Source organism: Capra hircus, chromosome 18 (assembly GCF_001704415.2).
Source record: "Capra hircus breed San Clemente chromosome 18, ASM170441v1, whole genome shotgun sequence".
Classification (NCBI taxonomy): domain Eukaryota; kingdom Metazoa; phylum Chordata; class Mammalia; order Artiodactyla; family Bovidae; genus Capra; species Capra hircus.
The window spans coordinates 47,793,067-48,040,843 of NC_030825.1; the positions used below are offsets into that span (position 1 = coordinate 47,793,067).

The window sequence follows — 247,777 nt, forward strand, 5'->3', positions numbered from 1 at the left end:
GTATAGACAAAAATAAATTATTTTTTAATTACCCCAAATAATTGAAAATTAAAATCTCTCCTAATGAGTCTTATAGTCATCTGCTTTTGTAACAATAGCTGTCACTTCTATTCTTCCAGGAATTAAATTTTAAAAATTCTTTGGACAAAACTGGATTAATCATAATCCATGATTCATGATATTGTCATCAGTCCACATTTAGCCTACTTTTTCATTTTAATACATTAGAGAGCTTTATAAGCATAGAAGGATCTATTTATTGGGGCAGGCCTGGAGCCTAGGTCCATGGGTGCCAGACTGGCACCTGGGTCTATAGGGCCAGTATGATGCTGGGTTGGGCAGCCTGGAGCTTGGTGTTTGGGTTCACAGGAGCAGGCCTGATTCTGAATCATATTGTTTTACCTGGGGGTTCACTGGGGAGGCTGGTGCTTGGGTCTGTGACAAGGATGGGTTCTCACTTCACTTTCCTTCCCTCCATGCAGAGGGTGCATCGCTTCATGCTTCACTGCACAGGCTTGAGGAACAAGTAACACAGGTAGTGTGAAATTGTCCTTATTATCCTCTTCAGTCTATCATTTCTGTGCTCCACCCAAGTGTTGTAATTTCATGGGGATGGTTGTTCAAATTGTACAAATTTCTATGAGACATGTTCAATTCCACAATCTTAGAGATGTTACTACTACAATTCACTATTTTTGATATGTACACACATCTGATTTTTCACATGTATTTTTATATTTATGACCACAAACAGTATGCAAAACAATTACAGCACCTCAAGGAATTCCCTCATGCATCCCCTTTCTATTCAGACACCCCTAATCCCTGGCAACCACTGATATATTTTGGATATTTACATTTTTACATTTTCCATAATGTATAAATGAAACCATAAAGTATGTAACTTTTTGAGGCTGGTTTCATCCATAATGTTGCACGTGTCAATAGTCCATTTTTGTTGTTGAGTAATTTTATTGAGTGAATATACCATGGTGTGTCCATTTATCCACTGAAGAACATTTGGGTTGTTCCAGTTTTTAGTGATTATAAATAATACTATTATAGACACGCATGAATAGGCTTTTGTGTGAACATGTGTTTTTATTTCTCTACACTAAATGTAAGTGGGATTGCTGGGTCACATGAGAAATATGTTTAACTTTTTATGAAACCGCCAAATTGTTTTCCAGAGTGTTTTACCACTTTGCATTCCCATTAGCATTGTATCAAAGTTCTAGTTGTTCCACACCCTCATCGGTACTTGATATTGTCACACATCTATAATTTTGAAAAGTCCCAGATTATAAACTGATTAATATCTCAAATGGTACATCCCAGATGAATATTAGAGACCAGTGTTGATATCTGTACTTTAACTGTTGCATATTCCTTATAAGGCAGGGCATGATAAGTCTGACTCTATTGCTAGACCACAATATTCAAGCACTACCTGGCAAGAATGTTTCAGGTTTGAGATGCACTATGCAGATGCTGGGGACATGAGAAGTGAGGCAACATGCTTGTTCACATACACAGATTATCAGAAAATACATAGGAGATGTAGGAACCATGTTTGTAGGATGGATTAGATTTATAGTTGGACTGGAAATTTGATTTATAACTGCCATGAATTTGAGTAAGCTCCGGGAGTTGGTGATGGACAGGGACGCCTGGCTTGCTGCAGGCCATGGGTTCGCAAAGAGTCAGACACGACTGAATGACTGAACTGAACTGAATCAGACTGGAAAAGTTCTAACATTATCTCCATGATAACTGAATGTCTGGCATTGAGTTTGATTGACATAAGGCAGAGGGATACGTAAGATGCTGTTTGAAGCTGAAATTTTCCCTGAAGACCCCCGGAGTCAATTCGTTTACTCATATAAATGATTAGAGAGCCCACTTTGACTATGTGACCAGTGAACAAAGGGGCATAAAAGTCCTTTTGGGGAACTTCTGCCTTGAGGTCTCCCAAGATTCACATAAATCTTACTGGTTCTATCTGGAGGTAGAGTGCAGTCTCTATGTGAATAAGAACACTGTGGAACTTGCACCTGAATGATTCTCGGACCCCCCCCAACCAAATGCTTACCTACCTTTTCTCTTGGTAAGCTACATCTTTTGCTTTTCCTATCCTGTCATATATATTTAGGAATAAGTGGATTAGAATGCCAGAACCATGTCCACTCCTCAGAGCTACACAAACATCACTGACCAAAGTTAGATGAAAAGTCCTCATTTCATATATTAATCAATTCATAAAATAAGGACCCATAAAAATCAATGAAAAAGAACACTTTCAACTTCTTTAAGAAATCTTCACACAGGAGACTGAAAGATAGCCCAATTCTGGTTCACACCAAAATAAAAACCATTAGGCTTAATTTTCCTGAGAAGTAGCTTATATGTAAATAATTGTTCAAAAGCAAAACTTTAGACTTTCTTCAAGGCATTCCAGGTTACTACCTACAAGGGCATGGCTGTACTTAATGTACATTGGATTCTATATCTTGATTTGTCTGCACCTTAGTTCATGAAATGACTGCAGAGGACCTTTCAAAGATAGACTTAACTTCCTTCTGCATTGTCCACAGTTGGTATTTTGGGGCTAATTTTTATTTTTTTTCAAAATTGGGAAGTATACATTTGAATAAGTAATCAAGTTGATAACTATAACTTACTACCACAGAAGGAGAAAAATAAAAAATATGTATATGAACTCCTCACTGAGTTGGTATTTAGGTATGTGGTTGTAAACAAAATATACAGCCCAAACTTCAGCTGTATTTCAGGGCCAGTTTTTGCTCACATCAAGATCACCTAGTAGTCACCACACTTCTGCTCTTTGACTCTGGAATCCAAATATTCATACCTTTATTTTTACAATACAGATACTAAGAGATTATTTTCCTCTTACTTTAATCCATCAAATTTTAAAATGTAACCATTTATTCTTGAGGGTCAGAAATTTGAGGCCTCAGCTGAGCAGTTACTGCTTGAGGGCAGAGGGTCTCTTATGTGGTTCCAGTTGGATGGCAGCAGTGCCTAGTCATCCAAAGACTTGACTTGCCCCAGATTGGTCATTGATATTTGGCAGATAATGGATAATGACTTGGTGCTTAGCTGGGGCTATGGACAACTGACTCTCTAGCATCATGATCTTGGTATGGTTGGACTTCTTTCATAGAAACAGCTTTCCCCAGAGTTAAGAGTTGAAAGCCTCATCTGTTGCCTTGTCAATCTTTCTTTAGTATGAATTCTTTGCTACTAGACGTGAGTTATGACTAATCATTCTTACAATCATTTCATTTGAAGTATTCACGTCCATTGTGAATTCCCTAGTGATGTAAAGATCTGAGCTGTGGTTCTAAGCTTTTCCATATTCATCATTTTCATATGACCAGTAAGATAATATTCCTTCCAGTTAGAATTCTCTCATGTTGAGCAAGGAAGACACTAGGTCCCTCTCTTCCTACAGCATGACTTTGATTTCAAATGGACAATCTTACGGCTGAAGGCAGTTTCACATTTATAACCTGTATCTAGTATTTAGGATTTGAGTTGTCACTAAAAATCTTTGAATATCCATTCTATTTGAATTCCCAGGTTTCACAACATTCATAGTTTCCCTCTAGTATGCATTCTCACATTTGAACCATCACCATGTTGATAATATATACAGCTGTCTTCCTTCAGAGTGAATTATCTCCTAACATCAAAATTACGCATTGTTTGGTAGTACCAGTATACACATACCCCAGGGCCCGGCAATTTCATTCCTAAGTATATATGTGTAAAGTATATACACAAGAGAAATGAATATATGTACACCTAAATATAAATATGTTAGAAGAAGCATTATTTATTATGACCCTAAGCTGTAAACAATAAAAAAAAGTCCATCAACAGTTGGATAAACTGAAGTTGTCCATTGGATAAACTGAAATGTATTATATAATGAAATTTTATACAGAATGAAAATAAATAAATTTCTCCAACATGCACTAATGATGAGTTTTAAAGACATAGTGATGGATGAAACAAGTCATATATGAAAGAATACATGATGTATAATCTACTTTATATAAAGATTTATAATATGCAGAAACTAATTAATAATGTTAGGAGTTAGAACTGTGGTTAACTGAGGAGATAACTTTTATTCCGTATTTGCAGTAAGAAATACAGTCACACCTCCTTTCTTTTAAAGCAGTTCTGTTCACGCTCAAGTAGCCTAGTGCTTAATACTAGGTCACAAAAAGTTATATGTTAAAATTTTAAATAAGCAATTTTAAATGTTTTTAGCAACTTGACTTTAGAATTTATGTATGGTGAAGTTAATAAAATTTTAAGCTTGTATTTTCAGTGACTTTTATCATTTATCTCATAATTCTTTTTATGTGTTTTGTGGGCTAGCAAATAGTAGATAAATATGCTACAGTACTTTAAACTGTTTAATATTAATACGCTTGCAAGCAACCTCATGTACAGGATTTACTATGACTTTAAAATTTTTCACCAGAAAAGTCACATGTTTTAGTGAATTCTCACAGTTTCTATCTTGTGAGTTTTTTGATGGACAATGAGGTTTGACTTACAACTGAAGAACTTCCCACATTCTTTACATTCATATGGTTTCTCTCCAGTGTGAGTTTTCTGATGGCGAATGAGGTTAGATTTCCTACTAAAGGCTTTCCCACACTGAGGACATCCATTGGATTTCTCTCCTGTATGTATTCTCTGATGAACAGTGAGGATTGCCTTCTGGCGGAAGGACTTCCCACATTCATTACAAATATAGGGTTTCTCCCCTGTGTGAATTCTCTGATGGAGGGTGAGAGTTGTCTTTTGGCAGAAGGACTTCCCACATTCATTGCAAATATAGGGTTTCTCTCCTGTGTGAGTCCTCTGATGTACAGTGAGGGTTGTCTTCTGGATAAATGCCTTCCCACATTCATTACATTGATATGGTTTCTCCCCTGTGTGTGTTCTCTGATGATCAACAAGGTAAGACTTCTTTCTAAAAGCACTTCCACATTGAGTACATTCATAGGCCTTCTCTCCTGTATGTGTTTTGTGATGTCTAGTAAGGGTTGCCTTTTGGCGGAAGGACTTCCCACAATCCATACAAATGTAGGGTTTCCCCTCTAAGTGTGTTTTCTCATGAAGAGTGAGGGCTGTCTTTTGACGAAAGGCTTTTCCACATTGACTGCAAACATAAGGTTTCTCACCTGTGTGAATTCGTTGATGTTCAATGAGGTACGACTTCCTTCTAAAGTTATTCCCACAGTAAGGACAATGAAAGGGTTTCTCTTCTGTTTGAGATCTCTGATGCATGATAAAAATGGACTTCCTACAGAGGAATTTCCCATATTTGCTGTATGAGTGGGGCTTCTTCTCCATAATATTTTGTTGGTGGACATTGAGAGTTGACTTTTCAATGAAGGCTGTGCCATCTTTATTGTATTCACAGGATTTTTCTCCTCCGTGAGCTCTGGTATGCGTAAGTAACATTCCTTTCATAAGGAAGGGTTTTTCACATTCATTATGTTCAAATGGTTGCTCTGGAGTTTGAACCTTCCGATGTTGAATAAGCTCTTGTTTACCACTGAGACTCCTTTCGGTTTGTTTACAGAGATTCACTGCTGCATGAATTTTCTCATGTTTAGTGTTAAGGAGTGATTTCTCCCATCCATTACTCTCACTAAACTTCTCTCTTACAGGACTTATATTTCTAATGACTAATTCTGAAATATCTTTTAAAACTTTTCCATCAGGTTTATATTCATGTAGTGTTGTTTTTGAAATAATACGGTTCTTGTCGATAGTAAATGTTTTCCCCCAAATGTTACTTCTCTCTTTTATTAGTCTTTTGTGGTTGATGGATATAACTGACCTAGAATGCCTGTCTTGGTATTCTTTGAATTTCACTAAAACATCTTCAGCTTTCCAATCTTCTTCTAGAAAAAATACAATTAACAATAGTAAGCCTCCATGTAAACATTATGGATAAGATAAATAATACAAACAATCCATGGTGGGCCTGTCTATCACACTACTTTAGTCTACAGAAAGCCTAAAATAAATTACCTCTGGGAGGGCAAATGTATGTAACAAACACAAACACTGCTACACTGTTAAAATGAGGAAAAACTACGGTAAGCAAACAACACATATCTTTGGGATGCTGTAAATATAAGCTACACTGAGCAGGTATGATAAAAGGGCAAGTAAGCAGAAGACAAAGGATAGTGAAAGCAGGACTGTTCTTGGAACAGGCAGATTCAGAGATAATGGAGTGAGCCTATCAAGGTACTAACAGTAAGTATTGAAAATGTTCAGGTGATGATGAAAAACTATATATTTATTCCCTAATAACTAAATAAGTGTTATAAAATACTTCCATTTGTTTCTTCCTCACTTGTATTGAGCCCATCCATGGCAAATGAACTTTTTCAGTCACTCATTTCCTAGTGCTAACAGACACACTAGTCTATAGTCTTGACCCTAACTCTCCACATAACTAATTTTTTTCATTGAAAGGGGTATTGGGGAAACATAATTCCCTTAGGAATTATAAAATAAACCAGAGGAAAAGGATATTTGCAACATGAATATAATCACTGTTGTATTCTGATTGCTGCTACCATCAATTTATTCTTCCAGAGATGATCAATAACTAAATTCTCTTGACCATCAATTATAACTCTTCCTCTTTTCAATTTGCTAAATTACTTTTTCAGTTCTAGGGAAGGATGACTTCAAGTTTTCCTCCCAATGCAGTGCATATGTGCTAAGTTGCTTCAATTGTGTTCAGCTCTTTGTGACCCTATGGAGCATAGCCTGCCAGGCTTCTCTGTCCATGGAATTCTCCAGGCAAGAATACTGGAATGGGTTGCTGTGCCCTTCTTCTGGGGATCTTCCTGACCCAGAGATTGAACCCACGTCTCTTATGTCTTCTGCATTGACAGGCAGGTTCTTTACCACTAGCACCCTCTGCGACTCTGCTATTTCCTACTGGAGCTATGAAAGACTGAATGCTTTAATATATGTGTATGGCACTGGTTGATCTATTATTTTTCTTAAAACTTCTTGGCTATATCTTACTATTTTACCTTACTACCACCCATATCTGATGGGGCAATTTTAAATATGGATTCATCTTACTTATGACTTGCATCTTATTTACAACAGCCTTTTTATCACATCAAACAAGTCATGAAAATGTAAACAACTGATACTGTATCTATCTTTAAAATTGTTCCACCAGATATGCATGGTAGGATCATGTATTTATAAAATAGAATACTACCATGAAATGTATATAATGGAATACTATTCAGCAATAAAAAGGAAAAAACCAACTGAAACATAATGACAAAAGAGATGAATACCAAACATTTTTTAGATATAAAACTTCATGCAAAAGAGTATATATTTCATTTATGTGCAGTTCTAGGACACACAAAACTAATCTGTATCAGTAATGGGAATTATACTGCCTTCCTGACAACTTGAACCTCCTCCAGGGACATTCTACTATCCAATTTATCCAAAAGCCTTCACATATTCTCTCTACTCTTCAATGTCTGAAATTAGTATATAATTTTATAGTCTGAACCATCCATTTCAAATAATCTTTCAACAAGATTTGTTGCTATTTTAATATATTATATGTAAAATGCTTGATTTGATAATAATGCCTTCCCAACTAAAACTTACATTCTTTGAAGTCAATATTTAATTAACTATCTTCTTTGAAATCTTCTGAGTATACATTAACACATTTAAGAGTGGTGAAGGGATATGATCATCTTGGCATGTATATATAAAAAGAACTTACCGTTTAAATGATTTCTGAATGGATGAAAAAGATAATTTCCTTGCATACTATCATAGGCCATCAATCAGGTAACTATTGAATGTCTAGCCTCTCTTACAAGCTACAGTAAGGAAAAGTAAAAGAGAGGACCTTATTTTGAGGGAATTATTAATCAGATGGGAAAAGAGGCCTCAGATAAAACCATGTTGAATAAGGTAGCAAATTACTAGATCATATCAGAGGATGGTTCTGTTTGTGTGTTAGAGACACTAAGTATAATGTGAATGCAGAAAAAGAGGAGCTGACATGCTCTGGAGTCAGCAAGGAATATTTCATGTGGAAGTAAAATTTGATCTTTTAACTCAAGGATATGTAGTATTGTGTCGGAAAGAATATAATTCTTACTCAAAGAGAAGTCTTGACATTTGCCTTCGTCTTCTGAGAGGTAATCTCTAAATCCTTGGAATGTCATGTCTTAGAGGAGTATTTATTTGCCTGGGAACCTTTGGCCAGCTAGAAAGTAAAAATGTGATTTAGGCTGGGGGGGTTCTTTGAGTCACACCAACAATGTGATTTAAGTGGGGGTTTGGGTCACAAAATATTAGTTCAATCTCTTACGGGGATGGAAACTTAGGTCAGCCACATGGGCAGTCAGGCATCCTATGTGACAGAGCCCTAATATAACCAACTCTGGACTCTAGGCTTGCGCGAACCTTCCCTGGCTGGCAATATTCTGTAAGAACTGTCACAGGGAAGTAACGCTGTCCCTGATTCCACAGAGAGCAGACAACTAGAAGCTCTGTGTTTGGTACTTTCCTGGACTCTGCTCTATGCACTTCTCCCCTTGGCTAATTTTAATTTGTATTTTTCTCTTACAAACCATAACTGTGAGTATTACAGCTTTCACTAAGTTTTGTTAAGTTCTTATAGCAAACTATTAACACAAATTGTGGGATTCCTGAATTTACAGTTGGTATCAGAAATAAGGATGCCTTTGTGTGTACTGTTTTACTCTCTTATTTTGTAGTTGGTTGACTTTCCAAGTATTGCTATTAAGTATACAGCAGCTGTCACATAATGAAAGGTCCAGCTGTACATTTGGGAGACTAGAACAGAGATGAGCAGGAGTTCTCAGTCAAAAAAGGAAATACACATGGAATGAACAGATGGGATATTATTGTCAGCCCTTGAAAAAAAAGGGATTTAAATTTCATATAATAAGGGGATATCTTTTTTTTGCATATTGACTGAAAGAAAACAAAGAACTAGAAAAAAAATCACAGCAAATCCAAATAGTAATTACAGCAGTCCACACCTGAAATAACATGGTTCTTACTTTGGAAGATGTCAGTGGCAAATAAGAATATGATAGGATGTAAAGCTATTTCATGGAGTGAAATAAACACAAATTGTTAAAAGCTAATTTTTAAAATATAGCAGAGATGATGAAATCAACCTGATATTTAAGAAGCTAACTACAGTAAGAAAAGATATAGAAACAAAGATAAAATAAAGTTCAGTTCAGTCACTCAGTCGTGTCCGACTCTTTGCGACCCCATGAATTGCAGCACGCCAGGCCTCCCTGTCCATCACCAACTCCTGGAGTTCACTCAGACTCACGTCCATCGAGTCAGTGATGCCATCCAGCCATCTCATCCTCTGTCGTCCCCTTCTCCTCCTGCCCCCACGAATCCCTCCCAGCACCAGAGTCTTTCCCAATGAGTCAACTCTTCACATGAGGTGGCCAAAGTACTGGAGTTTCAGCTTTAGCATCATTCCTTCCAAAGAAATCCCAGGGCTGATCTCCTTCAGAATGGACTGGTTGGATCTCCTTGCAGTTAATGGCTATCTATTATTTCTAAAATATCAATAACTGAAAGGATGAGACATGTGATCACTATATTGCTGTAGGCATATTAAAATATACCAGTACAGTCCAAGTGGGAGAAATGTGCTGAAAATGGCTATTTGAAAGCCATTCACATAAAACAAAGATATCACAACTTGAGAATGGATCAGATTACTAAAGCTTATGTGGCTGTTATAAAGATAATAACTGAGGATGAAGAAAGATCCTTTAAGGATACTGATGAGAGCCTACTGAAATAAAACCCATTTATTCAACAAATATTTATTTTTTCAGAGGGAAGAAAAGTGAGCAAGATGAAAAAGACACTCAGGGACATAAGATATATTTTTCACCCCAATCAAAGTGGGTACATATCAGACATCTGAGCACTATGTTATGAAACATGGAGATTTATTGGGAAGAAATGTATTGAAATGAAGTGATACTGAAATTATCACTTTAGTGTGAGGCATATGGATTTTGAAATTTGATAGTAGGTCTCACAGTAAGAATGGGACATGAGACTAAGTGCAGGAAACAAGTAGAAGGGGAAAGGAAGGAAAGAAAATGAAGATTAAGAGGAAGATAAATATTAGCAATGATTACCCTTTAAAATTTTATATTTTAGATTTATGAATGCCTATAAATAGAAGACTATAATAAAAGAAGAAAGATAAAGAGCTGAAATGTTAAAGAAAGAGACGAAAAACAAGAAAGGCCTAAACCAACAGTTTCCAAGAGATTCTTATGGGAGGTCTACAAAGTCAAAACTATTTTTGTTAATAATAACATTTCACTGGGACTTCCTTGGTAGTCCAGTGGTTAAGACTCCGTACTCCTAATGCTGGGGAAATGAGTGCAATTTCCCTAGATGGGGAATTAAGATCCAGCATGCTGCATAGTGTGGCAAAAAAGTAATAATATAATAACACTTCATGATTAACAAAAATAATAGTATTTTAAATTATGTTCTTATTTACACTAATGACAAAAGCAGTAGTGGGTGTCTCATGGAATTTTAATTTATACAGGTGATGGAGTGATGACACAGAGATGCCCATGTTGTTAAAAGAAAATTTCCTATTACCATTTCTGAGAGGAGGACCTATGCCATGCCATGCAGGACCACATGGGGAAGCATCACCAACTCAATGGACATGAGTTTGAGCAAGCTCTGGCAGTTGGTGATGGACAGGGAAGCCTGGCGTGCTATGGTCCATGGGTTTGCAAAGAGTCGGACATTACTGAGCAATTGAACTGAACTGATAAGATTAAAAGTCATCAATCCTTAGAAGAAGAAAAATGATCCAACATCTTCACAACATGTTACCTAAAGTTTTCCTGAGAAGAAACAGGAAAATGGAGAATAAAATCCAGTCAGACCCTATGTTGAAATTAGAAATTTAAAATAGCTAAATTTAAAATAATTTAGATACTTAAAATAGCTAAATAGATAAATATGTTTACAAGTCTATAAGAAAAGATGAAAATATGGGTGAAGAGATGAAATATTCAGGAGAAATAAGGAGATGCAAACTGAAAAAAAAATCTGAAATGTAAGATTCACTGGATGGGTTTAATAACAAATATAAGGGAATAAAGAATCAGTAAACTGGAAGTCAGACTAACAGAAATTACTCAAACTGAAAGAATTTTTAAAATCCTTAGTGAATTAGACGGTAGGATGAAATTATTTAAAATATAATTGAGAATACAGCAGGAAAAAAACTGTAGAAGTTCAGACCAAAATTTTCCAAAATTTGGTCTAAAATATGACCAACTTGCTAAAGTCACTTACTAGTTCTAACAGTTCTTTTCTTTTAGATTCCTTAGGATTTACTATGTACACAAACATGTCACTTACAAATGAAGACAGTTCCCTTTCTAATCTGTACTTGTGTCCCACATAATGTCTATTGAATGTGATGGCAGCTATAAGTTTTTCAAAGATATTCTTTATGAAGTTGAGCAAATTCCCTTAGATTGCTAAAAAAGATTTATAATAAACAGAAATTGAATTTTATTATTTTTCTGCATTTAATGAGATAATTATGTGGTTTTCTTTTTAACCTTTTTACCTTTACATGGTGAATTATATAGCTTGATTTTTGAATACCAAATTAACTTTACTTTCCTTGGACAAACTCCTTTTGGTCATGAGATATCATCCTTTTAAAATATTGCTAGATTCAGCTTTATAGTAATATATTAAACTTTATAATATTAACATTATATATTATAAAAATCCCTTTATTATGGATTTTTATATCTCACTTCACAAAGGATGTTGGTGTGTAGTTTTCTATACTTAGAGTACCTTTGATTGTAAATAATGCTGGTCTTATAAAGTAAGTTGGGAAGTGTTCTCCCCTACTCCATTGGTTGGTATAAAATTATTAGGGAATACCCTAACTTCTTTTAATGTCTGTGGGAACTGTAGTGTTTAGCTCCTATAATTTTTGATATTGGTAATATGTCTTCTAATTTTTATACTGTTGTTATTGTTGTTGTTGTTCAGGTGCTAAGTTGTGTCCAACTCTTTGCAACCCCATGGACTGCAGCATGCCAGGATTCCCTGTCCATCAGTGTCTCCTGACTTTGCTCAAACTCATGTCCATTGAGTTGGTGATGCAATCCAACCATCTCATCCTCTGTCACCACCTTCTTCTCATGCCCTCAATCTTTCCCAGCATCTTTTCCAATGAGTTAGCTCTTTGCCTCAGGTGGCCAAAGAATTGAAACTTCAGTTTTAGCATCAGTCCTTCCAGTGAACATTCAGGGTTGATTTCCTTGAGGATTGACTGGTTTGATCTCCTTGCTGTCCAGGGTACTCTCAAGAGTCTTCTGAAGCACCACAGTTCAGAAGCATGAATTCTTTGGTGCTCAGCCTTCTTTATAGTCAAACTCTCACATCCATAGGTGACTACTGTAAAAGCCATAGCTATGACCATATGGACCTCTGTCGGCAAAGTGATATCTCTGCTTTTTAATATTCTGTCTAGCTTTTATCATAGATTTTCTTTCATGGAGTGAGTATCTTTTATTTTCATGGCTGCAGTCACCATCTGCACTGATTTTGGAGCCCAAGACAATAAAATGTATGGTTTATTAATTTTATTAATTTAATGCATCAGCATTTGGCTTCACTCATTTCCTCTATTCTTCTTTTGTTATGTATCTCATTGATTTTTGCTTTAGTCAGTTTTTTCCTCTTACTAACTTTTGAGTTTAAATTACTTTTCTTTTTCTAGTTACTTCAGGTGACAATTTAACCCCGTTTCAGGAGGCTCTGATTTAAAGTGATAAAAAATTTTTAATGCTGCTATAATTGCATCTCAGATTTTGATATGCTGCTTTAATTATCATTCAGTTTAGAATAACTTCTAATTTACCTTAGGATTTCCTCCTTGATTCATGGGTTATTTGGAAATGTGATTAATTTCCAAATATTTGGGAAATTTAGACAAATGCTTTTTGATTTCTAGATAAATTCTACTGTGATCAGAACACAGACTATTAAAATTTCATAGAGGGGACAATTAGAAAGAAAATCTCTAAAAAGACTCTTTAGGTAGTGAAAATGATAAAAAGCTGAGAAAAACTGAAAGATTTTGAAACTGTTAGAATTGTTATGATTTCTGATGAAGTGTTCTGCTTTATCACTGTAATATTCCATGTTCTGAAATCTACTTTGATCTACAGGCACTCCCATTTTCTTCTTAGTGTAACAGAGTCATTCTATTTTTGATATCTTATGACTGACAAATTCCTAGACCCACTCCCTTTTTGTCCCCTCTTGCCCCACACCTGGGCAAGCCAATAAGGGAGCTTGCATGCTTTCTTATTGGTGCTGGCAAGAAGTTTAAACCATGTAAGCTCTAAACCATGTGTAGAAGCCTGACCTGACCACCTCCATAATCACAATAAACACCAAAGACAGACACCACCCTTCCTTGCTCTCTGAAGCCATTTTAGGACCAGCTTGGGAGTCCTCCCTGCTGCTGCTGCTAAGTCACTTCAGTTGTGTCCGACTCTGTGCCACCCCATAGACGGTAGGCCGCCAGGCTCCCCCGTCCCTGGGATTCTCCAGGCAAGAACACTGGAGTGGGTTGCCATTTCATTCTCCAATGCATGAAAAGTGAAAAGTGAAAGTGAAGTCGCTCAGTCGTGTCCGACCCTCAGCGACCCCATGGACTGCAGCCTTCCAGGCTCCTCCATCCATGGGATTTTCCAGGCAAGAGTACTAGAGTGGGTTGCCATTGCCTTCTCCGCCCTGCTCTCCCTAGAAAGCCTCATTATGTGAGATTTCAGTCCTGACATCTGTCACATATTTTGAGTGGGCTGGGGTGGTGGTGGTGGTGATTTCATCCCCAAACAGTCAGTGCTCAGTAGTGTCCACCTCTTTGTGATCCCATGGACTGTAGCACGCCAGTCTTCCCTGTCCATCAACAACTCCCAGAGCTTGCTCAAACTTATGCCCATCAAGTCAGTGATGCCATCCAACCATCTCATCCTCTGTCATCCCCTTCTCCTGCCTTGAATCTTTCCCAGCATCAGGGTCTTTTCTAAGGAGTCAGTTCTTCACATCAGGTGGCTAAAGCACTGGAGCTTCAGCTTCAGCATCAGTCCTTCCAATGAATAATTCAGGACTGACTTCCTTTAGGATTGACTGGTTTAATCTCCTTTGTGTCCAAGGGACTCTCAAGAGTATTCTCCAACACCACAGTTCAAAAGCATCAATTCTTCAGAGCTCAGCTTTCTTTATGGTCCAACTCTCACATCTTTACATGACTACTGGAAAAACCATAGCTTTGACTAGACGGACATTTATCAGCAAAGTAATGTCTCTGCTTTTTAATACGCTGTCTAAATTGGTCATAGCTTTTCTTCCAAGGAGCAAGTGTCTTTTAATTTCATGGATGCAGTCACCATCTGTAGTGATTTTGAAATCCAAGAAAATAAAGTCTGTCCCTGTTTCCATTGTTTCCCTATTTGTCATGAAGTGATAGGACTGGATACCATGATCTTGGTTTTTTGAATGTTGAGTTTTAAGCCAGTTTTTTCACTCTCCTCTTTCACTTTCATCAAGAGGCTCTTTAGTTCTTCTTTGCTTTCTGCCATAAGGGTGGTGTCATCTGCATATCTGAGGTCATTGATATTTCTCCCAGAAATCTTGATTCCAGCTTGTGCTTCATCCAGCCCAGGATTTCCCATGATGTGAAAGTCACTCAGTCATGTCCAACTCTTTGTGACCTCATGGACTATACATATACAGTCCATGGAATTCTCCAGGCCAGAATACTGGAGTGGGTAGTGTTTCCCTTCTCCAGGGTATCTTCACAATCCAGGGATCAAACCCAGGTCTCCTGCATTGCAGGTGGATTCTTACCAGCTAAACCACAAGAGAAGCCCTCACATGATGTACTCTGCATATAAGTTAAATACACAAGGTAACAATATACAGCCTTGATGTACTCCTTTCCAATACTGGAACCTGTCTGTTTTTCCATGTCTGGTTCTAACTGTTGCTTCTTGACCAGCATACAGATTTCTCAGGAGGCAGGTAAGGTGGTCTGGTATTCCCATCTCTTTCAGAATTTTCCACAGTCTGTTGTGATCCACACAGTCAAAGGCTTTAGTGTAGTCAATAAAGCAGAAGTAGATGTATTTCTGGAATTCTCTTGCTTTTTCTATGATCCAGTGGATGTTGACAATTTGATCTCTGGTTCCACTGCCTTTTTTAAATCCAGCTTGAACATCTGGAAGTTCTTGGTTCACCTACTGCTGAAACCTAGCATGGAGAATTTTGAGGATTATTTTGCTAGCATGTGAGATGAGTACAATTGTGTGGTAGCTTGAACATTCTTTGGCATTGCCTTTCTTTGGGATTGGAATGAAAACTGACCTTTTCCAGTCCTGTGGCCACTGCTGAGATTTCCATATTTCCTGGCATTTTGAGTGCAGCACTTTCACAGCATCATCTTCCAGGATTTGAAATAGCTCAACTGGAATTCCATCACCTCCACTAGCTTTGTTCATAGTGATGCTTCCTAAGGCCCACTTGACTTCTCATTCCAGGATGTCTGGCTCTAGGTGAGACCTTTTTTGTATAGTTCTTCTGTGTATTCTTGTCACCTCTTCTTAATATCTTCTGCTTCTGTTAAGTCCATACCATTTCTTTCCTTTATTGTGCCCATCTTTGCATGAAATATTCCCTTGGTGTATCTGATTTTCTTGAAGAGATCTCTAGCTTTGCCACTGTATTGTTTTCCTCTACATCTTTGCATTTATCACTGAGGAGGGCTTTTATCTCTCCTTGGTATTCTTTGGAACTCTGCATCAAGATGGTTATATCTTTCCTTTTCCTCTTAACTTTTAGCTTCTCTTCTTTTCTAAGCTATTTGTAAGGTCTCCTCAGACAAGCATTTTGCCTTTTTCATTTCTTTTTCTTGAGGACAATCATCCCCACACAGGGCAATCACAAAACTGTAAAGTTTATATTTTTCATCTTTTTTTGTTTCCTCTACCTGCATCTTTACATTTTAATATATAGGACATAGTTGGGTCTTCTTATTCACTTCAGATACAAAATAGTCATCTTTAGAAGTTTCATTTGGTTTTATTTCAGTGTTTGCTATTTTGCCTCCTTATATTCATTCTTGCTTTACATTCTTGATAATACTGAAGTCATTTATAATGGTGTTTTAATATCCTTGTCTACAAATTCTATTACTTCTACCATTTTTACGTCTGTTTTTATTAATTGAGCTTTTCCCTATTGAATGACTTTTTTCTTGTTTATGGGTCATATTTTCCTGCTTCTTCATATGTTTAATAATTTTTGATTGGTCATCAGACATTATCAATTTAATCTTGTTGAGTTTAAGATATGGTTGTACTTTTATAAAGAATGCTGGGTTTTTAATTTTAGGTGGTTTTTTTTGGGCATTCTGTGGCATCCATAGAGTAACACCACTAGGACATCCCTTCAAAAAGAACTTACCATTCATGTGCAAGAACTGTTAGCACCTTCAGGATGCTCTTTAGGTTTTGAACCAAGTCAGGGTGTCCCCAGAGAATCCGTACCCAATGATGAATACTGAGCAGGTACTAGAGTGGCCATTTCTGTCCATGAGGATCCCTCTGATGAATAATCTTTGCTTCAGAGGACTTAGATTAACTGAGCCTTTGTCAGATCTGCATAATGGTCTGAGGCTCTCACTGCTCAGTACCCTTTCTTTTCACATGTCTATACCATGGTCTGATGGCTTTCTGTTTCTTACTTCTCCCTTTTATCTTTCATGGATGTCACCTCTAAGAAATCCATTCCACTCCCAACTCCATCTGAGCATCTCCTTGGAGGAACCAACAGACAAACAAGTTATTTTTGGATTAGTTTAATCCTTTTGATGCTTTTTAAAAATATATATACTTTCAGTTATTTATTTTTGGCTGTGCTAGGTCTTCGTTGCTACATGGGCTCTTCTCTAGTTGCAGCAAGCAGAGGTTATTCTCTAGTTGAGGTATGTGGGCTTCTCATTGTGGTGGCTTCTGTTGCTGCAGAACATAGGCTCTAGGGCGTGAGAGCTACAGCAGTTGCAGCTCCCAGCTCTAGAGTGCAGGCTCAATAGTTGTGGTCCTCTGGCTAGTTGCTCTGTGGCATGTGGGATCTTCCTGGATCAGGAATCCAACATATGTCTCCTGCATTGGCAGGTGGACTCTTTACCACTGAGTCACCAGGGAAGTCCTAATCCTTTTGATGCTTTTATTTAAGCTCTTTTATGACAAATCTTGCAGTCTCTAATCTATGGCTAATCAGGCCACATTTGTTAGGTCTGACTTTTCTAGGGTCTACCTAATGTCCTATATATTAACATGTTCTCTCCCCTCTGGCTGAAGGGAAATTAAATGATTTCTGGTGCGAGAGGCTATGAGAATTGTTTGTCTCACAACACTGTGGTAACTGTATTTTCCTTAGAACATGTCTTTGCCTGCTTTCATGGGGTTTCACCTACATACATGCAAACTTATCTTTAGCCAAAGACTCAAGAGGAACCTTCTCCACATTTGGGAAACTTTCTCTGCATAGCTCTCTCTTTTTGGGAAGTGTGTCCTGCAAATTTTAGCCACCTCAATTTCCTTGAATGCCAATGTTGGCCCCTTAAGTCAGTGAAATTGCCAGGTTCTTTTTGGATTCCTCTCTCTGCACTACAGTCTGGATGTTACCACCATGTCAAAGCCTGGAATGAGGTAGGGTGCATCTCATTTATTTCCCTTCCCTCAGAAATCCAGGCCTGTGGTACCTGTTGTTTAGTAGTTTTGTTCAGTTTTCTAGTTTTTTCCTGTAGGAGTATAATTCTAGACTGTTACTTCCTCAGGACTAAAAGCAGAAGTCTTAAATTATAAAAATGCAGGCCCAAATGGTTCCTCAGACATTAAGGAAGCAACAATGCCAAGCTTACAAAAATTCCATAAGAAAACAGATGAAGATGAAACACCCCCAGTTTGATATGGCTGACATACTTCTGGATACATCTTTTCGATGACATTACAATAAAACTGTAAACCACTGTCCTTGGTAAAATCCTGCACTAAAGCTTTCTAAAATATTAGCAAACCAATTTCAGCAATCTATAAGATGAATAGTGCATCTTGTCCAACTGGGGTTCATCCCAGGAGCCTAAGGTTGGTTTAAAATTCAAATTAATCAATATAATTATATACAGTAACAGATTAAAAAAGAAATAAATCAACAGAAGCTGAAAAAGCATTTATTAAGATCAACATCCATTCATAGTTAAAATTGTCCAAAAACTAGGAAAAGAACTCCCAGAATCTAAAAAAGAGCACTTATGAAAAATATAAAGTTAATATTAATCTTAAGAATGAAATATTAAATGTCTCCCTTCTAAATTTAGTGAACTGCGAAGAATGCTTACTCTCACTACCTCTATTCGACACTGTACTATAGGTCATAGTCAGTACATCAGGGTAAGAAAAAGAAATGAAAACAAAAAAGTATGCAAATGTAGAAGTGAAATATATTTCCAGAAGGCCTACTTTATATGTAGAAAATGTAAAAAAATACCAAAGCAAACAATGGACAACAGTAACAACAATAAAATTTAATGCCATCAATACAAGTATACAAAGTCAATATCTAAAATTCAACTCTGGCTATTCATATTAACAAAAGCCTGGATAAAGAAATTTTTAAAAGCTCACTATTTACAATAAAAATATTAAAATTTTAGAGATAAACAATAAAATATGTGTAAGAGCTTGATAGTAAAAATAATAAAACACTACTTACAGGAATAGAGAAGCTAACTAAAAGATTAAGATATAGTATTATGAGAGACTGTGAGACTCAACATTGCTAAGATGTTTGTTCTCACCAATAAAAATCCCAGCATATTTATTTTAAAAAATCAAGAAGTTGATTCTAAAAGGTAATTGAAAAAAAAAATGAAAATGACTTCAAATAGCCAAAACAATTTTTTAAAAAGAAGGAAGTTAAGAGGACTAATTCTGACATCAAGACTTATTATAAAACTATAATAACCAAATTAATCATTAAGTCCTATTAATAACAGGACTTAAATTTTAACAAAGGAAAGAATACTCTAGAAATCGACTGACATAAATACAATCAATTTCTGATAAGATCATCAGAGCAATTTAATTTAATTCTACAAGTGATGCAACAAATGGAAGAAAACAGACTCTTAACCCTTACCTCACACCATAAATAAAACTTAACATGAGATGGGTCACAGAACTAATTTTAAAAAAGCAAAATATACATAACAATTTTAGAATACAGGAAATTATCTTCATAATCTAGGGGGAAGCAAATATTTGAGAGATCAAAGAAATAATGATAAAAGAAAAAAACTATAAACTGGACTTCATTACAATTAAAAATTTGCTCCTATTGAAAGACTATTAAAATGAGTAGGCAAGTCACATTCTAGAGGAAATATTTACAATACCTGCATCAAATAAAAAACTTATATTCAGAATATGTAAAGAATTCCTACTACTCAAGGAAAAATACATAACCCAATAAAAGATGAGTAAAACATCTGAACAGATATGTCTGAAGATATAAAAAGCACTTGGAAAAGTTCTTAATATCATTAATCATAAAAAAAATCTAAACTGAAACTGCTAACATATACTACTATTCTTAACAGAATGATGTTTCAGAATGACCAAAATGAAAATATTGATAACATCAAAATGTAGAGGAGAATGTGGGAGCAATCAAAATTCTCATAGATTGCTGGTAAAAGTTTAAAATGGTATGATAACTTTCAAAAACTGGCAGTTTCTACAATGTGAGATATATAAACCTGCCTTATGAATGAGCAATACCATCTAATAGGTGTTTACTAAGCAGAAATAAAAACATGTTCACAAAAATATTTTTATAAGAATGTTCACACATACAAAAAAAGAATGTTCACAGTAGCTTTATTAATAATAGACCCAGGGACCTTGGTGGTCCAGTAGTTAAGACTCCACACTTCCACTACAGGAGGAGTGGGTCTCATCCCTGGTCAGGGAATTAATATCCATATGCCACACAGCATGGCCAAACACAAACGAAAACATAATAGGCCCAAACGGGAACATTTCAAATGTCTATCAATAGATGTATAAACAAACTAATATCTCCATACAACTGAATACTGTTCTGCAACTTAAATAAGCTATTTTAATATAAATACTGAAACATGTATTAATACCTCAGACATTAAGCTGAGTGAAAGAAAAGTAGACATGGGTCTGGTTCAAGATGGTGAAGTAGAAGGATGTGCGCTCATTTCCTCCAGCGAGAGCACCAAAATTGCAACTAGCTGTTGACCACCACTGACAGGAGGACAGTGGAACCCACTAAAAAAATATACACCATGTCCAAAGACAAAGAAGCCACAGCAAGACAGTAGGAGGTGCGCGATCATGATAAAATCAAATCCCATACCTGCTGGTTGAGTGACCCACAGACTGGAGAACGATTAATACCAAAGAAGTTCTCACATTATTGTGAAGGTTCTAAACCCCACATCAGGCTTCCTAGCCTGGGGATCCAACAGAGGGACTGAGAATCCCCAGGAAATCTGGCCTTGAGGGCCAGAGGGATTTGATTATAGGCTTTCCAGAGGACTGAGAGAAACAGAAACTTGTCTTCGAGGGCACAAACAAAATTTCACGTGCACCAAGATCCAGAGGAGAGGAGCAGTGATCACACAGGAGACTGAACCAAAACTACCTGCTAGTGTTGGAGGGCCGCCTGTGGAGGTGTGGGTCAGCAGGGGCTCATCACAGGGACGGGGGCACTGGAAGGTCTCCCTTGGCATAAACCCTCTTGGAGTTTGCCATTAAGCCTATCATAGAGCCAGTAGATCCTAGGGCTGGATTGCCTCAGGCCAAACAACTACCAGGGAGGGATGCAACCCCACTCATCAGCAAATAATTGGATTAAAGCTTTATTGAGCAAGGCTCTGCCCATCAGAGCAAGAACCAATTTTTTCCATCCGAGTCCCTCCCATCAAGAAGCATACACAAGCCTCTTAGCCTCATCCATCAGGGAGCAGACAAAGAAGCAAGAAGCACAGTCTCACAGTGGCTAAAACAGAAACCAAATTACAGAAAGTTAACCATGATGAAAAAGCAGAAAGTTTTGTCCCAGATGAAGTGACAAGATAAATTCCCAGAAATACAACTAAATGAAGTGGAGATGGGCAACTTTCCAGAAAAAGAATTCAGATTAATTATATGATGATCCAGGATCTTGGGAAAAGAATGGAGGCAAAGATTGAGAAGATACAAGAAATGTATAACAAAGACCTAGAAGAACTAAAGAACAGACAAACAGAGATGAATAATACACTAGAAAGAATCAATAGCAAAATAACTGACGCAGAAGAACAGATAAATGACCTGGAGGACAGAATGGTGGAAATCACTGCCAGCTAGCAGAATACAGAAAAAAAGAATGAAAAGAAATGAAGACAGCCTAAGAAACCTCTGGAACAACATTAAATGCACCAACATTCACATTATAGGGGTCCCAGAAGGAGAAGAGAGAAAGAAAGGACCTGAGAAAATATTTGAAGAGGTAATAGCTGAAAACATCCCAAACACGGGAAAGGAAATAGTCAACCAAATCCAGGAAGCAGAGTCCCAGGAAGGATAAACCCAAGGAGGAACACACCAAGACATACAGTAATCAAACTGAAAACAATTAAAGACAGAGATAAAATATTAAAAGAAACAAGGGAAAAATGACAAATAATATACAAGGGAACTCCCATCAGGCTATCAGCTGATTTCTCAACAGAAACTCTACATTCCAGAAGGGAATGGCATGATTAAATATTTAAAGTGATGAAAGGTAAAAACCTACAACCAAGAATACTCTACACAGCAAGACTCTCCTTCATATTTGACAGAGAAATCAAAAGTTTTCCAGACAAGCAAAAGTTAAGAGAATTCGGCACCACCAAACCAGCTTTACAACTAAGGCAAAAGGAACTTCTTTAGGCAGGAAACCTAAGAGAAGGAAAAGACCTACAGAAAAACCTGAAACAATTGAGAAAATGGTAATAGGATCATACATATTGATAATTACCTTAAATGTAAATGTATTAAATGCACCAACCAAGAGACATATACTGACTGCGTGGATGAAAACATGTGCATGTAACATGTGCGTGTATGCACTTCCACTTGCCACATCACTTTGATTGACCCCTCCAAAATTGTATGTAGTTATTTTAGATTGTTAAGTTAATCATGTTCCCATTATGGTTTGCAATTGTAATTAGCTTTTATTTTTTGTCTGGCTATTGATTGTGAAACTGATAAACATCTTTTACTTTGTGATTATGTAACTGTTACTCACTTAATACCACTGTATCATGATTAGTCAACAACTAGTCAAAAATAATAGAACCCTGTATCCCTGAAACTAGGATAAAATAGAAAAACCTGTAATCACTTTTTAAAATCCAGATGCGTACTGGAATTATCTTGAAATTTTTTGAAAAATACAAATGTTCAGGTATTGCTTTTTTGGTCCAGAGCTCCAGATATGTTTCTAATGAGCAGTCATATTTAAAAACAACTGGACTATATGATGATCTTTTACTTTTATCTAGTTTGTTCCACTTTTTCTATTTCATATTCAGTGATTCCTTTTCATTTATGTTCTCCAATTTCTCCATCTCTTCATTTTGTTGATGTTTTTCTCAAACCTTTATCAAGTGCAGTAGAAAAGCTTTTATATACATATATATATGTATAAAATATATATTTGAGAAAACGTATGAATTTTTGCCTAACTAAAAAAATTATTGACATTTTGATTCCACTTGTTTGACTTAGTATGAATAGAATTTAGGTTTCTAATTAAAAAATAGGTATGCAACAAGCAACAAAGGTCTCTGTATAGCATAGTGAACTGTAGTCAATATCTTGTAATAATCTATGATGGAAAATAACTTCAAAAATAATATATGTGTATTTATATAACTGAATCACCTTGCTGTGCACTTGAAACATTGTAAAAGTGAATGTGAAAGTCTCTCAATCGTGTCCCACTCTTTGTGACCCCATGGACTATACAGTCCATGGAATTCTCTTAGGCCAGAATACTGGAGTGGGTAGCCGTAGGGATCTTCCCAACCCAGGGAAGAAACATTGCAAGTCAACTACATTTCAATAAAGTAAATATACTTTTTAAAAAGTATACATGATTAAAAGTGAAAAAAAATAAAATAAAAATAAAAAGTATACATGAAAAAAGTCCAGAATAGACAGAACTAATCTGTCTAGAAATCCTAGTAGTGATTGTCCTGGGGAGGGATTGCCATGGAAGAGGCCTGATGGAACTTAACAGGTCAGTAGGAGTGCCCTTTATCTTGATTATAGTGTGACACATGGGTTTCCACTTCTGTCAGAATACAAAGAACTTAACACTTAAGATCTCTATGGACATTATATCTACAAAGCATGGAGTGGATTCTCAGTAAAATAATAGCAGCCAACAGCTCATAAGCCACACAAGGAAAGGATTTATGTAGAGATTAATATTAAAAGAAATTTAGATTTTAGAGGTATAGAAGTCAGCCATATATAGGTAGGTACTTCAGAGATCTTACACCTTTAAAAATACATTCCTAAATAAGATGGCTACTATCAGGAAAAAAAGAAAATAATAATTGTTGATAAGGATGCAGAGAAACTGGAACCCTTGTGACTTGTTGATGAGAATGTAAAATGGTGTAGTCACTGTGGAAAACAGTATGGCAGTTCCTCCAAACATCAGACATAAATTACCAGATGATTCAGCAATTCTACTTTTGGATATATACCCAAAAGAACTGAAAGCAATGACTCAAACAGATATTTGTACACTCATATTCATAGTAGCATTAATCACAGTAGCCAAAACGTGGAAGCAACCCAGGTGTTCACTGAGAGATGAATGGATAAGCAAATGTCACATGTATCTATAATTTAATATTACTCAGCCTTCAAAAGGAAGAAAAGCCTGATACATACTATACCATGGATGAAACTTGAGGACATTATGTTAAGTGAAATAAACTAGTCACAAAAAGGACAAATACCATATAATTTCACTTATATGAGGTATCTACCACAGTCAAATTCATAGAGACAGAAAGTAAAATATTGATTGTCGGGGGCTAGTGGTGGTGGGGTAATAGGAGTTATTGTTTAATGGGTACAGTTTTACTTCTGACAAAGGATTCTGGAGATGGATAATGGTGATAGTTGCATAACTATGTAAAAGTACTTAATACCATGGAACTATATGCTTAAAAATGGTTAAGATGGTAAATTTTATGTATATTTTACCACAATTAAAAAATATAGATCTCCAAAAATAGTCAAAGATATCAACTACCTGAGTCCACTGGACATTATACAGACTCACCTAGGTAACTCTGACTTTGAAAAATTTTCTCTGTTGTCCATAGTTCTTTCCCTTGTTCCAATTTGCAGATCATATCAGGCTTAGTCATGTGAAATCCTGATAATAAAAAATAAGACTTGGTCTAAGAAGCTGTTGGGCTTTAAAACTATTGAAGGAAGAGAAAGATACAGCTTCAAGGTGGCTATTAGACAAGACTATTAATGTCCTCACAAAGTTAATACCTTGCACTAGGCAAGTGAGGACATAATCATGCTTTCTATTAACAAAAAGAGATTATTCATCACCTCTGATCTTTGAAATTCAAAGTTCCACATGTTTCAGAAATTCTTGAAAGGAGATGCATGACACTGAAACATGTAAGGAATTTTCCTTACCCACAGAGATGAGGTGACAATAGTTTTCCAACATGACATCTCTGTAGAGGGCCTTCTGAGCAGGGTCCAGTTGCTGCCACTCCTCCCGGGTGAAGTCCACAGTCACATCCTTGAATGAAACTGATCCCTGTAAGGGCATACTCCAGTTCATCCTAAGGTAATTGGAACTAGTGAGAACCAGACACTGGAGACCATGTTCAGTGGTCAGACCTGGTTTTCTTGTGTTTTGTACTGTAGAAAATTCTCTCTGGAAATACATTCAATTGTATTTACCTATTATCTCATGCTAAAAATATATGAGATCATGCTCTTTGCCTTGAATGTGATTGGTTGCTTGATGCAGTGAAACAAATAAAACCTTGACTTTGCTCATAAGAAGTTACAGGCTAAAAGAGAGGCATATGCATAAATATTTATACTCAATAGACATTATAGATGTGATGACAGAAATATGTATAAGGGAAAATACTATAGAGTATTCTAAGATTCTGGATTCTAAGATTTCACTGAAGACATAAAAATTTTGTACTCACAATGAATTAATTTTGTAGCACTACATGTCAATGGGCTTTTAAAATTCACTGGGAGAGTAAAACCAGTTAGTAAATTCAGGAAATAGCAAAAAGTACAGTATGTTAGGAAAGAATCTTTGGGCTTAAGAAGAAAAAAGTTTATGGAGCAAAGTAGTGGGCATATTTATGTAATAATACTGGATTTTTTTCCCTACAGAGTAGTAGTCTTTAAAATGCTCTAGGTACACCCAACATATAAATCATTAGTTGGCATTAACAGCAATCCACACTGTTAACAATTAATGTTCTTGAATGTAAACTACTAGTATCTTCCTCCTTTTCAGTATACTGTCTTGTACATTTTGCACACATGTCCTTTGTAACACATGCCCTACTTTGGATCTACTGCTTTATGGAGAATTAAAAACAAAGAAATGTTAAGTCGGCACATATGTGAAAAAACTTGTACTTTAGAGGCAATATTCTTGAACACTAGAGTAGGCTTGAAGTGTGTTAGGTGGGAAAGACAAGTACCCACTGTTGGAGGTCTGAGATTAAAGTGGTATTAATGGTCTAGACAGGAGACAATTGTTTGTTCCATGGTAAGTTTCAACAGAATTGGTCATCAATTACTTGTAGAGTAGAAAAAAAGAGAGGTATAGCTCTTAGGTCATCTGCATAGCAAGTGGATAGGTGCTGAGACTAGAAAAAGGAAATGGGAAGCAGGAGAAAGAATAAGCTGGACCAGAGGTGATCATGAGGTAAACCCAGGTTGTGTCCTCGAAATGTCTATGGAACACACAGGCAGCGATAGCTGTTGGAGGCTGGATATATGGTTCTGATACTCTGGATAAAGGTCTAGGATGGAAAGCAGTATCTGAGGGTCACTAGAATCACATCAGTATAACCTTTGGAGTGAATGTGATTGTACATACACAAAAAGAGACACAGAGGGAGAACAGAACCAGTTGGCATCTGGGGAAAATCCAGAATGGCATTTTAAAGATTGGTAGATAAAGAGGAATTTTTTGAAAGAAAAATATGGGAAGAGGAGAAAGTACCACCTTTGATTCAAGAGTAGACTATTATCTCAAGAGTGAATGAACACATGCATCTTCTTCTCCTGCATCCACATATAAAAATTAGAAGAAAGTAATAAGATAAGAATACATCTATAAGAGCACTGAAGTACAGAAAGGTTTCTCACTGGTGGGGCACAGTTTGTAGGAATTGCTGACAAACACGGATAAAACAAAGATCAGAGAGGAATGTGAAATTTCAGTTTTCTGTATAAGCTTGCAAGCAAATCTCTATCTTAAAGACCTCACAAAACAGGAAATCTAATCACAAAATAATAATGTGACCTATTAATTTTACCTCCCACCATACCATTGCAAAACCTAGGTCAGTGGAAATTATGAAGATCTGGCATGTCTGCTCCTTGACTTCTTATAAATCTAGATCTCCAATCAGTTTCTACACAAGATAGATTCATTCAAGTAATATATTCCCATTTAAATCAGGATAATACATTTCTGTTCCAGCAGTACTTTCATGAGAAGACTATGAAAGGAGATAATGAATGATACATCCAATCAGTATGTGAACATGGGCTACAACTAGAAAGTGCATTTGGGGAAGGCTGAAGTCGATCCTGTTGAAATGAGAGAAACTGGGAATAGGGCTGTAACTAGGGTGAAGAAGGTGAGACACATGGGCACAAAATTTAGGGCTGGACAGCCCTGAGAGTCCCCCTTAAATTTTGCATGTAGGCCACTTGCTTGCCCTACTGGAAACCCGTTTGATGGAAGTAAATCCCAATATCCAGAAAATTTAAGAATAGGGAAGCAAATGTTCACATAACCTAAAAACAAGTTATTTCAGAAAGAGAGGAAACATCATCTCACCTGAAGCATGGCTTTGATGTTTGCAGGAGATGAGCCTTCTCTTTTGTGCTCTTCTTTGGAAAAGGGAAGAGTCCTGAGAAGGCAGAGATGGGAAGATACAAGGAGCCATGTGAAACCAGATTTGACTTAGATCTCTCAGAATAACTCAGTTAAATCAGCATCTATTTTCAATTTTGGCACTTGCTCACTGTGTACCCCACACAAATCCAGGACAGAGATTAGTAGGGAAATAGACCAACCCTGTTCCCTTATGGAGGGAATGATGCTGAAGCTGAAACTCCAGTACTTTGGCCACCTCATGTGAAGAGTTGACTCATTGGAAAAGACTCTGATGCTGGGAGGGATTGGGGGCAGGAGGTGAAGGGGACGACAGAGGATGAGATGGCTGGATGGCATCAATGACTCGATGGACATGAGTCTGAGTGAACTCCGGGAGTTGGTAATGGACAGGGAAGCGTGGCGTGCTGCGATTCATGGGGTCGCAAAGAGTTGGACACGACTGAGCGACTGAACTGAACTGAACTGAACTGAACTGTTCCCTTATCAATCCCAGAAACCTAATCTCCTGGTGAAGGAGAAGAGATTCTGGGGAATCTGTTGTAGCTTGGAGAGAAGGAATATTGTGTTTTTCCCTCTGCAGCTCCACCTAATGTCTCCCATGAGAGACAAATTTATCACATATTTCCAAATCGTCTTTATGGACTTCCTACCAGTTTACATTGTCATCAGCAGTGCATGAGAACACCTCCCCAAACCCTAATGAATGCAGCTGAAGTGATTTTAATCTCTGCCTATCAGATATATATATGTATGAAAGTGAAAGTGAAGTCGCTCAGTCGTGTCCGAGCAACCCCATGGACTATAGCCTACCAGGATACTCAGTCCATGGAATTTTCCAGGCAAGACTACTGGAGTGGGTTGCCATTTCCTTTTCCAGGATATATATGTCTAATTTACATATTTCTTATATGAGAATAAGCTCCTTTTATTTCTTTTCTGTGAAGACATCTTATAGCATATTTGTTTTTCTCATGGTGGTGTTTATTTTCTAGTTGGTTGACATTATCTCCTTTTTCAATTTAATAAATTAACCTTTTACCTATTTTAAGTTGAAAATAATTTCTAGCTGCTCATGTTACTATTAAAATGTTTTTGCCTTGTGACGATTTCTTCCCTATATGTATTCTTTAGCAATACTATGTACTAAACAATCCATATTTTCTCAGTTGATGTGAAATGCCATCTCCATCATTATTACATATCCCTACATACTTGAGAATAATTGGATTTTCTATTTAATTTCTCATACTTGAGAATATTTGGATTTTCTATTTAATTTCTCTACTTCATCTCTTTATTGATTCACTTGTACATTCTAGTTAATTAGCATAATTATTGAAAATTAACCATTATTTATCAGTAACTTATTAATAGTAGTTTAAGTATTAACTACTGAACAATACTTTTTAGTAATACAGGTATAGCTATAGAAATTGATCTTTCCACTTTGTAGGTTTCCAGGCAGAGAGGAGAATATTTTGCTAAATGAAGTCTGATGCATTGATTGTTACAGTGAATGTTTTAATTAGCAAATTAATATTTTAATTACTAAAATGAGATTGGCCTTATGATTAAAAGTATACCTAATACTTTTATATCATGGAATGCCTGAAGAAGCTGTTGACCTTGCCATAGATTTCATCCAGAAGCAGGAAACCTTATTCATATATCACTGTTGAAAGTGCTGCTAGTGTGTGCTCAGTAGTGTGCAACTGTGACTTTGTGGACTGTAGCCCGCCAGGTTCCTCCGTCCATGGAATTTTCCTGGCAAGAATACTGGAGTGGGTTGCCATTTCCTTCTCCAGAGGATCTTCCCAACGCAGGGATGGAATCCCCATCTCTTGGGTCTCCTGCATTTGGCAGACAGATTCTTTATCAGTGTGCCACCCGGGAAGCTCCTTATGGGTTTCCCTGTGGCTCAGACGGGAAAGAATCCGCCTGCAATGCAAGAGGCCTGGGTTCGATCCCTCCGTCGGGAAGATCCCCTAGCGACAGGAATGGCTACCCACTCCAGTATTCTTGCCTGGAGAATCCCATGGACAGAGAAGCCTAACCGGCTACACTCCATGGAGTCACAAAGAGTTGGACACGACTGAACGAATTATGAATGCTTCCCTGTTGAACCTTCCTTTACTCTGGGAATTATGAAAGCTTAGCTCTCCCTTTCCAGTACTTATACTTCTATTTTATTTGCTCAGTTGCTACTGAGTTACAATTTTGGAGGCAAGCTTAATGATCTCTATTAGATAATCAAATCTTTACCTATCTAACTAGTGGTCAGAGTTTCTCAATCAAAAAAACTATCACCAAACAGTAACAGTAGGTTACAAACACACGCAGAGTTAAATTCTATCACTTCAGAAAAGCACATAGCACAGGCACCCGCGAATCATTCACAATCTCTGACAGTACATAGTAATTACAGGCAAAGTCACAAAATCGCATCACAAATCATTTCGCGTCTCCAAAGTCACCTGCGGTCTCAAACACGACTCACACCTAATCGGAAGAGAGGCACATGCAGAGGAATCCACACGCAGCAACGAGACTCATTCAGTTTTACACACAGCCGCAACACTGCACAGAGCAGCAGCACGCATCCAAAACGCTGCAGGTTGGGTACAGGCGGTCGCCTCCATTTGCTACACACACGCCCGCTGTGTGAGGCCCTGCTCCTCGCGACGGAACTCCCTCGGGGTCAAAACAGACAAAAATCTCCCTTCGCAAAACTCGCTCCAGGTCACACAAGATTGTCACCTTCAGGGTCACGCCCACAAGCCACGCCCGAGGCCGCGCTCTCACAGGTTTGAGTGTCTGGTTTACCAAGGGCCTGGTTCCGGTTCCGTCCTGATAATTACAGGCCCGGTGTGGACTCCCGGCTTCCCCCCTAGGCTCCCCATCAGGTACCGCTTCTCTAGTCGCTCTCCCGGGCCGGAACTCCCAATTCGCGCCCCCTCCTCTGGGCCCCTAGGACCTACCAACCTCACCCCAGCCAAGGCTCAGTCGTCTGCGCCTGCGCACTCCTGAACTGGCTGGCGCTCCCAGGAATCCACGCGGCGGCGGGTTAGCAGTGGCGAGGTCTGGGCGGCCGGCGCTTGATCTGTTTCTGCCAGGGTCCGCTTTTCCGGGTTGGACTACGTTTCTCACAGGGCCTGAGGGCACGAATGCACTTCGTCCTCTGGTTCATTTTCCCCTAGCCTTGTAGTCATAGTTTGCCTAGTAGTGGTGAGTGGCGGTGACTCGGGTCTGGATGCAGGAAGAGCTCACTGCTGGAGTCCTGAAGTTTCCCAGGCACGGATGCGGCAGGTAGAGGCGGGAGTCTTAGGCTTTGCAAGTCACCTGCTGAGGAAGGTGGTTGTGGGTGTGACTGTGTGACTGCGTCAGCGTAAGATGCGGTTATAAGTGCTAAGAGAAAGAGCAAGAGCGAGCCTGTGAGGGTGCGAAGCCTCTGACTGGTCCAGGTTAAGCGCCTAAGAATGTGGGAGGGGCCTTATTAATGACCTTGGTCGGTGGCGACTGTGAGGTGTTATATACTGTGACTAAGTAACCATTTAACAGCACTATTGTAACAGGCTAGAGTCTGATCTCTCCCGGCCTAAGGACTTCCCAGGTGGCCCAGTTGCTAAGATTTTCAGGCTCCCAATGCAGGAGGCGGGGCTTGATCCCCGGTCAGAAAAGTAGTTCCCACATGCTACAAATAAGAACCTGCGCAGGCACATAAACAAACATCAAGCTACCATGACCCTTATTTAAAAAACAAAAACTAGCCTAATGTGGCTTTTTCACTTTTAGTAGGGTAGAGCTTCATCTTTGTAGTTCTAGCGTTGAGGAATCCGTAGACAAGATCCCTGTGTGACTGTTCCTGTTAAGACTCTGAGGCCCTTGTTAACCACAGAGACCCTCAGTTTTAAAGCATGGCCCTTGTTGCCTTCATCAATGTACCCTGACTCTTGTCTAGCTTAAGAGCTTGATACACAGGCATTCGGTACATTAAGTGTAGCCTGTTTTGGCACTAACTGTCAATTCCATGGTTTTCTTGGAATTTGTTGGAATTCTGGGTTTTCTTTCATTTGTCTCTGTGTTTTCACTTTTTAGAGCCACATTACACTGGAATGCTAGCTGCACAGAAAATAGCATTCTGGGTCTTCAGTATATTGAAAGGTAGAATGAAGGTTGAAACTAAAAGAAAAAACAAAAACCACATTTCTGTGTTTGTTAGGATGATTTTAGAGCTGGAATTACCCCTAAAGCAGGGTTCTGGGAAATCATGATATTAAGGCATCAAGAGTAAGATTTCTGCTTCCAAAGATTCCTCTTGGAAGCTCTGTGGTGGCAAGCTGCATACTGCAGACATACAGTATTTTCAGAGATTTGTCAACAGGAAACTTTGGTGAACGTAGAAACAGATTCTGGTCCTAGGCTACAGTCAACTGATTTTTCTTTATGATACAGGGAAGGGTCAGCAGTATTCCAGTCTTTCTCATCCTTCCACTGGGTGTACTGAACACTGATGATGAAGGCTTGCTAGCAATGAAGATTGTGTTCTTATTTAACCCATCTTAGTATGAAAGGCCTGGTATGTCATGATTCCCTTTCTCCTCCAAGTTTTGCTGTATTATAAAAGAAGAGCCATGAAAGGAAAAAAAGTGTTGCAGTCACACATCTCAAATCCAAGCTAGAGGTCATTTTTGAGCTTTTTGTTTCATGGAATGAATTAAATGCCCTGCCAAATAGTGACCAATCCATTTACCTGGTCTCCGGGCCTTCTCTTCTTAATGATAGTTATTAGTACCATGAAGATGGATCCCCTTCTTTCCCAGTTCCTCATCAAATGCCCTTCCTACAGTTAGTTTTTGTGTAACTACTCACCAGCACCTTGCCCATGTGCTCTTTTTGCCTGAGTAGATTTATGACACAGAAAGTCCTCCGTTACATGGTGATTTGTTAAGGAAGAGACCAATGCTTAGGCAGAATTACACATTAGATACTTTAGATTTTATTTAAAGACATGAATGGGGAAATGGCAAGGAAGGAGGTTTGATTTCAGTAACAGTCTTCAGTAAAAAGAGTCTTCTGTTTTGGAGGCCTTTAAGAATATTATCATCCCCTGGAAAAGGAAATGGCAACCCACTCCAGTATTCTTGCCTGGAGAATCCCATGGACAGAGGAGCCTGGCAGGCTACAAAGAGTTGGACACAACTTAGTGACTAAACCACCACCAAGAATATTATTGGGGATATGTACAGAGACATCTCTTTGAAGGGCAGAACTTTACCAAAGGTTTAGGAGATTTATGTGGTACCAACAAGTTCTTGTATAAGATTTGCCATCATTTTTTTCTGAGTCACATAATTGTGTAAACCGAGAGTCAGTACTATATAATGGTCTGAGTCTTGAACAGAGGTCAGCAAACCATGACCCTGTAAGCCAAATCTAGCTTATAGCCTATTTTTTTGTATGGCCTGTGAACTAAGACTGGTTTTTAACATTTTTCTGTCACTGAAAGCATATCAAAAGGAGGACAATATTTCATGACATGAAAATTACATAAAATTCAGATTTCAATGTTCATAAATAAAGTTTAGAATTCTGTGAAAACATTCTGGGGAAATTTGTTTTCTCTCTTTTTATATTAGCATCTACATAATATCCTTGATTTTGTCTTTTGGCTCACAAAGTCTAACATATATACTATCTGGTTCTGAGAGGGTAACAGGCAGGAAGGGCAGGGGTCTCCAAATGGAGAAAATAGGCTGCAAGTGTCAGACATTTTTTATCCCTCTCTTAAGCGGCAGGAGGAAACAAACTAGTGAAATATTTTTTTCCCTTCTCTATACAAATTTAAAAAGAGGTTTCTCTTAAAATACTGTGTTGCCATAACGACACCTGGTTCCACCTGAAGTGAACTTTTCTCAAATCTTGAGTTAACCAATGCACTTTTCTTATGGAAATGTTTGTCTTAAGCTATGTTAATATACTTATACTATGCATTTATCCCAGACTCTGTCTTCAAGTCAGTTCCGCCTAATGGCTCAGAACTGACTAGACAAAACCATACGTTATACTTAGACAATGTTCCCCTAATCTATGTAAACGAAACTATTTGTATGGTAATCTGCCTTTCCACAAGATTCAAGTCAATCATTTTATGGCCAGTCTCTGAGTTTTAAGACATTCCTTTCTTTCATTAAGAGACCACTAGTAACTATATAACATCCAGCTAAAGACAAGCAGGTGGGTATTCTTTCTGCCCCCTTCTGAGGCCTATGTCAGAAGCTTTCTCTATCTCCTTTACACTTTAATAAAGCTTTATTACACAAGAGCTCTGAGCGATCAAGCCTCATCTCTGGCCCTGGATTGAATTCTTCTCTGCAGGCCAAAAATGGTAACCCATTCCAGTATTCTTGCCTGGAAAATCCCATGGATGGAGAAGCTTGGTAGGCTACAGTCCATGGGGTTGCAAAGAGTCGGACACGACTGAGCGAGTTTCTTTTCCTGCAGGCCAAGAATCCCAGTGTCTTTTCATGGTTCAGCAACAACTTTTCAGTACTTTACAGAAAAATTTACTAACCTTTAATTGTGGAGTCCATATGGTGCTAGTGGTAAGGAACCTGCCTGCCAATGCAGGAGACGTAAGAAGTGTGGGTCTGATCCCTGGGTTCGGGGAAAATCCCTTGGATGAGGGCATGGCAATCCACTCCAGTATTCATACCTGGAGAATCTGATAGAGGAGCCTGGAGAGATACAGTGTATGGGGCCGCAAAGTCAGGACACACCTGAGCGACTTAGCAGGCACATGTGCCACATCATGTATGCCTTGTGTCCTCAGAATCTTTCTGGTCATTTAGGGCTTGCCTGGTAGCTCAGCTGGTAAAGAATTTGCCTGCAGTGCAGGAGACCCCAGTTCGATTCCTGGATCAGGAAGATCTGCTAGAGAAGGGATAGCCTTCCAGGGCCCGGAACTGGGCTCTTGTCTAACACTCGGAAATGAATTGTCCGAGGAGACATGTGCTGACAAAGCAAGAGATTTTATTGGGAAAGCGCACCAAGGTGGGGAGCAGGATGGTAAAGGAACCCAGAACAGCTCTGCCAGGTGGCTGCAGTCTCCGATTTTATGGTGATGGGATTAGTTTATGGGTTGTCTTTAGCCAATCATTCTGACTCAGAGTCCTTCCTGGTGGTGTACACCTTGTTCAGCCAAGATGGACGCCAGAGAGAAAGATTCTGGGAGGTGGTTGGACGTGTGGTGTCTCCTGTTGACCTTTCCTGAACTCTTCGGTTGCTGGTGGCTTATTAGTTCCGTGTTCCTTACCAGGACCTCCTGTTGTAAAACAACTCATGCAAATGCTTACTATGATGCCTGGCCAGGGTGGGTGGTTTCAATCAGTGTGCTTCCCCTAACAACTCCCCCGAGAGACTTCATACTCAAGATACTTTTTGGGAATTGGGGCAGAGGTCTCTTTCTTTTGTAACTTCTTTCTGTTGTGCATGGGTGTAGGGCTGCCTAGCAGAGCAAAAGTCTCTCTCTACCAGATCTAAGTCAAGGTATTTTTTGTCTGAAACCAGCATTCATCCTTGTAATAACAGCAATTTAGTTTGAAACTTTTGGCTCATCTCAGAGACGAAATAGACACGGGCCAAAAAGGAGACCTAACAGGATGGTCATCACTCATGCCCAGAAACAGCAGGCAACATTTGGGGTGAGCGCTGCAGGGTTTGTGACTTTTTTTTTTTTTTTTTGATTGGTTGCTGGTGAGGCAAAAGAGCTGTTTCAAGAATCTTGTGTTTAGAATGAAGTTATCATCCTCCACCTTGGTGGGGGCACCAGTTTCATAGAACTCAAAGACATTGTTATGCATATGTCTTTGAGTAGGAACCAGGACCCTGCCTGGAGGCTGTACCACCCTTTGATTGTTTCTCCTCTGATTCCCCTCCCTTCCCTTATTAGCAATTGTTTGAATCTACCCTTTGGAACTCAGGGAAGGTCAAGGAGGCTGAATGAAGCCTATATCTTACAGATAAGAAATAGAGAACACAGAACAGATTTGTACTCCAGAGCATCACAGAGTTTTGCTCAGTTTTAATTTAGAGAACAAGGCAACTATGACTGTGATAACTTCCTGTCAAAATGGGGCATAGGACAGTCTCAGCTTGGAGAATAGACACTGAATTGGAAGTATTTCTGAGTTTCAAGTTCTAGATCTGAGTCTTGTATGATTAAAATCTCAATTTCTTGGTCTGCCATTTTGGTGTAACAGACCCAATTAGAAGTGGTTGGAGGAGTGATAACTGCAATTTTAATAAAGAAAATAAATCTCATTTCTTTTTAGAAGAATAGGCCTGAAACCCAGTTTAGACCTGGCATTTTGGGGAGACTTGTAGCCAGGTAGCCAGTTGTCTAGTTTTAGAAAAAGTAAGGTTGCAGTTACTAGTTTCTAGAAGACATTGTTTTGAAAATAGTGGCATCCAAGCCTGACATGACTCAGAAACCTCGTGTTTAGCAATACAAGGTCTAATCTGAAAGTATACCCATAATTTGGCCTTGGAATATGGAATGAAGCAGGGCAAAGGCTAATAGAGTTTTGCCAAGAGAACGCACTGGTCATAGCAAACACCCTCTTCCAACAACACAAGAGAAGACTCTACACATGGACATCACCAGATGGTCAACACTGAAATCAGATTGATTATATTCTTTGCAGTCAAAGATGGAGAAGCGCTATACAGTCAGCAAAAACAAGACCGGGAGCTGGCTGTGGCTCAGATCCTGAACTCCTTATTGCCAAATTCAGAATTAAATTGAAGAAAGTAGGGAAAACCACTAGACCATTCAGGTATGACCTAAATCAAATATCTTATGATTATACAGTGGAAGTGAGAAATAGATATAAGGGCCTAGATCTGATAGAGTGCCTGATGAACTATGGAATGAGGTTCGTGACATTGTGCAGGAGAAGACCATCCCCATGGAAAAGAAACGCAAAAAAGCAAAATGGCTGTCTGAGGAGGCCTTACAAATAGCTGTGAAAAGAAGAGAAGTGAAAAGCAAAGGAGAAAAGGAAAGATATAAGCATCTGAATGCAGAGTTCCAAAGAATAGCAAGGAGAGATAAGAAAGCCTTCCTCAGCGATCAATGCAAAGAAATAGAGGAAAACAATAGAATGAGAAAGATGAGAGATCTTTTCAAGAAAATTAGAGATACCAAGGGAATATTTCATGCAAAGATGGGCTCGATAAAGGACAGAAATGGTCTGGACCTAACAGAAGCAGAAGATACTAAGAAGAGGTGGCGAGAATACACAGAAGAACTATACAAAAAATATCTTCACTACCCAGATAATGACAATGGTGTGATCCCTCACCTAGAGCCACACATCCTGGAATGTGAAGTCAAGTGGGCCTTAGAAAGCATCGCTATGACAAAGCTAGTGGAGGTGATGGAATTCCAGCTGAGTTATTTCAAATCCTGAAAGATGATGCTGTGAAAGTGCTGCACTCAATATGCCAGCAAATTTGGAAAACTCAGCAGTGGCCACAGGACTGGAAAAGGTCAGTTTTCATTCCAATCCCAAAGAAAGGCAATGCCAAAGAATGCTCAAACTACTGCCCAATTGCACTCATCTCACACGCTAGCAAAGTAATGCTCAAAATTCTCTAAGCCAGGCTTCAGCAATACGTGAACCGTGAACTTCCAGATGTTCAAGCTGGATTTAGAAAAGGCAGAGGAACTAGAGATCAAATTGCCAACATCCACTGGATCATCGAAAAAACAAGAGAGTTCCAGAAAAACATCTATTTCTGCTTTATTGACTATGCCAAAGCCTTTGACTGTGTGGATCACAATAAACTGTGGAAAATTCTGAAAGAGATGGGAATGCCAGACCACCTGACCTGCCTCTTGAGAAACCTGTATGCAGGTCAGGAAGCAACACTTAGAACTGGACATGGAACAACAGACTGGTTCCAAATAGGAAAAGGAGTATGTCAAGGGTATGTATTGTCACCCTTCTTATTTAACTTATATGAAGAGTACATCATGAGAAACGCTGGACTGGAAGAAGCACAAGCTGGAATCAAGATTGCTGGGAGAAATATCAATAACCTCAGATATGCAGATAACACCACCCTTATGGCAGAAAGTGAAGAACTAAAGAGTCTCTTGATGAAAGTGAAAGAGGAGAGTGAAAAAGTTGGCTTAAAGCTCAACATTCAGAAAACGAAGATCATGGCATCGGGCACCATTACTTCATGGGAAATAGATGGGGAAGCAGTGGAAACAATGTCAGACTTTATTTTGGGGGGCTCCAAAATCACTGCAGATGGTGACTGCAGCCATGAAATTAAAAGACACTTACTCCTTGGAAAGTTATGACCAACCTAGATAGCATATTCAAAAGCAGAGACGTTCCTTTGCCAACAAAGTTCCGTCTAGTCAAGGCTATGGTTTTTCCAGTGGTCATGTATGGATGTGAGAGTTGGACTGTGAAGAAAGCTGAGTGCCGAAGAATTGATGCTTTTGAACTGTGGTGTTGGAGAAGACTCTTGAGAGGCCCTTGGACTGCAAGGATATCCAACCAGTCCATTCTGAAGGAGATCAGTCCTGGGTGTTCATTGGAAGGACTGATGCTGAAGCTGAAACTCCAATACTTTGGCCACCTCATGCGAAGAGTTGACTCATTGGAAAAGACCCTGATGCTGGGAGGGATTGGGGGCAGGAGGAGAAGGGGATGACAGAGGATGAGATGGCTGGATGGTATCACCGACTCGATGGACACGAGTTTGGGTAAACTGTGGGAGTTGGTGATGGACAGGGCGGCCTGGCGTGCTGTGATTCATGGGGTCACAAAGAGTTGGACACGACTGATTAAACTGAACTGAACTGAGTTATTTTCCAGGATGTCTGAACCATAGCTACTCTATTTTGACTTTTAATTGTAAAATTTTTCTCAATAGCCAAAGCAGATTTCCTTGTTAATGACGTCAGTGTTTTTCTAGGTATGAGAAGGTGGAAGAATTGGGACCCATAAAATCTTCTCCTGTTCTTCCAGTTTTTTGCAGAGCATAGAGTGCCTCATTCCTTATTTTCACCCTGAACTCCTTTCAGGGGAGTTGAAGGTCAGCCGTTGCAGTGGTCATGACTTAATCTTTGTGGATGTAGATGGCAAGTGTCAGTTTTCAGTTGGCGGAGCCCCTTTTTGCTCATAAACTTGACCATGATTCTGAGGGGGGCATTTCATGACCATTTTATCCCATGGTGCTGAGAATGTCCATTCTCAGGTTTGGCAAAGGTTTTGTTGGCAGGCCAGTCAATGTGGTGTTACTGGACTAGTCCATAAAACAGTATCCAAAATTTTCTAGACCACCTGTCTTACTAGCCTCTTAGTCCAGGAAAACATTCCCTCTTGTCTCTTTCCATACCTAGATTTACACTGTTACCATAATTATCTCATATGGAACTATATATTATCAGAGGCCTCAGTCACACATTTGGCAGTGTAAGAAACAGCAATTTTGTAAAACAGGTGAAATACAAATAACATAACCAGCAGTATTAGTAAAGTCACAAGTAAGACTTAAGAGCTTTCATTAGATGTAGCCCAGTATATCCCAGGTTATCTGACTTGGTCTACTCTGTAGAATCTTTATCTTTCAGGGAAATTATATATTGGCACCGTCTATAAGGCATATAGCCCAGTTTTTTAGTGTTACTAGACTGATTATCTTCAGTATGATTTGATTGTTTTCAACACAGAGGAGACTTGAGATGTAAATTACCATAGCCTGGTGTTATCTATATAAATCCATCTCATAATTGTGGGAGATTTTTCCCTCCTTTGTTGAAACATTGTTTGTTGCTCTGATTGAGTTTAAGTAATAGAAGAAAGCTCAAATTTATGGCCAGAGTCAGAGCAGGCATTATTAATTTGCCTGGTGAGGGGATCCCATCTAGTAATATCGTGACTTGAATATGACTATAATTTTTTTTTTAAGTAAATTTTTTTCAGGGCCAACCAGTTAGACTCTTGTAGTAGAGAAATTCACCAAGAACTAGACACAGGTAATTGGCCACAAACCCAACAACTGGACTGATTTCTAAAACTAGTATAGGATCAGGCCTATAATAGAAAAGCATTTGATTTATATGTAAAGGTCTAAGTAGTCAAGAAAACATTATAAATGATCATATGAATCAGGTCCAGCATCTTGGGCAAGCTTTCTACCTCTGATGTAGACATTTTCTCATCTTGGTGTAGTGTAGTTTTCCCTCTGTTTGAGCATCATTTTAAGGTGAAATCAAATCAGCTGTCTTCTCTATAGACCAATCCAGTGTAGGGGCCTTTGGAAGTGGGAATTAATCTAAGAGTTAATTTCCCTTCAATTTCATTGTGCATGAGCTAGTTAAGAGTACCTGATAAAAAAAGTCCTTCCATCCAGGTTGAAGACAATCCCTTAAATTATGTCTTTTCCCAGTCCTGGTTACAAGTCATGAGGTATCTGATCTTCATCCAAAGATAGATTACTGAGATAAGCTTTAGGAACAAACTTAGGGTGTTCTTTAATAATTTAATGAAATTTTACAGTAATATCACATAACAGCAAAGAACTATCTAAAAATTTGCCTTACTAGATGTGGACCTCTATTAACAAACTGGAATTTAACATTTATGAATCACCTTTCTTTTTCCCTAAAATTACCCTCATTTTTATCAAATATAACCAAATTAAGGCTAGTTTGTTTGTAAAATAGGTCTGTTCCCACTACGTTTGGTCTGATAATTAATATAACCATAATTGATCATAGACTTTTAATTTTGCTGAAACATTTATAGAGTCTCAGACTGAACTTTTAAAACAGGGCTGGGAAACTCACACCAAAGGCTTATCAGAGATTTTGCCTAACAAATCTAGGTGAATTTTTCCCTTTTTAAGGTCTCCAAATAGGAAAAGGAGTACGTCAAGGCTGTATATTGTCACCCTGCTTATTTAACTTATATGCAGAGCACATCATGAGAAACGCTGGACTGGAAGAAACACAAGCTGGAATCAAGATTGCCGGGAGAAATATCAATAACCTCAGATATGCAGATAACACCACCCTTATGGCAGAAAGTGAAGAGGAGCTAAAAAGCCTCTTGATGAAAGTGAAAGAGGAGAGTGGAAAAGTTGGCCTAAAGCTCAACATTCAGAAAACAAAGATCATGGCATCTGGTCCCGCCACTTCATGGGAAATAGATGGGGAAACAGTGGAAACAATGTCAGACTTTATTTTTTTGGGCTCCAGAATCACTGCAGATGGTGACTGCAGCCATGAAATTAAAAAATGCTTACTCCTTGGAAGGAAAGTTATGACCAACCTAGATAGCATATTCAAAAGCAGAGACATTACTTTGCCGACTAAGGTCCGTCTAGTCAAGGCTATGGTTTTTCCTGTGGTCATGTATGGCTGTGAGGGTTGGACTGTGAAGAAGGCTGAGCGCCGAAGAATTGATGCTTTTGAACTGTGGTGTTGGAGAAGACTCTTGAGAGGCCCTTGGACTGCAAGGAGATCCAACCAGTCCATTCTGAAGGAGATCAGCCCTGGGATTTCTTTGGAAGGAATGATGCTAAAGCTGAAACTCCAGTACTTTGGCCACCTCATGCGAAGAGTTGACTCATTGGAAAAAACTCTGATGCTGGGAGGGATTGGGGGCAGGAGGAGAAGGGGATGACAGAGGATGAGATGGCTGGATGGCATCACAGACTCGATGGACGTGAGTCTGAGTGAACTCCGGGGGATGGTGATGAACAAGGAGGCCTGGCGTGCTGCGATTCATGGGGTCGCAAAGAGTCGGACATGACTGAGCGACTGAACTGAACTGAACTGAAGGTCTCAAAAATTCCTTGAGATTTTTGTATCTGTTAGTGAGATAACCTTTTTAACTCATTTGATAAACTTATTGGAAACCTAAGAGTTTCCAATTTCTGGAGGAGTCAGATAGAGAGAAAATATAATTGTTTTGTCTGTAACATATAATTTTACTAAAGTATTGTCATAATTAGTTTGAAAGTAAGGTTTTCTCTACTCCCAGAAAACCTAAGATTTAAACCCATAATTTTACAGATAGAAACCATAAAAGTCATAAGCATATTTGCTGGTTCATACAGTCTTTTGTTAACTTTTGTGAAGTCATCAGGTTTTCCATTAGAATACCAGGACATATCAGAATGTTAAGAACTTCATATAATTTTTAGGATATCTGTATTAGTAATTTTACCATATATTATAATGAGCAGATTATTACTCATTTGATATAATCTTTTTCATGTAATTTAACCAATCAAATAAACCCAGTTAGTTTAATATCTCTCTTTGGGATGTTTCAGGGGCCCTCTGAAGCACCCCAAAGTTAGCTAGAGGTCAAAGGAACTTTAAAATAATTTGATTTAGGAAGTTTTGTCAAAAAACTCAATTAAAAGGGTTTAGAACATTTGGTCAGATTTAGTCAACGTCGATGGGTGTATCATTTAGCTTGTTGATATGTCACAATGGGCGTATATACCGAGGCTCAAAGTCTGATGAAAGTTGATTCCACCATATTGGACCTATTTGGCTCTAACCAGTTTTCCTATGGCTGTGTTATTCCTAACAAAATCCATTTATCTAACTAATTGTAATCCAGTTTTAGAAAATCCTGATCATGTGTAACTCTTTTGAGTATTTTTTCATATCTTTTTTTATTTACTGAAAACACACTTTCTTTTTTTAGCAACCAAGAACTTTTATATTAGCATTTTATAGATTGGTGAGCATAAATACCAGTGATAATTTCTAAACCCTTGCTTTCTTAAAACATTTTAGGATGGCACCAAACATTATTTATTTATAGTCTCAAATCTCTTTAGTTTTTCTGTAAAAGGAAATCAGTGTTTAGTAGTAAATGTTTCAAAATCTTATTTTATTTGGAAATGACCTATTTAACAGACTTCCAACACTTAGTTTAGCACAACCCTTAGAAATTCAAATCACCCCAATCTGGAGAGACTATTTTAGACAGATTATTTCTAAAGCATAGCTATTCTTAATAGAGCTTATCTAAAAGCTCATATCTCATTTACATTTTTTAGAAGTTTTTTTACTTGAGGTAATTTTCTTGTTGACAAACTTGTAACTGATATGATAATATTTAATTTATATTAAACCTAGGTACAATGAAATATTTTACTTAATGTTCATTAAGACATGTCTTTATTAGAGAGGTCAACAAACATTAATATCAGGTATTTAATACTTAATATTTACCAGTTCACATGAACCTGGAATTTATTGTTTAATTTATAATTATTTGATTTGTAAGCACTTACCTTTTTTAAAGACAATTAAATACAGCTCATTTATAAGTTAATCTCAAAATATTATCTAGAGACAAAGACATACCGATACGTATTCAGACAGATACAACGCAAGATCTAGCTTCATTTTTTAAGCTTAGTCATGAATTAGATATTATAATATAAAATTTACTAGTTTATAAAAAACAGTTGGAGCAAATAAAATTTTTAAAGTTTTTTTCCCCATTTTTCCTCAGTGTCAGGAGTTCGAGATGGTCTAGATAAATGTTCCTGAGAGCCCTGGTCTCAAGGCCCAGGGAAAGAAAATCAAGTTCTAATGAAATGGCAGCAGGTCTAAACCTAATGGTAGCCAGACAAAGCAAAATGGCCATCAAAAATCATAACACAGAACACAGAGTTAAAACACACATATAGACCTAGCAGTCTTCATCAGACATTCCCTTGAATACAAGGATACAGTCTTTCAGAAAACCTCCTATAGATACATAAAACTTCAGATCCAAGTACTAACAGAGTAAATGAAAATATCTCAGGTCTTCAAACATTTCAAAGGGAGGAAAGTAAGCCAGGTTGAATGAAGAAGGGGGAGGAGGCGGGAGAGGGAGGCAAGAGGGGTGATCTTAGAGACATCTCCTGCCACCTGCAGATACCCAGGTGTTATGGGACTTTACCCTGGACCTCCAGAGAAGGGAGGACTGGAACTCGGCCCTACCAGAAACCAGATCAGAACAGAACCAGAATTCGAGTTCTCTGCCAAGAGGTGGTGATCAGTCGCCAATCCTCAACTCAGGCTGAGGCCCTTCAACCAGATTTCTGCGTCTAGGACTGGGGGATTAGAAAAAAGGGGAAGGATAGGAAGGGTTAAGGAGAGGAAAGAGAGAGGAAAGGGGAGAGAGGTCAATAAAGTCTCTTGTTCCTTACCAGTTGGGGCACTCTGGCCAGCTGTCTGCATCAGGAGACTAGGGACAAAACCGGTCCCAGCTGTGGCTGCTGGGTCTGGTCCATTGGCAGGCAAACTGGCCCCTGAGTACCCCGAGTGGTCAAGATGTCAGTCACAGGGAAGAAGAGTCCCACCAGAGTTGCCATTTGTTGCAGGAAGGAGGACCCCTTCCAGGGCCCGAAACCGGGCTCTTGTCTAACACTCGGAAATGAATTGCCCGAGGAGACACATGTGCTGACAAAGCAAGAGAGTTTATTGGGAAAGGGCACCCAGGCAGAGAACAGGAGGGTAAGGTAAGGGAACCCAGGAAAACAGCTCTGCCAGGTGGCTTGCAGTTTTATGGTGATGGGATTAGTTTCTGGGTTGTCTTTAGCCAATCATTCTGACTCACAGTCCTTCCTGGTGGTATACACCTTGGTCAGCCAAGATGGATGCCAGAGAGAAGGATTCTGGGAGGTGGCTGGACATGTGGTGCCTCCTGTTGACCTTTCCTGAACTCTTCTGGTTGGTGGTGGCTTATTAGTTCTGTGTTCCTTACCAGGACCTCCTGTGGTAAAACTCATGCAAATGGTTACTATGATGCCTGGCCAGGGTGGGTGGTTTCAATCAGTGTGCTTCCTCTAAAATACCCACTCCAGTATTCTTAAGCTTCCCTGGTGGCTCAGCTGGTAAAGAATTGGGCCACAGTGCAGGAGAACTGGGCTTGATCCCTGGGTTGGGAAAACCCCCTGGAGAAGGGAAAGGCTATCCACTCCAATATTCTGGCCTAGAGAATTCCAAGGACTGTATAGTCCGTGGGGTCGCAAGGAGCCGAACATGACTAAGTGATTTGACTTCTTCCTTCCTTCCTCAATCTAGAGTATCTGGATTAAAATCTTGGTCTTGTAATCACATTATATTTATGCATTCACTTTTTAAAGACTTGAATGTTTTGAATGTTTTCATACTTTTTCCAAGTTTTGAGGTATAATTGAACATAATTTTAACTAATTTTTTTTTATAACCTTGCATTTAATGACTAGTAGTCATGAAAGGATATTCTATATTTTAAACCAATCAGTTGTTGTGAAAGCTGAATCTTACCTGGCTAATTCCTTCCACTTGCTAAGCAGCTCGCATGTCTTGCCCAACTTTTCCTCCCCTCCAGGACCTTCTGGGAACATGTGTCCGTGTCATTTCACATGCAGACATGTTCAGGAATGTGGCAATGGCTTCTGCTGGGCGGAAATGCATCTGCTTAGATGTATTTATTAATATTCAGGGGAATCATGTAGGAACTGGAGAGTTCACATTATTATCTGGGTGCCACTGAATAAAAATATCTATGTACCTCCCTATTCAAAATCTACTTGATTTTAATTTAAATCTTTGTTTCTGACATCTTTTTGGGATTCACCCATGTTATGCAAGTAGCAGGCATCTTTTTTTGCTTTATATTCCATTATAGGATGTTGCACAGATTACTTATCTCTCCTAATGTTGGAAATTTGAGTTGTTTCGAATTTTTCTTTAAGAGATATTACTGCTATGAACATTACTGTATTGTATGCTTATGTTTTGTCAACATAAGCTTTCTTTTTTGCTGTGGGAAAATGTCCTGGGAAAGGATCGCTGGGTTATGTAATAAATCTATGTTTAGTTTTATAGACACTGATGAACGTATTTCTAGTGTGTTATGCTCTCATACCCATTGCATGAGAGTTCCAACTGTAATAAGTTAAGCATAATATTGTAATCTTTATGACAACCACTAAGAGAATAATGTATAACAGTATAAACTAATGGAGAAACTATTTGAGTAATACAACAGGAGGTAAGAATGGTAGAATAAAAGTATAAAGAAATAGGGACTTCCCTGGTGGTCCAGTGGTTAAGCATCCACCTCAAAATGTGGGGGATGTGGGTTTGATCCCTGGTCGGGGAACTAAGATCCCACATGCTGCAGGGAACTAAGCCAGGGTGCCACAACTATTGAACCCATGTGCTGCCACTAAGACCCAAAATAATTTTTTTTTAAAAGGGGGTGCTTCTCTGCTGGTCTAGTGGCTAAGACTCCATGCTTCCAGAGCAGGGGTCCCAGGTTTGTACTGTGGTCAGGGAACATCCCACAACTAAGAGTTCACATGCTGCAGCTGTAGATCCCATGTACCTCAACAAAGAGCGGACACATAAAAGCAAATGTTAGTATACCCAACATTATTAGTAATTAAATGTAATGGAAGTGGATTAAACATTCCAATAAAAAGAAAATTGTTAAAAAAAAAAAAAGAAAAGAAAATTGTTATCAGCCTGGATGAAAAGTACAAAATCAACTGTCTGCTTATAGCAGCTGACATATATTAAGTATAATGATACAGAAAACTTGAAATATGAAAGAGGTATAATGTAAAGACTAACTTGTGGAAAGTTGGTGTCTCTATATTAAGATCAGACCAAAAAAAAAATCTTACGAGAAATAACTGTTTTATAGTGTTTTGTAAATGATATAAAGGGAGATATTTTATATGGGGGGATGTTTTGTAATGATAAAAGTTTAAACGTAAAAAGAAGATACAGTAGTCATTAATTTGTACCTAATCACAGCTTCAGGATCTATTAATACAAACCAAAGATTAACAAAGGATGAATCGATAAATCCACTCATTGTTCATAACACTGTACAGGAGGCAGTGATCAAAACCATGCCAAAGAAAAAGAAATGGAAGAAGGTAAAATGGGGGACTTTCCCAGTAATCCAGTGGCTAAGACTTCATGCTTCCAGTGTTGGGGGCCCAGGTTTGATCCCTGGTCAGGGAATTTAGATCCCATATTCCACAACTGAAAGATCCTGTGTGCTGCCACTAAAACCTGCCACACCAAATTAATTAATTAATTAAAACCAAGAAGAAAACAAAGTGGTTGTCTGAGGAGACCTTACAAATAGCTGAGGAAAGAAAAGAAGCAAAAGGGAAGGATATACCCAACTGTATGCAGAGTTCTAGAGAATAGCAAGGAGAAATCAGAAGGCCTTCTTAAATGAACAGTGCAAAGAAACGGAGGAAAACAGTAGAATGGAAAGACTAGAGATCTCTTCAAGAAAATTGGAGATATCAAGGGAACATTTCATGCAAGCATGGGCATGACAATGGACAGAAATGGTAAGGAACTAACAAACAGAAGAGATTAAGAAGAGGTGGCAAGAATACACAGAAGAACTATACAAAAGGGGTCTTAATGACCTGGATAACCATGATGGTGTGGTCACTCACCTAAAGCCAGACAACATGGGCCTTAGGAAGCATTACTATGAACAAAGCTAGTGGAGGTGTTGGAATTCCAGCTGAGCTATTTAAAATCCTAAAAGACGATGCTGTGAAAGTACTGCAATCGATATGTCAGAAAATTTGGAAAACTCAGCAGTGGTCACAGGACTGGAAAAGGTCAGTTTTCATTTCAATCCCAAAGAACAGCAATGCCAAAGAATGTTCAAACTGCCATACAACTGAGCTCATTTCACATGCTAGCAAGGTTATACTCAAAATCCTTCGAGCTAGACTTCAGCGATACGTGAACCAAGAACTTCCAGACGTATAAGCTGGATTTTAAAAAGGTAGAGGAACCAGAGATCAAATGGCTAATATTCATTGGATTGTGGAGAAAGCAACGTAATTCCAGAAAAACATCTACTTCTGCTTCATTGACTACTCTAAAGCCTTTGACTGTATGCATCACAACAAATTGTGGAAAATTCTTAAAAGACATGGGAATACCTTTCTCCTGGGAAACCTGTATGCAGGTCAAGAAGCAACAATTAAAACTGACAGGGAACAATAGACTGGTTCGAAATTGGGAAAGGAGTACCACAAGGCTGTATACTGTCACTGTGCTTATTTAACTTATATGCGGAGTACATCATGCCAAATGCCAGGCTGGATGAATCACAAGCTGGAATCAAGCTTGCTGGGAGAAATATCAACAACCTCAGATATGCGGAGGATACTACTCTAATGGCAGAAAGTGAGAGGAACTTAGGTTGTTTCCACATCTTGGCTATTGTGAATACTGCTGTGGTGAAGAAAGACGTCAGGTATCTCTTTAATATCCTGTTTTCATTTCCTTTGGATATATCTTATACTGCTATTTTACTTAATCAGTAACAGTCATAATTCTGCAAGCAGAATCAAAATGACACGTACCTAACTAGACACAGAGTCTCTCATTCATTAATATCACTTATGATCCAGTTTCACAGTCAACATATAATGAACACATAAAAATCATGTTAAATGAGTTGGTACAGCACATTGTTTCCTATGATCTCACCCACTGCACAAAACCACAACATGGATCCTACCTGATATTCCTAACTCCACTGAGCCCTTCGCATAATTCCACAGAATTCCAAATCAAACTAAGAAACCACTTACTACATAGTCACATAGTTTCCCATACAAATCTTTATCATCCTACAAGGTCTGTCAGCTTGTTAGAAAGTTAAATATAAACGTAATCTATTATCAGCATTGTTTCCCTCTAGGTATTTCCCAAGGAGAAATGGAAACATGCCAATGTTATCATAGTATATAAACCCTGGAAATGCACCTACCGCTCATAAAGAGAAAATGAAATTGTGCCACATGTGCACATTGGAATGCTGTCCGGAAGGAAAAAAAAAGATGAACACAACATTCATAAATCTTAAAGAACAAGGATGAGCTAAAGGAGACAATTAGAATTGGAGAACTGAGAGAACTAAATTAAGACGACACATATCAGAACCATGGCTGTCTCCCTGTGAGACTGACTGGAAAAGGACACCAGGGAATGGAAGTTGAAGCAGTGATGATATAAAACACTCACGAGGGCGGGCGTACACTCAGTACACTGAGTGTTTGCTAAGTGCTGATCTGGGTGTTGAGGCGTTCTCAAGGGGCAAACCTGACAAAAACAACAAAATCCTTGGTCCTCTGGTTCACGACCTGGGGTCACGCCGGTCTAAGTGAAGTTCTCGCCCGCGCCCTCTCCTGCCCGAACTCCCTCCGCACGGCTTCAGCCCTTCTTAGCCTGGCCTCCCTGGCATGGATTCACGATTCCCTCCCCGGCCCTTTTCAGCCGGGATCCTGAGTCCCTCTGCCCAGGGCTTCTGATTCTTACCGGGCCCTACCAGAGCCAGGTTTTTTTCGTTTGCTTCCTCTGCCAGCCCCTAGTTTCTGGTTCCCTTTACTGTTCTCCCCGGCCCAGGTTTGCAATTATTTCCTCGGCTTGGGCTTTCCTTCCTTCTACGACCTCGCCTAGCTAACAGAAGAGCATCATCACCTGGCTCTTTGGCGTCTGAAAGGACCGCCAGCTGCAACTCCTCGCCATCGGCGAGCGATCAGCACATCCTGGAATTTCCGGGAGTCGCGAGGCTCGGAGGGGCCTCAGCTGCTGGTGGGCTTCACGCTCTGCTCGGGCGTTTTCTGTGTTGGACTACGTTTCCCACAGGTCCCAGAGCCTCGAATGAACTTTGACCTTTGGCTCCCCTTCTTGTGTCGTGATGGTTATTGGGTTATGCCTGGTGGGTTCAGGTGAACCTGGTCAGGCTGCAGGAGAGGCTGGCGGTGATCGGGGAGGCTGGGGTCAAGCTCGAGGAGGACGGATGGGGCCTGTGGAGCCGGGAGCCTGTGTCTGCGTGAGCGGAGGACGACCATGGTTGCGGGTGCTATCGTTCGTGACTGCGTCTTTGTGGTGTTCTCGCTTGTGCGTGTGTGAGAGCCAGCGAGCCAATGAGAGCTAGAGTGTTTGTTGGGGTCCTGGGGTGGCATGACTGGTATCTGATTGGGTTCGTGGCACTGTCCGTTGGGGGCAGAGCCTACTGTGTGACCGTGGTTCACATCACCAGGGCAACGAGGGTGTGTGACAGACATTGTGACCACGTGGTCCGATACCATCTCTGTTGTGACTGTCAAGAAAATGGAGTTTGTTTTTTCGATTAGCTTGTTGAAATTTTGAGGGTTTTTTCCAGTGCACTAGGAATGTGTGAATTTTTTTTTAACACGTGTGTGTGTGTGTAAGCTGTATCAGCACGTCCAAGTACCCAGACTAATGCTTAACACAGAGAGGACATCGGTGAAGTGAATGTTGCCCACCCAGGGTATAATTGTAGGTTCCATGATTTCTTGGACTGTTTCCCTGGATTCTCTTCTGTCCTCACACCATATAGCTAATTGGATCTAGCTGTGAAGAAAAGCTCACTAGAGTGAAAGTCATGAATTTCATTCTTATAATGAAAGTTCCCAATAGAAAATCCATGGGATTCTCCAGTCAAGAATACTGGAGTGGGTTGCCATTTCCTTCTCCAGGGGATCTTCCCGAACCAGGAGTCAAGCCAGGTCTCCCACATTGCATGCAGACGCTTTAACCTCTGCACCACCAGGGAAGCCCTTGTGAAGAAAAGCTCACTAGAGTGAAAGTCATGAATTTCATTCTTATAATGAAAGTTCCCAATAGAAAATTATGTCTGAAATCATGGGATTAGAATTTAGGCTCCCATCTGTTTTCAACACAGGTTTTGGAGAAGACTTGAAGGGGGAGAGGGACACAGGTGTATCATCCCTTCCTGGGTTAAACTCTCTTGGATGCATTATGGAGGCCATTTGCACATTTCAGAACCACAACATTCCCTGTCCTGTGCCCTCCAGAAACTGCTGTGAACTTAGATTCCGGCTTTGGGCATAGGTGACGCTTACCTTTTTCTCTGATACTGGCAAGTCAGCAGTATTCTAATTTCCCATTTCCATCTGGTTGTATTTGTGGTGGATAATGGGTCATGTCTGTTGGTGGACTATGTGTTCATCACAACTTTTAGCCAGTCTAGAGTTTCACAAGTCCTTCTTCTTGGTCCTGTAGTTCTGCAGTTTCTGAGGTGGAGAGTGTTGCTACTTATTTAATAGCCCATACAAGGTCAGTTTGTGTTTGCTTTTTGTTATCATACACTTTTGTTTTACAGAGTATTGCTTTCCTTCTCCTAAGTTTCCCTAATTGTGACTTATCCACTTTCCTGGTTCTAGGCCTCCCCTTCCCAATTAGTAACAGGGCCAGAGAGATGGATGCCTTATCTTTTTCCAAGCACCCTTTACCTTTCCAGTTAATATTCCCATACCCATTGGGTAAATCATTCAGTAATCCCGTGTGCTCTTGAACTTGTGGAGGATAAATGAAGGGCTTATTTTAGAATGTGATTTGTTAAGGAAGAGATCTGTGGCTAGGTATAATAACATAGCAGATACCTTTGATTTCCAAATACAGCAAGTAGGATGTGGTTTGACTTCAATCAGTAAGTGAAAAAGTTGACTTTGACATTTAGAAGTGGGTATATGATTGGAGTTTTGTGAAGAGAAGTATGTGTGTACAGGGCAGGGAGTTCTTCCAGAAAATCCATGGGGAGTGTTGAGTGGTGATAACCAAGCCTTGTTTGAGATTTGGCAGTAGACTTAGTTTCAGACCATCTCTCGGTGTAGATTGTGATAGGCAGTGTGGTATAGTGGTATTTGAGTTTAAAGCAACACTAGTGGAAATATAACAAAAGCCGCTTATGTAATTGTATAATTTCTATTGAACACATTTTAAAAAGTAGAAGGAAACAGTTGAAATTAATTTTGATAATGCATCTCATTTGAACCAATATATCTAAAATATTATTTCAACATAAAATGACATAAATAAATTGAAGTTTTTTACATTCATAGGTTCCTACTAAGTTTTCAAAATCTGGTGCATATTTTATTGTTACAGCACGTCTCAATTTGGATACTAAATTTTCAGTGGTTAAGGTGAAGTATGCGTGCATGCATGTTAAGTTGCTTCAGTCGTGTCTGACTCTTCGGGACCATATGGACCATAGCCCGCCAGGCTCCTCTGTCCATGGGATTCTCCAGGCAAGAATACTGGAGTGGGTTGCCCTGCCCTCCTCCAGAGGATTTTCCCAACCCAGGGATCAAGCCCACGTCTCCTAGGTCTCCTGCACTGGCAGGTGAGTTCTTCACCAGAAATGCCACCTGGGAAGCTCAAGGTGAAATATACTCACATCAAAACAATAAAATTGTGTTTAACTGAAAAACATTTTATATTGCTTTTCTATTTTAATTAAAACTAAATTTAAAATTCTGTTGCTTGTTCAAATTCACCATATTTCAAGGAGGTCAACAGTTATTCAGTTCAGTTCAGTCTCTCAGTTGTGTCGACTCTTTGCGACCCCATGAACCGCAGCTCACCAGGCCTCCCTGTCCATCACCAATTCCTGGAGTCTACCCAAACCTACATCCATTGAGTCGGTGACGCCATCCAACCATCTCATCCTCTGTTGTCCCCTTCTCCTCTTGCCCTCAATCTTTCCCAGCATCAGGGTCTTTTCCAATGTCAGCTCTTCACATCAGGTGGCCAAAGTATTGGAGTTTCAGCGTCAACATCAGTCCTTCCAATGAACACCCAGGACTGATCTCCTTTAGGATGGATTGGTTGGACTTCCTTGCAGTCCAAGGGACTCTCAAGAATATTCTCAAACACCACAGTTCAAAACCATCAATTCTTCAGCGCTCAGCTTTCTCCACAGTCCAACTCTCACATCCATACATGACCACTGGAAAAACCATAGCCTTGACTAGATGGACCTTTGTTGACAAAGTAATGTCTCTGCTTTTTAATATGCTGTCTAGGTTGGTCATAACTTTCTTTCCAAGGAAATTGTTATTAGGCTCTCTATTTTGTAATTTCTTGTTATAAAATGATCATAATAATCACATCAGTGCCTTATGGATTTTATGAAGATTGAATACATTAATCTGGGCATAGCTCTAGAGCACTTACTAAATACCTTGTACTTAATTAAATTCTCAAGAAAAAAAAGTTGCTCTTATGTGGAGATTCTAAATATTCCTCATAAATTTCTTAACTAAAGAGTAATGAAAATATAAAGTTAATTTTAAGAGGACTTAGAAGGAATTTTTAATAGCCAGATTTGTGCAAATATCCATAATAGAAATTCTTAAGGCAATTTAATTCCATTTTCTCCAGTGGTTTTTCCAGTGGTCATGTATGGATGTGAGAGTTGGACTGTGAAGAAAGCTGAGGTACTCATAAAGGACCACAAATCTGTTGAAATTATGTTCAAAATTATTCTATATAATTCCTAACTTTTTTTTTTGTATGTTTGGTTTTGTTTGCAGAATATCTGTAACTTCATGGATTTATATAACTGTATATAATCTTAAAAACTAAGTTAATCACATTACATAAATGAGATATAATACCATGCAGACAAGACAAACTTTTTACATAGGAAAAAGAACACTCCTAATTGTTAATACTGTATATGAATCTGTTTTACTAAGATTGCATTTATAATCAATCTTATATAGCTAAAATGATATTAGTTTTTGAATAATAAAGTTAAAAACTTAAGCCATATATAATAAATATATCCCTGCAGAAGGGAATGGCAACCCATGCCAGTATTCTTGCCTGGAGAATTCCATGGACAGAGAACCCTAGCAGGCTACAGTCCTCGGGGTCACAGAGTCAGACACGCTGAGCACACAGCACAATAAGCACATATGCTGTACCAAATACATTTCTGCCTCTTTTACATACATTTTCTTATTTAGTCTGAAAACGCTACTACCATCTTTAATTTTGTTAATTCAAGTATGTGTATAGTGAATGTATCCTATTGCATTGGTGTGATAAAAGGATGTTCACAAGTTTGTAGAAGTAATTTATTTCAGTCACAAATTTCCTTCATGTTCCCACCCATTTTGAAGATCTTTTGTGCTCACTATGTTCCTAAACAAAAGGAAAGCTTATCTCCAACTCTGTTAAATCTTTTATGTAGAAATAGCTTTTTTATAGATGGGGAAACAGTGGAAACAATGTCAGACTTTATTTTTCTGGGCTCCAAAATCACTGCAGATGGTGACTGCAGCCATGAAATTAAAAGACGCTTACTCCTTGGAAGAAAAGTTATGACCAACCTAGATAGCATATTCAAAAGCAGAGACATTACTTTGCCGACAAAGGTCCATCTAGTCAAGGCTATGGTTTGTCCAGTGGTCATGTACAGATGTGAGTTCGACTGTGCAGAAAGCTGAGTGCTGAGGAATTGATGCTTTTGAACTGTGGTGTTGGAGAAGACTCTTGAGAGTCCCTTGGATTGCAAGGAGATCCAACCAGTCCATTCTGAAGGAGATCAGCCCTGGGATTTCTTTGGAAGGAATGATGCTAAAGCTGAAACTCCAGTACTTTGGCCACCTCATGCGAAGAGTTGACTCATTGGAAAAGACTCTGATGCTGGGAGGGATTGGGGGCAGGAGGAGAAGGGGACGACAGAGGATGAGATGGCTGGATGGCCATCACGGACTCGATGGACATGAGTCTGAGTGAACTCCGGGAGTTGGTGATGGACAGGTAGGCCTGGCGTGCTGCGATTCATGGGGTTGCAAAGAGTCGGACATGACTGAGTGACTGAACTGAACTGAAACTAATTAAGTGAAATCTATCTCCCCTATAGTGTAAATCTCTAATATTGCTCCTTGGGGTATAGACTTGACTATTACACGGTTACCCTTGGATGACAGTGGTTTTGACAAGGCTCTTTGAATGTCTCTTTACCTGACCACACCAAGCTGTTAGGATTCCCTAATTGTGACTGATGGCACTATTATTTTCAGTAATGCCCTGGAGATACACTGCTTCACAGACTAAGGAAATCAAGTCAGTATTTGAGATTTGTTCTGACAATAAGAAGGGCTCCCTAAATATCTTTCTCTGATCCCTTCTGACAAACTAGCCTGCCTACAGTTTAGCATTTATGTCCAATGAATTTTTTTCCAATGAATTTTTCAATCTTTATAGCCTTTCACTAACCCCAATAGCTTTTTACTAAAATTTCCACTGTTTTTGAGAATGTCCTTACCCTTGAACTTCTCCACACTCCATTGCAAATGGAGAGGGATATGGAGGCGGTTGCTCAGTAGTCTTAGGTCTCAGCTTCCCTCTCTTGGCATGGAATTCCTACCCCATGAGCCAAGGCAAAGATAATTGGAACCCCAGTATTCTCAGCAGTGCCAACCCCAGGGTACAGCCTACAGTTCTTATCTGGCTGCTAGGCAGTTGCATCGCTTAGTTGCATTTGCCTGAGCAAAGGCAGCTGGGGGCAAATGAGAAATGCCGATATTCTACTCCTCCCAGGAAGAGAGTTATCTGCCTGGGAGAAGTGATTGAGGAGGAGTGAGGAAGTTTGTGTCCTTAGTTGTACTAGTTTGGAACAGAATCTTTTTTTCACTAGGATGGAGGGATAAGGAAGGGTACAGATTAGGTTCAGATACTTCAGACTTTAACAGTTCTTAGTAATGTTTTATTAGATTTTCTTGAACAAATGTTTCTTCATTTGCTTTGTTTTTATATATAATTTTCACCAGTTTTAATGGGGACAATCTCCATAGAACTCCTCATGCTGTCATACCAGAAGTGGAATTCCTCGATCAATTCTTTACAGTTCTAAGCATGGACCATGTAAGTTGCTGTTTCTCTCCTTTGTGAACATTTCATTTATCTGAATCTTCCAAGAAAACAGCTTTAAGAGCCTACCCCCCACATCCTCATGAAAATCCCCATTTTCACTTTCTAGTGAGAGTTGGAGTCAAACAGCACACTGTACCTTCAATGTGCCTATCTCTTTTCCAAATAATGTTCAGTATTCCTATGTGTAGATTTTTTGTTCAGAGCAGTTATAGGGTAGAAATGGAATCCCCAGAGGGAGGCATCTACCATCCTTTTACGTACTCTTGAGAAAAAAACCAAATGGATCCATTTAATAACTAACATATGAGCAAACTCCACTTCTGAACAGACCTGATTTTCCAGGTAGATTGGATTTGATGTTGACTAGTCTCAGACATAAACAGTAGATTATTATTGATTTCAGAACTGGAGAAGACCTTATCCAACCTATGTCTAAATATAATTAAAGCAGATATATTTTCACCAAGCATACTACTCTGCAGCCACTAAAAAGCACTTAATAAATAATTTTTCATTAGAAGTTATAATTCTTATGTAATATGAAATGGTGATTAACAGTGATGAACTTGGGGTTGTAAGAAATTTTAAAATATTGTTCATACCCTATTTTCTAAGCTATATATTTTTCTTGTACTGAGGAACAAGGATGTAGAAAATTCATTATCATTGATAATTCATGCCACAGGCATGTGACATACAATGTTCATTTACAATGTTGTGTTAATTTCTGCTATACAGCAAAGTGATTCAGTTATACAAATATATATTTTTTCATATTTTCATTATGGTTTATTACAGGATATTAATAGTTCCCTGTGCTATACAGTAGGCCCTTGTTGTTTATCCATTCTATATATAATAGTTTAATTCTTTTTTATCTTTTAGTCAAAAATGTTTCCTTCAATTTTATGTGTAACATGTGGTTTCTTATTTTAGGAATTGGTGACATTCAGGGATGTGGTCATCAGCTTCTCTCAGGAGGAGTGGGAATATCTGGATTCTGTTCAGAGGGACTTGTACTGGGATGTGATGATGGAAAATTACAGCAACTTGGTCTCATTGGGTAAATTTGGCTGTTCACATAATTTAGAATATGTTCTATAGACTATCAGTTGACATTCAGTTAACTCAATGCTATTTTTTAAGACACTAGATGAATTTCTTCTCCAAGTTTCCAAATGTATGGATTGAGCATGGTTTTGGAGATGACACCTCCTTTTAGAACCTTCATCATTCTTCATATAATTTGTATGAATTCCCTTTTTAGTTTCTTCATATAATTTCTGCCTTCCTTGATACCCAGAGAGCTAGATGATTACAGGATACACAGAGTATATCCTTTAAGGTATCTATTGTATTTCGTTTGAGCCCAGAATTGCTTTAAATTCTTTATATTATTTCCTTACCCACCTCTGGGAGAACAGCTAACATACTGTCTTGATTTGATATGATTATCAAAAGAATATGTGTAATTTATGTTGTTAGACTGGCAAACAGAATTCATATTCATTGCCTGATACAAGTATCGTCTTACACCTTCTATGAGGTTAAAGAACTTTGCATTTAACATTAAGTCAGAATTCTAGCAAGGACCTCTTAATGTTTTAGAAAGCTACTTGTTTTCCTCTCAGCTCATGTAGTTCTTGCCTTGTACCAGGCCCTGTTTTAAGCCCTTTTAATATACTGAGTTACCTAATTCTGCAACCCTATGACATAAATACTACTTGCATTATTTTTCTTCGAAGAGATTGCTAAAACGAATATTTAGGCTACCTCACCAAGGTTACATGGCTAATTAGTGTCAGAAGCAGGTTTTATTATGTTACATTTCTGTCTTGTAAGCAGGGTGTTCCATTTCTAAGCGAGTTGTAACTACCTTATTGATGGAAAGAAAGTTGCTCTGGAGGGTTGTGTGGGATGTGACAAGTAAAAGGAGCCAGGAAAGTAAAGACTTGATGAAACAAGGAAAGTCATCACCAGAATAAAAAGCCTAGCCTGTCCAAGAGGAGGCAAGCCCCTGTAATGTTTTGGGGAAACTCCATTTGACTGACCTCTTCTTTATGCGTCATTATGGATTTGTTGATTTTTATTAGTTTAGTATACTTTAGCCCATCACAGCCTTTGATTGTTGATACCTAGCTATATAAATACTGAGGAATTCCTTATGGATTTTTGTGTACCATTGACTTGATTCTTTATTTCTTGAATATATTATTGCTTTCTGAAGTTTTCCTAGGCTCACTCTATATCTTCCCTATCCTAAACCATACACCTCAATTGGTTAAAAGTGAGTTCTTCTGGTCTTCCATGTTTTATGTGTTTTGCTTCTTTAAAAATACTAGCTATAAAAAAAAAAATACTAGCTATAAATTTCATGTAGTTGTTTACTTAACATATTTTAGTACACAAAGTATTTTTCCCCCTTTTTCGATTCTTGCATTGTCAAAATGGTGGTCTCCTTCAGATAATTTTTGTCTTTTGTCATGACTCATTAATATTATAACATTCTTGCTTCTGTCACAACCGTCAAGGGCATATCTTCTACCTTCCCTGCTCCAGGTTATGGCTCAGATCTTTATTTTAGGAGCCCTGGCTCATTACCTGGCTTACTGCCACAATTTAGGCAATAGGCATGCTTATGATTTTTTGTTTCATGGGAGGTAAGTCTTTGACAATTTTATCTCTTTCTAGCAAATTGTTCTTTTTTTTCCCCCCAACTTTTATGGCATCTAGGGTTTTCACTATTTATTTACCTACAAAATAATTTATGTCAACATTTTCAAATTGATTAGCAGAGGAATCTTATATCATTTAAAAAAATACCCTCTGTGATGGTTCTTTCCCTTCTTTGTCATTTACATTTTATATTTGTTAATTATACTCTTTACATGTTTCTAACTCATCACTTTCTGATTCTGTATTTATTCAATTCTCCCCTCACCTTTTCTTTAGGTCACTTTGTTCTCTCTATCTTCTTGAATGGGATGTATGCATTGGTTATTGTCAATCTTTCATTTTTATTCATATAAACATTTAAATCCTTTCTTTGTGACTAACGTTGTTTCATGGATTTTCAATATGTAATATTTTCAGTGCCACTATTCACAGAAATTTTAATACATTTCCACAACAACTGAACAGTTGTTTGATAGAAAGCTTCTTCATTTCTAAAAGGAAGTACTTTTAATTTACTGATAAGGCATTCATTTATGATTTTATTGTTGCAGTCAAATAAGATGTTTGCATTATTTTACCTTAATTATACCTAACATAATTCAGTCACAGGAAATTATTTTTGTTCTTTATCATATAATGTGTATCAATCACTTTGGATTTTCCTCAGGTTGTTCCCTCATTGATTGCCATTCTCTAGCTAGGTCCAAGAGATTGTTTGTTACAAAGTGCCTTACACTATTTCCCACCTCCACCTCCCTTTTTTCCCACCTCCTACCTCCACTTTTACATAGCATTTCAGCCACAGCTTTACTCAGAACTGCATAAGCCTTAAAATATGGTATATACCTATTATAATGTATAAAACACTGATATTTGGGGGGAAATATAGCAGTGGTTAGCTTTGAGTATAAGAAAATGGAGTATTAGGGAAAGAGCATGAAGGAAAACATGTAAATATAAACTAGGATTTCAATAAGATAGATGAATAATAGGGACAATACTACTGAAGAGAAGTAAATAAAATATCATCTTTATTGATATATGGGATAAAGAAACTCATGACTATGCATAGGAGGAAATTAATAGCAATGATGGAGACAATATGTGTAAGTAGAGAGACAATTAGAAAACAATCATTTATAAACACTATTATATATATATACATATATCTTACTATTATTAGAAATTTCATATGTATATAAACTTGTGTATATAAAATCACTATAGTGTTGTGTGATATTTTTAAAAGCATGGAGGCATGCTGTAACTATTGCATTATTCTTATAGTTACTTTGATAGCTGTATTCTCCAGTGACATATTTGTAATATTTGCTTTTATTCTTAGATTCCTTTCAACCAGTGATTTACTTTTCTTGTAACTGTCAACTACTATGACCTTGAGCCTTGATATTCAGTGGCACATAAAATAATGATTTTGTCTTTTTGAAGTTTAAGGAATAAGGAAATAAATAGTATGACAACAGAGAAAATTTCAGAATACAAAATTGAAAAAAAAATGGGTATGAGGGCAAGGAACTAGATATTGGAATAGAGATGGATATATGAGCTTAGAGTCAGCTAGTAGTACATCATTTCTGAGGGTACTAACTTTTAGACCTGGACAATGAAAAGGAGAGGGTATATAAGGAGTCCATTTCTGAGAAATGAAACATCTTGTGGGTATCTCTAAATGATAGGAAATGTGGTTTGAAGTAGGAGGTGAAAAAAGATTAGGTGAAAGGGGATAATGGATTAAAGTACTGTCTTATAGGCAGAACCTTGCTATCCATGGTAAAGTATTGGGATGTTATTATAAAAGAAAAAAGAAAAATCTCAGAAAACTGTTAGAATGTATAGATTATCAAATTTTCATCTGTATTCGCAGTATCTCTACAAGATAGCCGATAACTAAATTCCATGTTTGTAAATGTTGATTCAGTTTATCTGGATTATGGATTAGTTCATGCACATCAGTGTTTGAGAAGCTTACTAGGTGATAATCCAACACCAAAATTTCAGACCCACTGCCAATCCATATCTCTTATCACAGACTTCACATCCTTATGTTATGCTCTTATCCTTCTCTGAGCTCTCTTTACCTTTCTTCCAACTTTATAACTATTTTAATCATTCATTTATGCTGTGAAATATTTTCAGTTTTTCTACTGTGCATTTTATAACTTTTATTTTTGTGACACATGAAAAAAGAAATTTTTTTTCCCCTTTCTTTCAGACTTGGAATCCAAGTACGACACAAAAACTTTATCTGTAGAGAAGGACATTCTTGAAAAAAATAATTCTCAGTGGGAAGTAATAGAAAACAGTAAATTAGTTGGCCTTCAGAACTCCAGTTTTAGAAATGATTGGCAAAGCCAAAGGAAGATTGAAGTACAAAGACCTGAAGTGGGATGTTTCAGTCAAATAGAAATCATCTCTGAAAAGGTGCCCAGTTACAGAAATCACAAATTTCTTACATTACATCAGAGATTTCATGATAGCAAGAAGCCCTTTAAATATAAGCAGTATGGGAAGGTCCTTAGTTGTGAATTAAGCATGGATGAATATGAGAAAATACATAATGGTAAAAAAACCTCTGAATGTAGTAAATATTGGGAAACCTTTGGAGTAGATGACCCCCATACCCTACAACTGAATATTCATACTGGTGTGAAACCTTGTAAATGTATGGAATGTGGAAATGTATTTAGTTTTTATGAAGCCCTTAGTGTACACCGTGATAATCAGAAGTGTTATAAATGTAAGGAATATGGAAGGACTTCTAGAAGAATTGAAGAAATCACTTCATTTCAAAGAATTCAGGATTGTAAGAAACCCTATGAATGCACTTTCTGTGGGAAATCTTTTAGAGTGCATGTACAACTTACTAGACATCAGAAAATCCATACTGATGAGAAACCTTACAAATGTATGGAATGTGGCAAGGACTTTCGATTTCATTCACAGCTAACCGAACATTGGAGAATTCATACTGGTGAGAAACCATACAAATGTATTCAATGTGAGAAGGTCTTTAGAATTAGTTCACAGCTTATTGAACATCAGAGAATTCATACTGGTGAAAAACCTTATGCATGTAAACAATGTGGGAAGACTTTTGGGGTCTGTAGAGAACTTGCTCGACATCAAAGAATTCATACTGGTAAGAAACCCTATGAATGCAAGGCATGTGGAAAAGTCTTTAGAAATAGTTCATCCCTGACCAGACATCAGAGAATTCATACTGGCGAGAAACCATATAAATGTAAGGAATGTGGGAAAGCTTTTGGAGTAGGTAGTGAACTTACTCGACATCAGAGAATTCACAGTGGTCAGAAACCTTATGAATGTAAAGAGTGTGGAAAGTTCTTTAGACTTACTTCAGCTCTTATTCAGCATCAAAGAATTCATAGTGGTGAGAAACCATATGAATGTAAGGTATGTGAGAAGGCTTTTAGACACAGTTCAGCCCTTACTGAACATCAGAGAATTCATACTGGAGAGAAACCTTATGAATGTAAAGCATGTGGGAAGGCCTTTAGACATAGTTCATCCTTTACAAAACATCAGAGAACTCACAATGGTAAGAAACCCTATGAATGTAAGGAATGTGGTAATGCTTTTAGTATGAGCAGGCACCTTACTTGATACTGAACAAGTTATACTAGGGAGGAGTCTTTTGAATGAAAGACATGTATAAAGCCTGTTTGTTTCTGAGTTTCACTGAAAAAAACCTGTGTATTTATTGACAAGATTCACTCTTTTAAAACTGTTTTCAGAATTTATGGCCATTCTAGAAGCAGAATTGTTCATTCATAAGTGATAAATACTTTCAGCTTTGTTCAATATTGCCAAATATTTCTCCTTTTTATATCAATCAACATTCTGAATATCCATTCACATAGGATGGTCCCTGTTAATCCATTTTTTAAATGTGTGAGAAATGTATTCTCCTAATTACCAATTATTTGAGTTACTTTCATATGAGTTTATCCATGGATGTTTTGCTTACAGTTACTTTTGGTGCTTGTGTTTTTGGTTTTTTTGGCTATTTATTGTTTTTGGCTTACTGTTCTATAATATTGCTCAGATATATCTTTTGCATTCTAATTTTTTGCTTGTTATATATGGTATACTTATCTTCTCCAAAGAGCCAGAACTCTCAGATACTATGTGGTTTTAAAGTATTGTGGTCCTGCAAGGTGTTTGTGTAGATTTCTTTTCTATTGATTTTGTTTTAATGGTAGATGTTTAAACTTTCCATTATTATCAAATGTTTGAGTTCTTTTTGAGTTTCTATGTTGTTTTGACACAACAGATTTCCCTAAATACCTCCTGCAACACAATTCCTTTAAGGAACCTTTTCACCTCTAGGCAGTACCAGTCAGGATCCAAATGAAATGGCATTTTAAATATTTCATAAAATATTCTAACCCAATCTTAACAGTCTCTTAGTAGCTTTAAATGGAGGGGAAACTTTATAGCTATTGCAAGGATTATAAATTGATCACTAAACTTAAATAAAGAGGGTTTATAAACACTACTATTGCATGGCTTTTATTGGGTTTTATAATTATAATTTTCCCTGTTATTCCCACTCAGTGTTGTCTTACTGTGGTTGGCAGTTGGACTGTCAGTAGACCTTTGGTTTTAGTAGTCTCAGCTGACTCAGAAAAAAAAGATGAAAAAGAAAATAAGACAGCTAATAAGGTTGCCAATCTTAACCACCCATCATTTCTTTCTAAGGAAAGTGGACCTGGTTGTTAATCAAAGTGATCAAAAGCCAAACTGGTTAATAGATTTTTTATAAGAATATTTACCTGTTATATTTACATATATTTACATCACTATCATTCATTAGATTCTAATTTTTGAGATTGATGTCCTGCCCAGTTTTGCATGATGTAGTAAGTAAGCTGTTTTCTAATTGGGTATTATTGAGCTATGCTTCCCTTATATATTCCTTATTAGTATTTTATTTAAGCCAGCAGTTAATAAAAGTATATAACTGATAGGTAGTTTATGTCCTACAGAATAAAAGAATGAGTCTCTGTTACTACCCTTATTAGGATATTTGCTATTTCATCTCTTTGAAATAGTTCAATTGTATTATAATTATTAATATTGTTATTAATACCTCACTCTACTTACTGAGCTATCATGTTACCACATTGGTTAGTTACTCTTCTATCCTACTCTACCTGGTTATTCTAAGCTACCATCAGTGCTGATTAATTTCCTGCTTCTTGGGTAGTACTCCAGAACTACTTATCCCACAATTCTTCATGTGGTTTAATATTTTTTGCTTGCTTGAACAAATTAAAACAGTGAGCTATCTAAACCTTATATACAGACTTAAAATTAATGACAAGTAAAATAAACATGTGTCTTGATACTTATTTTTTGAAACGCTAATGAATAAATTAAAAAATTAATACAACATTCTTATTGTCTCCCTTATTTGTAATTATAGCTACATTTTGGTCATATATCATTAATATTTTTCTTTGAACTTCGTTATGAGCTCTGTCACTTCACAGTCTGCTAATCTGATAAACCAGAATATAATTATTGTTGTAAACTGTTGTTTTTGATTCTTGTTCATGGTGCTCAAATTGACAAAACTTTACTTGTTTCCATTTTCTTTTTTTTTTTCATTCCCTCCTTTATCCTTTCCACATGTTCCCTACACTATTTGGAAGCTTTGTTTTTTTTTCCCTTCAAATGCAAAGAGATGTTCCTGACCTATCCTGTTTATTGCTGCCATGAACCATGAAATTCACTACCCCAAAGAAGGAATTCTGGTTCAATTTAATGATGAAGAATTCTACTTTATAAAGGGAATGAGGAAAACAGAAAATCACCATAATTTTATAATTATATTAAAAAATCCATTGATGGATGGTAAATATGAAGGTGAAAGTATAAGGGGAAAATGGGATATTAGAATTTTATCTCATAATATCTCTCTCAAGTATTTAATTACAAAGACAAAACATTGCATATAGCCCCTTTACCCAAATAATCACCAATAGTGACACTGACATCAAGGTGATTCACTAAGAAAGGCAAATGCTTGGGTAGTATTCTCAGCAAAACATGCATGCGCTATGCGCTAAGTTGCTTCAGTCACGTCCGACTCTTTGTGACCCAGTGGACCACAGCCGCCCAGGCTCCTTTGTTCATGGGATTCTCCAAGCAAGAATACTGGAGTGGGTTGCCATACCCTCCTCCAAGGGATCTTTCCAACCCAGGGATTGAACTGTGTCTCGTACGTTTCCTGCATTGGCCAGCAGGTTCTTTACCACTAGTGCCACCTGGGAAGACCAAAACATGTATAACTATGTCCTAGTAATGAGAGAACTGCCGCCAGATCCAAAATGCAGAACCTTTTGTAAAATAATTTGCCCAGGTCTCCAAAGTTCATAACCTTTCCAGGTTATAAAAGGCAAGGGAACAAAATACAACATAAGATTGTGAATTCAATTTTTGGAACATTAGTGGAGAAAACCTGATGGAAGCCAGTCAAGGCCTGTCATTTGTTTGATAGTATTGTGCCCAATGTTAATATCGTGGTTTCCATCATTATACTATGGTAATGTAAAATGTTAGTATTAGGCAAATTGGGACAATGGTATATGGAAGCTCTGCTTTCTTGCAATTTTTAAGCACAGAATTTTTTTTTAACATTGTTTGCAGCCAAAAATGGGAATAATACAGGCTGGATTTACCTTCTGGCCTAAAATAACAAAACACTAGATAAAATATGAGATATACATGATTTCAGACATTGGACACCAGACAACATAATGGTCATGCCTAACAAAGTATAAACAAACAAATGTAGTCCATACATTTGACCCAGTGTACTGCTTAGAGAGCATTTCCCCATCTCAGCACTGGGAGGGGTAATATAAAGAAACTTTGTAACCCCCTTAAGTAGAAAAGATGGACCTGAGAGTCCAGCGAGGCAGTGATGGCTAAAGTTTGCAGGGCAGAGTTTTTAGCCAAGTTCTAATCACTGCAGGGGATCAAGGAGACCACCTATGACCAGCAAAAGAAATGCTTAAGAGTAAAGGCAATCCTTGGAGCTCACACAGGGTCAGGAATTGTTTGTGTCCCCATGAGCAAGAATGGTAAACTTTATAATTCACAGGGCACTGGTTAGATTACTCAAAAAGCTATTGCCTCAGTAGAGAGGCAAGTTAGCACTAGACTAAGGCTTTCCTGGTCCCACCCAGCAGAGCTGAAAGCAAATCTTGAACAAACTGTTCCCAAGTATCATAAGTATATTCCAGAACAAAACTTGAGTATATTTATAGAAATGTAAAAATACCAAGGATATTGAGGGTAACTTTCATACTCCCTGGTAATAAATCAGTTTTATAAGCAGACACACATGGCTAAGTAGAAAAATCAATAGAAACACATCCAGAAGTGACAAACATAGATTTTGTATTTGATTTACAAGATTTTGTATTTGTTAATAGATACTAGCAGTACAAAACTATATCCTGCATGTCCAAAAAGGAACAAGAGAGATTGATCTTGGTAAGTACTGATGTGGAAAATATTTAAGACTCAAATCTAGAGGTTAAAAACAATAGTGTCTGAGAATACATTTAATAGGATTAATCGATTAAACACTCCAAAAGCAAGCATTAGCAAACTTGAAGACACAGCAATAAAAACTGTATAATTGAAACAAAAACAGAATGAGAAGAGAGCTGTGGGACAACTTCATCTTGCCTAATTATGTACAGTAGAGATCCCGAAAGACAGGAAGAAGAATGGGCAGGGGACAAAAAACTAATTGGAGAAATAATTGCTGAAAACTTTCCAAATTTGATGAAAACTGTAAACCCACAGATCTAAGTTCAACCCATTCCAAGCACAAGAAACAAGGCAGAGGGGGATAGGGATGGGGTCGGGGGGGCAACTATTCCCAAGGACTTATAACTACATTGATTAAAATCCATGATAAAGAGAGAATATTAGAAGCAGGAAAAAAAAAATCTCATGTGCAAAGAGCAAAGATAAGAAAGAAACTGCAAGTTGGAAAAATGAAGGTCAACTGGATTGACCTTGGGATTTGAGGAAAAACCCAGCCCAGTGGGGAGTTCCCTGGGGGAGAATTGGGTGTTTTGTTGTTTTGTCTTCCAATATATTCCAACCTGAGCACCTGTGAAGCTTGAAATTAGAAATACCACCAAGTACAAATAACTACCAAAACCCTAAACAATAACAAAAAAATAAAACGTCCAAAGTATACTTGCTTTTTCTATCCAAAGGGCTGAGAAGGTTGCTGACCTGCAGAACAAAACCCTATTGACAATGCCAACTCTACACTGGCTAAACACTTAAAAAATGCCAATCTTTCACACTATTATGCATGACACCTAGCAGCACCATCCTCCCTTTTTGCCAGTAAGTATCCACAGAGGCACATGCAGATGCTATGTGTGTGAACAGAGACCCGACAGCCATCCCTGCCCATTAATAATGGGCATCTATAAAGACTGTATATGTGAGTGGAACACTGACTGCCATCCTAGCCCACGGATCGAGAAGCACACCTCATTTCCTGGCTGGCAGGTCCACTGAGAGGGTGTAAGTATGACTAGGGCATTGACTGTTGTGACACAGCACTTATTAGGTGGTATTCCTCCCCTTATTATCTGGTAGGCATTTACAGAGGCAATATATAAACTACCACTCCAAATGCAGCAGTAACATGCCCCCAATGTTCATAGCAGCACTATAGTGTTATAAATATAGTGTATAAATATAGTGTTATAAATAACTAAGATACAGAAGCAACCTAAGTAAGTGTCCAGATAATGGATAAAGAATGGATAAAGGAGATGTGGGGTATACAGACACACACACACACATACACATATATAACTAATATTGTAAATCAACTATAAATCAATAAGACACACACAGACATACACAATGGAACACTACTCAGCCATAGAAAAGAATGAAATTTTGAAATTTGGACCAACATGGATGGACCTAAAGGGGATTACACTTAGTGAAATAAGTCAGACAGAGAAAGATAAGTACTGTAGGATACCACTTATTAAATAAAACAGATGAATAAATATAACAAACACAGATACAGAGGAATAGTAGTTACCAATGAGAAGAGGGAATGGGGAGGAGCAAGGCAAGGGTAGGGGATAAAGATACAAATTACTAAGTATAAAATAAATAAATTATGAAAGCAGATTGATTATATTCTTTGCAGCCAAAGATGGAGAAGCTCTATACAATCAACAAAAACAAAACCAGGAGCTGACTGTGGCTCAGATCATGAACTCCTTATTACCAAATTCAGACTCAAATTGAAGAAAGTAGGGAAAACCGCTAGACCATTCAGGTATGACCGAAATCAAATTCCTTATGATTATACAGTGGAAGTGAGATTTAAGGGCCTAGATCTGATAGAGTGCCTGATGAACTATGGAATGAGGTTTGTGACATTGTGCAGGAGACAGGAATCAGGACCATCCCCATGGAAAAGAAATGCAAAAAAGCAAAATGGCTGTCTGGGGAGGCCTTACAAATAGCTGTGAAAAGAAGAGAGGCGAAAAGCAAAGGAGAAAAGGAAAGACATAAGCATCTGAATGCAGAGTTCCAGAGAATAGCAAGAAGAGATAAGAAAGCCTTCTTCAGCGATCAATGCAAAGAAATAGAGGAAAAGAACAGAATGGGAAAGACTAGAGACCTCTTCAAGAAAATTAGAGATACTAAGGGAACATTTCATGCAAAGATGGGCTCGATAAAGGACAGAAATGGTGTGGACCTAACAGAAGCAGAAGATAATAAGAAGAGGTGGCAAGAATACACAGAAGAACTGTACAAAAAAGATCTTCACGACCCAGATAATCATGATGGTGTGATCACTCATCTAGAGCCAGACATCCTGGAATGTGAAGTCAAGTGGGCCTTGGAAAGCATTGCTATGAACAAAGCTAGTGGAGGTGATGGAATTCCAGTTGAGCTGTTTCAAATCCTGAAAGATGATGCTGTGAAAGTGCTGCACTCAATATGCCAGCAAATTTGGAAAACTCAGCAGTGGCCACAGGACTGGAAAAGGTCAGTTTTCATTCCAGTTCCAAAGAAAGGCAATGCCAAAGAATGCTCAAACTACCACACAATTGCACTCATCTCACATGCTAGTAAAGTAATGCTCAAAATTCTCCAAGCCAGGCTTCAGCAATACGTGAACCGTGAACTCCCTGATGTTCAAGCTGGTTTTAGAAAAGGCAGAGGAACCAGAGATCAAATTGCCAATATCCGCTGGATCATGGAAAAAGCAAGAGAGTTCCAGAAAAACATCCATTTCTGTTTTATTGACTATGCCAAAGCCTTTGACTGTGTGGATCACAATAAACTGTGGACAATTCTGAAAGAGATGGGAATACCAGACCACCTGACCTGCCTCTTGAGAAATCTCTATGCAGATCAGGAAGCAGCAGTTAGAACTGGACATGGAACAACAGACTGGTTCCAAATAGGAAAGGAGTATGTCAAGGCTGTATATTATCACCCTTCTTATTTAACTTCTATGCAGAGTACATCACGAGAAACGCTGGACTGGAAGAAACACAAGCTGGAATCAAGATTGCCAGGAGAAATATCAATAACCTCAGATATGCAGATGACACCATCCTTATGGCAGAAAGTGAAGAGGAGCTAAAAGCCTGTTGATGAAAGTGAAAGAGGAGAGTGAAAAAGTTGGCCTAAAGCTCAACATTCAGAAAACGAAGATCATGGCATCTGGTCCCATCACTTCATGGGAAATAGATGGGGAAACTGGAAACTGTGTCAGACTTTATTTTTTGGGGCTCCAAAATCACTGCAGATGGTGACTGCAGCCATGAAATTAAAAGACGCTTACTCCTTGGATGAAAAGTTATGACCAACCTAGATAGTATATTCAAAAGCAGAGACATTACTTTGCCAACTAAGGTCCGTCTAGTCAAGGCTATGGTTTTTCCTGTGGTCATGTATGGATGTGAGAGTTGGACTGTGGAGGAGGCTGAGCGCCGAGGAATTGATGCTTTTGAACTGTGGTGTTGGAGAAGACTCTTGAGAGTCCCTTGGACTGCAAGGAGATCCAACCAGTCCATTCTGCAGGAGATCAGCCCTGGGATTTCTTTGGAAGGAATGATGCTAAAGCTGAAACTCCAGTACCTTGGCCACCTCATGCGAAGAGCTGACTCATTGGAAAAGACTCTGATGCTGGGAGGGATTGGGGGCAGGAGGAGAAGGGGACGACAGAGGATCAGATGGCTGGATGGCATCACTGACTCAATGGACGTGAGTCTGAGTGAACTCCGGGAGTTGGTGACGGACAGGGAGGCCTGGCATGCTGCGATTCATGGGGTTGCAAAGAGTCGGACATGACTGAGCGACTGAACTGAACTGACTGAAGGAAATATTGTGCAGCACAGGGAATATAACCAATATTTTATAGTAACTTTAAATGGAATATAATTTTTTAAAATTTTGAATCTGTATATAATATACCTATAACTAATACAATATTGCAAATCACTGCTGCTGCTAAGTCGCTTCAGTCGTTTTCCGACTCTGTGCGACCCCAGAGACAACAGCCCTCCATGCTCCCCCGTCCCTGGGATTCTCCAGGCAAAAACACTATAGATCAATAAAACAGTATTTTTTAAAAATGAAATACCTAGGAATAAGTTTCACCAAGGAGGTTAAAGACCTGTACACTGAAAACTATGACTTTGACAAACTGAAGGAGACATAAATAAATGGAAAAATATTCTGTGCTTATTGGTTGTAAGAATTAATAGTTTTCAATATCCATATTACCCCCAAAGGTTTTTCAGATTCAACACAACTATATAAAATTTCAATGTAATTTTTCACAGAAATATAAAATAATCCTGATTTTAAACTGTATTACAAAACCTTAGGAATCAAAACAGTATGGTGTTGGCATAAAAACTGACATGTAAATCAATGGAACAGAATAGAGAGCCCAGAAACAAACCCACACATTGTTATAATTAATGAGAACGAAAACAGGACTATACAATGGGAAAAGGATATGCTCTTCCCTAAGTGGTGCTGGGAAAACTGGACACAAGGATATTCTCTTCCATAAATGGTGCTCAGAAAATTGGACACCACATGTAACTGAATGAAACTGAGCCACCGTCTTACATTGTACACAAAATCAACTCAAATGGATCAAGGAATTGAACATAACACCTGAAATCACAAAATTGCTTCATGAAAAGGGGGTAAGCTTTCAAACTTCAGTCTTAGCAATGATTTTTTGGATTTGACAACAAAAGTAAAAATAAACAAGTGGGACTACCTCAAACTAAAAAGTTTCTGTACAGCAATGGAAACAACAAAATGAAAAGGCAACCTATGGAATAGAAGAACATATTTGCAGATTACCTATCATATGGGGGTTAAATGGAAAATAATAAAGTTCATACAACTCAATAGCAAAATAATAATCCAAATAAAAAATGTGTAGATGATCTTAATGGACATTTTCCAAAGAATTCTAACAAATGATCCACAAGTACATGAAAAGATGTTCAACCTCACTAATCATCAGGGAAATACAACTCAAAACCAGAATGAGATACTATCTTACATCTATTAAAATAGCTATTATGAAAACGACAAAAAATAACAAGTGTTGGTGAAGAGGTGGAGAAAAGGGAACCCTTGTGCACTGTTGGTAAGGATGTGAATTGGCACAACCACTAAGGAAAACAGAAGTTTCTCAAAAGTTTAAAAATACAATTATCAGAGAATTGAGTAATTTCATTTCTGGGTAATGCTTGAAGGAAACAAAATCACTATCTCAAAATGATATCTAGGACTCTAGAGCCCATGAGCCCTAACTACTAAATGAAGCCTGCACTCTGCAACGAGAAGCCACATGCATTGCAATGAGAAGCTCATGTACCGTAACTAGAGAGTAGCCCCCCCCCACTTGCCACAGCTAGAGAAAGCCCATGTAAAGCAGGTAAGACCCAGTGCAGTCAAAAATAAAATTTTTAAATATATAATTAAAAAAAAAAAAGAACTCAAACTACTTGATGTGCAGCAAAAATGAAGGAACTGACTCTTGGAATATTCCCCACTTAAAATGGGCCCCTGCACTATACTGATCTATATAGCAGACTATTGAACTCAAACTCACTTTAAAACAGTGCTCAGAGAGGAAATGACACTCACATCCGGACAAGAAGACATCAGAAATAAAAAGCTATCCCAAGATCCAGAACCTAACCTATATGATTATTTATAGTGTTCTCTTGACATACTGGACTTTTGCATATGAATCAAATGTTTTCTATCACAGGCAAAATCCTATGCAGAATTTAAATATTAATCCATCTGTTGGGCTTATAGTCAATCACCTATGTCCAGAACTTCTGAGTTACCTTAGTGGATTTCTCCTCTCCAAGGCAATGAGTTGATAGCCCTCAGGACATTTATTGTAGAAAAAAGAAGTTATAGTTTTGTTTGGGCCACTATTGATATTACTAGATGGAACCCCCTCAGTTGGCCAGTCAATCATACTTGCTCTGATCCTAGCCATAAATATGAATTTTCTTTCAAAATTACTCAAGCACAGAGCCACGAGCTAAATTTCAGTGAAACAATATAAATTCCCAATTATTAGGAGGGACCCTCCTGTTACGGGATGGCTTTATATAGCTAACAGGCTATGGTCATTTAAGTTTAACAGAACAATATGTTTGTTGGGAACAATTAAATCGTACTAAAGATAATCAGCTTAATAACACTAGGAAATTAGGCTGAGTGCCTTATGAACAATGCTTATATATCATTACCTTTAAAGACAGCAACTGGTAAGGAATAGACTGGGTCAGATGACTAAGAATATACTGGGCCATGCTGAACGGAAGTTCCTGGTTTAAATTCTTAGTTATGACCTTATGCTACTGGTTGTTCTACTTATACTCTGCCTATTTTACAAAATTACCGTTTTTTGCATGACCAAATGTCTGACTGAGCCTCCAATAAAGATGATGACTATGCAACTTGAACAATTAACCAAATATAGTTTTATATATTGGAGAAGGAAATGGCAACCCACTCCATTATTTTTGCCTGGAGAATCCCATGGACAGAGGAGCCTGATAGGTTTTATAAATATATATGATCAAAATGATTGTAGTAGCATAACTCTAGATATGGGAAGAAGCAGCAAGAGGGAATCAATTCCTAGTACAACAGATGAGGGTACAGTAGTTTTATGACTATCATTAACATTGCCTAGTCCAGTAATTCCACCTTGGGGAAAGATTGAAGGCAGGAGGAAAAGGGGATGACAGAGGTTGAGATAGTTGGATGGCATCACTGACTATGGACATGAGTTTGAGTAAGCTCCAGGAGTTGGTGATGGACAGGGAAGCCTGGCGTGCTGTAGTCCATGGGGTCTCAAATGTCAGACACGACTAAGCGACTGAACTGAACAACGACCTGATCTAGGAATGAGTCTTCCTAGCATTGTGGAACAAACTGGTCACAAACGTCTCCCAAACATTGGTTGAATTTATTACCAAAAAGGGAGAATTGCAAATCACCATCCAGTTCCACAAGAATCAAGTCATTAGCCTCTATAGTTGTTGTTGACTACAATAAAACATCCTAATCATAAAGTCTTTATTGCCAAATTCAGAATTAAATTGAAGAAAGTAGGGAAAACCACTAGACCATTCAGGTATGACCTAAGTCAAATCCCTTACGATTATACGGCGGAAGTGAGAAATAGATTTAAGGGACTAGATCTGATAGACAGGGTGCCTGATGAACTATGGACAGAGGGTTGTGACATTGCACAGGATTCAGGGATCAAGACCATCCCCAAGAAAAAGATATGCAAAAAAGCAAAACGGCTGTCTGAGGAGCCCTTACAAATAGCTGTGAAAAGAAGTGAACTGAAAAGCAAAGGAGAAAAGGAAAGATATACCAATTTGAATGCAGAGTTCCAAAGAATAGCAAGGAGAGATAAGAAAATCTTCCTCAGTGATCAGTGCAAAGAAATAGAGGAAAACAACAGATTGGGAAAGACTAGGGATCTCTTCAAGAAAATTAGATACCAAGGGAACATTTCATGCAAAGATGGGTTCGATAAAGGACAGAAATGGTACAGACCTAACAGAAGCAGAAGATATTAAGAAGAGGTGGCAAGAATACACAGAAGAACTGTACAAAAAAGATCTTCATGATCCAGATAATCACAGTGATGTAATTACTCACCTAGAGTCAGACATCTTGGAATATGAAGTCAAGTGGGCCTTTGGAAGCATCACTAGGAACAAAGTTAGTAGAGGTGATGGAATTCCAGTAGAGCTATTTCAAATCCTGAAAGATGATGCTGTGAAAGTGCTGCACTCAATATGCCAGCAAATTTGGAAAACTCAGCAGTGGCCACAGGACTGGAAAAGGTCAGTTTTCATTCCAATCCCAAAGAAAGGCAATGCCAAAGAATGCTCAAACTACCGCACAATTGTACTCATCTCACACACTAGCAAAGTAATGCTGAAAATTCTCCAAGCCAGGCTTCTGCAATACGTGAACCGAGAACTTCCAGATGTTCAAGCTGGATTTAGAAAAGGCAGAGGAACCAGAGATCAAATTGCCAGTATCTGCTGGATCATCAAAAAAGCAAGAGAGTTCCAGAAAAACAGCTATTTCTGCTTTATTGACTATGCCAAAGCCTTTGACTGTGTGGATCACAATAAAGTGTGGAAAATTCTGAAAGAGATGGGAATACCAGACCACCTGACTTGCCTCTTGAGAAATCTCTATGCAGATCAGGAAGCAACAGTTAGAACTGGACATGGAACAACAGACTGGTTCCAAATAGGAAAAGGAGTATGTCAAGGCTGTATATTGTCACCCTGCTTATTTATCTCATATGCAGAGTACATCATGAGAAACGCTGAGAGAAATATCAATAACCTCAGATATGCAGATGACACCACCCTTATGGCAGAAAGTGAAGAACTAAAGAGCCTCTTGATAAAAGTGAAAGAGAGTGAAAAAGTTGGCTTAAAGCTGAACATTCAGAAAACTGAGATCGTGGCATCTGGTCCCATCTCTTCATGGGAAATAGATGGGGAAATAGTGGAAACAGTGACAGACTTTATTTTTGGGGGCTCCAAAATCACTGCAGATGGTGACTGCAGCCATGAAATTAAAATACGCTTACTCCTTGGAAGGAAAGTTATCACCAACCTAGACAGCATATTAAAAAGCAGAAACATTACATTGCCAATGAAGGTCCATCTAGCCAAGGCTATGGTTTTTCCAGTAGTCATGTATGGATGTGAGAGTTGGACTATAAAGAAAGCTGTGCACAGAAGAATTGATGCTTTTGAACTGTGGTGTTGGAGAAGACTCTTGAGAGTCTCTTGGACTGCAAGGAGAGCCAACTAGTCCATTCTAAAGGAGATCAGTCCTGAGTGTTCAATGGAAGGGCTGATGTTGAAGCTGAAACCCCAGTACTTTGGCCACCTGACGCAAAGAGCTGACTTGTTGGAAAAGACTCTGATGCTGGGAAAGATTGAAGGCAGGAGAAGAAGAGGACAACAGAGGATGAGATGATTGGATGGCATCACTGACTCGATGGACATGTGTTTGGGTAAACTCCAGGAGTTGGTGATGGACCAGGAGGCCTGGTGTGCTGTGGTCCATGGGGTCGCCAAGAGTCAGACACAACTGAGCGACTGAACTGAACTAAACAGAAATTCAGGATCAGTCATTCTGTGCTCTGTGAAAATGAGCCTTTATTTAGAACTATTTCAGGAGAATTTTTTAATGAACTTGGATTTTTGCATCTTCCCATACTTAGGAAAGCACTAAAATCATTAACCAAGATATCTATTCTTCATGACTGGCAATAACCGTCTACCAAGATGTATCTTTAATCCCATGTACACCTTCAGAGTAATTTCTCAGAGCTATCTGAGAGGCTGTCTCCCAGGCTATAGTGCTCAGTAAGTACTCAAATAAAACTGAAACTCATGGCTATCACATTGTGCGTTTTTCAGTCAACATTACCATGAAGAGAATTGAAATGCTACTATTTATTTCATGAACCTAGAGGTAAACTTTGTTTTGTTTACCAATAACTTTCATACAATATACACTATTTAAAATCCTCTACTTTTATTTGGTATAGTGAAGTCGCTCAGTCACGTCCAACTCTTTGAGACCCCCTGGACTGTAGCCCACCAGGATCCTCCGTCCATGGGATTCTCCAGGCAAGAATACTGGAGTGGGTTGCCATTTCCTTCTCCAGGGGATCTTCCCGACCCAGGGATCGAACCCAGGTCTCCCGCATTGCGGGCAGACACTTTAACCTCTGAGCCACCATTTATTTGGTATAATACTTTAAATCTCTTACCCTTCCTTTCCTAGTGGATGCATGGTTATATGATGGCTGCTCCATGTACAGCACTATATCCACTTTCCAGGCAGGAAGGAGAAAAGGAAGAAGGCTAAAAGAATATATGTCCCCTGAGCCTTCCCCACATTCCCCCCTTTAATGAACTGTCTAAGAAATTCAATCTAACAGCTTTTGTTTACATCTGAAACATGTAAAGTGGTTTTTTTTTTTTCTATTTGTTGTTTGGCACAGTGCCCCCTCAAAAAAAAATCAGAATTTTTATAGCAATAAAGGAGACTATGACTATTGCATTAATCACACATGACAAAAGAACACTGTGCAATATTAAAAACATTCTCAAATAACTTTCAATTATGTGGAAAGTTACATCACTTAAATGAAAATATTTACAATGCATGTATATATACGTGTATATGCATCTACATGATTGTATATGTATACATATGTAAAACCAAAATACTCAACATACATATTCATTTTAAAAATTAGGAAGTGCAAAGAAAAATACTAGGTTTTAGTTTACTTCATGGGTCTCTGTTAGAAGTCTGCCAAGAAAGGAAAAAAAAACAACTCCAGAAAAAATAAAGCATTTTAGAAATAAAGGGAAAATACCAAGCCATCTTATATATAACTTATAGATATCATAACCATTATTTTCTCCTCCTTGGAGACCTCTCTTGTTGAAGGATATATTAGCTAGGCAGCAGTAGGGAAAGGATGGGGTTAAACCAAAGATTGTTTTGCAGAAATTGTTAAATTACAGAAAGTTCCAAACACTAGATGTTTCAAAAAGGTTACAGTGCACACAAACAACCAAAACACTTTGCTTGCAGTTTTTTGCAACCTAGAGCAGCTTTTGTCTTTTTACCATGCCTACCCTTTTAGTACTATGCCTGTGCTCCAGGTTTAAAACTTCCCCATCCAGCTTTGCACAGACAGTGCTTTGAGGGCTGGCTCCCTGTCTTCTTACTGTCACAACTAATAAATGCTTCTGCTTTAATCAAAAGTACTTTATGTGGGACTTCCCTGGTGGCTCAATGGTAAAAGAATCCGCCTGCCAATGCAGGAGACAGGGGTTCACTCCCTGATCTGGGAAGATTCTCACATATCTCCAAGTAACTAAGCCTGTGCCCAACAACTACCGAGCCTGTGCCCTAGAGCCCTGGCACTAACCACTGCGCATTCCGATCGTAACTGCTGAAGTCAGCGGGCCCTAGAGCCCGGTGCTCTGCAATAAAAGAAGCCACCGCAGTGAGAAAACTGCTCTGCAACTAGACAGTAACCCCGCTCCCTGCAACTAGAGAAAAGCTCAAGCAACACGGAAGATGCAGCACAGCCAATAAATAAAATTATTATTTTTTTAAGTACTTGGTGTGGTCACTGGCTATGAACCACAAGGGACAGACTCATTATGCCTGGTTAACAGACATAGATGAGTCAAGGAGATAACAAACCTTTCCTGAGGTCCAGATGACAAGGATATCTAGCTCACTTGCCCCTCCCTGATCAGGGCTTCTCAGAGGAGATCCCAGGCTTCCATCTCAACTACAATGCCATACATACCGAAGAGTCAGGGTCTTAACTAGCAAAGGGCAGAACTATCCTGTGTCTCATATATGACTATATGTGACACACCGACACAGTCTCTCCAGATTCACCAATCAGAAGACACAAAGGTGTAACAGTCTCAGTCACAGACTCCCCCTCCCTTCCGCACACAGTGCTGCACAGCCACAATCCTCACCAGGGCGCAGTCACAAAAGCACAATAACAAAGCTCCCTATGCATGCACACAAACAGGAATATATACAGTCACACAGAAACAATCCACACACCCACCACAGGGGCACAGAGTCACAGGATAACCCGCACTAGCACACAGTATTACACACGATCGCACATTAACAATCATACCTCGCAGACTCACCCGCATAAAGCTACACACACGGTACCACACACTGTCATAAGAACACACCCATCACAAGGACATACTGTCATACATAATAACCGACACTTCCCTCTCCAACCTCGCCCGTTCAGCCTGAACAGACAATACTCAGTCTTCATCCCCGCCCAGACCTCTCGATGTTTCACCTCCAATCTCCCTTGCAAGGCGTCAGTGGTCAGGAACAGCTCAGAGCCTAACACACCCAGCTCCCGCACCGCTCCGCGCAGAGCAGCCGGCCTGAATACGCGGCGACCTCTGGGAAAGGTAGTTCAGCACTGCATTCACTGCATTCATATGGCCTCGGGCTGGATCCTTACCAGAGATCCCCACAATCACTCCCCTCCTCACCGCTTCTCCCCACCCCTTAGCCTCAGACCGTGCCCTGGAATTTTCTGGCGCTGGCTTGCACCGTGGTTCCTAGTTGGAGTCAGCCCCAACTACGGGTGAGCTTGAACCGAGCTTATTACCACTGCCTTCTCCCAGAGGTAGCTGGCACAGGTAGAGTATTACCTAAGTCATGAGTCTCGGGCAATATACACTCCTCCCTCAATCAGGGAGATAGTCCCACAAGCTCGGGTGGAGTTGAGAAGGCGCGAAAGCTGACTCGAACCACCGAAACTTCTGGGAAATGTAGTCCACAATCAGAAAAGTGGACGCCCGACCAATATCGACCGATTCCGCCCGGTATTGAGCCCGGGCTCGGTGGAGCCCAGGAGACCTCTGGGAATGCTAACCAGCCGGCAGTGCGCAGGCGCAGGCTGTCTGGCTCGCCATCGTCGTCTTTGTCTGCTGGTGAGTTTGGTTTTGGTTCTGCGAAGCATAGATCTGGGTTGCTGGACCTAGGTTTCTGGGCTTAGAGTCCGGTCGGGTAGGTTGTAGGGGAGATTTCGCGGAGCCTACGACCGGGCTGGGGAAACTGAAGGAGAGGAATCGCTTTCTGTGGAGTGCAGCAGTGTTCAAAGCTTCTGTGGATGGGGGCAGGGGTACAGAAGGCAACGGGGGCGGGTTCGTCGGTGGGTGACTAGGGTGTGAGGGACAGTGAGAGGGTTGCAGAGTTGCAACCTGTGTGGTTCCAACTTCGTGAGAGTGGGTGGCGTTGGGAACTTACTGGGATAGTACCATTTAAACTTCACTTTTCTAGTTTCTAAAATAATGATAAAAGGGTTCATTTCTCTGCAACATTCGTTTCTGTAAAAGATGAGAACGGGAAAAGGCTAAGCAGTTGAGCGATAAGTGATTTTTGTATAAAAGCAGACCCATTGTGGAGTAGAAAACAAAATCAGCATTTTTTTTAAAAGAGGAAAGATTTCTGGGAAACTTATTATTGGATGTCTAGACTCCCCAGAGGTATTGACTTTGCTTAATTCTTTGGAGGACTTCCGGTGAGGGTGCTTGGAGAAGTCCTGGGCTAGGAAACAACTTTAAGAGGTAGTTTCCACTGGTGCTGATGGCGCAGAATTGGGAAGCAAGTTGTCCGGTCTTGGACGCACAAATCAGAAAGTCAATTTAAGACTCCCTGATTTGTCAGTGAGCATGGCAGTCTGACTCCTAATTTTACCAGGTTTTCCCCAAACCAAATGACCTTTGTAAATATGGTGAAACAAATTTTTCTTTTATCTGTAAAAAGATAAAAGTATTTTCCAGTATTTTAACCACACAACACATTTTTCAATAAAATGAGAACGTATCACAGTACAAAAGTTCATATATAGAAATAATATTTTTGATACATACCGAAAATAATCAGTAATAGTTACAAAGAAGACTGTTTACAGTAGCAACAAATCAGATAAAACACTTGGGGATAAACAGTAAAAGTATAAAAGCTTTATGAAGATATTTTTAAATGTTAATGAAAGACCCCAAAAAAGACTTGAGCAAGTGGAAATATATACCATATGTTAGATAGATTTAAAAAGTGCGATGTATTTTGTTATATGAAGAAAATAAAGTGTATGTTTGGTATAACATACTACCTTTTTTTTCTTTTTTTAGTAAGTGGGGGTAGGAGTGTATATTTGTAGTTGTATGAAGAAACTTTTAAAGTCTACACAGAAAATAAAAATGGTTGTGAGTGGATGTAGCAGCTGCTGCTGCTGCTGCTAAGTCGCTTCAATCGTGTCCTACTCGGTATGACCCCGTAGTCCACCAGGCACCCCCGACTCTGGGATTCTCCAGGCAAGAACACTGGAGTGGGTTGCTAGCTAGGGCAGGAATAAAAATCACATTTTTGCTTGCCTGTTTTGTACATTTCCATTTTTAACTGGGATGGAGTAATTAGATTTCTCTGTTCACTCCATTCCTTTTCAGTTGTTTATCACTGACTCATTCTTGAATGTTTCCTTGGCTTCCATAATACTTCTCTCATTTTTACAATTCCAGTGAAAACCAAGGAACAAGGTCCCCTCTCCCCCCAAAAAATCTCCATTAGTGAGTGATGTTTGTTTGTCCCTCAAATATTAGTGTTCCTGAGTTTCCGACTTTGATCTTTTTCACTTCTAAGAACTCTTAGGAGCAACCAAATTCCACTATGGCTTCAGCTGTGACACAGGACTAATGAATGACCATTCCTATCTGCGGCTTGTCTCCTGAGCTGCTCAGGCATATATCCAACTGTCTAATGGATAATTCCAGCTGGAGGTTGCATAGGAACTTTAATCTCTTCATGTCCAGAATGTCATACTTACCTCTTCCCTCCTGTGTGTTGCCTCCATCCTTTCTGCCATGTGTGTTACCTGTTTTCATCAATTCATGGCACTATCCAGCCAGACTAAGCATCTGGCTGGCTGTTGGAGTAAGGGAAGAGCTTCTGAGCAAGTTTGACCCTTTTATCTGTCACACCCCATTAGAAATTGAAGACTATGGTCTTTTCAATACACATAATAAATAAGAAATATGTTTGCTGAACCAATGAATTGAAAGACCATTTAATTATAGGACACTTAATTTCTCTTAGAGTAATATATAACCTGGATAAAATATTAGGCTTCTAAAAATTTTAAGAACTCTGAGCCATGAATAATTTCAGAGTCACTTCCTTTACATTTTATCCATATCACTCAAGGTTGGTGACTTCATACTTATGAGAAATGAGTTTTTATGGGGGAAAATGATATTCAAAACTGTGACTGTTCAATCAGGAACAAGGTGTCACTTGTAAGTGACACCTGCTCAAAGGTACTCATGCAGGTTGTGATTCTAGAGAACTCTAGCAACTCACTGATAGTTTCTCTGTATAACCTAAATTCTGAAAATAAGATACCTTCTGTTTGCCATTTTTTTGAAATGTGTGGAGCCTTTAAATGACAAAATGCGTTTGACCTGAGATGCAAATTACAAATACTCTTTTTCCATGTGCTCACATGTATGTGTAGGGGCATCCCTGGTGGCTCAGAGGTTAAAGCGTCTGCCTGCAATGCGGGAGACCTGGCTTCGATCCCTGGGTTGGGAAGGTCCCCTGGAGAAGGAAATGGCAACCCACTCCAGTACTCTTGCCTAGAGAATCCCATGGACGGAGGAGCTTGATGGGCTACAGTCCACGGGGTCGCAAAGAGTTGGACACGACTGAGCGACTTCACTTCACTTACCTGTATGTGTATGTGTGTGCTCTGGCTTCTAAGCCAAAGGGTCATCATTCCTTTGTTCTTTTTCACAAGTCAGCTTCTTTGTGCATCCCCAGGAGCTTTACTTTCCTTATCCTTCAACTCCACTGAGGGTCCTAAGGGCTCAACCTGAATTCTGAGATGCTGCTTTAACCTTCATCCAAGTCCTACGTCAGTATTTCAAATTTTAAAGTAACCAGTTCAAACAAGAAGAGCAACTGATGATAGAGGAAGACATGTAAAGGAGGTATTCTCCGGGTAAGAGAGAACCCAGCAGGAATGAATGGAATAAAGGCTCATTACAGTTGCTCAGTGAGTTTGCAACATCTGAAATGTTTTGAAAATTTCTTATCAGCTCTTGTCTTTTGGAGTAAAAATTGCTAGGCATCCTTTAGATACATAGGTACCATTTCTAAATTCTCTTCCTGGTTCGATGCTCTACTTTTCTCAGATTCTGGAGGACTAGTTCTCTCTCTAACCTTGATTCTGGATGCCAGCCTCTCTACCTTATTTGCAGCCTCCATTTTATGACTTCTACAGTCTAAATTTCATGCTTCTTCCTCTCACCAACATTCTTCATTTTTCACTTCTCCCTATATGTCTACACTCCTTTCCTTCAGCATTCGGTCTTTCTTGCCAAAGATTAGAGATCTGTAATCTTTCAAATCTACAAATGTAGATTATTTTCTTTAAAATTTTACTGTCATATTTCTCCCTCCGTCTATTGTAATATACCTCAAAGTTGAATTTTACCCTTTTATCCTTGTTTTTTTATTGTCTTACTTCCAGATATCATAGTATATTTTGTAAATCTATAGTATACAGATATGCAAGTATATATCTATATACTATATACACAGATATACAAGTATATCTATATACTATATCTGTATACTATCTGTATATATACTATATCTGTATACTATACTATAGAGTATATCTATACTGTATACTATACATAGTGTATCTCCAGATATCGTCCACCTTCTGCTTTTTAACAATAATGCAGGCCTGGAAATTGGTGCTGTATTATACTGTTATTTTTAAAATCTAATACATATACATGATAGACATTAAAACAATAGGTATATCTCCTATTCCTGGCTCTCAGTTTTCTATTTCTGCTCCTCAGAAGCAGCCGCAATAAACATTGTATGATTCTAAATATTTTTATGATTATACAGGGAAACTTATCAGAGAGAGCATGACATGATTTGCCTGTGACAAGATTACTGTGGTTGCTGTGTAGAGAAGAGTGTTAACATATAACAAAATGTTCAAATGTCAGGCAAACGCAGTGTAATTTTTTTTTTTTAATTTTTTTTTTTTTTTGGTTGTACTGGGTCTTCATTGCTATTGGGCTTTTCTCTAGTTATGGTGAGCGGGAGCTACTCTTCGTTGTTCTGTGAGCTCATTGCAGTAGCTTCCCTTGTTGTGGAGCACAGGTTCTAGGCACATGGGCTTCAGTAGTTGGGACATGTGGGCTCAGTAGCTGTGGCACATGGGATTAGTTGCTCTGCAGCATGTGGAATCTTCCCAGACCAGGGACTGAACCTGTGTCTTCTGCATCGGCAGGCAGATTCTTTGTCATTGAGCCACCAGGGAAACCCAGTGTATTCTTTTTAAATGGTGACCTGTTGAAAGCAGGAGTTGGCAAACTCTACCCTACTATGTGTTTTTGTAAAAAGTCATTTTCTTGTCCATTCATTTTCTTACGATCTGAAAATACTTTCAATGCCTGAATTGAATTGGTATCTGCAGATACATGATATGTAAGGCAATGAAACAGGACTAAAAAGTGTTAATCAATCATGGTAAAGCTAAGTGAAAGTCACTCAGTCATGTCCAACTTTTTGTGATCCCATGGACGTATACAGTCCATGGAATTCTCCAAGCCAGAATATTGGAGTGAGTAGCCTTTCCCTTCTCCAGGGGATCTTCCCAACCCAGGGATCGAACCCAGGTTTCCTACATGGCAGGCAGATTCTTTACCAGCTGAGCCACAAGGGAAGCTCAAGAATACTGGAGTGGGTAGCCTATCCCTTCTCAGTGGATCTTCCTGACCCAGGAATCAAACCAGGGTCTCCTGCATTGCAGGCAGATTCTTTACCAACTGAGCTATCAGGAAAGCCCCTATATAGTAAAACTAAGTGGTAAACCAAAGCTAAATGGTAAACCAGCACATTTGGGAGTTTAAAGCTAAGTGACTGTAATAAACGTCCAAATGTGCTGGTTTAAGGAATGTAAGAATTGATTTATTGGCTTATTTCTTTATGTGATGAGTAGTCAAAATCTGCATGGTACCTTTGGTCTTTGTGGTACTTTAAGATCCAGACTTCTTCCAGGTTGTCTCTTTATCATTTAGTTGTGGTTAAAACTGGATTAACAATGTATCCTGGTTCCAGCCTGGTAGAGGAGAGAGGAATCACCATTCTAGGGTAGAAGAGCATCAATAAATTTTTTTGTAAAGGGCCAGATAGAAAGTTTTTTAGGCGTTGTAATCCATAGGATCTCTGTTGCAATTACTCAGCTTAGGCATTGTAGCACAAAGTTAGTACACTTGGCATTAGAGCATTTTGATTTATATTTTAAATTTTTGATTTACTTTTTAAAGCACAAGATAAATGCTGTTGAAAGGACCAGTTTGCCTGGTATTCAGATAATGTTGCTTAGTTCAGTTCAGGACTGTCATTTTACAGTATAAAAAGTTCAGTTCTGGTTAAGTATCTGTGAAGGATGTTGATATAATCCCTGTAAAAATACAAGGGGGGCTTTAATTACCAGGAGAATGTAATTTCTGTATTTTCTTTTGACTTACTAGTTATATAGAACTTAGTTCTAATCTGTTGTACATCATACTTTTGCAAATTTAGTGAATTTAAGAATTGGAAAATTTTAAATAAATAGTATTATTGTACTTTGTTAAAAGTTTAGTAAAATTAACATCTTAAACCACACATACCTTGGACTTTGGGATGATAAAATGAGAGAATGATTGCCTCTATTTTTTCTATGTTTGTTTTTCTGTTTAAATTTTTTCTGGTCTAAGTTTTCAGAGGTTATATTTGCTAGGTTTACAAGTTTATTTGCATAGAATTGAACAAAATAGTCTATAATTCTTGTTTTCAAATAATCATTTTTTAATTTAATTTGCTTTTATTCTTACTCATGAATCTATTATTACTTGTAGTTTTTGTAATAATCAATTTCTCTTCCTATCTTTTCTAAGTTTTGTTTTTCTTTTGTTTACTTTTCCTTATTGTAATTCCTTAGTTTTAATATTTATTATTATTATCTCTTTTTAAAATGATGTAACCATTTATGCTAAAAATGTCCAAGCATTTTTTTCAAGTTCTGATATACATTGTGTTTTGAATAATATTCTGAATATTATGCAATATATTTTAATTTCCTCTTTGACCAAATAGTTTGTTCAAGCCAGTAGATTTTGAAATTTACAAGTGGAAAATTTTAATTTGTTTAATTTATGACTTTATTTTTAGGGTATTTCTTCCGTCCTTTTCTACTTTGTGGAATATTTGAAGCTTTATAGGCCTACTATGTGGACTTATTTTGAGACTGTCCTCTGAGCATTTTAAAAGATGTTTCAGTATTTTCAAAATACAGAATAAACTAGTTAATTCTATATTATAAATTAGTACATATTTTTATTTCATGTTTCCATTTTATATATATTCTCATATTTCATGGATTTGATCTCCTAGGTTGAGAGAGGTAGTCTTCTCAGTTGCTAATGTTTTTGTATCTTGGATTTCTGTAGTTTATATATTCATGATTATCTTTATTTTATTTCTAGTCTTTATTTTCAGCATTTCTGATGTATTATTTTAGAATATATATATCTTATATACAGATAAACTGTATATATCTTATATATATACAGCAGGTATATCAGTTGTTAAACTTTAGCATGCATCAAAATCACCTGGAGAAGGCTTCTCTGGTGGTCCAGTGGTTAAGAATCTGCCTGCCAATGCAGGGGACATGGGTTCGATCCCTGCTCCCGGAAGATCCCACATGCCACAGAGCAACTAAGCTTGTGAGCCACAACTACTGAGCCTGTAAGCCTAGAGCCTGTGCTCTGCAACAAGAGAAACCACCACAATGAGAAGCTCATGCACTGCAACTAGAGAGTAGCCCCCACTCACCCCAAACAGACAAAGCCTGGACAAAGCAATGAAAACTCAGCTCAGCCAAAGAATAAAATAAATAAGTATATAATAAATCTTAAAAAAAAAAACAATCACCTGAAGGGCTTGTTAAATACATACTGCTGGGCTCTGCTGCTGCTGCTGCTAAGTCACTTCAGTTGTGTCTGACTCTGTGTGACCCCATAGATGGCAGCCCACAAGGCTAGCCCATCCCTGGGATTCTCCAGGCAAGAACACTGGAGTGGCTTGCCATTTCCTTCTCCAATGCATGAAAGTAAAAAGTGAAAGGGAAGAGTAGCTCAGTCGTGTCCGACCTCAGCAACCCCATGGACTGTAGCCTTCCAGGCTCCTCTGTCCATGGGATTTTCCAGGCAGGAGTACTGGAGTGGTGTGCCATTGCTTTCTCCTGCTGGGCCCTACCCACAGCTTTTTTAGATTCAGGAGGTCTGGCTTGAGGCCTGAGAATTTTCTATATGAGCCTATCATAGTTCTTTTAATAGTTATTATTATTTTATTTGCATTTGTTGACAGGAACAGTATGATCGGTATTGATTCTGATTTAATTTTCTGTACCGTTTTAAATTCTTTTTTGTTTTTTTTTTTGCCACACGTCATGGCTTGTGGGATCTTGGTTCCCTGACAAGGAATTGAACCCATGCCCTCAGTAGTGAAAGCACAGAGTCCTAACCACTGGACTGCTAGGTAATTCCCTACTGTTTTAAATTCTGCCTCATCTTTTATCTTTTGCTGTAGGATCTTTATTTGTTGTGAACATATATCTTCCTGAACATTTGAGAAGTTTATTTTATTTCTTTCTTGTGTTTGCCTTTATATTCATAATTTTCTTAGTCTTCATCCTTGATTTTAGACAATATCTATTTACTATCACCAGGAGTGATGTATATTTTATATACTTTACAATGTATATATTTTCAGTCTCCCTCTTCCCTTCATTAAGTTGTGATTATTATTCCAGCTTTAAATAGTAACAGTTGTACCCTTCTTATCACCCCTGTTGTGTGTATGAAATTCTTGGCATAATTGCCTTTGATTGTGCAGTGATCCATTTATCAAAATCTTATCCACTGTTCAGTCTTGAACTTCATTTTTATTGAACTGTCTCTTACTTCTAGTCCAATCTCTCTAATCCTTGTATCTCCCATCTCAGATACAAAGTAACTTGGATCTTATGTATTAACATATACTCTCTTAGGTTTGTGTTTTTCACTACATTGAAATGTAAATTCACTACATTGTAAATTCGAGGGTATATGCTGAGTTGCTTCAGTCCTGTCTGACTCTATGTGACCCTATGGAGTACAGCCTGCCAGGCTCCTCTGTCCATGGGATTCTCTAGCCATTCATGTTTTAAGTCTATTCTAGTCTTTTCTCCCATTTTGAAAACTAAATTGTTTTTATATTTTTATTATTGAGTTTCAGCGGTTCTATATATTTTGGAGAGAAGCCCGTTATTAGTTCCTCCCAGTCTGTGGCTTTTATTTTTGTTTTCTTAACTGTTTTTTAAAGGGCATTAATTAGTTTTTAGTTTTGATGAAGTCTACCATTTTTTCTTTTATATTTCTTATTAATAGTTTTAATGCTCATGCTATGGTCTATGATTCATTTTGAGTGAATTTTTGCTTATGGTATGCAGTGAGTGTTGAGGTTATTTTTTTCTAATTATGGAAATTACAGCATTGATGAGAGGCAGCATATTACTAGTCAGTTCTTAAAATGATTTATATGAAAGTGAGGATAAAATTTTGAGATGGATAAATCAGAATATTGTCAAAGTTTTCTAGAGAGTGAGTGGAAAACAGTAATAAAAGAAAGGACTTAGGCCAAGAAAAGAGTCCTTGACAAAAAAGAGCTTGGGTGCCAGGATATCAGGCATAATGAAAGAAGAAAAATAATGAAAACTGAAATTTGATGGCAATGACAGTTTCAGTATCCAGAAATAATAGTATCAGTAATCAAAATGGAAATCAAAATCAGATTTGGAAGCAAAGATGGCTATTTTCTGGCATATTTTCTTTTTTTTTTCCTTTCCCATTAAATGTATATGTACTTTGCTGTTTAGCCCATGTGAAACTCAGTTGTAAGTAGGTAAAAAAGCACTGTCTATAGTTATTATATAATTATTTCTAGATTGATTCAAGTTAAAAGGCCCAAGTCTTCAAGGAAATCTCTGTAAGTATAACAAATTGGAGCTTTTAGACGTCAAATAGGATTATAGCTATGCTTACTCCATTCTTCCTTACCCACCATTCTTGCTTCATGTAGATAGCCACTTTAAACTCATTTGACTGTGTCTGTTGGTGTTTATTCTTGCATTTCATATGGCTGTTTTACCTATTTTAAATGCAGTTAATTTTAATCATTATCAACATGCTAATAAGAAGATGGGGCTCAGAAAATTCCCTGCATTCATTTTTCATATTTTCTGTGATGATTATAATCAGTGTCCATGAGTAGGTCTGTTAAAATGGTGAGCTTCAGTGTATGCATTCAGTTGGATATATAAGTCTTTCTTTTCTGTGACTCCAAATGTCAGGATCTATCAGGGTTCTCATGATTTTCTCATTTTTTCAGACAAGAACCCTTCCATATCTGACACCTAGCAACTACCAGCATTCCTGTAGTCTAGCAGTAGAAAGAAGTTGGGATTTTATACTATATATAAACTTTTACTTATCACCCTCTTTCAGTATGGGGCTCTCATCTACTTTGTCAAAACTAAATTTGGAGCTTCTCAGTTACACTTTTCTGGATAATAAATTCCTATTTCTTCCAGTTAGGAGAGTTGGGTGCATCAACTTCTCCTTATATAATAATTTTATAAGCCACTTTCAATTCTTACCCAATCTGTCCATAAAGTTATAGAGCTTTTTTGTCAACAGCTGTGTCACAAATTACATTGCATCTAAGTGGTATCCTCATCTACTAGCATTTTATTTAAGTTTTGTGGTTAATTTAGTCCTTTATTTGCTTTCCTTTCAAAATTTCCTAATACTTTCATCCATTGTTGTTTCTTCAGCCTTTCAGTTTTTATGAGTAATGCCTTTCATCCCCTTATTGTCATTTTAATGGAGCTTCAAGAAGATGTAGAAATAAATATCTTATTTAACCACACATCCGTTTAATAATACTCCTATTCATTTTTTATCCCTTCATCCTACACTTTCCAGTGTTAATATTTGTCTTTCATCCTGTCACCTGTTCTTTATGTTTTCCCTCACTTTACTGATTTATAAAGTATACATTTTTTTAATTTAAAACCAGTTTAAGCTAATGCACTCATGGGTGTCATTTGTATTTGAGCTTTCTTTTATACTGTTAAATTAGGTTTGAAATTAAAAGTCTAATTTTAAATTGCACTGTTTTTTATTCTTTTGGCTGTGCTGGGTCTTTGTTGCTGCACTGGGGCTTTCTCTAGTTGCAGTGGGTGGGTGACACTGTTCATTGCAATGAGTAGGCCTTTTAGTGCAGTGGCCTCTCCTGCTGCGGAGCATGGACTTTAGGCACTTGGGCTTCAGCAGTAGCAATATGGGGGCTCAGTAGTTGTGGCTTGTGGGCTTAGTTGCTCCAGTCATCAAACCCATGTCCCCTGCATTGGCAGGTGGACTCTTAACAACTGGATCACAAGAGAAGTCCCTAAATTGCACACTTCTGAGATTTTATTTAAAATAGTGGAAAAGTTCACAAGTGTTATACTGATGATGATGATAGCTACCTTATTAGATGTTCACTACATGCCAGGCATTAAATATTTTACAGTTAGTTACTCTTTTCAATGATGTTTTTTTTTGTACTCCCTTTCAGAAAAGGCCTGGGAAATTTATAAATAAATAAAGATACAACAGGAAAGACCTTTGAGTTAAATTGCATCCTTCTTTGTGAAAATACAGCTAAGGAAAAACTCAGAAAATACAACTAAAAAACTCAGACAACTTCATAGAATACAGCTAAAGAAAAACTCAGAAAAGTATTTCCTCTGAGCACAGACATTGATTCTTTAAGACTACTACTCTATGTATGGGACTCAGTTTAAAAATTTGGACATAACTTGCACTTAAACATGAGAGAAGCTATCTAAGAAAGAACCATTACGAATATAATGAGGATGCTACATTTCATCCCAATTTTATAATCATCTGACCTCAGGATAACCAGTGTGAAAAGTCTTTCATCATAAATTCAACTTTGTTAGATATCTGAGAATTATTATTGGAGAGGAACCATCTGCATATATTGAATGTGGGAAAGCTTTCATCCATGTCACATGTCAAGAGATACTAAGGAATTCTTGTTTGAGAAAATACCTGTGCATGATAAGAATGTTGGAAAGCCTTCGGCCTAAATCAAATCTCCTTCAGTGTGATCAAATTCATACTGAAGAGAAACTATATGAATGCAATGAATGTGGAAAAACATTTAGTCTGAAGCAAAACCTCACAGAGCATAAGAAAATGCATACTGCAGAGAAATCACATGAATGTACTGAATGTGGTAAAGTGTTCTCTCGAGTCTCATCCCTTACTCTACATTTGAGAAGTCATACAGGAAAGAAATCATATCAGTGTAATAAATGTGGGAAAGCCTTTAGCCAGAAAGGAAACTTGCTTACTCATCAAAAACATCATACTGGAGAGAAACCTTATGAATGTGGGAAAGCTTCTATTCAGATGTCAAGCCTTATTAAACAACAGAGAAATCATATTGGAAACAAACCCTATGCATGTAAGGAATGTGGCAAAGCCTTCAGTGGCAAATCATATCTCTCTGAGCATGAGAAAATTCATACAGGAGAGAAACCCTTTGAATGTAACCAATGTGGAAGAGCCTTCAGCCAGAAGCAATACCTCGTCAAACATCAGAATATCCATAGTGGAAAGAAACCCTTTAAATGTAATGAGTGTGGAAAAGCCTTTAGCCAGAAAGAAAACCTCATTATCCATCAAAGAATTCATACTGGAGAGAAACCTTATGAATGTAAAGGGTGTGGGAAAGCTTTCATTCAGAAGTCAAGCCTCATTAGACACCAGAGAAGTCATACAGGAGAGAAACCTTATATATGTAAGGAATGTGGAAAAGCTTTCAGTGGCAAATCAAACCTCACGGAGCATGAGAAAATTCATATTGGAGAGAAACCCTATAAATGTAATGAATGTGGAACAATATTTAGGCAGAAGCAGTACCTCATTAAACATCACAATATTCATACAGGAGAGAAACCCTATGAATGTAATAAATGTGGGAAAGCCTTCTCTCGAATCACATCACTTATTGTACATGTGAGAATTCATACAGGTGATAAGCCTTATGAATGTAAAATATGTGGGAAAGCCTTCTGTCAAAGCTCATCTCTTACTGTGCATATGAGAAGCCATACAGGTGAGAAGCCCTATGGTTGCAGTGAATGTGGAAAAGCCTTCTCTCAGTTCTCAACTCTTGCTTTGCATATGAGAATCCATACTGGAGAAAAACCTTATCAATGTAATGAATGTGGGAAAGCTTTTAGCCAGAAGTCACATCATATTAGACACCAGAGAATTCATACTCATTAAAGCTCTATGAATGTCTTAAATTTAGGAAAACCTTCAATAGAAGTCATACTAAACAGTATATCAGAAAAATTCATTTTACAGTAAAGTGACGTGAATATGAAAAAACCTACAGCAACAACTCAAAATGTAATACACAGAATTTAATAACTATCATACTATCATGAAAACCTATACCCCGAATATCCCCACAACAAACATGTTCATGCTGGACTTTTAGGAGCATTCTCATTAAGGATCCAGTCATGGACACTAATCAACATGGTTCTAGAAGGCCTACCTGATATATTCAGACAAAGATATACAAGGTGTGAAGATGTGAAACAAAGACCAAGTTGTCATTTTTTTGTTAACATGTTTTACTACATGTATAACCATCAAAATTACTTGCTCTTGATACAGTAATAGAAAATAAAGATTGTGACAGGATATTATATCCAGAAATACATGGATGTTTGTAAGGGGAATTGGCAGTTCATAGAGGTGGTAATCTCAAATTGGTAGAAAAATCTGGATAATTAAGAAAATGGTCTCAGGGTAATTGATTCTTCATGTGGAAATATTAGATCTTTGCTGTTGTCATACATTATAAAGTATTTGTTAAAACATTCAAAAGTATTGAAGACTAGAACTCAAAGAGCAAAACTTAATAATAAAAGGGTTTTGTAGGAGAATTTTTTTTTTCAAACTTTGGAGTAGGAAAGAATTTTAAAAACACATTTCAGAATACCCACTCTTGAGTATATATACATATAGTGAAGAAACTGATACATGTACCCAGGGAGTCCTGTATCTTTAATGTTCATTGCAGCATGAGTTATATTAATATAGCAAAAAATTGAATACAAATGTCTGTCACTTTGGAAATGGTTGATAAAATGTGATGTAGTCACCCTGTAGAATATTCTCTAGCAGTTAACAAATTAAATCTATATGTATTAACAGAAAGATTTGAAAATCATGTAGAGTGAAAATGAAGTGATGAATTTATTGTAACTATACCTGTGTGAGTTTGAATTAAATCAACACTAACCAACACTAGTATTAAAGCATTGGTTATGGGTAAACATTTTTATGTAAAACTATGAAGAATGAATTGGAAGTATACACACTCAATTCCCAAAAGTGGTTGTCTCTAGAAAGAAAGGGAGTAGAAGGAAAATGGGGCCAATAATAGTGGTTGAACAATACTTCAGTTTTGTATCTAAATATCTATCTCATTAAAAAACATTCCAAATAAATATAAGAAAACATTAGTTGATTCTGGATTGTAATAATATGAGTTTATTCTATTTATGCTGTTTCTTTTAAACTTCTGAAAATTAAAAAAGGGATAAGAGTAGAGAGGCTACATGGAATACATGTTATAATGGACTTACATTTCCAATTAGATGCAGATATTTTGCAAAAAGTATATTTCTGAAATCATATCTTTAAAATATGAAATAAAATTTAAAATTTTAATGGTAACTGAACAAATCCATTTATTTAAATTTATTCTCAAATGTCATATCAGTAATCTCTGTGGTCTCTGAGATCATGATTTTGCAACAGGTGATTGAAGCACATTAAGGATCATATTACTTTATAATACATGCACAGACTTGTTAGAAATAATTAGTTTTTCAGAAACACTTATCAGAAATTTTAATAGGCTACATAACCAGTTCTGGTATTAGAAATTAGACATTTTAAAAATAAAGAAAACATATTATTCTCTTTTTTGTATGACACCAAGTAAAACAACTATTGCATTTCAGCTTCAGTTTTTAACTCAAACTAGTTATTTTCTCTAATTTGCCAGACATAGTCAACTCCCCTACCCCACCTCTAGTTTGTTTCCTTGGGGAAAAAGGGAGATCTCAGACCTAAAGAGAATTCTCTTATTAAAAGCAAATCTTTTGGAGGATTTTTTATTCTTTCCCACAATAACTTGATATATAGAAACAGTTAATGCTCTTTTTGAATAGTGATAAAAGTGAGTATGTAACATTTAAACCTTAGGCTCCTTTTAAATATATTGATTTCTTTTAAACTCAGAAAAATACGATGCTAATATAACTGTAGCACTGCACTGCTTGTTACTGGCATTTTTGAAATTTGGTTTTAAGATTGTAAATGCCATAGGTTGACTTTGTGAGGTAATGTATCCAGGTAACATATATGTGTATCTATGTGAATCTAAATATCTTCTTTTCTTCCATTTTTCATTAAACATTCTCTGATATTCCTTAAGTATTACACCCTTGTGCTGGTACATCTTTGAAGTCACAGAGCAACTAGGAACTCTAATCCAGACCAAACTAGGATTACCATTCGGTGCATATAGTTGGCCAGTGCCATGGCCCAGCAACAAGAATGATTATAATGGTCAGGTGGAGTAAGATAGGCAGATGCGGCATGGTATTCTCTGATAGTGTGTACTGTGTATTTATTCAGCCATCCTCCCTGCTGATTCAACTTGTTACTATTTACCATGATAGACAACACAAGTAAACACCCTTACAAGTGCCCCTTACATTTTAGGTATTCTTATTTCCAGGGGATAGATTATAGGCAAGAGACTGCTAGATCAAAGGATATGTGCTATTTTAAAATTTTAGTAGATGCTATCAGTTATTTTCAAAATAAGTTTCCTCCAACTATACAATAGGTGGTATTATACTAAAATTCATGTTTGTCTGATGAGTATAAACCTCACCTGTTCCTAGGTTTGCTTCTTTGTAAACTTTCATATTGTTAGCCTATGTTCCTATAGGATTATTTATCTTTTTGTCAGTTTTGGAGACCTTTTTCCATATTAGATTTTAGGAAATGTATGGGTCAGTTGTAAAGATACTTTAATCTCTACATTATATATGTTATTTCTTAGGTTTTCTTTCAAGTTGTCTATTTCCTTTTTGTAATATATTAATGTTTAACCCTTTTAGAATTGAATTTTTAATGTCATTTATGAGGGTTCATATTTTTTTCTTCCAGATGGGTTGCCAGTTGTACAAGCACAGTTTGTTAAAATAATCCAGCAGTCAGTTTAGGGTCAAACAGCTCTGACACCTACATGTCCACCAGAAGCCATCACAGATTTGAACTGGCAAACAGAAAGAGGAAGAGAGATAACAGAATAAGCTTTAACCTAGCGTTAGGTTTATTATTAGCTTTGTCCTAACAAGAAAATATCTTTACAGCATGTTCATCAGAAAGTCTTACAAGTGCTCAAGCAAGCACAGCTTCCACTGCCCCAGCACTGCACAGAGACAAGGTCAGAATGAGTGTGGTTCACCTCAGCACTGGGAGACTAACATTCTCATCCAGCACATTCATCAAGCAGGGCATCTGCGTGGTGTGCCACCATCAAATGGGGTGCACTCACTTGTAACAGGGATAACCACTTAAGCACAGGGAAGTTACTACCTTGGTTTCCCAAGACTTATGATGCCTTAGTTATATAGGCAGTCAGTGTCTACATGCCAGTTCATAGTTCATCCCATCCAGGTACAGGCCACAAATGAGAGATTTCCAGTATTTTCTTCAAGGAAACTAGAAGAAAAACAAATGTAAAGTAATCTTTCCAGGGATGGGTCAGTGGGAATGGCCTCTTATTACTTTGATACCATACTTTTCCTATTCAACTAAAATTCTGCTATGTAATTCTTTACCCAAATGATCTTTTCTTTATTCTACTTTAACTGGCTTATATTTTGATTTACACCAAGACTTATTTATATTCTCTTGCTTCATTCATCTATTTTTCTATTCCTATACTAACATTAATGGATAATGTTAACATTAGCCTTACTGTATTTTGTTACTGTAAGTCCCCTACTCCTTGCTGTTTTCCAGTTTTATTGGCTAATCTTCATTTTCTTTCTCTATAAATGAACGTAGGTCTTCTCAAATTATAAAAGCCCTTTGATATTCTAATTAGAATTGCCTTAAGTGTTTACATTTGGGGAGAAATGACATTTATGATACTATCTTCCTGTCCCCAAACATAGTAAGGCTTTAAAGTCGCTCAGTCGTGTCTGACTCTTTGCGACCCCGTGGACTGTAGCCTACCAGGTTCCTCTGTCCATGGGATTCTCTAGGCAAGAATACTGGAGTGGGTTGCCATTTCCTTCTCCAGGGGATCTTCCCGACCCAGGGATCGAAGCCAGGTCTCCCGCATTGCAGGCAGATGCTTTACCCTCTGAGCCACCAGGGAAGCCAGTAAGCCTTTGCATAGGTTCAAATTGCTATTCCCATCCTTCAGCATGAGAATTCAGAACAGAGTAAAGCCCATCCCTGCAAAATACCATTAAAGATTTTTGTTAGTTGAGTTGAATAAGGAACCCCAGCCCAGCCCAGAATTCATGTGCTGAAGCCCTAGTGCCTAGTGTGATGGTATTTGGAGATAGGGCCTTAGGAAATTATGTTTATATGAGGTCAAGAGGATGGTACAGTTCTTGTGGGAGTAATGCCCTCATAAGGAATGTGGTATTGTGTGTATACCAAGAAAAGGCCATGTGAGCTGAGTGAGAAGGCATCTGTCTACAATCCAGGAAATGGACCTTTTCCAAATCTGCCAGCACTTGCTACTGGGGTTTCTCAGCCTCTATAACTGTGAGAAATAAATTGTTGTTTAAGCCACTCAGTCTATGGTATTTTGTTATAGTAGCCCAAACAAAGACAGTCCCCTTCCTGCTTATTTCTACCCTAGCCAGTTAAATGTGAGGTAACCTGGTCAGATGTTTAACTCCGAGCTCCCAGATACAGTAAGACAAGTGGAAGTGAAAGTCACTCAGTTGTGTCCCACTCTTTGTGGCCCCATGGACTATACAGTCTGAGGAATTCTCCAGGTCAGAATGCTGGAGGGGGTAGCTCTTCCCTTCTCCAGGGGATCTTCCCAACCCAGGGATCGAACCCAGGTCTCCCACACTGCAGGCGGATTCTTTACCAGCTGAGCCACAGGGGAGGCCCAACAATACTAGAGTGGGTAGCCTATCCCTTCTCCAGGGGATCTTTGCGACCCAGGGATGAAATGGGTCTCCTGCGTTGCAGTAAGACAAAGCCACTTCCATCAGAACAGTGTAAAAATAGAAAAAGCCACAGAAGAGGAAACTAGATGGACAACCAACATTTGAAAAGCTCATCCTCACAAATAACCAAGGAAATGCCAGATGTCCATCTGGTTTCCTCTTCTGTGGATTTTCTGTTTATATACTGTTAACCTACTTTTTCTATATATGTTTTTTGAATTTACAAGAGTTCTAGTTCAAATGAAGAAATGGCTAACCACTCCAATATTCTTACCTGAAGAATCCCATGGACAGGAGCCTGGTGGGCTACAGTCCATAGGGTTGAAAAGAGTCAGACATAATTGAAGTGACTTAGCAGCAGCAGCTAGTTCAACTGACTTTAGCAGAGTTCCTACTAAATCTAGAGTTCATAATAATGCACAAGATAGATCTAGAAGGTTCAAATCTGACTAAAGTTTGGTCAAGTAAAGACTCAGAATTATCATAGAACTATTGGCATTGGAGCAAAGCAAGACCTTGAGGTTAATTAAACTAATATGGTATTAATGACCCAATTCAGAGACTGCTGGATGCAAACTATACATTTTTATTAGCAGTCCAAAAGGATGCCCCAGGTAGCAAGGGTTGGTAGTGGAGCAGTGGTCTCATGAAGATGCAAGCAAGGTGATGTTAATAAATTATTGACTCCACAGGGTTTTGGCCATATCCATTGAGTTAACAGAACAAAACCCTGGGGAATGGCAGCTATTTTTTAAAATTATACCCTCTCTAAAGCCCTTCACATGCACACTGGGGGCCTCATACAGCCAGTCATCTAGCAAGACAGTACCCTGACCTTTGTCCCACCCAACTACCAGGAGCTATTAGGCCCAAGCCCTTCGTGGATATATGCTAGATTCCTGCAAAGAGGGGCCTCTATAGCTCCACATTCCACTAGTATCCACAGTGGTGCCCCGACTCCCTTTAAATGTCTGTCAGCTTCTGCTCATCTAACTGCCTGGTCATGTCTGGGGACTGGGCAACCCAGCAAACTTCTCTGCCATCCAGTGGTCTTTCATGAAGTATGAACCTCTCCCTTTTCAAGTCTGTCCTTCCTTAGGTACACTGCCTCAGTGCTAAAGACCCCTAAAAATCCTTTTCATCTTAACAGTATAGCTCTATATAGTTACTATCACTGCTTAATGATTCCTTATATTAAGCTTCCCTGTTTAAATTACTGTGTAGTTTCCTGTCTTCTGGTTAAACACAGACTGCCCTGGCCCTGCTTCTGCTGTGGACTCTGCCTGTCTTCAGAGGGTACAGCATGCATTTGCCTAGGCCACACTATGGGAGTGGGGATTAAGAGTCTGTTTTTGCCATTGTCAAGGTTCACCAGGTCACTCTCTTTATTTCTGGAATCCAGTCCGAAATACCGTTGGACTCCCACACAGACCAGCCTCCAGTTTGCATTTATCTACAATAAAGGTTAGCCTCCATGTGTCTAAACTCCTTGTCCTAAATTTCCATTGAACAACAATTCATGGGAGGAAATAGGGTGATATAGACTTTGCCTCTTCAGAAGCCCTAGCACACAATGTCACATGCACACTGATATATAAATATTTCAGACTATCCTATGCTATTATGATCTTGTCTTACAGTAATTTCCATAAATAAATAGCTTTTAGAAGGAGAAAAATCCAAACTTGCCACAACATGATCTATAAGAATAAATAAGAAAACAATGCTCACTCTCCAGACTAAGGGGACTTAATACCTCGACCCAAGACAGTTGGAACTTGGAAGAAGATTCTGTTAGGCAGTAGTGAGATGGGCAGAATTGGAAGTGTCATGAGAGAGGGCTGCAAATGATTAGTACGCACTTCCTGTGATACTCAACCCACCATCCCAGTGGTCATATCCACATTTTACTCACTCACTGAGCCCCCTTGGAGATTAAGAATTCAGTGATTAAGACAGATTAAGAAGCCAGTGGAGGACTTCCCTGGTGGTACAGTGGAAAAGAATCCGCCTGCCAATACAGGGGACACGGGTTCAATCCCTGGTCCTGGAAGATTACACATGCCTCAGAGCAACTAAGCCTGTGCACCACAACTAGCGAGCCTGTGCCTAGAGCCTTGCTCCACAAGAGAATCCACCACAATGAGAAAGCTGTGCACCAGAATGAAGAGTAGTCCCTGCTCACAGCAAGTAGAGAGAAAAGCCCACACAGAGCAATGAAGACCCAAAATAATTTTATTTTATATACCAAAAATAAAATTAATTTTTTAAAAAAGAAGCAGTGGAGATTTGGGTTCAAGATGTTAACACAAGAGGCTCTTCAATATACCACCTCCCATAGACACTCCAAATCTACAGCTACCTGTAGAATAAATACTTCTGAAAGAAATCCAGAAATTAGCTGAGAGACTTTTATGAAAGAAATCTAGAAAGTAGCTGAGTGACTCCTACATATCAGGAAAAAGAAAAAATCCACAGTGAAACAGGTAGTAAAGTCTGAGACACAAACTTGCCATAAACCCCAACCCTGGCACTGCGACTCATCAATCAGGAGAGAACCCAACTCCTAGCTTTTCCCTGAGGAGTAAAGGATTTGGACCATGTATTTGGCACCCTAACTTTTAAGAATCCCAGCTGGGAGACAGGCCCCCCAAATATCTATCTCTGAAATTCAATGTCCATGAGACCCACAAGGTTATAGTGAGCTGGGAAACTTTTCTTAACTGTCTCATGAAGAAGTACTGTGGCTATTCTCCCAGGGCTTGGCAGCAGACTAATTTTGTCTTTTAACCTTCATGCTAGATTTATAAGTGATCAACCCACTACCATTACACCACCATTCTGAACTTACCTAAATATTTACCTTTACCAGTGATATTTATATTTTTATATGTTTTCCTGTTACTAATTAGCACCCTTTCTATCATCTTAAAGAAGTCAGTCAGACAGAAGCTTTTAAAGGATGCAAATACACCTCTTTTGGGGGAAGACTAGGAAAGATAGGTGTTTCTGTCTGCTCCCTGTACTAATAACCCCTGAAGGAACAGCCCGTTAAGAACTGTTTTGTGTTTGCTACCATGCCATTGAACCCATGAACACAAGCCCCACTGGCCACCAGAGTCAGGCTATAAGGACTGTGTCCTCTGGTCAGCAGCCACCATCCCGGGCTGTCAGACTTTTGCACAAGCTCCTTTCATGAAGACTCCAGCAAGCCGTGTAGGGGCAGAAAGAAAGTGAAGTCGCTCAGTTGTGTCCGACTCTTGGCAACCCCATGGACTGTAGCCTACCAGACTCCTCTGTCCAGCGGATTTTCCAGGCAATAGTACTAGAGTGGATTGCCATTTCCTTCTCCAGGGGATCTTCCCGACCCAGGGATCGAACCCGGGTCTCCCACATTGTGGACAGATGCTTTACCTTCTGAGCCACCAGGAAAGTGCAGGGGCAGAGGGAGAGTGTAAGGATGGGGCCACCTGGTGAGCTAGTCTCTAGGGAGAGTTGTACCCTCTGGATATGTGTTAAATGAGAAGCATGCCCCTGAAGCCACAGCTTTTTTTTTTTCTTTTCCCTTTTTCTTAGGCAGCACTGTGCAACATATGGGATCTTTTTTTCTTAAAATAACTTTAACGTATCTTTATATTTTAAAAGATGAAAAAGGTAGGGATATTACAGTGATATTCTCTTACTTTTTTCCCCTTCATGTGGGATCTTAATTCCCTAACCAGGGATCAAACCCACACCCCATGCATTGGGTCTGCAGAGTCTTAACCACTGGAGAACTAGGGAAGTCCCAGGCCACAGCTTTTGAGATGAGCAAGTAAGTGTCTTTCACAGAAAGACAGGAGTTTCAAATAAACAATGTCACAACTCCAGAATTAGAAGAACAAATTAATTAAGCCCAGGAGGAAGGAAATTATAATAAAGACAGAGTAAAGAGCCCCCCTTCCCCAAAATAGGGGGGGTCAACAAAATCAAGAGCCGTTTTTTTTTTTTTTTAAGCAAAACTGATAAAACAAGCTAGATAAAGAAAAATAGAGAAAAGACTCCTGGAAAATTCTACCAAACATTTAAAGAAATAATGTCAATATTTCTCAAACTCCTCCCAAAAATTGAGAAGAAATATTTTGAACAAATTCCAGGAGATAGTGAAGGAGAGAGGAGGCTAGTGTGCTGCAGTCCCTGCGGTCGCAAAGAGTCGGACAGGACTTAGCCAGTGAACAATTCACTTCTCTTCTGTTTTCAATGGCCGATACTGCCCATCAAATTTTATTTCTTAGTCCAACACTTCACAAATCAGCTCTTTGACCCCAGGGTCTGGGCTGTAAGCAAGAGCAAACACTCTACTTAAAAAAGAAGAAAGGAAAATAGTCCCTTTCAAACTGACTTTCTAAAGAAAGCGCTTTTATTTCTAACCCATAATCGGTAATTTGTTTTACATGAAAGTCAAGCTTTAAATCATTTATTAGCTCAGTTGCTGCTAAGTCACTTCAGTCGTGTCCGACTCTGTGCGACCCCACAGACGGCAGCCCATCAGGCTCCCCCGTCCCTGGGATTCTCCAGGCAAGAACATTGGAGTGGATTGCCATTTCCTTCTCCAATGCATGAAAGTGAAAAGTGAAAGTGAAGTCGCTCAGTTGTGTCCGACTCTTAGTGACCCCATGGACTGCAGCCTACCAGGTTCCTGTCCATGGGATCTTCCAGGCAAGAGTACTGGAGTGGGTTGCCATTGCCTTAGCTCAGTAACGTAACCTTTTTTCCATCAAACCTTAACAATAACCACAAAAATACTTCAAGGAAAATCTACCCTTCTTGTTAGCCGTTTTACAATGAGGCTCAGAGATTATTTTCCAAGATACGATCATACACACGGTAATACTCAATGAAATTATGTTACATAGACACACAAAATCCTGAATCCAGTTTCTCCCTCTCCCTACTATCACCACACACAGTCATAGGCCCCCGAGTTTTCATTACTTGCCTCCTGTAAAGTGGCCTCCCCTTCTCCTCACTCTCCAAACCACACAGAAATCAGTTAGGTAGCACAGAATAACATCAGCCCCCTTCCCAGCAGCAGAAATTCCTCCCCGTTTCACGTTTAGGATTCCTCCGCCTTCAACCTCCCCGATTGCGTTGCAGATTCCCGGTACCCCTTCCCTTCGGCCTCCCAGACTAGTTTTGGGTCTCACAAGTTCAGGTCCCACAATTCCTCTACACTGAGGAACCCCTAAACCAAACTCATGGCCGAACAAAGGCCAAAACGGCGACCCAGGAAGCTTGCGCATGCCTTGGGCAGTGACACTCCCAGAAGTCTCCGCGGTGCGACCAGGCGCAGGCTAAGACCAATTTCAAATGGTCCATTCACCGCTAGCTTTTCCTGCTTCCTAACTACATTTCCCAGAAGGCTCGGCTGTGCTATTTCTCCCCGCTTGCGGTCTAGTTCTTTTCTTCCAGAGCCTGTTCAACTCCCGGGGATAGTAAGACAATCCATTTTTAAACGTTTCACAGTGGGCTTTCTTGGGAGTCACGGCCCGAGGCTAAGCCAGGCTCTGTGAGGCCTCCGGTGGGCGGTTTGATGAGGGGGATGCAACCCTTTAGGCGGAGCTGCAGCTGATTTCTGCTAGAAATCCGGTTGACCGGTAGCCATCTTGTCAGCCACAGGGATGTCTCTGACTACACTTCCCAGAGGACTCCTCGACAAGAACGTGATTCTCGCGTGAGTTCAGCCTCAAAGTCACGCGCTGGCGGGACCCTCAGGTCCGCACCAGCTAGTGTTACCTTGTTGTGGAAGGTTCAGCTTTTTAGGAAGCTTGGGAGACCTGAGGTGGGGAACCAGAGAAGAGGGCGGGGCCGGAGCTTAGGCCTTGTACCGCTCGCTAAGAGGTGGGTTGGAAACTGTGTGATTGTGTTTGCGTTGGTGTAAGTGATGAATGACCACGTGATTGTGTCTGGCTCTTCCGGTAATGAGCGTGTGTGGGGTTCCAGTGATAACCGTTTGCTTAACTGTCTGAGAACCTGTGACTGTGCCGATGTGACGGGATGCGTCCTGGTCATGTGCGTGTAATCACTTGCGGCATTGTATGTGGGGATGTGAGTAGCTTTTGACTCGGTGAATGTGATAGCGTTTGTCCCCTTAGAGGGGTGTGATTGTGCGACTGTGGGCTGCAGATACCTGTGGGGTACCTGTGGATACTGTGTGATTTATCTGTGCTGAGTGTGATTGTGAGTGTACGGCCATGTGCAGGTGTGCAGTACCCGTGACAGTGCCGGTGTGACTGTCCTCTTGCGAAAAGTGTGACTGTGCTATGTGACCCTGGGTATGCGGCCCTGTGTTTGGGTTGTGGGTTATCTCTAGCTGTATGACACCCTGATGGTTTAAATTTGTGTGATTATGTTTGTGTGACTGGAAAATTGTATGAAATTTTTTCACTTATGTATATATATCTCTTTAAGCTTTATACAGTAGTTTTCCCCTATTTTAAAACTTTATATGAATGCCCTATACTGTCTTTTATCTCTTACTCTATTTGTTCAACTGTGTTTTTGAGAATTACCCATATTATATTTTAATAGTTGTTCATTTGTTTTCTTTGCTATGTTCCATCCATTAAACTATTATTCATCCCTTCTAGTAATGATGGACATTTGCGTTATTTCTAGCTTTTTACTTTATAGACTGTGCTGCCATGAACATTCTTTTACATAGGTTATCATGCACGAGTTTACCTACCAATGGAGTTCTAGGAGTGCTAGGTCATGTATCTTCCACTTTCCCAATAGTGCCAAGATATTTACCAAAGTGAGTGTCATGTTTATACTTTATATACGTGTATCAAACATCTCATTGCTCCATGTCCCTACCAAAACATGGTTCTGATAGTTTTTTTAAAACATTTTTATGATATATAGCATATATACAGTAAAGTGCACAAATCTTAAGTATATGGCCATAAAACAGTTTCCTGCTGCTGCTGCTGCTGCTGCTAAGTCCTTTCAGTCGTGTCGGACTCTGGGTGACCCCATAGATGGCAGCCCATGAGGCTCCCCCATCCCTGGGATTTTCCAGGCAAGAACACTGGAGTGGGTTGCCATTTCCTTCTCTAATGCATGAAAGTGAAAAGTGAAAGTGAAGTCGCTCAGCTGTGTCCGACTCTTAGCGACCCCATGGACTGCGGCCCACCACGCCCCTCCATCCATGGGATTTTCCAGGCAAGAGTGCCGGAGTGCTAGATCATCATAAAGAATTTTGCCAGCACCCCAGAAGATTCCCTCATGCCCTTCCCAGATATTCCTCTCCCAACATCAGTATTCAGAATTCTATACCCATTAATTAATTTGATCCATTCATGAATTTCATATTTAAATGGAATTATACACCATGTATTCCTTTGTGTCTGGTTTCTTTTGTTCCACATTATGTCTGTGAAGCTCATCTATGTTGTTGAGTGTAATTGTACTTAGTTCTCATTACATTTGGGGGTATATTACAATTTATTAAATCCACTGTTCAGTTACTCAGTCATCTCTGACTCTTTGCGACCCCGTGGACTGCAGGACGCCAGGCTTCCCTGTCCATTACCAACTCCCAGAGCCTGCTCAAACTCATGTCCATCTAGTTGGTGATGCCATCCAACCATCTCATCCACTGTCGTCCCCTTCTCCTCCTGCCTTCAATCTTTCCCAGCATCAGGGTCTTTTCCAGTGAGTCAGTTTTTCACCTCAGATTGCCAAATTATTGGAGCTTCAGCTTCATTATCAGTCCCTCCAATGAATATTCAGGATTGATTTCCTTTAGGATTGACTGGTTTGATCTCCTTGCAGTCCAAGGGATTCTCAAGAGTCTTCAGCACCACAGTTCAAAAGCATCAGTTCTTCAGCACTCAGCTTTGTTTATGGTCCAACTTTCATATCCATACATGACTACTGGAAACATCATAGCTTTGATTAGATGGACCTTTGTCAGCAAAATAATGTATCTGCTTTTTAAAATGCTGTCTAGGTTTGTCATAGCTTTTCTTCCAGGGAGCAAAAGTCTTTTAATTTCATGGCTGCAGTCACCATCTGCAGTGATTTGTAGCCAAAGAAAAGAAAGTCTGTCACTGTTTCCGTTGTTTCCCCATCTATTTGTCATGAAGTGATGGGACCAGATGCCATGATCTTAGTATTTTGAATGTTGAGTTTTAAGCTAGCTTTTTCACTCTCCCCTTTAATTCCTCTTCTCTTTCTGCCATAAGGGTGATGTCATCTGCATATATGAGGTTATTGATATTTCTTCCGGCAGTCTTGATTCTAGCTTGTGCTTCATCCAGCCTGGCATTTTGCATGATGTACTCTGCATATACAAGTTAAATAAGCAGGGTGATAATATACAGCCTTGATGAACCCCTTTCCCAATTTGGAACCAGTCCGTTGTTCCATGTCTGGTTCTAACTGTTCCTTCTTGACCGGCATACAGATTTCTCAGGAGGCAGGTAAGGTGGTCTGGTATTCCCATCTCTTGAAGAATTTTCCACAGTTTGTTGTTATCCACACAGTCAACGACTTTGGTATAGTCAATAAAACAGAGGTAGATGTTTTTCTGGAACTCTCTTTCTTTTTATTGTGATCCAGTGGATGTTGGCAATTTGATCTCTGGTTCCTCTGCCTTTTCTAAATCCAGCTTGAGCATCTGGAAGTACTGTTGAAGCCTCTCTTGGAGAATTTTGAGCATTAATGTGCTAATGTGTGAGATGAGTGCAATTGTGCGGTAGTTTAAACATTCTTTGGCCTTGCCTTTCTTTGGGATTGGAATGAAAACTGACCTTTTCCAGTCCTGTGGACACTGCTGAGTTTTCCAAATTTTCTGGCATATTGAGTTTACAGCATCATCTTTTTAGGATTTGAAATAGCTCAGCTGAAATTTCTTCACCTCCACTAGCTTTGTTTGTAGTGATGCTTCCTAAGGCCCATTTGACCGCACTCCAGGATGTCTGGTTGTAGGTGAGTGAACACAGCATCGTGGTTATCTGGGTTGTTAAGATCTTTTTTGTATGGTTCTTCTGTGTATTCTTGCCACCTCTTCTTAATATCTTGTAGTTCTGTTAGGTCTGTACTTTTTCTGTCCTTTATTGTACCATCTTTGCATGAAATGTCCCCTTGGCATCTCTAATTTTCTGGAAGAGATCTCCAATCTTTGCCATTATATTGTTTTTCTCTATTTCTTTGCATTGATCACTGAGGAAGCAGATAAGTTCCTGCTGTTCTTTGGAACTCTGCATTCAGATGGATATATTTTTTCTTTTCTCCTTTGCCTTTAGCTTCTCTTCTTTTCTCAGCTATTTGTAAGGCCTCCTCAAACAGCCATTTTGCCTTTTTGCATTACCTTTTTTGGGGGATGGTTGATCACTGCCTCCCGTATGATGCCATGAACCTCCGTCCATAGTTCTTCAAGCACTCTATCAGATCTAATTCTTTGAATCTATTTGTCACTTCCACTGTATAATTGTAAGGGATTTGATTTAGGTCATACCTAAATGGTCTAGTGGTTTTCCCTAATTTCTTCAATTTAAGTCTGAATTTTGCAATAAGGAGTTCATGATCTGAGCCACAGTCAGCTCCTGGTCTTGTGTTTGCTTACTGTATAGAACTTCTCCATTTTTGGCTGCAAAGAATATAATCAGTCTGATGTCGGTATTGACCGTCTGATGATATCCATGTGTAGAGTCATCTCATGTGTTGTTGGAAGAGGGTGTTTGCTGTGACCAGTGTGTTCTCTTGGCAAAACTCTTAGCCTTTGCCCTGCTTCATTCTGTACTCCCGGTATTTCTTGACTTCCTGTTTTCGTCCCTGATTACACTGTTCACCCAGGGACATTTCATAGTTTCCAGTTTGTGGCTATTACAAATTGTGTTGCTGCTATGAACATTCTACTGTGGTTTTGATGAACACATAAATGCTCTTCTCGGGGCTTCCCTGTTGGCCTAGTGGTAAAGAATTTGCCTGCAATGCAGGAGATGCAGGTTCAATCCCTGGGTGGAAAGATCCCCTGGAGAAGGAAATGGCAACCTACTCCAATATTCTTGCCTTGGCAAATCCCATGGACAGAAGAACCTAGAGGGCTACAGTCAGTGGAGTCACAAAGAGTCAGACACGACTGAATAACTAAAGAACAACCAGGAGGATCCCACATGCCAGAGAGCAGCGAAGCCACAACTATAGAGCCTGTGCTCAAGACCCTGGCAGTCCCAACTGCTGAGCCCATGCACTGCAACTACTGAAACCCAAGCACCCTAGAGCCGCGCTCAGCAGCAGGGAAAGCCACTGCAGTAAGACTGTGCACTGCAACTAGACTGTAGCTCCCACTTGCTGCAACTAGAGAAAAGCCTGCGTAGAGCAAAGATCCAGCACAAACCAAGCTAACTAGATAATCATTAAAATAAATAAATGCTCGTCTCTTGAGTAAATATTTAGGAGTGGAATTGCTAGATCATTGGGTGACCCCCATGGAATGGAGCCCTCCAGCCTCCTCTGTGCATGGCTTTCTTCGGGCAGGAATAATGGTGTGGGTAGCCATTCCCTTCTCCAGGGGAATCTTCCTGACCCAGGTCTCCCACATTGCAGGCAGATTCTTTACCCTCTGAGCCATCAGGGAAATCCTGGATCATTGAGCAGGCATGTTTCGTTGATAACTACCAGTATTTTATATTGTACCAGTTTACACTGCATCCAGTAATGTATGAGAGTTTCAGTTGCTCTGCGTCATGTCTGTTATTTGAAATTATCAATCTTTTAACTATTCTGGTGGATATATAGCAGAGTTTCATCACAGTTTTTAATTTACTTTTCCCTGATGTGTTACGCTGTTTAGCCTCTTTTCCTATTTTTATTAGCCATTCAGCCATAACAGTTTTTAAAAGTGTCCTCTGGTCCTTTTAATTTTTTTTTCATTTTTAAGAAACTTTTGATTTTTATATTGTAAGCATAAGGCAAAGGATTCCAATACACGCTTCACTCAAGTGTCCACAGTACAATTAGGAGAACCAGGAGATTTACCCTGATACATGACTTTTGCTAATTTGCAGACTTTATTTAAATTTTGCTAATTGTCTTATCAGTGCCCTATTATGTTAAAGAATCCTATCTAAATGCCCAGATTGATTTAGTTGTCTTGTTTTATTAGTATTCCTCCCATCTGACATAGTTCTTTAGTCCTTTTTATCTTTTATGACTGTGACACTTTTGAAGAGCACTGGCCAGTTATTTTGTTGAATGTCTTTTTTAAAAAAAATTATTTATTTTAATTGGAGGCTAATTACTTTACAATATTGTAGTGGTTTTTGCCAAACATCAACGTGAATCAGCCATGGGTGCACATGTGTTCCCCATCCAGAACCCTCCTCCCACCTCCCTCCCCATCCCATCCTTCTGGGTCATCCCAGTGCAGCAGCCCTGAGCACTCTGTCTCATGCATCAGACCTGGACTGATGATCTGCTTCACATGATAATATCCACATTTCAATGCTACCCTCTCAAATCATCCCACCCTTACCTTCTCCCACAGAGTCCAAAAGACTGTTCTTTGCATCTGTGTCTCTTTTGCTGTCTCACATATAGGGTCATTTTTACCATCTTTCTAAATTCCATATATATGCATTAGTATACTGTATTGGTGTTTTTGTTTCTGGCTTACTTCACTCTGTATAATAGGCTCCAGTTTCATCTACCTCATTAGAACTGATTCAAATGCATTCTTTTTAATGGCTGAGTAGTATTCCATTGTGTATATGTACCATAACTTTCTTATCCACTTGTCTGCCAGTGGATATCTAGGTTGCTTCCATGTCCTGGCTATTGTAAATAGTGTTGTGATGAGCATTGGAGTACACATGTCTCTTTCAATTCTGGTTTCCTTGGTGTGTATGCCCAGCAGTGGGATTGCTGGGTCGTATGACAGTTCTATTTCCAGGACTATTTTAAGCACTCTCCACACTGTTCTCCATAGTGGATGTACTAGTTTGCATTCCCACCAACAATGTAAGAGGGTTCCTTTTTCTCCGCACCCTCTCCAGCATTTATTGTTTTGATAGCAGCCATTCTGACTGGCGTGAAATGGTACCTCATTGTGGTTTTAATTTGCATTTCTCTGATAATGAGTGATGTTGAGCATCTGTTCATGTATTTATTAGCCATCTGTATGTTTCTTTGGAGAAATGTCTGTTTAGTTCTTTGGCCTATTTTTTGAATGTCTTTAAATTTGAATTTGCTGTTTCCTCTTGGCTAAATTTAGACTATGCCTTTTTGGCAAAAAGATCACAGAAATAATTTCTTCTTCTCAATGTGTCATATCAGAAGCTATATCATATCTCATTACTAGTAGTGTTAACTTAGGTTACTTGGTTAGAGTGATTTCTCTCTGGTTTCTCCTTTGTAAAATTACTGCTTTTCCCCTTTTAATTAGTAAGTATCAGATGGTTTTTTAAAAAAATATTTATTTATTTGTTTGATTGTGCCAGGTCTTAGTTGTGGCATGTGAGATCTAGTTCTCTGATCAGGGATCAAAGCTGAGCCCCATGCATTGGGCAGATAGTCTTAGCCACTAGACCATCAGAGAAGTCCCTCATATGGTTTTTCTTTTTGATCCCTGGGTCAGGAAGATCCCCTGGAGAAGGGAATGGCAACTCACTCCAGTATTCTTGCCTGGAGAATTCCATGGACAGAGGAGCCTGGCGGGTTACAGTCCATGAGATCACAAGAGTCAGACATGACTTAGGACTAAACAAAAATAACAAATTGTCTTTTTAATGTCAATGGCATCTGTAAAGATATTCCCTTTCCTTACTGATTTCGTTCATTTGTATTATTCCTCTCTTTTTCATCGTGCTGTTGGTAATAGGTCTTTTATTTCCTTTCTCCTTGGTTTTCAACAGTTTGACTCTAACAATTTGCTTGGTTGTGGTTTTGCTTTTGTGTGTTTGCTTACCTTCTTGTATATTAGTCTTCTGTTTATTGAGCTTCTTGATACTCTCGTTAGGGTTTTTAATCAATTTATTCAAATATTAATTCCTGTCCAGTCTCTTTTCTTCTCTGAAACTCCACTTACATGTGTGGTGATCTTTTAACTGTCCCATATATCTTTTGCACTCATTTCTGTTATTTATTTATTATTTTCTCTTGTACTTCATGTATATATTTTTTGTTGGCTTGTCTGAGTTCAGTAATCCTGGTTTCTCAAAACCACGTAGTAACTTATTTATTTCTTAATTGGCTGAAATAGATAGTCAATTTGATTCTTTTTTATGGATTTCAGTTGTGTTTAGTTTCTTCATCTTATCATCCATCCACTTGCCTGTCTTCCTAGCTTGTCTTCAACATTTTAGTTGTAGCTATTATTACTTTAAATGTTTTGCCTACTCCAGTATCTAAATTGTCTTTGGTTCTGCGTGTTTTCTGTTTTTATCTCCTTGCATGTCTGGTAATCTTTAATTGTATGAGAGATATTGTGTCTAAAACAATCATGGGGGCCAAAGCCAGTCACTAACTACTTCTGCTTTCTTATTAAAGAAAAATTAAACTGCTTTTCAGGTCCCTATTATTAACAGATAAGTACAATTCCTAGCATACAGGAAATTTTCAGGATACTGCTGGAAATAATTTAAAACATTACATTTTTTGATTAAAAGATAGGTTTATTATTTAGATGAGTGCAAAATTCTCACAAATTTTAAGCTACTTAGAGTGCGAGACTCTTCTCTATAGTGTTATCTTTTGACAGTGCTCTTTGCCTCGGTGTGGTTGTGTTGCAAGCATACTGTGGTCTTGGCTACAGAGATCATTGGCTTTAAAAGAGAGGAGCAGATCCTCCAGATGGAAGAATTCAGCCTGGGAGGTTACCATCTAGGGGAAAAGATGAAGAGCGTTGGGAATGTGACAAGCATATGAAGCTATTGAGATGAGAAGTTTCCTGCCCATTCTGCTTGACAGGTACAACACCTGAGGAAGTCCCTTTATAATTAGGGAAAGGCCAGGAAGACAGACTAGAAAAAGGGAATTAAAGTGAGAAGTATAGGAGAAGGAATTCTTTTCAAATCTTTCTGGATAACTGTTGATTGTTTAGTGTCTAGCACAGTACCTGGTACATGATAGGCTGTGCAGTTGAGAAAAATACTAAGAACTTAGTAAATAATAATACTTAGGTTCAAGGAATGCTTTCAGGTTTTAAGGAAGAGGCATTTATGGATTACTTTGGGTTTCATGTCTGGAATTTGTTTACCTGTGGGGGGATGCAGTGAGTAACTAGGGGTAGTGGTAAAAGTAGCTATTAAATAATTGATACCGTGATACCATGAAATTATTTCCTGAGTGGCCAGTTTTACATAAAATTATTGACAATTGATGATCAAGGAGCTTGATGCATAGTGGAATGCTCACTGCCCCTTATACCTTTATAATGTTCAGTTTATTACATTCTTACAGCCTATAAAGAGACACAAATTTTCTTAAACATGTAGACATCGATCACAAATTCAGTTATCCCCCTAAAACAGTTTAGGCTTCTATTAGTAAAGGAAATAGACAGAATATACAGTTTTCACATACTTATAGTCAAAAGCTATTGTCAAGCAACAGTGATATGGATTTAGTCTGTTTCTCTATTATTTCTGTGATTTTACTTCCTCTCTGTTGTTATGCTGATTTTAATATTTTCCCCAAATTACTGTAAATTCTGTAAAATTACTTTGTTTGCTTTTTTTGGATTACAGTTTTCTTAAGTCAAGATTCATTAACCCCAAAAGTTTTCTCAAACTAGACAAGATTAGAGGATCTGGTTTATCAATCAGATGTTTCTTGGTCAGGACTTTGGACCTGATTGTACAATCCAAGATCACTGAAAATTGGTTTGACTGATGTATATCCAAATTAAAATGCATATGACCAGCTTTTAGGAATTAATCATTCAGAATTCATATACAGGTAAAATGATCCATTAATATGTACAAGGATATTTACTATAGCATTGTTTGTTATAGTGAAAGATAGGAAACAACCCAAATGATAATTGGCAGCAGATTGGTTGAATAAATTAAAGTGTATCCACTTAATAGAATCCAATGTAAGCAAAGAGAATTAATTATGTATCTTTGAACGTACTAGTTGGGATCTGGTCCAAGATACTTTTAAGTAAAAATAGCAGTGTGTTTAACAGTGTATGGGCTTCCCTGCTGGCTCAGTGGTAAAGAATCCTCCTGCCAATGCAAGAGACGCAGATTCAATCCCTGGGTCAAGAAGATCCCCTAGAGAAGGAAATGGCAACCCACTCTAATATTCTTCCCTGGGAAATCCCATTGGCAGAGGAGGCTGGAGGGGTACAGTCCATATGGACACAAAAGAAGACATGACTTAGTGACTAAACAATGCAACATAACAGTGTATATAATATGCTGCCATTCGTAATTTTTAAACTATATGTTTGTGTATATATGAGTATACATACAGGGCTTCCCTGGTGGCTCACCTGGTAAAGAATCTGCTTGAATCTATGTACAAGCTATATTCGCTAAGCTATATCAAGTGGTCCAAATCTGTCCTGCTGTAGTCAAGGCCTGAGGTTTCTGGAGTAGGGGTAATTAGAGATTTGCCCATTCTTTTCACAAATCCCTCCAGTGTTTGTGTGAAGTAAGCAGAGGGGAAATGATCATACTGGGAGCTGTGAGGCAAGTGGCATCTTATATAACTTCTTTCTGTCTTCTCCAGCTCTGCTTCTTTCCAAAAAAGGAGCCCAGGGAAGAACTGGTCCTTTTCTGCAAATATCAAAGCCATGGCTCAGGTGAGATGCTGTTTCTTTTTGCTCAGATAGAGTCATTTTTACCCCTAGTACATGTAAATATTTGCTTTCCTTATCACGATGCTTTTTGGTGTTTAAAAACAACAGCAGCCTTCAGACAGTTCACTTATACACAGTGTCAAAGTTCTCTTACTCTTGCTCTAAAGAAAAGGTCTCTAATAAGCCAATTCAAAAATTGCTCTCTTGGTAGAGATATTTATAGAAAAATATAAGTGGTTAGATAATCATTAAAAAAAGGAAACAATATCTGGTTAAAGATCTTTATACTCTTAGTTACAGGTAACTGTTCAAGGGCCAAGGGGTTAGATACCAAGTTTCTCTGAAGAAGTCTTAATCAAATTAAAACCCATTAGAAAATTGCTTATGGATTTCGTCATAAATCCTGATTTGTTCCCACATACTGTGAATTGCATAATATAAAAACAATCTGAGGTTTAGAAAAAAATTTTTTGCACTGGTTAACTTGGTCCCCCTTCAGGAACCTGACCCCTATTTCCTCCTAAAACGACCCAGTGCCCTCTACAGTTCCTTCTTTTAAATAACGTTTACAATCTCATTTAATAAGTCTTTGACCGTCTTCTGTCAGATTTGTGTCAGAAATCTTGGCAGAATAGAAATGTGTTTTCCATTAGTTAACGAATCTAATTTTCTTTGACAGTGATTGATGGGATGGAGATGGGTAGGATAATTAGGGCACCTCATAGGGAAAAGCCCTGATCATCTCCATAAACCTAGATTTTCCAGGAAGAAAATTTGTGCGATGGTTTTGTTTGATGTCATTCTTAATACACGGAAAGGTCTCTTAATGTATCAGCCCTTCAGGTTTGGGGGTATGATTGGTGGTTATAAAAGTCTGATGTCAAAGCTCTGACACCCCATGAGACCATCCATGATAAATAGACTTCAGTAATGCCATTGTGTGAAGCTGGATCATGCTCTGTCAATTTCCTGTAGCTTAGGAACAATGGGTATTTACATCAAGAAATGGGCAGTTTTAGGTAAAATTGGACCAACATTGGGAAGGTCATTAAAGATCACCTTCAGCCTCAATGTCTGAAAGCAGAGGAGAAGTCATTTATTTCCATATTACAAAACATTCAGTGAAAAAAAAATACTTATAAAAAGAATTTGTTTAACAAGAAATAACTCTTATTATATAGTTTATAATAGTGTGACATTGGAATGGCTCAGTCTTGAATTATATGCAAATTTAATTTTCTAAGATAAAATATTTTTTTAAATTATTTTATACATGTTCACAAGTAAAGTAGGGTATTTCATTCTGGCCCCACTACCAGTTCCATTCCCAAAGCTGCCTTAAATTCTTGAATATTGATTGTCAGATTTACTCATTATCTTTTGACTTCCTGCAAAGTGGAAAGGACATTATGCTCATATATTGCACCCTTCATTTCCTCTGATCCTGTTATTATATCACAATTTTTGGTTAAATCGATAGTGTACACATTGTCACAACTGCAAATATCCCTCACTACTGAGCCAGATTGTGGCTTTATTCTGTTACGGTCTGTCATTTTTCCTGGGGTTAGTTGCTTTTTCCCCTCATTTGCTTAGTTGTCCATGTATTTATACCCAAAATCTCTAGATCACTGCCACGTGCAAGTCAGTATGTTTTCCGTCTGATCAAATACATCAATTCCTTTTGAACATGGAAACTTCCATCCCTGTTCCCTTCTTCACCCTGCTCCCATTTTGTCTAGTTGCTCTCTAGGCCTGTTTCTCAAAGACTTCCCCTTTTTTCCCTGGGATTTTCCTTCTCTGTTTTCCTGTGTTAATTTACATATTTATTGAATCTCATGTCTTCTTCTTCTCTGGTTTACTCTCTGATTTTGGTAGAGCACAACCTCTGATAGTTTCCTGAGAAATTGTGCTTGAGTCTTTTCATGTCTGGGAGTTTCTTTTTTCAGTTGTCACAACAGAATGACGATTTGGTTATAGAATTCTAGGTCAGAATTTCTTTTCTTTTGGGTAGAGTGGCGTGCCATGGCAGCTTGTGAGATTTAGTGCCCCAACCAAGGATCGAACCTGTGCTCCCTGGTTCTGGGGGGCATTGGAAGCATGGAGTCTCAACCACTGGACTGCCAGGGACGTCCCCAGAATTTCTTCATCAGCATGTTGAAGAATTGTTCTTACTATTTCTTATTTTTAGTGGTTTTCTTAAGAACCCCATTGCCTCTGTGATTCTTGATGGCTTTTATCCAGCCTGCTCTCCTCTGGATGCTTTTAATGTCTTCTCTTTTCCCTTATTCTGAAATTATACTCTTAGCTGTTTTGGAAAAGAAACTCACATGTATTCATAACATAGCGTTTGCAAAGTGTTTGTATATACTACTTCATTGAATTGGGAAACTCATCTTGGCTGGATTTTATACCTCCCCAAACTTAGCTGGATAACAGAAGTGCCCAACTATCCACAGGTAGTTTTGCCTGGAGGAAACAGAATGACTTGGAAGCATAGTGATTCAGTCCTATTTATTTGTTTACAGTCCTCCAGAGGCATCCCATTCAGTTCCACTCTGTGTGCTTGCTATTTTCAATTCTTCTTTTATTTTTTTCTTCTCTCTTCCCTTCACAAAAACACATGTTTTTATTAATCAAACCTAATTTTTAAAAATTTAACATGGTTGTTGTTCCAGGAGTCAGTGATGTTCAGTGATGTGTCCATAGACTTCTCTCAGGAGGAGTGGGAATTCCTGAATGATGATCAGAGAGATTTATACAGAGATGTGATGTTGGAGAATTACAGCAACCTGGTTTCAATGGGTAAGGACATCCATAATAATTTAGATTCTGCCCTGAGAAGGTCTATTTCCTCTGGTGTTATACTCACCTACTTTTCAAGTAACCACTTGCGTTTCTATCTACATCCTATTCCCAGAGGAATGTTTTTAATCTTGTAGAGCTAGAAAGAGGAAGCTGCACTGAGTTGTGAGGAAAGTTTCAAGTGCTCTATAATGTTTCATAAATATGATGTATCTTCCTTTGACTCTTTCTTAATAATGAAAGGACTGGATTTGAATTCTGGGACATTCTCAACATAAACTTCTCCTTACTTCTTTTGTAAGCAGGACATTCTATTTCTAAACCAGATGTGATCTCCTTCTTGGAGCAAGGGAAGGAGCCCTGGTTGGTTGACAGAGAACTAACAAGAGACCAGTGGCCAGGTAAGTGAGGCATGGCAGGTGATGACCCAGTCAGTCAATGGAGAGATTGCACCTTTGAAATGCAGTCTGGGAAGCTTTCCTTAAAAACTTTAGGCCTGTTGTGCAAAAAGTAAGCCTTTTCAGCATGACCTTTCAAATGATCTTACCTTTTCCCCTTACTTAACACACTCCTCCTGCTCGTCTCCTCTAATGCTTCTGTCCCAATTCTAATGAGCCAGTGCCCTCCTCCACCTTCTCTAATAATACTTCTTTCTATGCATAATTTGAATGTACTTCCTTATCAGCTTCTCATCCTCTTTTGTACTTAGTCTTCAAAGAGCATCACTGTCTCCTCAAATACCATTTTTTTCTACATTACCAAAGACTCACTTCCTCTAGAGCTTATAAGATACAGTAGATACACTCATTGGTTCTTTCATACTTTTAATGAACATTTGCTGATTTTCTAATGTGTGTGAAGTACTCTGCTAGGTACAGAAAGATTAAAAAATGAGTAAGTGGGAATTCCCTGGCAATCCAGTGGTTAGGACTCTGTACTTCCACTGTAGAGGGCACAGGTTCAATCCTTAGGGAACTAAGATCCTGCAAGCCACTGGCGCAGCCAGAGAAAAAAAATAAAGAAAAAGCAGTTTCAGAGTTTATAGCTTACTGTTTATAACTCGTAAAATGTAGAAGCATGAGAGAGGTTAAAATAGGGAGCTCAGCAGAAAGGGGAGGCTAAAGAGGTAGAAGAGTGGTTGATCCACATAGCTGTCATAAGAGGAAGATTTGAGCATACATGTCATTGAGTTTAGAGTGCTTGAAAAAAGAATCTGTGCTTCCATTGAGATCTCAAGGCTAACAACGATATAGAAAAAAAGAAAAAAAAAAGCGTATTCCTTCATTCAGTATATGTTTTGTGTGATTAAAAAAAAATTTTTATTTTACACTGAAGCATAGTTGATTAACAATGTTGTGTTAGTTTCAGATGTACAGCAAAGTGATTCAGTTATACATATATGTGTGTCTATCTTTTTCAAATTCTTTTTCCATTTAGGTTATTACAAAATATTGAGCAGAGTTCCCTGTGTTGTATAGTAGGTCCTTGTTGGTTATCTGTTTTAAATATAGCAGTGTATACATACCAATCCCAAACTCCCAGTCCATCGCTCCTCCCTATCCTTCCCTCCTGGTGATCATGTCATTCTCTAAGCCTGTGAGTCTGTTTCCGTTTTGTATATTAAGTTCATTTGTATCATTTTGTTTTTCAGATTTCACATATAAGCAATATTATAGGAAATTTTGGCTTTTTTTGACTTACTTCACTTGGTATAATAATCCTCAGGTCCAGCCATGATACTACAAATAGCATTATTTTGTTCTCTTTAATGGCTGAGTAATATTCCATTGTATGTATGTATCATATCTTCGTTATCCGTTTATCTCTTGCTAGATCAGTAGATATATATTGAATACCTATTGCATGCCCAGCACTACTCTCAACACTTGAAATTAGAGCAGTGAGTAGAATATGCAGAATGTCTCTTCCCAGAGTTTACCCTCAGCTGCAGGGAGAGATACACAAATAAATGAATATATAATGGTAAGTGCTGAAAAGAGTAAGTGGAGAGGTGGAGATGCTATTTTTTGTGAGAGGGTACAAGAAACTTTCCAATAAGGTAACATTGGGACAGAGACCTGAAGAAGTATAGCTGTAAATCATTGTATGTGATTATTAGGAAGAACACCCCAGAGGAAGCAAAACATTGAAGGGCCTCAGGCAAGTATGCATTGGCTGTGTGTGGGGAGCAGCCAGGAGGCCTGGTGCTTCTTCTACCCCAGTTGTTATTCAGGTATTTTCAAATGCAAGAGCTCTCGTCACTTCACCCTTGCATAACCTCAATATGTAATTCTAAAAAACATGGACGTTGTCTCCCTTGCATAACTTGACTGCTTTGTCATCCCCAGTAACTTTTACACTGATTTCTTGGTACATCAGATTGTTTTAGTGTCATTCTACTGAGTACTAGTGAGAGGGGACATTTTCACCTTCATGGTGCTACTGTCTTTAACATGTTCACTACTATATTTTACACTTTTTATCTATTACTGCTCTAATTCTCCTCAGTCAATTTTTATGGACTTTATAAAATAAAAACATTATATACCCATTTCCATGGGGTGTTTTGTACTTCATAAATTTTAATTTGGATTGGCATATTTTTAAAAAATATTTATTTATTTATTTATTTGGCTGCGTCCAGTCTTAATTGCTGCACTCAGAATCTTGTTGCATCCTGTGGAATCTTATGTGTTTGCAGTCATCTCTTTTGTGATGATTACAATTTCTGATTTTAGAAAATTAACTGACCTCTACAAATTTCATAGATATCTTGTTCTTTAAAAAAAAAATTATTTTGCTATATTTTAAAATAATTTTATTAATTAATTATTTTTGGCTATGCTGGGTCTTCATTGCTGCTCAGGCTTTTCTCTAGTTGTGGCTAGCGGGGGCTACCCACTGGTTGCGGTGCTCAGGCTTCTCATTGCAGTGGCTTTTCTTGTTGCAGAGCACAGGCTCCAGGGCTTGCAGGTTTCAGTGGTTGTGGCACACAGGCTTCGTTGTTCTGCAGCATTGTGGGATCTTCCAGGATCAAGGATCAGACCTGTGTCTCCTGCTTTGGCAGACAGATTCTTTACCACTGAGCCACCAGGGAAGCCTCTCTGCTGGGTTTTTTTTTTTTTTGCTAAAGTGATTTTAATCTATAGATGAAAGACTCTTTAAATAATACTCAGAATACATTACAAACTTGGTTTTAAATTATATTTGAGTCTAGAACAGGACTCACTCACAATGATTCCAGAACACAAGGTGGAAGTGCAACAGTTAGGTGATGACTTCTTAATTGTTCAAGGGGGTAAAGATCCTCTTCAAATATGGTTGGAAATTAATCTCTAAGAGTTATTCTCCTTTATAGACTACAATATTATTGTCGGTTTCATATACTTTTACTTTATAAAGAACTCCCACAGGGAGAAATTTCTGGAGGTTTTCCCAGATATTTACGGCTACATTTTCTGTTGTGCTTACAATGTCTGCAAAATACGGCACATCTAGATCCAGATTCTTATGATCAAGGGGCTTCATAATCGCCTCCTTTATAATTGTGCCCATGGCCATTTGGGTTGTTGCACTTCCCAAATAATTTCAAGTTTTCTTCATTACTAACAGATTTGCTGTGGAGGTGGTAGGTCGCGCTGAAGGAGATGGGGCGCGACACACGGCCGCCGGCAGGGGCCCGACCCTGCCTGGTCATGGCTCTACAAGCCCATGGCCCAGCCGGCGTCCTCACCCCTTGGCCCTGGCGTCCTCACCCCTCAGCCCGCCGCCAGCCTGGATGGGCGGAGCCCCCTCTGCTGTTTCTAACAGCATCTAAATCCATTTTAAAGTTCTTTTACAGTAAACTATAAATTGAGAGTCCAACTCAATCCCCCCTCCCCTGCTCCTAATGGCTTATTTTAGCACCATTTATTCAACAGCTGCTTATGTCATCACTGTTTTGTCTGCCTGTTCGTTGGAAGTTCTGGTTTATGTTAATACTTTGTATTTCAGGGACTCTTTCTATTTCTTTGCTCCAACTATACACTTGTACCTTCAGAGACAGATATGCCCAGCAGGCAGTGTAATATATTTTAATTCTTTTTATTGAAAATTATCTCAAATACAGAAAGGTAACAAACTATAGGTAGACATTCAAACAGTTATAAAATGAACTCACATGGAAACATCACTCAGATTTTAAGAACTTAAAACACTATCAGCACATCTATGTCCATAGTTCTTTGTGTCCCCTTTTGCTTTTACCAAGTAAGAGAGCCACCACAATATAGTTCAGTTTTGAGTTTGAATTTTATATACATAGAATCGTACTATATATACTTTTATGTTGTTTTTTATTAATCATTTTGCTGTTAAGATTCATACATATTATTTCTTATAGTCAGAGTTGATTTATTCAATTATACCAATATACTACAGTTTATTTTTCAGTTCTACTTTTCATAGAGAGTTAGGTTGTTTCCACTTTTTGACAGTTAAAAATTGCTAGTATGAACATTTTCTGTGTGATTTGAATAGTAGAGAAATGAATGGATCACATGGCATCATATCTTTAGTTGTCCAGTTTTCAACTTTTTTTAAGTTCTCAGGTTTTGTTTTAGTACTCTTATTTATTTTTGCCTGTGCTGGGTCTTCATTGATTTGTGCAGGTTTTCTCCAGTTGTGGTGAGCAAGGGCTACTTTTCATTGTGATATGTGGGCTTCTTATTGCAGTGGCTTCTAGAAAGCATGGGCTTAAGTAGCTGCAGCTCCTGGGCCCCTGGAGCGCAGACTCAGTAGTTGTGATGCATGGGCTTAGCTTTTCTGCAGCACATGGAATCTTCCCTGACCAGGGATTAAACCCATGTCCCCTGCATTGGCAGGTGGATTCCTATCCACTGTGCCACCAGAGAAGTTCTCCACTTTTCTTTAATGCTTATACTAGATTACAGTCCCACCAGCAGTATATAGGAGCTCCCACTGTTGCATATGCTTCCTAATGTATTGTCAAACTTAGATTCTTATCAATTGCTGAGCATATATAGTGATACTTCAGTGTAGTTTTAGTTTGCATTTCCCTTTTTACTGATGAGCTTGAAGACATTTTCATATCATTATTGGTTTTTTGAAATTCTTCTTTAGCTAATTGCCTGTTCAAGTCTTTCTTACCTGGTTTTCTGTTGGATTGCCTGTGTTTAATGTTTAATGATGTGTAAGAGTTCTTTATATATTTTGCTTATTGAGTGTATTCCATGTTCTAAAAATTGCTAATGTCTTCTTCCACTCTGGGTTATCTTTTAGTGCTCTTTATGGTTTCTTTTTGTGAACAGAAGTTCTTAATTTTGGTCAGATTTATCAGTCTTCTGTTTTGGGCTTCACACTTACTTGGTCTTATGTAGGAAATTCTTCCTTGGTCTATTTCTGAATCTGATTTATAATACATAAACAGAATCACACTATGTGTACTTTTTGTCCTGTTTAAACAAATTGTTATTATTGTGAAGATACTCTTTTATGTTTTCTTCTTGATGTCTGATTGTTTTTCTTTATAAACTTTTCCTCTAAGGGACTAAATTTTTACTGTAATACATTGAGGTGTGGTTACCTTTATTTCTTCATATTTTGTTTCTGGTTGTATTTTTAAATCCAAGAATTTATATCTTTTTCTGGTGAGAGGAAATCCTTGGCAGTCATCTCTTTAAACATTACCTTGCTACCATTTCCTCTTTTCTCTCTTGAGCTCCTATTAAACAGGTAATAAAACATCTGGATCACCTCTGATGTTTTAAATTCTTCATCTCTTTTTCTATTTATGCTGCTTTTACATAGAATTCCTTACTTTGATACTACTCTACATAAGATAGATAATCAACAAGGACCTACTGTATACTGCAAGGAATTGTACTCAGTATTATGTGACAACCTATATAAGAAAAGAATCTAAAAAATAATGAATAGATGTATACATACATCTATGTATACATTTTGCTGAGTCACTTTGCTGTACACCTGAAATTAACACAACATTGTAAATCAACTACAATAAAATCAAAATGTAAAAAAATGCAGATGAGAGCAAAAAAAAAAATTCCTTGCACCAATTTGTATTGATTCACTAATATATTCTTCAGTTATGACCTTTTGACTCTTCAATTTATCCACTAAGTTTTTAATTTTAAAAAATAGTATAGTTATTTATAAAATATAGCACAACAGGATATATGTATCACATAATTAACGTAAAATTCTAAGATAATAACATGTAAATACCTAAATTTGCATATGTACGATATTGGCTAGGAAGTATGCCTAAGAATATAATTGCTGGGTCTCAGCTTACTCTTTTTTTTTTTTTTTTTAGTTCTATTAATTGTCACTTTACTTTGAACACTTTAGGGGAAGATTTACAGCAAAAGGTATTTTTTTTCAAAGATCACAGTCTGGTTTATTTTTAACTTTTTTTTATTTGGAGGATAACTGCTTTACAAATATACAACGGGCAAAGGACTGTCTTCAATAAGTACTGTTGAAAAAACTGGACTACTATGTTACACCTTACTCAGAAATAACTCAATATGGATTAAAGACTTGAATACGAGACCTGAGCCATAAAACCTCTAGAAAACAGAGGGAAAGCTCCTTAACATCAGTCTTGTAGTTTTTGGATATGACACCAAAGCCAAGACAACAAAAGCAAAAATAAGTAGGATGACATCAAACTAAAAATTTGTATGGAAAAGGAAGCAATAAGCAAAATGAAAAGGGAGCCTACTGAATGAGAGAAAATATTTGCAAATTATGTATCTAACAAGGAGTTAATATCTAAAATATATATACAAAATCCATATAACTCAATAGCAAAAAAAAAAGATACATTTAAGGAAATATAGGGCTTCCCTGGTGGTGGAGGTTAAGAATCTGCCTTGCAGTGTAAGCGACACCAGTTAGATCCATGGTCCAGGAAGATCCCACATGCCTTGGGACAGCTGAGCCCATGTGCCACAACTGATAAGCCTGCACTCTGGAGGCCACGAGCCTGTGTGCTGCAACAGGAGAAGCCACCTCAATGAGAAACCCTCACACCACAACTAGAGAAAGCTCATGAGCAACAACAAAGAGCCAGCATAGCCAAAAATAAGCATAATGAAAAATAAAAGGAATAAATACATAAATAACTAAATAAAGTGAAAATTTTACAACTGAAAAATGGAGATAATAAAGGAAAATTAGTGAACTTGAAGGAAGACCAAAAGAAATTATGCAATATGAATAACAGAAAAAAAGATCAAAAACTTAAAAAGAATGACTCAGGGATGATTTGGGAGAATGGCATTCTAACATGTATACTATCATGTAAGAATTGAATCGCCAGTCTATGTCTGACGCAGGATACAGCATGCTTGGGGCTGGTGCATTGGGATGACCCAGAGAGATGTTATGGGGAGGGAGGTGGGAGGGGGGTTCATGTTTGGAAATGCATGTAAGAATTAAAGATTTTAAAATTTAAAAAATAAAATAAAATAAATAAAGGTGGGCCTGGAGATTTTGGCCCTCTATGCAGACAAGAAAGAGAAAAAAAAAAAAAGAATGACTCAAGGGGAATTGCTTGGCAATCCAGTAGTTGGTTGGGATTAGGTGCTCTCACTGCTGAGGGCCCAGGTTCAATCCCTGGTTAGGGAACTACCATTCCACAAGCAGCACAGTGCTGCTAGAAAAAAAGGAAAAAGAATGACTCAGGGACATGTGGGATAACAACAGAGTTTTCATATTTATATCATTGAAGTCCCAAAAGGACCATAGACAATGAAAGAACCGTAAAAATAATGCATTACTTTTAGGGAAACAGTGGAACAACTGGATTTCTCTTCATAAACCATGGACATCGGCAAAAGTGCAACAGTATTTTTTTGGTAAAGAACTGTCAACCCAGAATTCCATAGCCAGCAAAAACCTTTCATGAATGAAAGAAAAATTAAGAAAAGCAATGTTGCAGGCGTACAGGGAAACTGAAACCCTGGCCTAGCATCCATGTGGAACTAGGAGATAATGAGAGAGTCTGTACCCTGTCTCAGAGGAGTGAGCACATATTAAGTCTAGGAGACAGCTGTCATTTGAGAACACAGACCTAATGCTGCCTGATAATCTGGTCCTTAAAGGAAAGCCAGAAACCCAGATTTCTATATTAAATCTGATAATGTCAACACTGGTAACTCATTTAAAACTTTAGAGAACTGTTGGGGCAACACCAAACACAAACACGTGAGTAGGATACAACCTGATTCATTGGGTTATTACTTATATGGAGTTTTCTTTTTCTTTGAACCTCAGAAATTCTGCCAAGATACATATAGTTAAAACTGTTTTCTCCTAAATCCTGCTCAGCGCAGAAAGGAACCATCTGATTACTAAATTTTCTTCAACTCTGGCAATCTGTCTTAACTGTGGTTTTTGCATCATCACCATATTCTCCTTCTAGAACTCATATCTTACATTTATTTTATTTCCTATATAATTTTCTTACCCCATGACCCTGTCATCTCTTTTCTTTTTTCTTTCAGTTACCATTTCTATCCTTTCTCTTCTGAAAATCTTTTTTTCAAGAGTTCATTCTAGTTTTAGTAATGATTGACTTTTCACTGGGGAATTTGAAGATTTATCTTACTTTAAACCCTCTTCCTTTATTCTCCATACATAGTATATCACAATTTAATTATTCAGTTTGCTTAATAACTATGTAAATTTTTGTTGCCAGGCCCTGTAGTCACATTTCACTCCTTGTACAACTTTTCTTTTCCATGAAGTTAAACTGTCTTAAGTGGGAACTGGTTAGTTTTCTGTTTATCTGTCAGTAATCTCTTTTCAGACACATGAGGTAGCTGTGGTTTGTGTTTTAACTGAGATATCCCTCCTCTAACCCTCTGTTCTTCTTCCCCATGTGTGGTGTAACACAGCTGTTATTTTAGAGTTTCCTTGATTGTCATCCAGTGGATTCCCTTAGGATCATCCCGTTGACTCCCTTAACTCCTCCCCTTTGAATTCATTTGGATTCTCTTCTGTATTTGCATACCTTGGATTCTTGTCTATACCTAGTCTGTTGGATCTCCTGCCTTCCTTTTTCTTGATTTGTTTTCTTACTATTTTTTTTTAAGATTTATTTCATATTTTGACTGTAGTAGTTCTTTGTTCCTGTGCACAGGCTTTTTCCGGTTGCTGAGAGTGGGGGCTAGTCTTCGTTGCGGTGTAGGGACTTCTCATTGCAGTGGCTTCTCTTGTTTTAGAGCACAGGCTCTAGTGGACAGGCTTCAGTAACTGCAGCACGTGGGCTCAGTAGTTGCAGTGCACCGGCTTAGTTGCTCTGGGACATGTGGGATCTTCCCAAACCAGGGATCTAACCTGTGTCCCTTGCATTGCAAGGCAACTATTAGACCACCAGAGAAGCCCTGTTTTCTTACTATTCTGAAGCAAAAAGCAACCAAGGAAAGAATGCAAAAGAAGTAAATAGAAAGTATATTTTCTGAATCCCTGCATGAATAAAAATGTTTTCATTTCACCGTCATAATTTGATCGATAATTTGACTAGAAATACCAATTTAGGTTGAAAAAGTGACTTCAACTTTTTGAAGGCATTCCTCCAAGGATTTCTAAAATCTTCTAGTATCTAGTGTTATTGAGAAGTCCAAAACCAATTCAGGTTCTTAATTCTTTTAAGTGGTGTATTTAAACTCTTTGGAAGCTTTTTGCATTTATTATTTATTTGTGATGTTCTAATATTTCGTGTTGAGGTATCATGATACTGATTTTTTTTTTTTTTTCCGTTTGGCTAGACAAACTCACTCATTCTGGAAACTAAAACTCTGTGAAATTTTCTACTATTATTTTGTTGAAGGTTTGTTCCCTATTGTTTTCTCTTTTCCTCTATTTGATAGATCACTTTTCAGGTCCAGTGCTTGCCATCATGTCTGACATATAATACGAACTCATTAAATTTTTTGAATGATTGAACACTCATAATTCAGATCTTAAATTTCTTGTGCTACCTCTACAATTTTTTTTTTTTAATTGAAGTACAGTTGATTCACAATGTTGTGTTAGTTTCTGGTAAACAGTGAAGTGACTCAGTTATACATATATATATACATTCTTTTTCATATTCTTGTCATTATGCTTTACTACAGGATATTGAATATAGTTCCCTAGGCTATACCTTGTTGTTTATCTCCTTTATATATAGTAGTTTGTATCTGCTCTTTCCCCCCACCCCCCGTTTCCATCTCTCTTTTTATGTTATACTTTCTGTGAGGTTTTATTAAGTTCTCATCTTTGTATTTTTATAAAATACAAAGAAAGAAATTCTTCTTTCAGTATTTCTTTTCCTAGCGTCACTCTCTTATGGGATTGTCATATAATATTGTTTTTAGAAGCATATGTTTTCTGAATTTTGGCATTTTTTTCCCCTTTGTTGTCTCTCCTGAGGTCTTATTTTCTGTTTATTTTAAGCTCTGATTTTCAATATTTTCCTGAAATAGCTAGTGACTCAAGGCCTATTTGAGCTTCTCTGGTGGCTCACTTGCCAATGCAAGAGATGCAGGTTTGATCCCTGGGTCAGGAAGATCCCCTGGAAAAGGAAATGCCAACCCACTCCAGTATTCTTTCCTGGAGAATCCTATGGATAAAAGAGCCTGGTGGGCTACAAATAGTCCACACGGTCGCATAGAGTTGGACACAACTTAGCAACTAAATAACAACGTAATTTGATCAGAGGATCATAGGAGGCCTTTAAGTAGAGATTTGGCAAGTATGACCTTCGAGTAGAGATTTGGAAGATGAATAATAGTTATCAAGGCCAAGAGTAAAAGAAAATACCTCTAAACATAAGAAAAAGGACCTCGAAAGGTCTAAATAGAGACTAATAGCTGGGAGCACTTGAAGAACTAAATAGGGCCAGTGTGAATGAAGCTTAGAAACCAAAATGGAACATAGGGTGAGTGAGATTTGGTTGAAAGGCAGGCAGGAGCCAGATCATTCAAAGCTTTGTAGACCATATTCAGGAGTTTGGCTCTTATTGTGAGAGCAATGTAACCATCAAAGAATTTTAAGCAGAACAGTGGCAGGATAATGCTATTCTAGTGACATGGATTCAAGGTTACAAAATCAGGGTTACAAAGCTCAAGTGGGGGGAAGTAGGTAAGAGGCTATTCTAGTAATCCAAGAAAGAGCTATTTCATAGTACATATTATATTGTATATACATGGAAGAGTTTAGGATATACATGGGGCAAAATTAGACAGTATTTGCTAAATAATTACATGAGAGAAAGAAGATGGTACTAGAATGATCTTCACCTTTTTGACTTGAAATTTTCTCTCTGGATCCATAGTGTGGTCTTCAAAACATTTCACTTGCCAACATCTCCATTTTTGTATGAAAATCCTTCCATAATATTACCTCCCAAATGCTAAGTATGTATTTTTCACCAAATATTTTTTCATATAGTATTCCTAGTCCTCAAAATGATCATAAGAGTTAGTTATTTCTATCATATAGACAGACTCTTGGGGGCTCAGAAAGATGAACTAATGTGTCCAAGAAAACAAAGTGGGTAATCAATTGATTTTGAGTTCAAAATTCATCTTATACCTCTTTTCTTCCAATAGCAATACACTGCCTCCCATTATATTCTTTCCCCTTATCTTTGAACCTACAAATACCCTTCCTGTCAGTTGGTCATCACTACTAAGTGCTTGTGCACTTGTTAAGTCCTCTCCTTTTTTTCCCACAATTCAGAATCACAGAATTCCAAGGCATAGTATTGTCATCAGACCCCAAACATATACCATGTCCAGCTACAAAAAAATCTTCCCTATAGTATATATGAACTCATATATATTCATATAGTATAATGAACATGCTAGGTTCATTTAGTACTTGACTTTTCTTAAGGTATTCTCCTGTCTGGACTGGTACCTTCTATTTCCCTATCATTGATTAAAGAGAAACTAAGTCTCTAGTTACTTAATCTAGAATTTTTCAGTGATGGTAAAAGTGTCTTATGTTTCTGATTTCCAGTATGGTAGACACTAGACACATTTGGCTATTGAACACTTGATAAATGGGTTGTGCCATGGAGGAACTGAATTAGAATTTTCAATTTTAATTATATTAAATTTAAATAGACATGTGCTAGTGGCTACTGCAGTGGACAACACAGAACTAAGCAGGGTCTGGCAAACTTTTTCTTAAAGGGCTAGATAGTAAATATTTTAGATTTGCAGTCAATGTGGTCTCTGTTGCAACCAGAACTCATAAACAGTCATAGATAATACACAAACAAATAAGTGTGACTGTGTTCCAGTTAGAAAAATTATTTCAGGGCTGCAGTCCATAGTTTGCCAGCCCCTGGACATTTCTCCTTAGACGTGTTCATTTAATCCTGACAACAGGACTTCCCTGGTGGTCCAGTGATTAAGCCTAGAGTTCCATCCTTGGGCGGGAATCTAGGATCCCACATACCATGCAGTGTGGCCAAACAGACAACAACTCAATTAAGTAGATATGATCCCACTCCAGTATTCTTGCCTAGGAAGCTCCATGTTCAGAGGAGCCTGGCAGGCTACAGTCCCTGGGGTCACAAGAGTTGGACTTGACTGAGCGACTGAACAGCAACATGGATGTGTGTTCTTTTAATCTCTGGCTGTAATCTTACTCACTCAACCTAAGCTGCTGGCCATTATTCTTGACACTTTTTTGAGTGATAAGGCAACAGTCTCTGATCCAAGCATACAGGGTCAGGAAGAATAGAGAGAGAAGTAGAATGATGAGGCAGTTTTGTTATTTTTGTGGTAACTTTATAGCCTTTAAAAGTTATATTCTGTATGCTTAAACATATCCCTGCAAAAGACTGACCTATGTAACAATCTAAATGTGACTGAATTTTTCTTCTACTACAAAGTGGGAGAGAATTCCCTTTGTAAAACTATGAATCCAAATAAATGACTGTTTACAAAAAAAAATAGGTATGATCATTTCCTTTCCTATACAGTTCATGCTGTGGGATGTTCTTATATGAGTGTTTGTGTATGCTGTGAGATTTTGTGTGTGTGTATGTATGATTAGAGTCATCCTGTAACAAGGAAGTTTAAGGCATCTGTGTATTTAGAAACCTCCCCTAAATAATTCTGATATATAGCAACATTTAGAAACCACAGACTTACTTCCTACCTTTATCTTACTATGTCATCTCTCCTCGCTCTTCTTTTCTCATCCAGTTTTTAAAAATTCAGTTTAGTTTCTTTCATTTTAATTGAAGTTTTTATTTCTCCAAACAAGGAAAATGTGAGTGATTGCTTTCATATTTTCTTTCAGTCCTGGAGTCAAGATGTGAGACCAAGAAATTATTTCTGAAGAAGGAAATTTATGAAATAGAGTCAGCCCAGTGGGAGATAATGGACAGACTTACAAGACACAACCTTCAGTGCTCCAGTTTCAGAGATGAATGGGAATGTAATGGCCAGTTTGAGAAACAACATGGCTCTCAGGAGGGACATTTCAGTCAACTGATATTCACCCATGAAGGCATGCCTACTTTTAGTCAACATCCATCCTTTACATTACAGCAAATCATGAATAATAATAAAGAGAAATACTGTGCAACTAAGGAATATAGAAAAACCTTCAGACATGACTCACAGCTTACCACACATCAGATCATCCATACTGTTGAGAAACCCTATGAGTGTAAGGAATGTGGAAAGGCCTTTAGACATCCCTCAAGACTCAGTCATCATCAGAAAATTCATTCTGGCAAGAAACCGTTTGAATGTAAGGAATGTGGGAAAACCTTTATTTGTGGCTCAGACCTTACCCGACATCACAGAATTCACACTGGTGAGAAACCCTATGAATGTAAAGAATGTGGGAAGGCCTTCAGCAGTGGCTCCAACTTCGCTCGACATCAGAGAATTCACACTGGTGAGAAGCCCTATGAATGTAAAGAATGTGGGAAGGCCTTCAGTAGTGGCTCAAACTTTACTCAACATCAGAGAATTCATACAGGGGAGAAACCCTATGAGTGTAAGATATGTGGGAATGCCTTTAGTCAAAGCTCGCAACTTATTAAACATCAGAGAATCCACACGGGTGAGAAACCCTATGAATGTAAGGAATGTGAAAAGGCTTTTCGTTCTGGCTCAGACCTTACTCGACATCAGAGAATTCATACTGGTGAGAAGCCCTATGAATGTAAGATATGTGGGAAAGCCTATTCTCAGAGTTCACAACTTACTAGTCATCATAGAATTCATACTAGTGAGAAGGCCTATGAATATAGGGAATGTGCAAAGACCTTTAATTATGACTCACAACTGGTTCAACATCAAAATTTGTACTGGTGATAAAACAGAATATACAAAATGTGTGCAAAGGCTTCTGTTTACAGCTCAAAACTATTTAACATCAACTACTCAACAAAAGAGAGTTTATCTTAATATTAATCCCTCTAAATAGAATAAGATAGAAACATCTTATTTGTTGACTACAGCTTGTTCAGCCCAAGAAAAATCATGTAGGAGAAATACCCTATGAGTACAATACCTTTTGGAAGCCCTTTTAATAAAATCTACTTCTCAGTCTAGTAAATATTCAAAATGACAAGAGCACTTTGTGCATCTTTCTAACCTTATCTTAAACATCAGAGAATACATACAGAAATGTAATCCTGTAATTTTCATATTCCCCCCATTTTTCCTATAGTTGTTATATTCTCAATCTTTTAATCCATTAAAATTTACATGACTGAAAGTCCATCTGTTCACAGCATAGTTGGTAAAATACCTTTTATTTTTAAAGTACTTTTAATACCCAAGAGAAATGACCTCTTTATTTTTGAAGATGGCTTACTCTTTTTACAAAACTTAGACTTTTCTTGTAAAACATTCATGAATGACTTACCACCCAGTAAATGGAGATCCTTTACTATCCTTCCGCTGTTTCTATTGATAAGACATTGTCATTTCCTCCAGTTTTTGCCACTAATACACAGTGCCCTGGTGAGCATTCTCCCTAGGCATATTTTTGTATCATATCTTGTTTTAATTGCTGAAATAATACATCTATATTTTCCCTATAATAGATTAAAATATTACAAATAAGACCTTTGACCACTATCCTTGTTCCCGTATCGCTTCCTAGAGGATAGTCTTTATTTGTTTAGTATTTATTCTTCCTGAGCATTTTCCTATGTTTCTATACGTACATTTCTTGGTAGAAATGATAAAAATGGGGATAATTATAATATCTACCTCAGAATTCTGTGTGAGGATCAAATAAAGACACACCAAGTGCTTAGAATTGTGCCTGTCCTATAATACAGACTTAATTGTATTCATCATTATCACTTTATTAGTATTATATGTTGAAAAGCAACTGTTTCTACAGACCATACTCAACATCAGACAGGATATACAATTGAAGACCCATTGAGGGTAATGAATTAAGAAATTTTCTGTCATTTACTTCCTGTGGAACATGAATTAATCCTGGGTGTTGGTGCAGAAAGTAATATGTGTAATGAGTAGGAAAAGCTGTGTATTCAGACTGGTATCCTTTCTACTACATTGTAAAATACCTAATGTAAAGACAGACAATAATATAAACAAACATTGCTGACACTAGTGAAAAAGTATGAAAAGACAAACAGCACTACATTTGAAAATAGATTTGCATACATATAAAGAGAAGCTTTACAATTACCAATTTTAAATGTTATACTGAATACAGTGCTTCCAATACATTTGAAAACCTAAACAAAATTTTTTACAAAAGTAAAAATTACCAGTATTGACACAGAGAATTAGAACTCTTGGGAAACTCTTATAAAAAGATAAAAGGGGAAATTTAGCATGAGTTACGGTAGCTTCCCTGGTGGCTCAGTGGTGAAGAATCTGCGTCTAGTGCAGGAGACAAAGGTTCAGCCCCTGGGTTGAGAAGATCCCTTGGAGAAGGAAAAGGCAACCCACTCTGGTATCCTGGCCTGGGACTGGATACCAGAGGAGTCTGGCAGGCTACAGTCTGTGGTGTCACAAAGAGTTGGACACGACTGAGCAACTAAACAACAACAGCATAGTAGCCATTACTAATGAATCATCAAACCCCGTTTCTTTCCAGGCGCAACTTTTTGTAAAAAATTGGGGTATAAATGACATCAATATTACATTAGTTTCAGGTGCACAACATAGTGCTCTGATATTTGTATATACTGGGAAAAGTGTGTTAGTTGCTCAGACATGTCCTACTCTTTGCAATTCCATGGGCTATAGGCCTCCAGGCTCCTCTATCCATACGATTCCCCAGGCAAGAATACTGGAATGACTAACTATTCCCTTTTCCAGGAGATCTTCCCAACCCAGAGATCGAACCTTCGTCTCACACGTTGCAGGTAGATTCTTTACTGTCTGAGCCACCAGGGAAGCCTATATATTGGAAAGTGACCACCATAATAAATTTAGTTAATATTGATCACCATCCATACTTACAGAATGTTTTTTCTTGAGAAGAGGCAAAACTTGAGCAAGGAACTATTTGTTACATAGAAGTAGACATAACATACTTTAATATAATCCTAATGTTAGGAATGGATTAGGAGGACACAAACAAGGAAGCTATTTTATCAGGGTGATCCGTGAATATGTATCCAAGCATACTAAAAAAATAAACTTTCGTTGTTCAGTCTAGGTCGTATCCGACTGTGACCCCATGGACTATAGCCCACCAGGCTCCTCTGTCCATGGGATTTCCCAGCCAAGAATACTGGAGTGGATTGCCATTTGCTTCTCCAGGGGTCTTCCTGACCAAGGGATTGAACCTGTGTCTCTTGCATTGGCAGGCTGATTCTTTACCACTGGTATCTATTAAATGAATAACAGGAATGAACTTGGGTTGGGACAGTAACTGAAGAGGCTCTGCAGTGTCCAGTTCTAGCTATAAAGTGCTATAAGAAAATGTAGCCCTTGTTTTGCCAACTCTTCTGACTTTGGGGGACAATCCAGAAATACACCTTTTTTTTCCCATGTGTGATAGCCCTTGATTTTTTAAATGGCAGCTGAGGGGTTTTTTGTTTTTGTTTTTTAAAACATGGTGTGGACCAAAGAAGATACATTGACTCCAAGTAGCAAGTGACTTGTAGGTTACTTTCGTTCTGGACACTAGAACAGTGACTGCAAAAGGCTCAGGAGAGGAGTTTTTTATAGTGCAAATCTCAGCCCCAAGGAAATTTAGTGGAGGGAGGGCAAGGGAATAGTAAAATACAAGATAATTTACCCATCATTTCTTAGATGTGGAAAATATTTCAAGAGATAAAGCTGATAAGCTCCAGACGTAAAGATAGGACTTGATTCAGTCCCATATTTTCCACATGCAGTTTTTTTAATTCTCGGCATCATGTCAGTTAAAAAATAGGATATATTTTATACATTGTAATCCTATTCTATATAATCTATATATATACACACACACACAATTAAAAATAGAGTTAACCTATTCAGAAGAAAAATAGCCAGGTCATCACTATTTTGCACTAGCTTAGGAAATATGTCACTAGAATTTTGTATTGTGTTTTAGACCAAGAGTCAGCAAACTATGTAAAGAGCCAGAAAGTAAATATTTTACCCTTTGTAGGTCATGTTTCTGTTGCAACTACTCACCTCTGCCACTATAGTGTGGAAGCCTATTAAATTTTCTTAAGAAATTCGGAAGTTTTAAAAAAAGTGTTCCATAATTTAGCTTTGTTTAGGGTTAGGTTGAAGGCTTTCCCAGTGGCTCAGTGGTAAAGAATCTGCCTGCAATGCAGGAGACAGTAGACATGGGTTCAATCCTTGGGTCAGGAAGATCCCCCTGGAGGAAGAAATGGCAACCCACTCCAGTATTCTTGCCTAGAAAATCCCGTGGACAGAGGAGGCTGGAGGGCAAGAGTTCAAAAGATTCCAAAGAGTTGGCCACAACACCCACCTCAAGGTTAGGTTGCTGCTAAGTCACTTCAGTCGTGTCCAACTGTGCGACCCCATAGACACCAGCCCACCAGGCTCTGCCATCCCTGGGATTCTCCAGGCAAGAACACTGGAGTGGGTTGCCATTTCCTTCTCCAACGCATGAAAGTGAAAAGTGAAAGTGAAGTCGCTCAGTTGTGTCCGACTCAGTGACCCCATGGACTGTGGCCTACCAGGCTCCGCCCATGGGATTTTCAGGCAAGAGTACTGGAGTGGGGTGCCATTGCCTTCTCCAAAGGTTAGGTTAGTTTTTGGGATGAGTCTTTCCTGTGCTTCAATTTTCATGCTCAACAAGCAGCTTCCTACATTTGGATGGTACCATTCTGTGGAAGGAAAATCCATATGTCCAAAGTTACTACAGGTCTGTCCTTTCATGCCCCACTCTCCTTTTTTCTTAGGTCCCATGTTAGAGGACAAAACATTGAGCTACTTTATTTTTACCAGGCATGAAGAAGTAAAATATTTCATAATCAATTTGAGATAAGTTAGAGTGAGCAACATACATGCAGATGGGAGAATTAGTAAAGATGAGGCTATTTTGTTCTAATGTTTTGCATTATGCTAAAATGAGAACTGGAGCTTACTTCTTGGTAGCTCAGTGATAAAGAATCTGCCTGCCAAGCAGGAGACTCAGGTTCGATCCCTGGGTTGGGAACATTCCCTGAAGAAGGAAATGGCAACCCTCTCCAGTATTCCTGCCTGGGAAATCCCATGGACAGAGGAGCCTGGGGCTACAATCCAAAAGTTAGCCAAGAGTCTGACACAACTGAGTGACTAAACAACAACAAAAAATGAAAAGTAAGTGAAATTTTATATTCTTTAGTGTACATATTTTAAGTCATTTATTGAGTTCTTCTATTAGTAAAATTACAGAAGTAATGCATTTGCACCAAAACCAATGAAACAATGCCAAAAAAAACCCACACCAAACTTAATATCTCTGCTTCTCTCCATTCCTCACTCCCTCCTGTGTCCATTTCCTTCTGAGTAATGTCTGCACCTCATGTATCTCCCCTATATATTTCTTCATGCTTAAACATTAACACAAATTATTTAGTATATTTTTTGCCCAAAAAGTGGATGATACTTTATACATTTCTCTGTAATTTTTTTTTTGACATTCAGCTGTACATTTTGGATTTTCTTTTGAGTCAGTAAATGATGACTGAACTTGGCTGTTTTAATGGTTGGAGTATATTCCACACTCTGCTTGTACTGATACCTATTCAACTACAGTATTTCCCCAGTTGTAATATTTCAGATTGTCTCTTCTTTTCCATTTAAAATTAGTGCTGCAATAAACAGTCACATGTTATATTCTTGTCTATTTATTTTCTTTCTATAAAGTAGGTTTCCCAAAATATTTCCAAATATGTTTCTTGGAAAAGTATTACAGAAAATTTCAGAGGGCAAGAGGATAAAGGAAAAAAGTTTTTCATATATGTTTTATGTAGGTATGTACACACACAGTGGACATGAGTTTGAACAAACTCTGGGAGACAGTGAAGGACAGGGAAGCCTGGCATGCTGCAGTCTCCATGGGGTCACAAAGAGTCAGACACGACTTAGTGACTAAACACACACACACACACACAGATTTAATTGACCCATCTAGATTGATTATATGGTATGACATAGTATGTCACCTTTGTTTATATGCAGAAATGAAACCAGTTATACCAGAAACAATTATTAAACTATTCATCTTCTGAATTAAAATGCTATCTATCATATGTCAAATGTTCATAACCTCAGATCTGTTTACCAGCAACCTTTGATTTATACTTTTCAGTAACATTATTTGTAAATAAAAATACATATAAACACATAGTTTTTATTTGAAAATACAAATATTTCTTCATTAGAATTTAGAAAATTTTAAAATCCAGTAAATATATCACTGGGATTATTAAGTTTAAATACAGAGTATGCCTGAGACTTCCCTGGTGGTCTAGTCACTAACTCTGTGCTCCCAATGCGTAAGACCTGGGTTCAATCCCTGGTCAGGGAACTAGATGCCACATACTGCAACTAAAGGGCCCCTGTGCTACAACTAAGACATGGTGCAGCCAAATAAATATAAATACAGATATCCCAAATGAGCGCACAACTGACACTGAATGGATATTCCTTAATATATGTATGTCTTCAAATTTCTCTGACAGCTGTTCATCCTTCTCTCATATTTTTATAATGTACATAAAATATATATTCCTTAAAATATGCTAGTAATATCTGAAAGTCTGACATTTTAAATTTTTTTATTTATTTTTATTTATTTTTGGCTGTTCTGGGTCTTTGCTGGTGCACGTGGGCTTTCTCTAGTTGCAGCAAGTAGGGGCTACTCTCTAGTTGTGGTGCTTGGATTTCTCACTATGGTGACTTCGCTTATTGAGGAGAACATGTTCTAGAGTGCAGGTTTAATAGTTGTGGTGCACTTAATTGCTCTGAGGCATGTGGAATCTTTCCAGATCAGGGATTGAACCTGGCTCCCCTGCATTGGCAGGCAGATTCTTAACCACTGGACCACCAGGGAAGTCCACGTCTTGACATATTTTATTCAGGTATTGATTATAAAGTGTTTGATTCTTTTGACCTTCTATAATGTGAAGATAAAGTATATAGCCATCTCACACTATTACACCTTTTTATTATTTTATGATGTAGATTTGATCATGGTGGATTTTGAGCAGGACTTTTTAACCAGATTTTCCCATTATTACAGATTGAAGAGTTGGATTTTGAGGATTATTTCTGCTTCCTGTTTTCATCCCAGTGCTTGTGTGTTATAAAAGAAAGATTTATTACCTTGGTGAAATGTGTTAAAGCACATAAATTGCCTCCCTTTATTTGACTCTGAATTTCTCATATTTCCTGGGGCAGGCTGTGATTCCCTATGCAGAGAGAGAATTCCTGCAGACCCATTCCTTTGCTGGTATATGTCCCAGTATCTAGGGTTTGAATGAAGTATTAGAATGTGGATTTTAACTCCTAATTCAGGCTGCCACTTTCAAATAAAGCCTTACCAACAAAAATGCTGTATTATTCAGTCTGTCCAGAAATCAGGAGGAGAAAGTTATAGTCAATTCTCACCCACAAAAAATTTTTCCATAGCCATCTTTGTTTTACTTCTATAATGTTAATGGAAACATACCATTTACAGTAAATATGTTCTACATTTTATTAACTGGAATAGATAAGGAATTCATTCGATGACATTGAGTTGCTCATGGAAAATCTTAGAATGCTGAAGAACAGAGATACAGAGCCAGAAACAATGTTCCAAATGATAACACAGAACTTGTGTAGTGAGGTTGCCATTGGTGCTGCTGTATACAGACTCCTCAGCGTACACTACTGACACCATGGATGCTGGGCTCTGGGTGTTCCTGCTACTGCCACCTGGGTACCGCAGGTTACCCATCACCCAGAGAGAATTTTCACAGCCCTTGTTCCTCTGTACCAAGAGCTTGCTGTTTTGAGGGGGATGTGTTTAAATGTCGAATCCTAGGTTCCTTCCCTGTGCATTAGCTACTGTGGAGGCTGAAACACACTTTCAGTTTGTGAGAATCAGCCCCTACTTCTTAAAGATGGATGTTTCCCATCAGAGCAAGTGTGCACATGAACTGGGCAGCCAAACAAGTAGCCAGTGTTTACAAGATGGCATCCTATTAATCATGCATAATTCTTCCCACAGCTGAAAATGAAAACTTCACTTAATATAGCTATTTCCCATTCAACTGAAAATGTGCTGGGTAAAGTCTCTACCTCCTATATATCTGTCAGGATCTCTTTGTAGACATTCTGTAAATTTTGTGGAAGTTGTAACCACTTACATAGAGGAAAAAGAGTAGAGAAATGTAATCATAATATATTGTTTTTCGGTCTCTAAGTCTTGTCGAACTCTTTTGCAACTCCTCCATGCACTGTAGCCCATGTAGCTCCTCTGTCCATGGAATTTCCCAGGGAAAAATACTGGAGTAGGTAACCATTTCCTTCTCCAGGGGATCTCCCTGACCCATGGATCTAACCCAAGTCTCCTGCATTGGCAGGTGGATTCTTTACTGCCGAGCCACCACAATCATGTGCTGTGCTTAGTTGCTCAGTCATGTCCAACTCTTTGTGACCCCATGGACTGTAGCCCACAGGCTCCTCTGTCCGTGGGGCTTCTCCAGGCAAGAATACTGGAGTGGGTTGCCATGCTCTCCTCAAGGGCTCTTCCGAACCCAGGGATCAAGCCCAGGTTTCCCGTGTTGCAGGTACATTCTTTACCAGCTGAGCTACCAGGGAAGTCCTCCCCACAGTTATAATAGATAGCTATATATAAATTAGATAGATGCTCCAGTCTTCTCTGTAAATGATAGTTGTGATACATCCCCCTTTTTTTAATGTATTTATTTAATTATTTATTTGGCTGCGCCAGGTCTTAGGATCTTTGATCTTTGTTGCAGCATGCAGGATCTTTTGTTGTGGCAGGTGAACTCTTAGTTGTGGCATGTAGGATCTAGTTCCCTAACCAAGGATGGCACCCAGTCCCCCTGCATTGGGAATGAGGAGTCTTAGCCACTGGACCACCAGGGAAATTCCCACACCCAAACCTTTCATAAAGGATCTGAATCCTTATTGATTATTATAGTCTTCTATTAACTTTTACTACTGGAAACAATAGAAGTAGGAGTTGACCCCGGGCAATCTTTGGGTTCTATCTGTGTTCCATTTGGAAATTTCAAATCTGTCTTTCCCTTCAGAGCCAGCATCAACCAGCCTGGCAAACACCAACCTACACCCTTCTTCCTTTCCCACCCCTGCCTTTGGTCTGTTGTCCAGGGTCATGAGGAGCTCTAAATAGCCAAGTTATAGTCTTACTTTGGGCTTCCTTGGCGGCTCTGTAGTAAAGAATCTGCTTGCCAGTGCAGGAGACATAGGTCTGAACCCTGGGTTGAAAAGATCCCCTGGAGAAGGAAATAGCAACCCAATCCAGTATTCTTGCCAGGAAATCCCTTGGACAGAAGACTCTGGCAGGCTACAGTCCATGGGGTTGCAAAAGAGTCAGACACAACTTAGTGATGAAACGATAGCTCAAGTTCCACTTTGCATTGTATTGGAATCACTGTTGTGTCCACTGGTGAAAATATCTCCTCATGTATTCTCTACATTATCCTTAGACAATGTTTTTGATATTAGGTTTGACTTTCAGAATATGCTGAGATTTGATTATAATTTATGGTCTGGATATTAGAGGAGGGGAGCATGTGAAAAAATAACACTCTTGCAAGATAACTACATCAGACAAACAGGTACCTCTAATAATGCATCTTGTCTTAAAGTTTAGGTTGTCTGCTAGTAGTATAGTTACATGAACTTTCATGTTTATTGTTTGCATGATACAATTTAAATTTTTTGTGCCCTTAAGTTATAGATGTGTTTATAAACACAATATAGTTGCATTTTTTAAATTCAATGTCACTTTGTCTTTTTTTAATGTATTTATTTTTATTGGAAGGATACCTGTCAGAGTCTAAAACCATTCATATCTTTATTCATTCATGTGACAACAGACCATACATAGAGTACTTTAGCTACATTTATCTACCCATATCCCAATGTAGATTATTGCTATCTTGCATTTTATTATCTTTTTTTAACCTTCCATGCACTGTAGCAGTTTAACATCAACAGTTTTTTATAGTCAATGTTCATCTACATTTGCCCTGTAATTCCTAAATTGCTTTTCATTCATTCTTGTTTCTCAGCAGTACCATCTGGGATCATTTCCCCTATATCTCATTATTATTTTATTTCAGCCATCATTCCACTCTCCTAACTTTCACTGCTGCTGTGAAAAGTCAGCTGTTAGTCTATTGGCTAATATGAATGTAATTTATCTTTTTGTTTGCTTTTTTAAAAAAAGATTTTCTCATTGTCTTTGATTTTATACAGTTTTTCCATAATAGATCTAGGTTAGATGATTTAAGTTGGTGGATTAAAGACTGTCATCATCTTTGGAAATTGTTCATTCACTGTTTCTTCTAATTTTGAAATTTAATTGCAATTCCAGTTCTATCTGTTTTTGTTGTTCAGTCCCTCAGTCATGTCCAACTCTTTGGGACCCCATGGACTACAGCACTCCAGGCTCCCCGTCCTTCTGTCTCCCGAAATTTGTTCAAGTTCATGTCAATTGACTCTGTGATGTTATCTAACCATCTCATACTCTGTCACCCCCTTCTCCTTTTGCCCTCAGTCTTTCCCAGAATCGGAGTCCTTCCCAATGAGTCAGTTGCCGTTCACATCAGGTAGCCAAAGTATTGGAGCTTCAGCATCAGTCCTTTCAGGGAATAGTCAGGGTTGATTTCCTTTAGGATTGACTGGTTTGATCTCCTTGCAGCCCAAGAGACTCTCAAGAGTCTTCTCCAGAACCACAGTTCGAAAGCATCAGCCTTCTTTATGGTGTAGCTCTCACAACTGTACATGACTACTGGAAAAACCACAGCTTTGACTATAAGGACCTTTGGCAGCAAAGTAATGTCTCTGCTTTTTAATACACTGTCTGGGTTTGTCATAGCTTTCCTTCCAAGGAGCAAGTGTCTTTTAATTTCATGGCCACAGTTACTGTCCACAGTGATTCTGGAGCTCAAGAAAGTAAAATCTGTCACAGCTTCCACTTTTTCCCATTCTGTTTGTATGAAGTGATAGGACCGGATGCCATGATCTTAGTTTTTTGAATATTGAGTTTTAAGCTAGTTTTTTTCCACTTTCTTCTTTTGTGGCTCTCTAGTTCCTCTTCACTTTCTGACATTAGAGTGGTATCATCTGCATATCTGAGGTTGTTGATATTTCTCCTGGGCCATACTTTGGCCACCTGATGTGATGATTCGGGAAAGATTGAGGGCAGGAGAAGGGAATGGCCAAGGATGAGATGGTTAGATGGAATCACCAATTCAATGGACATGAATTTGAGCAAACCCTGGGAGATAGTGGAGAACAGGGAAGCCTGGTGTGCTGCAGCTCATGGAGTCACAAAGAGTTGGACATGACTTAGTGACTAAACAACAACATATGATATATACATACACACATATATGTTTACACACACACACACATAATGGCTTTCTGACTCTTATGATTCCATTCTTGTGTTTTTTCCTCAGGGAGGAACTTTCTCCTGGAAAAAAAATTTGGGCTGTCTACTTTGAGAGCTCTCACAGACAGGACTTCGCGAGCCCCTTCGGAGCTTCCTTCATGGACCGCTTGCACTTCATTCCCATTGGTATGGGCAAAGCTGATTCCTGTTTCAGTTTTTGTTGTCAGCTTGGCCCACTGTGCTTTCTGGTGAATATCTGCTTTGGTGTTCTCTTGTTTTCATATTACTTCAGATGTCTGGTTACTCCACTTGGCTTCCTTCTTCACAGATGCACAGATTCACCATACAGGTATTGCAATATGATTTTTTTCCCACTTGCTTTTAAAAAAATATTTATTTATTTATTTTCGGTAGTTTTAGCCTTGAGGAATCTTCATTGCAACTTGTAGGCTTAGTTTCCCCATGGCATGTAGGATCTAGTTCAGTGACCAGAGACTGGACCCTGCATTGGAAGTTAAAGTGTCGACCACTGTGCCACCAAGGAAGTCCCTCCCCACCTGCTTTTTTCGGGGGGTTCATGAGGGTACCATCTGTATTAGTTTACTAGGGCTGTCATAACAAATTACCACAGACTGGGTGGCTTAAGCAACAGAAATTTATTTTCTCACAGTTCTGGTTGCTAATAGACATTCTGAAGATCAACCCTGGGATTTCTTTGGAAAGAATGATGCTAAAGCTGAAACTCTAATACTTTGGCCACCTCATGCGAAGAGTTGACTCATTGGAAAAGACTTTGATGCTGGGAGGGATTGGGGGCAGGAGAAGAAGGGGATGACCAAAGATGAGATGGCTGGATGGCATCACTGACTCGATGGACACGAGTCTGAGTGAACTCCAGGAGTTGGTGATGGACAGGGAAGCGTGGCGTGCTGCGATTCATGGGGTCGCAAAGAGTCGGACACAACTGAGCGACTGAACTGAACTGAACTGAGGCCAAGATCAAGATGTCAGCAAGTGTTTCCTGCCTCTCTCCTTGGTTTGCAGATGGCTACCTTCTCACTGTGTCTTCACATGGTCTTTTTTGTGCCATCACTTCCCTAGTGTTTCTCAGAGCACTTTGTACTCAGAATCCATCTGCTCATGGCAACAATGATGATGGAGAATAAGTGGGTTATTGTGATTTATAATAAATATAAGTTTGGTCTTCTTCCTGTTTCTGGTACAGATCTCTGAAACCCTTGGAATATCCTGTAATGAGGGTGATCAAGACATCTCTTGCTGTGTTAATGAGGTAACTTATGGACTACACCTAAAGCTGGAGGCTGGTTTCCAGAGCCAACCATGTGATTAGAGGGTTGGAACTTTCAGTCCCACAACCCTGAGCTCCAGGGAGGGGAGGAGGGCTGGAGGTTGGATCAATCACCAGTGGCCAGTGATTTAATCAACCATGCCCATGTAATGAGACTTCCATAAAAACCCAGAAGGATGGGGTTCAGAGAGCTTCTGATTGTGTGAAAATGTAGAAACTCAGGGACAGTGGTGGGCAAGAACATGTGGGAGTTCAGCGAGGGCATGTCAACTCTGCCCTTTCCCTATGCCTTGCCCTGTTCATCTCTTCCACCTGGCTGTTCGAGTTATATCGTTTTATAAGAAACCAGTAATCCAGTAAGTAAAATGTTCCTATGAGTTTTGTTAGCCCCTCTAATAAGTGAACCAAACCCAGGGAATGGGTTGCTGGAACCTCCAATCTATAACTAGTTGGTCCAAGGCACAGGTAATAACCTGGACTTGCAACTGGCATCTGAAGTTGGGGGTTTCCTAACCCTAACCCTGGCTCAATGGTTAAGAATCCACCTGCCAATGCAGGAGATGTGGATATGATCTCTGGGTCAGGAAGATCCGCTGGAGAAGGAAATGGGAACCCGCTCCAGTATTCTTGACTAGAAATCTCATGGACAGAGGAGCCTGGTGGACTACAGTCCATGGGGTCACAAAAGAGTCACAGACACAACTAAGCAACTGAACAACATCTTGAAGTTGGGGGTGGGGAGGTATAGGACTGAGTCATTAACCTCTGAAATCTGACACTATCTCCAGGCACATAGAGTCAGAATTCAGTCAAATTGCAGACACCCAGCTGGTGTCTGAAAACTGCTTGGTGGTGTGGGGAACTCAACCCACACGTACACCCAGACATTGGAATTGGGAGCAAAACTCTTTAGTAAGCAAATATAAGGTTGGACCGGGCAATCTACATAAGGAGTGATCAGTGCCTCCCTCCTTAGACACATACCAACCTGGGAAGCTCATCTTCTAGTGTCATATCTTTTTGCCTTTCCATACTGTTCATGGGGTTCTCAAAGCAAGAATACTGAAGTGGTTTGCCATCCCCTTCTTCAGTGGACCACATTTTGTCAGAACTCTCCACCATGACCCATCCATCTTCGGTGGCCCTGCATGGTATGGCTTGGCTTATAGTTTCATTGAGTTACACAAGGCTGTGATCCATGTGATCATTTTGGTTATCTGTGATTGTGGTTTTCTTTCTGGAGGCCATGGGATTGTAGTTCTTACTTTTTCTGTCTGCCCTCTGATGGATGAGGATAACAAGGAAGGCTGGCGTGCTGTAGTCCATGGGGTCGCAAAGAGTCAGACACGACTTAGCTACTGAACAACAACAACTCCCTGGATAAGGACCCAGAAACCACACAAGCTTTAAGCCCTCACCCCAGTAGAAATGGATTTGAGAATGCATACAAGCTGCCAGCACGTCTTTTGTAATTACTCATCCACCCACCTATTGCCCTGCTTTGGAAAACCTATTCCCTGGGTACCTTTTTTCCACCAATGCAAGTGACATGGTGAGTGTCAAGGCTCTTTAAAGAAGAGAGGCTCTGCTAGCTGGTCTCCATCAGGCAAGGCAAACATCAAGGCTTGGGAAAAAAATCAGAGACTGATTTCAAAGAAAACTCAGTATTGCCTGATAAACTGTGTTAAAATATTACCCCACCAATGGCTAGCCTTTATGTCATGAAGATGTGTTCATTTTAACAATGTCACTATCTTCCCTAACTGCAGGTAATAGGTGACATGAGAGAAAGCAATAAAATGAACTTGAACTTAAAGGAAGACACCATACTATACAAAATCCTCATCAAAACCAAATATTGTAAATGTGTTTGAAGCAGAGTTCACAGTATTGTAAAACAAACTTATTAGCTGGCATCCTCCTATAAAATGGAGCTTTTCTTTTTCACTCCTCTTTTTCTTGCTTATGGATTTTTATATATTTGCTGGGTTATAATTAATTACAGAATTTATTGATGGCACAGGAAAAGAATTATTTCAAGTTACCTTTTGAACACTCTGTGTAAGTGGGATATACTGTAAAATAGGTAATGCTTATTTGCATTTTTCTCCCTAATAAACCTGATTAAATATAAAATAATTTCCCAGAAAAATCCTTCAGTGAAGCTGATGCTCCTTGAAGATGCGACATTTATTTCAGAGTTGAGAAGAATGAGGCTGTTGGTCACATCCAATCATGCAGACAGCCACCTCCTCACAATCCTGCAAGAACACACACTGACCACATAATTAGGCATGTCGTTTCTCAGACCTACATTGAATGACTCACATCCACGGTCTGTAAAGAAGGCCCAAGAGAAACAAATCTATCAAAACCGAGTCACACTGCAGAGACGTTCACAGAAATGCAACCTCAGGCACTCTCACAGTAAGTCCCACTATCTCACAGGTCCCCACATTCAGTCCCACACCACCTGACACAATTCCAGTCCTAAAATCTTCTTTAAGCCGTATTCCAATCCCCGCAGTCGCTCCATCTCAAACACAAGTCACATTCAGTGAAAAAATGGCATCCAGAACTACTCCAAAGATAGATACACAAGCGCTGTCCTCGGTCACAGACCTTCTTGGTTTGCCCCACGGAGACTTCTATTTATGCACGCGCATCATCCCCCTTTATAGTGCCAGTCGTTCGTCCCAAGCCCTGCCGCGACTTCCTGAGGACAAAGAGCTGAGAACCCCACCCTCGCTGGGTACCAACCGGCTCTCCGGCTCCTTGGACACGACACCTTTCACTCAAATCAGCTCACTCACTGAGGCTCCGCCCTCTGGGGCTCCACCGCGCCTGCGCACTCAACGCGTGCTGCCGGAGCTCCCAATAACCCCTGCGCGCGGCCCGTTAGGCCCCGGGGCTGTGTACTGACTTGAGCTCTCTCGCCCTCTCTTCCACTAGCATCACCGTGAGAGGGGTTCGGCGTCCCAGGTGACCAGTTCTGGCTCAGAACGTTTGTTTCGGCCGTCGGTAGGAAAGCCTTTGCGGCCCGGGAATGAGGATAGGGAAGGTAAGCGCTGCAGCACCTCGAAGTGTCCGAAACCCTGCACCTCAAGCCATGAGTGTGCGTGAGAACCGCAGTGTTATAACGGTGTGCTGCTGTCTGTGGGCGTGACTGAACCGGGGTGTGTCATCGGGACTGTGTGCAGTTGTGAGGCCGGAACTAGTGGGTTTGCGGTTGTGTGACTTAATCGGGTTCAGAGCCTCTTGTGTGACCGGAGGTTGAGGTGGACTGTGTGACTCCGACCCCAGAGTCACAGCTGAAATTTTTTATCAGCCTCAGAGTAATGGCCCCCCAGTCAGATATCTGAGATCCAGAGAAAAGACTCCCAGCGAAAAGGCTCGAACCAGTCTTGGGATAAGAATGTTAGAACTGAACGTGCCCCCAGGTTGGCTCCTGGGAGTATCCCCACCGCACTACATCCTCGGGCGGGCGCGCGCGGACACACGGACACACCCACACGCACACATCCACATGCCCCGCCACACTGCATCCTCGGGCGAGCGCGCCCGGACGGACACTCACTCACTCACCCACCCACCTACGCTTTCGCAGACAGCTCCAAACCTTCCAACTGTAGGTTTCGAAACTGCGGAATTCCCTCTCTGAAGTTCGATTCCAGCCCAGCACAGCCGTGACCCTGGCTTTTCTCTAATCCTGGGAAGGGTTACGCTTACTTACTCCGGGCATGGTGGGTGGTGGGTGGTGGGGACACGTGTGGTCGTGGCTTGCCCTGTTCATCCTGGGTGACCTGGGCTCTGAAAAAGGCTGTGTTGAGGAGGAGAAACGAATTGCTGTTGCCCACCTAGAAGTCAAGGTCGAGGCTAGTGGGTGTTTCCTTTTGTTCTGTGAAACGCATTTTTATTTTTTAGGACCTGGGAACATTTGCTTCCTTCTCCTCAGTATGACCTGTCCCTTAACTTGATATCCGTCCCTAGTGTCTGTGGGTGCTCCCCTAGTTACTTAGACGGTAAAGGGTCTGCCTACAATGCAGGAGACCCAGGTTCATTCCCTGGGCGGGGAAGATCCCCTGGAGAAGTGAAAGGCAACCCACTCCAGTTTTCTTGCCTGGACAATCACATGGACAGAGGAGCCTGGCAGGGCTACAGTCCACGGGGTGACAAAGAGTCGGACACAACTGAGTGGCTAACACTTTCAAGGGCGTGTGTGCGTATATCCATGTGGCAGATACTTCCCCTTGTGAGAATTTACACCTTTTAGGATTGTGGAGACATCCATGTTTTCTAATACTGTTACTTAAGAAAAATAACATTCTTAAACCTAGTTCTAAACTTTACTGATACTTTAAGAAAAAGCAGTTGTGAAAAATCTCAAAAAAATTTACTAGTAAGGAAAAAAATGGTATTCTAGTATTAAATTATTAAAGATAATTTATCAAAAATTTTAAATTGTAATGAAAAGTATTAAAGATGATTTTATTTAATAAATAGAATGGACATGTCATGTTTTTTCATTTTATTCAGTGTTCATAATAAGCCATTTTAAGTTCTTTATAATAAACAGTTAACAACAACCCTATAAGATAGATACTGTTATTATTTTAAGATAGATACTGTTATTATTCTCCAGTTTGTCTGTGAGGAAGCAGAGGCACTGAAAATTAAGTAACTGTCCAAAGCCTCCTTCCTGGTTGATAACTGTCAGAGATTAGATTCGCATCCCGGATCCAGCCAATAAAACCTGTGAGAGTCAGTCACCTCCCAACATTGTACATGTTCTGTTTAGTCTGCTTGATGTACTTGGCAGTTTATCATGGATAACTTTCTTCATTAATTAATATGAACCAGTATCATCATCATTAATAATTGTATAGTATGCCATCATATAGTAGAACATAATGTATTTAGCTTGTTGACTGTTGTTTGGTATTCTTTTTATTATAAATTATTCTTTGAAGAACTTCCTTGCATATGTTTCTTTGTGTATTTCTGAGCTCTGTATTCTGTTCCATCAACCTATATATCTAGTTTTGAGGAGGGGGATATCATATTGTTTTGATTACTATTGCTTTGTAATATAGTTTAAAATCAGGAAGCATGATACCTCCAGCTTTGTTTTTTCTCAAGATTGCTTTGGCTGTTTTGGGGCTTTTGTTGTTTCATGCAGATTTTAGGATTGTTTGTTCTTGTTCCACAGAATAGTCCAATGGAATTTTGATAAGAGGTTGCATTTAATCTATAGATTATTCTGGGTAGTATGGACATTTTAACAATGTTCTTATAATCTGTGAACATAGAATATCTTTCTACTTGTGTCATCTTCAGTTTCTTTTATCAGTGTCTTAGAGTTTTTAGTGTATAGGTCTCTAACCTCTGTGGTTGAATATATTCCTAGTTATTTTATCTTTTCATAAAATTATAAATGTGATTATTTCTTAGTTTCTCTTTCTTATAGTTCATTATTAGTAGATATACACAACAGATTTTTAAATTTTATTTATTTTTGACTGTGCTGGGTCTTCATTGCTGTGTTCAGGCTTTCTCTAGTTGTGGTGAGTGGGGGCTATTCTCTAGTTGTAGTGCATGGGCTTCTTATTGCAGTGATTTCTCTTGTTGTGGAACATGGGCATGTGGGCTTTGGTAGTTGTGGCACACAGGCTTAGTTGCCCCATGGCAAGTGCAACCCTCCCAGACCAGGGGTTAAACCACCCCTGCATTGGCAGGTGGTGCACCACCAAGGAAGTCTCATAACTGACTTTTATATGTTAATTTTGTAGACTGCAGCTTTACTGAATTCTTTTATTCTAGCAGTTTTTGGTAGAGTCTTTAGGATTTTTCTCTATATAATATTTTGTCAGCAAATAGAGGTAGTTTTATTCTTCCTTTCCAATTTGGATGCCTTTATTTCATTTTCTTGTGAAAATTCTTGCTACATAGATATGCTGAGAAAATGAATCCACACCTTTTCACCCTACGTTGTAAGGAGGAGAATGACAAATGAAGTCATACAGGAAGCAATGTAGATGATTCTGATTGAAAATAGTGATGAGCCCAGTGGATTCTGGAAGTTATTGTTCTGATAGCAGGCAGGCAGAGCTGCCAGTGCAGTCGTTTGTCAGTTGGAAAAGACCCTGATGCTGGGAAAGATTGAAGGCGGCAGGAGAAGGGGACGACAGAGGATGAGATGGTTGGATGGCGTCACTGACATGATTGACGTGAGTTTTAGTAGGCTCTGGGAGTTGGTGATGGACAGGGAAACCTGGTGTGCTGCAGTCCGTGGGGTTACAAAGGGTTGGACATGACTGAGCGACTGAACTGAACTGAATGGCTGCTAGAGATGATCCTATGAATTTCTCTCTTTGTATATATTTAAGCAGATTTGTGAAACTTTGGAAGAGATTCTGGTTTAGATGATGTGGTCCCTTGAAATGTACAAGTTGGGATTAGATTTGTCCATACTCCTTTAAATCTCCCTCTATGTGTGTGTGTGTGTGTGTGTGCGCGCGCGCATGTGATGGGGAGGTCCAGAGAAGAAAAAGAATGTATTAAATTGAGTCATTTTGAGAATTCTGAGGCCTATCTTATCTCATGGCCTCCTTTTTCTCCCCTCCCCTTAGCTCTGGCCTCTGTGAACTCTGCTTCTCCAGGCAAGTAAACCCCAAAGAGGACTGACCAGTTCTTGAATTTCTAAACCATGGCCCATGTAAGTTGTGGTTTCTTTCACCTTGTGGAAATTAAGGTCCTATGATCTTTTATTTATCCTGAAACTTCTTACTTATAAGAGCCCCATCTAAGGACCCATTTCCTCCAAATCCAATGAGAGATGAGGCCAAATAAATAGTACAATGCCCTTCTCGTGAGTCCTCTTTTTTCCAGTTATTGTTCGTGTATTCATAGAACAAATCATTCACCATCTCTCTTTTTTAAAAGTATTTATTTATTTGGCTGTGCTGGGTCTTAGTTGTAGCACATGAGACCTTTAGTTGCAGCATGTGGGATCTAATTCTCTGACCAGGGATCAAACCCAGGCCCCCTGCACTGGGAGCATGGAATCTAAGCTACTGGACCACCAGGGAGGTCCCTCAGCATCTCTTATATGTGCTCAGTCTTCTGCTAAAAACTGCAATGAAGCAGAAATGAAGCCCCTTTAGGGAGATGTTTGGCCACCTCTTTCTAGTAGTTGAGCCCATGGGCTGACTTGATTGCTCATAGGAAAACTATATTTTTCCAAACTTGAATTTTGTAATTAGGTAAGATTTGCTGTTGGTTGACCTTAGCCTAGGGCTTCCCTGATGGCTCAGCGGTAAAGAATCTGCCTGCAATTCAATCCCTGGGTCAGGAAGATCCCCTGAAGGAGGAAATGGCAACCCACTCCAGTATTCTTGCCTGGGAAAATCCCATGGACAGAGGAGTCTGGTGGGCTACAGTCCAAAGGATTGCAAAGAGTCAGACACAAATGAGCAACTGAGCATGCAAATATAACCTCAGCCTCAGTATATCCTGAGATCTCCTCTTGTTTTGTGTGGCTTTTATGACTAGGTAGGGTTATGGTTGGGTCTATTATGCAGAGACATAAAGTATCTTCTCTGGAAATCCCTAAGAGCTGTACATCATTTGTTTTAGAACAGGATGAGCTAGTCTAGAATGACATCTTTGTATTTCTGGATTATTGGTATCCAGAATCTACATTATCCTCTAACTCAGGAACACAGAATGCATACAATGAGGGATAGAAAATGACAGAAAAGAAGATCATGCAGGCACATGCAGGCCTCAGTTCCCCCTCACAATTGAGGAGGACCTTAAAAATTATGCATAGACAAAAATATTGGAGTATATAATAATTAGGTCTCACATCCCCATTGCATACAACCAATTTTAAGTTCATTAAGAATTTGTCATAACTGGGTAAATGCACATGACCTGATGCACATAATCTTCAATGATGACCTTTGAGGAAATTCTTTAATTGTATTCAGATCCTTTTCTAACTGGAATTACCAGGAAAACTGAAAAAAAAAAATCTGTTCTTGGGGCTTCCCTGGTGGTCCATTGGTTAAGAATCTGCCTTGCGATGCAGGGGACACTGGTTTGATCCTTGGTCTTGGAAGAACCCACATGCCGTATAGCAGCAAAGCCAGTGCACCACAACTACTGAGCCCATGTGCTGTAAAGCCCGTTCTCTGCAACAAGAGAAGCCACCACAAAGAGAAGCCCTTGCACCACAACTAGAAAAAGCCCATGTGCAGTACTGAAGACCCAGTGTAGCCAAAAATAAATACATAATTTTTTTTTAAAAAAGGATAAAACCATCAGTTTTTTTTTTAAAGCAGCAGTCTGTTCTTTAAGAAGAAAGGGTATAAGAACACATTTCTTGAGAGTTCGTGAGGGAGACGTAGAGTAGGCAGAAGGCTTATATACAGTATTTCACTTAATTAGAAAACTTATTTTTCCTTTCCCATATGTGTTTGGGTAGTTAAGATATGCCAGAGTATATAAAAGGCTTTATCTGTAGAAACACAGTTGGTCAGGGACCCATAGGCATTCTGCTGCAGGCACTCTCATTTCCTAACTCAGTGTTACAGGTTTCTAGCCCAAACCTGTTTGCTTGATTGGTTTCCAGCAGTATCTCTTTCATTTTTTCCCCTCTTTCCATCTTAAAACAAATTTTCTTTAATTTCAGTTGTATTATATGGTTTATCATTTCAGGAGTCAGTGATGTTCAGTGATGTGTCCATTGACTTCTCTCTGGAGGAGTGGGAATTCCTGAATTTGGAACAGAGGGATTTGTATAGAGATGTAATGTTGGAGAACTACAGCAACTTGGTCTCATTGGGTAAGGTTATCTGCCTTTAGAAATTTAGTCTCTGTTCTCTGTACTATCAGCTTTCTTCTCTGGAAATTTTAGAAATACTTTTTAAGAAACGAAATATCTGCTCCCTTTTCTCAAGGGAATGGTTTGAGCTTTTTGTTTGGAAATGAGCATGCTCGTTAAGCATATTCATCTTCCCCATCCTTCTGTGACCTTCTGTTGTTGTTTAGTCACTAAGTCTCTGTCCGACTCTTTTGTGACCCCATGGACTACAGCCCACCAGGCTCCTCTATCCATGGGATTTCCCAGGCAAGAATACTGGAGTGGGTTGCCATTTCCTTCTGCAGGGAATCTTCCTGCTCCAGAGATTGAACCCACGCCTCCTGCTCATCTCCTGCTTGACAGGTGAATTCTTTACCACTAAGCCACGTGGGAAACCCCAAATAGCTAGAACTAGTATCTTAGCTTTTCTCTGGCTACCAAAAGAAGATATAATTTTTTAAACAGTAAGTTGTGTCAGCTGGATTTATTTATAGTTCAAGACTTTTTTCTTTTTGTTAGTAAACATATTCGTTTCTACCTACTTGTATGATTGAAAGTTAAAAATCGAAGAACTTTGCATTTAACGTTGTATGAATATCCCAAGGAAAAAAAATAGTAAATGCCTCAGGAAACTTCTTTTTTCTCTCATTAAAATAACAATGATAAATAATAACTAATAAAATAGATTCTAGGCAATGCGAACATTCATGTAAGATAGGTACTATAATTATCCCTATTTTATAGATAAGGAAAATAAAGCATAGAAATAACTTGTCCAAGGTCACACTACGGGGATATGGCAGAGGCAAGATTGAACCAGGACAGTCTCTCAACCACTATTGCTTTCAAGAAAAGGAGTACTTGTGTGAATATAAATTAAAATAAGACTTTTTTCTTTCCTTTATAATCTCCATTTCTTATGTAATTTTAACATGATATTTTTAAATCATCTTATTTTTCTTTGTTCTAAAGGCTTTATCAATTACAATTTGACCTATAGTTTATTAAAAATTTAACCAAGACTGAATCAAAGTAATTTTGAATTTATTATTATTCCATGTCACCTGGGTTTCTTTCTTTCTGTCCAGGATGCTTCATTTCTAAACCAGATGTGATTTCCTTATTAGAACAAGGAAAAGAGCCCTGGAATGTAGTGAGGAAAGGAAGAAGACAATATCCAGGTGAGTAAGAGCCAAAAGATCTGTGTTGATATATATGTATGAACAACCCAAGGTTTAGGATATTGACCCCCAGCATAGACAAAAATCTACATATAACTTTTAACTACCCCCACACTGAACTATTAATAGCCTATTGTTGATCAAAAGCCTTACCAATAACAGTTAACACATATTTTATATGTTATATATATTATATACTATATTCTTATAAGATTAGCTTGAGAAAAGAAAGTATTATTAAGAAAATAATAAAGGAAAATACTTTATAGTGCTGTACTATATTTATTGATACCATAGGTTTATGTTGTTTGTTTATAAAATAAATTGTCAGAACCTACGTCAATATTGTCTTATATGATATAAAACACAGTAGGTATTAATGTATTACAAACACTGGACATCTAAAATGAAAAGATAATGTGAAAAAAATAATATTTATTTACAGATATAATAACTTGTGCATCGATAATGAAGAATATGATTGCTTTATGGTAGCCTAGTATAATTGATATGAATGCTTAATAGTGGCCTAGCCTATATAGTAATGAATGAATCAGCATAAAACTTATGGCATATAGTATTACAGTCATATTCATAAAATGTATTGAAAACGTTTTTTACAAAACCTCTTACCTGTGATGGTAGGCTGATATGTGGTTTCTCTAATTACGAGAGAGAGAAGCACTGTGTACAGTAATGTGATTCTTTGAAAGCAAAGTTATAAAACAGTAAGAAAACTAACACATTAATTTTGTATTAAATATCACTCACCTTATGCCTATGTAAGGATAGCCTATCCACTTCAATACAAGTCTTGTACACAATATTCTGCACATATATGTTTGTATATTTATTGAAAAAAGTTCATGTATAAATGGACCTGTGCAGTTCAAACCCATGTTTTTCAAGGGTCAACTGTGTAATAAGGATATAGCTTTAGATGCTGTCAATAGAGTCAGCCTTAGAGTTACTTAATCTAAGACCTCAGAGTGAGAAGGGGTCAGCCATGCAAATAGCCCAAACAGAAGATTTTGGGAAATAGAGCAGACTGAAAAGTACAATGAAAGTAAGTGGGAATATGTTCTAAGATCTGAAAAGTTGCCTCTCTGTGTGTGCATGTGTGAACATGCACTGAACAGTTGCTTAAGTCATGTCCAGCTCTTTGCAACCCCATGGACTGTAGCTTGTCAGGCTCCTCTGTCCATGGGATTCTCCAAGCAAGAATACTGAAGTGGGTTGTGGCTTCTCCTGGTAGCAGTAAAGAGAACAGTGGTTGGAGGTGATGTACTACAGGTAAGCAGAGGTCTTTTAACAACAAGTTTGATTTTATTCTAAGAATAAAGAGAAATTGTTGAAAAAATTTAAGTATGAATTTTCAGTCTTTCGCCATCAGAATGATCCTGAGGGGAATATTAAATATATTACTGTCTAGGACTGTAGAATCTGATCCATGTGGTTTAGGTGGTATCTAAATCGTAATATTTATAAAAAGCTCCCTTGTGATTCTGATTCATGATCTCAGTTATGAGAACCACAGATTTAAAATGTTTACTTAATCATCAATCTTACTTTCCTATATGAACTTTGATTTTCCTGGTGTTGCCTTTTGTTTTTGTATTTTTTTTTTCCAAATTGTGTAGCTATTTTTAGAATTTCATTGGGTAGTACTTCAGTTGTCTTTTATTTCTACAAGAGAAATTTTACTTCTTTTTTAAAATATTACCTGCTGCAGTTTATATATTTTTTAAAATTATTTTTTGCTGCGCTAGGTCTTCGTTGCTGTGTGCGGGCTTTCTCTAGTTGCAGTGAGTAGGGGGCTGTTCTTTATTGCATTGAGTGGGCTACAACTGTGGTGTCTTCTCTTATTGCAGAGCACAAGCTCTAGGCGCATGGGCTTTAGTAGCTGCAACACACAGGCTCAGAGTTGCAGCCTGCAGGCCCTAGAGCACACGCTGAGTAGTTGTGGCGCACAGCTTAGTGGCCCTGTGACTTGCGGGATCTTAGTTCCCAGACCAGTGACTGTATCCATGTCCCCTGCATTGGCAGGTGGATTCTTAACCACTGGACTACCAGGGACGTCCAGATGTACTTCTTTTAGAAAAAGAAAAACCATGTGTTTGCTCTCTTGTTTTCTTTCAGATTTAGAGACCAACTATGAGATCAAGAAGTTATCTTCAGAAAATGACATTTATGAAATAAACTTATCCCAGTGGAAAATAATGGAAAGAATTAAAACCCATGGCCTTAAGAGCTTCATTTTAAAAAATGATTGGGAGTCCAAAAGAAGATTTGAAGGACAAGAGGAATATTTCAACCAAGTGAAAATCACATCTCAAAAAATGTCCCCTTACCAAAAACGCTCATCTCTTTCCTCACGTCAGAGAATTCATTATGTCGAGAAACCCTATGAATGTAAGGAATGTGGGAAGGCCTTTAGAGTACGCCAACAACTTACATTTCATCATCGAATTCATACTGGTGAGAAACCTTATGAATGTAAGGAATGTGGGATGGCATTTAGACAGACAGCACATCTTACTCGACATCAGAGACTTCATTCTGGTGAAAAACTCTATGAATGTAAGGAATGTGGGGAATCTTTCATGTGTGGCCCAGAACTTAGAGTACATCAGAAAATTCATATTGGTGAGAAACCCTATGTATGTAAAGAATGTGGGAAGGCCTTCAGAGTTCGTGGACAACTTACTCTCCATCAGAGGATTCATACTGGTGAGAAACCCTATGTATGTACAGAATGTGGGAAAGCCTTTAGGCAGTATGCACATCTTACTCGACATCAGAAGCTTAATATTGCTGACAAACTCTATGAATGTAAAGAATGTGGGAAGGCCTTTTTGTGTGGGTCTGGCCTTAGAGTACATCACAAACTTCATACTGGGGAGAAACCCTATGAATGTAAAGAATGTGGGAAGGCCTTTAGAGTACGACAACAACTGACACTCCATCAGAGAATTCATACTGGTGAGAAGCCCTATGAATGTAAGGAATGTGGAAAGACTTTTAGTCGTGGTTATCATCTTATTCTTCATCACAGAATTCATACTGGTGAGAAACCTTATGAATGTAAGGAATGCTGGAAGGCCTTTAGTCGTTACTCACAACTTATTTCACACCAGAGTATTCATATTGGTGTTAAACCCTATGACTGTAAGGAATGCGGGAAAGCCTTTAGACTACTCTCACAACTTACACAACATCAGAGTATTCATATTGGTGAGAAACCCTATAAATGTAAGGAATGTGGGAAGGCCTTTAGATTGCGCCAAAAACTTACCCTACATCAGAGCATTCATACTGGTGAGAAACCTTTTGAATGTAAGGAATGTAGGAAAGCCTTTAGACTTAATTCATCTCTTATTCAACATCTGAGAATTCATTCTGGTGAGAAACCTTATGAATGTAAGGAATGTAAGAAGGCCTTTAGACAACATTCACACCTTACCCATCATCTGAAAATTCATAATGTAAAAATATGAGAATGCTTTGTCAGTCCTGTGTTGTAGAACAGTCTGTGAATGTAGTAATTAGTCCCTTTTGCTTCATTCATGCACCTGACTTGGCATAAGGGGGTTTGTATCATTAACAGAATGTGTTAATTTAATGTATTCCATCATCACTCAGATCTGAGAATCTTCCCATTCATTCTACAAACTCATCTTATTAATATAACAAATGTGGGGAAGACATTTATCATCATCTGTAGCCCATCACTTTCCTACTTGTGTTACACTGAACAAGATGCTTAACTGCTCCATACTATAATTTCTTCATTTATAAAACTGTAATACTGTGGCAGAGTAAAAATTGCTGCAAATTATTTGACACTCCATCCATCAAGAAGTAAAATCCACATGCTTTCCCTGAGAATCTGGGTCAACTGACTGCTTTGAGCAGTAGAATAGTAGAAGTACTGCTGTGCTGGTTTCTGGACCCAGATTTTACTGGTAGATTTTACCTTATCTCTTGGAATACTCTCTCGAGACCTTAAACTGTTATGTTAAAAAGTCTGGCTACTCTGCTGAAGACACCACATGAAAAGGCCCTGAGACTACCTAGAGAAGGAGAGGCACTCTACTGTGCCGTCTTCCAGATATGCCCACGAAAACACCAGATATTTGAGTAAACAGTTTTGGATGCTCCAGACCAGCCATCAGCTAAGTTCCTACAGGTGACCTCAGTTGATGCCATGTAGAACAAAAAAATTGACCATCTGAGTCCCTACCCAAATTCCTGACCCACACAATCATGAGATACAATGGTTGTTATTTTAAGCTACTAAATTTTGTTTTATTATGTTACTGTCTTGAAAATCCATATGAAAGACTATGAGCACAATGAATATAGAAATGCCTTCTATCAACACTCATCAGTTACTGAATGCCAGATAACTTATTCATTTTAAAAATATTTTTTATTTTTATTTATTTTTTTGGCTACCCCAGTTCTTAGTTGTAGCATGTGAACTCTTGTAGCATGTGGGATCTAGTTCCCTGACCAGGGATCAAACCCAGGCCACTTGCATTGGGAGTGTAGAGTCTTAGCCACTTGACCACCAGGGAAATTCCAACTTATTCTTGCTAAAATTCTTGAAAGTAAGTTCTTTTTCAATTTGTTCATAAAAAAGAAGATATTCTAGGGACTCACCTGGTGGTCCAGTGGTTAAGATTCTGCACTTTCACTGCAGGGGAAACGGGTTCCATCTGTAGTCAGGGAACTACATGCTCTGTGGCATGGCGGAAAAAACCCAAACAAGCAAAAAAGAGAAGATATTCTACAATCGTATGTTCTCTGTCTCAGTATAAATTTGATTTAAAATTAACGAAGGAGGGATGGACCTAGAGATTATCATACTAAGTGAAGTAAGTCAAAGAAAAACAAATATTGTATCATTTATATGTGGAAACAAAATAATACAAATAAACTTACTTACAAAACAGAAACAGACTCACAAACAGAAAACAAGCATGGTTATCAAAAGGGAAATGGAGGGATAAATCAGAAGTATAGGATTAACAGATACACACTACCATATATAAAATAGGTGAACAACAAGGATTTACTGTGTAGCAGTGGGAACTGCATTCAATATAATAACGTATAATGGAAAATAATATTTAAAAAGATATATATATTCACTATGTATGTGAATATAATACATTGTATATATATATATACACATGTGTGTATATATATATATGTACATATATATAAAACTGAATCACTGTGCTGTATACCTAAAAGTAACACAGTATTATAAATCAACTATACTTCAATTAAACAAAGTATTAAAGGATAAGATAAAAAGAAACTATTTGGAAATTAAAATCACTTCTAAGTCCTGTATCACTTTTAAAAAATCCATTGTAGGCTTTTAAAAAAATGCTCAAATTAATCTTATCTTCAGCCAGTGGGGATTCCCTCAGCTTGGATCCTGTGTCCTTTTGTTGTGATTGCTATAGCCTTTGCTAGCTTCTTTTTTTTTTCTGATCAAATGTATTGATCAGTTACAGAGCACATTAGGGCATTTATTAACAAACAAGGAAAATGGAACACTTATCTTGCCTTTCCTTTATGAACTATATATTTCCTTTATGGACTAGATAAGACAACCAGAAGCTGGTGAAGGAAAGTTCTTTATTATTAGAGAATTCTAGCTAATAAAGGTCAAAGGAATGATAGAATCCAAGCAATCACACTTTTTACTTATGAATTAGTGGATCTTGATGATATCAGTGGGTATGAAAACCATTAGGTGAAAGATTATAGGAAGATTTTAATGGATGGGGCAGAATGACAACCCAGTAATCAATAGTAACATCTCTAAATCAGCAGAACTGATTGCTTCTTGATGCAATGCAATGGATGCAATACTACCTGTGGCATATTCTTGTCCAAAATACTGATTCAGAAGTGTAATTTGGTCTCTAAACCTACCAGTTTTCAGGAAACTAGGGAAATAAATGAACAAATTAATGACACAAAGCTAACAGCCAAATCCAAAATGTGGGGAATTTAACAAAATAAAAGGCCTACTTTCTTAACCAATATATGATAAGACAATAAAAGCAATTTTACAAATTAAAAGAGACTTAAGAGATATGTTAATTGAATATAGTGTATGCAATGTATTGAGATGCTTGTGTTAAAATGTACCCAGGATTTGCTTTAATCTGGTATGGTAAGATAGGAAGACATGGAAATGATTATCATGACGGAAGAAGCTTATTGGCAGAGATTTCTACTAACAGGAAGCACCACATGCATATAGGACCACATGGAAGAAACAGCTAGTCCTGTTAGGAGGCAGAAGGCAGGAAAGGGCAGCGCATGACTCAGAAACTTTACTTGAGTTTTCCCAGGAAGGAATGGGTGATGTGATGCCAGGTAGGTACATTGAGCAAGTTTAGGACTAGATAGATTGAATAATTTTGTGGACTCAGAGCTACAGCGATGGTCCTTAATTGTCCAGTACTTGGCTCTGGGGTGATTCAGAACAGGAAGAATATTGGCTTGGTGTCTGAGAGTTTGCTAAAGAAGATGTTTGGTAAAAGGGTTTCAACTTTGGATTTGTTGGTTTGTATATCAAAGCATGCTCACAGGGGAGCCATTTGTCAAGGAATTTGCTGTCTCTAGAAAGGATAGTTGCTCCAAGATCAAGTCTCTAAATGCCAGAACATCAAGAATACAGAAAATAAGAAAACATATTCAATACAATCCTGATTCTGACAAGCAAAATTTTAAAAAAAAAGCAACTTAAAATTATTGTGAAAAGGTAAACCTAAGATGGGTATTAAATTATTTTTATTCATTTGTTGGGCTTCCCAGGTGGCTCAGTAGTAAATCCTCCTGCAATGTAGGAGACACGGGTTCAATCCTTGGGTCAGGAAGATGACCTGGAGAAGGAAATGGCAACCCATTCCAATATTCTTGTGGAAAATCCCATGTACAGAGGAGCCTAGCAGGCTACAGTCCATCGGATTGCAAAAGAGTCAGATATGACTTAGTAACTAAACAACAACAAGAATTCATTTGTTAGGCATGATGATGGCATTCGTTTGGGTGTGTGTACAAATCCTTATGCATTAGAGAGCCATACTGAAGTATTCAAAGATAAAATTATGTCATGTGTATGATTTGCTTTTAATACTGAAGAAAAGTGAAAAGTGGAAAGGACAGATGAAATAAGATCAGCAAAATGTTGCTAATTGTTGAAGCTTGAATAATGGGAACATAGGGTTCATTGTCCTATTTTTACTACCTTTGCATATATTTAAAAATTTCCATAATAAAGTGTTTAAGTAGAAAATCTGAAATTTTAAACTATTCATGATAAGTGATAATTTGATACCTCCAGGTAAAAATTTGTGGGAAGTCACTAAAACGCTACTTGGTAGAAAAATAGTAACCTTGATGCATTTAGAAAACCTGCCTTGAGAATTAGTTCAGCACTCTGTTGCCATACCTACTATGCCTGTCACACAGCAGGAAGTCGATAAATGTACTGAAAAAAAAAGCATTTAGCTGAAGCCAGAAAAAAAACCTATTTTTGGCCACACTGCATGGGTTGTGCAATCTTAGCTCCCCCACCAGGACTGAACCCAGGCCCTGTGCAGTGAAAGCGAGAAGTTCTAAAACTGGACTGCTGGGGAATTCCCAGAAAACATTTTTTTTTAAATTAAGGTAAATAGCAGGAAGTAATTCATACAATAAAGGTAAAAATACAATTTTTTAAAAGTATAAGTAAAATAAGAAACTAGTAGATTTTATCCAAGAATATTCTCCTTGAAAAGACCATTAATATAGAATCAACAGTTATTATTAAGGGGAAAAAATGATTCAGTTACAGCTTTATGTATGGGAATTGTGAATAGTTACGTATATCAAAGAGATTAAAAGTTTTTAAGTTCATGAATGTACTATAATATACATATATTTCATTATGTATAAAAATAAGGAGAATGAACTATTTAGAGAAACCTAAATGATCAAAGTTGACTCAAGATTCTATAGAAAACCTGAACAATCTACTTTATATTTCATTTATTTTATATTTTAAACAATTTATAATTTATAGATTTTGTAGCAGGTTTTATAATGTAAGAGATCTGTAGGCAAGGGAAAATAAATATAGTTATGCTCTTGTTTTTTTAAAAACTAGGGTCAATAGTTTTGCAGGCAAGAAAGTTTTAAAGAATAGATAATCTCTAACAAAATTTTTCAGAATCATTCTACAAGGCAGATATCCCAATAATAAAATTAGATGAGGATAACTCCTTAAAAGCAAAATCTAGACCAGTATCATTTGAGATACATGCATACATTCCAAAAAGAGGTAAGTAAATTGAACTCAGTAGTCTAATAAAACAATTATAAACCATAAAATGGTTTACCAGGAATACCTGGGGCCTGACCGTTTGTGATTTAGTTAGGCATCCAGATTTTAGGTTTTCTAACTTGAGCAATGTGACAGTGTTGGGGGAAATGACATGATCCAGCCCCAGTTATCTTTTAGATTGCTTCTCTTCTTTTTGTTGTTTGTGTTAGCCTCATTAATTTTATAAAAGGAATGAAAAATTACTGTGAAAAATAGGCATTCAATACTTAAAAATTAATACCTTCAACAGGAGAAAATGAGAAATGCCATAATAAAGAAATTTATTTTTTTTTCAGTCAAACTAATGCCACTCTTATATTGACTTGTACCTCCAAGTACCTTTTGCTTAAAGTGGGCAGACTGGCTAGATGTCACTGAATAATCATTCATCATTTAGAATAGCAAATCTCTCCCACTCATGATTTAAAAATGCTTTTAATTTGTAGACAGTGCATAGTGTTTACACAGAAATGTAACACAAGTATTTTAGGTGCTATAATAAAATTAGATTTTTCTAACAGGTCAGTGTGTTTCTCTCTGGTAACATTTTCTTGTTAATAGAAGTGTTTGGGGGCACAGTACATTAACTCAAAATTTCTTAAAGTATGTTCCACAAGACACTGCTACTTAATGGTTCTTACAGAAAATGATTTTGTGCTCTAATAAGCATGTTGTTCAGTCGCTCAGTCGTATCCAACTCTTTGCAATCCCATGGACTGCAGCATGCCAGGTCTCCTTGTCCTTTGCCATCTCCAGGAGCTTGCTCAAACTCATGTCCCTTGAGTCGGTGATGCCATCCAGCCATCTCATCCTCTGTCATCCTCTTCTCCTGCCTTTAATCTTTCCCAGCATCCAGGTCTTTTCCAGTGAGTCAGCTCTTTGCATCAGGTGGCCAAAGCATGAGAGTGCTGTATTTTGTATTTCTTGAGGGGGTAAAAATCACATTAAGTGCCTATCAAAAGACTATGAAGTGTTTTATTTTATCTAATTCAATGTATCTCATACTTCAGTATAGAACTCCCATTCCCAATACCTATTGTAGATATACTTCCACTTTGGCAGATGTTTCCCTTACCAAAAAAGAGAGGCTTCAGGGATGGAAATGTCAGCATTATGGCAGATGTATGGTTATCTGGTGAGGAAAGCAACTCATAGCATGCTGTCCAAACAGCTGCTTGCTTTATTTTGGATTTAACGTGCTTTTCAGTAGAATTGAAAACCCCTAGCCCTGTTCTAAATACATAATATGTATTTAGGCTTTTTATTGGTCAATATTTAGGTTACATATAATTTCTCACTGAAAAATCTTATTGGATATATGTTTCTTGCTATTCATAAGCAAGGTTTTCTCTGAGATTGGTAAGCCACAGGTTATGTTCACTCTCATCACTAGATATTACCATAGAAGAGAATGTTGGGGAACTTCCCTGACAGTCCAGGGGTTAAGAATTCACCTTCCAGTGCAAGAAGTGTCAGGTAGCCAGGATCTTACATGCTTGCAGCCAAAAAACCAAAACACAAAACAGAGCAGTATTGTAACAAATTCAGTAAAGGCTTGAAAAATTGTCCACATCAAACGAACAAACAAAAAAAGAATATCATTGTAGTGCCAGTTTACAACCCCTTCAACCTTACAGCCCCATTTCTGGTATGTGCTTTAGTATTTTCTTGGTAAATAAGTAGTTGAGCATCTTTTTACATTTGTTTATTACAAGATCCCCAATCTCCAAGAAAATCTGGAAAGCAGACAACCAGTGAGTACCTAACTTATAAAACTTCAGATATTGATAAGGGTCACAAAGAGAAAATATACTGGGAAGGAGAATTACTGAAGGGGAACAATTCAGTTAATCTTTTAATCTGAAGTGTATAAAGTACCCATAGTGGTAGCAATACAGGTTTTATGTAAGAATAGCCTGACTAACACTGAAAAAGAAAAGCTTCAAAGGGGATACTAGTCCAAGGAGAATGAAAAATGCTGAAAAGTCCCTATAATTGAAACACTGTCGTACTCATGCATGAACAGTGAAATAGAACAGAATTCCATAAATAGACCCAAATACACACGGAATTTTAGTACATGAGGGGATAGGGAAGTGACACATTCTTTTTGTGTGTGTGTGGTTTTTTTTTTTTCTTTTTTTTTTTTTACTTTGGGGACCATATGAATGTTTTGCAAATTTTAAAAGTCAGTAACAACCAAAGGGGAAAGTAATAAAGAGTATGGGACTAACAGGTGCGTACCACTATATATAAAATAGATAAGGATTTGCTGTATAGCACATGGAACTGTATTCAATATCTTGTAATTACCTCTAATGAAAAGTAATCTGAAAAAAATATATATATAAATAACTGAATCACTTTGCTGTACACCTACAACTAACACAATATTGTAAATCAGCTATAGTTCAGTTTTTTTAAGTGAATCACAGAAGAGAGACCTTAAGTTGGAACATGAGCAAAAACAAATGTTTCCTTCATACTAAATGGGGAAAAAAGACAGGCAAGCAACTTTTGAAGACAATTTGACTGTATTTCCTCAGGCTACAGACAGAACAAAAAGAACACATAAACAAATAACTAGTTAGTAGGATTGGTTTACACAGCTATATAGATTAGTAATTCTGAAACTAATTCATGTATTCTAGAATCAGGCAAAAAAGTATTATGGGAGTAAATAAATAGGAGCCAAATTTATTGTTGCTGGAGAAGGGAGTTACAATATGGAGAGGAGGAGGCTAAAATGAATTCTGTGGTATTGGATCGCAATTGGGAGTATCACTTTTTAAAGTGATGTTTAAAAAAAATAAATTTAGAAATACATATAGGAATGTGTGTATGTATGTCCCTCTAGCAGAAAGAACATAGAAGCAATTACACTTTGTAGCAATGAGAATATCCAGCACCCAGATCCAAGAAACAAGGAATCCTTGGAGAAACAGCCTAAAAATCTGAGCAGAGAAAACATAAGATGTGGTTGGAACATTCTGTGGAAGTAGAAAGTAGGGAAGTGCTCAAAAAATGGATGAAATATGTCAGAAAATTACAGTATTTCAAGGAGTTCTCACTGGCCAAATCTGGGCAATCTGAGCATCAAAATAGGTCATGATAGTAGCAGATTGAGTAAAATCATTGACTAACCCAGTGACTATAATACATTTAATAGTAGAATGCCAACTTACTAATGTATTAATAGAAGGCATGGTGAAATTAGAAAATCACCATCAGTCAGCCATCACAGTAATCATTGATTCTGCTAGGAATCATCAATGTTGGGGCTTCCCTGGTGGCTCAGTGGTGAAAGAATCCACCTGCCAATGCAGGGGACACAGATTTGATCCCTGGTCCAGGAAGATCAAACATATAAGCCCATGTGCCACAACTACTGAAGCTTGCATGCCGTAGAGCCCATGCCCCCCAACAAGAGAAGCCACTGCAATGAGAAGCTCATGCCCCGCAACTAGAGAGTAGCCCCTTGCCACAGCTAGAGAAAAGCCTGCACAGCAACAAAGACCCAGCACAGCCAGAAAAGAAAGAAAGAAACTTTAAGAAAAAATCATCAATGTATGCCAAACTAGTGAGTGAAAATTTGAGAGAAAATAGAATTTCATACATTTTAAAGTCTGTCTCCACAAATATTGATTACCAGGGGAAAGTAGTAATTTTACAGTAAAGAAACCTGGCAGACAGCCACTTAACCAGTAATCAAAGTTAACATAACCACTGTACTACAAAATGATATCCTGTATCTCCTGTTATAATGCATTGAGAAGAACAGAGCAACTCCTGTGATATTCCTAACAAAGGGCATACCAGAATTTAATCATAAGGAAATCACAGAAAAATGCAATTCAAGCAATGTTCTACAACTGGCCTTTACTCTTCAAAAATGTCACAAGAAGGATCAAACTTGAGGAACTGTTTCAAGTTAAAGGAGACCAAAGAGACATGACAAGTGTAATATATGATCCTGGACCAGAAAAAATTTTTTCTATAAAGGCTTTATTTGAACAATTGTGAACTTGAATAAGGTAAATATTAAAAGTATTATAGGCATGTAAATTTCATAATTTTGATAATTATAATAATGGAAATTATGAAAGAGAATGTCTGCTTTTAGGATGTATATACTGAAGGATTTAGGGGAAAGGAGCCTTATGTGGGCAACTGACTTTTCTGAATAAAATTCCAATTGTTCAGGCAAAAATAGGATTGTAAAATAAATGTAAATGTTAGCATTTATAGAATCTATGTGAAGGGTATACAGAAATTCTTTGTGCTGTTTTTGCAACTTTTCTGTTTCATATTATGTCAAAATAAAAAGTTTTATTAACAAAGAAAGCAGGTTTGCATTCTGCCTCCTCTACGAATTGCTCTGTGACTTTGGACAGGTTGCTTCACCTCTTTGGGTTTCTGTGTCTGTCACAGGATCAAAATAGTACTGACACAAAGAGATTGTTCTGAGAAATAATTAATGCATGTAACATTTTCAAAAGTAGGCCGGGGAAAAGAAAGAGTACTTTAAATTTTAGCTTTTATAATTTTTACTTGAAAATTTGTGTCTTTTTTCACCCCCATGAAAATTTTTTATCTGCTTTTTTTCTTTTTTTCCTTAAAATTCCCTTTCTTCCTTATTATTGGTTTCTCCTTCTAGAATTTCTGTTAGGCATTAGAATTTCTGACACTGCCTTTCACATGTCATTTTCTTTCATGTTTTCCACTTTTATTATATTTTTAAATTGCTGTTGTTCAGTTGCTAAGTTGTATCCAACTCTTTGCAACCCTATGGATTGCATCACAGCAGGCTTCCTTGTCTATAGCCTCATACTTTATTTTAAATAAGCTTTTTCTTTTAGAATGGTTTTAGATCTACAGAAAAGTTGCAAAAATAGTCGAGTTCCCAAATAATGAGAATTCAGTTTTTCAGTAGGATTTTGTTAACATCCTACACTAATATGGTACATTTGCATTAACATATTCTTATTAACTGAAGCCCATACTCCATCCTTGGACAGCAAGGAGATCAAACCAGTCAATCCTAAAGGAAATCAGCCCTGAATATTCATTGGAAGGACTGACGCTGAGGCTGAAGCTCCAATACTTTGGCCACCTGATATGAAGAGCTGACTTATTAGAAAAGGCCCTGATCCTGAGAAAGACTGAACGTAGGAAGAGAAGGGGATGACAGAGGATACCATCACCAACTCAATGGACATGAGTTTGAGCAAGCTCCAGAAGATGGTGAAGGACAGGGAAGCCTGGCATGCTGCATGGGGTCGCAAAGAGTTGCACACGACTGAGTGACTGAACAACAATACTCAAATGTCCTTAGTTTTTACCTAATGTCCTTCTGTTCCAGGATCCTATCCAGGATACATTATATTTAGTCCTCTGTATCCTTATGCTGCTCAAGACTGTGACAGTTTCTCAGGATTTCCTTGATTTTTTAAAAATTTAGTTTTGGTTGCTTTGGGTCTTCGTTTCTGTGCTTAGGCTTTCTTTAGCTGCAGCCAGCGGGGGCTACTCTTCCTTGTGGTCCATGGGCTTCCCATAATGGCTTCTCTTGTTGCAGACAAGGGCTCTAGAGCGCGCGGGCTTCGGTAGTTTTGTCCCACGACCTTAGTTGCTCTGTGGCATGTGGGATATTCCAGGACCAGGGATGAAACCCGTGTGCCCTGCATTGGCATGAGGATTGTTTACCACTGGACCATCAGGGAAGTCCCAGTTTCCTTGTTTTTGATGTCCTTGACAGTTTTGAGAAGCACTGGCTAGTTTTATAAAATGTCCCCAAAGTTGTAATTGTCTAAAGTTCTTTTCCTAGTTAGACTAGGGGTTTAAATCTGGGGGAAGAAGGTCACACTAACTGCCATTCTTACAACATCATATTAGAGGTACATGATATCAACATAGCACTGATGATATCAGCCTTTAAAAAATGATTTACTTTTGGTTGTGCTGGGAATTCATTGCTGCATAGGCTCTTTCTAGTGCTTCAGTAGTTGCTGTATGCAGACTCAGTAGTTGTGGCTCATGGGCTTAGTTGCCCAGTGGCATGTAGGATGCTCCTGGATAAGGGATCAGACCCGTGTCCCCTGCATTGACACATGGATTCTTAACCACTGGAGCACCAGAGAAGCCCAAGAAGTAACTTTTGGAAAGCACCCAAGGATGGGATCCAGTAGCCAGTGGAGTCCACCATGTGACTAGAGGTTGAAACTTTCAGACCCTCTTTTTCTCTCCTTTGTCACCGTCCCACCTCTGGGGATGGAGAAGGGCTAGAAATTGGGCTATGTAATGAAGCCTCCATAAAAACCCAAAAGGAGGGGGTTCAGAGAGCTTCTAGGTTAGGGAATCAGAATGCATCAATGTGTCACTGTGCCCCGTAGGCCCCAAACTCCATGATAACTTTCCCCTCCATATCTCATCTGGCTGTTCATTCATATCCTTTAATGTCCTTCGTAATAAATTGGTAATCTAGTAAGTAAACAGTTTTCCTTAGTTCTGTAAGCCATTGCAGCAAATTAATCAAACCTGAGCGATTGATTAATTTGAGGGGTTGTGAGAACATAACCAACTGGTCAGAAACACAGGTAACAATCTGGGCTTACAATTCGCATCTAAAGTGATGGGAGTCAGCAATCTTACAGGACCAAGCCCTCAACCTGTGCAATCTGATGCTATCTCTGAGTAAATGGTGTCTGAATTGGGCTGAATTGTAGGACATCCAGCTGGTGTCCAAAAATTGCTCGGTCGTGTGCGGAAAACTCTTCACACACATTGTAATTGGTGACCAGAACCCTCTTACCTTCCCTGCTTGGTGGTCTGGAATCTCCCACTCCAAGACTGGAAAACCTGGCTTTCATTGTCTTTCATCCATCTATTTGTTTGTTTAATACCAGTATACATGTAGTGGTTTCAGAACTGTTTACCCAGACACCATTTATGTACATTTGTCTCTAGACTTCTACTCATTTCCAGAGTTACTTAGATCAGCTTCTTTTCCCCTCATACTCTTCAGTGAAGTTTATCATACATTTTTAATGCAATGGGTACCTGCGTGCGTACCAGTCACTCAGTCGTGTCTGACTCTTCATGACCCTGTGGGCTGTAGCCCACAAGATTCCCCTGTCCATGGGACTTCCCAGGCAAGAATACTGGAGTGGGTTGCAATCCCCTTCTCCAGGGGATCTTCCTGACCCAGGGATCCAATCTGAGTTTCTTAAAATCTCTTGCATTGGCATGTGGGTTCTTTACCACCATCACAACCTGGCAAGCCCAGAGTGACTGTACTAAAAAAAACAGATGTCAAGACAAGAGACATAGAAATGTTTCATAACAGAAGGGTCAATTCATTAGGAAGACACACAATCATAAATGTGCATATACTGTACTAACAGCTTTAAAATATTGTTACATGAAGCAAAACCAAAATGAACTAAAAGTAGAAAGAGACAAATCCACTACCATAATTTTCATTTATCTTCTACTCTATATACATTTAACTGTTAAAAAAAGTGAGATTTAAGATAAGCCTAGATATTTTCAGATGTTTCCTGAAGTTTTTTGAGAGATGAAAAACTCTTCTATCTATGAACCAATACATAAACATTTTAAGATGAGAAGGATGCTGCAGTGTGGTCCCCAGCAGGCTTATCCAGTTTCTTTCCTGAATGAACTCAGCACAGGACAAATTCAATTATTACTCAATTATTACATTAGGACACCCTTCCTAATGTTTACTTTTCAGACCTCATCATCAGGAAAACAGTCATAAACGCATGCACTTAACAGGGCTTGAAAATACTTGAAGCAAAACCTGGTGGTACTAATAGAAACAGACACCCTATCTCAGTAATTACTAGAACTAGAATTTTTTTTTAAATCGGTAAGGACAAACAATATCTAAATGACAATATCAACCCCCTTAACCTAGTAGGCTTTTATAGAATTATACCTTCACAAGTGCAGGAGGGAAAAAGGAATAAAACCTAAAGAGGAGGAAGCGGGGAAGGGAAACAGAGCGCGAGCAACCTCTGTGTGTCCAGATTCTGCTAAGGGTTTGGGGATATTGAGACTTGATGTACCTACGTCCTGCTTGAGTATATATATAAGAGCACCTGCCGTATGTCTAGTACATGTATTAGGCACTGCTAGTGCCAAGACGTCTCTGTAAACCCAAGTAGCAGTTCCGCAGAGACACCTCAAACCCAAGCTGGCAGCGAGCGCCTCATTCACCCCCGTGCAGCCTCGAAGCCGGTGCCGCTTCAGCTGAACCCCAAGCCGTGAGGCCCACGGCGCGCTCCCGCCCTGCCCACTCGCGCCCGCGCTTGCGCATCCCACGCAGCCCGTTAAGGCGAGGACCAGGCCCTCCCTACTCGGGACTACATTTCCCACATGCCTCTGCGCCTAGTTTCCTTCCGGCTTCCTTGCTGGTTTCGGCTCGGAGAGGTGAGTTGGTCTCGTGCACTGAGGAAATGGGCGCGGGGGCGGCGCGGGGGCGGCGCGGTCTCTGTGTGCACCCGGCTGCAGTGACTGTAGTTTGTGACGCTGCCCGGACACTGGGTGCTCTGTTGCGTCCTCTGTCCTCCTGCTTCAGGGCCGCGCAGATGCAGCGGCCCAGAATGGCTCCGAGTTAGATTTACGAACCCCACAGTGAAGGCCTGTAACAAAAAGACGCAGAACAACAGCTCTCAGAACCACAGCTTAACAAGAGCTCCCTCCCAAGGCAGCGCTCTTGAACTCGGAGACAGCTCCAGCCCTGGCCATTGTACTTCGGCCATTCTCTCCGATGCCGGGAAGGCACAGCTTCACCCCGGGCTCCCTCTTATTTTATCGGGTAGTGTGTGTGATGGATGGTGGGAGCGAGGGTCGTAGCGGGGGTGTGTCCTTAGTCTGGCCCGGCTGAGCTTGGGAAAAAGGGTCACTGCGTCGATTCCCGTCACCGTCCCCCAATCTTTAGAAAGGAGGAAATCTATATGATGTTTCCTCTTTGTTCCATGAAGTGTAATTTCAATTCTTTTTCTAGACCCGGGGATACTTGTAAGAAGTGAAAATAGGTCAGACTAAGACGAAAAGCAATCCTGCCGTTCATCTTGTTGAGAGAGAAAAGACAGACAAAACCAACTACACAGTTAATAGAAAACGTTGCTACTGCACAGGTCAGGCAGCAGTTGTAAAACGCCATAAAGACTCCCTTTTTGAGAGTTTATAGCTTTCTTACCAGTGTTGCTCCAGACCTGCCTTGACTGTTTTTATTTTATTTCGGTAGATACCCGCTTGCTAAATTAACCTCGCTCCACTAATAGCACTCAATCTCCAGTTAGTCCTTGCCTATCTTGTTCTCTCACTTCAGTAGCAGCGGTCATTCCAGAATGGTTCCCCACAGCCTCAGAATCCTTCAGTTGGAGCACAGCTGTTTACAGAGGGGCTTTTCTTATCCCTATCCTCTGTCACATTCCAAAGAATTTCCTCCTTCTCTTGAGTCAGTCATATTTTGTTGGACTCTGCAGGCTTATTCCAGGTAGTCTTTAGCTGGTTAGGCTTTGACTAACCGGTTGAAATATCGTACCCATTGGCCTGGTGTTTTGTTCTTCCTCTCCATTGGCTATTCAGATGAGCACTTGGCAGTCATTTAATTCCGCCTGTGAGCTGCTGCTTTCTAATAGTTTAAATGATCTGCAGGTCATACAGGGAGGCTAAGTGCATAGCATTATTTTAGGCTGTCATTTATTGAGAAGATTACAGTTTAATTGGAATCATACCCTAGGTGTCCTTGATGTTTTCCGCTGCCCTGAGGTCAAAAGCAGGAAAAGATAGGAGAATGTTTGATTGGTGACAAAGTCTTAGCTTTTCAGTCTTAGCCTGTAGGAGTTTCAAGGTGATAGATTTTTAACAGAGAAATCTCTGTTAACAAGAGAAGGGAAATAGTAGGAAGGAAGGAAAACAGTATAGAAATTTGACGAGTGGCTTGAAGTTTTTGACAGCCTGTGTGTGTTTCAGATCACGTATTTATGTGATCTTATGAAAGGGAGCTTAGTATAGTGGCAATAGGATGAGTTATGGAGCTGAATTACCTGGAGTCTAATCCTAACTTGCCACTTAGAACTGGGTGAAGTTGGGGCAGTTCATTTCATCTCTGCACCACTATTCCTTCATCTGTAAAAGGAGGATAATAATAGAACCTACTGCATAGGATTGCTGTGACTAGGTGAATTAATATATGTAAAGTCCTCAGATAATGCTTGACACATAAATGCTCAATAGATTTAGTTGTTATTATGAAATCATAATTCCATGTTTTTCCTCATCACCCAGATCCAAAAATTATGAGGATTTTGCCATGTGTGCTTCATCCATCCTCATACTGTCTGTCCTTTTGTAAATTGTTGTTATTCAAGAGGAATTGCCTACCAACCTGAAGTTTTGAAATTCATTAGCATTATGAGGAAGAGTGGGGGTGAGAAGCTCAAATTTTTTTTGTGGAAGAATAAAGAAAGCAGAAGAGAATTTTCTTTAATAATTGTGGGAAGAAGTATGTAGTATTCTTTTTTGCAACTTTAGTGCATATATATGTAGAGTCTTATTTAATACTCATAACAATGCTTTGGGATAGAATCTATAGTTATCACCATTTTTTATAGGAGGACTCTAAGACTGCAAAGTAACATGTTTAAGGTAACACAATTTGATAACTATGAGAGCTGAGATTTATATCCTGGAAGTTTGACAGCAAAGCCTACGTTAGTAATTGCAACAGTACACCAAATCTCATCATTATGTATACTTAAATATTTCCCACTCTACTTAGTAATCCATCATCAGTAGTCGGAGAAGGCAATGGCACCCTACTGCAGTACTCTTGCCTGGAGAATCCCATGGATGGAGGAGCCTGGTGGGCTGCAATCCATGGGGTCGCTAAGGGTCAGACATGACTGAGCGACTTCACTTTCACTTTTCACTTTCATGCATTGGAGAAGGAAATGGCAACCCACTCCAGTGTTCTTGCCTGGAGAATCCCAGGGATGGGGAAGCCTGGTGGGCTGCTGTTTATGGGGTCGCACAGAGTCGGACACGACTGAAGTGACTTAGCAGCAGCAGCATCAGTAGTAGTAATGTGTAGTCAGTCGTGTCCAACTCTGCGACCTCATGGACAGTAGCCCACCAGGCTCCTCTGTCCATGGGATTTTCCAGGCAAGTATACTGGAGAAGGCTACCATTTCCTCTTCCAGGGAATCTTTCCAACCTAGGAATCAAACCTATGTCTCCCGTGTCTCCTGCATCGACAGGTAGGTTCTTTACCACTGCGCCGCTTGGGAAGCCCAGTCCATCATGAGGGGAAGATATTGATCTAATGATAGCAAACACTGTCAAGTTACATCCAGAGTATAGCTATGAGGTCTCTATGGAGGTGCATGGATTTCATACAATAAGATTTATGCCTTATAGTTTTTGTTTTGATGATGTTACCTGCACAGTTAGACTAGTGGGACAAGAAGATCTAGTAGCAGTTGGAGGACTTCATAAGCATCTTGGCTCAAAGTATTGGTTCAGAAGCAAAATAAATGCATTTGCCAGGATGCTGTGAAAGGAAGCAGTCATGAGACTGCTATCAGTGCCTAAAAGACATCAGTCAGGGACTTTCTGTCTTTTATAGGCAGTATTCTTAACACATGGGCTTCACAGGTGTCTGGGTGGTGACTCTGCCTGCCAGGCAGATGCAGGTTTGATCCCTGGGTTGGGAAAATCCCCTGGAATAGGAAATGGCAACCCCACTCCAATATTCTTGCCTGGGAAATCCCTTGGACAGAGGAGCCTGGCGGGCTAAGGTCCATGGAGTCACAGAGAGTGGGATGAGACAGAGCATGTGCACACATCAAAGCTTAGATTTCTTTAGACTCCCTGTGCTCTCCTCCAGTTTGAATATGAGTGTGGTGAGGAGTATTTTGGAAGCCGGAATGGAAGAGGAAAACTCATAAAGCTAACATAAGTCATTTGGGGGAGCTCTGAAGCACCTCTGGTTTTATTGCTGCTTTGTCTTCTTCCAGATCTGGCTTATCTGAACTCTGCAGATCTCTAACAGAAATCTTCAAAAGGACTGACCAGTGCTTGCAGTTCAAAACAATGGCCCATGTAAGTTGATGTTTCTTCTTCCTTTTTGAAATATTACCTATTTCTAGACCATGTATACATACTCATTCCTTATTCTGAAACTTCTGTTTAATGGAACTCCATTCAATAACCTATTCTAGTCCCTCTCATTCCTGTGAGAGTTGGAGACAAATAGCCCAGTGTCCTCTCTGTGTGCCGTTCTCTTTTTTTCCACTAATGTGGACCATCTTCTGTCAAGAGTCATGAGGGAGCAAAAGTAAATTGCCTTAAGAAAAAGCAGGTAATTCCTGCCAAATGTCCCCCTGTTAACATTTTTTATCTTAGTTTTTTATTTTAATACCTAAACTTCAATGAAAGCGTATTTCTCTGAAAACAGTGATTTTTGGTCTGGTTCTATATGGAAACAATTTACATCCCCAGGGACTTCCTTTGTGGTCCAGTGGTTAAAACTCTGCACTTCTAGCTACAGGGGACATGGGTTGAATTCCTGGGCGGGGAAATAAGATCCCACATGCCATGTGGCATGGCCAAAAACAAACAGCAGCAACAAAAATTTATATCCCTAATATAGAATTTAACATCTTTTAGAAGTTTTTTAGAACTTTTTATTGATGCAAAACATACATAGAGAATAGTGCTCAAATCCTAAGTGTGCAGCTAAATGAATTTTCATAAATTGAGTATTTCTGTTGTATCAGCCCTCAGGAGAAGAAAGAATGTTATTGACATTCATATATCCCCCTTTCAGTTACTTTATACCCACCTCGTCCAAATGTAACCCTGACTTTGATTACCCTATAATAATTTTGCTTATTTTGAGGACTTTATATAAGTGAAATCATATAGTTCAATGTAACTTTTTTTATTTAAAAAACAAAACAATATACAGGAAGTCTTGTTGTATTCCAAATACAATTGCTGAACCATCAGAACCATCTGCAGATGTTTTGAAATGCTTGCAAATATCATCAAAGGGTATGTGTATAATTGGTGTTGCTGGCAGAAGGGGAGGCATAAGAGCATCATACAGAGTATGAGTCATTCCTCTGTTCTGTTCATATTAGAAATGCACTTTCATGGTGCATTTCCCACGTAGCCCCTGCTTTTGTCACTTTGTAAAATGAGTTCCTAAAAAGTTGGAAAAGTATTGAAGAAAACTGTGGAGAAACAAAGCAAGTGAGAAAAAAAACATTTGGTAAAAGAAATAGCAAAGCTAAAAGAAAATACGAAAGCCAAAGATATCATATGTGCATGACCCATGTGTACTGGAGTTCTGTCCTGGGGGAAATGTGAAGCTAGTGGGAGGGTTGGAATTAATGTATAATGCAATATAATTCTTTGCTTTAAAATGGTAGGAAAATAGGCATCCACCCAAAATGATGGGAGAATTGTGTAGTGTTAGAATGTCTTGATTTCCAGCAATGGATTATTGATACTAAGTGCGAGATCCCTCTTTGAACTTTCCTTGAAAATCTTGTGGTTTGATGAAAGAGAATTTCATCTTATTTGACTGCTGATAGGGAAAACGCCAAACTTCTCCACAAACCTGAGTTTTTTAAATATGTAACAAGATTTCGTGTTGGCTAAATATCAGTGCATTGAAATATTATGGTATGTAAGGCTTTGTAGAGGATGGAAGAGGTAGGGATTTGATTGAGGCCTCGTTTTGTGAGGCTTAAAATTTCATATGCTGCCTTGATATCTTGTCAAGGCTCCAGAGACCTAACTAAGAGTTTCCCTGCTCTCCCCAGATGGGGCCCCCATTTACCTGGCTAGTTCCTCTATTCGCCAGACCAGCTGAACCTCTCCTGGTCCTTAACCTAGTAAGTCACCTCCTTGCCAGCCCACAGAATTATTCAAACAAGCCATCACATCATCCTGCATTGGCCACGGAATCCATCATCCTCTTTTCACTGTAAAGCCTGCCTCCCACAGATCCTGCTTGTTCACCCTATTCCTGAGTACATCCCCTGTGTGGCCCTGTATGACATGTAATATCTTCCTTTCCTGGGCTGGAGTATATGTGACTAATAAACTGCCATCAGTCGCATCTATCAGGTGTCAGATATTCAGTCATCTCATATTGTTTAGGATCCCTCCCTCACAAGCGGGTTGAGTAGGAGGTGATCAGAACTGGACAGCAAATAGGTCAAGGATTATCTCCAGGAAACCCTGAGAGAAGAATACTAGGAGCAGAGTCCATTGTACAGTTTTACCAGATGTGCTGGTTTCGAGCAGGGTTTCTCAATTTTGGAACTAAAGTTGATCTTTGAACAGTGCAGGGATTAGGGGTGCTGACCCTCTGGGCAGTTGAACATCTGGTCCTCTGTGTATGCCATCCCTTCGTATCTGGAATTCCTCATTATCTATAGTTCCACATCCATAGATTCAGTGAACCTAGAATTGCATCATACTGTAGTATTTATGACTGAGAAAAATACACATAGAACTGGTACCATGCATTTCAAATCCTTGTTGTTCAAGTGTCAACTGTACTATTTTAAGCCAGAGAATTGTTTACTCTGGCGGAGTGTCCTCTGCATTGTCGGATGTCTAACAGTATCCATGTTAGACATTTGTTGGATGCTTCTAACACTCACACCCCCTCTCCCCAGTTGTGCCAATCAGAAGTGTCTCCGGACGTGGCTGGATGTCTTCTTGGAAGTAAAATCACTCCTCATTGATAATCATGATCCAGAGTGCTATTTTTAACACTTGGGGCTTCCCTGGTGGCTAAGATGGTAAAGAATCTGCAATGCAGGAGACTCAGGTTCAATCTGGGCCTCCCTGGGTCAGGAAGATCCCCTGGAGGAGGAAATGGCAACCCATTCCAGTATTCTTGCCTGGGAAATACTGTGGACAGAGGAGCCTGGTGAGTTGCAGTCTGTGGGGACTGCAAAGAATCCGACGCGACTGAGCGGCTAAACACGCACACACTCTCTATCTCAGAAGTGAGGAAAGATATTCGGTGAGGGATGATGAATGATAAAGAGCTAAGAAGATCATACAGATGCATAAATAATGTGTTATTTGTGCAGATAACTCAGTCGCTCAGTCATATCCGACTCTTTGTGACCCCATGGACTGTAGCCTGCCTCCGTCCCTGAGTGTAAGTAATAGTGTAGAATGTGAGTGTTGAGGAAGATTTTTGAAATTGTATTGAATCCAGAAATCTAAAGAGAGAGTGAAAAAAGATTGAATTTAATGCATTCGAAATGTCGACTGCCATGTAGCAAATTTTAAAAAATAAAGAATTGGTCATAATAGGCAAAGTGCTTATAATAAAATCTGACTTTATGATGAACTTGAGTCATTTTCTTAGAGATTTTGTAGTACATTTGGGAGAAATTTTTATCAATATTTTTTCATTATCAGTGAAGGAAAAAGAGGATAGAAGATCTCATACTTCTTAAGAATTTGTGGTTGAGAAACAGCTTGCTGAAGACTTGTGTGCACTGTTTCATTTCATTGGGACTTCTTTTGGTTAATTTATTCCTTTCCAGATATTTTTGGGTAAAAATTTAATCTTATCTGCAGTCACAGGATGGTTCATAACATGTAGCACTGTTTCAGTGATGCTAATTTTCTTACTGTCTCATTCACATGGCATAAATTTGCTTGCTCTGGGCTTCCTCTGGTGGTCCAGTGGTTAAGAATCTACCTGCCAATGCAGGGGACATGGGTTTGATCCCTGGTCTGGGAAGATGCCACAGGGCATCTGGGCAACTAAGCCCATGTGCCATGACTACCAGGCCTGCAAGCCCTGGAATATGTGGCGGCAACAAGAGAAGCCACTGCAATGAGAAGCCCATGCACCACAACTAGAGAGTAGCCCCCAGTCACTGTAACTAGAGAAATTGCTTCAGAGCACAGCAACGAAGACCCAGCACAACCAGAAATAAATAACAAATAAATAAATGTGCTTGCTCTGTGCTCCCTCCGTCTCTGCAATGCAATCATTGACCCCCTCTCTTTCTATTTATAAAAAATATTTCATGTATTTTCACAAGTAATACATGAGTTTTATTTTTGTCAGGGTTCAGTAACTTTCAGAGATGTGGCCATTGACTTCTCACAGGAAGAATGGGAATTCTTGGACTCAGCACAGAGGGACTTATATAGGGATGTGATGTGGGAGAATTACAGCAACTTCATCTCACTAGGTAAGGCAGTTTATCTCAAATTATACTGACTTTGTCTTCTGTCAATTTGAGGATTGTGTTTTGAGAAACTAAACAAAATTTTTTCTCTCTGTTCCAAAGGAATGGTGTAAGCTTTGTTAGGTTGGAAATAGGACCCTCCTTTTAACCGTTGTCATTCTCAGGCTCAGCAGGCTAGGTCCTTCAGACTGTCTTCAGGCTTGGTTGTTTCCATGTTTCCTTAGTACACAGGGGCTGGGTTTGAATTCTGGATTTTTTTTTTTTTTTTTGACAGAAACATTGTTCAGGAGACCAGAATTCACTAAAAAATAAGAGGAGCCTGTAGAATTTACACAGTAGGAGATGAATCCCTATAGTTCATCTAAAACTCAAGTAAATACATTCTGTTTTGTATAGCAGACATATTTAGTTCTACTTGCTTTGTGGTTGAAGGTTAAAAATGGAAGAACTTTACATTTGATATTAAACAAATACCCTAGTAAGTATCTGAGGATGTCTCAGGAAGCCTCTTATTCTTCTCTCAGCCAATTGATACCAATAGAAATCAACTGCTAATATGCACATATATTATGTGTATATATAACAGGCTTCCCTGGTAGCTCAGATGGTAAGGAATCTGCCTGCAGTGCAGGAGACCTAGGTTCAGTCCCTGGGTCGGAAAGATCCACTGGAGAAAGGAATGACTACCCACTCCAGTATTCTTGCCCAAAGAATTCCATGGACGGAGAAGCCGTGGACTGGCAGGCTACAGTCCATAGGGTCACAAAGAGTTGGACACGACTGAGTGACTAACACTTTCACTTTCATATATATAAATGCATGTATTTGTACTTATGTACTATTCTGAACATTGTATATTATTAATTAATCCTCACAACAACTCTATGAGAAATGTACTATATTATCCTTATTTCAGATGAGAAAATTTAGGCACAGAAGGTTAATAATTTGCTGAGGCAAGATAGCAACAAAGGCAGGATGAACCTGTACTATCTGGATCCATATTTTGTGTTCTTAGCTATTAAATAAGACTGCCTCTCAGCAGAGCTTATATGAGTTTAAATTGTTTTAAAACCTGTTCTTGACTATCTGGTGTCTGTTCTTAGTGGTCCTCAGGTTACCCTAGGGTGAGTGTTTTTCAACTTCCTAGCATTTCTTTGTGCTTAGACTTTATATATAAAATGCTATTTTGAACTACTAGTTTATTATAAATTTAACCAAATCTGAACCTAAGGACTTTGGGGTTTATAATTTCATGTCACGTTATATTTTAAGCAGGTCCTTCCATGTCTAAGCCGGATGTGATTACCTTATTGGATGAAGGGAAGGAGCCCTGGATGGTTGTGAGAGAAGGAACAGGAAGACACCACCCTGGTGAGTGAGGGTTGAGTAGGCATGGGAAAATCATTACTGTAGGTAATAGCCAAGTTTGTCAGGGTAGAGACATTCCCTTGAGATTTACAGATCACTCTTCAAAAGCCTGTAGAGGAAAGGCCTAAGACCTAGGAAGCAAATTAAAATCTTTTAAACCTGGGCTAACAAGGGAATTTCCTACTGGCCTTGATTACAACTCTCTATTTCTCACATCATATTTCTCTCCCACTTCAAAGAAAAAAGCTGTTCTCAGTAAAAGGAAAACAAATGAGAATGTAAGAGTTAAAATCAACAGAATAGAAAAAGAAAAGAAGAGAAACTTAACAGAGCTTAGAGTTGATCTCTAGATAAGATAACAAAATTAATAAACACCAACTTGACTAATCAAGAAAAAAAGAGAGACAACATAAATTACTAATACCAGGAAAGAAAGAGAGGTTTTCGCTTAACATGTTGTATCCATTAAAAGAATAAGAGTGCTCACTTCAGCAGCACATACACTCAAATTGGAACAATACAGAGAAGATTAACATGGCCCCTGCGTAGGGATGACATGCAAATTCATGACATGTTCCATATTAAAAAAAGAGTGAATATCATGAATAACTTTATGCCAGTAAATTTGACAACTTAAATGGAAAAATTCCTTGAAAAATATAAACTTACCAGATCTGACACAGAGTAAAAAGAAAATATGCATAATTTCATATCTACTAAAGCAATTAAGTTCATTATCAGAAGTCTTTCCAGAAAGAAAATGCTAGACTCAGATAGTTTCACTGGTGAATTCTATTAAATATTTAAGGAAGTAATAGTACAGTATTACACATATTCCTTCAGAAAAAGAATTCATTCCAACTCATTTTATGAGGCTACTTTAATTCTTACACTATGTTCATGAAGGATGTAAGTTTATAATTTCCCCCCACCCTTGATAATTTCTATCCTTCTTGATCATAGATGTACAATGCTTAACAAAATATCAGAAAATTAAATCCAGTAATATGTAGTAATGATGACTAAATAGGGTTTACCCCAGGAAATTATGCTTGGTTTAACATTTGAAAATTAATCAGTGTAATTTACCATATTAACAGAAATGTGAGAAATCATTTGATTATCTCCATGGGTGTAAAAATAGCATATGACAAAATTCAATATCCATTCATGATAAAAGCTCTTAGGGAACTAGAAATTGAAGGGAGCTTCCTCAGTGTGATAAAGGGCATCTGCTGAAAAAATACTACATCATTAACTTTATCATGCTGGATTGAAGAGTTCCCTCCTAAGACAGAACAAGGCAAGGATGCCCAGTCTCCCTGTATCTACTTAACATTAAATTGAAGGTCTGAGCATTGCAATAAGGCAAGAAAAAGAAATAAGAGATATGAAGATCAAAAAGAAAGAAGTAAAACTATTTGGAGATGGTATAATTATATACTTAGAAAATCCTAAGGAATCAAAGCAACATCTACTCAAACTAGTAAGTGAAGATCACAGGATACAAAGTTAACTTACAAAAATCAGTTTTGTTTTTATATAGGAAAAAAATTGGAAAATTCAAGTTAAGTCAATTAAGAAAAAGTAAATTAAGTCAGTTTACAGTAGGGTCAGAAAATAAAATCCTAAGGAATAAATTTGACAAAATGTGCAAGACCTCTACAATAAAAGCCATGGAACATTGCCAAGATGATCCAATGAATAGAAAGATACCATTTTGCGGATGAGATGCAATACAGTTCCAGGCACAATCCTAGGAACCTCTTTTTTTAAATTTTGTAGATACTGACAAACTTATTCTAAAATTTATATGGAAAAGCAGTGGACATAGCATGTCTAAAACAATCTCAAAAAAGGAAGAACATGTTATAGAACTTAGACTACATGACTTCAAGATACTTTGAGATATATTATAAAACTAAATTACTCAAGACATTGTGGTATTGGCTAAGGATCAGCAAACAGAACAGAGACCCTAGATGAAGACCTCACGTGCACTTAGTGTCATTTATTTACTGACAGAGGTGTCAGAGCCTTCCAATGGGAAAAGGAAGGTATTTCAACAAATGACACTGGAATAATTCGGGAAAAAAATCTTGACCTCATATCACAATTAATTTGAGATCGATTTTAGACCTAAATATAAGAACTAAACATTAAAAAATCTTAAAAGTCAAATATAAAAAAATAAAAATTTAAAAACTAGGTATACATTTTATATGTAAAAAAATATAAAAGCAAAATGTAAATGGGCTTCCAAGGGTGATGCTGGTGGCAAAGAACCTGCCTGCCAGTGCAGAAGACTTAAGACACAGGTTTGATCCCTGGCTTGGGACAATCCCCTGGAGGAAGGCATGGCAACCCACTCCAGTATTCCTGCCTGGAGAATCTCATGGTCAGAGGAGCCTGGCGGGCTACAGTCCATAGGGTTGCATAGTCAACATGACTGAAGGGACTTAGCATGCATGTAAAGCTTTTAGAGGAAAACATAGGGGAATGACTTGATATTAGGCAAAAGTTTCTTAGGAGAAAGCAGTAACCATAAAAATGAAAAATTAATGTCATAATTTATCCAAATAAAAAACATTATCTCATCAAAATATACTAATAAAAAAATGAATAAGCAAGTCATAGACTGAGAGAAAATAGTAGTAAAACAAAGGACCAACATCCATTTGATACACTACAACTCAACACTATAATGATAGGCAACTCAATTAAAAATGGGTAAAAAGTACATCCATACCATGGAGTAACACTCAGCAACAAAAAGGAATATATTCTTAATACATGTGATAATTTGGGTGAACCTGGAAGAAATTATGTTGAGTGAAAAAAATAATCATAAAAGGTTATACCATATGACTCTAATTAATATTTATGAAATAATAAAATTATAGAGGTGTTTCTTGACTTCCTACTTTTGATTTCCAGTCCCCTATAATGAAAAGGATATCTTTTTTGGGTGTTAGTTCTAAAAGGTCTTGTAGGTCTTCATAGAACCATTCAACTTCAGCTTCTTCAGCGTTACTGGTTGGGGCATAGACTTGCATTACTGTGATATTGAATGGTTTGCCTTGGAAACGAACAGAGATCATTCTGTCATTTTTGAGATTGCATCCAAGTACTGCATTTTGGACTCTTTTGTTGACCATGATGGCTACTCCATTGCATAGACCTGTCTACAAACACATACATGCTGCTGCTGCTAAGTCACTTCAGTCGTGTCCAACTCTGTGTGACCCCATAGACGGCAGCCCACCAGGCTCCCCAGTCCCTGGGATTCTCCAGGCAAGAACACTGGAGTGGGTTGCCATTTCCCTCTCCAATGCATGAAAGTGAAAAGTGAAAGGGAAGTCGCTCAGTCGTGTCTGACTCTTCATGACCCCATGGACTGCAGCCTACCAGGCTCCTCTGTCCATGGGATTTTCTAGGCAAGAGTACTGGAGTGGGGTGCCATTGCCTTCTCTGGAACACATACATGAGGGTATGTATAACTGATGAAATCTACATCAGCCCTATGGATTATTCCAAGGGTAAATTCTTGGTTTGAATATTGTACTATAGTTTGTAATATGTTCCCATTGAGAGGGAGGGTGAAGGGGTTGTGAGACTTCTCAATACTTTTCTTTGCAGCATCCTGTGAATCTGCAGTTATTTCAAAACAAAAAGTAAATAAAAATGTCCTGTTGGGGTTGATAGGTAAAAGATTTGAGCCAAGAGAGTAGCTACTCTCTTTCTTGATCAATGACTATAATTTATCATGATCTAAACCTCTACTAGGCAGCTCCAGCTGCCATAACAAAATACCATAGAATAGGTGACTTAAACAACAGAAATGCATTTTCCCACAATTCTGGTGGCCAGAAGTTCAAGGTTAGGATTTGGGGACCTGATGAGGGCTCTCTTCTGGCTTGCAGATGGCCCTGTTCTCACACTGTCTTCACATGAGGAAGAGAGAAAGATCTCTCTCTGCCTCCTGTAAGGCCACCAGTGCTGTCCTGTCCTATTCTGTCCAGCAGTCCTGTGAATTAGGATTCCACCCTTATTACTTCATTTAACCTTAATTGCCTCCTAAAAGCACTGTCTCCAAATATAGGCACATTGTGTATTTAGGACTTAGGTGTATTTTTGAGGGACAAAATTCAGTCCATAGCAATGTCTATATAGGGTCCAGTTTCTTTCCAGTCTAACTAGTATACATACACTTGCTTGCCTAAAAATATGTTCATTTATTCAGCAGTACTTGCATGCCCAATCTGAACCAAGCACTGTGCTACACACCAGTGGAACAGATGTGAGCAAGAGTGGTAGTTCCCAGCAGTCTTCTGGTTTACATTTTAATAAGAGTAAGGACATTAAGTTAACAAGTAAATGAATAGTATTATGTAGTGACAAGTGTTATAAAGAAAAGTGAGGAGAACAGGAGATAGAAATTAGGAGATGTAGACAGAATTTTGGTCTGTTGGGGCTTTTTGAAGAGATGATTTTTGAGTGGAGACATGAAAAAAGAGCCCAGACCATTTGAATATCTAAAGGAAGAAGCAAGAACAGTCCTAATGAAACAGTAAATGCAGAGACCTTGGGCCAGAGGGCAAAGACTTTGATGTTTGAGGAACAGCAAAAAGGCCAGCATGCAAATTTTTGTTATCCTTACCTGATGATCTTACTTGCAAAGCAGAAATAGAAACACAGTAGTATAGAGAACAAATGTGTGGCTACCAAGGGGGAAGTTCAGGTAGAATGAATTGGGAGATTGGGACTGGCATATTTACACTATCGATACTATTATAAAATAGACAAATAATGATAACCTACTGTATAGCACAGGGAACTCTACTCAGTGCTCTGTGATAACCTAAATGGGAAGGAAATCCAAAAAAGACAGGATATATGTAAACATATAATATATAGCTGATTCACATTGTTGTACAGCAGAAACTAATACATTATAAAGCAACTGTACTCCAATAAATATTTTGAAGAAGAGGATGAAGGCCAGGATGATTATTCAAAAGGTAAGTGAGAAGTAGGGTAACAAGATGAAGTCAGAAAGTTAGGTAAGGGCTAAGTCATGTAAAATTTGAGTATCATAGGGGAAGTCATTGTGATAGAAAGCCATTGGAGATTTCTAAGCAGGGGAATGTCATGAGCTGATTTGTCTTATAAGTATCACTCTAGAGAATAGATCAAATAGAGGCAAGATGAATAGTAGGAAGACCAATTAGGAGGCTATTTCATTTGTCCCAGTGGAATATGGTAGTGGCTTTGATTTGAATGTTACTGGTGGGAGATAGACAGATGTTAGATTCATGGTGGGTTTGCCCAGAATATACTGCTGGGCTGCTCCTTGGTCTGAATCCTCCACACTTGAGGCTGCTCCCACAAGTGGATGTTTTCTTTACCCCGATTGAACTCCTCATACAGCCTCCTTCTCCCTGTGTGGATAAGGAGCATCTTTGTCTTTTAGTTGGTGCATTTTATCCATCTGCGGTTAAGTAATTTTCTTATATGTGCTGTGCTTAGTTGCTCAGTCATGTCTGACTCTTTGCAACCCCATGCACTGTTGCCGGGCAGGCCACCCCATGGACTGTTGGCCCACCAGGCTCCTCTGTCCGTGGGGATTCTCCAGGCAAGAATACTGGAGTGGGTTACCATGCCCTCTTCCAGGGGATCTTCCCGACCCAGGATTTGAACCCAGGTCTTCTGCATTGCAGGTGAATTCTTTACTGTCTGAGTCACCAGGGAAATATATAAACCTTATATATTTAGGTTTAAATCCACCTTCTTTTTTCTGTTTGTTCAGCATTCTCTTTTTTTCCCTCTCATGCCTATTTTGGATTAAAATATTTTATTTTAGCTTTTGCCTCTTGAGTGTGTTAGTTATTCACACTTTAATAGTTGCTCTAGAGGTTAACACATGTATTCTTCACTTACTGCATTGTACCTTAAATTAGTTCCTTTATATATTTCTTATTATTGTAGAGACATTAATAACATTTAAATTCTTCTTAGGTATCCTCTACTTTTTCTACTGTTGTTAGTTATCTTAACTCTTTATACATTTAGATCCCCATAGAGTATTAATTTAAATACTATTATTAATACTGATTTAGATTTACCTACACAGGTACCTTTTACAGCGCTCCTTTTTCTTTTCTGCACTGTAGTGCTTCTGCTTAGAATCATTTTCTCTGTTCCTGAAGAACTTCCTTTAGTATTTCTTTTATTGTGCCTGTTGGCAACGAATTCTCTTAGGTTTTATTTGAAACTATCTTTATTTTGTCTTCATTTTTAAAGGGTACAGAATTTTGTCTTCGTTCTTTGGAGTACAGAACTCTGGATTGGCCGTTATTTTCTCTTAGCAGCTGTCTTCTTGTTTTTCTGGCTTCTGTCATTTTCATTGAGTAGCAGTTTGTCATTCATGTTGTAATTCTGTTGGAGGTATTGTTTTGGAGATATTTTTCCTAATTTCCCCATAAACTTTAATATTTGGTGTGTAATTTTACAGAAGATAGGGTTTTTTAGGTATGCATACGTGTTATTAGCAGGAATACAGTGTCTTCTAGAGATGTCTAATCCATTCACTGGTAATGATGTTGAAAACTCAGCCTCTGCATGCTGGTGGTGAATCAAATCTCAGAGACAGAGTTTTGGGTGAAGTAGAAAAGAATAGCTTTATTTCTTTGCCAGGCAAAGGGGGACACAGTGGGCTTGTGCTTTAAAGATTGTGTGTCCCAACCTGGGAGGAGTTGGTGAGAGTTTTATAGCAATAGTTCAAGATCAGGGTTACTGATAAGGATCAGGGGGTGTGCAGGGCCTGTATTCCTTTCATTTAATCTGGCCTCTGGTGTTCTCGTGAAGAGCTTCACTGGTTCCTTTAATCTGGCCTCAGGTGGTGTCTTGTTGAGCTTCTCAAGGTTATCAAACTGTCACCTCTCTGGAACATCTTCCAGTTGCTGGGGGTTTTAGTTTTGCAGAAGAGCTCAAAGATACTGTTACATGTGTCCCTTGTGGTGGAACCAGGACTCTGACCCAAGGTTGCAGTATTGTTTCTTGACTGCCCCTTTCTTGTTTCTGCATCCTCTCCCTTCCCTGATTAGCACCTGTTCAGATTTTCCCTTTGGAATTTAGGGAAGGTCCATGGAGGCTGGAGTCTATTCTCTGCAAAGAAACAGGGGACACAGAAAGGCTTCCATGCCCAGGAGCCCCAAAGGGTCCTACTTGGTTTCAGTAGTAGGCATTATTTTAGGTGCTTTTTATTTCTGTATAGTTTTCTTTCTTCTGGAACAGGAAAACATTGTGTGTTTGCTTTCTTGTTTTCTTTCAGACTTGGAATCCAGATACAGTGCCAATATTTTATCTTCAGAAAAGGACATTTATGAAGTATATTCATTCCAGTGGGAGATAATGGAAAGAGTTAAAAGCTATAGCCTTCAAGACTCCATTTTTAGAAATGATTGGGAATGCAAAAGCAAAATTGAGGGGCAAAAGGAACCACAAGAGGGATATTTTGGGCAAGTGAAAATTGCTTCTGAAAAAATGACCACTTACAAAAAGCATAATCTTCTTGCTGAATATCAGAGAGTTCATAATGGAGAAAAGTTATATGAATGTAAGGAATGTAGGAAGACCTTTATTCGTCGCTCAACACTTAGTCAACACCTGAGAATTCATACTGGTGAGAAACCTTACAAATGTAAGGAATGTGGGCAGGCCTTTAGACAGCGTGCACACCTTATCAGACATCACAAACTTCATACTGGTGAGAAACCCTATGAATGCAAGGAATGTGGGAAGGCCTTTACAGTCCTCCAAGAACTGACTCAGCATCAGAGACTTCATACTGGTGAAAAGCCCTATGAATGTAAGGAATGTGGAAAGGCCTTTAGAGTACATCAGCAACTCGCTCGACATCAGAGAATTCACACTGGTGAGAAGCCCTATGAATGTAAGGCATGTGGGAAGACCTTTAGGCAGTGTACACACCTTACTCGACATCAAAGACTTCATACTTCTGAGAAGCTCTATGAATGTAAGGAATGTGGGAAAGCCTTCGTATGTGGTCCAGACCTTAGAATACATCAGAAAATACATTTTGGGGAGAAACCCTATGAATGTAAGGAATGTGGAAAGACTTTTAGGATATGTCAACAGCTTACTGTCCATCAGAGTATTCATACTGGTGAGAAACCCTATGAATGTAAGGAGTGTGGGAAGACTTTTAGATTAAGGCAACAACTTGTTCGCCATCAGAGAATTCATACTCGTGAGAAACCCTATGAATGTATGGAGTGTTGGAAGACCTTTAGTAGTTACTCACAACTTATTTCCCATCAGAGCATTCATATTGGTGAGAGACCTTATGAATGTGAAGAATGTGGGAAGGCCTTTAGACTGCTGTCACAACTTACTCAGCATCAGAGTATTCATACTGGTGAGAAACCTTATGAATGTAAGGAATGTAGAAAACCTTTTCGACTGCTCTCACAACTTACTCAACATCAGAGTATTCACACTGGAGAGAAACCTTATGAATGTAAGGAATGTGGTAAAGCTTTTAGACTTTATTCTTTTCTTACTCAACATCAGAGAATTCATACTGGTGAGAAACCCTACAAATGTAAGGAATGTAAGAAGGCCTTTAGACAACATTCACACCTTACGCAACATCAGAAAATTCATAATGTAATTTAATACAAGGCTTTCAAATGCACATTATGTTACAGAACATCAGAAAATTCGTTTTTGAGAGAATTTGTTTGATGCTTATCATTAAGCATAAAATATTTATGTTACAGAAAAAAATGTTGCTTGAATGGTAGTGGAAGCAACCACTACCATTGTCTTCAGCATATTCTTATGAGAAAGTAATATAATGAATGCAGGAAAAATCTTTAGCCTTACCTATCTTATATCACCATTTCACCACTGTATTACCAGTGTATTATTGGATAGGTTCTTAAATTTTTGTGCCTCATTTTGCTCACTTGTAAAATGGTGATAGTAGTATCTATGAATATTAGCTATTTATTGCTTCATAATAAAATACCACGAACTTAGTATCTTAAAATAATACACATTTATTATCTCAGTTTCTATAGGTCAGGAGTCTAGGCATAACTTAGTTGGGTCCTCTGCTTCAGGGCCTCTCGCAAGGCTAAAATCAAGGTTTCAACCATGACTAAGTCTCATCTGAAGGTTCAACTGGGGAAGAGATCCACTTCTAACCTCACGTTGTTGTTGTCCAAATTAATTTCCTGAGGGCTGTTGCACTGAGGTCTTCAGATTCTAGCTGGCTGTTGGCTGAAGGCTGACTTCCGTCAGTTCCTTGCTACATGAGCCTCTTCAGCGTAACTGCTTGCCTTGTCAGAGAATGCAATCCAAGAAAGCAAGAGTCTGCTAGCATCAAAGAAGCTATCATCTTGTGTTTCTAATCATTGAAATGACATTTCATTACCTTTGCTACCTTCTATTGCTTGGAAGCAAGGAACTAGGCTGCCCTACACTCAAGGGAACAGGCTTATAGAAGAGTATGAATCCCAGGAGGAAGGGATCACTGGGGCCAATTCAGAGTCAGCCTGCTGTATCATTGTGAGGATTGAGTAGTTAATACTTAGAAAAACAGCAGCCATATAGCATGTTTTCTGTAAATATCTATAGTAGTTATTAACATCATTAGTGTTAGTGAATTCATATGAAAGGAAGATCCTATAGAAGTAATAAATATAGAAATGCCTTCTGTCACTGCCCAGCACTTACTAAACTTAAGATTATTCTGGGTAAAATCTAGGAGGTTATATTGAATGTGAGAAGTTCTTCATCACTTGAGCTGCATCAGAAATTTCATGCTGAAAAAAAAAACCTGATGAATTTCATGAATATGAGGTTAAGAATATAGTGGTTGAAGAAGCAAAGAGAAATATGAAATTGTTTTCCCATAATAAATTACAAGGTAAATGTTTTATAGTCTGTATTTTCTGACCACCACTCAAAATCAATTAGAAACTGTCAAAAAGATGGCAAAAAAAGAAACTGACAGCTTGGAAATATAATTGTGTATGTGTGTGTGCACATGTGTGTGTATACGTTACTCTTGTAGAAAGAAAGAAAACATTCCATTACAACTAGTAAACTTTTTGATGCTCATAGTATCCCATCTTCAACCAGTAGGAGTTGGGTTTTTTGACATGACCCCAATAGCAGTTTGATAGTTTACTTGGTTATGGCTGCCTAATTTGGTCGGCTTGGGAAGATGCTTGGGTACCAACTCATCATTCTGAAAACTAATAAATAAAAGGAAAAGTATTTATTTTGTTTTTTCCATGTGAATCAAGTCTCAGGGTCACCCAAACTCATCAAATTTAATTTTTTTTAATTTAATAAATCTTACCAGTAAATACAGAAGAAAAAATGATATTTGGGTTAGAAAAATCATTTTCTAGTTCCTAATTTAAAGAATAATGTCCAGAAAGTGATCTTCAAGGGATATTAAAACTATTTGGGGAAAGAGTTTATAGTGAGAACTTTATATTGGATTTATCAAGCTGACCATCTCCTTTGGTTGATTTTAACGTCTATAAAAGTGAAACTGTCAGACAATATGCACCTCCTGGTATAATGCAATTAGGAAGTACATGTCACTACCTATGAAGTTTTCTTGCCAAAATAATGAATAGAATGAATCAAACTTTTAAATCAAAAAATTTTTTAAACCCAAGAATTTGAGAAATAGATGAACAAAGTAAATGATACCACAGGAAGCAGCCAAGCAGATCCAGAATGTATAAAATTCCCAAAACAGTTCCCAAAAATGAGCTGATTTCTTCAACTATTGAGTGGCATGAAAAAAGAAGGGCACTGTAACCAGATTTTAAAAAAAAGACTTGAGGCACATCAACTAAATTTGATACGTGGGCATTATTTGGACCCAGATTGAACAAAGTGCAAAAAGACATTTTGGAGACTGGGGAAAATGTGGACATGCACTGAGTATTAAATGATTTTTAGAAATACTAGTTTTGTTGTTTAGTTACTAAGTTATATCCATGGACTGTATCCCACCAGGTTCCTCTGTCCATGGGATTTCCCAGGCAAGAATACTGGAGTGAGTTGCCATTTCCTTTTCCAGGGGATCTTCCTAAATCGGGATCTTCCCAATGCAGGGATCGAACCTGAATCTCTCGGGTCTCCTGCATTGGCAGGTGGATTCTTTACCACTGGTGCCACCTGGGAAGCTTGATAATAATATCAATGTGGTTATTAAAAAATAAAAGGTTTATGATTAGAAATAAATATATAGGAAATGGTAAGATACCCAGATTTGTATTAAAATATTCCAGCAAAAGAAAATTGGCAAAGGGAGCTAGAAAGTATCAATAGATTGGTAAAATAATAATTACTGAAGTAGAATGGTTGTTTATGGGGGGGTTCATTGTTCTAATATTTTTACTTTTTTTAATGTGTTTGAAAGTTTCCATAATAAAATATTTAAAATCAAATTATACACTGCTTCAGAAATCATTGTTAATAAGATGCCTGCATATATGAACTTGTCAGATGTCACCAAAATTCTACTCAGTGAGGAACTTATGCCCCTGAATGCATTAAGAAAATCTTGTTTGTAGGCCTAGGCTTCATCTTCACTTTTCCACAGCCATCAAAGCTGGGCCTGTCACATGGATAAATGTATTAAAGGAATGAGTAAACCTTTGTGTCAAGAAACCAGAAAAGAACAAAGTAAAACCAACAGAGGAGAAGCAAAGTAAAATTAAAGTTAGAAATTAATTAAAGGGTTAGATACTAGTAGACTTAATCCAATGTTAATGACTATATCTTGGCAAGTCTAATCAAGGAAATATGAAACAGCGTTAATGATAAAAGGGACATAACTACAGATTATCAAGAAATTTTTATTTTAATTCTAAAGTAACACTATTTGTATGTACAATATATATTCCAATATATGTCAAAACATAGAGGGATTACGTTTTTTTCTCTAAGAATGTTATCACAACTGACTGCCCTAGAACCCACAGACCAACAAATAAATGTGTGTATGAAGTTCCTGTTGAAGGAAAAAAATCTGATAGTTGCATAGGTGAAAGCCTTAAGAAACAGATAATCCTTAACAGGATTTTACCAATTAATTTTGCACAGGTAAAATAGTCCTGATATAAAACTAGACATGGATAACTCCGAAAGAGCAAAATCTAGACCAGCTTCATTTATGACGATTCTATTAATGGTAAATAGTTGTATTTAGAACTTATTATAAAATCAGTCTTCATTCATAGGTTAGTGTTTTGCCTTTTCCAAACACAAAATATCTCCAGAAGGCCTGTGTTTAACCTAGCACAAGACGTTAACCCAATATTCTCCACAAGTTTGTTTCAGGGATACTAATCCATGAGGATATTTGAAAAAAAGGTATCATGGGGAAAATCATGAATGAAAGCAATTTTGGGGGGAAATCCAAGTACCTGTTACCAACTTGTTAAAATAAAGATGTATTCAAGATATATTTTCATTTAACACAGTGTATCTCAAATTTACTTCGCTGTGCAATTCTTTCACTCCAAATATCCCTTAACACCTTTAGAGTTTGAACCATTCTAGTAGATGTTACCATAAGCACTGTGAGTGTCTTGCAGGATGTTATTTCAGACATTATGGTGAGTGAGTGTGTTGCGGAAGGGTGAGGAAGGACACTTTTCTCCGCAGCTCACATCACAGCATACTCTGAAAGCAGCTTTCGGCTTGAATACTGGGCTAGTGCTTTTCTACAGAGTGGAAACGTTTTCAGCCTGGTCCTTGGTAGTGTATATAGTAAACATGCTGAAATACTCCATTAAACAGTGATTAGGACATAAATGATTTTTCATTGAAATAAAAATGCTATATTAAATATCATTTTTGTATTTTCTTTCTTTATAGAGTCAAGATTTTCTCAAAGGTGCATATCTAGAAGTGCTGTGTAGACTTTGCTTCACATTTTGCCAGATTGTTGCCCCGTCCTTGCACCAATTTTGAATCCCTTCAGTTATTAAAGATGAGTGTCTGTATTTCCCTGATTACAAGCAAATTGAGCACATTTTTTCATATGTGTTTCTTGACCAATCATATTTCCCTAAAAGTGCTTTTTTACTCACGTACTTTCTCTGTTTCTTTTTGGGTTTTCTCATTGATTTTTTGAGGATCCTTAAAGTAATCTAGGTATTGATAATTCCAGGTATTGTTGTCGTTCAGTTGCTCAGTCATGTCTGACTCTCTTTGCAACACTATGGACGGCAGCATGGCAGCCTTCCCTGTCCTTCACTATCTCCTGGAGTTTGCTCAGACTCATGTCCATTGAATCGATGATGCCAGGTATTACACATGTATAAATGTTGGACTTATTTTCTTCACAGATAGCATGTGTTGTAACTGTGTTACAGTTTTCATTTGAAAGTGGAAAGTGAAGGTGAAAGTTGTTCAGTCGTGTCTGACTCTTTGCAACTCCGTGGACTATACCAACTGAGCTATTAGAGATGCGCATAGTTTACATTTTAAATCATACCAAATAATCGTATTCGAAAGATAAGAAGGACCTCTTATTATTTACTCCTTTTTAAATATGTTTTCTGCCATGCATCTGCAAATAGAAATAAATTCCCCCAATACGTTATTTTATTTATATTTCTCAGTAGATAAAATGACATCAAGCTGTACACTTAAGATTTATGCCCTTTATGTACCATAGAAACAGACAGCCCCTGATGTGCTGGAGCTGCTCAGGTCCCTTCAGCTACATCTTGGTGTTTTCCTGGTGACTTTCAGTGACCTCACTTCCCTGGTGGCTCACATGGTAAAGAATCCGCTTGCAATGTGGGAGACCTGGGTTTGATCCCTGGATTGGGAAGACCTCCTGGAGAAGGACATGACAACCCACTTCACTTCAGTATTCTTGCCTGGAGAATCTTGTGGACAGAGGAGCCTGGCAGGCTACAGTCCATAGGGTTGCAAAGAGTCAGACACGACTGAAGTGACTTAGCAACAGCAGATAGGCAACTATGTGACTCCAATGGGTCAAGACAAAAACAAGATCTGTAATAATACTGAAACAGATAAAACAGGAACATTTTTCAAACCACAAAATGCCAAACATGCTCCTGGATAATAAGAATGACCGCTATTTCTTTACCAATTGCAATTTTAACCTTGCTTTATTCTGCCCACCCCCCTCACCCCCACCCAGAGACAAGATTTATTAATATATGTAGTTGTAAACAACAGGGCCTACTGTATGGCACAGGGAACTATATTCAATATCCTGTAGTAAACCACAATGGAAAAGAATATGAAAAAGAACACATATGTGTATGTGTGTGTGCATATATATCTGACTCACTGTTGTGCACCAGAAACTAACATAACATTATAAATCAACTTTACTTCAATTCTTTAAAAAAAAGTTAGCCCTAATTCCTGACTACATCCAACCCAGAACAAAGCCTCACTTCCTTAAACCTTCTCTAAATCAATAAACACAAGAACAAGCCTTCTAGCACCTTCTTGTGGACACACCCCCATGGTTCCCAATGGTGTGTGTTCTTTGTTGCAACGAACAGTAAACCCAACTTGTTCTTTTACAGGAATGTTCCTGGTGGTGGTATTTGGCTGGAGGACACCTGTATAAGTATATGAATCTTAACAATAAACATTTTTTTTTAGGGTTCAGTTTTTCAGCTGACTGACCAGAAGCTAAGTTGATTGCAACACTAAGGAAGTTGTGAAGTGAAAGTCACTCAGTCGTATCTGACTCTGCGACCCCCATGGACTGTAGCCCACCAGGTTCCTCTGTCCATGGAATTCTCCAGGCCTGAATAGTGGAGTGGGTAGCCATTCTGTTCTCCAGGGGATCTTCCCAACCCAAGGATTAAGCAACCCAGGTCTTCCGCATTGCAGGTGGATTCTTTACCATCTGAGCCACCAGGGAACATTTATTTATCTAATCAGAGCCTTAAGATCATCTGTAGCAGTTTTTTTTTTTTTTATCTGTAACAATTTTTTCAATCAATTAAAACAGGATATAGTTAATTCTCAGCTTTGCTGATGCATCTGCCATTAACAGGATATTTTGTTGTTCAGTGACCAAGTCCTGTCTGACTCTTTGTAACCCCATGGATTGCAGTATCCTTCAGTATCTTCCAGAGTTTGCTCAAGCTCTTGTCCATTGAGTTGATAATTCTATGTAACCATCTCATCCTCTGCCACCCCCTTATCCTTTTGCCTTCAATCTTTCTCAGCATCAGGGTCTTTTCCAATGAGTTCACTCTTTGCAGCAGGTGGCCAGTATATTGGAGCTTCAGCATCAGTCCTTCCACTGAATATTCAGGGTTGATTTTCTTTAGGATTAAGCTGCACAAATTGGTTCTTTATTCTTTTTCAAAATCCACTATTTCCCTAATGTAACATTTCCATGTGGCTGCATTTGGAAAGAACTCTTTAAAGAGCCCCTGATAAATTCACCAGACTATAGCATAGTTTGCATAAGAAGTCATAATTTGCAAAAGAAAGCAAACTTCCCTGTACTCAGATAAGGGGATAAACTAGCCTGAGTGATTATTTTTTCCATTCATAGAAGGAATTAAAAAATTGAGGGACTTCTCTGGTGGTCCAGTGGCTAAGACTCTGGGCTCTCAATGCAGGGGGCCCAAGTTCAATCCCTGGTCAGGGAACTAGATCCCACATGCCACAACTAAGACCTGGCATAGCCAAAATAAATAAATAAATATTTTGAAAATATTGAGGATTGTCAGAGGCTCCGCATCTGGACACCCTGTCATGTAGGCTCCTTACAGAATTGGTTGGGGGGGGCGGGGAAGGGCGGGGGTGCCACTGAAGTCCACCCAGGCCGTAGTGTTCACCCAGACCTGGGGCCCCACCTGAACCCAGGGTGGAGCTGGCAAGAGCTGGAAAGAGCTTTCTGCCCATGGGGCACAGTGCTTCCCACCCATCAATTTCCAGGTATCAGGATCACCTTAATTTCCAGAAGCCCTGAACTCTCTGTTCCCCAGTCTCTCTGTGGGAAGGTTCACAGATGAGTGTCTGGGAAGTGCATTTGTTGAAGTCTTTACTGCTCAGGGAAAAAAATCCTGGAGCAAAATGGAAAATGTTTGGCAGTCTACCTGTGATTTGGAAAGACTTCAATAAAGAAGTTTGTGTTTGCCCTGGAAGGCAGCAGCCAAACAAAATCCAGTCACCAAAGGAGAATAAGCTGATCTTCTTGATTCTTATTGGTCTGATCCAGAAGCTTCTTGTGTTTTAGGTTTACACAATCCAGGGACAAGATCTCTCCACTGTATTGCTGTAAGATATAAAGAACTTCTTTCAATGTTTTATGTGTATTAGACATTTGATCAATTAAAGCAGTAGGAACAGTCATTAATTATAAGTGGTCATTTTTGCATTAAAGAGCAGTGACTTATCCAAAGATTTCTCTTGGTAAATGTCACATTGCACTTGAAAATATGTCGGTTATCTTCAAATTTCTTTTCATATTGATTTCCAACATAATTCCACGGTGATAGGAGAACAGACTCTATATGATTTCAATACCTTTAGACCACAAAATTTTTGCACCTTGTTTTATGTCCCTGGATATATTCCAGTACCTCCTGGTTTATAGTCTATGGGAACCTGAATAGAATTTGTACCCTGCTGATGTGTAAAAATTGTATAAATCTTAATTATGTTGAATGGGTTCACAGTGCTTTTCAGGTTACTATATCCTTCTACTTTTCTGTGTATTCATTCTATTAATTTTTGAGAGCTTGGTATTGAATCCCCAAATAAAAATCTTAAATTTTTTAATGTATTTATTTTATTCATTTATTTTTGGCTGTGCTGGGTCTTCCTTGCTCTGCTGGCTTTTCTCTAGTTGCAGTGAGCAGGGGCTACTCTTCATTGAGGTGCGTGGGCTCCCACTGCAGCAGCTTCTTTGTGTGGAGCACGGGCTCTAGGAGGCATGGGCTTCAGTAGTTGCGGCACACGGGCTTAGTTGCTCCATGGTATGTGGGATATGACCAGGAATTATACCCATGTCTCCTGCCTTGGCAGGTGGATTCTTTACCACTGAGCCACCAGGGAAGTCCTCCAACTAAAAGTCTTAATTTATCTGCTTAAAAAAATAATTGTAATATAGAGTGGAACATAATCTATGTGACTTTGTTCTATATTTTCCAAGTCTCCTATAAATGTGTTATACTTTGGTAATTTAAAAAAGAAAAGCAAAAAAATTTTTTTAAAGATCAGTGACTTACCAAGTTGACATGAGGTAATTAAACTATTTCTCAGATATACTATAGTCTGGCATTTCCCAAGGGAAGAAAGCAGATTTTATCTGTTTAAGAAACTATCAAAGAATTCTGAATTTGACAATAAAGAGCCTATAATTTCAAAAAATAAATAATCCAAAAGTTTGACATTTTAGTTCAAATGAGAGGTGATGTTATGTTTTGTACTGTCTGCTGTTGGAAACTATGTTTGATTTAAAACATTGCAATACTTATTTTAATGTTTTATTTTTAATTTTACTGGTGTATAGTTGATTTACAATGTTGTGTTAGTTTCAAGTGTACAGCAAAATGATTCAGTTATATGTACACATACATTCATTCTTTTTCAGATTTTTCACCCATGTTGGTTATTATAGAATATTGAGTAGAGCTCTCTGTGGTATACAGTAGGCCCTTGTTGGTTATATATTTTAGATATAGTAGTGTGTATGTTAATCCCAGCCTCCTAATTTATCCCTCTCCCCCCCATGTTTTCCCATTGGTAATCATAAATTTGTTTTTGGAAAAAAACTGAATGAGTCATATCAGGGACTGTCCCGAGTTCAGTAGAGAATAAACTGTAGTCATTCACTTTTTTCCTTTTTTATTGAGATAAAATTCATTGCAGCTTTGGATAAGTTTAAGTATACAGCATAATGATCTGACTTACATCTATAATGAAATGATTATAACAGTAAGTTTAGTGAACATCCATCTCATATAGATACAAAAAGAAACAATTAAAGGATATTTATGTATTTGGCAGGGCCAGGTCTCAGTTGTGGCACTTTGATTGTTTTGCAACATGCCAGTTCTTTAGTCGCTGTACGTGGGATCTAGTTCCATCTCCAGGGATGGAACCCAGGGTGCGTACAGAATCTTAGCCACTGAAGCACCAGGGAAGTACTCAGAAAAAAATTTTTTTCCTTGTAATGAAAAAGAACTCCTACTATTTACTCCTCCAACAATTTTCATATATAATATACAGTAGTGTTAATGATATTTATCATATTGTATATCATATCCTTACTAGTTATTTATCTTATGACTGGAGTTTCCTAAGATAGCTGGAGTTATCTTATGAAGTTTCTACCTTTTGACTACCTTCATCCAGGTGCCCCTCTCCCTACCTCCTGCCCGACCTGTGATAACCACAAATCAGATCTATTTCCATGAATATGTTTGTTTTTTTGTTTTGTTTTGTTTTTGAAGTATAGTTGTCCTACAACACTGTTTGTTCCTTTGTTTGTTTGTTTTTAATTATTTTTATTTATTTTTTGGCCTTGCTGCGTGGCATGTGGGATCTTAGTTCCCTGACCAGGGACTGAACCTGCATCCCCTGCGTTGGAAGCAGAGTCTTAACCATTTGACTGCCAGGGAAGTCCCTGTTTGTTCCTGTTATACAACATAATTATCTGATATATCTATATAATTCAAAATTATCACCATGATAAGTCTAGCTATGATATGTCACCACACAAAGATACTACATAGTTATTGGCTATATTTCCCGCAATATATATTTCATGCCTGTGACTCACTCACTTTGCACCTGAAAGTCTGCACCTCTTCCTCTCCCTCACCTATTTCTGAACTCCTCCCATCCCTTCCCCTCTGGCAACCACCTGTTTCTTCTCTGCATCTATAAATTTGTCTCTGTTTGGTTATGCCAATTCTTCAGTTTTGCTTTTTAGGTTCCACATGTAAGTGAAATCATAGAGTATTTGTCTTTCTCTGTCAGACTTATTTCACTCAGCATAGTACCATCTAGATCTATCCATGTTGTTGCAAATGGCAAATTTGCATTCTTTTGAGTAATATTCCATTATATATAAAATACCACATCTTTATCCATTCATCTGTTGATGATACTTCCATGTCTTGGCTATTATAGATAACGCTGCAATGAACATTGGGGGGGGTGCATGTATCTTTTCAAACTAGGTTTTTCATTTTCTTCAGATATGTACTCAGGAGTGGATTTGCTGGATCATATGGTAGTTCTGATTTTAATTTTTTCCAGGAATCTCCATATGGTTTTCCAGAATGGCTGCACCAATTTACAGTCCCACCAATAGGGTTCCCTTTTCTTGCCATTCTTGCTAACACTTGTTATTTGTTGTCATATATATTTATTTATTTGGCTGCATCAGGTATTAGTTGCAGCACGCAGGCTCTCCCATTGTGGCCCACAGACTCTCCAGCTGGGGCATGCAGGCTCCAGTAGCTGCAGCACATGGGCTCTCTAATTGTGGCCCCTGGGCTCCAGAGGATGTGGCTCAGTTGGGACATGCAGGGTGGGATTTTCGTTCCCCAGCTGGAGATTGAACCTGCATTCTCTGCATTGCAAGATGGATTCTTAACCACTGGACCACCGGGGAAGTCCCAAAAGCATTCTGACAGGCCTGTGTAGTCAGGTCATTCAGGATGGCTGTTCTCTTGCTTTGTGCAGCCCCTACTTTACCAGTCCCTTCTTCGCCTGCACCTTGCTCACATGAATGTGCTTAACCTGCGCCCCCGCTAGCAACTGTTCTAATCCTCAGGCCAGAATGGTTCCAGCTGCTAGTTTATAAAAGGGAAATATCTGCCCTTGTGATGGTTGTTAATTTGAGAGGCTGTGAGGGACATTCCCCAGCTGCTGGTTCCCTTGGTAACTGATGCCAGTCTGATGTCAATTCCCCCTGTAAATGGCAGCCTCCTCTCACCTGTGTAGTAGGGTCAGCTGCTGTGTTCTGATGCACACAGTGGGCATGTCACTCCAGGGCCTTACTTCAGGTCTGTAAGATCCTCTTGTCCAATAAACCACTGATGTCTCTGTCGCTGTCTCTGGGCTCATTGGTCAGTCTCCAGGCTGGGCATCTACAAGGCTTGCAATTCAGCCAGCCAAGAGCTGAGGAAACTCCACTGATCACCAAGAGTTCAGGATATAAAGAAGAAGAATAGAAAGTTGTGTGTGTGTGTGGTGCGGGGAGGGAGCGTTGGCTTGCCCCAAGGCTGAGGCAGGGGCAGCAGGTTGGAGGCATGGGCTGTTGTGCTCTGGGCTCTCTCCTTGCCCCTCCTTGGCAGGTAGAAGAGGCCAAAGTGGTGCTGGGTATGCTCCCCTTTCTCTCCCTCCAGCCACCTCTCCTGGCCCCCTTGTGCTCCGGTTTCTGCAACACAGGACTGAACCCACCTGGTTATAGCTTATTGATGGCAGAATATTCAGTCTCAGCAGAAAAATGCCAAAAAGCAAGTTGGACATAAGAAACAAGGACTTGATGAAAAGGCTGCTGCCTTAATATTCTATTTAATATAATACTATGAATATATATTAATAAATATATTAATATATACCTGCACTGTCTGTAGGACATACTTTCTAGATCCTAAGACCTTTAAACAGGGGATTCAATGGGAAAGAATTCACCTGCCAATGCAGGTGATGCAGGAGACGTGGGTTTGATCCCTGGGTTGGGAAGATCTGGAGCAAGAAATGGCAACCCACTCCAGTATTCTTGCCTGGAGAATTCTATGGACAGAGGAGCCTGGCGGGCTACAGTCCATAGAGTCGCAAAAGAGTTGGACACGACTGAGAGACTGGGCATGCATGTACAAGACCTTTAAGCAGCGCTTTTGAGAGCAAATACCTAACTCCTCTTCCTCTAGACTTAGCTGATGTTCAGGCATAAAATTGTTTACAGGTGAATTCATGACACCTCTGACACTTCTACTGTCTCACACCTTAGTTAACACATCTGTAGCTGCTTTTCTAATAAACTATTGATCAGCAAAAATAAAGGGGCTACAGAAACACTTTTTTCTTACTCTACTCATATTTTAATTTACACTATTTTTTTTTAACTTTATTTTGCATTGGGGTATAGCCAGTTAAGAATGTTGTGATAGCTTCAGGTGAACAGCGAAGGGACTCGGGAATACATATACAGAAACATTCATATGTTGCTTCCTTTTGGACTTCACGCAGACAATTCTATGTAAATGTATAGTTGACTCTGATTTGGAAATCTGAAATTCACTCTGTCCTTGTTATAACATTTTTTTTACAGTTGTAATTATGTTGATGTTTTATATTGTGTAAAATAACTCATTTAATAAAGTATTGCTTTGATTTTTTAAAGAAAGTTAAATTGTGAGGGTAATCCCCAGGTGGCTGTTCACTAGCATGTGGGGCCCTGGGGAAGTTGACTACCAGGAGAGATGTCTTTCTCTTCCATTGTATCAATGATATTCCAGTAGCTGCAGTCTTCTTCCAGTAGCTGCCCATGCTTGTGGCTTACCTGACTGCACATGGATGACAGTGAATACAGACAAAACACAAGAACCTGGATTATCTACAAAGACAAGCATGCCTTTTGACCCCTCACCCCTAAACAATTACAGACAGAGGGTTTAGGGATATAACCTCAAGGATAGGCTTGTGAATTGGACATAGCCAGTTACCTGGAAGGGTTTGGTTGGGGCCTAGGAAAATGCAAAATATTAGTAACCTTAGGTCTCTGGTCCCAGCTAGGGAAGGGGCAGAGCAACGATATAGTGAGTTAGAGAAACCTCCATATGCAGTCCACAATGTGTTACAACAGGTGGAAGACATTACAAAAGGCCTACGAGAACTGTGTAGCAGTGTCAACCACCACCATTATTTGGGGTCTAGAACGGCTGTGTGCAACATATAGGACCTCCCTCACCACAGACATCAATAGCAACCAAGGAATCCACTTCACCAGGCATGCTGTTCAGAAATGGGCTGATAAAAAATGACATTTGTTGGCATTTCCACCTACCTTACCATGCCATTGCTGCTGGGCTCGTGGAAAGGATAAAGGAACTCCTTCTTAACAATTGAGATGGAAGCCCATGCTCTAAATGTGTGGACCAGAAACTAACTCAAGCCCTACGAACTATAACTTCAACATCCCAGGAACAATCATCACTGAGCCCAAGCCATTTGAACCCTGAGACAACTAGTCAACACAATCTGAAATCAATTGTTGCTCACCAAGACAGTAGAAACTATTGATCAGGACACTAACTCACTTTTGCCATTACCACTGGATCTACCCCCAGGGGAACATGTTATAAAATGGCCCTGGGACTGGCAGGTAAGGCCTGGGCGGTTAGGGTTTGCCATCTTGTGGGGGATAGGATTAGAAAGGAACTGAATGGGACTTCCCTGGTGGTCCAGTGGCTAAGACTCCATGCTCCCAATGCCAGGGTTCAATCCCTGGTCAGGGAACTAGATCCTGTACGCCGCAACTAGGACCTGACACAGTCAAGTATTTTTTAAAAGAGAAGAAAGGGACTGACAGATTTTACCTGTCTCCTGCCGGCCCACCTAAAGCTATTAAAGTAATTACCCAGGAGAATGCACTATCTTACTGGAGACTGCATCATCTTATTAAACTTGTGGTTCGTTGGTACACGGCCTGTATTGGGCACTGACAATGGGGCTGAGGGTGGACTAGTGGAATGGTAATGCAAGGCTGGACAAAAACCACAGGCAGGGGTGGTGTTACCTCACAATCAATATTCTTTCTGCTGGATTTTGCTTAATGGTCATAATCTTCCCTGGGTGATGCCTGTTAAATGCCTTACACTTTATCCCTAGTCTGAGGGGAGGGTGTTTGTGGACTGGGCAGCAATGGCGGCCTCACTGTGAAGTAAAACTGACTGATGGATCTACAGCCAGATGCTGTCAGCATCCACCCCTGGACTTCCGTGACAAATTGACCCTATAAGCATCTGGCTACAAAGTTTGCGTGCCTCATGGACTCTTGAGACCCTAACTGCTGTTGTTATCACAGAAAAAAAGTGGAAGTGTTAGTTGCTCAGTCATGTCTGATTCTTTGTGACCCCATGGGCTGTAGCCTGCCAGGCTCCTCTGTCCATGGAACTCTCCCGGCAAGAATACTGGAGCGGATAGCCATTCCTTTCTCCAGGGGATCTTCCTGACCCAGAGATCAAACCCAGGTCCCCCACCTTGCAGGCAGATTTTTTACCATCTGAGCTATGAGCAAAATATCAGAATTATTTTTTATTGAGGTATAGTTGATTTACAATGTTTATTACTGCTGTACAGCAGTGATTCATACTTTTTCATATTCTTTTCCATTATGGTTTATCACAGGATATTGTTGTTTATCCATTCTGTATATACCAGTTTGTATCCGCTAATCCCAAACTCCCAATCCAACCCACTCTCACCTCTCTCCCCCTGGGCAACCACCAGTCTACAATCATTTCTTAACATTCATTACAACTTTTATTATAACAAAAAATATCAGAAATTGTAGAGAAAGTATAGATAAATTTTAGTAATCATTTCCCTCTTTTAAAAAATGCTTGAATTTTTGTTGTACATTATACATTGACTGGTTTAGTTATGACCGATTTAATTTGTTACATAATATATGTGTACATTAAAGTATGTATTTCTGAAGCATGGGCAAAGGTGGAATCTGATGGATGGTGATTATTCCAAAATCTGTGAATGTCTACAGACGCACAATTAATGGACAACCTCATAGCAATTGAGTATCATTTGCTGTTAACAGTTTACTATTTTTGGTGAATAAGTTAAGTGTCTAGTTTTCAATGTGCAAACGCTACATTTACACATTACAGTTTCTACAAACTGACAGGTCAGGTCATGAACCATTTTATTTCAGATTAAAAACAACACCACCACCACTCTGTTTTCTTTTAATGGGCTGCTAGATTTGACTTGCTATTTTAATTGGAACATTTATATACCATGAGTACATTGGATTATTTTTGTGGCCAATTGGACTTGGATGCTGTCCTTTTCCAAATTTGGTACAGGGGTTATGCTAGCCTCATAGCTGATACTCTTTATAAAATCTTGAAGAGTTAGATTTTATCTGTAAGTTACTCTAGTACTAGAGGAATAAAATGTTGTAGCGCTTTCATCAGTTTTTTTCCTTGGTTCTTACTATATTCAGGAAAATATGACTTTTCCTGGATTTCAGACATACTATAAAAAAACTGAATATATGCATACACTGTAACAGGCCGAATGTAAACAAGCATTTCCTACATCTTGTCAAAGTTGTATACATATACATATACATATGTTTAAGAAAATACTTAGGAAAATGCTTTTCCCATAATTTCACATATACTATAAAAAACTAAATGTAAACATTTCCTGAACATTTATCTGAAGCATTCTGAATATTTGAATATCTGAAAAAGGTCTGAAATCAGTCCTGAATATTCCTTGGAAGGACTGATGCTAAAACTCCAATACTTTGGCCACCTGATGCAGAGAACTGACTCATTGGAAAAGACCCTGATGCTGGGAAAGATTGAGGGCAGGAGAAGGGGATGACAGAGGATGAGATGACAGAGGTTGGATGGCATCACCAACTCGATGGACATGAGTTTGAGCAAGCTGTGGGGCTTGGTGATGGTGGACAGGGAAGCCTGGTGTGCTGCAGTCCATGGGGTTGCAAAGAGGTGGACACGATGAGTGAGCGACTGAACTGAAACTTTTTTACTAATTAAAGTTGAATAAACATGTGTATGTATATACACTATATGTGAAAATACTTTTCCCAGGACTCAGATATACAAAGTTGAATATAAACGTTTAACAGAGAGGCATGGAATCTATTTCACATACAACCGAGCATAGAGCAGTTCTGAATTGTTTCATCAGCTCTACAGTGTCAAACACACAAGCAACTCTATCGCCTGTGCCAGTCTCAGCTTCTCGCATTCTCTGGTTTTAAAGCAGCCACAATCCCAGATATCACACAGAGATGTGTCCGGTATAAGGGAAGGCCATTTCCTCCTATTTTGTAAGTAAGGAATATTTAACTGAAGCTCACTTGGAGTCTTTTGCTTAGACCTTCGGTGGTCAGCACTGCTACCCGTATGTGTACTGTACTGTGCTAAGTCACTTCAGTCCTGTCTCTTTGCAACCCCATGGACTGTACCCAGTCAAGCTCTTCTGTCCATGGGATTCTCCAGGCAAGAATACTGGAGTGGGTTGCCATGCCCTACCCCAGGGGATCTTCAGGCAGGTTCTTTACCACTAGCACCACCTGGGAAGCCCATTACACATAACCTCAGTTGCAATTAGGAGCGCAAGCGTCTGGTATTTAGATTTAGGTGGGCAGCAGGCATCCAGAAAAGGGAGACTGGTTAATACCAGTGGATAGGCAACCAACATGTCTGCCAAAATACTGCCTTATTTCTTGATCTCTTTAATTGCTTCTTTTTTGGTGTGAACCATTTAAAAAGTCTATTAAATTTGTTACAGTACTGCTTCTGTTTTATGTTTAGATTTTTTGGCCATGAGGCCTGTGGGATCTTAACTCACCGACCAGGGATTTGACTGGCACCCTCTGTGTTGGATGGCTGTCTCAACCACTGGACCACCAGGTGAAGTCCCTTTGATCTCCTTCATTTCTGCAATTACACATACTTTCTCACTTATGATGCTTGAATTTTTTTCTGTCCAGGGTACAATTTCTTTCACTTCAAAAAGTTTTCAAGGTGTCTTTTGAGTTTTGCATTTATTTTGCTAGAGCACCTCAAGAGACTACAGCTGGATGCTTGTTGAGCAAGTGAATGCACTCGCTCATTCCTCTGGTCAACAAACGCTTACTGAGAACCTCTTAGGAACTGGCAGTGGACTAAGTATTTATAATAAACTGAGAATGAATCCTGGCTTTTAATTGTCCCCATTTTCTATACATACATTGAAAGAAGTTAAATTCCCTGAGTAAAGCTTTGGTTGCATCCTACAAATTTTAACATTAAGTTGTCTCTTTGTCATTCATTTACCGAATGATAATTTCATTTCCTTTTTAATGTGAAACTTATATAGCTATCTTAAATTTCCTTGTAGAGAAATGGATTTTGTCTGAGGCTTTATTTTCTAATTCACTAGAATAGAGGTCAGAGATTGTGGCATGTCTGTTTTTTGGAAGGTCTTAAAAAATCATCTAAATCCCTCTGACCTTACAGTAGCTCACTTTTATTATATTGGAGTTCCTTACATTATGAATCCCCTGGTGGGGGAAAAAGGCAAGCTATGAAAAGCTTCAGTTTTAAAATTTTTCTCCAGGAGGAACTATCTAACATTCTAGAAAGAAAGATGATGTAAGATGTTCGTATAGTCACTGTACACTGTAAGGCCTTCCTCTTATAGGATTTCCAATACAAAACTAGGAAAACAAAAAAGTTAAGAATATAATGCAGCTCTCATTTGGCACATTTTCAATATGAGTCAGATAAGGGATACAATGTACACAATGCTAAGAAATATGATCCTAATATTACTAATTGGTTAAGTAATTAGCCCTAAGCAATAATGGTGAAGTAAATGTTGGTTAAATCCTTTCCCACTCTGATTCGGTTCAGGTTAATTTTAGCAGATAGATGTTTCATCTATATGATATTTGTATCGTGACACTTGATTTCTCATAAAGGCTAATGACCCTTCATGTTCAGAAAAGTCAGAATGATTTCTGTGTCTAACATTTTCACTACCTTCCTAAGTCTGCCCACTTGGCTTATCTTCACGGAGTTTTTCACTTTTTCAACTGAACTCTGATGTCTAATAAATTTTGAAATACAGATACACCCCTCCCTATTCCTAACATTTATAAGATTTCTCATCAGTAATACATGTCAAGGGGCGGCGAAGATTTCTCATCAGTAATACATGTCAAGGGGCGGCGAAGATTTCTCATCAGTAATACATGTCAAGGGGCGGCGACTGAGAGCACCAAGCTGTGACGGCGCAGGTCAGGGGCAGCAGCCGAGAGGAGCAACCCCATGTCCAAGGAGCAGCGGCTGCGTGGGCACAGGAGGGCAGAGAGGAGTTACTCCACGTTCAAGGTCAGGAGGGGCGACCTCATCCAAGGTAAGGAGCAGCGGCTGTGCTTTGCTGGAGCAGCCGTGAAGAGATATCCCACGTCCAAGGTAAGAGAAACCCCAATAAGACAGTAGCTGTTGTGAGTGGGCATCAGAGGGCAGACACACTGAAACCATAATCATAGAAAACTAGTCAATCTGATCACATGGACCACAGCCTTGTCTAACTCAATGAAACTAAGCCATGCCGTGTGAGGCCACCCAAGATGGATGGGTCATGGTGGAGAGGTCTGACAGAATGTGGTCCACTGGAGAGGGCAATGGTAAACAACTTCACTATTCTTGCCTTGAGAACCCCATGAACAGTATGAAAAGGCAAAATGATAAGATACTGAAAGAGGCACTCCCCAGGTTGGTAAGTGCCCAATATGCTACTGGAGATCAGTGGAGAAATAACTCCAGAAAGAAGGGATGGAGCCAAAGCAAAAACAATACCCAGTTGTGGCACTGACTTGATGGACATGAGCTTGGGTAAACTCCGGGAGTTGGTGATGGACAGGGAAGCCTGGCGTGCTGCGATTCATGAGGTTGCAAAGAATCGGACATGACTGAGCGACTGAACTGAACTGAATACGTATCAAATTCTGGCCCTTAATTAAAGGCCTCATATCCACAGTATGAAATGTGATATTAAGCTGTTGTCCTTAAATGCTTTCCCACATTCCTGACAATTACATAGGCTTTTGTTTTACTAGCACAAATTTCCAGATGTCAATTTTTATTTTTAGTTCTACCTGTTTATTGCTACCAGCCATCTCCCTCCAACCCCTCATGCGTGCTTGCTCTGGTCATGTGACACCATGGACTGCAGCCCACTAGGCTCTTCTGTCTGTAGAATTTTCCAGGAAAAAATACTGGAGTGGGTTGCCATTTCCTTCTCCCAGATGTCAAATTTTGAGGTTTCCCATGTCTTCACTCACTCCTCTGTCCTGCATGAATTCTTTGATGTTGACTAAGGTGTGAGCCACGAATAAAGGCCTTCCCACACTGCTCACATTCATAGGGTTTCTCACCAGTATGAATTTTCTGGTGTCAACTAAGCTCTGAGCCACGGCCAAAGGCCTTCCCACATTCCTTACACTCATAGGGTTTTTCACCACTATGATTTCTCTCGTGACGAGTAAGTTCTGATCGTCGAATAACAGCCTTCCCACATTGCTTACATTTATGGGGTCTCTCATCAGTGTGAATTTTTTGATGCCGGATAAGTTCTGTGCTACAAGTAAAGGCCATTTCACATTCCTTGCATTTATAAGGTTTCTCACCCGTGTGAGCTCTCTGATGTCTGGTAAGTTCTGAGCCACGGCGAAAGGCTTTCCCACATTGCTTACACTTGTATGGTTTCTCCCCTGTATGAACACTCTGATGTCGGACAAGATGTGAATCGGAAATAAAACCTTTCCCACATTCTCTACATTTATGAGGTTTCTCGCCAGTATGAATTCTTTGATGTAGGTTCAGTTGTGAGGCACAACTGTACACCTTCCCACATTCCTTACATTCCTAGCGTCTCTCACCAGTATGAATTATCTGATGAAGACTAAGTTGTGTGTCGCAGCAAAAAGCTTTCCCCCAGTCCTTACACTTACGGGGTTTCTCACCAGTATGGATTCTCTGATGTTGAAGAAGGTGTGAGGGATGGGTAAAGGCTTTCCCACACTCCTTACATTCATAGTATTTCTCATTGGTATGAATCCTCTGATGTAAATTCAGCTGTGAGGTATATGGAAAGGCCTTTCCACATTCCATACACTTAAAGGGTTTCTCACCTATGTGAATCTTTTGGTGTTTACTAAGTTGTGAGGTAGAATGAAAGGCTTTCCCACATTTCTTACATTTATAAGGTTTCAGCAGTATTAATGCTCTGAGATTTCATCATCTGAGAGTCACGAATAAAGTCACCTTCCTTATTTTCATTACTTTTTTTGCCTTTCATGAATTCTCTAATGTTTCATCAAGTCTGACCTACTATTAAAGGCTTTCTCACATTCTCCACATTTAGAGTCTTTCTCCTTATTATGACTTCTTTCATGTTGACTCTGGTGTGGTTGGGACCTGGAAGTCTTACATTCCTTGGATTCACAGGATTTTGCTCCAGTAGGAGCTGTCTGAGGTGCTCTAGGATCTGTGTGCTGAATGGAAGTGGATCTTTCTTCAAAAGTTATTATGGCTTGTCTGAAATGTTCTTCTGGTAGCCTCTCCAAGTGGCATCTGATTTCTCTGGTATTTCTGACTCTAGGACACTCAAGATTAGAGCTTACAAGTCTCTTTATTATCTCCAGTTGCAATGACTGAATTTCATAACTGTCCTCCTTTAAAGATAAAGTCTTGGCTTCTCTTCTAGATTCCCAGTCTGTAAGATAACAAAGAAAAGAGTATTTTCATGTTGCAGGAGAAAGGAAAGTTCCAAGGCAGAAACAACAAACTAAAAATAGTGAATAGTTTAAACTGCTCTTAACACTGCATTATAATTTGACCAAAAAAAGGGGGGGGATGGGAGGGGAATAAGAATAGAGAAAATGAGAGCAACTTATGAAGGAAGTGATTTTTTAAATATTTATTTATTTGGCTGTGCCAGGTCTTAGTAGTAGCATGTGAACTCTTTAGTTGGGGCATGTGGGATCTAGTTCCCTGACCAGTGATTGAACCCAGGCCCTCTGCATTGGAAGCACTGGAATCTTAGTCACTGCACCACCAGGGAAGCCCCAAGGAAGTGACTTTTCACTTCTGGTGAGAATCAGCTGGGGAACTTGTTAAAAATACAATGTCCAGGACCTCCCAGGTGGTCTAGCAGTTAAGACTTAGCACTCCCAACCCAGGGGGTCTGGGTTAGATCCCTCATTGGGGAACTAGATCCCACATGCCACATCCAGCAGTTGGTAACCAAAGATTGAAGATCTTATGTGCCACAACTAAGATCCAGCATAGCCAAATAAATAAATTATAAATATTTTTTTAAAAATATGTAATGTCCAGGAATCAACCAACTAAATGAGAATCTAAAGGAGTAGGACATTATCTAACAGCAAGTCCTCTCAGTTTTGATTACTTCTACTAGTATCTCTAGTAGTAATCACCTTGTCCAGAGCCATCCCTCACCAAGATTAACAAAACATTATCCTAGTATAGTATTCCCCTATGGAAATACTATGAAAGTGAAGTTGCTCAGTCGTGTCCGACTCTTTGCGACCCCATGGACAGTAGCCTACCAGGCTCCTCCGTCCATGGGATTTTCCAGGCAATAGTACTGGAGTGGATTGCCATTTCCTTCTCCAGGGGATCGCCATTTCCTTCTCCAGGGGATCTTCCCAAACCAGGGATTGAACCCAGGTCTCCCACATTGTAGACAGACACTTTATCGTCTGAGCCACCAGGAAAGTTTTATGGAAATACTATGCTCCCTATGGAAATATCCCATCCCCAACACAGTAGCCAGAGTGCTCTTATTAAAATAAGTTCAATCATGTCATTCTTCTGCTCAGAATCATCCAATGGATTTTCTTCTTACCCAGAGTAAAAGTCAAAATTCCTCAGTGACCAACAGGGCCTTTCCAGAACTTGTCCTGCACTACCTCTCTGACCTTACTGCCTTATCCCCTCCCATGAGCTGACTCTATTCTAGCTCCCTGACCAACCAGATGTTCACATTTGCCAAGCACACCCTTCCTTCAGAATCTCTGCCTACAAATATCTTCCCTAAGATATCAACATGGCTCTTTCAATTACTTCATTCTGACCTCTATTTAGATGCCAACTTAAGAGACCACTCTCCACAAAACAGGACCTTCATCAATCTACTTACTGTACTTTTTTGCAGTGTACTTATCACATGTCATTTTATCTCTTCCCCCAATATTATGCTTCAAAGTTTTCATAACACAGAAGAATGAAAAGAACTAGACAGTGAACTCCCATAATCTCATCACCTAGATTCTATAATAAATGTTTGGATCTACTTGCCTTATTATACATCTATCTACCCCTCCAAACATCAAGTCACCTTGCAGACATCAGTATACTTCACCTCTAAACTCAACAGATTATATTTTAACTTGTTTACTTCTGTACTGGCTGTCCACCCTTCACTGTACCTGCACAAAGTAAATAATAGTTGTCTGCCAAATGTATGGCTATTGGTCTGTTTTTCTATCTCGCTCACTGATTTCTGAGGCAGCTCAAAATGTGGGACTCACTGTTTAAATGCAATGCCTTCTCCCTGCACCTAAAATAAATTCACTATCAGATCTGTGAAATTCTGCAGCATCTGGCCCCCGCTTCCCTCTTCAACTTAATTTTGAGGTACTGTCACCTTCACTCACCATGAGTTCACTATACTGGCCTCCATTCAACTTGTATGTCATGCCAATTACATTCTCATCTTTCAGGAAATGTTTTGGCTCCTTTGCATGCTCTCTGTTCCAGGATATCTGCCACGGCCAGCTTCTTTCATTCTAAACATCTTAATTTTCTATCCTATATCCTTGTCTTTGCCCTCATAATCTTTTTCTCACTTTTTATAATTATGTATTTGTTCATCAGTTTATCTATTGGTATAATTTCTCCCAAGGCTTCCCTGGAGGCTCAGTGGTAAGGAATCCACCTACTGGTTTGGGAAGATCCCACATGCCAAGGAGTGACTGAACCCGTGCACCACAACTTCTGCAAGAGAAGCCACTGCAATGAGAAGCCCACACATCACAAGTAGAGGGTAGAGTGGTAGTTGAAGCCCAGCTTGCCACAACTAGAGAAAGCCCAAGCAGCAGTGAAGACCCAGCATAGTCAAGAATAAAAATAAATAAATAAAAATTATTAAAAAAAAAAATCAGAACATAATTGGACCCAAACTGTGGTGAAAATGGTTATCTCATGGAAAGGAGGAACGGAGGAAAGCAGAAAGGCACTTCCTTCCTGAAATCAGAGGGAATATGAGGAACAGTAGCAAGAAACTGGAAGACATGTGAAACATCAGTCTCACATTACATATTACTCTCTTCTCCAGATCTCAGGCTTCTTGGGGAGCTTTCATAACAACATCTCAGATGTGCTGCCTGCCTTCTCACAGGTCAGGAGAGTGACATCTGCCACGGCATTTCCCATGTGAGTCTCTATTACTCACCTGGGCACCATTCTTCTGTCTCCTTGCCCTTAACCATCCAGGGCTCCTTTCCCTGCTCCAATAAGGAGATCACACCTGGCTTAAAATTGGTGAATCCTGCTCAAGAAAGAAAAAAAGGATCAAGTTATGTTGTGGGTGTCCCAGAATTAAAATCAGTCCACGATTATCATGAAAGCGGAGTAAGAAAATTAAGGGTAAGAGGAAAGGGGGATGAAGACAAAGTTCAATGGAGCAGCTGATTTCTTTTTCTTTTTATTTCAGGTCCTGAATATTTATTTTTTAAGTTTGTTTTTCCTAGGCTGCATGAATTAATTATGTTATTAATTTATTTTTAATTGGAAGATAATTGCTTTACAATGTTGTGTTTTCTGCTGTACAACAACATGAATCAGTCATAATTATATACATATATCCCCTCTCTCTTGAGCCTCCCTGCTCTCCCCACACCACCCCACTAGGTTATCACAGAGCACCAGGATGAGGTCCCTGTGTTATATAGCAGCTTTCCACTAGTTATCTGTTTTACACATGATAATATATAAAGGAATAGCCAATTTCTAACTTCACAAGGGACAAAGCATTCTTTGGTAAGCACTTAGGAAGAATTGTTAATTCAGCCAAGCACTTAGGAAGGACTCACAAAAAATTGGGCTTCCCTTGTGGCTCAGCTGGTAAAGAATCTACTTGCAATGCGGGAGACCTGGGTTCAATTCCCGGGTTGGGAAGATCCCCTGAGAAGGGAAAGGCTACCCACTCCAGTATTCTGGCCTGGGGAATTCCATGGATATATAGTCCATGGGGTCGCAAAGAGTTGGACACAACTGAGTGACTTTCACTTCTTCACTTCACAAGAAATTATTATAATAAATATAAAAATTTAAAACCAATTCTGAATTTTGGAGGACAAATCAACTTACCCAGTGAGATCAGGTTGTTATAATTCTCCAGCATCACATCTTGGTACAAATTCTTCTGAGCAGAGTGCAAGCATTCCCACTCTTTCTGAGAGAAGTAAATGACCATATCTTTGAACTTGAAATCCTGAAACCACAGATAAAAATACACAGAAATTAATTGGCCAAAATCTTTACAAGAAAATTAAGAGAGCAATTCAATAGGAAAATGCTGTTTGGAAAAAAAGGACACGCTGGACCTTTCAAAATGGTAAGTCAACAGCTCCATATCAAAAACAAACAGCTTAATCAAAAAATGGGCAAAAGAAAAAAAAAATGGGCAAAAGACCTAAACAGACATTTCTTCAAAGAAGACATATAGATGCACAAAAAGCACACGAAAAGATGCTTCAACATCATTAATTATTAGAGAAATGCAAATCAAAACTAGTGAGGTATCACCTCACACTAGTAAGAATGGCCATCATTAAAAAGTCTATGAATAATAAATGCTGCAAAGGATGTGGAGAAAAAGGAACCTTCCTACACTATTGGTAGGAATGCAAATTGGTACAGCCACTATGGAAAACAGTTTGGAGGTTCCTTAAAAAACTAAAAACAGAGCTACCATATAATTCTGCAATCCCACTCCTGAGTATATGTTTGGAGAAAACCATAATTCAACAAGATACATATACCACAGTATTCACTGCAGCACTAAGACACTTAGCTATTCACTAATAGCTAAGACAAAGAAGCAACCTAAATGTCCATCAACAGATGAATGGATAAAGATGTGGTGTATTTATACAATGGAATATCACTCAGCCATAAAAAGGAATGAAACAAAGCCATTTGCATGTTTTGGACATCCATCCAACATGGATGGACCCAGAGATTATCATACTAAGTGAAGTAAGCCAGACAGAGAACAACAAATAAGATGTTATTGCTTATATGTGGAATCTAAAAAAAAAATGATACAAATGAACTTATATACAAAACAGAAATAGACCCACAGACATAGAAAATAAACTTATGCTTACCAAAGGGGAAAGGTGGGAGGAGGGATAAATTAGAAGTTTGGGATTAACATATATATACTACCATATAGGGCTTCCCTGGTGGCTCAGGCGGTAAAGAATCTGCCTGCAATGAGGGAGACCTAGGTTCGATCCCTGGGTTGGGAATACCCCTTGGAGAAGGGAATGGCAGCCCACTCCAGTATTCTTGCCTGGAGAATTCCATGGACAGAGGATCCTGGTGAGCTACAGTCCATGGGGTCACAAAGAGCTGGACACGACTAAGCTACTAACATACATACATACTACTTCTATATATATATAAAATATAACCAATAAGGATAGCACAGGGAACTATACACAACATTTTATAATAACTTTTTTTTTTTAATTTAAAAATCTTTAATTCTTACATGCGTTCCCAAACATGAACCCCCCTCCCACCTCCCTCCCCATAACATCTCTCTGGGTCATCCCCATGCACCAGCCCCAAGCATGCTGTATCCTGCGTCAGACATAGACTAGCGATTCGATTCTTACATGATAGTATACATGTTAGAATGCCATTCTCCCAAATCAACATTTTATAATAACTTTTAAGGAAAAGAATCTGAAAAGATACATATACATATAACTGAATAACTTTGCTGTACACTTGAAACTAACAACACTGTAAATTGACTGTACTTCAATTAGAAAAAAACCAAACAAACATGGACAGTTCAGTGTGGAAACACGGGTGATCACAGTACACATTCTTGGTGTACACACCATTTGTTAAAAAAACTGAGATGTAGATATATAATACTGTATGTTTCAGGCATATAACATGGTGATTCAAAATTTTTTAAATTATTTTCCATTTATAGTTATTATAAAATATTGGTTAAAGTACCTGTGTCATTCAAATCATTCTTAAACATTCCTGCAACTACAGATAAACCCTCTCTGGTATTATCCAGCCAGGTCTGGGAATAAACAAAGTCTAGATAATTGGTGTTTCCCAATTAAATAAAACTGTACATGCAAGTACATAACACATGCTATGTTCAGCACACAACACTGTGACCATCTCCTTGCATTTACCCATTTAAGAAATTTGTTTAAAAGTCTGAATCATTCAAAGGTACCTTTAAAAACCTCTCTCTCTGAAAATAGGATTTGAATATAGCTTATGTGATTTAATTATCTCTTAAAAACTCAGTGAAGTAAGCCAGAAAGAAAAACACCAATACAGTATACTAACATATATATATGGAATTTAGAAAGATGGTAATGATAACCCTATATGCGAGACAGCAAAAGAGACACAGATGTTTAGAACGGACTTTTGGACTCTGTGGGAGAGGGAGAGGGTGGGATGATTTGGGAGAATGGCATTGAAACATGTATACTATCATAAGAAATGAATCGCCAGTCTATGTTCGATACAGGATACAGGATGCTTGGGGCTGGTGCACGGGGATGAGCAAACATTACACAAGTTCAAAATGGACCCACAGGTTCCGTGTGGACTATCACATAACTGCATACACAGAATCTATCATATGTCTATCATATCCTCAGTCCCCCCAAAATATGAGCAAATACTAAGAATCCAAAAAATCAATATCAATTACCTTCTTGTCTAATTGGAAAACCCTGGAAAAGAAATGGCAACACACTCCAGTATTCTTGTGGGGAAACTCCCATGGAAGAGAAGCCTGGTGGGCTACAGTCCATGGGGTCACAAAGAGTCAGACATGAATGAGTGACTGGAATGCATCCACTATAATTGGAAAACCCAAGTCTGCAACATGGAGTCTCATTTAACCACTCACCTCCACTTCATCAAAGCACAGCTCTAACAAGAGAGGGACAACATTTCCATCAAGAGTTGGTTTTCCCATTCCATCAGTACTCCCGGTGGAAGCATATACACTTATGGAATGCTAAATGGTTTCTAAATAAACAGTTACACGTTTGTTGGAGAAGAGAGAGACACTTAGGGGACAGCAGCATCATTCATTGGAATTGGAAGAACTGGGGAACAAGTTCTTCGGAGAGGCTCAGGGAAGCAAGCAGTTCCAGGAAAAAGAAATCCACAGTTCAAATCTTCCAAAATAAAAAAATGCTCTTGATGTAGGAGAGAGAAGAAACATCAATTCACATAAGCAATGGCTTTCAGGATTACAAACCAGATCATTTATATCCTGGGTTCACCCAAGAGAAATACAAGTTAAGAAGGGAAAGGAGGAAGAGGTAAGAATAGCCCCGAGTCACCATACTGACCTCGGAGTCTGCAAATGAAGTTTCCTCTCTCCTTCCCTGTTCCTGTCTTCCTGCTTTTGGCAACCCAGTGTGTGCACACACAACACAGAGTCCCTTTCTCTTTCTCCGTGTGAGGGAGAGTAATAAACCTTGGCTTTCCCTGAACTCCAGGGAATCCAACTGTACATAATGTGTTCAGAAGAAATAACTTTTCCACCATGAGGAGCTCATCTGAACCCAGGAGAGCCTGCTCTGATCTGCCCCAGGTAGACCCCTGGTCTATCAGGAAGATGCTAAGCTCCTCAGGTGAGGAGCCTCTTAGAGACATGAGGACATCCACAGGCCCAGAGCACAGGACACTTAGGCAGGCCCAGCCTTGGACGGATTCCTCAACAGAGGCCTCCAGCCTCCTCCATGCCTAAGACTCAAGTACTTCCTTGGCTTTGTGCCCATATCCCAGAACTAGGGCCCTGAGAACCCAATCTAGAACCCCTTTCCACAAAGACCCTGTCCAGAATCACCAATACTGGGCCAGACAACCAATGTGATCAGCAGGTTCTCAGCAGCCTCAGCCAAGCTCAACTACCTGGATGCAGGCTGCCATGGCTTTTGTTGTTGTTCTGGTTGTTCAGTCACCACGTCCAACTCTCTGTGACCCTATGGACTGCAGCAGGCTCCCTTGTCTTTCACTATCTCCCGGAGTTTGCTCAAATTCATGTCCATTGAGTAGGTAATGCCATCCAACCATCTCATCCTCTGCCATCCCCTTCTCCTTTTGCCTTCAATCAGGGTCTTTTCCAATGACAGCTTTCAGTTCAGTTCAGTTCGGTTCAGTCGCTCAGTCATGTCCAACTCTTTGCGACCCCATGAATCGCAGCACGCCAGGCCTCCCTGTCTATCACCAACTCCCGGAGTTCACTCAGACTCACGTCCATCGAGTCAGTGATGCCATCCAGCCATCTCATCCTCGGTCATCCCCTTCTCCTCCTGCCCCCAATCCCTCCCAACATCAGAGTCTTTTCCAATGAGTCAACTCTTCGCATGAGGAGGCCAAAGTACTGGAGTTTCAGCTTTAGCATCATTGCCTCCAAAGAAGTCCCAGGGCTGATCTCCTTCAGAATGGACTAGTTGGATCTCCTTGCAGCTTTACATGAAACCATAATTTTCAGAATCCTCATGGTCTGTACATCCTGGTCCCCAGCCAAGATCATCCATGGCTTTCTTGCTTTTCATTCCTACCCTCAGCCTTACTGCTGATAGGCAGTGCTCATTGAGTCTCAAGCACAATTACTGTGCATTAAGCACTGTTAGTCCCTGGTGTCTTATATGTATTAATCTTCAGGAAAGGCCCGTGAATCTTTAGGTTAGTGAAGTGAGTAATTTACTCAAGTTTGCAGTAAGCAGTGGCACTGCTGGGCTTTAAATTTAGATTTCTCCAGGCCTCCAGATGATGCTCTTCCACTTCTGACCCTTGCACATGCAGCCAGGGATTTCCTGATCCTTTACAAGAACCCTGAGCTGGACTCTGCACCTAGGGAAGCAGAAAACACTTGGTTTGCTCAGTTTATCACTGCAAAGCACAACACTATGAGGGGAAATCAGAGGTAGAAAGATAAGAGAGGAAAGAAGCAGTTCTGTAAACAGAATTCCTTTGAAATGAACTAACAGTGACTTACTTAAGTTGAGGGGTATGTGGAAAATTTCACGTAACATGTAAAAGATTAACTGGGGCCCAGAAAAAGAACAGAACTCCAACAAATGAAAACAGACTGAGCAGCATTCCAAGAACAGTGAATGTGCTAAGCTGGAGGTAGAGAGGGAGACAAATTGCATCCTGTGTGTCTGAGGAACAGATAAGTTAATGGGGATAACTGGTGAGGGATTCTGGGAAAGGAGTAGACAGCCATGATGGTGGAGAAATCTGAAGGGGCCAGAAAAGAAAGGCCTTGGATGATGGTCATCTTTGCCAGGACTAAATATATCATCTTGACTTGCCACTCTAGGCCAATACTAGGACTGGTGCTCTAGTAAATATAGATATTTACTATAATAAATAAACAATAGTGTGAAAGAGCTGGGGTTTTATCCTGAAAATAACAGGGATTCACTGAATAAAGGAAGTGATGCAATTGGACTATCTTATTCTGGAGGAATAAACTAGAGTTAGGGAGTCCAATCAAGGTTCCCCTGGTGGCTCATTGGTAATGCCTCCAATACAGGAGATGTGGGTATAATCCCTGGGTGGGGAAAATCCCCTAGAGAAGAGAAAGGACAACAAGAATTCTAAGAGGAGGAAATAGAAGGAGAAATGGACAGTCAAAGGTTGAAGGGCAAAGTGAAGCTGGAGTTCCTTCCTCACCCACTCCAGTGTTCTTTCTTGCCTGGAGAATTCTGTGGTCAGAGGAGCCTGGCGGGCTACAGTCCATGAGGTCAACAAGAGTCGAAACAACTGAGCGACTAATACTTTCAGGGAGTTCAATTAGGTAAATGCACTACCCGTGCCAGAAAAGTTTTACCTGGCACACAGACAGTGAGGTGTGGTCGCAGGGCATGAGAGCAAGGAGCAGGAAAAGAGACAGATTCAATGGGCTCTGCCACCTCACTGATGTTGGGGAGACCAGGAAGTAGGAGTTAGGGGACCTCCAGGCTGCCAGTGTAATGGCACATTCAGGTGAATTTCCATTATCAGCATATTCCCCAAAGTCTGCAGACTACATTATACAGAAGTTTTGAGGAAGTTCATGGTCAGAGAGCTAAGAAATGGCAGAAACGAAGGTAGGCTCTACCCTTTTATGCAGTGCAAATATCATTAATACAGAGAAAGGACAACAAGAATTCTAAGAGGAGGAAATAGAGGGAGAAATGGACAGTCAAAGGTTGAAGGGCAAAGTGAAGCTGGAGTTCCTTCCTCACCAAAATGTGCTGAGAATTGAGGGGGAAGATATGGTCCCTTTCTCAGAATCTTAGGAAATATGAAGACAAATTCAGTAAGTTTCCACAGAATTCAGAAAAAAAGTCAAAGACAAAGGAAGAAACAGATTTATCCAAGGGGAAAGAAAAAGAGAGAATTTCTTCTTTCTTTCTTTTTTGCTATTTATTCTTTAGAAAAGAAAAGAATATTTAATCTAAATAATTTCTAAAGAATAATTATTTAATTCTAAATAATTTCTAAAGAATATTTAGCCTAAATATTTCAATACTAAAGAAATATGTAGTTCTGAAAAGCAACTGGACAGAATTAATAATAAAAAAAAGAGTTCTAACTCAGACACATCGAGCAGGAAAAACTCCCAAAGAGTCAGACTTGCCTGAGCACATACACACACAGGAATTTTATAGCCAATGTTCTGTAGTTATATCTCAAATCAGATACCTTAAAGATTAAACTGTTCAGACAAAAAGTACTTTAGAAAAATGAGTGACTTTTTATATTAGAGAAGACCTTCTGGCATGACATAAAGAAAACACTTTTTGAAAACACACACAAAATAGATTAACCATGAAAAAATACTTCTAAAACAACCTATAAATGACAGAGTAGTTCTGAAAAGAACTTTGCTTAATGTATGCTTAATATGCTTAATGTATAAACTGACAAATGGGCAAGAGAAATCAGTAGGCAATTTAGAAATTCCAACTGTACCATTTATTAACTGTAATTCTGGAGCAACTGACTCAACAGAATCTATTTTCTCATCTGTCAACTTAGAATAATACCAAATTTCATCAAATCTGACACGTCACTGTTTGTAAACCCACCATTACTTTATGTACCAGGAAAGAAATAAATGCCATCAATTAAACTACAACTTGCCAGGAACTGAAAACCCATCCTGGTTTCAAAGAAGTTAAAATGTGGTGGGGGGAAAAAGAAAATCACAGAATTCACATTCATACCTGACTGATAGGGTTGTTATGTGGATCCAACAAGATAACATATCAAGAACTTTCAGCTACAAGTGGCTCAAAGTGAACACCCAATAAGTTAAACTGCTTCTATTAGTAATTTGATCCCATTCTGAAAACAAAATTACACACCCACACATATGTGCAGATAAAATAATTTAAAAATATTAATAATGATTACCTCTAGATGGTAGGACCATGGGCATTAAACTTTAATAACTTACTCAAATTTTGAAATTTTTACAAGAAACTTGTATTACTTTTGGAGAAGGAAATGGCAACCCACTCCAGCACTCTTGCCTGGAAAATCCCATGGATGGAGGAGCCTGGCAGGCTACAGTCCAGGGGGTCACAAAGAGTCGGACACGACTGAGCGACTTCACTTATTGCAGTACTTTAATCTTCACAAAGAGAGCAATTAGGTTATTTCTATTTGGGCAGGGATGGAGAAATATCAAGATCTGAAAGGGGCTGGCAGGCATTCCATGCTATTAGAAATTTGGAAGCAAACAGGCTACAGTGAACCTGGACCCCTAAAATTTCTTTTACAAGAAAGAAATTAGTAAGAGAAACACTAGCTGGAATCAAGATTGCCAGGAGAAATATCAATAACCTCAGAGATGCAGATGACACCATCCTTATGGCAGAAAGTGAAGAGGAACTAAAAAGCCTGTTGATGAAAGTGAAAGTGGAGAGTGAAAAAGTTGGCCTAAAGCTCAACATTCAGAAAACGAAGATCATGGCATCCGGTCCCATCACTTCATGGGAAATAGATGGGGAAACAGTGGAAACGGTGTCAGACTTTATTTTGGGGGGGCTCCAAAATCACTGCAGATGGTGACTGCAGCCATGAAATTAAAAGACACTTACTCCAGGCAGGCAGCCACACAGCGGCGACACTCCTGACCTTCAGACATCCGACCTCGAGCCAGCCTGAAGCCACACCCACCCGTGCTGGCACTCGGCCGACACCTCCCACCCCGAAGTGTGGACTGGCGGCCTGGATGCCACCCCCTCCCGGTCAGGCTTTATTTTTCAAGCCCGGCACGTTGCTTGGACATGCCCGACAGCCATCCATACTTAAAACTCCTGACAAACCCAGACCTACCCCGTGGCCCCTCACCGATGACTTCTCTGGGATCCTCTCACGCCAGTCTGATGGAATCCGCCCCAAACCAGTGAGCGAAGCAACCTCGAAATGCCTCCATCCTTTGCGTCCGAACTCCCGCCAACTCACACGGTCCAGCCAACTTCGTACGGAAGCCGCACATACCGAGGGGCCCTCGGGGAAACGTAGTCTGGGGGAGGAAAAATCCAAGCAGGGCCTGGGCAGGCACAACCTTTTTCGTCCCGAGTCGCGTCGTGTTCCAAGCTTCAACGAAGGCCAGTCCCGGTCGCCCAGCCACGCCTGAGCATCCTCCAAGGATCGGGGCGAACCGACAGGTCGAGGTAGTACCAGGTGGCCTTGGATGGGTAAGAAAGGGTTGTGGCCCGTGGAGGCTTCTGGGAAACGTAGCCCATAGTCGGGGTAAGGGGGTGCTCAAGTTTCGCCTCAAGTTTCATTCCCAGAGGTCCCCGGCGCAGCCCCCCGGCGCAGCTCTCGGTCTGGAAAGTCGAACCCTGCAACCGGAAGTCAAGGCTTTTCCAAACGACTTGGGCGGGGCCCCAGAGACGCCCTGGTAGGGGTTGGACACACCCTGGAGGCGTCTGGGAAATGTAGTCCCAGGCTAACGGGTTGGAGGTCGGGTTGGGGAGAGACCGAAGGGGAGCAATCGAGTTCTTGATGGGGGAGTCCGAGAAGGGCCCGGGGAGGTTCAAGGACAACCCTGAGTCCCGGAATGGATTACCAATACTAAACTTAATAATAAGTAATACTGTTAAAATATGTCATACTGTTTTCAAACATTTTGTAAGTACTTGCTGCTAAGTCACTTCAGTCGTGTCCGACTCTTTGCGACCCTCGAGACGGCAGCCCACCAAGCTCCTCCGTCCCTGGGATTCTCCAGGCAAGAACACTGGAGTGGGTTGCCATTTCCTTCTCCGAAAGTGAAAGTGAAAATTGAAAGTGAAGTCGCTCAGTCGTGTCCAACTCCTAGCGACCCCATGGACTGCATGCAGCCTACCAGGCTCCTCCTCCATGGGATTTTCCAGACAAGAATGCTGGAGTGGGGTGCCTTTGCCTTCTCCCTTGTAAGTACTTAAATATAGATAAAAAGACAAGTAGGTAGTAACATCTCCGGAAAGTCACACTAACATTTAACAGTAGTTAATTTCTAGGATGTGCGGTTGTTTTTTCTTTTTACTTTGAGTAGTCCCTTATATTTGGGCCATTTTCATGTCCTTCTTGAAAACATTACTTATTAAATTTTGTTAAATATAAAATGAACAACTATTGTGGATGCAAAAAATCAATAAACAACCTACAATAAGCAATAGAAGAAGGTTTTACTTCAGCTGTACTGAGAACCATAGTGGAGGATTTAGCTTGTCAGTAGTTCTGAGAAACTGGTCTGGGAAGCATGGCTTTCAGCATAGTTTGTATTTTGTCAGAGCCAAATACATGCATCAAACATGACATGAGAACATTCCTTCAAAATTTCAAGGCACAGATTAGCACGTACACAGGGAGTCAGTATAGCCTCGGTGTCTGGGAAAGGAATCTTATCTTTAAAGGATTGCTGAAAGTGAAAGTCGCTTGGTCATCTCTGACTCTTTGTGACCCCATGGACCATACAGTCCATGGAATTCTCCAGGCCAGAATACTGGAGTGGATAGCCTTTCCCTTCTCCAGGGATCTTCCCAACCCAGGGATTGAACCCAGGTCTTCCCACATTGCAGGCAGATTCTTTACCAGCTGAGCCACCAGGAAAACCCTAAAGGAGTACTGGCATGGGCTTACAGGAGGGGAGGTGTTTGTTTATTCGCACCTTCAAAGTGAACAGTCTTTACTTCTGCATCATGCATTTTTTTTCTCTTTAATTCTTAAAGGAGATGAATAATGTATGATGGTGACTACAGCCATGTATAATGCAGATGGTGACTGCAGCCATGAAATTAAAAGATGCTTGCTCTTTGGAGGAAAAGTTATGACCAACCTAGACAGCATATTAAAAGGCAGAGACATGACTTTGCCAGCAAAGGTTCAGTTCACTTCAGTTCAGTCGCTCAGCTGTGTCCGACTCTTTGCGACCCCATGAATTGCAGCACACCAGGCCTCCCTGTCCATCACCAACTCCCGGAGTTCACTCAGACTCATGTCCATCGAGTCAGTGATGCCATGCAACCATCTCATCCTCTGTCGTCCCCTTCTTCTCCTGCCCCCAATCCCTCCCAACATCAGTCTTTTCCAATGAGTCAACTCTTTGTATGAGGTGGCCAAAGTACTGGAGTTTCAGCTTCAGCATCATTCCTTCCAAAGAATACCCAGGACTGATCTCCTTTAGAATGGACTGGTTGGATCTCCTTGCAGTCCAAGGGACTCTCAAGTCTTCTAGGTATGTCTAGTCAAAGCTATGGTTTTTCCAGTAGTCATGTATGGATGTGAGAGTTAGACTATAAAGAAAGCTGAGTGCCAAAGAACTAATGCTTTTGAACTGTGGTGTTGGAGAAGACTCTTGAGAGGCTCTTGGACTGCAAGAAGATCCAACCAGTCCATCCTAAAGGAACTCAGTCCTGAATATTCATTGGAAGGACTGATGCTGAAGCTGAAACTCCAATACTTTGGCCACCTGATGCGAAGAACTGACTCTTTTGAAAAGACCCTGATGCTGGGAAACATTGAAGGCAGGAGGAGAAGGGGATGACAGAGGATGAGATGGTTGGATGGCATCACCGACTCGATGGACATGAGCTTGAGTAAACTCCAGGAGTTGGTGATGGACAGGGAGGCCTGGTGTGCTGCAGTCCATGGGGTCGCAGAGTCGGAAACGACTGAGCGACTGAACTGAACTGAACTGATAATGTATGAAAAACAGGAAATAAAGCTATATCAGTAACATAAAGTTCCGGCCAAATTATGTATAAGCCAGAATGATTTTGTTGCCAAAAATCAGCCTCTGTTCACCAGTGCCGAATAGAAATGTGGAGAGTTTTGGATGAAGTAGAAAAGAACAGCTTTTAGTGCTTTGCCAGGCAAAGGGGGCCACCGTGGGCTAATGCCCTCAAGACTGTTGACTCACCCTGGAGGAGGCAGTGAGGAGTTCTCTAGTGTTCAAGGGGCAGGGCATGATTGGCTCATGGACAATTCTTGGGCTGGTTGGCATCAAGGTATAGTTTCAAGTCAACCTTCTGGTTTCGATCAGTCTAGGATCTATGGTTGGCAGTTTTCTCCTGTAGGGGTCTGCTTCCTGTAAAAACAACTTAGGAATGTGTGTCAGGCCTTTATCTATATCTTTCAGGAAATGGAGTTCACTGATTCTGCTGTGTCACAGGATTATAATCTAAACTGTTACCAGTTCCCTAGCCCAACAGCTGTTCTTTGTTTCTACATCTTCACATTTCCCAATCATTAACTCTTGCACCAGCATTTTACTTCAAAAGAGAACGCTGCAGGAGCTTGTACACAGTTTCAATTTCCCTATACCTCAATATGTGAAAATTTCTTCTGTCAGTGTAGATTCTGAAATTGTGAAATGGATGAATAGTGGGCCAGATTTTTAAAATTCAGTTTGGTTCTAAAAGATAAATGAAACAATATTGACAAATGAGAACAAAACAAAAACACGAGAAATGTGGCAGGTTAAACCATAGACATTATGTTTAAAATAATTTTGAGGACTTCCCTGATGGTCCAGTGGTTGGGAATCCACCTGCCAATGCAGGAGACACAGATTCGATTGCAGGTCCAGGAAGATCCCACATTCCCAGGAGCAACACACCTATGCGCTGCAACTACTGAAGCCCACCAGTCCTAGTGCCGGTGCTCTGAAACAAGAAGAGCCATCTCAATGAGAAGCCTGAACACCACAATGAAGAGTAGGCCTGGCTCGACTCAACTGGAGAAAGCCTGGCGAAGCAACTGAAGACCCAGTGCAGCCAAAACTAAATTGATTAATTAAATTTAAGAAATAATTTTGAAGCTATGTGCGACTTTATAACCACAGTAGAGGGACTTCCCTGGTGTTCCAGTAGGTAAGACTCAGCACTCCTAAAGCAGGGGGATCGGATTCAATCCTGATGAGGGAACTAGATCCCACGTGCTGTAACTAGAAGATCCTACATGCCACCAACTAAGACCCAGTGCTGCCAAATAATAAAATATTTATAACCACAGTAGAGGTAACTGGATTTTCTGTGTGTGTTTGTGTGTGTGCTCAGTCATGTCTGGCTCTTTGTGACCCCATGGACTATAGCCCATCTGGCTCCTCTGTCCATGGAATTTTCCAGGCAAGAATACTGGAGTGGGTTGCCATTTCCTGTTCCAGGGGATCTTCTTGATCCAGGGATTGAACCTGCATCTCTTGTGTCTCCTGTGTTGGCAGGCAGATTCTTCACCACAGCGCCACCAGGAACCAGCGTCATAGATTTTCTAGTAAAATTTAAATTACTAACTTCTACTAAGAAGTAGAACACCTAGTTTTACCTAATTTTTAAATTAATAATGATTGTTCAGATTATTCAGAGCCTAGGAAAAGAAGGAATGCTCTCTAATTAACTTTAACTGGTATAGAAGCTGATAATGACAGGTCAAAAGAAAAGCGCTACTCAATTTCATTTGTGTTAAAAGATAAGCTGAGACAGAATTTTTTTTTTTTTTGTTTAGACAGAATTTTTTAAGCGTTTACTTGAGCATACATCAGTTTGAACTGGGCAGCATAAAGTCAAAAGTGGTTAGGAACATTCAACAAATAGAAGCTGATGGAGAGGTTTTTATAGAGAAGACCTCAAATCAAAGCAAGGAAATCATTTGATTGGCTATACCTTAACCAGCGGTGGTCACATACAGTTGTGCTGGGCTATAAAGAAAGCAGAATTGAATTCAAACAATTCAAAATTCACAGTTTGAATTGATGCCTTCAAACTGGTGCTGGAGAAGACTCCTGAGAGTCCCTTGAAGTACAAGGAGATCAAACCAGTCAATCTTAAGGGAAATCAACTCTGAATACTTGGAAGACTGATGCTGCAGCCGAAGCTCCAGTATTTTGGTCAACTAATGCAAATGGAGAGACATTACTTCAAAAGCAGAGACATTACTTTGCCAACAAAGGTCTGTCTAGTCAAGGCTATGGTTTTTCCAGTGGTCATGTATGGATGTGAGAGTTGGACTGTGAAGAAGGCTGAGCACCGAAGAATTGATGCTTTTGAACTGTGGTGTTGGAGGAGATTCTTGAGAGTCCTTTGAACTGCAAGGAGATCCAACCAGTCCATTCTAAAGGAGATCAATCCTGGGTGTTCCTTGGAAGGACTGATGCTGAAGCTGAAACTCCAATACTTTGGCCACTTCATGTGAAGATTTGACTCACTGGAAAAGACCCTGATGCTGGGAGGTATTGGGGGCAGGAGGAGAAGGGGATGACAGAGGATGAGATGGCTGGATGGCATCATTGACTCAATGGACATGGGTTTGGGTGTACTCCAGGAGTTGGTGGTGGACAGGGAGGCCTGGCGTGCTGAGGTTCACAGGGTTGCAGAGAGTCGGACACGACTGAGCAACTGAAGTGAACTGAACTGAGTGCGAATGGCCAACTCACTGGAAAAGTCCCTGATGCTGGGAAAGATTGAGGGCAGAAGGAGAAGAGGGCATCAGAGGATGAGATGACTGGATGGCATCATCGATGCAGTGGCCATGAACTTGGGCAAACTTTGGGAGATGGTGAGGGACAAGGAGGCCTGGCTTGCTGCAGTCCGTGGGGTCACAAAGAGTCAGACATGACTGGGTGACTGAACAACAACAACAACCTTAAACAATCATCTTATCTGGGAAAGCTGAGTTGGCTGTTAGTGATTGGTTGTCCCTAAGGTTTATTTTCTTGGATTCAAGTGCATTGAATCTGGGTTAAGGTTTTGGTTTGCTTACATAGGCGACCAAGGCATTAGGGTCACCTCAGTCTAAGAGCCTCTTCCTTTAATTACTTTAACTTTGTGATTATAGAGGGCTTCCCTGATAGCTGAGTTGGTAAAGAATCTACCTGCAATGCAGGAGAGTCGGGTTCTATTCCTGGGTCGGGAAGATCCACTGGAGAAGGGATAGGCTACCCACTCTAGTATTCTCGGGCTTCCCTTGTGGCTCAGCTGGTAAAGAATCCATCCGAAATGTGGCAGACCTGGCTTCAGTCCCTGGGTTGGGACGATCTCCTGGAGAAGGGAAAGGCTTTAAAAAATTCTAAATGAAAGGCTGATTTCAATAATATACTATAGGGATTTCACTGGTGATCCAGTGGTTAAGAGTCCATCCATCTTCCAATGAAGGGGATTGAGTTGGCTCCCTGTTCTTGGAACTAAGATTCCATGTGCTGTGGGACAATTAAGCCTGAGCACTGCAACTACTGAACCCATGTGCCAGAACTAGGACAGCCCACATGCTGCAAGGAAGACCTGACACCACCCAAAATAAATTAATTCATTACAAAAAGAAAACAAATTTAAGTATCATACTTCTCTACTAAAGATGACAGCATGTATCTTCTAAACATCACCCTTATGGCAGAAAGTGAAGAGGAACTAAAAAGCCTCTTGATGAAAGTGAAAGTGGAGAGTGAAAAAGCTGGCTTAAAGCTCAACATTCAGAAAATGAAGATCATGGCATCCGGTCCCATCACTTCATGGGAAATTGATTTTATTTTTCTGGGCTCCAAAATCACTGCAGATGGCAACTGCAGCAATGAAATTAAAAGACGCTTACTCCTTGGAAGGAAAGTTATGACCAACCTAGATAGCATATTCAAAAGCAGAGACATTACTTTTCCGACAAAGGTCCATCTAGTCAAGGCTATGGTTTTTCCAGTGGTCATGTATGGATGTGAGAGTTGGACTGTGAAGAAGGCTGAGCGCCAAAGAATTGATGCTTTTGAACTGTGGTGTTGGAGAAGACTCTTGAGAGTCCTTTGGACTGCAAGGAGATCCAACCAGTCCATCCTAAAGGAGATCAGTCCTTGGTGTTCATTGGAAGGACTGATGTTGAGGCTGAAACTCCAATTCTTTGGCCACCTCATGCGAAGAACTGACTCATTGGAAAAGACCCTGATGCTGGGAAAGATTGAGGGCAGGAGGAGAAGGGGATGACAAAGGATGAGATGGTTGGATGGCATCATTGACTCGATGGACATGGATTTGGGTGTACTCTGGGAATTGGTGATGGACAGGGAGGGCTGGCATGCTGCTGTTCATGGGGTCACAAAGAGTCGGATACGACTGAGCGACTGAACTGAACTGAGAGAATAAATTGTAAGGTTAACCTCCAACAACTTCTTGTATATAAAACTAAAATAAGGGACTTCCCTGGTGGTCCAGCAGTTAAGAATCCACCTTGCAATGCAGGGGACACAGGTTTGATTCCTGGTTAGGCAGCTAAGATCCCACATGCTTCATGGCAACTAAGCCCACATGCCACAACTACTGAAGCCCTTGCACTCAGGAGCCCAGTGTTCCACCAAAACAAAGAACCTGTGCAGCTCCCCACCCGCCTCCAAACATACCTGGCTATGAATGTACTGCTGCACTTCCTTCGCTGTGAAATTAGTTTCTTGTTCAGACAAAGAGTCATACAGGAAGCCATAATGGTGGCTAAAGAATTCCATGAGTCTTAGTTAGTGATGCTTGGAAAGATCTAATGCAATTCACCGTCTACCAGGCTGATCCTCACAGGGAATGGTGCCTTATCAGGGAATCAAGGTTGGTCTCTACTGCTGGCAAAAAGTAAAAGGAAGGTCTTTGCTAAATAACTGTGCCCCTTTCATTAAGAAAGAAAATGCTAACAGCTCGACCTCCAAATATTTCTGCTTATGTATCACTGGCCAAATTTATGACACATGGTCACCTTTAGTCACAAGGTCAGTTGGAAAATAAAGTACTGAATTCCTCCAACATCTGTAACGGAAATCAGCAAAGAAAAGGTGGGCTGAAACTGTCACAGGGACCCACCAGCAGAGAAATGGTTTCTTGCAGGAATACAAACATGGACCCAGAGTGAAGATTCTGGGTGAAGAGACAATGTTTCTGAGTTTAATACATGGGCAAAAATCACACTGTTTAAACTAGAGATACCTGTAAATCAGATTCTTTGTTGTTGGGCTTTTTAAATTTTTTGTTCATTTATTTAATATTTTTATTTATTTGGCTATGCTGATCTTAGTTGCAGGACACGCAATCTTCATTGCATGACTCTCGATGCAAGACTCTTAATTGCAGCAGTGGGATCTAGTTCCCTGACGAGGGATTGAATCCCAGGGTCCTGACATTGGGAGCATGCAGTCTTAGCAACTGGACCACCAGGGAAGCCCTGCAAATTGGATTCTTTGGGGGGAAGTAAGAGGACAAGCATCTTTTAATTTCATGGCTGCAGTCACCATCTGCAGTGATTTTGGAGCCCCCCAAAATAAAGACTGACACTGTTTCCACTGTTTCCACATCTATTTCCTATGAAGTGATGGGACCAGATGCCATGATCTTAGTTTTCTGAATGTAGAGCTTTAAGCCAACTTTTTCACTCTCCTCTTTCACTTTCATCAAGAGGCTTTTTAGTTCCTCTTCACTTTCTGCCATAAGGGTGGTGTCATCTGCATATCTGAGATTATTGATATTTCTCCCGGCAATCTTGATTCCAGCTTGTGCTTCTTCCAGCCCAGCGTTTCTCATGATGTACTCTGCATATAAGTTAAATAAGCAGGTGACAATATACAGACTTGACGTACTCCATTTCCTATTTAGAACCAGTCTGTTGTTCCATGTCCAGTTCTAACTGTTACTTCCTAAAGCAGAGACATTACTTTGCCAGCAAATGTCCGTCTAGTCAAAGCTATGGTTTTTCCAGTGGTCATGTATGGATGTGAGAGTTGGACCGTGAAGAAAGCTGAGCGCTGAAGACTTGATGCTTTTGAACTGTGGTGTTGGAGAAGACACTTGAGAGTCCCTTGGACTGCAAGGAGATCCAACCAGTCCATTCTAAAGGAATTCGGTCCTGGGTGTTCTTTAGAAGGAATGATGCTAAAGCTGAAACTCCACTTTGGCCACCTCATGTGAAGAGTTGACTCATTGGAAAAGACCCTGATGCTGGGAGGGATTAGGGGCAGGAGGAGAAGGGGACGACAGAGGATGAGATGACTGGATGGCATCACTGACTCAATGGACGTGAGTCTGAGTGAACTCTGGGAGCTGGTGTTGGACAGGGAGGCCTGGCGTGCTGCAATTCATGGGGTCGCAAAGAGTCGGACACAACTGACCAACTGAACTGAACTGAACTGAACTGAAGAGGACAAGGCCTTAGGAACAGGAATCACTCCTGAGAGGAACCCCTGGTAAAACCTGTGAGGTAAGGGCCAAGGTGAGACTCTCCTGGAAGTGACAGAGGCTGGTGCTGTTTGGTTGTTATTACCAGGGTAGAATTAAGAGCGTAGACTCTGGGGCCTGTGGACAGAGGTAAGAGTGACAGGTAGATGGCAGCTGGGTAGCACAGAAGAGGTAACTTTCTATTCAACAACTTAAAGAGCTCACTGGTCATAGAAACTGAAAAATGCGTTATACACAGTATTCGTTCAAAGTGTGTTTTTTATAGACATGGTATGGAGAATTGCTATTTCCTTTATGCTTTCTTTGTTATGATTACAGAACTAGAAAAGTTATAATAGTAATTTTGTGTCACCCCTATGCACACTTGAATGAACAATGTGAAGTGTTTAATATTATTTTCTTTTCCCTGTTATGTTTGTTCTGATTATATTTATGAAAATATAATTCTATGCTTATTAATCTAGAAATGACATAAATTAGAGCATGTGTTATATATGTCTTTTTTACTTTTCAAGAAATTTATGTCATAAAAATATATAAAATATATAACAACAAAATATGTATAATAATATTTTCCAAAAGTCTTGGTCCCTAACAGGTTGCTAATCTTAAACAAAGAAAGAAACAAGATCTTGTCTTTCACCACAATTTGAGAAGCATTACTTTAAAAGACAAAAGATGGAATGGGATATTTACATAGTTGTCTTTGAAGAAACAGCAAATAGTTTTCTGTATTCTAGTTAATATAACCAAAGAAAGAAAATAAGATCACATTTTTATCCTTAATGAAAATTTCAAGCCCAGCTATAATCTCTCTCTTGTAACATTTGTATCTCCCCAGATAACTAAAGACCAAACCAGTGTCTTAGGATTGTGTAAAAGATAAATTCCTTTATTCAGAGGTACCCCTCTTCCACCTCTAATGTCAGGGGTGTCGGTCAGCCCATGGGACATACCTTATTTGTCTTCTGCTGCAAGCTGCACCACCACCTTTTATGTCTACCTTCACTTCACTGTTTTTTGTTTTTTGGTTTTTTTTTTCCCCCCAATTCATTAGTTTTATTTGGCTGTGTCAGGTCTTATTGCAGCACCCAGGGTCTTTGTGGTGTCCTGTGGGATCTTTTGCAATTTAGCTCAGTAGTTGTGGCACATGGGCTTAGTTGCCTCAAAGCATATGGAATCTTCCAGAACCAGGGACTGAATTCATGCTCCCTGCCTTGCAAGGTAGATTCTCAACCACTACATCTCCAGTGCCTTCACTTCCCTCCTGAGAGTGAGCTTTTTATTTAAAGATCAGACCAATTCTGGTGTCTCATATTTCAAGGAACACTTGTGACTTATTCTGTGCCTACAGTATTTGTCCTTTGAAGGCACTTCCCAGACATAGCAGAAATCACACTTGCCTGCTAGACACTAGGAGATCTTAGAAAGTTATTGTCCAACATGCAACAAGAAAATAAAATTTCACAAAGGTTAAGGCTGATATAAACATATGTGACTTGAAGCAATGTGGAAATGGGGAAGCACTCATAGTATAGCTCTCTACCAAGTTCATTTAACAGAGACTATATGAGGAGTATGACATAAAATGGCTGCTCATGTTGCTCTCAGTTGTCAACTTTAGCTAGAGGAGAAATGGCAGCTGGTTATCTGGGACCACTGAAACAGTCATTAATTATGCCCCAGGAACAACTGCCGAAGCTTTGCCTTGGCTGTGACACTCTGAGCTCTGCCCAAAGACTGGTGCAGCTGACGTTCATCTGTATTTGTTGGTCACGAAGTTATCAGTAGACACTGCCACTTGTATATGAATGTGGCTAATATTTCCATAGGTTGCCAAGCTAAGAAAATGAAACTACTAAGACTGAGTTAGCAGTATCGAAAATTTAGAACTTTCATACATATACCTTCTATATCAGTGGGCCCCAACCTTTCTGGCACCAGGGACCAGTTTCATGGAAGACGATTTTTCTACAGACAGGGGTGCAGGGAGATGGTTTTAGAATGATTCAAGCACACTACATTTATTGTGTACTTTGTTTCTATTATTATTATTACATTAGTCCCACCTCAGATCATCAGGCATTAGATCCAAGAGGTAGGTTGGGGCTCCCATTCTATAGGACCCAGCCAACCTACGTCTAGTTATTTATCCAAGAGTAGTGAAAACAGAGATCTACACCAAGACTTGTTTACAAATGTTCATGGTACTTTTTTTCCTTTTTTAAAAAAATATTTATTTATTTATTTATTTGGCTGCACCAGGTCTTAGTTGCAGCATGTGGGATCTAGTTCCCTGATCAGGGATCAAATTCAGGCCCCCTGCATTGGAAATGCAGAGTCTTAGTCACAGGACCACCAAGGAATTCCCATGGTAGTTTTATCTGTAACAGTCCCAAACTGGAAACAATCCAACTATTTGTCAACAGGTGATTGGATACACAACTGTGGTACCCTAACTCAGCGATGAAAAGAAATAAACTGCTACACGCAACAATATAGATGAATCCTACAACATCTGAGCAAATGAAGCAAGATACCAAAGACAATGTATGATTCCACTTATATGGAGTTCTAAAACAAGCAAAACTAGGACTTCCCTGGTGGTCCAGTTGTTAAGAATCCACCTGCCAATGCAGGGGATACAGGTTCGATCCCTGGTGCAGGAAGATCCCATATGCCAAAGGGCAAATAAGCCGATGTGCCATAACTACTGAGCCTCTGCTCTAGAGCCAGTGAGCTGCAAATACTGAAGCTCACATGTCTAAGGCCTGTGCTCTGCACAGAGATGAGAAGCCACAGCAATGAGAAGCCTGTGCACAGCAACAAAGACCCAGCACAGCCAAAAAATAAATAAGTAATTTAAAAAATAAAGCTATAAAAAATAAAACAAGCAAAACTAATCTATGGAGATGGAAGTCAGAAGAGTGATCACCTCAGAAGAGGATGATAGTTATTGTCTGGGAAGGAGCCAAGGGAACGTTCTGAAGGAATGAAAAATATTCTATTTGTTGATCTGGGTGAGGGATACACGCTTATGTGCATATGATGCATACTTAAGGTTTTTATTTTATTTTGTATAAATTATAACTCAATTTTTAAAAAGAGAAAGAGTGAAAAAAAGAAATTAAAAGACTTTTAGTCATTAAGGAAGTGGGTAGGCATGTTTTAGAGACATGAGTCAGGGATGGAGTGAAGGATGAAGTAATGCTGGGTGAACAACCTGATACCTGTGGACTATTCAAGAGCCTACAAATATCTCAGATCTATGTGTATAGGCTTTAAAAACATGAGAACTACAATATAAAAATACCATTTATAGTCCAGTGTCTCTAAAATTCAATTTGGTATGTTTAATACTCAACAGAATTCTATGCAGCTACATAAAAATAATTTTCATGTAGGCTCTATGTGTTTTTGTATTGCATTTATTTGATTTTAAGTGTGCTGAAGCCTTCAGGCATCCTTAAAGTTTATTTTAATCTTAAAGTAGCGATGACTTTCTTCATTTCCTCTCTCCCCTCTGTGTTTTGTCTCCCTCATCCCACACTTTAGAATTGAAAATAATCTTTTATCCCCAGGGATCTTGGCCTCTGCCTTCTACATTTCAACTTGGTTCAACATACTCAGTTCCCATTCAACTCCTGGTAAAAGAACTTTCCAACTAGGCCCAGTGGTGACTAATAGGACATGGGGTTCTTTTTTATTAAAGATCTTCTTGAACCCATTTCCTCTGGTCTACAAGCTCCCAAAGCATCCAATTTTCCCACAACAAGACTAACCACACTATAGGGCCTTTGGCAAACTTTGAGCCTATTACACTAAATCCAAAGAGAGAAGCCAATGTAATATGATTAAATAAAGCACGTGCCCATGCTTCTTACTTTACTAAAACTATATAAATATAGTTTAATATATATTATATAGTTTTATATATGTATTATATATATATATATATAGTTTTAGTTTATACATATATATAAACCATCCTCCTTCCTCTCCAGGTAGAGTAATGGACCCTGTGTTCATCAGTCCTTTGCTTTGTTTTTATGCAGTTTTACTGCAGCTATATGTTTTGATAAAAAGTATATTATTATTTAGTTTTTTTTTAACTTTCTAAAAAAGTTGTCATTATATTTCATCATTGGAATTTACTTTTTCTTCTAATATTATTTTATCACTGAGACTTTCTGTACTGTTGTGTGTCATTGCAGTTCATTCATTTTGACTGCTATATAATAAGTATTTCATTGTGAGAGTAAAGCACTTTCTCTTGGGACTTCCCTGGTGATCCAATGGTTAAGAATCTGCCTGCCAATGCAGGGGACTCAGGTTCGATCTTTGGTTCCAGAAAGATCCCACATGCTGTAGGGCAATGAAACCTGTGCGCCACAACTACGGAGCCTGTGCTCTAGAGCCTGCTAGCCACTACTACTGAAGCCCACTTGCGCTAGAGCCCATGCTCTATAACAAGAGAAGCCACTGAAATGAGAAGCCCGTGCACTGCGACGAAGAGTCGTCCCTGCTTGCTGCAACTAGAGAAAGCAGGAGACATGAGTTCGATCCTTGGGTCAGGAAGATCCCCTAGAGAAAGAAATGGCAACCTGTTCCAGCATTCTTGCCTGGGAAATGCCATGGACAGAGGAGCCTGGTGAGCTACAGTCTATGGGGGTCACAAAGAGTCGCACAGCACTGAGCACGTACACATGCATACTCTCAAATATCTTTTTGTTGTTGGTTTCATCAAAAAAGGATCCGAACAGAGTCAACACTGTATGTTTGATTATTAAGTCTCTCAAGTTTATTTTTTAATTTTAAAATGATACACTGTATGTTTGATTATTAAGTCTCTCAAGTTTATTTTTTAATTTAAAAATAAAGTTTATTTTTATTGAATTTAAATTTTTTGAATTTTGTGGTTCAAGTTTCTTTTCGTCTAGATTGTTCCTCTCTTTGTTCTCATGCCATAGACTTACTGAAACTGAATAGATCAACTGTCCAACAGAATATGCAACATTTGGGATTTGCCTGAGTGCTTCTTTTTGGCATTACTTAACTTTTCCTCTACATTTTCTGTAAATTAGAAGTTTAACTTTTTTGAAGAACTGCCAAACTCTTTTCCTCAGCAGCTGCACTATTTTACATTCCCACCAACAATTCACAAGGATTCTAATTTCTTCACATCCTTACCAAGCCTTATTTTCCATTTTTATACAGTCATCCTAGTCCATTTTTAAAATAATAGTCATCTTAATGGGTGTGAAGTGGTACCTCATTATGGTCTTGGATTTTTCATTTCTGTAATGACTAAAGAAGTTGAGTGTCTTTTCATGTTCTTGTTAGTTATCTGTGTATCTTCACTGGAGAAATGTCTATAAAATTCACTTCCCAATTTTTGAATTGTTATTAGTTGTTAGAAATTCTTCATATATTCTGGGTGTTAATAATTTGTTTTAAATATTCCATTCTGTGGGTTGTCTTTTCATTCTCATGATAGTGTATTTTGATGCAGTTTTTTATTTTGATTAAGTCCAATATATCTTTTTCTTCTACTGTCTGTGCTTTTGGGGCCATAGCCAATCCAATGTCAGCTTTTCCCCTACATTTTTCTTCCTAAGAGATTTATAGGTTTTTCATCTTTTTTGCTTGGTTAGACTAGTTAGGGTTTTATCAACATATTGATCTTTTCAAAGAATTAGCTTTTGTTCCCACTGATTATTCTCTATTGATTTCCTGTTTTTAATTTCACTGATTTCTAGTTCTTATTATTGCTTTCTTTCTGCCTGCTTTAGGTTTATATTGCTCCTCTTTCATTTGCTAAAGTGGGAGCTTAAATTACTGATTTTAGATATTTCTTCTTTTCTAATATAGGACTTTAATGCTATACGTTCTCTCCAAGTATTCATTTCACTGCACTCAACAAATTTTGATAAACTGTATCCTCATTTGGTTGAAAATAATTGTTTTATCTATAAATGTGTTGTTTAGGGTTTCCCTGGCCACCTGATATGAAGAACTGACTCACTGGAGAAGATCCTGATGCTGGGAAAGATTGAAGGCAGGAGGAGAAGGGGATGACAGAAGATGAGATGGTTGGATGGCATCACCAATTTGATGAACATAAGTTTGAGCAAGCTCCGGGAGTTGGTGAAGGACAGGGAGGCCTGGTGTACTGCAGTCCATAGGGTCACAAAGAGTTGGACACAACTGAACTGAACTGAACTGAACTGAGGGCTTCCCTGGTGGTCCAGTGGTTAGGAGTCTGCCTTGCAATGTAGGGGACACCAGATTGATCCATGGTCCAGGAAGATCCCACATGCTGTGGGGCAACTAAATCCTGAAGCCCACACACCTTAGAGCCCAAACCTGTGCTTCCTAACAAGAGAGGCCACGGCAACAAGAAGCTCTTGCCCTAGAGAGTAGCCCTGCTCTCCAGAGATAGAGAAAACCCGTGAGCAGCGACAAAGATCTAATGCTGTCAAAAATAAATAAATATTAAATGTGTTGCTTAATCTCCAAATATTTTGTGACTTTTTTCAGCATTCTATAATTGTTTTATAGTTTATTTGAATTGTGGTCTGAGGCCATACTCTATATGATTTCTAGTCTTTAAAATGTGTTAGGTGTGTTTTATGGGCAAAAAGTTGTCTATTTTGGTGAATGTTTGAAATGAGTTGAGAAGAATGTGTACTCAGCTGTTTTTGGATGAAGTATTCTATAAGCAACAAGTAAATTCAGCTGATCAAGGGACTTTCCTGGTGGCCCAGTGGTTGAGACTCTGAGCTCCCAGTTCAGGGGGCCCAGGTTTGATCCCTGGTCAGTGAACTAGATCCTGCATGCTGCAACAAAGATCTTGCACTTGGCAATGATCTCAGTTCAGTTGAGTCGCTCAGTCGTGTCTTTGCAGCCCCGTGGTCTGCAGCACTCCAGGCTTCCCTATCCATCACCAACTCCCGGAGCTTACTCAAACTCATGTCCATTGAGTCGGTGATGCCATCCAACCATCTCATCCTCTGTTGTCCCCTTCTCCTCTGCAATTAAGACCCGATACAGCCAAATAAATAAACATTTTTAAAAATTCAGCTTATCAATCCTCTTATTCAGTTCAACGATATGTTCTTACTGATTTTCTGCCTGATAGATTTGTCAGTTATTGAAAGTGGGATGTTGAAGTATCTTACAGTTCTATTAGTCATTTTTATTGTGATAAAATTCACATTTTATCCATTTAAAAAGTGTACAACTCAGTGACATTTAGTACATTCACAGAGGTATACAACTATCACCACTAATTCCAGAAAAGTTTCATCACCCCAAATGGAAACCCCATGTCCATTTAGCAGTCGCTCCCCAATCCTTCCTCCTCAGTGTCCCTGGAACCATTCATCTGCTTTCTGCTTCCATGGATGTGCCTATTCTGTATAATTCACATTGATGGAATAATCATACAATATGTGGTCTTTTGTTTCAGCTTCATTCATGTAGCATAATGTTTTTGAGATTCATCTATGCTGTAACATATATCAATGCTTCATTCCTTTTTATGGCCAAATAATATTCTATTGACTGGATATAGCATATTTTGTTCACCCATTTTTTTCTGTTAGTGAACATTTTCATTGTTTCTACTTTTTGGTTATTATGAATATAGTTCAATCAGTTTTTGCCTCATGCATTTTGATCCTCTGTTCCTAGATCTATATACTTTAATGATTGTAATGATCCATAATGTTTTCCATCTTCTGGTGGCTCAGTGATAAAGAATCCACCTGCCAAGCAGGATACGCAGGTTCAATCCCTGGGTCAGGAAGATCCGCTGGAGAAGGGAATGGCAACTCACTCCAGTATTCTTGCCTGGAAAATCCCACAGACAAAGGAACCTGGAGGGCTACAGTCCCTGGGGTCACAAAAGAGTTGGACACAACTCAGTGACTAAACAGAAACAACAAAAGATGGCAATGATGACCCTGTATGCAAGACAACAAAAAAGACACAGATGTGTATAACAGACTTTTGGACTCAGAGGGAGAGGGAGAGGGTGGGATGATTTGGGAGAATGGCATTCTAACATGTATACTATCGTGTAAGAATTGAATCGCCAGTCTATGTCTGACGCAGGATACAGCATGCTTGCGGCTGGTGCATGGGGATAACCCAGAGAGATGTTATGGGGAGGGAGGTGGGAGGGGGGTTCATGTTTGGGAACGCATGTAAGAATTAAAGATTTTAAAATTTAAAAAATAAAAAACTAAAAAAATAAACAGAAACAACAGCAGAACACTGTTTTCCGTAGTGGCTGTATCAACTTACATTCCTACCTATAGTGTACTAGAGTTCCCTTTGCTCCACATCTTCGCTGACACTTGTTATTTCTTGTCTTTTTGACAGTAGCCATTCTGATAGGTCTGAAGTAGTATCTAACCTGTGGTTCTGACTTGAATTTTCCTGCTGATCAGTAATGTTGCACATCTTTTCGTGTGTCTATTGGTCATCTGTATGTCTCCTTGGAAAAATGCCTATTCAGGTCCTCTGCCCATTTTTCAACAGGTGTTTGTTTTCGCTCCTGAGTTGTATAAGCGCTTATTATATTTTGAATATTATCCTCTTATCAGATGTATCATTTGTAACCTCCCATTCAGTAGGTTGCCTTTTTGTTTTTTTATGGTTTAACTGCTGTGCAAACACTTTTAAGTTTGATTAGGTCCTGTTTGCTTATTTTTATTCATTTCCCTTACCTAAGGAGACAGATCTAAAAAGAAAAAAAAAAAGGTTACTAAGACCTGCAAGAGTGCACTATGTTTTTCTTCTAGGAGTATTATGATTTCAGGTTTTACAATATGTCTTTAATTAATTTTGAGTTTATTTATGTATAGGGTATGAAAAACTGTTCTAATTTCATTCATTCTTTTACATGTAGATGTCCAGTTTTCCCAGCATCACTTATTGAAAAGGCTATCTGTTCTCCACTGTATATTCTTGCTTCCTTTGTCATAGATTAATTGATCAGATGTGTGTGGGTTTACTTCTGGACTATTTTGTTCCACTGATCTGTGTGGTCTGTTTTCGTGCCAGTACTAACCATACTATTTTGATTACTGTAGCTTTGTAGAATGCTAGGGTTCCCCCCTCAATACTTTAGATGTTTCACTCCATTCTCTTTGTGCTTACATGATCTCTGGAGTGAAACCCAATGTAATTTTTATCCTTGTTCCTCCATAGTTAAGATTTCCTCACCCCCAACCCTGGCTTTTTTCAAGATTTTTCTCTTTGTCTTAATTTTCTCCAGTTTCAATATGATATACAGTTGCTGCTTGAATAACATGGATTTGAACTGCTAGGGTGCACTTATACACATATTATATTAAATAAATATAGTATCTATATTTTCATTTTTCATTAATTTTGGAAAATTCTCAGCCATTATTTCATTTTACAAATCTTTAAGTGTGGGGAAAGGTTTTTATTCGAATAGAGATCACAATATGTGTAACCAAAAGAAGTAGGGTTTGAGTACTGATTCTATCCAGACTGTTGCAGCCTCCTGCCCTTGGGTGAGTCATTTATTAATTCCCTTGTTTTTGAGGCAGAGATAGTAGTATGTGGATTTTTGACTGCTCTAGGGGTCAGCACCTCTAAAACTTGCATTTTTCAATGGTCACCTATACATAGGTGTAGAATTTTTGGTATTTCACTTGCTTGTTATTTCCTGAGCTTCCTGGATCTGTGATTTGGTGTTATTAATTTTGGATAACTCTCAGCCATCATTATTTAGAATATGTCTCCTTTATCTCTTCTCTTTCTGGCGTCCCAATTATATATATGTAACATCTTTTGTTATTTTCTCACAGTTCTTGGATATTCTGCTGTGGCTCTGTTTTTTAATCATTTATTTTTTTCTCTTTACACTTGCTTGGCAAATTTCTACTGACACAGCTCCAAGCTCATTGATTGTCTTTGACTATATTCAGTCCATTGATGAACCTATCAAAAATGTTGATTTCTAGCATTTTCTTTTAATCTTTTGTTAAAGTTTTCATCTCTTTGCTTGCCCTGCCTGTCTTGCATATTGTCTACATTTTCCATTGGAGTCCTTTAGCATATTAATCACAGTTATTTTGGATTTGCTATCTGATAACTCCAAAATATAGCTCATATCTGAGCCTGGTTCTAATGCTTGCTTCCTCTCTTCAGACAACTTTTTCTTGCCTTTAGCATAGATTGTAATTGTTTGTTGAGAGCTGTATATGATGTATTGGGTAATATGTGTGTCTGTGCTCAGTTGCTCGGTCACATACTGTTTGTGACCCTACTCTTTTCTCTACGGGATTTTCCTGACAAGAAAACTGGAGCAGGTTGCCATTTTCTTCTAGAGTGGGTCTTCCCAACCCAGGCATCAAACGCAAGTCTCCTGCGTCTCCTGCATTCCCCAAGTCACTGTGGAAGCACACTGGGTAACACAAACTGAAGTAACTAGACCTTAGTGTGAGATGTTATGTAAATCTTGCCAGTAGCTGGACCACGTTTAATATTTGTTACAGCTATAGGTGCCAGAGGTTTCAGTTTTCTCTAGTGTCATTCAGTTCAGTGCAATTGCTCAGTCGAGTCCGACTCTTTGCAACCCCATGGACCGCAGCACGCCAGGCTTCCCTGTCCATTACCAACTCCCAGAGCTTGCTCAAACTCATGTCCATTGATTCGGTGATGCCATCCAACCATCTCATCCTCTGTTGTCCCCTAGTGTCATTGTTTTTATTTGATCATTTATTATCTCTGGCTGTGCTGGGTCTTCATGGAAGCACACAGACTTTCTCTAGTTGTGGAGAGCATGGGCTACTCTCTAGTTGTAGTGTTCCAGCTTATTATGCTGGCTTCTCTTGCTGCCAAGCACAGGCTGTAGTCACATGGGCTCAAAAGTTGCCCTGTGCAAGCTTAGTTGCCTCCTGGCATGAGGGATCTTAGTTTGTGGACCAGGGCTCAAACCCGTATTGGAGGGAAGTCCCTCTACTGTTAATGTTCTCCTCCCACATTGTCTTTGGGTTTCCTATATCTCCTCTTTAAATCAAGTCTGTATGTTGTGGCTCTTTCCATTGCAATCCACTGTTATTGTACAGGAGCCCTATCAAGGTGGTGCTAAGGTATGGGGGATGGGGAGCATTCTATAATCTTATATTTAAAATCTCATTTTTTAATGCATCTGAATAGTTTGGAAGTATTTCTCTGCCTTTTTTCCCCTTCTCCCTTTCAGTGAGACAGGGAGATTAGAGGGGGCTGGCACTGGCTAGTTGCCCTTCCCTCAAGGAGATGAGGTTCTTATAATCTAATTCGACTAGGAGAGCAGGCCTTTGTAATGGAGAACACTGTGTGTATTTCTAAAAGCTTGCCCATTTCTAGCCTACAAACGAGGGGCAGGGGTGTTTCTTAGATCTTCACCTTGAGAACCTGGTGGGGTTCTTGGAGGTAAAATTCATGAAAGTGCAGGGATTCTCTTAGGCTGGGCCCCCAGAACTTCTCACATTCCAGTTAATCCACACTCCCCTTCAGCAATGCATCAAAATTATCATTTAAGTATTGGAGAAAGAAATGGCAACCCACTGCAGTGTTTTTGCCTGGAGAACCCCAGGGACAGCAGAGCCTGGTGGGCTGCCGTCTATGGGGTCGCACAGAGTCGGACACGACTGAAGCGACTTAGCAGCAGCAGCAGCAGCAGCAGCAGCAGCAACAGTTTATGAGGGCTTCCTTGGTATCTTAGCTAGTTAAGAATCTGCCTGCAACGTGGGAGACCTGGGTTCAATCCCTGGGTTGGGAAGATCCCCTGGAGGACAACATGGCAACCCACTCCAGTATTCTTGCCTGGAGAAGCCCCATGGACAGAAGAGCCTGGTGGGCTACAGTCCATGGGGTCACAGAGTCGGACATGACTGAGCGACTAAGCACAGCATAGCACAACAGTTTATGACTCATGTGGCTTTAGCTCCAGGTAAGCTGATTTTGGCTGTTATCTAGATTTTCCATCTCTTCACAATTCAGGGTGGTGGTTTTCCCTGCCACCTCAATTCTCTGATAGGTTTAAGAAAAGTCGTTGATTTTCACAAAGTAAGTAAGTCTATGAGCTATTAAGCCATAAAAAAGCATGAAGGAAATTTACATGCATATTTTTACATGAAAGAAGCCAATCTGAAAAGGCTACATACTATGTAATTCCAACTATATGGAAAAGGCAAAACTACGGAAACAAAAAGATCAATGGTTCCCAAGGGTTGGAGTGAAAAAGGAAATAACAGGCATAGCCGAGAGGATTTTTAAGGGCAGTATCTGTATACTCTATGATACTATTATATAATTGTGGATTACATGTGGACATTTGTCCAAACTCATGAATGTACAGGGTTTCCCTGGTAAATCAGATGGTAAAGAATTCACCTGCAACGTAGGAGACCCAGGTTCAATCCCAGGGTTGCAAAGATCCCCTGGAGAAAGGAATGGCTACCCACTCCAGTATTCTTGCCTGGGAAATCCCACGGACAGAGAAGCCTGGCAGGCTATCATCACAAAGTGTCAGACACAACTGAGTGACTAACATTTTCACTTTTCATGAACATACAAACCAAGAGTGAATTCTGAGGCTGAACTTTGAACTTTGGTTGGTTATGATGTGTCAATGTAGTTCCATCCATTGTAACAAATGTACTGCTCTGGTGAGGATTGTTGGTAATGGGGTGGCCAGGAGGTGCAGGGGGCATATGGGAAACCACTGTACCTTCCCTTCAATTTTGCTGTTAAAACTTCTCTTTAAAGGATTTTAGAGGGACTTCCCTGGTAGTCCAGTGGCTAAGACTCTGCACTCCCAATGCAGGGCATCTGGGTTTGATTCCTAGTCCCATATGCCACAACTAACACCCGGGGCAGCCAAATAAATAAAACTTTAAAAAATAATAGTTAACAATTGCAGGTTCCTAGAGTTGAGGGAGAGAAAGTCATTCATTTTCAGTTTGTTCCTATTTTTTTCTCCTTGTTTTAAGGATGGGAGTGATGACTTCCAAGGTCCTTAAATGTCAAAGCTGAAACCAAAAGTCCTGAATTTTAAAACTGGTGTTAACATTTTAATTTCCACAGGACTCATACATTTCACATCCTTACCAGCAATGTTCAGTATTCACTTACTTGCATCATTACCAGTGCTGGATGTCATACATCTTTGTCATTTCCCAGCTGGCTCTGCAGCTATTTCTGTTCTTGTTTCTAAGTGCTAGCCAGCAGTGTGTGAAAGAAGGTAATGTGTGTAATGCTAGATCCCTGTCCTTAAAGTAAACTGATGTGCCTCTTTGCCCCCTATTCTCCTTGACTCCTGGGGATGTGAATGTGAGTGTGCCATATTGGGCTGTGTGACTAAGACCTCCCTAGGAGTTATGGAAAACAAGAAAGAGAATCTGTACCAGTTCTGTACTACCTAACTGCAGACTAATTATTAAATGTGCGGATAAAAAGATCAACTTTTAAGGCACTGTTATTTGCGGTCTCTTACATTCTACTGAATCTGTATTTCAAAACACTAGCTCTGTCTTTGCAAAGAGGAAGACCTGGGTTTGATCTCTGGGTTGGGAAGATCCCCTGGAGGAGGGTATGGCAATCTACTCCAGTATTCTTGCCTGGAGAATCCCCATGGACAAAGGAGCTTGGCAGGCTACAATCCACGTGGTTGCAGAGAGTCCCTCTATCTGTAACAATAAATGGACTTGAAAAACTTTAAATCAAAGTCACATAAACCCTGTGAATTCTATGCCGGTGTTTTCCAGTAATTTCATTGTTTTTAATATCATAAGTCAATTCTGCTATTCTGTTCCACTGTATTTGTTTCCATTTACTCCCATTTTAACATTTTCTTTGCCCACTATTCTTGTTTCTGAAATCCTCCATCTAGGACTACTTAGATTACTAAATAGCATGCCAATACCCCTCCTCAGTCCTCCTCCCTTCATATCCCTTTAGTTTTTTAACAATGAGTTTTTGAAGAGACCAGGCCAGATGTCAAACAGCAGTTCTTAAACAGTGGTCGGAGAATCCTGAGGGGTCTCTTAGGTCAAAATTATTTTCATAGTAATTTCAAGAACTTTTTTCCTTTTTCATTTTCATTCTCTCCTGAGAGTAGTTTCCTGGTCTCCGTAACATGCAACATTGCTACAGAATGAATGCAGAGATGAGAATCCAACTGTCATTCATTAAACTATTAAAGGTATTTGAAAATTTATATAATAATTGTCATTGTTTTTCAAATATACTTTTCATAAAATGTTATTATGTTAACATGTGATGAGTTTATTTATAAATGAATTTAAAATTTTTATTTCAGTTTGAGACTTGCTGTTGTCCCCATCTTAGGTCAGGTTCCCTGGGAGACAGAATCTGAAATGAAGCAGGACTGGGTGGAAGGTGAAGTTGAACTGTGACAGGGTTGCAAACTCTCAGGGAGTGCTAGGACTCGGATGGCTCTTTGTTGTTGCTCTAAATTCCCCTTGGGGAAGCAGTGTAGCCATGCATGATGCAGCTCTCTGCATCCAAGGACAATTCTTACAGAGGAACTCAGTGGTGAGTTGTCAGCAAAGATTTTCAGCAGTTTTAGCACAGATAGAGGGGAGTATAAGGCAGAGCTTACATTCTAGAATTTCCTTAGTGATCTGGCTGAAATGACAGATGGCAGGACTACAGCTGGAGATGATGCCCTTAACTTCTTTCCTGTCCCACTTCCTTCATGCCTTTACCACTCTTTACTTCCTTAGTAAATCACTTGTGTTCAGTTCAGCTCAGTCACTCAGTCGTGTCCGACTCTTTGCGACCCCATGAATTGCAGCACGCTAGGCCTCCCTGTCCATCACCATCTCCCGGAGTTCACTCAGACTCACGTCCATCGAGTCCATGATGCCATCCAGCCATCTCATCCTCTGTCGTCCCCTTCTCCTCCTGCCCCCAATCCCTCCCAGCATCAGAGTCTTTTCCAATGAGTCAACTCTTCGCATCAGGTGGCCAAAGTACTGGAGTTTCAGCTTTAGCATCATTCCTTCCAAAGAAATCCCAGGGCTGATCTCCTTCAGAATGGACTGGTTGGATCTCCTTGCAGTCCCAGGGACTCTCAAGAGTCTTCTCCAACACCACAGTTCAAAAGCATCAATTCTTCGGCGCTCAGCCTTCTTCACAGTCCAACTCTCACATCCATACATGACCACTGGAAAAACCATAGCCTTGACTAGACGGACCTTAGTCGGCAAAGTAATGTCTTTGCTTTTGAATATACTATCTAGGTTGGTCATAACTTTCCTTCCAAGGAGTAAGCATCTTTTAATTTCATGGCTGCAGTCACCATCTGCAGTGATTTTGGAGCCCCCCAAAATAAAGTCTGACACTGTTTCCACTGTTTCCCCATATATTTCCCATGAAGTGATGGGACCAGATGCCATGATCTTCGTTTTCTGAATGTTGAGCTTTAGGCCAACTTTTTCACTCTCCTCTTTCACTTTCATCAAGAGGCTTTTTAGTTCCTCTTCACTTTCTGCCATAAGGGTGGTGTCATCTACATATCTGAGGTTATTGATATTTCTCCCAGCAATCTTGATTCCAGCTTGTGTTTCTTCCAGTCCAGCATTTCTCATGATGTACTCTGCATAGAAGTTAAATGACAATATACAGCCTTGATGTACTCCTTTTTCCTATTTGGAACCAGTCTGTTGTTCCATGTCCAGTTCTAACTGTTGCTTCCTGACCTGCATACAGATTTCTCAAGAGGCAGGTTAGGTGGTCTGCCATTCCCATCTCTTTCAGAATTTTCCACAGTTTATTGTGATCCACACAGTCAAAGGCTTTGGCATAGTCCATAAAAGCAGAAATAGATGTTTTTCTGGAACTCTCTTGCTTTTTCCATGATCCAGCGGATGTTGGCAATTTGATCTCTGGTTCCTCTGCCTTTTCTAAAACCAGCTTGAACATCAGGGATTTCATGGTTCACATATTGCTGAAGCCTGGCTTGGAGAATTGTGAGCATTACTTTATTAGCATGTGAGATGAGTGCAATTGTGCGGTAGTTTGAGCATTCGTTTGCATTGCCTTTCTTTGGAATTGGAATGAAAACTGACCTTTTCCAGTCCTGTGGCCACTGCTGAGTGTTCCAAATTTGCTGGCATATGGAGTGCAGCACTTTCACAGCATCATCTTTCAGGATCTGAAACAGCTCAACTGGAATTCCATCACCTCCACTAGCTTTGTTCATAGTGATGCTTTCTAAGGCCCACTTGACTTCACTTTCCAAGATGTCTGGCTCTAGATTAGTGATCACATCATCATGATTATCTGGGTCGTGAAGATCTTTTTTGTACAGTTCTTCCGTGTATTCTTGCCAGCTCTTCTTAGTATCTTCTGCTTCTGTTAGGTCCATACCATTTTTGTCCTTTATCAAGCCCATCCTTGCATGAAATATTCCCTTGGTATCTCTAATTTTCTTGAAGAGATCTCTAGTCTTTCCCATTCTGTTCTTTTCCTCTATTTCTTTGCATTGATCACTGAAGAAGGCTTTATTTCTTCTTGCTATTCTTAGGAACTCTGCATTCAGACGCTTATATCTTTCCTTTTCCCCTTTGCTTTTCGCCTCTCTTCTTTTCACAGCTATTTGTAAGGCCTCCCCAGATAGCCATTTTGCTTTTTTGGATTTCTTTTCCATGGGGATGGTCTTGATCCCTGTCTCCTGTACAATGTCACGAACCTCATTCCATAGTTCATCAGGCACTCTATCTATCAGATCTAGTCCCTTAAATCTATTTCTCACTTCCACTGTATAATCATAAGGGATTTGATTTAGGTCATACCTGAATGGTCTAGCGGTTTTCCCTGTTTTCTTCAATTTAAGTCTGAATTTGGTAATAATGAGTTCATGATCTGAGCCACAGTCAGCTCCTGGTCTTGTTTTTGTTGACTATATAGAGCTTCTCCATCTTTGGCTGCAAAGAATATAATCAATCTGATTTCAGTGTTGACCATCTGGTGATGTCCATGTGTAGAGTCTTCTCTTGTGTTGTTGGAAGAGGGTGTTTGCTATGACCACTGCATTTTCTTGGCAAAACTCTATTAGTCTTTGCCCTGCTTCATTCCGCATTCCAAGGCCAAATTTGCCTGTTACTCAAGGTGTTTCTTGACTTCCTACTTTTGCATTCCAGTCCCCTATAATGAAAAGGACATCTTTTTTGGGTGTTAGTTCTAAAAGGTTTTGTAGGTCTTCATAAAAGTGTTCAACTTCAGTTTCTTCAGCGTTACTGGTTGGGGCATAGACTTGGATAACTGTGATATTGAATGGTTTGCCTTGGAGACGAACAGAGATCATTCTGTCATTTTTGAGATTGCATCCAAGTACTGCATTTTGGACTCTTTTGTTGACCATGATGGCTACTCCATTTCTTCTGAGGGATTCCTGCCCACAGTAGTAGATATAATGGTCATCTGAGTTAAATTCACCCATTCCAATCCATTTTAGTTTGCTGATTCCTAGAATGTCGACGTTCACCCTTGCCATCTCGTTTGACCACTTCCAATTTGCCTTGATTCATGGACCTGACATTCCAGGTTCCTATGCAATATTGCTCTTTACAGCATCAGACCTTGCTTCCATCACCAGTCACATCCACAGCTGGGTATTGTTTTTGCTTTGGCTCTATCCCTTTATTCTTTCTGGAGTTATTTTTCCACTGATCTCCAGTAGCATATTGGGCACCTACTGACCTGGGGAGTTCCTTTTTTGGTATTCTATCATTTTGCCTTTTCATACTGTTCACTTGTGTAGGAATTCTCATCTCAAGATCTGCCTCTGGCAAATTACAGGTAAAAGAATGTCCACAATATGACTCAATTCCATCCTCCTATCTCTATTCCCAAACGTTTCTCCTTAGTCTGCTGCATTTTTAGTAACTGGTGACCATCCAGCTGGTGATCTCCACAAAAGCGTAGTTTTCCTTTATCTCTCTTTTCCTTATCTTTCATATCAGCAAACTTCAAATTAAGTCTGAAATCTAGAATCGAAATTATTAGGCAGTAACAGTTCATGTGTATCCAAGTGGAGAGGGATTTATTGTGGCTTGACTGATTTTTTTAATATGTTACCTCAGTCACTTAGACCTTATTTCTACTCTTCAGGATAGGAAAAAAATTAATTAACAGAGACAAGAGCATCTTCTTGTTGACATACAGTAAAACACCCTTCCTAGACTTGAGATTCAGGTCTACTCTCAGGCACTATACCTCACCCAATCAGCACAGCCACTCTTAGTGGGACAGGCTAAAAAGGCACCTAAGGTGGTTGTTATGAGTGTAAGTGAAATTTTAAAAATTTCTGTTGACTCCAAAGCTGTGTAAAGAACGGGACAGAAAAAAAGTGAGATATGCGCCAAATAAAGAAGCATGAAGAAGAGAATCAGAGTGAAAAATGAGTTTAGATCCCCCCCAAAATTTTGCAACTAAAAATATTTACACAGATTTTGTTGTGTGTGTAAAACATGAACTTTGAAAAGTACTATTTAAAAAGTCTACAAAAAAGTGTGCTTGCAAAATTGGACTTACCACAAAAAAACATGAAAGAAGAGATTATGAAGTGACAACACATTTAGATATTTACGTTTTGTGAAAGTGCTGATTTCATAAATATCAGTGCCTGCTATTTATAATTCTAAGTCACTGTCAGTCTTCAAAAATGACTAAGTAAAACTGAGCTTAGTCATGCTTGTACTTCATAGTCTAAGAATGATTTAATTTTGTAAAAATAGCTTCCAATAAATGCAACTGACATTCAAACATTCAAAGCTAAAGATTTCTTTTGAACAACATTCCCAATCATAATCACCTTTTTAAAAAGACACTAATGGTATTCTGTGCATCAAGTAATACTGCAGAGATGGTACAATAAAAAAAAACACCTGAAGGGCTGATTCACTTATTGTTTAACAGAGAATGAGATCCTTTCAGAGGAACTGTTATTACTGCTCAGGGTCTTAGACCACATACTGCTTTCAACCAAAACTAGATAGGTACATAAATCAAAGGTTGTAGAAGAAATAAAATGATCTGTAGGTTAAGAGTGAAGCAATTTTACATAATTGCTTAAGGCTATCTCAAGAAAATAAAAGGTTTTCTTGTTTCAAAATATTATAATAATTAATGATTATAATAATGTTTATGCTGGTTGTATGGAAATGTACAGAGTAAGAAGACTAATATTGTAGAGTTAGTTTCTCAAGATTTTTTTCTCTCCATAATGACTCTAATCATATTACTAACTCATTAGTTATGAATTCAACAAATTGTCAAATAAAACAAGACACACTGAGAGACTAGGGATCATTAGATCATGATACCCTAAAATTCTAAATAAAAATCACATTTGATTTGTCACATTGCCCTCTGATTTTCAAATTTTTAACAAATAATTACATGCTTCTTGAATCTAAGATATAATTGGTTGAAAATTAAGTCCTAAATAAAGAATGTGAAAAGAAAGCATAAGACTGATGAGACATGCTAATTTCATATTAAATAGTAAACAGGATTATCACTTTTAATTACTAATTTTTTGGAAATATTTTTGACAAAACAGTTTAGCATCTGATAGAGCACATGAATCTATTTTAACACTTTCCTCTATGCATTGTCATCCCCTAACCCATAAATTCTGTGAAGTACAAAAACAATATTAAGACATCCATTATCACCATCATGTATCATTAACTTTTAAGATTCATTTTATATGCTATTCATCTCTTTTTAAGGCATAAAAATTACAAGTAAAGCTAAAAGCCCCCTTCGATCAACACCCTGAATCCTAATCTCCTGCCAGAGACAACACTATCAATAATTTAATGTGTTTTTAATCCATTTAAAATAGTTTTACATACATATTTCAGTAATAAAAACATAGTTCTATTCTTTGTGAATGATTTCACTCCAATTTACATGAATGTTATTTTACAGTATGCTTCATCTAGATCTTAATTTTTTTCCACTCAACATTATTTTAGATAACAACCCATGTTACACAATACAGACCAAGTTCATTACGTTTAACTGCTGTATAC

General features: G+C 39.1%; 4 protein-coding genes and 1 pseudogene across 23 annotated transcripts; 2 read left to right on the forward strand and 3 right to left on the reverse strand.

Annotated features, from left to right (window-relative positions):
* On the reverse strand, window positions 3,845–31,359 carry ZNF382 (zinc finger protein 382). Of its 6 annotated transcripts, none has more exons than XM_005692338.3 (5): window positions 30,478–31,359; window positions 27,436–27,508; window positions 25,017–25,143; window positions 24,643–24,738; window positions 3,845–5,960 (listed from the first exon to the last, which is right to left on the reverse strand). In XM_005692338.3, exons 2-5 carry the CDS (start codon window positions 27,442–27,444, stop codon window positions 4,537–4,539), a joined length of 1,656 nt encoding a protein of 551 aa, XP_005692395.1. In that variant the 5' UTR covers window positions 27,445–27,508; window positions 30,478–31,359; the 3' UTR covers window positions 3,845–4,536. The 6 variants fall into 6 exon arrangements, with proteins under 6 accessions (XP_005692395.1, XP_017918836.1, XP_013826624.1 ...); XM_018063347.1 differs by having other exon boundaries at window positions 25,017–25,168; XM_013971170.2 differs by having other exon boundaries at window positions 30,474–31,359.
* On the forward strand, window positions 55,144–93,588 carry ZNF260 (zinc finger protein 260). Of its 4 annotated transcripts, none has more exons than XM_018063359.1 (3): window positions 55,144–55,291; window positions 56,237–56,363; window positions 60,210–62,516. In XM_018063359.1, exons 1-3 carry the CDS (start codon window positions 55,283–55,285, stop codon window positions 61,619–61,621), a joined length of 1,548 nt encoding a protein of 515 aa, XP_017918848.1. In that variant the 5' UTR covers window positions 55,144–55,282; the 3' UTR covers window positions 61,622–62,516. The 4 variants fall into 4 exon arrangements, with proteins under 4 accessions (XP_017918848.1, XP_005692398.1, XP_013826657.1 ...); XM_013971203.2 differs by lacking the exons at window positions 55,144–55,291; window positions 56,237–56,363; window positions 60,210–62,516 and adding exons at window positions 78,119–78,171; window positions 81,059–81,239; window positions 88,976–93,588; XM_005692341.3 differs by lacking the exons at window positions 55,144–55,291; window positions 56,237–56,363; window positions 60,210–62,516 and adding exons at window positions 78,064–78,171; window positions 88,976–93,588.
* On the forward strand, window positions 101,120–187,197 carry LOC102191363 (zinc finger protein 14 homolog). Of its 12 annotated transcripts, XM_018063346.1 has the most exons (8): window positions 101,120–101,612; window positions 109,534–109,688; window positions 111,459–111,531; window positions 114,207–114,333; window positions 114,636–114,734; window positions 127,675–128,280; window positions 139,499–139,617; window positions 139,724–140,075. In XM_018063346.1, the coding sequence occupies exons 2-8, from the start codon at window positions 109,657–109,659 to the stop codon at window positions 139,814–139,816; spliced, it is 1,149 nt and encodes a 382-aa protein (XP_017918835.1). In that variant the 5' UTR covers window positions 101,120–101,612; window positions 109,534–109,656; the 3' UTR covers window positions 139,817–140,075. The 12 variants fall into 12 exon arrangements, with proteins under 12 accessions (XP_017918835.1, XP_017918831.1, XP_005692402.1 ...); XM_018063342.1 differs by lacking the exons at window positions 114,207–114,333; window positions 114,636–114,734; window positions 127,675–128,280; window positions 139,499–139,617; window positions 139,724–140,075 and adding exons at window positions 149,462–149,588; window positions 150,695–150,787; window positions 152,927–155,672; XM_005692345.3 differs by lacking the exons at window positions 139,499–139,617; window positions 139,724–140,075 and having other exon boundaries at window positions 127,675–129,889.
* On the reverse strand, window positions 204,767–205,987 carry LOC106503101 (annotated as a pseudogene).
* LOC102171183 (zinc finger protein 14 homolog) lies at window positions 204,767–214,040 on the reverse strand. Its single transcript, XM_005692353.3, has 4 exons — window positions 213,919–214,040; window positions 210,085–210,208; window positions 209,168–209,263; window positions 204,767–206,404 (listed from the first exon to the last, which is right to left on the reverse strand). Exons 1-4 carry the CDS (start codon window positions 213,934–213,936, stop codon window positions 205,995–205,997), a joined length of 648 nt encoding a protein of 215 aa, XP_005692410.3. The 5' UTR covers window positions 213,937–214,040; the 3' UTR covers window positions 204,767–205,994.

What these genes read in the sequence shown, in the direction of transcription:
- LOC102171183 (XM_005692353.3), bottom strand. An exon ending in TAACAACCTGATCTCACTGG is followed by an intron (nt 209,264 to 210,084) that starts GTAAGTTGATTT and finishes TTTCTTGAGCAG; the next exon opens with GATTCACCAATTTTAAGCCA. An exon ending in GACAGAAGAATGGTGCCCAG is followed by an intron (nt 206,405 to 209,167) that starts GTGAGTAATAGA and finishes GTTATCTTACAG; the next exon opens with ACTGGGAATCTAGAAGAGAA.
- LOC102191363 (XM_018063342.1), top strand. Translation starts at nt 109,657, where the DNA reads ATGAGAAGTTTCCTGCCCATTCTGCTTGACAG. An exon ending in CTGCCCATTCTGCTTGACAG is followed by an intron (nt 109,689 to 111,458) that starts GTACAACACCTG and finishes TGTCTTCTCCAG; the next exon opens with CTCTGCTTCTTTCCAAAAAA. An exon ending in ATATCAAAGCCATGGCTCAG is followed by an intron (nt 111,532 to 149,461) that starts GTGAGATGCTGT and finishes TTATCATTTCAG; the next exon opens with GAGTCAGTGATGTTCAGTGA.
- ZNF382 (XM_018063347.1), bottom strand. Translation starts at nt 25,167, where the DNA reads ATGAACTGGAGTATGCCCTTACAGGGATCAGTTTCATTCAAGGATGTG. An exon ending in TTGTCACCTCATCTCTGTGG is followed by an intron (nt 24,739 to 25,016) that starts GTAAGGAAAATT and finishes TTTTATTATCAG; the next exon opens with GATTTCACATGACTAAGCCT. An exon ending in TCAAAGTCAGAGTTACCTAG is followed by an intron (nt 5,961 to 24,642) that starts GTGAGTCTGTAT and finishes TATTTTTTCTAG; the next exon opens with AAGAAGATTGGAAAGCTGAA.
- ZNF260 (XM_018063359.1), top strand. An exon ending in CAGCAACTTGGTCTCATTGG is followed by an intron (nt 56,364 to 60,209) that starts GTAAATTTGGCT and finishes CCTTTCTTTCAG; the next exon opens with ACTTGGAATCCAAGTACGAC.